Here is a 243510-nt window from a genome sequence, read left to right on the forward strand (position 1 = left end):
TCTAATGGCTAGTAACCCAACAAACCCACACAAGGGTGGGCACTGGGCTGGGGTGGGGATGGGGAATAACCAGAAGCCCTTGGGACTCACAGGGGCACAGAGCCAGAGGAATACCCAGGTGCTTGCTTGGCAATTTCAGAGCTAAGCAGGCCTGAAGGACCAGTAGGCCCCTTTTCCAATGTCTCAGCTGGGATCTCACCAGTCTAGTGGAGGGATGTGGTCTGCTCAAGCCAGAGGGCAACATTAACCCAGAGACCAAGTGTGGCTGGTATGTAATCAGGCAAATGTGCCCTGTCGGGAGCCCCCACAAGCCAGTGAACTCTGGCCCTACCTGGATGCTCCATCTGTACTCAGATCTGACTTTCCCGAGCGCTCCCTCGTTACACTTGAAAAGGTCCACTCCTGGTCTTTGATAAATACACACAGATGGGATTTCGCAGCGGGCCGGGCACACGGTCTCCTTGGGTCTACATCAACGCATCTGTACTCCGGCTCTGTTCCGCACATTCAGACTGGACAAGGGCTTGCAAGCTGGGAAAACAGCCCTGGCTTAAGCAACTGAACCCAGACTCTTGGTTCCTTGGCTGACAAATAGAAGGGTATGCTGTCATTGTCACTTAGACAAACAGCTGACCTGTGGGGCCACACTGCAAAGGCAGCCTCATAGGTCTCCGAGGTGCTTCAAGACCAGAGAGGATCCAGCGCTGTCTGGCTGCCTGAGACAGGATGGAGAAGGGGAGCCTTTGGGTACAGCCAGTTGCTCCTCATATGACAGCTGCCTGGGGCTGGATCATTTGACCCGTGCACGGTGGAGGAAGAGTAGAGGCCACCAGGAGGAGGAAAAGAACTACTTCACTCTATTTTACTTTATGATTTATTACCTCACCACACTGCACGTAGAAAGGAAGACCACTGGGGTGGGGGTGTAACTCAGTTGGTAGTCTTGCTTGTCTAGCAGGAACGAAGGCCTGGATTCGATCCCCAGTGCTGCAAAATACCGGGCATAGAAGTATGTGCCTATTATCCCAGCACGGGGGAGGTGAAGCAGGAGGATTGGATGTTCAAGGTCATTGTTGGCTGCATGTCAAGTCCGTGGCCAGCTGGGCTACATGAGACCCTTTCTCAGGAGAAAGGAAAAACAAAGCATGACCATCAATTTCATGGTTGAACCAATGAAGCCCAGACAGAAGGGCCTGGGTCTTTTACACAACCAACCTTGACTAAGCAAGCTCTCTTGCAAGATGCAGCACAGGTTGGGTCACATTTGGTCTTGTGCAACGAAAATGAAAGAGGAACTCCTGCCTCCTGGGTTTCTGCAGAGAGAGCTGCAATGACATCCTCTAGCCCAGGATGCCGGAAAAAACATCTCGGCCATGGCCAAGTGGGGATGTGTAGAAGTAGCTACGAACACCCCATCAAAGGGAGCGTTCAGCAAAACCACCTTGCAGATGCAAGAGACAGGCAGCATCAACCTTTTTCTTTCTTTCTTTTTTCTTTTTTAATGTGTGTGGAGGTCAGATATCTTCCTGGATTTTTCTATATTTACCAAAGTCGAGTTACCTTGCTCCCAAGATCCTCTGTTGCTACCTCCTGAGAGTTAGGATTACAGGCCAACCTCCATGCCTTCCAGGCTTTGGGTGGGTGCCAGGGAACCCTAATTTCAGTCCTCACGTTGGGAGGAAAGTGTTTTACAGGTTGAAGCATTTCCTCAGCTCTGGTAGCAGGTGTTTGGCTTGCTTTTTTGTCTCACTATGTAGACCAGGGTAGCCCCCAGCCCAGACAGCTGCCTCTCTCTGCCACCTGAACCCCAACCTGTAATTACAGCTACAGGGTAGGCTGAGACAGGACTGGGAACTTGAGGCCAGCCTGAACTACATAGAAAGTTCAAGGTTATCCTGGTAAACCTCTGTCTCAAAATCAAAACAGGAGCCAGAAAGATGGAGTAAAGGTGCCCAATGCTAAGCCTGATAACCTGAGTTTGATTCTTCAGGCACCACAAGGTGGATGAAGAGAACTGACTCCTGAAAGTTATCCTCCGACCTCACACAGGAGGAACACACCCACACAGGCACAAAAATTGAACAAATAAAATATGATAAAATAGATTTAAAATAAATGAAGAAGTAAATGAAAACGCAGCTTTACTAGACCCTAGGTCCTTGTAAACCGGTAGCAGGCGAGAAGGAATGATGGGTTTGCCGCTGTGCTTGGGGCCCAGCCACAGGTTCAAGGGGAGCCACAGAGCTGAGTCTGGCTGTAGAGGTGAAAGGGCGGGACCAGATGAACAAATGATGGATGGACAGCAGGTCCAGGCAGATGAATCAAATGCATAGCGATTTTTCACTAGGCTGGGACTCAGTGGGGTCTTTCCCCTTCAAAGTACTAGGCATCTTCCTCTTGAGGTGGCCCAGATGAGGAAGTGGGTTTTTTTTCCCATGAATCCTTGGACATGGCTCTCTCATGCTCCTACAGCCCCAATTCACCCCAATTCACATTATAAATTCAAAAATACATTTATAGGGTGGTGCCCTTTGTCCAACTGGGAACAAACCATTTATCAGTCTGTGTTAGTGGATGGTACTGAACGCCTACTGCTGTCCACAAGTCCACCCAGGTGGAGTCACTCCAGGCAAGGCACAGGCTGAAAAACCACAGATTTTTACACAATCTGGGGTAGCTTAGAGTAGAGACCAGCCTGATTGCAACGGGACCTCAGTTAGTATCCTCTCGGCAGAATGAGGGACTTTGGCCAAAGTCCCCAAAGCAATAACGTACACTGAACCCTGGTGCTCCAATTCAGAGCTTCCCACCTGGAGGGAGGAAGGATTTACTACTGTGGGGTTGTAGCAAGTGCCCAGTAATTGATCCCCTTAACCTTGGGCTCCAGAGGGAGGGAAGGGTTGCCCTGAGGTAGACCTGGTCCCCATCTCCATCTCCTGATCTCCTGAGGTAACAGCACACATCGTCATGCCTGTGTTTCAGGTCCTAAGAAGAGCTGGAAAGTGTGGCACACTCAGGGCTTTGGAGATAAAGCCCTAAGGCTTCGGGAGTTCGTCTTTGCAGCCTTCTCCCTCCACCTCCCCCGTACACTACTGTGGTGCTTTGAACAGAAATTGCTGCTACCCGCAGAAAAATGGAATGGAATTCAGCTACTATTACAAAAGCTACTACTTGGAAAAGTCAAGAACTTCTCCAAAGGCCAAGCCATGGCTTAAGAAGTCTTGGTGATATTTTAGCTTTTGTGTAATATATATTTAAGCTGTTGAATTATTATGTATATAATAAATATATATTATTTTAAATATATATATTTAAGCTGTTCCTAAAATGATTTTCTTGTGTGCTTCCAAGAACTCCTAACAGTGTATTTATCTAAAATGCCTATCAAGCTGGGCAGTGGTGGCACACGCCTTTAATCCCAGTACTCGAGAGGCAGAGCCAGGCGGATCTCTGTGAGTTCGAGGCCAGCCTGGGCTACCAAGTGAGTCCCAGGAAAGGTGCAAAGCTACACAGAGAAACCCTGTCTCGAAAAACCAAAAATAAAATAAAATGCCTATTAAGCATCCAAGGCCAAACGAAACACCACCTGTCTCCTAGGTCAGGTGGATAGCTTTATTTCTTGTGCAATTTAGGGTGAGACCATCCTTTCTTATACAGCCTTACTAATAGACCCCTAACTTCTTACCTAACCACTTCTAGGAATGTAGACTGAGCACATAGATCCCCTTTTTGATATACTAACCAGTCATTAGCACTCAGTTGACCTCCTCTTTTACCACTCCCATTTTGGATTGTAAAAGAAAGCCTGGTGGTCACTGCCTGAGGAAAATTCTTATCACTTTTATGACTCCATAAGAATTCAATTTTGGTGACCTTTCTCGGCCAGAGGATTGCTAAGAGGACTGAGAGAATAAGGAGACGGAGAGGAGGAGAGAGAGAGGAGAAAGAGAACGGAAGAACTAGATGGGTAAGAACTGGAGAGGAATGGACTAGATGGGAAGAACTAAATTGAAGGGCTAAAAGAGGGTTCTAGGGAACAAGATGGAAGATGAGGAAGAGCAGGATGGGAAGAATAAGATGAGGAAGAACAAGATGAGAAAGAAGGAGATGGGAGAGGAGCTGAGATGGGAAGGAACTACATGGATGAGAATCTAGATGGGGCAGAACTAAGATGAGAGAATTAAGCTAGAACTTAGAGGGGACATCGGATAAAGGTAGAGACAAATCGGGCAAGAAAGGAGCATGAGAGAAGCTGTGTAGAGAGAGAAATGACTCAGAAGAATCAAGTGTGCGGACTAAGGAGTTTCCCGTACATAGATTCATTTCTTTTCACCAAAGATTAAATTATCAGCTGGTTGTAGATTCTTCCCGGACCCCCTAGTCCCTGATAAGGAATGGCCCCCGTGGGCTAGTATGCTTGAATGCTTGGTTATTAGGGAGCGCCATACTGACAGGGCTGAGGAGGTGTGACCTTTTGGGAGTTGGTGTGGCCTTGTTGGAGGAAGTGTGTCACTGGGGTTTCAGATGCTCAAGCCAGGCCCAGTGTCTCTCTCTTCCTGCTGCCTTTTGGATCCAGAACTCTCAGCTACCATGTCTGCCTCCATGACACCAGCCTCAGTTAAATGCTTTCCTTTGAAGGAGATGCCTTGGTCATGGTGTCTCTTCACAGCAATAGAACAGGGACTAAGACACTGCCTTGTTCTTGGAATGACTGCTGGGCAGAATGGGTGTTCACCAGAGCTTTCCCAAGTGTCTTTTTAGCAGAGGAGGTGGACTCCAAGGTTATCTAAACAGAAAGTGGGCAACAGTTCAGACACTATTGTTGAATGGGTGAGCCATTTTAAATGAATGGGACTGCTTCTTGCAAGGCAATAGGCCCAAACCTCCTACCTTCCAAGGTCAGAGAAACAAGGGACAGGAGCTTCCAGACCCACATGGAGACGGCATGAGGTGGATCCCCACAAAGCTTTGATTCTATTCTTTCTTCTGTCTCTCTGTTTCTGTCTGTCTCTGTTTCTGTCTATCTCTGTCTCTGTCTCTCTGTTTCTGTCTCTGTCTCTTTCTTTCTCCAGGATCTTATATTTCTAAGTCTAGCCTTCTTTGAACTTGATTTGTAGCTGAGGCTGATTGTGAACTTCTCATCTTCCTGCCCCCCACTTTCCAAGTGCTGGGATTACAAGTGTGTACCACCAGGGCCTCAAGAGACAGCTCAGTGGTTAAGAGCACATGCTGCTACTGTAGAGGACCAGAGTTCAGTTCCCCACACCCATGTCAGTTCCCAGCTCCCACATTGGGTGGCTCACAGCTGCCTGTAACTCCAGCTCCAGGGGATCTGATGCCCTCTCCTGGCTTCCAAGGGTACCTGCACTCATATGCATATAGATGCCCACATAGATATACGTGCATATATTAAAATACAAAATTAAAAAAAAAAACCCAAACCAAAAATCAACTGTGTGCTACCATATCCAGTTCTGTAGTGATGGGGATCCAACTCGGGGCTTTATGCATATTAGGCAAGCACTGCACCAACCAAGTTATAGGTCTAGCTCCTAACTTTACTTTAAAATTACAGTTTTTAGGTTCCTGAAAAACTGAACATTAAAACTACCAACATAGTGTTCCCCAAAGATGTCATAGATGGGCTGATGAGGGTCCTTGGCAAGTTCTTTTGTTGCTAGGGCCGTGTGGTGATAATTGATTTCTGCACCCCATTAAAGCTTATCAGGGGATCAGAGGAAAAAGCCAGCCACTATATTAAATATAGAGGTCAGGTAGTGCTAGCCCATGCCTTTAATCCTAGCATTCGGGAGGCAGAGATTCATCTGGAGCTCTGTGAGTTCAAGGTTATACTGAGAACAGAGCCAAACATGGTGGCACATGCCTTTAATCCCAGCACTAGTTAACCATAGAGGTCTGGAGGTCTGTACAGACAGACAGGAAGTGACAGAGCTGGGCTGAAAGAGGAAGTGATGTAGCTGGGGGAAGAAAAGAAGTGAGATGGCAGGACACAGAAATGTATACAGGAAGTGGCTCTCTCTGGAGGCTGAGGAGTTGGGAAGGAGAGGTTGGCTGTGGCTTGTTCTATTCCTCTGATCTCTCAGTTTTCACCCCAAAATCCGGCTCCAGGTTTTTTATTAATAAGATCATTTAGCAATTCATGTTACAGGGCAGTTTAGGAGAGAGTTTATCTTGCTACTCTGTGCCCCCCCCCCACAGGTTTCTCTGTATAGTTTTGGAGTCTGTCCTGGAACTCCCTTTGTAGACCAGGCTGGCCTTGAACTTACAGAGATCTGCCTGCCTCTGCCTCCCAAGTGCTGGGATTAAAGGTGTGCACCACCACTGCCCGGCTTTGTTTGCTTTTAAAGATTTACTTATATATAAAGATGCTTTGTCTGCAAGCATGCCAGCAGACCAGAAGAGGGCATCTGATTGTGAGCCACCATGTGGGTGCTGGGAATTGAACTCAGGACCTCTGGAAGAGCAGAGTGCTCCTAACCACTGAGCCACCTCTCCAGCCCCTGGCACCTCTGTTTAATTAGAATAGCTGTGCACAGTGGCACATGTGGTAGCCATAGCAACTCAGACTGGGCAGGAGGCTGTGAGGCAGGATTGAGGGTTTGAGGTAAGCCTGAGCTCAAAAAAGTCCAAGCATGGCCGGACAGTGGTGGCTCACACCTTTAATCCCAGCACTCGGGAAGCAGAGCCAGGAGGATCTCTGTGAGTTCGAGGCCAGCCTGGGCTACAGAGTGAGTTCCAGGAAAGGCGCAAAGCTACACAGAGAAACCCTGTCTCAAAAAAACAAAACAACAACAACAACAAAAAAAAAAACACACAAAAATGTGTATACGTGTGTGTGTGTGTGTGTGTGTGTGTGTGTGTGTGTGTACACTAAAATATATAATAAATAAAATACATTTGGGATGAGGAGTTGATTGATGGGTCAAGTGCCTGCCGCACCAGCTTACCAACTGGAGTTCAGATCCTTAGAACCCGGATGAAAATCCGACACAGTGGCGTTCACTTGCATCTGGAGTCCCAGTGTGGCCCTGTCAGGAGGGGAGACTCACAGGAAGCTTGGGGAACCAGCTGGCCTGGGGCAGGCAGCAGCTAACAGCAAGAGATACTGTGTCTCAAAGGTGGGATGTGTTCTGACCTTCACGTGCACACTGTGGTGCACAAATGCTAGTGTACACACACACACACACACACACACACACACACACACACTCACAGAATCGGGGAAGAGAGAATATCTGTGGTTGGAAGGACACTCTTTTCAATTTTTCTTTTCCTTTTTTTTTGAGACAGGATCTCTGTATAGTCCCAGCTGTCCCAGAATTCACTCTGTAGACCAGGCTGGCCTCCAACTGAGATCTGCCAGCCTCTGCCTCCTGAGTGCTGGGATTAAAGGTGTGTGCCTTAAAAAAAAAAAAAAAAAAAAAGACAATAGTCTTAGTAACTTACTATGTAGACCAGGTTGGCCTCACATGCCTGGTGCCCAAGGAGGGCAGAAGAGGGCATCAACCCCATGGAACTCGATTTAGTGGGTGCTAGGAACCAAACACAGGTCGTCCTCTATTTACAAAAGGAGCAGGTGCTGTGACCACTGAGCCATCTTGCCAGGCAGTGGAGGGTATCCCTTGACCCTCCTGCCTCCAAGTATGGGCCATTGATCCCAGAAATATTTCCCACTTACTCAAACAGTTTCAACATCCTCTCTGATTTTTTTTGAAAAGATTTAAGCTCAAAACACGTTATTTTATAATAAAGTTTCCACGCCTACTTTGTATAGCAAGAATCCCACAGCTTATACATTTGAAAACTACCGGTGAAGTACGTGGGATCTGGAAAATGGAAGGAGGCTTTGGTCAGGTCCTGGCTCCACCCCTTCCGGGGTGTAGTCCACAATGTCAAAATGCTGGAACTTTGTCAAGCAGCAGTGGTCGCCATGCGGTCCACCCCACACCTGGGCACATCACTCTCCCTCACTGAGCTCCCTGGTCCCACACGCAAAAAGGATCGAACCTACTTAAATAGTTTTAGGAGTAGGTCTTGCTCTGTGGCCCGTCTGGCCTGGAAGTTGCCATTCCCCTCTCCCACGCTGGAAGACACAGCTGGCCACTACAGCTAGGGTCCAGGACCTGCAGCTGGGACCTACTTCTTTCATTCCCCTCTGACAGCAAAGCTTGTCAGCCTCAGAGCCAATACCTGGGACGAGGGCTGGCAAGATGGCTCAGTGGTAGGTGTTCGCTGCCCGAGTTGGTCAGTAGGATCCATATAGTGGAAGCAAATTAATTCCTAAAAGTTGTCCTCTGACCTCCACACATGCATTACTGCACCCATGTGGGGGTGTGTGTACATTAAAATAAATTTGAAAACAACATAATTCAAAGTTAAAAGAGCACAAGATAGGTATGGCTGTTGTACTGTCTTGTGCTTGCACTTTGAAGCTGAGACAGGAGGATGGGCACAAGTTTGAGATCAGCTTGGACTACAGAGTAAAAAACTCTGTTTCAAAAAGAGGAGGGCGGGCTGGAGAGACATCTCTGCGGTTAAGAGCACTGGCTGTTATTCCACAGAGCCGGGATGGATTCCCAGCACCCACACAGTGGCTCACAACCATCTGTAACTCCAGTTCCAGGAAATCCAAAGTGCTTTCTGGACACACACACACACACACACACACACACACCTCAAAATAAATCTTACAGGTAAAGTTAAACATGGGGTCAGGACTCCCCTGGACATGGGTCTGTGGGTGGAAGGTGTGTTTGTGAGTGGTTGTTTCTCTGTGTATGAGCTATCCTTCCACTTGCCCGGGAAAGCTCTTCAGTGGCTGCTTCCGATGGCCAGTCACGGTACTTCCTTCAGGGCACCGGTGGAATGCAGTCTACTTGCTCCGGAACACAAACGAAGGGCCAGAAGCAGCTAGTCGCTCACCACCACTCTAGAAAAGCTTCGGCACCCTCTGTAAAGACTTTCCTTGGCTTTGGAAATAGAGGGGAGTTTGCTGAGAAGCTGGTCTTAATTTCTGACTTGTTGAAAAATTACCCTGAACAGAAGGAGGCGTGGAAATTGTGCAAATTCCACTTGATTATGGAGCAGAAGCTGAAAGACGTCTCAGATTAAATGGGAAGCAGTCTTAGCAGACTGACCATTTCACAGGTTTTCTCCCGCAGTTTGTCTGTTTTGGTAAAAACAAACCCGTTGGCAGTCCTTTGTCTTTGGTAGGGCAGTAGATGGATCCAGGTTCCTGCCACTGCCAGACAAGCTCTCTACCCGAGCTCTATCCCCAACCACAAGGGCGGCTTCCATCTCCTCCTCATCCGTCTCAGGCTCTGCAGTGCTAGGATTCTAGGAGTCTGCCACAAAGCCCCACCCACCACAATTTTTAATTTATAATCACTCTTATCTTTCCATATTCTCTGAGTCATCAGGGCTAGGTAGGAACTTTGCTCCTGAATGCAGGTAATTAGGCAGCCTTGAGAAAAATCTAAGATTCTTTGACAGGCATTTTAATGGATTCCATTCTGTGAGCCAACCACAGCTTTCCCAATTAGGACTGCTTGTCTCTCCATAATTTGGGGGTTACTGTAGGTCAAAAAACAAGCCTCACAAAACCCCAGAAGACAACAGAAGGCGTTCAGGCAAGAATAACCAGAGTGGAGCCACGGACTAGACACCGTCTGCAAAGCACTCTTTTGGAAGATGCCCTTTGCCAGGCATTCAAAGGAAATGTGTCCCACTCTGCAAAGTGGGCAGCCGGGCCACCATCACCGGGAGAGGAAGCTCTCTTCCATGTCTGAAGGCTTATCCCTAACGGCTAGGGAAGTAGCCGCTGCCAGGGCAGGAGGAGCACATAATGGGAGTGCAGAACTGGAGAGCTCTTGAGTGAGATGGACATCACCCATCACGACCTAAAAAGGGCAAGGCTGACATTCTGCTGCTCACTGCGGATGCAGCTGGAACAGAGAAGCGGGATTCATCCACTGCCCAGGGAAGGCAGGCTTGGCCACAGGAGGTTACGCCCCCGCTGTCAGGCCCTCCAGCCAGATTCAGCCATGGCAAATGATAATGCTCACATTTCCCACCGCCCAGAGAGGCAGACCCACACCTTATCCTGTGTGATCTGCACAGCCTGGTTGACTTTCTGTCGGAGGCATAGTCTTACTCTGCAAGCCAGGTTGGTCTGGAACTATGTAGCCCAGGCCAGCTTCAAACTCACAGAAATCCTACCTCAGGTCATTGGGAAGAGCTGGGCTTAGTGGCACATACCTGCAATCCCAGCATTTGGAAGGCAGAAGCAGGGGGAACAGGACTTCGAGACCAGCCTGGATCTGTCTCATTAAAATGGAAAAAAAAAAAAAAAAAGGATTACTGGGAAGATTTACAATCCTTTTTCACAGATGTTGCAAGCCGAGGCTCCGAGAATCAATGACTGGCCCACTGACAAAGTGCTAGGACCAGACCTGCAGAGCAGAGCTTCTGTGGAAGTTTCCACCCCAGCCTGCTTCTGTTTCCAGTGGACACATTCTTCATAGGCCACTGCTCACCAATGCTTCCTCTGCCTGGCTATGTAGGTGAGAAGGCGGAGGGCTGGTAGGAAAATCATCCTGCCCGCGGCCCTCCGGGGTGGGTAATCGGAAGTGTTTCTTTTCTCATGAGGGTCATCCCTGCCTGGCTGTCCTGTGGAAGCAGGAGCTGGTGACGATGGATGGAAACGAGGTAAAGATCTCAGGCCAGACTAATGGAAGTGCTACGGCAGATTTTCCACTGTTGAAAGAAACATCAGAATTCCCTCAAAGATCTCGTTGCAAAATGCCCACCCAGCTGTGAAGGAAGCAGGGCTAACTTGCTGTGCACAGGCGAGAGATCTCCGGGCAGCCACATGGGAAACTGGGCTGAGACTGGAACGGGGAGGGGAAGGGAAAGCCAAGGGATGGAAACTCAGCGCAAAGTGGAATCCAAACCAGGAGCAGTACACTTGACACACATTCAGAGGGTACCACTGCAGCTGGACAGCCGGCGGCGGCGGCCCGGGACTGCCACGTTCTCCTTGGGCACAGCCTCCTTAGACTGTTAGGGAAGGAGAGCATGTCCCTCCACCTGCCTCAGTGGGAAGAGTGGTGCCTGGGAGGGAAGCTCAAGGCTCGCTCTTAGGGGTCCTTCTGTTTTCTGTCAGCAGTAGGGAAAGACATTCTAGCAAATGACATTCAATAATGCTTTAATTAACTGCAGTATTTTGTATTTCAAGATGCAGCAAGAAATCAATTCCAGATGGGCAAAACGAAAGACACTTAGACAAAAGAATGATCCTTTTATTTGAAAGAAATTTACATCTCCCAAAGGTGTGCAATTCTGTGGGTCCAACAGGCTTTGTTGATGGACAGTTAGGATGGGACTGGAAATTTTTATTTCATACGTAAAACATAATGGTTCTCTTCATGCCTGCTGGCTTTTCACAAGCCTGTTTCCAAGGCTAATGCTTAAATGGCCCGATGTAGCCAGTCCTAACATTTTATTTTTGGGAATTTAACTTGGAATAGACAATAAGTGTGGAGCTTGCCTCCCCCCTCCAGCAAGCTAAGGTTATTTTGAGACTTCTCTTCCCAGGGAGAGGAATGATATTTCCAGCTGCGTACTTCTGGCAACTTCCTTTAGCCTTCTGTAAACAGGGAGCCAGGCTTCCTGGTCCAATAGCGACTCAGGATGGGCCTGTGTGATGCCCCCCCCCCCCCCCCCCGTGCCAAGCAGCAGCTGGGACCGGTGCCCTCTTCTCTCAGTCATTTGATCGGCACCTACGAGCCACTTGAGATGCATGCAAAGTGGGCACCTTTCTGGGCTTTGGGTAGAATCTTGGTGCTGATTCTTTGTTCTGCTAGAGAGGAATTTTCTTTTCTGTGATAGGGTGTGCACCCAAGGCCTTGCACCTGCAAGGCTCTACAAGAGGCCAGAGGCTCTCTGTGGCTATTGCTTTGCAGGTATAGTCTAAACAAGGCTTTCTCTGCCCTGGTCCCTCTCAGCTAGCTATCTGTCCTAACAAAAGAGTTGCAAAGAACTCTTCACATTTCTTGTTGTTCTTGTCCTGTTTTTCTTTAAGTCTTACTATGCAGCCTTGGCTTGCCTGGAATTCTAATTTTTTTTGTTTGTTTGTTTGTTTTTTCGAGACAGGGTTTCTCTGTGTAGTTTTGATGCCTGTTCTGGATCTTGCTCTGCAGACCAGGCTGGCCTTGAATTCACAGAGATCTGCCTGGCTCTGCCTCCCGAGTGCTGGGATTAAAGGCATGTGCCACCAAACCGCCCGGCCTCTCCTTTTAGAACAAGCTGGCCTCTACCTCAGAGGTCCGCCTGTTTCTGCCTCCCCAGTGTTGGAATTAGAGATGTGCACCCCACGCCTAGCTCTGTCTGTTGATTTGAAGTGACAATCATAAGCTCCTGGCTGAGCCAGGGCCATGAAAACAGGAAGAACCTGGACCATTGTGAGAAGAGCCCAGCTCTAGGTCCCATCCTCATCATCTCTACAAGCTTCAGATGAAAGCTGCAGCCACTCGAAAGGCTGCGCTGGTGCCAGCTCAACTGTACAGCGACAGCCTTGGGCTAGACGGCCTGAGAAACACACACTGTGAACATGGGCAACAGGCCTTCTTTTAAAAGTCCTTTCTCTTCAATGCAATGGCTGATGGCAGGGACAGGCATTCTACAGGCTGTCCTCTGTAAGTACGGGTCATGCATCTGAGGTCTTACCAAAGGCAGTAACAATATTTGGGGAGGAAAAAACCTGTTTGACCACATACAGACTAGTTCCTCAATTGTGATTAGTCCCTAAGCCATCCAGTGTAACAACTATTTATTTCAAGGTATGGCAGCGCATAACTGTACTGCGCTGGGAGTAGCTGGGAGGCCAGCCTGGGTTATGAGTTCAAGGTCAGCCTGGACCACGTAGTGACTGAGACTCTGTCTTAAAAACAAAACAAAATAAAACCACTACCATTCCCCCAAAGAACCAATAAATCCATCCAAAACAACACAAATTTATGTAGTATTTATATCATATGAGGCATTATGCATATGAGAGGATGTGTTTAGATTATTTACACACACTATGCCATTGTATAGAAGGGAGAGAGCATCTGCATGGGGTGTGTGTGGTCCTGGAATCAGTCTCCTGTGGATACTGACAGCTTCCAAACATATACACACCAGGCCTCACTGCAGACTTAGAGTTAAGCCTCTAGACATCTGCATTTTTCAAAGGGCCCCAGGGGACTCTAATGCATTCCCCAGGTGAGGAATAGGCTGTCTCTACAGCACACACGGTATTCAGTCCTCATCAAGAAGACATCTAACATAACTCCTACTGACATCTATCTGCTGGCCCCTCGGTGATTACCGACAGTGTAATACATCAAGGGAGGAACGTGGCTGGCTGTGACCACCGACTGGGAGAAATCGCGGCTTGACATCTCAATGCCATCACGGAGATGGCTGGAAAACCAGCCTCTCGTGAGTGAACCAAAAAGAGAAGTGTAGTAAGCGGTGCGAGGATGGTGACAGTGGCCTGGTGGGGGAGGAGCCCACTGGCCTCTCAGCTCCCCTGGGTGGGTGGCAGGTGGCTGAAGTGGCCGTGCTGTCTGGAGATAGCCCAATGGCTTCTTTCCAAATTAGGATGGGCCACACAGCCCCTGGGCCCACAGAGCAGCACAGCGGAGCCTCTGCTCAGCACCAGGGAGCTGCGCTCATCTAAGTTACGATGCTCCTTGCCACTGGTTTTCTTGCCATTTAGAATTTCGAAATGCTCAACACCTAAGAGTTATACCGACTAGCAAGAACAGTTTAGACACTGATGAAGAGATGAGGCGCTAGGGCTGGGGTGGAGCGTAGTGGTCAAAAGAACCAAAAAGAAAAGAGAAAGAGACACAGGGCCCAGGACCCAAGCTGAGCATTATGGGTAGCTGGAAATAGCCAGATGAGCTCTTGGCCGTGGTGGTGTAGGAGGAGCAGCACCGAGCTCTGGGACTGACTTAAGGGCCCAGATCTTCCTGTCCTACTGGTTGACAAGTTTATACTACCAAAAGCTGTCACTAAAGGTGGTCACACTGAGGTAGTGGTCATGTAACCTTGGTTTCATGTGAGCCGAGAGAGCAGGTTAATGCCGGCCCTGGTGAGGCACCCATTCCCTGGAGGTGGGGTGATTTCCCACTGCAGAGCTTGATTTCACGAGCTGGTGGTCGGCAGCGTGGGCAGAACAGGGTTGGGCTATGCTCTGGGCTGTTTAAGGTTCTGAGCCTGGGGTGCGAGGCTAGTCATCACGTTCCTAGGTGGTTTTCTTAGTAGTAATGATGGGCCACTGTGGTGCCATATGCGGCCACCATGGTTCAGGGACTCTAGGAGGTACTCTAGACTTGAAATGTACAGGGAGCGGGAAGTCAGGTGGTCATATTTACTGTGTCTTCCTTCCCACAGCTGCTGTCAAGAAAGCCCTTCCAAGGGACCTTCCTAGTGCCTCAGAAGACAGTCTCCTCCCTAGGATCCAGGAGCAAAGTGAAGTGGGCTGGACAATGTGTTCATGTGAGCAGGGAGAGCGCCATGCACACTCTGTCTCTACGTCAGCTCAGGCAATCATAGGCAAGATACCTGCTGCCAAGGCTGGGCACACCGGCCTCCATAGTCCATCTCCTCGATGTGCAAGAGAATCAGTGGGCAGCTCTCTTTTAGGGAGTAAACAGATGTCAGAGGACACAGGGGTAATTTGGCCATGTCATGGAAGACAGTAGATTTAAGTCCTAGAAAGCAGCACTTAACGTGGGATGTGCCAATTCTGGCAGGGTCCTGACAAAGAGAGGCCAGTATTCCACTCTGTCATCTGCCACTCGGGTCACTCAGCCCCAAGCCAATTCCAGAGACAGGGAGGGAAAAGGACCCTGGTTGTAGAGGCTTTGACCTCAAATGCAGAGGGAGGAAGGGGTGAGATCCAGGCTTCCTCAGTCAAGCTGCAGGCACAGGCTAGTAAGGCCCAGAGCTGGTGGGGAGGACTATGCAGTGAGGTGACATGAGTCGGTGACAATTTAACCATCACAGGCAGCCTGGGGATGGAAGTGAACCACGAGGACCTTTCACCCAATGCTTTCCCACTTCAGGAATGGGAGATAATCTAAAAAATGCCTTTTTAGAACCCAGTTTCACTCAGCTTCCCTGACTGGCATAGATAATAAGACAGGGTATGGGGGAGATATTTTAATAACCGTAATGACCCCAGGGGTTTCAAGACTAAGGACCTAGAGTCCTGAGAGTGAGGGTTTCCAGAAATCAGTTAGTTGCTCAGGGTCTCTGGCAATGTCTGTATATTCCTTACAGTCTCTTTTTAATCAGTTTCTCAAGTTTGCGGATGCGGGATGATTCCTGCTCCGGTGTCGGAGCCATTAGGGACAGTGTGCTGGAACTTTCTGTCCCTGAGGGCGGGGCAGGGAGCCTCTGCCGAAACAGTTCCAGCATGCTGCTCTGCTCGCTCCTCTTCAGCCCCTGAGAGGAAAGGGAGAGAAGGGTGGTCAGAGGGTGGTCCCACAGTGGATGCCAGGGGGAGGAGACACCCCTTGGTCCTGCAGTTTGCCCAGCCTGAGCTCTGCTGGGCCAACTGTACAACGGCCAAGGCCCTGACTTCTTCAGGGCAGCTACTGATCCTAGACAGCAGCCTGGAAGAGAAAATTAAGGAGGGAAAAGGGTAAGAGGGTAGGAGAGGACGAAGGGGTGACGAGAGAAGAGATAAACAGAAGCAGAGGGGAGGGCAGGCCCCTGCTCTCCCTGGCACTACCCCACTCCATCCTCCACTGGGCAGTGGCCCTCCCTTGGGCCGGGTGGTCCTAGGATGCTGCAGTCTGTATGGCCAGGATCAGCCTCCAGGAAAGGCTCTCTGCAATCTGGGGTGCAGGGTGAGGCCAGAAACCTGCATGTTGAGGCACCCCTCAAATTCTATATGCACATTCCCTGCCTTAGGGTGGATGGGCTATACTTAACAAGAGAGCTCACCTTCATGTCCAGAATTTTCTGGAAGGTTTCTGTGTTGCAATCCGTAAGGAGTTTGATGTAGTTATCAACAAACACCACCAACGGTTCATGAGGGGCCATCACCACCTACCAAAGGAGGAGACAAGAGTAGGTTCTTGAGAGCCCTCAGGCTGGAGGGCGGGTCAGCTCTCCTTCTTTGCCAGCCCCAAGCCCATGCTCAGAAATGCTCTAATGGCTCATTCCAGCTTGATGTCCAATTAGCACAGTATCCCCAGAGTGGCTGAATCACCATGATCACCCAGATTGCTTTTTAACATATGCAGTCCTGGTCCTCCAACCCCCGAGGCTCCTAATTCCACCTGGAGGCATGGAAGAGACCATCTGCTGGGGGATTTCATGGGTGGTGGGGTATCCACTCTTTCTGTCTGTTTCTGAGAGGGGCCAGGGGCAGAAGGAATGGATGCCCATAGATGTTCTCAGAAACAAAAATTGCAAACTGGCCCTACTGCTTTGAAGACCTGAAACCCGGAACTCCATTTCACCACATTCATTTAACTACCAATTAATATAGACAGATGGCATCACCATCCCAGATTAATTTCATTTGGTTCTGGAATATGCTGATTTTCTTCCCTAGTGGGCTGATTTTGTTTTGAATTCCTGGGAATGTACCAGAAAGTGGCAAGGAGCAGTTTCTTCAAAAGTCCTTTGCAGATACTTCCCAAAATGCATCTCTCCTCCCTTGAGCAAGCCAGCTGGGGAGCAGAGCCAGGAGGCTGTTTGTAGTTTCCTCAGGCACAAGCCCTAGTCTTCCCAGGACCCTCATGTGGTCCAGATCCTGAGGTCTGTAGCCAGGCCAGGCCACTGCAGCCTTATTCTCCTGCCATCATTTGAGTCACTCTGGGGAATGGGCCTGAAGAGGCCCCAGGTGCTGGACTCTCGGCTCTCGTGAGAACGGAACCTTTGCTTCCCAGCTGCCAGCCTTTTCTGACAGGCCCAGGTGGAGATCAGAGGCAGGCGCTGCTCTACCAGAGCACCAAGTACAATCGCTTGTCAAATGAGGCTTTAAAAAGCCCATTTGCCAATTAGATTCAGTTACTACAACATCTGTTCAGAGTTCACTTAAAGGTGCAAAACATGGAAGCTAAAAGGCTTCTGGGGAAGGGAGTGACAGCTGGCCTGAAATTCCTGCTGAGAGGCAGGGGTCCCCTGGCTTCTCTCCTGGTTTGCCACCTGGCTCAGCTGGTAGAGCTTATTAAACAGAACTCACCTGTCAGAAAGGATTGCTGATCCCCAGGTAACTGTGCACCAATTTTCAACATCACAGAGTGTGGACAACCCTTGGCGGCCAGAGGGGACAGGGCAGACTCTGTGTTTGCAAAAAGACGGGACTAGCCTCTTTGAACAGAGTCCCCAGAGAAGACTCACCTTGAGGATCATTTCAGCCCGGGTCATGCCTTTCACGACAATCTTAGTGTAACTGGCAGGCGCCTTCCTCACCACCTGTGAGCCGATGGATGGGAGATCGAGCAGGACCATCTTCAGGGAGTGGGTGTCCAGCAGCAGCTGCAGACCAAGCGGAGCATTATAGCCACTGTGTGCAGCAGCACCCAGTGCGTCCACACTGAGCAGGTGTGCGCTACCCACTGCCCACGCGATCCTTTCCCGTTACAGAAAACTTGGAAAAGAGAACTTTCAAGGAAAAAATACAGTTTTCACTGTCCAGGGAAAGCTACTTCAAGAAACCAAAGTGAAATGTGGGCATAGTTCCTGCTAGCCAGTGTGTGTGGATGAAAATCTAGCCGGAATCATACTGAGTGTATGTATGGCTTCACACCCTGCCCTTTCTGGTAACACATGAAGGGTTGGCATTTTATTTCCCATCATGACAGTTTTTTAAAAAGTTATGATTTTGAGCCGGGTGGTGGTGGCGGCGGCGGCGGCGGCGGCGGCGGCGGCGGCGGCGGCGGCGGCGGCGGCGGCGCACGCCTTTAATCCCAGCACTCGGGAGGCAGAGTCAGGCGGATCTTTGTGAGTTCAAGGCCAGCCTGGGCTACAGAGTGAGCTCCAGGAAAGGCGCAAAGCTACACAGAGAAACCCTGTCTCGAAAATCCCCCACCCCAAATGTTATGATTTTGAATGGCTTTGCAATACAGGCTACATTGTGTAAGTCATGGTGGCATTCTCCCACTTAATTCACTCCCTAGATTTCTGTCATTAGGAACAGATGCTGAATGGCTGGAGAGACAGCTCAGCGGTTTAACTGGGTTGGTTCCCAGCACCCACAAGATGACTTGCAGCAATCTGTAACTCCAGGTCCAGGGGATAGGTGCCCTTTTCTGACCTCCACAGGCATTAGGCATGCACATGGCACACATACAGACAAAACACTCATGCACATACAAGAAAAATAATCTGAAAAATAAAATAACAAAACCAAAAAGTCCAATGTTGAGGCTGACAGCCTCATCATGGATTCTAGCTCATCAGTGGCATCTCCTTAGGGGCAGTCTCTGGAACAGGCCAATGCATGCAGTTATTCTGAAGGTTCCTAGGACATGTCTGAAGCTCTTTCTACCTAGAATGCACCTGTTTACATAGCTACCAGCATCACAGAAATCACAGACTGCACCCTCATCAACACTGAAACTATCACAGAAATCTTACTTATTCATTAGGAAAAAAATGGTAACTTGTTATTGCTGTATTTAAGATTTCTCTAGATGCTGTTTGATGACATTTTAACCATATTTAATCATATCTTGGCAATGACCCACTTTTTTGTTTGTTCTGGTCTTCTTGAATGCCAATTATCTGGGAAGAGATCAACTTTCCTTATGGACCACCAATGGCTAGAAATGATACTAGAAGATTCTTCACATTGTCTCTCTGAGGGTCCACCCTCATTGTTGCCAGTTTTATAGGAGAGAACATCAGTGCTCCAGAGGTTTAATAACCAGCCACACATAGTTCAGGATGGCTTGATTAGATACCTCTAGGCACTGATGACCAGGGGCACAGAAATGCCTGAGGCCAGGGGCTGGGGGAACAGCTCAGTGCAAGGGCACTAACTCTTCACTGCACGAGACTAAGTTTGATCCCAAACACTGCAAAAAGTGAATGAACGAATAAACTAAGAACAAAATGACTTGGCCAGGTGGTGGTGGTGGTGGTGGCGGCGGCGGCGGCGGCGGCGGCGGCGGCGCACGCCTTTAATCCTAACACTTGGGAGGCAGAGCCAGGCGGATCTCCATGAGTTCGAGGTCAGCCTGGTCTACAGAGCAAGATCCAAGACAGGACAGGCACCAAAACTACACAGAGAAATCCTGTCTTGAAAAACAAAACAAAAAACAAAAAACAAAGAAAGGAAGGAAGGAAGGAAGGAAGGAAGGAAGGAAGGAAGGAAGGAAGGAAGGAGAGAGAGAGAGAGAGAGAGAGAGAGAGAGAGAGAGAGAGAGAGAGAGAAAGAAAGAAAGAAAGAAAGAAAGAAGTGGCTGAAGTTAGAAGGGTATGTCTTGGTTTGTTTCAATGGTTTAAGAGAACAGACTCACATATGGCTCCAATCAGACGAAGCCTATCACTAATCAGATGGTAGTGATCAAGACATTCAGGACAGGGTTCCATGATGTTAGACAGCCTTTCACAATCAGAGCTGGTTGTCAGGAGTGGGATTCCTCAAGGCTCTGACACTTTGCGTCCTCCACTTTCCCTGGACTTTGGATGGGAGAGTTAACAACTAAAGACAAACTAGCTAATGAGATGTACAATCAGCTTACTGGTTATGGTGATTATAATTTTGACAAGGTTACAAGGACCTGGGGAATGTTAATACTTAGTTCTGGTAACTAAGACATATCACTCTCCACGAGTAGCAAAGAAAGCTACCCTGATGACAGAATTTCATGAAGGAATGTGGCCAGTCAAAGCCTACACTTTTTGTTTGTGCATAACATATATGTGTACACATGGGCATGTCTATGTGTAGAGGCCCACAGAGGTTTCCTAGTGAGAACTTACTTAGAGTCCGAGAATCTGAGCTTGCTTTACTGAGCAGGGCTGCATAATGGGATGATCTGACCATGGGTGTGGTTACCAGGTGTTTGGAAGGGTCTACACTTGGCTGTATGGTGTGCTTTGATCTAGCGAGGGGGAGATCTTTTGCCCCGCCTCTTGGCATTGTTATAAAAAGCCCTTTTGACGAGGCAGAAGGGGCTGCTGGGTTTTGACCTAGGTCCTCCCGAAGCTATCCTGTGTCTCTGTCTTTCTCCTCTTCACTGTCTCTCTTTCTAAAAGTTTCTTATCCCTCTCTCCTTCTCACAGGAGCCCTTTCAGGTGGGAGCTGGCCTCCCACATGTATTCCATGTGGAGGTCAGAGGACAACCTTGAGTGTTGGCTCTCACCTTCCACCTTGTTTGGAAGCAGGGTCTGTGATTTTTTTTGCTGCTGCTTTGTGTACCTGGTGCCAAGCTAGCTGCCTGTGAACTTCCAGGGATTATCCTTTCTGGATCTCCTCTTTTGCCTTAGGAGCGCTAGGATTACAGATGTGCACTACCATGCCCAGCTTTATGTATGCTTTGGCTATTTCAACTCAGGTCCTTCATGCTTGAGGGCAAGTGCTTTTGTCCTCTGGGCCATCTCCCTAGCCCCCAGAGCCTAAACTCCCTAAGTTACTCAATTGTGGGGCAGCACAGTAATCTCACTACCCTTGTTTTAGAATGCCATTGGAAGTCAGGTGTGTGTGGACACGTGTACAGGTTTATGTGTGCACACTCCTATGACTGTGTGTGTGAGGAGGCTGGAGGTCAATCTTAGATGTCTTCCTGTTGTTCTCCACCTTATCTGACAGGATCTCTCACTGAGCCCGGAGCTCACTAATTGGCTGGACTGGCTGGCTAGCAAGCCTCTAGGATCTGTCTGTCTGTTGTGTACCCAGCCTAGTACTGGGGCTACAGGCATGCTGGCTTTCTGTGTGGGTTCTGGGGGTCCAAGTTCAGGTTCAAGATAAATTCTTAGTACCATAGTGTTTAGGTTTTGGAAAAGCCATGAGTTCACAGAAGTGTGTTTGGGATTTGAGAGAATGGCATAGAATACCAAGGCCCAAACCAAGAGCCCAGGGTTAGCATACTCCCCAGAGTCCCATGGAATTTACTTTGCTGCCCACATACCTCTAAAGAACAAGTGTGCTGGATCCAAGCCCTGTGCACCCTATAGTCCTAGTGACTTGGGAGGCTGAGGTGGGAGGGTCACTTGGACCCAGGAGTTCAAGGCCAATAGCAAAACCCTGTCTCAAAGAAAAAGCATAATTATGTGTACTTCCACATGGATTAGAATCTAGGAGATGAAAAAGAAAAGTTCAAAACATTTTTTTGGAGACAGGGTCTCACTATATAGCTCTGGCTGGACTGGAACTCACTACAGAGACCAGGTTGGCCTCAAACTTACTTAAATCTGCCTGCCTTTGCCTCCCAAGTGCTGGGGTTAGAGGCATTGGACACCATGGCTAAAGATTGATTCCCCCACCCCACCCCCGGGTGTGTGTGTGTGCGCGCGTGCATGCATACACAAAGGCCAGAGAAACCTCAGATCTCCCGGAGCTGGAGTTTCAGGCGGGTGTGAGCTGCCTGACATGGCAGCTGGGAACCAAAGCCCAGTCCTCTGGCCAGGGCTCTGAACTGCAGATCAACCTCTAACAGCCCCAAACTTTCAAACTTTTAGTAGAAAACACAGAGATTGCTTTTATTGCTTGTGGGTAGAAAAGAATGTCAGGTATGGGAAAGACTGGAAACTATGTTGCTCTAAGTGGAGTTCTATGAGACTCATAGTCAACCAGATCTAACCGGTGCTGCACCGACAGGGACTGAGACGAGGGCACATAGGACGCCACGGAGTAAGAAGAGGCCGGCGCTGAGTGCAGCTGAGTGCAGCACATCCGTTGAGCATGCACTCGGCCTGCGGCCCAACCCAGCACCATGCACATAGGACGTGCTGGTGCAGAACTCTGGGGACACAGCCCTCTGGGGGGATCTCAGGAGTATTTTCTTTTCTTTTTTTTTTCTTTCTTTTTTTTTTTTTTTGTTTTTCGAGACAGGGTTTCTCTGTGTAGCTTTGCGCCTTTCCTGGAACTCGCTTTGGAGACCAGGCTGGCCTCGAACTCACAGAGATCCGCCTGCCTCTGCCTCCCGAGTGCTGGGATTAAAGGCGTGCGCCACCACCGCCCGGCTAAGGAGTATTTTCTTACTTGAAGATCCACATAACCCATCTGGCATGGGGCTGTGCACTTGTAACTCAGCCCTTGGAGGGCAGAGGCAGGAGGATTGCCGCAAGTATAGGGCCAGCCTGGGCTATCTACAACTTCCGGAACAGCACTGGGGCTACATAGACTGTTTCCAAAGCAAACAACAACCAACATGTAACTATGGTACAGCACCTTTTACTTACATCACAAGAAGAAATTCCTGGCTGTTATGTTCTTAACTTTTTGGTTGTTATGACCAAATACCTAAACTTAAGGGACAGAAGATTTTTTGTTTGGTTTGGTTTTTCCGAGACAAGGTTTCTCCGTGTAAAAGTCCTAGTTGTCCCGGAACTTTCTCTGTAGACCAGGCTGGCCTCAAACTCACAGAGATCCACCTGCCTCTGCCTCCCGAGTGCTGGATTCATTTTGAAGCACAGTCTTGGAGTGTATAGTCTAAGGTGCTTGGCCTCGTGTGTTTCGACAGAACACTATAGTGGCAGCAGTGTGTAAGAGAATATTGTTTTAAGGAGTGTTACTTTTGTTTAGGTTGTATTTGTTTAACACTGTGAGGCTGTGTTACTGTGCCTGTGTAAAACACCTGATGGCTCTCAAGAAGAAGCCAGAGAAGGAGAGGACATCAGGGACCAGCCACCCAACTACATAACCATCAACGGAGTAAGATTTACTGACGTAAGAGAACAGAAAAAGCCCAGAGACAAAAGGTAGACAAGATAAGTTAAGGAAACCTGGCAAGAAACTAAGCCAAGCTAAGGCTAGGCATTCATAAGTAATATTAAGCCTCCATGCCTGAATTTATTTGGGAGCTGGGTGCCCCCCCCAAAAGAGTAAGATACCAATAACAGCAGTGTGTGGTGGGAAGTTTCTTCACCTCATTGCAGAGAAGAAGTAGAGAGAAGGTCATGACATGATACAATCTTCAACAACACACCCCAGTGACATACTTCCTCCAACTAGCCTGTACCTCCTAAAACTTTCCAGAACCTTTGAGAACAGTGTATCCAGCTAGGAACTAATAAGCAGTTAATACACAAGCCAAAGGTGACTTCCATTTTCAACCATAATACTCGTGTTAAAAAGAACCTCCCTGTATTGCCTCTGCAAAAGCAAGGACTGGAAACAGCTCAGTGTCCATAAAAGCAGGAATGAATAAACGGATGATGGCATATTTATGCAATGGGAATGATACTGAAGCCAAAATGAGTGAACACAGATGACATATATCAACACAAATAAATCTCACAGAAATGTTAAGTAGGGAAAAGGCAAGAGAGGAAACGACATGTATAGTACAATTTATACAAAGTTTAGAAATAAGCAAAACAATCCATGTATCATTTGGGGATATATACATGTATGGAACACCCAAATACATATGGCAACCTAGAAACCTAAATCAGAATGGTGCTCACTTCTGGGCATGGGGAGGGGGTGAGGGAAGGGTGGAACTCCACAGGGGACTTCAGCAAAAACCTTAACGACCTACTTCCAGTTTGCAGAGACAGAGCAAATGTGGGAACATGGTACAAATTTCACTGACTGGTCACTACTCTTTCAGTTTATTTTCTATACATTAGTTAACAGGAAATCAATCTTTCTTCCTTCCTTTGTGTCTTTCTCTTTCTTTAAATGTGCTTTTTGAGGCCTGGCAAAGATTCAACCTCATCTATCACATAGAAATAATAAGAGCCTGGGCGATCGAAATCAAAACCATGGCCTAGCATTTATCTGTTGGGAGGAAAATCTATTTCAAACATCTGAAGATGTTTGCTACTTTTCCTACTTCCCAGAGATATATTATATGCAAATGAGCCAGCCATAATTTTCTAGTGTATTCCATATCTTAAAGAGGCATGACAGGCTCATCCCCTGGCTAGTCACAAGAAAATCCCATCTTGCTAGACAGCGGAAGAGATGGGAACCTCATTCTTGCATGAAGCAGTGCGATCAGGAAAGATGAGAACTGATGTTATGGGAAGATAAAAGGCCCCATTTGTTGTTGTTTTTGCTCTTTTGGGGGGCCTGCCACCCAGCTCCCAAAATCACACACGGAGGCTTATTCTTAATTATAAATGCCTGGCCTTAGCTTGGCTTGTATCTTGCCAGCTTTCCTTAACTTTAAATTATCCCCGTCTTGGCCGAGCGGTGGTGGCGCACACCTTTAATCCCAGCATTTGGGAGGCAGAGCCAGGCAGATCTCTGGGAGTTCGAGGTCAGCCTGGTCTACAGAGCAAGATCCAGGACAGGCACCAAAACTACACAGAGAAACCCGTCTTGAAAAACAAAAAACAAAAACAAACAAACAAAAATCCCGTCTCCCTTTATGTCTCTGGGCTTTTCCTGTTCTCTTCTATAAATCTTACTTCATGGCTTGCTGTGTAGCTAGGTGACTGGCCCCTGGAGTCCTCCTCCTTCTCTGGCTACTTCTTTTTCCTTCTCTTGGATTTCTCCTATTTATTCTCTTTCTGCCCGCCAGCTCTGCCTATCCTTTCTCCTGCCTTGCTATTGGTCATTCAGTTCTTTATTAGACCATTAGGTGTTTTAGACAGGCACAGTAACACAGCTCCACAGAGTTAAACAAATGCAACACAAACAAAAGTAACACACCTTAAAATAATATTTGACAACACCTATTGATCACCACTGTCTGCTGGTTTCATTTTGAAAACTAAGCACAGTCTATTTGCTTCACCATGAGGCACTGGGTAAGAAGTGGCCACTGCCAAATTTATTTGCACATCAGAGATAATTTTTGGGGCCTGCAGATTGGCCAGGTAGCTATGCCTGGGAAAAATCATTATCGAGTAAAGGAAACTTTCAGGAGGAGGCCTCTTCTTCCTTATGGATTGATTGATTGATTGAAGCAAGGTCTTACCCTGTAGCCTAGGCTAGCTGAAACTCCCTACAAAACCAAACTGGCCTCAAGCTCTCCATTTTCCCACCTTACCTCTTGAGCGCTGGGGCTGTAGGCCTGTGTCACCAGGCCTGACTGAAAGGGCCCCTTAGTGTTGTACAGTTTCTTCCGTAGAGTGCTGGTTCAGTTTTTTATAAGATTTGTTTCAAGATAGTAATGCTTTCTGGTGCTACTGGAAGTGGTTTGAGACAGGTTCCTGGTCTGTTCCTGCCTAGGCTAGCATTGAATTTGTGAATATCCTGTCTGAGTGTCCAAACTGGCTGGAATTACAGGTGCATGCTTGTTGCTAGAGTTTTCCGCCTTGCCCACAGTCAGGACAAATCTTTGTCACCCGCCAGTCCCACAGCCGCTCAGACCCAACCAAGTAAACATAGAGACTTATATTGCTTACAAACTGTATGGCCGTGGCAGGCTTCTTGCTAACTGTGCTTATAGCTTAAATTAGTCCATTTCCATAAATCTATACCTTGCCACATGGCTGGTGGCTTCCCGGTGACTTCACATGCTGCTGGTCATGGCGGCGGCTGCAGCCAGTCCTTCTGCCTTCCTGTCCTTTTATTTCTCCTCTCTGTTAGTCCCGCCTATCCTTCCTGCCTAGCCACAGCCGATCAGGTTTTATTTATTGATCAATCAGAACAACTTGACATACAGACCATCCCCCAGCACAGCCAAGTGCAGACCATCTCAGACATCTGCACTCAGGCCCATGGTCCTAATCATCCTCTATGCGGACCTGCTGGGTAATGCCACAAAGAACCCAAGAAGGGCTCCCACAGGACATACAGAACATCCCACAGCACATGCTACCATACTCAACTACAAATGGTTTCATTTAAAATTTTCATTTTCAAGGGCTGGAGAGATGAATCAATGTTTAGGAACACTTGTTGCTCTTGCAGAGGACCTGGGTTCAATTCCTAGTGCCCACATGTTAGCTCACAACCATCTGTAACTCCAGTTCTAGGGGGCCCAAGAGCCCTTTTTGGCCTCTGTGGGCACCAGCCATGCATGTAGTACAAACATGTAAGTGAAACACCCATACGAATAAAATAAAACAATAAAAATTATTTTTTTCATTTACTGATTATAAAGAGAAATATTATTTGGTGGTGCTGGGGACTGAACTATGGGTCTGGCAAGTGCTCACAGAATCTGCCACTGAGTTCATCTTCATGCCCTAGAAACACATTTCTAATGTGGACCTTAGCTCCAGCAGCCGTTCTAAATTTATATAATTTTTTTTTGAGACAAGATTTCTTTGTGTAGTTTTTTTGGTGCCTGTCCTGGATCTCACTCTGTAGGATCTCACCAGGCTGGCCTCAAACTCACAGAGATCTGCCTGGTTCTTTCTCCCGAGTGCTGGGATTAAAGGAGTGTGCCATCATACCTGGCAAATATTTTATTTTTAATTCTCATTCTGTGTGTGTGTGTGTGTGTGTGTGTGTGTGTGTGTGTGTGTGTGTGTGTTTGTGCCACGTGAGTGCAGGTGCCCCCTCAAGAGGGCATACAGGCAATAAGGGATGGAAATAGTGATATCAGATATCTGATTTGTGATGTGGGGTATTTCTGTATCTGACCATGTGTTTGACGCAATCTCTTCCTTTAACTGGTCTATGGCCAGTGCTGCTCATTCTTCTCACTTCTGCCACGTTATGAGCACTCCTTGGGTGTAGCAGGGATGGCCTCTCAGCTGTGTGGCATGAAGGGAGGGTCTTTATGACTGTGTGTGACAGGGGAGGGTGGCACTCTCTGTAGGAAAGATGGCCTCCTAGGAAGGATGGTGGGTCAGAGCTTGCCCAGGAGGCGGGAGCGGGAGCACAGGGAGGGAGCGGCTCTTCAGAAGGACGGTGTGCTGCACACAAGGGCGGCGTGCTGTGTGCTGCACACAAGGGCGGTGTGCTGCACACAAGGGCGGCGTGCTGTGTGCTGCACACAAGGGCGGTGTGCTGCACACAAGGGCGGCGTGCTGTGTGCTGCACACAAGGGCGGCGTGCTGTGTGCTGCACACAAGGGCGGCATGCTGTGTGCTGCACACAAGGGCGGCGAGCTGTGTGCTGCAAACAAGGGCGGCGTGCTGTGTGCTGCACACAAGGGCGGCGAGCTGTGTGCTGCACACAAGGGCAGAAGGCAGCTGCCTGGGCAGGAGCACTCGCATCAGTACAAGAGGAGGAGGGACAAGTCCGCAATCAGGAAGCCAGGGAGCAGGAGGCTGGGGTGCAGCTCAGTGGTGGAACGCTCACCTGGAATTGTGAGGCTCTGGGTTCAGTCCCCAGTACCACAAAAGGGGAAAAGATCTGGAAGGAAACTAGTTTAATTTCAGGAAACATGGAATGTTCTACCAAATCCCAAAATAAAATCAGGATTGGGTGCATGTGGAAGTGGAGAACTATTGTTAAGATCTCGTTCTCGGGGTGCATCAAGCGTACATGGGTAATACATGGGTATCATATGACCTAAGCACCCAGGACTGAGCTTCCACAACCCAACCATCTGCCATCCTCATTCATTTGCTGCTCAATTCCAGTGGCACCAGACAAGGGGTATCTCTGCTTTCCACCCCACAACATCTGGCAACATCTGGAGACATCTTTGGTTGTCACACCTGACCTTGTCACTTGTCTCTAGGGGCAGAAGTAGTGGGTGCTGTTTAAGTTCTCACAGCAAAAGCTTGTCTAGCCTGGATGTCAGCAGTGCAGGCACCGAGGGATCCTGCCACGTTCACCCCAGTCACTCACTCATGTCTTCCTTTCTAAGGTAAAATGTACATACACTGCAATGTACAATACTGAAAAAATGTGTGTGTTAACACATTAATGATTCTTCTTTCATTTATTTATTTATTTTTTAAGACAGGGTTTCTCTTTGTAGACCTGTCTGTTCTGGATCTCACTCTGTAGACCAGGCTGGCCTTGAACTCAGAGATCGGCCTGCCTCTGCCTCCCAAGTGCTAGGATTAAAGGCGTGAGCCACTACTGCTCAGCTTCCTAATACAATTCTTAACTGTAATTCTGACAAATGTTTATAACATGTAACATTTACCTTTCAAAAACTTTTGAGATGGCATCTTGTATATCCCAAGCTAGTCTCAGACTCACTATTCAGTCAAGGATAACCTTGAGCTCTGAGTCTCCTGTCTCTACCTCTAGATTGCTAGAATTATAAGAATTTGCTACTGTGCATGGTTTATCATATTTTAAATACCTTTTAATCATCTTCAACAATTGCCCCATTTTTACTTTGATATAGTTTAAAATTTTACTATTAAATAATACATTCTTACCATTTATTTATTTATTTGGACAGGGTCTCACTTGTATATCTCTGGTTGACCTGTAACTCACTATGCAGTTCAGGCTGGCTTTGAACTCACAGAAATCTGTCTGCCCCTATCTCTCCAATGCTGGACTTAAAGTTGTGCACCACCATGCCTGCCCTCTTTTTGGGAAAGTGTTTGTTTATATTATGTGAATGTGTGCACCCGAGTGTGTGTATATGCACCACATGCACACAAGAGCCCACAGATCAGAAGAGGCATCTGATCCCCCGAATCTGAGTCACATATGGTTGTGAGCTGCTATGTGGGCACTGGGAACTGAACCTGGGTCCTCTGCAAGAAGAGTAAGTGCTCTTAACTGCTGAAGTATCTTTCCAGGCTCCTTCCCTTTTAATGAAGGAGCCCTGATGTCTAATGGTTACAAAGAGGTGTACCCAAGAATAACCATCTTACTTTCTCACTTTTACATCTGTGATGATACACACTAGACCATGGTAATAGTGATGGGTGTGCTTTCAAATTTTCTTTAATGTTGGGCATGGTGGTGCACACTTTTAATCCCAGCATTCAGGATGCAGAGGTAGAAGCAGATGGACTTGTGTGAATTTGAGGCTAGCCATGGCTATATAGTGAGAGCCTGTCTCAACAACAACAACAAGCCCTGCATTCCCAAATTGCTTTAAGCATTTTTGTCCAGATGTTTCTGAACTAGAAGAGTCTAAAAGCCCATGTGATAAAACTGTAGTATATTAAATACATATAATGAGATATTATTGAGCCTTAAAAGGAAGACATTTCTGATGACATTAGGCTAGGTAAGAGAAGCCGGACACAAAAGACAAATACGCACTTATTTGATATTTGAAGAGTAGCCAAACTCAGAGACAGACAGTAACGTGTGCCTGCCCAGGGCTGCAGTGGGGAGAAATGGGTGCAGAGGTTTGATTCAGAGATGACGGCCACGACAGCTTCTCAGCAATGTCTATACTTAATGCCACTGAGCTGCACACTGGAAGATGGCTAATTGGCACATTTTATGTTATGTGCAATTTCAAAATGTTCCCATGGTACATATCCAGAAATACTCTTTTAATGGTGCTAAGGATTGAACCCAGGATCTTGTATATACGAAGCATATACAAGCCCTTTAGCAATAAGCCGTCTCTCGTCCTGTTGATATGATGTAAAGATAACACAAAGCCAACTGGGAAGCGTGCATAGTGGTAGTGCACGCTTACCGTCTCATCATCCAGCAGGCTGAGCCACGAGAGGTGTGAATTCGTTTGTTTATTTTTGTTTTTCAAACAAATTTTCTTTGTGTAGCCATGGTTGTCCTAGAACTAGCTCTGTAGATCAGTCTGGCCTTGAACTCACAGAGATCCACCTGCCTCTGCCAGGGATTACAGGCCTGGGGCTTGCCTCCTCCCCTCCTGCCAGCAAGGGATGTGAATCTGAAGACATCCCGGGTTACATAGTGGGACACAGTAGCAAAACCAAACCAAACAAACAAGGGAAGGAAATACAGGAAGGGAAAAGGAGCTTGACAAAAATGAAGTTTGGAGCAATAGGAGAGGTCTAGAAGGCACCTGGGGAGTGCCTGGTTCAGGATTCTTAAACAGGACTCTGAGCACAGAGGAGGCAGGCACTGTGTGTGAGCAAGGGGCCATCGACAGCAGAGTGAGGACGGGGCTGTGAGTCTTTTCCAACAGCACACTGTGCTATTTTCTCTAGGGTAAGTTTAGGCAAATGGATTTTATTTCTGCTATGTGTTCAGTCATAGATGACCTCAGTTGTAAGACTAATTAATGACCCTGCAAATCCCACAAGGTCCTCTGAAAATCACAAACCAGCAAGGAGCATTACAATACAGGAACGGTTCAATTCCATGTGCCCTTGCAACTGCTCAAGAGGACTCTGGGGCCCAGAGATAAATAACTCACTGTATGTACTAATCGAGACGGGAATAAAGAGCAGAAAGGGCCTCCTTTTTTATTTTTCACATCAGTATTCAGGCCTAACCTCAACTCAGCATCGAGCAACCTTTTGGCAGAAGAGGCGCAGCTGAGATGAGGCACAGTTAAAGCCTGGGTTAGGGCCATGACGCAAGGCAGGGTGTGGGGGTGTCAGAGTGTGTTTGTACCCAGAAGCAGCTCTCTACTGACTTCCTTTTAAAAACTGACTTTATTCTATTATTTATGTGTGTGTGTGTGTGTGTGTGTGTGTGTGTGTGTGTGTGTGTGTGTAGAGAGAGAGAGAGAGAGAAGAGAGAGGAGAGAGAGAGAGAGGAGAGAGAGCTAGCCAGCCAGCCAGCCAGCCGGCCCACAGAGACCAGAAGAGCTCATCAGAGTCGTGGAGCTAGAATGATAGATAGGTGGTTGGGAACTGAACTTGAGTCCTCTATACAAGCAGCCACTGCTCTCCCCAGCTGGGCCATCTCTCCAGGCCCTTTGTTAACTTCTGCCGAAGTGATCAGGCCTCTAGCTACAGCATGGCTCCAATTTCAGAATCCAGGTGCCAGGGCTAACCCTACCCACATAAACCGGAACTGTACATGGGAACCATTCAAGGACCACATTGCTCTCCATTCCTCCTCGAAGCCTCCACAAGGCTGGGCTGTGGATAGCCTATCACTCACTCATCTTTGCATGGGGTCTGAGAAATGAAACTAAAAGATGGGCTTCCCCCTGACAGCTAAAAGCAGATGTGAACACTGGCCAAACAGCTCCCGGTCCTTAGAAAGAGCCTGGGGTTGGAGCTGATTCTGCTAACGCTCCATTCGAGACAGGGTCTTACTCCGTAGCCCACACTGGCCTTGAATTCACAACCCCCTTGCCTCTACTTCCTGAACGCTGGGGTGGCAGGTGTGCCCCTACCCTCCACCAGCTAACATCGTTTTAGAAAAGAGAAAATTGGAGGAAAACCGACATGATATAGGGCTTAAATGACAACATCAAAACTCTCATGGCTATTAGACACTCCCCCAGTCCTCAGCCTGAGCAAGGCTACAACAACACGGAACTGTGTTCCCATGAGTCAGCTTTGGATTCCAGGGGCTTGGTCAAATCTGTAGACAGAACTGTAACTGAGAAGTCTAAGGCTGCTCCCAGACACAGATCTTAATCACTCCATATCCTCTCAGATGGCACAGTGTAGGGAGGTGAACAGCGCGAGCGCCTGGGAAACATGCCCTAATGAAACTGGAGCTGGCATGTGAGGGCATCACTCTGCCACTTCCGATGGAGAGAATGAGATCTGCACCCTGGACCTGCCAGGGTCGGGATTTCAGAACACTGACTGCTGCAGTCAGGCCCAGCTGGTGTCTGAGTCGTACAACCTCCCAGGGAGTTTTCCAAGACATTTTTGACTCCAGCTAGAGCCAGTCAGGCAGACAGCCGAGGGCAAGCACTGACTAGAAGTCTTGATGCAGGCTGCATGTGGAAGAAGTATTAGGGAAGATGAGCAATGAGACAGAAACAAGGTCATGTCCAGGTCTCAGGAAGCTTGCAGTGAGCAGGGGCTGGTATTTAATGAGGGCTGGCTGTGTGCCAGACATGCGGCTTACTTATGGGCACTGCCTTTGATTTTTACTATTTTTATTTAATTTTATTTTGAGACAATGTCTAGCTGTGTAGGCCAGACTGGCCGCAAACTTACAATCTTCCTATCTCAGCTTCCCGAGTGCTAGGATTACTGGTGTGTGCCACCACACACGGCCCTCTGTTTTGTTTAATCCTAACAGCTACTTCATGAGGTAGCACCAAGCATTCCTATTTCAAGACAAGGAAATGGAGGTCCTGCAGAGTAACTTGTCTATGGACAAACAGATGCAATGCTGCGGGCACAGGATCCAGCCTCTGCCCCTGTCATTCCAGAGCTCAGCACAAGTGCTCACACCATCCTCACTCGCTAATAGAGAGGACAAAATCATACTGCATTTAGACTCAAGAGACATTGCTATTCACTGATGTTCCTGTTTGCCTCTGACACTTCATGAGTGACTGCAGTGTACGCTAGTATATGCTAACTGACCATCTCACTAAGGGGAGCAGGGACTGGGGGCAGGGGTGATGTCAGCATAGCCAGGGAGCCTTGAGGACAGGGAACTGAGCGGGGAAAGTGTTGAGCCTCTACTACATTGCCTCATACGATACAGAGCAGGATCTATGGAAATGAATTCATAATCATAATTCATAATCTTCCTACAAGTTGTCTAAGTGTTTACAGACCAGTTTAATGGATACGAGTTGCTTTTGATTTGCCTGTGAATAATTTACACCTTAAGTGTTATTTTCAGAGATTGGAGGAATGAATAATTTTTTTTATCTTATATGTGCCTGTGTGTGTGTGTGTGTAAGTATATATGTGAGAAGGCCAAGATTGAAACTGGGTGTCTTCCTCAATTGCTCTCCACTTTATTTTTGAGACAAGGTCTCTTACTGAACTTGGGACATGCCAATTCAGCTAGACTCACTGGCCAGCAAACCGTAGGGGTCCTCTTGATTCCAACTCCTCACTGCTAGGATAATAGGAACAGACTACCACTCTTGTTTGTTTTTTAAATTTGCTTTTATTTATTTATTTATTTATTTATTTATTTATTTATTTATTTATTTATTTATGTGTGTCTGCTTGTCTATATGCATGCCGTGTGTCGGTGTGTGCAGCGTCTGTAGAGGACAGAGATGGTATCAGACCCCCCTGGAACTGGAGTTATAGATGGTTGTAAACTGCCCAGTCTGGGTTCTGGGACCAGAATCCAGGTTTTTTGTAAGAGTAGGAAATGATCTTAACCACTGAGTCATCTCTCTATCCCCTTACTCTTGATTTTATGTGGGATCAAACTCAAGACCCACATCCTTGTATGGTGTGCTAATTGGTTTTTGTTGACTTGACACAGTAGTTACTGGATGAGGGGCCCTCAACTGAGGAATCGACTCCATCAGACTGGCCTGTGGGTATGTTTTGGGGGAATTTTCTTGATTACTGATTGATGTGGGAGGGTCCAGACCATTGTGAGTGGGGCTATTTCTGGACTGGTGGTCCTGGGTTGTGTAAGAAAGCAGGCTGAGCAAGCCATGGAGAGTGAGCCAGTCAGCAGCACTCCTCCGTGGCCTCTGCTTCAGTTCCTGCCTTGAATTCCTGCCCTGCCTTCCCTTGATGATGAACTGTGACCTGTCAAATAAACCTTTTCTTTCTCAAGTTGCTTTTGGTCAGTGGTTACCTCAGAGCAATCTCTCTAATCCCTGTTTTTATTTTCAAAATCAATCAAAGTGTTCCCTGAACTCACAATGCCCAGTCCAGAAAGTCTGAATTGGTGGGAAATGAAAAGAAGTCACCTTGCTGTAGTATACAATTCAGTTCATCAGGATTAAGGCGACATGAACTAAGTAAGTCTTTGTTTCCTTAGGACAGGGTCTCACTATATATTGTACATTGATTGGCCTAGAGTTCAAAATCCTAGTGTTTTAGCCTTCTAAGTGCTGGGATTACAGGCATGTGCCACCATGCTCCAGCAGAGAATTCAGCTGAGGAGAAGAGCCCCACCTTCCTGGGGAGGTGAGTTCAGGCTCTCCCTGCTCTCTGAGGTGGCCTCTGCCCAGTCACACTCAAAGTTCTGCTGGACTCAGAACACTGCCCCTTGACCTTCCCGTACCAGCCCTCAGAGAAATCCAAAGCTTTGGCCAGGTGGTGGTGGCACAGGCCTTTTATCCCAGCACTTAGGAGGCAGAGCCAGGCGGATCCCTATGATTTGGAGGCCAGCCTGGTCTACAGAGCGAGATCCAGGACAGGCACCAAAACTACAATGAGAAACCCTGTCTCGAAAAACAAACAAACAAAAAACAACCTCAAAAAAAAAAAAAAAAAATCCAAAGCCTTCACTCTGGTTCCCTACGACAGTTTCCCCTAACTTGTTTTGACTGAGGTTGTGATTATCTAATTGATCTGAATCCCGTCTGGGATACAATATGAGAACCTATCTTAAAAATCAAAACAAGGAAGCAAAGAGTGGCCAGGCAACCTTGTTTCTGTCTTTCAGGGAAAACAGTCACGGTCTCTTCAGACTGGATCTACCCAAGCCCGTGTGTTGGGTCCATGACAAACCCGAGGAGGGTGAAGGCCCACCGGAAGCTCACCTTACCTGCTCTGCTCCCACCATGCTGATTGGCTTGCATTTGAAGAGATGGGTGATGAATTTGGGAATGAATGAGCTGTGGATATAAAAGTGACAAGTTATGCTTATTCTCCTTGGAGTAGAGCTGCAGAAACTTTTATTTATTTTTGGTTTTTCAAGACAGGGTTTCTCTGTGTAGCCCCAGAACTCTCTCTGTAGACCAGGCTGGCCTCAAACTCACGGAAACCTGCCTGCCTCTGCCTCCCGAGTGCTGGAATTAAAGGCGTGCACCACCGCCTCCTGGCGCGGCAGAAACTCTTTAAGGCTCTACTCCTTTTCAGGAGAGAACAGAATCCAGGTGGACACCAGCGCCCCCTACACCCCAGGTACCTCCTACTCTGCTTCTAACTTTAGCTTCAGTTCTTCAAGGGAAGAACAGCCTTGGGATTCTGCGGAAAGCTCATGCCATCTTAAACTAGAGTGGTGAATTATTTTGTTTGTGGTGCTGGGGATAGAACCCAGGTTGCAAGAACCCTACCACTGAGCCACACTCCATTCCTACAGAGGTCAATACCACTGAGCTTCAGCCAGTTCCACCGGTGACTGTTTCGGGTCCTAAGAGAGGGAATTACTCTATGCCAGTCTAATCGCTTGGAGGAGGGACCTCATGGCAGGGCTGCTGTGAGACTCTTCCTGCTTAGGGCGCTGTTGAGTTAGATAAAACACCTATACCTGTCATTCTATCATCGTTCTGAGGATGTGGCCAGTCTCAAAGATAGAATATCCCAAGTCTTCTTGAAACCATTGAAACCCTAAAGCAATTGATTATTTTTAAAAAGGTTTGTATATTTTTATTTTAGTGTATGTGTCTCTGTGTGTGCATGCAACCATGCGTGCAGGTGCCATGGAGGCTAGAAGAGGACATCGGATGCCTTGGGGCTGGAATTACAGGCGTGAGTGCTAAGAACTGAACTCTGGACCTCTGCAGAGCAGCATATGCTCTTAACTAAGCCATCTCTCCAGCCTAAATCAACCACTCTCAAGTGCCAACTTCCTCTAGACTTGAAGTTATATGAAATTTTTAAAATCCATTTTGTGTCAGGTGTGGTGGCATAAGCCTTTAATCCTAGTACTCAGGAAACAGAGGCAGGCAGATCTCTTGTGAGTTCAAAGTCAGCCTGGTCTACATAATGAGTTCTAGGACCTCCAGAGCTACACAGTGCAACCCTGTCTCAAAACAAACAAACAAACACCAAAACAAAACAAAAAAAATCCACCTTGCCATTCAAGTCCATTTGAGTACCAGTAACTGAAAATATCTGAACAGTGGCAAGAGCTGAAGCTACATGGACAGTTGGGGTATCTTAAAGCAAAACCAAGAAATAAATTGCTAAGGCAGCAATTCTCTTACCAAGAACCAAACAATTACACAATTTTCTAAAAATCTGCTGAGCACTGAGTGACAGCCTAGGTGAGGTGGACTGGAATGCTGTTTAGGGTGAAGAACAATGACAGTCCAGTAATCTGGGCCTGCGTCAAGGAGGTTGGATTGTGCTGCTGTAGTTCAAAAGCTGCAGAATTAGACATGTGCAGAACCAAGAAAGATCCAGAGTGTTCTGAGCAGGAGGCGCCCTAGAGCCCAGGACCACAGAGGAAGGATGGAAAGGGGCAGGGTGTCCACCAAGGCTGGCTGCCACATGTCTCCTCCCTCTTCCATGCTTCATCCTGGTCTGTGTCCTTCTTCAATCTCTCCACATCTCCTCCTGCACACTGCAATCACATTGACAGCAAAGGACTTCTGGGACAATTTCATGGAATAGAGGTGTACCAGTTTAGTGGGTGAGAGAAGTCATCTGTGATCCAAACTACAGTTTCAACCAAGAGTGACCTTGGTAAGTCATTATGTTGGAGGCAATGCAGCCACAGATGGACTAGCAATTGTGGTGGCAGGAAAGGAGGAAATGGAAGAAGACCTGAAGTTCAGATGTCAGGTACAGGAGAGGGAGGGTAGCAGGAATCTTAGATTCCTTATTAATAAAATCTTATTAATAAAATCAAACCTGGAGCCAGGTACTGGGGTTAATGCTGGACGATCAGAGAGACAGAACAGGCCACAGCTACCTCATCTTGCCAGTTCCTCAGCTGGTCTTGTTTCCTCAGACTGGAAGCTTCTGTGTCCTCATCCCAATGGCTCTCAGCTGAACTGTGCTGCTAGAAGCCTGAAAGCTTAACCAGCCAAATGCTTAACCAGGCCAAATGATTCTAGTTCCTGGTCCTCACGCCTTGTATATCTTTCTGCCTTCTACCATCACTCCCTGGGATTAAAGGCTTGCTTTCTGGGATTAAAGGCATGTGTCACCATGCTCGGCTATATCCTTGAACACATAGATTTCTGCCTCTGGAATGCTAGGATTAAAGATGTGAGTGCTACCATTTTCTAGCCTTTGTATCTGGTGGCTGTTCTGTCTCTGACCCCAGGTAAGTTTATTAGGGTGCACAATATTTTGGGGAGTATAATACCACCACAAGGGAGTGTGAACAAAAGGCTGTCTGGAAGGGGTTCTTGGCACTTAACCTGAGCCAAACAAGTAATGTAAAGCTAAACTTGGGACTCATCACACCTGCACAAACAGCCTGTAATGGAAGCTGTTGCACACTAGAGTATGCTGTGGCTGTGCCCTTGAACTTGCCCTGACTAGTCCATGTTGGCTGAGCAGGAGAAACATATCCAGGCACACATCTTTGGAGAAGAAATTGCAGCAATGATGTGTCATTCCAGGATGGAAATGGTGGCTACTGCTCTGGGCTGAGATTTTATAAGGATGGGAGGGTACCAAGAGTTAATGCACAAAACTTTCTAGGTCTTTGGTTAAACTTTTCCAGATATGGGGGATGGGCACTCTATTCCCAGGTCACTCAGAATGAGCTTAGTAATAAACTTAAAAGGCGATGAGAGAATGCAAGGTTGACACTTGGATGGGCTGAGCAATGGACTCCTTATTCACTTTAACCTTAGCTCAATCGGACCCCTGGGTGCCCACAATGGAGATTTTGAGTCACAGTAGATTTTTACAGAGACACTTGTAGCAGTGGTTACAGGGAATGTCATATGTGATTTATCAGCAGTGCTTTTAGTGCACATTAATGAGCACCCAGAGAGAGAAGGGAATGTCAGCTCCTGGTCCATCTGTGGCCTGCAAACAGAAACGCTCCCTGGGGAGTCAGCCCAAGCCTTCCTGATGAGGCTGGAACTCAAGTTAACTCTACAGCTACTCTGTCACTGCTGTTCCTGGGGTTTATTTATGTCAGATGGGGAGAATCTAATCGAATACAAACTGAGAGAGATCTGAGGGAAAGAAACGCAGAAGCCCGAGTTACCAGTTGGGACCTGGATGAGAACAATCCAAATACGGTAGCTTGGACAGCACTGACCTTCCTGGAGCAACTTGCCAAACTGTGCGTCTGATAATTGGTCAGAGGAGACACTGGCCCTCATCACTGCCTGGCCTCTTGGGAAACAGTGCCGGAGCCAGATGTTGACTGGCAAAGAACCAAACTACTTCCTTGCTTCAAAATTCAAGGCAGAAATGGCCACACACGAGGACATAACCAGAAGGCAGGCAACTTGGTGCTTGCTCCCTCCACTTCGGCACTGGAGCTCGACAATTTGCTGGTCCTAATTTCTAGTACTTTGCCTGGACATAAAGACATCCGTAAGTGGATGATTTCTGGAGCTACAGTAACAAGTCCTATGGAGGAGGAGGAAGCAAAGGCTCGAAGGCACAAACGATGGGTCCAACTCTTGAGAAACTTGTAATCTAGTCAGGGATAAAATGCACACATGAGCGTGCTGAAAAATAAAAACCTGAGCAAGGAGTGGTTTCATGTGCAAAACTCAGAACAGCAAGATACCCCAAATCATCCCACGGCTGATGACTGCTCTGTAAGCATGCACATGACCTGAACTGGCCCATTTGTTTTTACCATTATGGCCCTTTGGAGTACAGAAGAATATTGGTTTTCCTGGAGGTCCCAGAAGGAGCCCAACTAGAAGATGGGACACCTGGATTGCGAGCATTCTGGGTGGTTAAGTACAGCAGTAAAATAACTCCACTGAGTATGACACCAGAGCCACCATAGCTCTCTCCCGACCCAGAGAGCTACACCTGGAGAGCAATCCTGGAGCCAACCATCAGTGTGGTTGTGAACCGCACAATTCTTGTGAGGGACATGGCCGCCAGCAGATGGGTACATGGGCATCCCTGCTCATTTATCCTGGGAGATAGAAACAGAAAGTGCATCAAGAAACAACTCGGGACTTACTTTGCAAATTTAATGCAGAACTGTGTGAAGTATTTCCGTGTGGAAGCCAGGTTGTCACGGATGATGGGAACATTCTGCTTAATGTGAAGAATAACGGAAGTGACATAAGGGCTCTGGTCACCAACGTGCTCCACATTCTGCCACGGCATCTGAAACAGAGACAGGACAGGACCAGGCTTTAGAGATGCTACAGGGAAACAGTGTTGTCTATTACTGGGAAGGGGTGTGGGGGGTGGAGACTAGGTCACTACTCGGTACCACAGGGATTGGCCTCTGCCAACGTGCCCGTTCTGTGACACAGGCGGCTGCTTCCGAGTGAAAACGAGCTGCCACCTCACCAGTGGCACGGCGTGCAGGCTCTGTCCCTTTTCCTGCTGTTCTCACCTAAGGCTTCCAGCAGCCTTCCCACCCAAGCAAATAGCTTGTGAGGGATTCTCACCACATCACTAGGCAGAGGAGTGAAAATCTGTCTAAACCCATAGAGCAGTGGTTCCCAACATGTGGGTCTCGACCCCTTTGGGGTTGAACGATCCTTTCACAGAGGTTGCATATCAGATATTTACATTATGATTCACAACAGTAGCAAAATTACAGTTATGAAGTAGCAACAAAAACAGTTTTAGCCTTGGGGTCACCACAACATAAGGTGTTAAAGGGTCACAGCAGTAGGAAGGTTGAGCAGCACTGCCATAGGGGACGCCATTACCAGGGGCTGAAGAACGGGGAGGGATGTTTACTTCCTGTTTACTTCCTGGTAGTCACAGCTTGAGAGACTGGAGAGATTTAGCAGCTGGGCTAAATGTGGTGAAACCCAGAAAAAAACTAGACGAGAATTAACTTACACACCCTTGTTCAAGTAAACTGGGAGGGGTTTGGGATTTTATTATTGTTATTTATTCGTTTCTTGAGACAGGGTCTTACTTTGTAGTCCAGGCTGGCCTAGAACTTACTATGTAGCTCAGGGTGGCTTTAAACTTATAATAATCTTCCCATCTCAGCCTCCTAAGTGCTAGGATGGCAGGCATGAGCCACTACATCTAGGTACAACCGCCCCTCCCCCCGCCCGCCCCACAAGTACACTGTGTATTTTCACGTCATGGCTGATGTGACCTTTGACTGGTTAAGAAGAACAAAAATGAGCTGTGTGGTGGTGGCTCTTGCCTCTAATCCCAGAACTTGGGAGGCAAATGTATCTCTGTGAGCTCAAGGCCAGCCTTGTCTACAGAGCAAGTTCCAGGACAGCCAAGGCTACACAGAGAAATCCTGTCTCAAACAAAACAAAATAAAATGATAACAAAAACAAAACAAAACAAAACCCCCCAAACAAACAAATAACAAACAAATAAAATGGAGCTCAAGCTTGTGCACCAATGGCAGACGCAGGGGCATGCCCTTGAAGCCAGGAAGAATTCACAGTGTAGGGACTCTGTTTTGGGGTACACAAGAGGGCTGCTCTCGGTTTATGTCACCCGGCAGGTACTCATTCCTGACCCTGTCTTGGAGGAACCCCATGAGCTGGCCTCTCACAGTCAGACAGGGTTGCCTGTTCAACCCTCTTAAGCCAAACACAACCCTTACACTCCATTCGGAGGGAAGGTCAGCAGCCCTAAGGACTTTGTGTCTCTGGCAAGAAAACACTTAGTTTTATTGAAGTGAACCTAGGTTCTCTTCAAGAGCAACAAGTTCTCTTAATCTCTGAGCCAGCTCTCTAGCCCCCACCTTCATTTTACAGATACGTGAAGAGCCTCTTGCAAAGCTTCCAATGAGGTCTGAAGCTGGGCATGGTGGCGTGTGCCTGTGATCTAGCATCTGTAGGCTGAGGAAGGAGGCGTGTGTGCTTGGGGCCAGCCTGGACCATATAAGCGACACTCAGGCTCTACCAAAACAAACAAACAAACAAAACCCAAGTAAACAAACACTGGCTCCAGAAAGAGAAGGGGAATTCTGTCAGCAAGACAGTTCAGGAAGTACAGGTACTTGTTGCTAAGCCTGGTTCCCGAGCTTGAAACCTGGGATTTACATGGTGGAAGGAAAAAAAACCGGACTATTGCCACTTGTCCTCTGAACTCCACACATGCCCACGGCGCACGTGTGTATACACACGTACAAAATTAATACATTTGTAAAGGTCTCTAAAAAAGGCAAGAAAGAAAAAGGAAATCTTATTTATAGATCTGTTGGTTGACTGATTGATTGAGACAGAGCTGCTTCGTGTTTTCCAGGCTGGTCTCATGGCTTCTGAGCTTGAGAGATCTTCCCATCTCAGCCTCTCCAGCAGCTGACACTACAGCCTTGTTTGGTAGTAAAAGAAAAAAAAATTGTCTGAGACAAAACAGAAACAATGGAGAGACAGTTAAAGCCCCATCAGGAGCTGCTATTCAGTGAGCTATGTGCAATGTTTTCCTCATTAGCTGTCACCTTATTTGAGAGGTGTGTCTTCTATCCCATTTTAAAGAGCGGATCCTTCCAAACAATGAGCATCCTGACCCATTCCCAGTGAACTCATAGGGTGAGGCCCAGACAGACAGGTGTTAGGTCCACCCTTCACCCCCGCACCCCACACACAGCAAGGCTTACAACACAGGGACCTGGGCAAGGGCACACATGGGGAACACACATGGGGAACTGGGCAGAGCGTCATGTTCCACCTCCAATCAACATACAAAGGACTGGTGCCTTCCAAGGTGGCAGCACTGGATAGTTCAAGATCTCAGTGCAGTTTATAAACAATGGTCTAAAGATGACAGCTCCCCACTCACAGGAGACAGTCATAAAGAGAAGTGGTGACATGTTCTGTCACCGGTTATAAAGCAACTCTGATGCAAGGCAGATTGTGGCGGCGTGCTTGCTTCAAGTTCTTGCTAGTTAGCTGTATGGAAATCACGCCGAGGTTCACATGCGTCATATATGTGGAAAGATCCCACCTGCTTTAAGGTTTAGCCAGGTACAGCCAAACCGAAAGAAGTATTAGCAAGTATTCATGATTTTAAACTTTAGTTAGCTTAATGAAGAAAATAATTTAAAGTACTGCGAGTGTGTGAGTGTGAGTGTGTGTGTGTGTGTGTGTGTGTGTGTGTGTGTGTGTGTGTGTGTAATGCTTTGCCTGGTGTCATTTCACGTATTCGTTGTGTGTGATGTCACTGAGTTGTGACAGTCTTACAGAACGGGAAACTCAAGTGACACACTGAGACAGGCAGGCTTATGGAGAGCCCAAGCACCACACAAGTGCGCAGGACATTTGTGAGGAAGAGACAAGGAGCTGGTGGGTGCGTATAGCTGTCCGGGAAATCTCAGCAAAGGGCATGAATGTTGTACTAGAGTGAGCTGAGCTAAATTCTGGCATTCAGCATTTAGAAGTTACCCTGTTACAATGAGATTCTTCCTCTTGTGCTCTCTGTTTGGGGGTGGGGTGAACTGGGTTGAATACCATCTGCTACTATATAAATAATAAATAGTTGACAAAAACTTTGTACATCAGATGTAGTGTTGACAGAAAGAGCAAGCAGGAAAATGAAGAAAGTAATGACGGAGTGCCCAGGACGCGTGTTTAACCAGAGGTGACAGGGTGGAGCCCAGACCATCTGCGGAGTTCTGCTTCTGCTGTCCCATGGCAGGCTAGGAGATCCTCGCATTGTCACAGAGGGCCCCACTGCAGTCCCGCAGAGAGTTCACTGCAGACCTTTGCTCCTCTTCTGCACGAGGCTCCGAAAAAGGCTTCCTGACAACCTGACCCTCAACTGAAAACCTGCATCCACTGCCCCAAGTCAGACAGATATGGGGTACAGCCTCACGTTTGCACTCCAGCAGCTACAGTCTAGGGCTGTGGTTTGAGCTTCCGAGTCACGGGCACCAAGTCCTGGACTTCATACACACACCCGGGGACATGTGACTGGGTCACTCACTCCTGCAAGCCTCTGCATTATTTCTTTTCCCTTCCTTCCTTCCTTCCTTCCTTCCTTCCTTCCTTCCTTCCTTCCTTCCTTCCTTCCTTCCTTCCTTCCTTCCTTCCTTCCTTCCTTCCTTCCTCCCTCCCTCCCTCCCTCCTTCCCTTCCCTTCCCTCCCTCCCTCCCTCCCTCCCTCCTTCTCTTCCCTCCCTCCCTCCCTCCCTCTCTCTCTCTCTCTCTCTCTCTCTCTCTCTCTCTCTCTCCCCCTCCCTCCCTTCCTTTCTTTTTCTTTTTTTTTTTTTTTGTTTTTTTGAGACAGGGTTTCTCTATGTAGCTTTGCGCCTTTCCTGGAACTCACTTGGTAGCCCAGGCTGGCCTCGAACTCACAGAGATCCGCCTGCCTCTGCCTCCCAAGTGCTGGGATTAAAGGTGTGTGCCACTACCGCCCGGCTTTTTTTTTTTTTTTTTCAAGACAGGGTTTCTCTGTGTAGTTTTGGAGCCTGTCCTGGAACTCACTTTGTAGACCAGGCTGGCCTCGAACTCATGGAGATTCACCTGACTTTGCCTTCTGAGTGCTGGGATTAAAGGTGTGTGCCACCACCACCTAGTGCCTCTGCATTATTTATATGCATCTTCTGCATGCACAGCACTGGAACAAGCCTTGGTCAGGAAATATAGAGGGAAACTATTCATGATCACTTACTAAGTTCTCAGTCCTGTGACTGACACTGTCTCATGAACTCCCTGTGTATGATGGCATTACCGCACTTTACAAACGGGAAGATGAACTTCCGGACAGGGATGACCGGTCTAGTGAGGCCTGACCAATCAGCTGGCAGGCCTGAGACTCAGATGCTGGCCCATCCCACCCCAAAGCCTACGATTTTTCCACTTTATTGTGTTACTTCTAGAAAGACTATCCTCAACGAACAAGAGGATTTTAGTCCAGTAAAATCTACTTCCGGGCTAGGAGTGCAGACTTGCAGATGACTGGGGAGAGGTGGGCTGTGCAGGGGAGGAAGGACTGTGCTCCAAGATAACTCCTGGGGGAAGTCAAGAGGATCTAGGAAAGAAAGTGGGTACAGAAGGCTTTAAGGAGATCTGCATGTGCGTGTACACAGGTCCCATCAGCAGGGAAGTGATTTTTACCTTTGTCTTGTTTTTTTCAGACAAGGGACTTAAACTATGGAGCTGAGGATGAATGTGCACTCTTGATTCTCCTGCTTCCACCTCCCAAGTGCTGGCACACACTTCCCCAGTGGGGCCACCACACCAGACTGGGATGGGGGGTGGCCGTATAGAACTTTTCATGGCTTTTGTTGTGAATGGTACTAAACTAGAACTCAGGGTCTCATACATGCTAGGCAACCGCTCTACCACCCAGCTCTATCTTCAGCCTTTTTGGGGAGTTGAGACAGGGACTCACTTTGTAGCCCTTGGTGGTTTGGAACTTGATATGTAGACCAGACTGTCCTGGAACTCACGAGATCCATCTGCTTCTGCCTCCCAAGTGCTAGGATTAAAGGTGTGCCCACCACCTATTTGTTTACTGTGTATGTGAGTGTTTGAGTGTGCACTGCATGTGTGTAGAGGTGTTTGAGTGTGCACTGAATGTGTGTAGAGGTCAGAGGACTCCTTGAGTGTGCACTGCATGTGTGTAGAGGTCAGAGGACTCCTTGAGTGTGCCACTGCGTGTGTGTAGAGGTCAGAGGACACCTTGAGTGTGCACTGCATGTGTGTAGAGGTCAGAGGACTCCTTGAGTGTGCCACTGCGTGTGTGTAGAGGTCAAAGGACACCTCGCAGGAGTTAATTCTCACTCTCTACTCTGTGAGTCCCAAGAACCAAACTTTAGCCCTCGGGTTTGGCAACAAACACCTTTAGCTGCTGGGCCATCCCTCTATGTATGTATGTATGTATGTATAAACATATCAGCACAAAAATAAAAAGTGAATTTAAAAGTCTGATTATTGTAATTACAGGTGATTACTGTCTTCTTTTAAATATGGGGGGGGGGAGGCTGGAGAGGCAACTCAGCAGTTAAAACCATGCACTGTTCTTCATTCCTGAGGACCCATGTTCAATTCTCAGCACTCAGGTTGGGCAGTTCACAAATGCATGTAATCCCAGTTCTAAAGGGATTCAGTGCCTCTGGCCTCCATGTGCAATCACACACACACACAAAATAAAAATAAATAAAAGTGCAAGGTGTGGTGGTGCACATCTTTAATCCCAGCACTTGGGAGGCAGAGGTAGGTTGATTTCTGTGAGATAAGAGGCCAGCATGGTCTACAGAGTGAGTTCCAGGCTAGCCAGAGCTACATACTGAGACCATGCCTCAAAATCAATCAATCAATCAATCAATCTATATTTTCTAATAATAATGAGGGTGATTTGCCTTTATCGTAATAAAGTAAAAATATTTTTCATGAAAAAGGAAGATGCACCTTGATTATATGTGGAAAGTGAGGTTGGAGGGCCCTGGCAGTGGCACTCTGTGAGCCTGTTGACACAGCATACATTTTAACAAGGAGAATGGGAGCAGATCTGAGGCCTGTGCCAGCTGCCTCAACATGTCTTTGGGGGCAGCAATTTAGTTTCCTAAGTCAGTGCATGTTCACAATCCTGAAACCTAACAGAAATTACATACCAGACTAGAAGAAAACTGAACTTATTCCATTTTTCCTTGCTTTTTCTAAAATTAGCATTATCAGGAAAAACTAAGTATGTTTGACATTGGATAGAACCTTAGATTCTTTCAACCCAGTGATCAGTTGTTAAAAAAAAAAAACAAACCCAAAAAAAACAGTAAAGAGGGTGCCCTTTTAAGGAGGCAGATTTGTATCTCAATCCTAGTTGTAAGACCATAATTGGACATACTCATTCCTAAGAATCTGTGGAATTTATAACTAGAAGTCAAACTTCTCATGTTTCCCCCAAATTCCCCAAACAACCCTTTCCTGAGAATCAGAGGATGGCTTTGTTTCATATTTTTTATGAGAAAGAAAGATGCATCTTGATCATGAATGGAAAGGGAACTGGTGATTTCTGGTCATGGCCCTGCTCTGAATAGCCATGTGCTTTGGGCACACTATGAAAAACAAACAGATGACGAGCAGGCCAGACCAGCTCCTTCATTTTCAGGAGAGAATGTACAGGCACACTGGAATACAACACGCATCTTATCTAATAGGACGGCCATCCCTGTGAAAAGCTGGATACAGATCTAAAAGGTGAGTGTGAATGCCTGGTGAGCTCATGACCACGGACATGCCAGAGCCAGGCACATACTTACTATGTAAGTTACTTCAGCTATCTGTCTACCATCCATCCATCCATCCATCCATCCATCCATCCATCCATCCATCCATCTATCCATCCATCCATCCATCCATCCATCTTTGAGAGTCTCATTAAATAGGCCAGGCTGGCCTGGAATTTGATATCTGGCTCAGCCTTTGCAGTGCTGGGGTGCACCGCCATGTTCTTTGCTGGCCTGGCCACTCTGGACTCTCACCTATCCAGAAGCTGGGCTCCTGTACACACCACCAGGGTGAAAATGTGTCCCTAATTCTGACCATTCCCAGCCACTTGCACTGAGAAGGCCCAGTTATTAAGTATGGGGGAAGAACCCAGGCCTCCTTCTCAGCTGGAGAGACCAGAGGGCCTGTGACGCCACCTCCACAGAGAGGTGCAGCCACTGCTCCAGGCAGCTTGGTCTGCTCAGTATCATCCTCGCTTCTCCACATTCTTTGGTCAAATGGGAATCCTAGGTCCTCCTTTCGTTCTTCTTCCTACTTTCTTTGCCTTCAAGGTCACTGCAGTGCACCAATATAAAGCAAGGCCTGACCTATGCCATGGCATTCTGCAAGAGACATGACACAGACTTCGAGGTGTTCAAAGATTAAGAGGAAGATGGAGATTAGAAAATAATTGTGTAATGGAGAGGTAGTATGGGCACTGGAGTATCTTGAGGGAGAAATATGCTCTGGCCAAGATAAGAAATGGTGACATGGTAAGGGAGGGACTCCGAATAACTAACACAATGTCAAGGAAGAACAAAGCTGGAGGGCCTGCAGCAACTGACTGCACAGATCACCTCAACGTGCTCAGAGCCCAGCAGGGCAGCACTGGCTCAGGGACAGGCTTAAAAAGTTTGCAAACCCATGCATCTGGGAGGCCCGCTTTTCTTTCTCTCTCTCTCTCTCTCTCTCTCTCTCTCTCTCTCTCTCTCTCTCTCTCTCTCTCTCTCTCTCTCTCTCTGAGACAGGGTTTCTCTGTGTAACTCTGGCTGTCCTGGATCTGGCTCTGTAGACCAGGCTGGCCTCAGATTCAGAGATCCACCTGCCTCTGCTTCCCGTGTGCTGGGATGAAAGGTGTGCGTCACCACAGCATAGCTTATTCTCATTTTTTAAAAAAAAAGATGCACTAATTTTATGTGTGTGAATGTCCTGCTTGCATGTATGTATGTGTACTATGTGTGTGCCTGGTGCCCAGGAGCTAGAGTTACAGGTCATTGTGAGCCCCCAATAGGGTTCTAGAAACTAAACGCAGGTCCTCCTCCAGAGCAGTGTCTAATTGCTGAGCGACCACTCCAGCCTCTCTTCTGAGTTTTGACAAAAGTAACAAGACTGCCCAATAAGGGAAACTGTCTTTCTAGCACACGGGGTGGAAAAGCTGGATATCTAGTGCAGAGGGATGCAATGAGTCCTCACCGCACACCACACAGAATCAGCTCTGAATGGACTGATTCTGAATGGACCTAAGAGCCGAACCTATAAAGCTCTTTAACAAACACCAAGTGTTTGATTTGCCATTAGGTAATCTATCCTTGTTATGACACCAAGAGCACAAGACTAAGAACAAAGGGGACAGATTAGACCAGCGATGTAAGGAGACACTATGCAGGAATGAAAAGTCGGTCCCTAGGATGGGAGTGAGCACAACACAGAGCTGCCACAGGCTCTAAAAGGAACTCCATCACATGGGAGATTGAGGCAGCGGATAGAGAGGTTGAGACCAGCCTAAACTACAGAGCAAGACTTTGTCTCAGAAACAAAACAAAGCTGCCCATCGGTGGTGGCACACATCCTGAATCCCAGCACTCGGGAGACAGAGGCAGGCGGATCTCTGAGTTTGAGACCAGCCTGGTCTACAGAGTGAGTTCTAGGAGAGCCCAGGCTACACAGAGAAACAACAACAACAACAACAAAAACAAATAAACAAACAGAAAAGAAAACCGAAAGCAAAACATCAAAAAAGAGGATGGGCTGGTGAGATGGCTCAGCGGTGAAGAACATTGGCTGCTCTTCCAGAGGTCCTGAGTTCAATTCCCAGCAACCACATGGTGGCTCACAACCATCTGTAATGAGATCTGGTGTCCTCTTCTGGCCTGCAGGCAGTACAATGTATACATAATAAATAAATAAGTCTTAAAAAAAAAAAAAAAAAGAAAGAGGAGGACGCGATGACGATGACCTTCTACAACGCAGTAAGAGAGAGAACCTCAGGTTTACAACGGAGACAGCCCAGCCACCATTTCTTTGAAGAGGGCACTCAGAATGCCAACAAGCACCCCAAAAGATGCCCACTGCCACTTTATCTCAGTCACCAGGGAAATGCAGTGAGGCCACAGGAGATACTTCTTCATACCTACAAAGATGGCCCGGATTTTCATAAATGCAGAGTAAGTAGTGGTGGGAATGTGGAAAGATCAGGAGCTAACACTGTGCTCATAGGAACGTCAAACTGGCAGATACGGGAAGTCACGCAGCAGTGCCTAGAATGGTAGCATGGAAGCTACCTGGAGATTCAGCAGTTCCTCTCCTGGGTGTGCACTGAAGAGAACTAAGAACATACACTCACACAGACGTTCACATCCTTGCTCACACTAGCTGAAAATAACGCTAACAAGGAAATAATGGAACATCACTCAGCCATTAAAAGGAACGGACTAGAGGCTGCATAGGTAGTTCAATAGTACAGCACACGCTTGGCATCTGCAAGGTCTTGGGTTCAAGCCCTAGCATTGTTTAAAAACGGAGTATGTCCATGTGTAGAGGTGCACATCGTTAATCTTAGTACTATGGAGACAGAGCAGGGGGATCCCTTGTGAGTTTAAGGGCAGCCTGGTCTACACAGTAAGTTCTAGGCCAGCCAGAGCTACACAGCAATACCTTTTTGAAAAAAGCAAACAAACAAACAAAACTCACAAAAACACAGCAAAATCAGAAATGTGCAGTACCGACACATGGCACCCCACGAATGAATCCTGAACACTGTGAAGAGAAGGAAGGCCTGCAGGAAAAGCTACCCACAACCATGGGTAAAGTGTCCAGACAGTAATCTACACAGACAGGAAGGAGAATGATGGCTGCCAGAGAAAGGGTGAGAGATGTGAGGGGCTGAGAGGTAAGGGCTTCTTTCTAAGGTGATAAGGGCACTCTGCATTGAAACAGTCCTGACGGCATTAGGGCCTCATGTGTGCACTACATTCTATTGACTTGGACCCTTTAAGGGGTGAACTGTGCTCTGGGATTTGTTTGGGTTAGTTTTTTTGTCAACCCGACTGCTGTGGGATGTTAATGTATGTCCTGTGGGAGCCCTTCTTGGGTTCCTTGTGGCGTTGCCCAGCAGGTTTGCATAGAGGATGATTAGGACCATGGGCCTGAGTGCAGGTGTCTGAGATGGTCTGCACTTGGCTGTACTGGGGGGATGGTCTGTATGTCAAGTTGCTCTGATTGGTCAATAAATAAAACCTGATTGGTCGTGGCTAGGCAGGAAGTATAGGCGGGACTAACAGAGGAGAAATAAAAGAACAGGAAGGCAGAAGGAGACACTGCCAGCCACTGCCAGGACAAGCAGCATGTGAAGATGCTGGTAAGCCACGAGCCACGTGGCAAGGTATAGATTTGTAGAAATGCGTTACTTTAAGATATAAGAACAGTTAACAAGAAGCCTGCCAAGGCCATACAGTTTGTAAGCAATATAAGTCTCTGTGTTTACTTGGTTGGGTCTGAGCGGCTGTGGGACTGGCGGGTGACAGAGATTTGTCCTGACTGTGGGCAAGGCAGGAAAACTCTAGCTACCCCCGACTCCAGGTTCTTGTTGAGTTCCTACACTGACTTCCCGCAGTGATGGAGTGTGACCTGAGAGTTGTAAGTCCTCTCCTCCCCAAGTTGCTTGTGGTCATGGTGTTTGGTCACAGTAATAGAAACCCTAACTAAGACAGGAATTATTACACGTTAACTTTTAAAAGGGGGACAGATATTCAAGCTCGCTCTTAAAAAGGGCACACTTTTTGGAATAGACCACAATGGGAAGAGAATTCTAAGCAGAAAGGTCAGAGTGAGGGAGGGCATGGAAACCGCCAGAAGGCAGAACACACTCAGGTCAGTGGGACTGACTCAGACCTGGGGTGCAGGGTGTTTTCACAGGAGCAGTACAAACTGCACAGACAAGGGATCCAAGGTATTGACAGGAAATATGGCAACTTATTTATTAATTATTAAGCCGTATATGGCAACTGAGGAGGACCCAGAGCTTGCCTTGGCCTCCCAGGACAACAACGTGACCAGTTGCTGGGCTCCGGCCACCTTGTCCCGGAGCCTCCTTCCCTAGCTCAGACCCAGCCCCCAGCTCCGCCACACTGGAGCCCACTCCACACTGTCCTCACTGTTTAGGAAACACATCTATTTAGTCCTCTGGTTATTTTGAGTTTTCTCCCAGCACAGCATGAACTTGAAGACAGCCTTGTCTGAGTCCAGAATACTCTGTAACTTCCTAAGTGAATGAGATTGGTAATTTTAACAAAAAATGACTTTGCTAACTTAAAAATCTTTGGTTTCTACTGCAGGCCTGTTTGGAACAGCCTTCCCATCACAAATTCCTTCAAGAAAACTGGACCATGTCCTACCCCTGTTGGCTTCTCACATGCTGACTGTTGGATTCTGCTTTTCTCCTATGGTCCCGACTTCCTGTCACTCCCACCAGTTCTCTGCATTCTGCTCCCATCTCCTGCCTCCACCCACGGGATGCAGCACCTGCAGACAATGTCTATATGCCTTTCCCAGCCGTGTGCTAGGCAGAGTCCAAGCTGGACTAGTCAACCAGCAGCAGTGATGGAATCAGAGACAGACATAATCACCATCACAGAGGTTTGAGGAAACCCCACGAAACAGGACGCAGACACTAACAGGGGGCTCACGTGGAGTCAGTCTGTGACCACTGCCATGGTTACTTTAGTCACATGGATCTCATTTTGCTAGAACTCCAGAAGACTCAGACAAAAAGGAATGGCCTTCCAATTGCTATGCTCCCAAACCTATGGTTTTCCTGTGATATAAACACAAGACTCTGGAGGTGTGGTTGATATTTGATGGTGTGCATCTGGGGAGAAGTGGATGGTGAGGAAGGGGAACTTGAGGGAAGTCTGCCTAATGAACTGACAGTTCATATAAGCAACACCTGGAGTGTTAAACCCATTCCATGTGTTATTTTACTGAGAAAAAAAAGAGATTCCACTCTTCCTTTGGTCAGTGTGAAAATCTTTTGGCAGCTGCGTTCCGGGCTGCGGTGTGTGGCGGTTCAGGAGATGGCAGCTGGAATGGATCAAACTCAGGATGCGCAGAATGTTTGCCAGCAGTGAGGGACTAGCTGGAGCCCAGGAAACGAATCCTCACAGCCCCCTTCTTTAAGAGAACAGACTAGCCTCCAGCTGCCTGCTTCCAGTGTGTGGCTGGGGATCCCAGCTGGGCACAGGGTTGGCCTTGAGAACAGGAGTCCTGGAACATCAGCTGCTTCTCAACTTCCTACTTCACTCCTTAAAACCCCAAAGCCAAAGCTTTGGTTTTAGTCCTATTTTTGTGAAATAGTTGTAATCTACTATGAAACCAAATGCGTCCTTCCTGAGGCATGGCATTCCTCTTGTCAAGAGGGAGGAGCCAAGGCTCTGTGAGCACTTGACTGGCACCACCAGGCACTCACCGCTGTCCACTCTCACCGCTCTGGGAGGCGGCCAGCCAAATGCATTTCACACAGAGGAGATGGGTCTGCACAGATTTAGTCATCTGTACAGTGCTCTCAAAAGGAAAACTAGAAAATGTAGGTCTGTCTGATCCCAGGGTCCAGGTTCCTCCCACTGCCCTCTGTCATAAATTCTGCCTAGTTTCCCCCAGACAAGTGAGTCTTCCAAGACTCCATGACGAGATAGGTGTTGGCAAGCTTTTTCTGGACAGGGTCAGCTAGTCAATGGTTTTGCTTTGTGTGCTCTAAGGTCTCTGTTATGACCACTAATGTCTAGTTTCAGCACAGACCAGCCATTGATGGTACATAAGTGAATGAACATGGCCATGTTGCACCAAGACTTCCAGAACAAGTGGTGGGCCACAGTTGGCTGCAGGCTATGGTTTATTATCCCTTGCTCTATGAGGCTTGTTGGGCTCTAAAATCAACAAAGAATTGCCTACTTTCTACTTAATAAATATGAAGTCTTCAATATGGTCTAGAGATGTAAGGAATACTCTTGTTCTTTTTTGAGACAGGGTCTTCCTGTGTAGTGCAGGCAAGCCTTGAACTTGAAATCAGTTCTTGCCTCAGCCTTCTAAATCCTGAGATTATATGCAAGAGTCACCACATCCCTCAGGAATTTACACTCTTTGGGGAAGAAAAGGCAGGCATATAAAACCCCAAATAGCAGCACATGATGAGTGTCAAAGGGGTCATAGGCGGCTGAGGGTACATTAGAACCAGAGTCCACTATGTGATCAAATGACCTAATCACCAAAGTTCAGGAAGAACCGGAACCTCTCAGTGGGCAAGACTGAGCCAAGAGTCGGGAGTCACAGGTGTAGAGCTCACCAAACTGCTCATCCGGCAAGAACAGACAGGGTTCAGCAGGAGCTAGATGTTGACCCAAGAACCCATCTCCTGAGGACTCACCCCAACCCCCACCTGGCAAAAAGCCAGCAACAGCCAGGTAAAGCGAGCCTAGCAGGAACTCTGGGAGGTCGCCCCAGTGCCTCAGCTGATACTAAGCAGAGTCTGAACACATGAGGGAAGGCACGTGGGTCACTCTGGTAGGAGGCCAGCTCCTAACACCTTACCTTGCTCATGGCAATCAGGGCAGGATCACAGGCCGCATCCAGATCCTGAACCAGCAGCTGGATACTGCTGGAGATGACACTGTAAAGAAACAAACTGTGTCACTGCTCCAGAAGTGACAGCGTGGTGGACAGTCACTGCTCCAGAGAGGGACAGGGTGGTGGACAGTCACTGCTCCAGAAGTGACAGCGTGGTGGACAGTCACTGCTCCAGAAGTGACAGCGTGGTGGACAGTCACTGCTCCAGAGAGGGACAGGGTGGACATGGTCACTGCTCCAGAGAGGGACAGGGTGGTGGACAGTCACTGCTCCAGAGAGGGACAGGGTGGTGGACAGTCACTGCTCCAGAGAGGGACAGGGTGGTGGACAGTCACTGCTCCAGAGAGGGACAGGGTGGTGGACAGTCACTGCTCCAGAGAGGGACAGGGTGGACAGTCACTGCTCCAGAGAGGGACAGGGTGGTGGACAGTCACTGCTCCAGAGAGGGACAGGGTGGACAGTCACTGCTCCAGAGAGGGACAGGGTGGACAGTCACTGCTCCAGAAGTGACAGGGTGGTGGACAGTCACTGCTCCAGAGAGGGACAGGGTGGTGGACAGTCACTGCTCCAGAGAGGGACAGGGTGGTGGACAGTCACTGCTCCAGAGAGGGACAGCATGGTGGACACGGTCCCCATAGGTGTTTTCGGCATGTGTGCAGAATTTAAATTTGTCATTTCTTTATGAAATCTTGGGTTTTAATCACTGACAATGGAGGAAGAGCTGACTCCTCCTGCAATGTTCTTATTTGGGTGTGTCTTATCCAGTTAGGAGCCAAACTTCCATGGCTACTCCCATAATTGCCAACCCTAGCGTCCCTTTGAGTTCTCCTGAAAGCATCTGTGGTAAACACTTGTTTAAGTCAGAGTGAGGAGGAGGAAGAGGAGGGAGAACAGGGCACTGCTTCTCATGGCTGGTGGAGACAGCCCAGGGAATGCCTAGATTCTGTAGGGACAAAAGCACACACTGCCTGTGAAGAAGAAAGGTGGGCCTGGAGCAAGGCCTGGAAGGTACGTACGTGCTGAATGTGTCCATTTCCCCCGTGAGATTAATTCGCTCAGTCAGACTGACATCAACTTTTTCTTTGAGTTTCTCTTCCAGCTGTTCGAAAAGGGATAAAGCAGAAGCATGTCCAATGGTTACCCACAGGCGTTCCATACTACTAACAGGGCTCAAAAGGGATGAGGCAGACAGGTCCAGACACAACACGAGCCACATCTGATTCTCACCGGATGTGAGGGAAGTCCCATTACCCTCACTTCATAGATGAGGACTGCAGTAGCCCACCCAAGACAGCAGGTGGAAGGGCCAAAATCAGCTGCCTAGAACCCAGCCCCTTTGGCCCCACACTGGGCTTACTTCCAATGACCGATCAGTGGCTCCTGTGGTTTGCCCTCCACAGGCTCCTGCTTTGAGTGGCTGGTCCCTAATGGCGGTGCTGTTCTGAAGGCTGCGGGGCCTTTATGAGACAGAGACGTCAGAAGCTGGCTGAGGGCTTCTCAAAGTTACAGGAAAGCCCTGCTTCCTGGCCACTAGCATGCAAGGAGCCTCTGCTCATGCAGACAGAGCCAGGAGCACGGCCTCCTCCCCACTGTGAGACTGCAGGAACCTCTCCTCCCTTTAGTCGTACCTGTGAAAGCTAACACGTCTGGTCTCTCTGCACACCCCATCAAATGCAGCCTCACTCACCAGTGCTGAGAACTTTTAATGTGAGTGACAGCAAAGTCAGCAGAAGCAGTTGCCAGTGTGTCTACGGCCACTACCTTGCCAAGGTGCCAGATGTCTCAAGTGGTGAATTAGAAACACATCTTCACCTGGTCAGTTTAGGGCTTAGGGCTTAGGGCAGGAACACTCACATACTCCCGAGCTTTGGAGAAAAATACAATTGATCAGAATCTGGGAGGACCTAAAAAGTGCCCTAGGAATCGATAAATCCTGTACTTCTAAATCAGTCACACTCACTCTAAGGAGATGAATGCTCTGCATTAAAACTTAAAGTGCTCCTAGAGGGCGGGAGAGATGGTTCGGTTCCCGGCACCTACATGGTGGCTCACCACAACCTGTAACTCCAGTTTTGCAGGATCCATCACTCTCTTCTGGCCTCCTTGGGCACTGCATGAATGTGGTGCACATAAATCACATAGGCACATACACATACATACTAAAAAACTTAAAAACAAAAATGTTCTTAAAGGTGTACAAATGAGGGTAACCTTTTTAGAAGGCAATATAAACTGAACCTGGAAATTTCACATTTAGAAATGTATTTTTATGAGAATAAAATATGAGAATAATGTACAGAGCTATGCAAGGATTCTAGGCAGCGTTTAATTCCGCCACTGCTTCTGGAAGCCTGTTTTGTGCCAGGCTGTTTAAAGGGGTGAGGGGCCAGTCGAAGAACTCAATAGGTCAGATGCTGTATCTGTAAAGTTCTATAGGAAGGGGTTTTCATTACTGGGAACCTAGGCTACATGGACACCGATGAGGAGGATGAGACAGTGTACACATGCCCCTGTGGCCTCGGCTGTTTCACTGTGAGCATGACGTGGTCCTGTCGTCTACCTTCCCAGATGTTTCACTGTGAGCGTGACGTGGGTCCTGTCCACCTTCCCGGCTGTTTCACTGTGAGCATGACGTGGTCCTGTCGTCTACCTTCCCGGCTGTTTGACTGTGAGCGTGACGTGGGTCCTGTCTACCTTCCCGGCTTCATCTCGCTATTTCAGCCTTGCCTCCAGCACTGCAGTTTCGGGGTCTTCGTCTCTGAGGACCTTCACACTCCATACTTCCCCGGCTCACTCTCCTGACCTGGCCCCCACTTCCCTGCCCTTCCAGCTCCTCTCTTGGCACATGTTTCTTCTCCCACACTTACCACAAAACGGGAGTGAGCCCTGGCTTGTTTGCTTGCTATCTGTTTCCCATCAGTCTGGGTCTCCTGACAGAAACATGCCTGTCCTCTCTGTGCCATAACCAGAGGCAGCGCCCGGTGCAGGAAGTGTCTGGTAAAGCTCTCTTGAAGCTCAGGGAGACCCTGAACTTCTGAGTCTCCTCTTCCACCTCCCAAAGATGGGGATTCCAGTACAAGTGTGCACCATCATCCCCAGTTTATGGGGAGCTAGGGATGAAACCCAGGGCTTCATGCATGCTGGGCAAGACCTGGACCAACTGCGCTGTATCCCTAGCCACCCTACCCCCTCAGCCTGGAATCAATCATTTCTCCAGGAATCTCTGCTTCTTCTAAAGGAACATGGCATTCAGACATCTCATAGGTGGCTAAGAATACACACTTTTTATAATCAGTAAGATGATTTTCATTAAATTAAAAACAATGGCTGCACAAGTCATCAAAATGGTCTCTGGTTTACTCACACTTCTAAAATACCTAAGAATCTGTTCTAGAAACACAATATAAAACTTTTCAGATACCATATTCAGAAAGATGGTTTTGTAAGCAAAACTTTAAAGCAGTATAAATAAATACCAGGGCTGTTATTAAATATCCACTAATCCTTTAATGGAATATTATATAGTCATAAATAGTAATAATAATAAAGATAATTTAGTAACAGGAGAATGTTAAGACACTAACACTAACAATAAAAGGATATAAAAATGAACTAAGATAACTGCATACAAAACTGTTTATAAAATAACTCAAGCTGCTAATGTGATTTATTTGAGGGTGATGGCATTAGGAGTAGGTTTGGTGTGTGTGTGTGTGTGTGTGTGTGTGTGTGTGTGTGTGTGTGTGTGTGTTTAGAAAGAGATTTTTTTTTTTTTTTTTTTTTTTTTGGTTTTTCGAGACAGGGTTTCTCTGTGTAGCTTTGCGCCTCTCCTGGGACTCACTTGGTAGTCCAGGCTGGCCTCGAACTCACAGAGATCCTCCTGTCTCTGCCTCCCGAGTGCTGGGATTAAAGGCGTGCGCCACCACCGCCCGGCTAGAAAGAGATTTTTATTAGGTCTATTCTTAAGTAAAGTGCTTAAGAAGAAGTGAGACACAGCTGGGAATGTGGGCCAGGTTCCGGAAGGAGTCCTAAGTGCAGTGTTTAGTTCGTATGCTACTTTGGTCTCTTTACTTTTAAGATTCTGTATTAAAAGTCTGGCATGGTGGCGCATGCCTTTAATCCCAGCACTCAGAAGTAAAGCCAGATGGGTCTCTGTGAGTTCTGGACCAGCCTGGTCTACACACTGAGACCCTGTCTTTCTCATTCACTCTAAACACCTATGTTCCACATGAGTGGATCTGGGGTGTATGCATGTGTGTGTGTACGTGTACATGTGCGTGTGCATGTGTGTGTGTGTCTGGCTCCAAGACCAAAGTGGCCTTCAAGTATGTACATGTGACCATGCCCCAAAGCAGAGCATGCTACTGCCTTGGTCTCGGCATCTGGGCCCAGCTTGATGACCCTCAAGGAGTCTGCTGGACACACCCTGGCACATAGGGGGTCCAAGCTGTCATGTCAGAACTGCCCCTTGTGACTGACTTCTTAGATGCTTAGGAAATAAGCATCAACATCAGGAAAAGCAGGGCTCTTTCTTGCTCCTAGCCTCATGGGGACCACAGGCCAATGGGGAAAAAGAGCCTCTAACCCTATGGAGGGCTGAGTAGCAAGTTACTCTGGCTCCTCCTCTGCAAAGCTAGGTTGCTGAACTGCCTTCCGGGGCTCCAGCAGAGGCCTTCCTTCCCCTTCTGCTTCACAGTCAACATCTCAAACAATGGTTGTTATGGTGGACAGAGAATGCCAGAAAATGTCAGGAGACGCACAAAATCTTGATAGACTTTGCTTATTAACATGCTAAGAATGGAGTCACTGGGTGACTCACCCACCAAAGGCCGGGCCTGGTACCCTAGAGGGCATTTATTACTGCTTTTCTCCTGAGGGACCCTGTGCTACTGGCCTACTTTGAAGAGGCCCTGCCTGGTTGGACCTTACAGAACTTGAGGGTGGAGGCTGTAAGATGGCGGCTGGGGCATCTCTGAGTCCACAGTGAGTTTCTTCCTGTGAAGTGGCCTGCCCAAGGTCAGTTTAGTGGAGCTTAGCGGAGCTCTTGGGCTCCACTCCAGCTCTAGCTGAGCGCCTCATGATGGCGGCGGCATGCTCAGCTGGGTGCTCACCTGCTGGGTGGTAGCCAGACAGTACTCGGCTGTGCTGAGGATGCTGCAGATGAGGCACAGCTCCTCCAGAGTGAACCTGGCCACTTCAGAGCCCTCCTTCTCTTTGAGGAGGCTGCTGATGGTCAGTCCCCCGCTGCTGCTGCTGGTCCTGAGGAAAAGAACAGGAACTAGTCAGGCTGCAATTAGTAGTAGGAAATTAATTTGCTTCCTGAAGCTGTGCATTTTATGACAAAGAAGGAAGCGGAGGAAAGGCTGGCTACAGCACAAATAAATCTACATACAATGGGTCCCTTTGCTGCAGACCTTACCTTGACTGTCATCTGTTAGACCCTCTCACCCACAGGAACAGGAAGAGACAACGCCAAGAGAGAGTCCTGGGATGATCCCATTCTCACCAAGGAGGCTGGTCAGCCTAGTGCCTTGCTTGGGATTCCCCGAGGTGCAGATCTCACTCACGGGTCATCTGTAGCACAAAAGCTGCTCCCCCACCCATCCTTCCCAGTTAAGACAGTACATGTGGACTCATAAGTGAACACGTGGAAAAAGACAGTCTAACAATGCACACGTGTGCCCGTGCCCACACAGGCAGATGGCAAAGGTGGACATCGGGTGTCTTCCTCTATCATTCTGTACCTTGTTTTTAAGATATGATCTCTTAGGAAACCTGGAGCTTGCCAGCGCTGGCCTGACTGGCTGCCAGTGAGGTCCTGGAGTCCTCTGTCTCTGCCTCCTAGTTTTAGGATTACAAGTGAGTGTTGCCAATTTCAGTTTTTAATGTGGGTCCTGGGGACCTGAACTCGCTCCTCATGCTTGTGCAGGAGACACTTTATCCACTCAGCCTTCTTCTCAGCCCCAGTACACCCACATCTTTAAACATAGGACTGTGCACACAGCACTAGAGGCTGTGGAAGATAACCAGGGGGGATTATCTCGTCTATCTGGCACTCAAGGCATGAACACTGAACAGGCTGGAGCAACATTGCCTCTGCTACTGAATACCTTTTTTTCCCTGTGTTGAGCCCATGCGCACTGTGTACATACGTATAACAGGCCCAACTCAGTGATGCACTGTGACCTACACTGGTGGATGGGGACCGTGCCTGCTGACAGTCATGGGCAGCTGTGCATTGTCATTAAAGTGCGTCAGGCCCTTGGGAGCCCAGAAGGAGTGTTTTCCTCCTTGACATTCTCTTAGCAGCTCAGTAAATAACCCCAGAGTGGCTTTCTTTAAAGACTCCCATATTGCCAGGCGGTGGTGGCGCACGCCTTTAATCCCAGCATTTGGGAGGCAGAGGCAGGAGGATCTCTGTGAGTTCGAGGCCAGCCTGGGCTACGGAGTGAGTTCCAGGACAGGCTCCAAAGCTACACGGAGAAATTCTGTCTCGGGAAGAAAAAAAAAAAAAGAGTTCCATATTTAGGGATGTTGAGAGTCCCACTTCCCTGCTGAGAGTGAGGAGAACAGGACTCACTTAGGCAGATTGCCGGAGAGGATCTTCCAGGCGTATTCTCGGAGGTACTTCTGGAATATGGTAGTCAGGGCGATCATGGGCTCGCCTGTGCTGAGCTGTGAGCACTGCACCATACACTTCTTGTAGTAGACAAAGAGGTCGGCGCAGCTGGGGAGTACAGCACCCCCTTCGTCAGTGTTAGGCTTTGGTGGGCCCTGGGCTTTGAAATCTGCCACAAATCGGTCTATCAGCTCGCTGAGGTTTCTAGAAAAGCAGAGATGCTGTTTCACTTGGAGAGGTCAGGCCAGGGTGCTGTCTGCAGTGGGCACAAGTCATTCTCAAGTGCCGATTCCTGGTGCTGCCCAAACTTACAGGTGGGTGCCTTTATCCATGTCACCACTCTCCTCCCTGCTAAAAAGGTGGCAGCAATCAAGTCTGACTTTTGTTTTTGTTTTTTTTTTTTTGGTTTTTCGAGACAGGGTTTCTCTGTGTAGCTTTGCGCCTTTCCTGGAACTCACTTGGTAGTCCAGGCTGGCCTCGAACTCACAGAGATCCGCCTGCCTCTGCCTCCCGAGTGCTGGGATTAAAGGCGTGCGCCACCACCGCCCGGCTCAAGTCTGACTTTTGTACCCTGCTTGGTTCCAAGGCATTTCATCACCACGTCCAAACCCAGGGCCCCGTGGGAGACACCACACTGCTGTCCTCTAGAAGGTGAGAAAGCCGACACCTAAAACTCTGTCACAAACTGGGGACAGAGCTGAGTGGAGAACCTGACCATCAGCTGCCCTTCCCACAAACCACAGTCCTAAACACTGAGGATGATGACCATTTCCTAAACACTTGGGGCGGCCCCAGAGTCCAGGCTGTGCTTTATAATCATGTCATGGAACTTTAAGTCTTCACCATAACCTTCTGAGGTACCTATTTTACTACCCCCTTCTCCAAAAGCCAGGCGCAGAAAAGTTAAGCACCTTGTCCAAGACAAGCTGGGGAACCAGGACACAAACCCCAGCAGCCTGGACCCAAGCCTCATGCTTTTCACCAGCCTGTACGAAGGTTCTGGTAGCAGCAAGGTGTAAACATTGCCTGCCATGATGGTTGGAAATCCCTGGAATCCTTGAGTCCAAGCAAGTCCTTCCTTCCTAAGATGTTTCTTTTAAATACCTTGGCACAATGGCAAGAAAAGAAACTAACACAAGTGAGAAAAACGTGGTCTAACTCAGAGCTTGTTTTCAATCTTTTGAGAAAGAGTCCTTCCTATGTGAGAAACTTTAGCATTTACCAAGCTGTTTCATAAAACTTATTTATTTTTAATATAATATTATTTCCTTTCATATTCTACACATGATTACTGGTATAAAGGCTAATACTTCACATGTTTATCATATAGAGAGAAATTTTGCTAACCTTATAAGTTCTAATAAATTTAGTTTGTGAATAGAGAGATGTTGTTTAAAGACCAAATCCCTTCCTTCAGATGAACAGTTTTTTTTTTCTTATAACTTCCAGAATCAAAGATGCAAAAATATCTTGGGATAAGAGTGACTGGGAACAGCTCTAGGCCTGATCACGGTGGTGATGGTGCCTGTGATCTGTCTCTGCTTTTGTCCCAGTCACCTAGAGTCATCAGGGGCTGGACTCTAGCAGGGCCATAACCACTGTCCTCTGCACAGCTCTGCTGTGTGGACAATGGGAAGCCCCATTCTTGACATGTGGCACCTTTTTAACTTGCTGGCTAAGGCTACAAGAATCCAGCTGTGTTTTAAAACTATATTTATACAACAAGAAGAAAAAGGCAAGAACCACACACAGCACCGATTAGCAGGAATAGGAAACAATTGACATTTTACTCCAGTGCTTTTGTTATTCAAAGTTTATGACATCCAGATGTGGCTGCTTCACCCAGGCTAGGTCTCTGCCTGTGGAGAGAAGGGCCTCTTTAGTTGACCTTGGAAAATGTCTGGCCACACCCCCTTCTGTACAAACTCTTCCTGCCCTACTTTCCCATGGACCTTCACAACTCTCCGGCATGGCAGACCTCTGCTCCAGCCAGGTACCTAGGCCAGTCCCCTCTGTGGCCCCATTGCTGGGCCTTCACCTGTCACCTCCAGACCAAAGCACCTTTCTGCTTGCCTCCTAGGCCCAGGTCTCACTGCACAACTCAGACTAATACCTGTTCTCTCAACTGGAACTCCAGCACCAGCCGCCCACTGACATGGGATTTTTTTTTTTTTTTTTTTTTTTTTGGCTTGAGATGGGGTCTACTCTGTAGCCCAGGCTGGTTTTGAAGTTATGACTTTCCTTTTGTATTAGCCTCCTGAGTGCTGGTTGATAGTGTGTGCTATACACCTGGCTCTTACTAATGTTTTTTCCAGATAGGGTTAATCTTGTGATCATCCTGCCTCAGTCTCCCCAGTGCTGGAATGGCATGCATGTGTCACAGCACCTGGTTTTGGCACTTGAGTTAACACTTTTCCGGAGTGTGTGATGTGTCAAGCTGTTCTTACGCTGGTGCACAGTGGGGGCATGAATCAACACAGCCTGTTCCCTGGTCCGTGCTGTAATTCCATCATACTGAGGACAGCACTCCAGCTAGCACCAGTGGAGAGGCAGCTGCTGCTTTAGAGCAGGAAGGTCTGCTCCTCTGTGTCCACTACTGGCTCTCCCTTGGGGGGCAGGTGTTTGTTCACGCTCCCTCAGTCCACTGTGCAGGCTGGTGTGCCAGGCTAACCTGCATGTCGGTTCCCAGAGCAGGCTTAGCTGACCACCCTCCCCATTTTGTTCCTGGGGGGGGGGGGAATAAAGTGGTACAGAAGCAAAACTGGACAGGGCTGGGGCAGTGGAGGAGGAGGTGGAATGGAGGGAAAGAATGCACTTGGTCTGCTGGGGAGTCTAATCTGCACACAGACGGTGCCAACAGAGGCAGGGTGGGCTCTGTAGTAATTTTACTATGATCACTCATCTATCCTCAGCACTGTAACTATCCTCACCTACTTCCTACTTCAGAGTCAGCCTGATGAGGAAGAGTGCAATTAATCATGCTCACACAGCATGGAGAAACTGTTTACACACACACACACACACACACACACACACACACACACACACACACACACACACACAAAACCTCTAAAGGTTACATTCTGTGGACTGTCCACCTAGTTACTTTTGACATTGTTCTCTATTGCAGACGAGAGAAACCTGCTAAGGAAGCTTCCTGTGTTCTTTTCCACTCCGCACCAGCATGTATCCATGTCCTACAAGACATGAGGTAATGAGCTTTGCAGAGGAAGAGTAGAAGATGCCCCAGTGGGAACCTGTGCATTCACTGCTTATGAAGGGCTGAGCCAGTCCAGCTAAAAGCTAACCACAACTCACCATGTACAAGGCTCGAGGGCTATAAGTGCAAGATACAAATAAATTTAACTTAAGGCTATCACTGCTTCCAGACATTTTGGCAAGGTCTTCATGTAGAATTAATGGAGAAAGACATTTGTGGCACAAGAATCTGTGGACTGGAACCACAAGGGAATCTTTTTTACCCCAAAGCAAGTACAATTAAGTAAGAGTTTACAAATGGTCAAGCCCTGCTCAGGGGCTGTGGAGTGTTGAGAATCTCTGAATGCTTAGATTATTCACATTTCAAGACAGTGACAAAATGCTAAGTCAGAGCAAGAGAAAGTCTGCACCAGGTTCAGGGAGGGAACAAAAACATGCAGCCAGAGGTGAGAGGTAGACCCAGAGGGATTGGGAAGTCATCCTCTGCTACATAATAAGGTGAGGCCAGCCTGGGCTACATGAGATCCATAAACAAAGACAGGTGAGTACAGACTACATGTGAGGGAGATGTGAAGGACAGGAAGAACTTGCTTGAGGGTGGAGATGCAAAGTAAAAAACGTCTCACCTTGAATGTGGCAGTAACATCCCTCTGAATTCGCACTGAAATCCCTTCAGATCTTTATCTTTTTTTTTTTGAGATTTTATTTATTTTATGTGAATGAGTGTGTGCCTGCATGTATGTCTGTGCAACATGTGCATGCAGTACCTGAGTAGGCCAGAAGAGGGTGTTGGACCTCCTGGTATTGGAGTCATCAGTGTTGTAAGCCCCATGTGAGTGTAGCCAGCGCTCTTAACTGCTCAGACAACTCTGCAGCCCCTTGTTTCTTTAAGGCTGCACAACATACTTTTGCCCCCTTTTCTTCTTGGTCTTTTTCTCCTATTAGCTTATAAGATGTGTTATAAACACAATCTCATTTATTCCTCCCAAAAGCTTTATATTGAAGATGTTATTATCGTTGTTTTAAAGGTGAATAAAACCAAGGTTGGTACTTGAAGTGTCTTTGCCTAAGGTCATAGATTGACTGGCACTGACTTGACTTCAGGTGTTCACTCTCCCACGCTTTGACCTCAGGTCTATGGAGCAATATGCAGATACATGCCATACTGCTGTTGCTGACTCCCTAGCTGAGAGAAACATCACAGATATGCGGTTTCTTTCTCTCTCTTCTCTGCAGCTTGAACTCTGCCCCAAGTACTGTGTGAGCATTTGCAGGCTTCACATGACACACTGTTGGAGTTCTGCTGGTTAAGTTAAGAATGCATAAGGAGTAAAGAGTATTATAGAGTGGTATCAGTGCAGAGAAGGATTAAACAATCTTCATGGCAGGCTGGGCTTAGCATGATATTTGCTGGTGGATCTGCAGTTAGCATTTAGAAATAGTAAGTCAGGCTGGAAAGCAACGTAGCAGCAGCCCTGAGAGGAGATGGCCCAGGAGCCCCACATAGACTCAGTACGCATGCTCTCAGGGTTGCACCCACTAACACTTCTCTTGGGCCAGGGCTGTGCACTTGGCTCTGGGGTGAGCAATGGGGTTGAAGGAAACTGAGAGGTGGGCTATCTGTGGACAAATGGAGGGAGCAAGTAAATGTAACACTTGACTGTTGTGTTATAGAAGGCAGTTATCAGCATGGGACCTCCTGTGCTCTTAGGTTAGAATGGGGGTCTTAGCATGAACCCACAGGCTTTAGTGTAAAGTCGTGTGTGGATGCATGAATGTTCATACAGACACAGCTCTCTCAGCTGAGTGCTTGCAAGCAGTGGCACCAGCAGCACCTAGCTCAGTCACACCAGAGCTTGGTATCTGCAGTTCCTCCACACAGAGGAAATGGGGAGCCTGGTTGCAAGCATAACCCTAGGGCTAGACTCAGAATGCAAGATAAGCCTGGTGCATTTTATTGTGCCAGAAAAAAAAAGGAGTATTGAGGAAATGATAGGGGCATGTAAAAAAGATGAAGAGCCAGCTCGAGAGGCTCACACTGGCCCCATCTCGGGGGACCTGAGCACTCAAATGACCAATCCAGAGAGAAAAACGGCAATAGTGGGGAAACTGGCAGGGGTCAGGCAAGGCCTGGAGACTGGTAACAGTACTGTACCGACTTAACTTCCAGGCTTTGTTGTTTGGGTTTCAAGACAGGACTTTGCTATGTAGCCCAGGCTGGCCCAGAACTTACGATCCTCCTGTCTCAGCATCTGAGTGTTGGATCATAAGCATCTGCCACTATACACACATCACGTGCCAGTTTTGATAATTTGCTATGGCTATATAAGACATTAACATTAAAGAGAGTGTAGGGTATAGAATATGGGAAACCTGTATAATTTTTCTAAAAGTTTAAATCAATTCTAATATAAAGAAAAAAGGGTGGGAGATAATCTATTGAATAAAATCAGAATTTGTGAGCCATCTTCACACACACACACACACACACACACACACACACACACACACTCATTTTTTTTTTTTTAAAGTTCAGGTTATCTTTAATCCCAGCACTCAGGTGGCAGAAGCAGACAAATCTCTGTGAGTTCCAGACCAGCCTGGTCTATAGAGTGAGTACTAGGACAGCCAGGGCTACACAGAGAAACCCTGTCTCAAAAAAAAAAAAAAAAAAAAAAAAAAAAAATTCAAGTCATCTTCAGCTATGTAGCAAGTTTGAGGCCAGCATACAATATATGAGATCTTGTCTTAAAATAAATAAATTATGGAATTAACTAAACACAACTGGTAAAAAGGAACATGACCCCTAGATTCAATTGGTAATAGAGATGAATGTGACTTTGAAGATTATACTATAGTTATGTAGACTGGGTCTGTCTAAGTTTTTACTTATTTTTAAAAGTCATTATTTACTTACATGTATGTATGTATATATGCACATATGTACATATGTATGTGCACATGTTTATGTATTAGAAGAGGACTTCCTGGAGTGGTAGTTCCAGGCAGCTGTGAGATCTGGGAACCCAATTTCAATCTTCTGAAAGAGCACTCAGTGCTCTTAGCCACTGAGCCTGCTCTCCAGCCCCGAAATGTTGGTTTGCTTGTTTGAAGCAGTGCTGTGACTCAGACCATGATCAAGGATTTACTTTGATCACGCTAGATAAACACTCTACCACTGATCCACATCCCTAGCCTTTATTTTTATTTATATGTATGCATATGAGTCTGTCTATGTGTATGAATGTGTATGTGTGTGCCCACGGGGGCCAGGAGACATCATAAGATCTCCTGAAGCTAGGGTTCCAGGTGGTTGTGAGCTGCCTGATGTGGGTTCTGGGAGCTGAACTCAGGTCCTCTATAAGAGCAAGAGTTCTTATTACTGTGTGGATGATCTGTATGTCAATGTGTTGCTCTGACTGATCAATAAATAAAACACTGATTGGCCAGTGGCCAGGCAGGAAGTATAAGCGGGACTAACAGAGAGAACAGGAAGGCAGAAGGAGAGACTGCCAGCTGCCGCCATGACAAGCAGCATGTAAAGATGCCGGTAAGCCACCAGCCATGTGGCAAGGTATAGATTTATGGAAATGGATTAATTTAAGCTATAAGAACAGTTAGCAAGAAGCTTGCCACGGCCATACAGTTTGTAAGCAATATAAGTCTCTGTGTTTACTTGGTTGGGTCTGAGCGGCTGTGGGACTGGCGAGTGACAGAGATTTGTCCTGACTGTGGGCAAGGCAGGAAAACTCTAGCTACATAGAACGATCATCTTTCCAGCCTCAGGGCCTTGTTTTTAGGTCATACACACTGAAGTATTACTGAGTAATAGGAAGTCTTTTCTGAGATTTGAGAGTTAAATGACTTTAAAAACGTATGTGCATATACATGTAGATGTGTGTAAAATAAAGGCAGAAGAGGTCAACGAACGAGAAGCCGGGTGAAGGAAGACAGTTCTGCAGGCTATTTCTTCTAACTCTTCTGTAAGTACAAGTTATTTCAAAAGAAAAAAGAACTAGTTACAGAAGGGTTGTAGGTGTGACAGAGTCAAGGAGGGAGTGGGAACGTGAGCATAAGTTATGTAGAAACTCACCAGAGTAAGCAGAATTGAGTCACAGGCCCTTCCTGACAAGGAAGACCACAGGGTAGAGGGAAGACAGTGCTGATGTGGAAATCCCTACCACAAGTTGGTCAGGACGTCACCGCAGCTCCTGAGCAGAAGCTACAACACCTCTTAGGGTGGACACAGAAATGGCGAAATCCTTCATGAATGTAAGGACAGCTTAGCCCAGCTTGTCACACAGCTGGCTTTCAGGGACTTGCTTCTTGCCACCTTCCTAGAGACTGGCTTGTGGACCTCCTTCTGCTGCTTGGCTATTTGTCTGGCAGGCACTGCCAGAATGTCCCTGGACAGGCAGACTGCTGAGGAGATGAGAGCACAGACCCCATTCCTGACCCCATATGAGCCTGCAACACTGATGAGGCCACCTTCCCACAAGGCATCCTGAAGAGGACCCCAGAGGGAGCAGGACAGGCCGGGTCCCTGAGCGTCTCTCACCACTGTGTTTCACTCCCATCAAAGCCTATGGGATGGGCTGACGAGCCTTGCTGCAAACAGGACAAGACAGGATGGAAGGGGTTAGCAGCATGCGGGAGGCCCCAGGCTGGTGAGTGCAGAGCTCTGACTGGAAGCCAGGTCCTTCTGACATCCAGACTCCTGCTCCCTGCTCTGTTGGGCTCTGTCACCTGAGAGCTTGTGAAAGGTCTGTAACTCTCCTCCCTTGCAGACTGGAGTCTGGGGTAAGGTGAGAGTAGTGACTGTACACACCAGTCTAATCTGAGCGCTCTCTCTCTCTCTCTCTCTCTCTCTCTCTCTCTCTCTCTCTCACTTCAGGATCCTCTGACCAAAGGGAAAAATGAATCCTAAAGTCCCTTGAAATCATATTCAAAATTACTATGTATGTATAACTAATTTTTTTTTACAAGAAGTCTATCTATGGCTTACTATTTATTTGTTTGTTTACTTATTTATGATACTGGGGATTGAACTAGAACCTTGTACATGTTAGGCAGGTACTCCAGCACTAAGCTATATCCCTGCCTCTTTTTTTTTTTTTTTTTCAAGACAGGGTTTCTCTGTGTAGCTTTGGTGCCTGTCCTGGAACTCACTCTGTAGACCAGGCTGGCCTCGAACTCACAGAGATCCACCTGGCTCCGTCTCCCGAGTGCTGAGATTAAAAGCGTGTGCCACCACCACCTAGCCACATTGTATTTTTGAGGCAAGGTCTCACTAAGTTGCCCAGGCTGGACATGAACTCATTCTGTAACCTAGGCAGGCCTTGAATTTGCCATCTCTCTGTCCTCTGAGTAGCTGGGATTACAGGGCCCATGCCTCCAGGATTTTTAAAGGATCTACGACTTGTCAGAGGTTAAGACATGATGCCTGAGTGCTCGGACAGGAAAGGAGATGGAGTTCGTCGTCTCTCTTCTGCTTCAGGCCCCGCTCTGTGTTACTGTGTGACTGCAGTACAGTCCTGCAGCCCTTCCCCCACAGATGCCCACCCCCCCCCCCCCCGGGGGGGGGGGCTTGAAAACATTCTAGGAGGGCAATGCCAGCCAAAAGGCCAGTGTCGCATCTTCCATAGACTGAGAACCCTAAGGAAGGAGGCCTGGCTCTTTGCCAAAGCATCATGAGCAACACGCAGATTTTGATGAGTCGGGTCCATGCAAAAGTAGACAACAGAACTGTAAGCGAGAAAAGAGGCTCTGGACCAGGAAGGTCTGGGCCAGATAGCTTTTGGGCCCTTTTGAAAAGAGACTTCTAGGACTATGGGTTGATGGCTAGGGAGACGCTCAGTTGAATCCACATTAAACAAACCCAGGTGTGGCGGCACACATGCACAATCCCAGCACTGGAGAGGTGAGACCAGAGGATCCTCGGGGCCCACTGTCAAATCAGCCTAGTCTATTCATTGAGTGCCAGGCCGTGTGAGAGACCTTGCCTCAAAAAATAAGGTGACATCTCCTGAGAAATGACACCAAGACACACACACACACACACACACACACACACACACACACACACACACACACATACCCCAGGATAGGGGGAGTGGTGCTGGGGTGCTTTCAAAGAACAGAGTAGCAATGGTAACTAGTGCCCTCTGTGAGCCTGGTGGACACACCCCAAGGTCAGGGAGGGAAGCCCAGCCTTCTCAAAACAGCTTTATTTTCCCGGTGTGAGGTGAGTTACTCTTGTTAACATGGAAGGTCTTTCACAAAGTTTATATTCTGGATAAAAGAAAAGGTAAGGGGGTTGGGCCTGCAAGATCAAGCAGATGGACATGATGTCCCCTGTAGTGATCTGCTCAAAACATTCTTCTCTTCTTCCTGCTCATCCTGAAGCAGGCTTGGAGACAAGGAGTTGCTCACCCAGGACAGAAGCATTAGAAAGGAAAAAGGAAAAGAAAGACAAAGGAGAATAAAGGCAAAGTGTTCTCTGTGTTCCCCAGAGAAGGACCACAAGGGCTTCCTCACAGCTGTAGCCAGTTTTCCTGTGTGTGTTCTCCTGTCTGAGCTGCAGTCTGTCTTCCCATGTGTGTCCTTGGAGACCTTGTAACCTGGTCCAGCCTGTGTCCTCAACTTTCCCAAACCCTGCTGTCCAGTGACTTTAATAGTGAGTGACTCTGGCCATATGCAAAGATGAGGAGGGGCCTCCCTCCTTTGTGAATAGCTTCCTGTGAACAAGGTACCCTAGACCATCAACATCCACTTCTGGCCTTGAGGAAACTGGGCTCGGAGGGGCCTGGCTTGTAAAAATGTCTGTAAGTCTGTGAAAAAGCATGTGTGTTACATGAATAATTCCAAGTCCATAACTGACACAAACAAATGTGGAAGAAGGTAGAACTTCCCTACAGTAGAATTCCAATTAGAAAGTGGAGAAGAAATGATGGGAACAGAAGGTCAACCTTAGGCAGTGAGAACTGCAGGCAAGAATCATCAAACCCTGCTAACATGAGCCAACTCGACAACAAGAAACAGGATGCTCCCAGTCTCAAACCATTCCCTGCAAGACACTTAAAGAAAGAAAACTGTAACTTGACGCAGGCTTCACCGTGGCCAATCAAGTCAACATCAGCAGCTGACTGACCCCGAGAAGGATGCAGCACCACTGATTTTGTCGTGTGGGCACATGATCTCACATATGCAGCTCAGGCTGGCTCCAAACTGGAAGCTGTCCTGCCCCCACCTCCTACGTGATGGATTATAGTGTGTGTTATCTGTCAGCTCATGACTTAAGAAAGACAATACATTAATAGATATGGTGTGTGTAGTTCCAGCAGTCAGAGAGCTGAGGCGGGAGGATCACTTGACCCCAGGAGTTTGAGAGCAGCCTGGGCGACATAGAAACTGTTTCAAAAGAGGGGGTGTGGCAGGGGCACAGCACCCAGCAAATGGAAACTGACAGCATCTCACAAGCATCTGAAACATTTGGTCAACGCTCTAACAACGTCAAGGTGAGAAAGACGAAGAAAACCGAGGAAGCCAGGCTGAAAGGAGGCTCCAGAGACCACAGGTAATTTCATGATTATTAGGTCCTGGACCAGAAAAAGGATCAATCTTACTTTCTGATTTAGCTAATTGTGTTTACATTAAGATATTTCCAGGCCTGCGGAAGGCTAGTGGAGAATTTTTGTGCTGTTTTAAAGCTTTTTTGACAGTCAAAATTACCTCACAATGAAAAGCCAAATTATAATTGAAAGCATATACTTCAGGAACTAGGCTTTCTTAGGATGTCTGGGTGCCCGACACTTTGTGGGGTGATGTGCAGTCAGCCCTCAAAAGCTTAGCATCCACATCGGGGTGGGAGGTGTTCAGAGCCACATGGAGGCTTATAAAGCCAAGCTCAGGCAGCTTAAGTTTATGAGGAAAATATGCCAGTGTAGTGGCACATACCTTTAGTCTCAGCAGCCGGGAGGCAGAGGCAGGCAGATCTCTGGGAGTTAGCCAAAGCTACATATCCTGTCTCGAATGAACAAATTATAGGCAAAATAACCAGTCACATGCAGAATATATAATGATATCCTTAATGAGCTCTAGAAGGAGTTGTCCTTTTGTAGGACCCAACAATCAGAGGCTAGAAACACAGGCAGAAAACAGCAGAACGCTTGTCACTCACTTGTCCTGGGACTCAATGTACACGTAGAGATGAGGCTCAAAACACTTGGAAACAATGCCATGAAATGGATTGTCTGGGGCCTTGGGCTTCTTTGGCTGGAAAGAGAGGAGGGGAAAATATGAATGAACATGAACCCCATGTTTGAGAACTTCTGCAAGTTTTTAAGTGATTTCAAAGAAAACATCCAAGTTCACTCTTAGCTCACAGACAAAGGAGTGGACACAGGGCTGCGTCACACCAGGATCATCCAGTGAGCCACCACCAGCTCTCGTCAGCATCTCTGACTTGCTGTGTGTGTGCTGGGAGATTTACTGCTACGCCGCCATTGCATGCATCTTTTATTTGGAAGCTCATCATCAGCGGATGTCTTCAAACGTTAAATCCGGGCTGGATTTCAACAACACTTTGTATTGGTAGTCTCTGCTCCTTGTTATCATAATCCTGATGCGAGGCACCTTCTCATCCTTCCTTCCCGGCAGTCTCACCGCTCCTACTACACAGCTCCTCCACAGCAGTCCCAAGGCTCGCGCGTGGTCAGACTTGCTACCTCTTGTAGAGCTCCCCAGACTGTGGACTATCATTAACAAATCATGTGAGAAAAGAGAGGAGCAGGGGGCCAACACAGGGGTTACCACCTTGCTCTCTACTTTCAAGCCTTACCATTTACAGTGCTTTGGCATGAGGGCATCTTGTCTAAGAAAGCATGGCTGGTAAACTTATGGTAGGGAGACTGATGAACACTAGTAAACAGGTTACTTGGCAACAATTGTTTAAAAATTATATTTTCTTCCTAATTCATTTCCAAGTATCTAGAAAATAAGAATCTCCCTGTTACTTTCTACTCCTTAAAAAAGTTAATCTGTCTACTGCCAAATGTCAGCAAAAGGACTCTGAGCCAAAGATATAGAGCTCAAGCTTAACATAAGCCATGCTTGCAAGACACTTGCTGATTAGAACTCTTGTACCCTTTTCTTCCTCTTTTTGTAGCTCTGGAGCTCACTCTGAGGTCTTGCACACTAGCAAGCACTCTCCCAACACGCTCCATTAACTAGCTTAACGAGGAACAACTACTGCATGCGAGCGAGCGAGCGAGCGGAAGCTGGGCATCCTGCTGAACTCCTGCTAACTCAGCACTTCAGAGCAACAGGAGCTGAAGTCTGAGGCCAGCGTGGGCTACAAAACGAGATAACTATCCCAGGGAAAGAAAGACTAGAGACATGGTTCCATTGGTATATTAAACAAAACAAAACAAAACAAAAACACCTATATAGAGGACACACACACACACACACACACACAGTGCATAATGTACACACCACACTAAATTCAGAGATAGGCATACATTTGTGAAATTAATACTGCCATCAAAGCTCCTCCTTTCTCTCACCTCCATTTTGATTATGAACATAATGATGATGATGATGTTTAGTGGTAAGGACATTTTATATAGGCCTACACTCTCAAACTGCTTCTATTTTAATGAGCACTAAAAACAGCTAGGTGTGGTGGCCCACACTAGCTACACGGGGGGGAGGGGCGGGGGACAGAGGCAGGAGAACAGTTGGAAGCCCACAGCTTGAGAATAGCCCTGCCAATATGCTGATACCCTGTCTCACAAAACACCGTAAGGGGCAGAGAGCGGGCTCAGCAGACAGGGTACTTAGCACCAAGGCTGACGCATGTGTGCTCCCCAGAACCCACACCGTGGAAGAAGAGAGCCAGCTCTCACAAGTCGTCCTCTGACCTCCAGACAAGTATCAAGGCATGTGCTCCCTTCCCTACACTCTAGATAAATAAAAAAAGATAAAGAGATTTTAAGACTAAAAATAACTGCCAAGTACTGGGAAAGCTACCATCCAGTGATAGACAAAAGTACATCTACCTTATCTTAGCGTCTGGTTACTTACAAACCACTGTAATGGGTTAACGTTGTCTTTCAGCTGATATAGTGGCTCACGTCTTTAATCTCAGGTGGATCTCTGTGAGTTCTAGGCCATCCTGGTTTACAGAGTAAGCTCTAGGCCAGTCAGGGCTACATAGAGAGAGCCTGTCTCAAAAACAAAAAACCCCAAACATTTAAAAATGAAAAATTTTCAACAAAAATTAAATGTTGCTGTGTGTGATGGATCATGTCTTTAATTCCAGAGTTTGGGAGGCAGATACAGGGGGGGTTTCTATAGAGTTCTGGGCTAGCCAGGACTATAGAAAGAAAAAAAAGGTCAACATTATACGCATCCTATAATTTCTTCTTTCTTTCACCTTCCATCAGTTTCATGTTTTAAAATTTTAGGCTAGATTTCGAGAAACTCTTTTTCTGGTTTTATTTTTAAGACAGAGTCTCATTCTATATCCCAGGAAATGCTCCTACCTCTACCTCCTAAGTACTGAAATTACTGGGATATGCCACCACAAATCACACCATTCAAAACTCTGGTCCTTCTTAATGATACATTGTCTTCTGGAAACTACGGCCAATGCTGGGCCCAGGCTGGACTTGGAGAGGTCGCTGGGAAAGCACAGGGTTGTCCAGTCCACAGCTGGTCCCCTCCGAGCACAGGTGCCGGGGGCTATCCTGCTTCCACTAGTTTAACACAGATGGCCCAGCACGGAGCAGGAAGGCTGTGAGGAATGATCCTCACCCTTCGTTCTGTGTGTGCGGTGCTCACCTGTGTGGGGTGGCACAGGTGGATTTGGGATGTCTACCGCTTTCCACCTGAAAGCGTTCCACCTTTTCTTTCTGAGAGAGCCACCCCTCAGTGAACCGTGAGTTCGCCATTTCAGCTAGACTGGATGGCCAGCAAAGCCTCTGGAGCCAGCTGCCTTTGCTCCCCCAGTGCTGAAGCCGCAGGTGGGCACAGCACATCTCACTTTTATATGGGGGCTGGGCTAAACTCAGGTCTTCGTGCCTCTGCAGCAAGACTTTTACCTGCTGGGCCATCTCTCCAGACCCCATTCTCTCTGTTTTCTTATTTTATTATTTTTGATAAGGTATTTTGTTAATAATACAGAAAAATGTGATTCAATCTGTCTTTGTAGGACTAGATAGCCTGACTGTTGGGGAATTGTGGTATCCTAGCCAGGTATCTGTTCAGTGGTGTGTGCTGGGGAGGTCCATGTTCATGTAGCTGTGCTGCACACATTGGGGAGAAATGTGGAAACAAGGATAACCTAGGGAGTCATTCTCAGGTGCCTTCCACCTTGTGGACTGCAGCTTTGTCAAGCAGGCTAGGTTAGCCACCGGTGGACGCCAGGGATCTGTTTCAGCCTCGTCTCACATGACTGGGATTAGAGGTGCTTCCCTCCACACCCAGCTTTTTACATGGATTCTGGAGATCCAAATTCAGGCCCTCACACTTACAAAGGCGAGTGCTTTACTAACTAGGATACCTCCCTAAACTGCACTATTCATCTTTTCTTTTGTTTTGCTTATTATTATTATCTATTTATTATTATTATTACTATTATTATTATTATCATCTCTGTGTGTGTGTGTGTGTGTGTGTGTGTGTGTCAAGTTTATGGAAGTCAGAGGACCTTTGTGGAGTCAATTTTCTCCTTCCATCTGTACCATACCCCCAGAACTTAGTACAATTGACTCCATAGTGGAAGTACCATTCAGGCCATTGACGGCATGTAGACACCATCACCAGCCAAACAAAGATGAAAACCTAGTCTCTAAATGTACCATCCTTGCTTTCTGACTTCTGCTTCTGGCTAACAGTTCTTATTAACAGACTATGTCAAGCAAGGATGTGTTTTTTTCCTTAATTTCCTTTTATATTTATTTAGCTTTAAAGCTCATCCTGGGGAAGACACTCAGGGCTATACTGAGATCCCTAACACCCAGTGTTATCAGCTGACTAGTAAAGACTATATTGGCTGAAACCCAATCGGAGTAGTCTTTTCTAGTGGATCCCCCAAAACATCTTCACACGGGTTCTGGGGACTGAACTCAATTTGTCACGCTTGCACAGAAGCACCTTTACTCAGTGAGCCATTCTTATTGGCTCCTTTTGTTCAGTTTGAGACAGGGCCTTCAACTATGTATCACAGGCTGGCCTTGAACTACAATCCTCCAGCTTTAACTTCCTCAGTGCCAGGTCTACAAGTCATCTAGTATGATCTTCACAGGTGCTATGCATGGCAAGGCCCCATATAATGTACAAAAAGCTGCATTACCAGACAGGCAGGTGCCCCATCTCCACCTTAGGCGACTGACCTACCTGTCTTGTCCATCATTGGTCCTGCTACCACAGTACCTAGCTCCTTCCTATTGATGAGTTTTTATCATGAGCTGAAGCAAGATGGGGACAACAGGAGGGACTGCCCAGATTTCTCTCTCTAACTCCTTGTCCACAGGGCTGCCCTGCCCACAGCTGCTCTATGCATGTGCTCATGTATAGCGAGGAGGTGCTGGAATTCCAGCCCTTACTGGTGTCTCCCTTTGCACCAGGCAGCTCCCCAAAGAGCTGATCTGCAGCTCAAAGAACACACTAAGTCATTTAGCAGTAGCATTCAGGCTGGACTGCTGAGTGTGTGAATTCTGTCCAAACACTGCAGATGTTTAAGCTATTTCCTCCCAGAGTTTGATGGAATAATAAAAGGTTACTGTTGTCACAGTAAGGAGGTCTGCAGCTGGTCCCATTTCCTTTTATTACTATCCAATGTAAACAGATTAAATCTAACTGCTCGGATCACCAGAAGGGTACATTTTTAAACCAGAAATTCCTGATCTCTTCTCTCTCCTCCTGTGCCCTCAGTCCCTTGCTTTTTTTAATCACTGGGAATATCTTGGCAACGAAGCACTCAGGTCCTTTCAAGAAGTGCATGCTGCTTTTCAAGTTCATACTCCCTTCCCGGCAGCTAGGCACAAACTGCGGCAGGGAGCAGCCCTGGGGTCAGCTGCCTACTGGCTGTAGCAAGGAGATGGCTAGAGTAACTCAGGACAGGTAGGGGCTCCCCCACTTTGGCGAGCTCCCCAATGCTGTGAAGTCACTTACCTGCACCCCGGGAGCTCCTGTTCTTCCAATACACAAAACTCCAGAAGCCAGCTGGCTGCTGGGAGGAGACCTGAGACTCCAGCCAGCCAGCCAGAGGTGAGAGTGGCATGTGGGGGCATTGGGCACTGTATGAGTGTTACTACCAAGAAAGAGCAGCCTTGAATTGTGGGGACATCATCCAGATCAGGGATGTTTTTTTTTTAATACATGTAAAACTTCAGGTTTAAAACAAGCTTGTTCTGGAAGTCCACATACAAAGTGACTCAGAATGGCGCTGCTCTGGCTACAGGGACCTTGGTCCCTTTCTCTCCTAACTCCTTATGTCTGATGAGCCATCAAAGAATACGATCATGAAAGTCACCATGCAGACAGCAGGGAGGCTGAGAACCTAAAACCTATCTGAGGCCACATGGCTATGAGCAGCAGATACAGGTCAAGCATTTTCCTTACCACAGAGCTCTGCTTTTATACCTGCTTGTCTTTAGATCCAGAGGTCTTGGTCTTAGCACAATCACCTCAAGCTTTCATGAAGAAGAAAAAGCTCCAGGACAAAATGAAATCATATTTTACCTACAAAGCTGTGCAAAGGTGTGAAGAGACTCTGCTGATTCAGTGTAATGACACCCAGAGGTGAGGAGCTACCACAGAGCACCCGAGTGCTTAAACTGCATGGTTCTAAACATGATAAAGGCAGCTGGCAGGATGGGGGAGACAGGAGGGCCCCATACAAAGCATGGCTACTCAAGGCACGCTTCTATTGAGCAGATGCCTGGGGGAGGGGGGTTTCTCTCTTTCTTTCTTTATTTTTTTGGTTTTTCAAGACAGGGTTTCTCTGTATAGCTTTGCGCCTTTCCTGGAACTCACTCTGTAGCCTAGGCTGGCCTCGAACTCACAGAGATCCGTTGTGGGGAATTTACAGGAAGAATGAGGCCCCTCCAACTGAGACCCTGTTCCCACACTGAGAACTGCTCTGGGGTCATAAGCAGTAGTCCCCTCTGTGCTGCTCAGTGATTCAGGGGCTTTAAGTAGACGCACAGCAACCCTCCAGTTCTGCCCATAAACTTAATTTCTGTGGCCTCCACTTTTTAATAAGACATGAAGTGTGTGCATGTTGGGGGTCGGTGTGGGCTAGGAAAGGAATTCCAGCTTCTATCTGCTAGACCGGGCTGCTAGTCCCGGGCCTCCACTTCCAAACTCAGCCCTGAGCAAGCTGCTGAGCCTCTCAGAGCTATTCTGATCGCCTGTGAAACCAGAGGGAGGCACTGTAAAAGCCAATGAAAGAAAGGTGTCAGGATTTTGAAATTGTGAAGTGCCTTAAATGTGAGGTATCTGTGTTGTTACAAACACAATGGGGCAGACACGTTTTATGGCCTTGGGAATTCTGCTGTGACTCCTGTCAGAATTCACACTACCTTGCCACACTAGGAACACAGGCTAGCTGCACAGTGTGTGGCTGGGGGTGGCCTCAGGCTGGTGTCCGGCCACCTCCCTTTGGCTGTGTCTGGAGAGAAACAATGTCACCAAATAATCCTCTAGCAGCGAGTGGAGAAAAGTCAAACAAGGAGCACTAATCCCGAAAGGAAATGGCTGACTTGCCGCTCTAACCTCTCCTGACGTGAAACGGCAATGAGACAAAAACACCATTCTGCAGGAGGAAGGGAGAGGAAATTTCAAGCTGGACAGAAAGTGCTGAAGGAAATTAAAACTGCTAGTGTGCTCTGAAAAGAACTCTCCAAAGATGCCACTGGTTACCCTGACACTTCCAAGGCCTCCCTGGTGGCTTCCATGTTGGCTTGCTCTGTGTGGAGGCCTCTCCCTGGCCGAGACACCTCTAACCCCACAGTGTCTCACATCATCATGGTGTTGGACGGAGGAAGGAAAGCGTCCTGGCAGACCCAGATGCTGAACAAGGCAGAGCTGTATTGGGCAGCTCTGCCACGTGGGCTGAAGAGGAGAGCCGTGGGGCCAAATGCTGAGGGGAGGCTCTTCTGCAACAGATTAGGGGCAGGAAAACTGCTCTTCGTTACCTGACCAGGCCCTCATGCAACCACCAGAGTGATCTCTGAGGTCGTCCCTACCCAAAGACCCTGTGTGAAGTGGGCCAGCTCACTTTCAGAAAGGTGCACGAGTAAGTCGGTTACACACTACAGCACAAGCAGACTCACTTGCTCTAACTCGCCTTTCTCCAGCGCCAGCTCCTCCATCTCGGGTGTTGTCTCGTCTTCCAGGAAGGGATTGGTAGATGGCGGTGGGGACTCCAGCTTTTTCTATTAAGACATGAGAAAGAGGTTATTTTCTGAGCATGAGCCTTGCCAATGACCTACTTTATCCAACTCTTCCTAACAGCTGGATCACTGGATCTGTCCTCATAACAAGAATAGAGGCATGGGGATCACATTCTCACCCGCATGTCTTCTTATTCCTCTTGTACTTTCTTCAACCTGCACTGCCCACCCTACTCCAATTCTTCTTTTAAGACAGGGTCTCTCTATACAGCCCTGGCTGTCCTAGAACTCACTATGCAGACCAGGTACCTCTACTCCAATTCTAATCTGGCTAAAACTCTCACTCATTCTTTACTCTTCACTTCAAAGGTCCCTTCTGGGAAGCATTCCTCCTCATCTGCCAAGTTTGGGCTACATGTCCCTGCAATGTGCATATCCTTCATGGGTACTTATGAGGCTGGGCACAGTTGCCTGTGCTATAACCCTAATGTTATAAGGTAGAGACAGGTGGATCATAGGAGCTTGCTGGCTAGCCTAGATAAGAAAGTGAGTGATCCTTTCTCAAGGGAGTAAGACTTAGAATTCCAACATCCTCCTCTGGCCTCCATATGTAAGTACACACACATCTGCACACACACATCTGTGTGTACACATACACACACACATACACACACGAGAGAGGGGGGGGGAATCAGACACTTTGGTGGCTAGAATCATGTATGTATTAGTCTTCATTGTATTTTTGGTGACTTTCATGTAAATACGTGCTCAATAAATATGGATGAATTCAAATGGCAGATGGGTTTGAATTCAAGAACTAAAGAGCTAACCTCACATGTTGTAGATTAAAGCCAGAAGTCCATTCCCAAGTCAAATCCCATTATAATGATCACAACAGAAATTTCCTTGCGAAAAACTTTCTCAGCTCTGGAATGAGATAACTGCTTGAAAATACATCAATAAGGGGGACCACAGGCTACTGGGAAAGCTGGGGGCAGGAGATGTAGGTTTTAGCTCCAAACCATCCAGCTTCTCTGAGCTGTAGGAGCTTTATCTGCCGAGTGTGGCTATAGTCACAGGAATGCTCTAAGGATCAAGTGTAATAAATGTGTGAAAGCCACGCAGAAGCACATGAGTATGGGCTCACTGACTAATCCCAGGTACAGAATCCACACAAATCTTAGGAACATTTATGATTTTTGAACAGAGATGTCTTTTATGCTTGGGTGCTGAGAGTTTCAGTAGAAAGGAACCTTGAACAACAAGCAGGGACACCAGGGTTTGGTTGGTGGTGTGGCTAGGGATGGATCCTGGAGACAAGAAGTTAAGAAGAAAGGGGGTTTCCAAATGTATTTGTGACATTTTAGCATCTACCAGTAGTGAAAGCTGGTGTAATCGCTAAAACCAAGAGAAGGGCCACAGTTGGATGATAGTGTGAATGGCTGCCAAGTGCCCACATCATCCAAAGGTATTACAGACAAGAACCAAAAGTGAACTTAAACAAAAAACAAACCCCCTGAGGTATCTGCTATGAGCTTTAAGATAATTCTGTTTACACATATTTAAACCGCTAAATTCTTATCCGAAACACTTGGGTACTGTTTTGTAGTCAGACAATGGCTTCTATACATGAAGAAAGCCTTGTGATTGTGATAACTGTGTTAGCTTAAGGTAATCATTACTAAGACAATGGTTTTTGCAGAAAACTGTTGAGAAACAGTGCAGTCGAATGACCAGGCAAGCATTTCAGATCTGCATGCATGCACCCTTTGCATGCTAGCCTCTTGGCCTGCTGTGGTTCATTTGTGTGTGTGTGTGTGTGTGTGTGTGTGTGGTATTTATACAATATGTGGGTAATGTACACATTTATAGAGATTTTTAAAAGCCTGTGCTCCTAAGCTTTAGTTGTCTTTTTAAGAGTTGCTGGTATTTGGCCAGGCATGGTGGTACATGCTTATAATCACAATACCAAAAGTAGCAGGATCTCAGGATCTCAAGTTCAAGGCCAGTCTAGGATACATAGTGTGTTAGTGAATTCCAGTTAGAATCCAGTCTGGGCTATCCTATGAGTTCTAGGACAGCCTGGCAACTTAGTAAGACCCTGTCTAAAAACAAACAGCACTGCTGATATTTTAGGGGGAAAGGAATAGTGGAAAAGAGCACTTACCAGGTCTAAACTTCAACAATTAGATTAGTTAAGCTAGGCATGCTAGTGGGTACCTGAAGTCCCAGCTTTTTGGAAAAGTGAGGCAGGAGGATCTCTTGAGCTAGGGAATTTGAAACCAGACTGGACAATACAAGAAGAGTTCATGTCAACAAAACAAACCACAGATCCCTAGCTGGAGATATAGCTCAGGGTTGGAGTTCTTGCCTAGCCACAGTTAGATGGTGAGTTCAAGGCAAGCTTGGGTTACCTGAGATCCTGCATCAAAAAATTAAATACATAAAACAAGTGAAAAATCAAATTAGTTAGAAGCCTTACATTCACTTACTAGCAGGTTTAGGGCCATACTTCTGAGGAGAGCTGCTATGCCCGAGTCTCCTGGTGCCAAGAGGATGTGGAAAGCAGGTCCCTCAGCTGAAATTAAAGCCTTGCTCTGAACCATTCCATGACAGAAACAGGATCTGAACTTTTATGGTAAGTGTTCTTTATCTACTACATCTTGACTTTTATACAGCTGGGCTTCACTTTTAAAGCACAATGGGATATTTATTAGATAAATGAAACAAACAAAACACCCAGAATCAATGAAATGGACTGAGAATGTTCCTGAACTCCATGCCCCACTAGAGAAAGTGTCAAATGAATGAGTAAAAGTAAAGAGGACAATATGAAAGGCTCTATTGAACTCAGAGCAGCATAAGGTGGGGTCCTTGGACTAGAAGTCCCGAGTTCCCTTCTTCCATGCACATGCTGATGAAATCACAGACCAGAAGCCCCTAGCATACTCTCGGGGCATGCACATTCCAAGTGTGGACTGCATTCCTCCCTTCATCCACTCAGCAAATGGATGTACTGGGTACCTGGGAAAGCAACGAGTAATGCAGACTTGTTCTGCCCTCCATCTGCTGAGAAGTAGGCTTTAATCAACCACAGAAGCATGTCATAATGGCCTTGAAAAGGTAGTTGTTATGAAGACATGCAACAGAGAGTCAAAACTAAATTCTGGAGATAGAATCGAGGGCTGTTTTGGAGCTATCTGAGGGTCAGAATTGTGGGGTGGAGCTATTTCTGTACTTGAGCAGCAGCATCCACTGTGCATGCAATGGACATTAATTATGTGGTCTGCACCCTAGTCCAGACTCCCTGACCTGCACTGGTGATGCAGAATGAATAAGACAAGGAAGAGAGGCACTGTGAGAGGGAAATGAGGATCAAGCAGGCTGGGACAGGGAAGAGCAGGAGATGTAAATAAGAAGGCACTAACAACAGTCTTGGGGGAGTCTGCAGGGTAGATGGGCAGAGGTGTGAGGTACAGAGCAGAGGGTCAATCAAGTGCCTTTTGTAAGCATGGTAAGATTTCCCTCTCATCACAAGAAAGTGGCACTGAGGGTTTTTAAACATGGAAGTAACAGATACTAATTTGCTGTGGAATAATCCATCTGTACACTGTGAAAATATATTGTTCTCATTGTTAATAAAAAGCTGATTGGTTCACAGCTAGGCACAATTTTCAGGGCAGAGAGAATGCTGGGAAGAGGAAGAGTGGGGTCTCAGAGTCACAAGGGGTGCAGAGAGAAGCAAGATGAAGGTGCTGTGTTGAAAGAAGGTACTGCCACATGGCAGAAGAGATATAAGAAATGTGGCTTAACTTCAAATATAAGAGTTAGCTAATAACAAGCCTGAGCTATTGGCCAAGCATTTATAATTAATATTAAGTCTCTGAGTGGTTATTTAGGAGCAGCTGCCAGGATACAGAAAAATTCCACCTACAAATGGTGCCCAAATGTCTGGCACCTACATCCACATAAAACCTGAGAAAGCTTAAAAAAGGTTTTTAAACACACAACAACAGAGCCAAATGTAGCTTCCTAGTCTTGTGTCTCTTATGCCAGCCTTAGTGTCCGGCATCTTCCGGCAGCTGCCAGCATGCCATGAGCTAAGCTGCATGGCAGATTCCTACAGTCTCTCACACAGGTTGTGGCACAAAGAGGCATCTCCCAGCTCCTGCCTGTGGGCTTGAGCTGCCAGCTTGAGCTCCGCCAGTACAGTTCATGGCAGGTTTGGGGTTTTGCTCATGCAGACAGAAGAGGTTACAGATGCTCAGTAAAGACAGATCCTGATGGAGAAAAAAAAAAAAAACACCTCTAAACAGGTTACAATGTGTTTAAAAATGTACAAAGGTTTGAGAGAGAAAAGAAAAGGGATATAGACAGTCATATATATATATATATATATATATATATATGTTTTAAAATAATAAAGTCCTTAAAAAGGGAATAAAATAAATTTTAAAAAGCCACATAAAGATGGGAAATACACAGAGTCTAGATCCTGTATGTTATTGTGTATTCTTTAAATTTTTTGACTGATAATGAATGAGCAATAACTACTAAGAAACATTAGATTATGGAAACTGATAAACTAAACCAAACTATATATTTTAAAAATATCTTGACTTAAAAATGGAAGTCAAAATGTATGTTGCTTTGGGAGAGAGGTTATGCTTTTATTTCCACAGGAAATGAGAGGCTGTGGATTCATTGCAGGTTGATATGGACCAGGTTTGATTAGGGAAGACCCCCTGAAAACCCTGACTATGAACATAAAGAAATAAACCTAGAAAAAACTATAAAACATGCAATGTATATTTTACCTGCTCAAACATAAAACAAAAAATCATCTTGGGTTAACTTATGTACAATGCACTGTCTATACTTGTATTAATACAGATATGTATGTTACCATTAAAAGTTTATATATTTTCAGAGCAAAGGGACCAGACACCAATGAAAATGAATGGCCCAGGTGAACTAGCATCTCAAAATACCTCTGTTACAGTCTTCTCAAAATTCTGCATTCAAAACAGCTTCAAGGTTGATAGCTGAGATGGTCCAGCCTCACAAAGCACTCTAGATAAAACTTAATAATTTTCCTGATTTTTCTCAAGATTCCCCCAAAGACCCCAGCACCCACAGACAACAGGAAGTAGAAGAGATGGGGTATGGGTGGGTTTTGGTTATTCAATGGATTATAAATGTTTGCCATTGTTTAGGGAGGTTGGTTACAAGTTGTTATTGGCCATAAACAAAAGAGTTAAATTTTCTTCCTAAAGGAAAAAAGGAAGATATGATATAGAAATGATAAAAGGGAAGATTGTTGAATCTACTTTAATCCAAAAAACAACTATTAACCTCAAAATATTTTACATTGGTATGTATTTTGTTTCATTGACACAAATTTAAAGTTAATTTTGTTATACCGCATTTATCTTTCTACCCTTTTTGTTTGTTTGTTTGTTTTAGTTTTTTGAGACAGGGTTTCTCTGTGTAGTTTTGTTGCCTGTCCCGGATCTCGCTCTGTAGACCAGGCTGGACTCAAACTCACAGAGATCCGCCTGGCTCTGCCTCCTGAGTGCTGGGATTAAAGGTGTGTACCACCACTGCTGCCCAGTCTATGTTTCTACTCTTGTTTGGGGTATTGTGTTTATGTAGCTCATTTAAAAATATAATGTATAATTAAAAAATACAAGTTAGTAGTCATCTATAATAATCAAACTTGTAGTCATATTAGGTATGTTTTCAAGGTTAAACAATATATTCAGAAAGATAGATGGTCTTCAAACACTTCAAAGACCTACAGAATATGGCATTCAATATGTTTAATAACCTAAGGCTTTTGTTGACAATGAGACATGTCTGTTCTTGGCAGAGAAGATGATGAGCATCTAAGAAACTCCATATGGAGTTTACTTTTTTTGTGACAAAAGTTAGCCACTGGGCAAATAACTGCCCTTGCCTCAGTTGCTGACAGTATATACTGTCCAAACTGGGCCAGCAAGATGGAAAAAAAAAAAAGTGACTGCCAAGCTTTGCCAAGACAAGGTAGAACAGTCCTTCAAAATTCCCTGCTTCTCAAAAAAGTCTGTCAGATATACTAGGCCAAAGATAGATGCCCCAACATTGCAGAAAAAATGTGGGTGACTGTCTAGGCAGCCTGATGTCCCTGTTATTGGGTAACATTACACCCTTCTGGGGTCTTAGATCGAGTTAATGACTAAATAATTAGACTTAAAGTTTTCCTTAGTTATGATAAAAAGGTAAATTAGGTATAAACCTTTAGACTCACAAAAATGAGATAAATAGAATATTTTTTTCTAGATTTGCCAAATACAAATGGACTGAATATTATAACTGTAATTCTCACTTGGTAACTTTTTTTTTTTTTTTTTTGGTTGTTGTTGCTCGGTAATTTAATTTGTAGGAAGTGGGGGAACAAAGGGTTCCAAACCGGGTTTTAAAAAAATCTGTTCTCCTTAATTGCGTGTGCAGATGTGTCGGCTCAGATTGGGAGGCAATTAGTCTAATTATGTTTAAAGTACAGTTGCACGCTTAAATAGATAATCACACCCGCAGGGGTAACTCTTTTTGTTGTATATAATTTTACTACGTTAAAGTTAAAAACCTTTCTTTTTTAGAGTAAAAGGGAAAAATGCTACAGAACAATCCCTCTATACAATGTGAAAATGTGTTGCTCTCATTGTTAATAAAAGCTGATTGGTTGATAATTAGGCAGGATTTTCAGGGTAGCAAGAAGAATGCTGGGAAGAAAAAGGGTGGAGTCTTGGAGATGTGAGAGATGCAGAAAGAAGCAAGATGAACATGCCATGTTGAAAGCCGGTACCACCACATGGCAGAAGGTAGATAAGAAATATGGGTTAATTTAAAATGTAAGAGTTAGCTGGTAGCAAGCTATTGGCCGAGCATTTATAATTAATATTAAGTCTCTGAGTGGTTATTTGGGAGCTATTGCCAGGACACAGAAAAACTCTGCCTACACTAATTTGGATTTTTTTTTTTAAAAGCTGGGTTTCACTGTTGCCCATAGCGAAATAAATACTTTTTCCCAAACATAATATTTTTATTAATTATTTGGGAATTTCATACAATGTATGCCATCACACTGTCTTCCCATTCCTCCCAAATCCACTCTCTCAGCCTTGTGTCCCATCCCAAAAAACCCACCAAGTTCAATTTGAGTTGTCCATACACTCATTGGAGCATAGTCAAACCCTCAGTAGCCAGCACCTTAAAGAAAACTGAGTCCTTCCCCACCCCTGCCAGAATCCATCCACTGTGAAGAGCTACACTTCAGCTTTCTGTCACAGTTTTTAAGGACCCTCTTCAATGGCTTCCTGTCTAGACCGTTTCTTTTTGGAGTGGGTGGGGAGGCTGGTGGTCACAGAAGCCTTCAATGTCTCATTCTCAGTTATGAGTCTTCAGTCACTGACATCACTGCAAAAGAAGCTTCCTTGCCCATAGCAGTCAGCAGCAGCATGGTTCACGGACTTCTACGTGGTTTCCAGTGGCAGCATGGGTCATGGCCATCAACATGGTCTCTGACCACAACCTGGACCCTGGACATCAACACAGCCTGCAGCAGCAGCATGGTGCCTGACGTCAGCATGGACCACGGAAATCTTTCAAGGAGACTTAATCCAGAAAAATGAACCATTCCTCATCTCAGATATCTTGATCTTGCTCAGAGTGAGAGTGATCATGCAGCTGGGTAGCGTGCTTATAGCCCAAGGGCAGTGCCTTGGTCCAACGCTCTCCTCCCCCGGGCAGGGCGAGCATCTTGAGCAGCAACAGTGGCTTCACTGGGGACTGAGTGGCAGCACTGGCCCATCGGGCAAGCAGCGGCGATGGGGAGCAGTGGGCCAGTGGTGCAGCTTTTCTCTGTATAATTTTGGAGCCTTTCCTGGAACTCACTCTGTAGCTCAGGCTGGCCTTGAACTCACAGAGATCCACCTGGCTCTGCCTCCCGAGTGCTGAGATTAAAGGCGTGCGAGGCCGCCGCCGCCGCCGCCGCCGCCGCCGCCGCCGCCGCCGCCGCCGCCGCCGCCGCCGCCGCCGCCGCCGCCGCCGCCGCCGCCGCCGCCGCCGCCGCCGCCGCCGCCGCCGCCGCCGCCGCCGCCGCCGCCGCCGCCGCCACCCGGCACCATCTTTTTTTTTTTTTCCTCCAGTTCCAAAGAAACTACTTTTTAAAAGCATCTTCCCAGAAGACCTGCCTTTTTAAAAGTTGTTCTGGACATCCTGTGCACTCTACAGGCTCATCTGAGTCTCCCTTGGAAGCCTCCCTGGGTCTTGCAGGCTCCTTGAAGCAGCACCACGGCACTGTTGGGTCCTAGGGGCTGCCACCATCTTGATTCTTCTCTTATATAAAATCTTTGTCCAATATAAATTCTAAAAATATATGATAGCAAGATGGTTCAGCAGGTAAAGGCACTTTGCCACCAATCCTGATGACCTGAGTTTAATCCCCAGAACCTAGACAGTAGGAAAGAACCAACTCCTCAAAGTTGTCCTAACCTTCACATGAATGTAGCAAGCGCAGACACACACGCGTGCGCGCGCGCGCGCGTACACACACACACACACACACACACACACACACACACACACACACACAATAAGTGAACAAATGAATGAATTTAATTTTTAAAAAATTGTCTCATTACTTTTGGGAGAACAGACTAAAACAGAATCAGGAAGCAGTGTGAGCTTGCCACAGTGCTTCAAGCAAGAGCTGAAGAAGCTGGAGGGATTCTGGAGGGATTTGGGAGGGATCAATGGGACCTATCACATGAGGAGAAGGAAGGAAAGAGGTTGAAGATCAATACTTGGGCTGGTGTGGACACTCACTCAGATGGAGACACTGGACAGTGGACAGGGCACAGGCTCCAGATCTGATTACCTGGTTCCAGTCCAGGCTCTACCTCTGGGTCTACCCAACTCCTCAAGCCTCAGCCCCTATGGAAGACAAGCACCCTGACACACAGTCTGGCACACTGGGAAAGTCCGCAGGGAAAGGCTCAGAAGCAGTGGCTTCCACTAACAGTAACAGGGATGATGACAGAGTACAGCCTCAGGTTTGTTTCTTCCTTTCAAGACAGCATCTTAGGAGGTGGCCAGGCTAGCCTTAAGTCTGCCATCTTCCTGCCTCTGCTTTCTCAGTACTGGGATTACAGGTGTGCATAAGTGTGTGCTTCACTGAAGAGAAAGAAGTAAGGGCACAGACTGAGTCTTATGAAACCAGTTTCTTTACGCGCCTCCTAGGCGGCCTGCTCCACTGTCCTGACTCTGGGGTCGCTCCAGGACATGGAAGCAGTGCACTGTCAGTTCACAAGAGTGAATGGCACACCAGAACACTCCTCCTTCGCTAGTCCACTGTTGTGCACTCACTGCCCCGTTGAAAATGCTGTTGTACGAAGCCAAAGGCTGCGACGAGGGTGCCGAGGGCCAGGCGGCTTCTCATATTAATCTGCTATGGTGAAAACAAGCCTTTGCCAACAGCAACCGCTGGCATAGTGTAGCTTCTGGGTGACAGCCCTGCTGTCAGCCATCCAGGTCACACTTCTCCTTCCTGCTCTGCAGCTGTTGTGGACCAGGGAGAATTGCTAGTTTGGATTTGGATTTTAAATAACTTGAATGACATCTTCTATAAACTCTGTGCTGCTAGATGAAGCATTTGCCAAGAAGGGAAGGGATTTCCAATTTTAAAAGAATCCTTTCTTTTGGCGACGATGACAGTGGATCTCAAGTCCACACGGGAAGATAAAGTTCTTTAGATAGCAACTTAATTCCCTCTGATTGGCTCACATGGGACTCCCAGCACCTTCCAAACAGAAGGGGCCACACACGGGCCAGCCAAGCTGTCTCATTTACTGTGAGAAGAGTCTGGCTTCAGTCAGGTGCGCTTCCGCATCTGGGCCTGCACGAACAAGTCCCTTTTGGAGGCCCTGGCTGGACATGTTACATTATCAAAGAAGGAACGCTGAAATTTAAGGCCATTTCCCCTTTCCCTGAAGGAGAGAGCTTTCAGTTAGGAGATGAAAGCCCCACATTTTCTGCACTTCTCATTCCATAAACACTTTGCAGCAGTTCAGTTCCTGACTGGTACTTTAAGAGGCAGCTCGCGGGCCTCAGCTGACAGTCAGGACCGCAGGCTGGGGCAGCGCACCCCTGGTGTTTGCTGTCCTCCTCCACGCTTGCTGCCCCATGTCCGTACCTCACATCGGGACGGTATTAAAGGTGTCTTTCTCCCACTGAACTATAAGCGTCTGTCCGGTCCAACTTCTCATCTTCTTCTGAGCCTCTGCACAGAACACACTTGAGGAATTTCTTGTCTGACTAACATTTATTCACAAATGTTTTCCATATACAGGTTTTTGTTTTCTGTACAGAAAACAGAATGTGTATACTGTGTATGTTCATAAGAGAGCCTCAAAAACAGACTGGAAAGCTCCAACTAAGAAGAAAAAGAACTTACTTTAAAAATATTTTATTCTCTATTAACGTTTAACAAGTAGGTAACAGATGGATATGAAGGTGCACACATGTAATTAATCCCAGCACTTGGAAGACAGAGGCAGAAGATCAGGTGTTCAAGGTCAGCCTTGGATACAAAGTGAGTTTGAAAAAGGTGAAAGATTTTATATATGCACTGAAGAGAAACCAAAGTATCATAGCAAGTTTGAGGCACAGTCTGGTCTACATAAGTCATTGTTTTGAGAAAAAAAAACCTAACAAAAAAACCAAGCAGGCATTACTTGGGGGGTTGAGGGATGGTGGTGAAGAGGTTATTTATTTGAAGATAAAAACTATTTAAATTACAGTATGATTCATATAAAACTCACCATTTATAAGTGAGCTTCAATCCAGCAATATTCATGCATTATTCATAGCAACTAAAAAATAGAAAAACTCCAACTGTCCATCAGATGAAGAGATAAGTAATATCTACAACCCATGATCATATTATACATATATCATATAAAACAGTCAAAGTACTGATGCATGGTATAGCATAGGGGAGCCTTTAAAATACCATCATAAGGGCTGGAAAGATGGCTCAGAGGTTAAGAGCACTGCTTTTCTTCCAAAGGTCCTGAGTTCAATTCCCAGCAACCACATGGTGGCTCACAACCATCTGTAATGAGACCTGGTGCCCTCTTCTGGCCTGCAGGGATATATGCAGACAGAACACTGTATACACAATAAATAAGGGGAGCAGACATAAAAGACCAATTACTGTGTGACTCCATTGATGAGAAATGTCCAGAATAGACAGCTCCATAAAGAAAAAAAAGAGATGAGCATTTTTTCCTTACAGAACTGAGGGAAGAAGGTAACTGGAAGTGATTGGTAAAAGGGTTTTCTCTGAGGTGATGAAATGTCTTGGAACTGGATAGTGGGAATGATGGAATAACCTTGTGAGTGTACTCAATTACACACTTGAAAAGGTGAGGGCTGTGCCATTTTGTTATTAGAACACACCAGCAGCAGAATTTATTAGGCAAAGCAGTTTGGTAAAGCCCAGGTATTGGCCATGACCTTCTCTCCAGTGACCAGAATGGCAGACTCTCGTCAGATATGACCTGCAGTTAATTACAAAATGTACAAGAGCAACCCAGTCCTCAACTGTGGTCAGAAAATTGATCCCTTCCTTTCTGCTTCTTCATTCTTACCTATCATTTCCAAATTTTCTATCTTGACTAAGTGTACTACTGTCTCCTTAGACATAGGCACAACCTAACTCCCCCGTAGGATGCATTCAAATGAAGCACATGTTCCGTTAGCACCAAGGAGTCATTTCCAGGGGCTAGAGTGACAATGACTCAGTGGCTAAGAGCCCTTGTTGATCTTACAGAGAACCAAGGTTCAATTCCAGCTTCATGTGCTGGTTCACAGTCATCCTTAACTCCAGTTCCTAAGGAATCTGATAACCTCTTCTGACCTCCTTGGGTACCAGACACATGTGTACACACACACACACACACACACACACACACACACACACACACACACACGATCTTAAGAAAAATTTAAAAAAGAAACCAATTAAAAATATCTCAAACACTGACAGGAATTCCTTGGGTATGACAAAGCTACTTCCTTGCTCATGACAGACCCCTGGGGAACCCTGAGCTCCACTCCACTTCTGACAGTCTCTCTAAGGCAAGCATTAAGTTGCCAGAAGGCTGAGGAGGGGTGGCATGCTGTGCAGGCTTCTTGACTAAATGCTCTTGCATGTAAGCGTCAAAGCTGACAAGCACAAGTGTGTGTAGTGGTGCATGTCTATATCCCCAGGCCCGGGAGGTGGAAGCAGGAAGACCCCACATTCTAGGTCTGGCTGGGCTACATGATCCTGTATCCAAAACCCAAAGCAAGACAGAACAGAACATTGTTTCTGCAACTTTCTATCTTTATAATGTTGTTTATTTAAGCTGAGAAAATATACATTACATTAAAGTGACCCCTAAACTAAATGATAATTCTGTTTGGAAGGGCAGCCTATGAACTGGCCAAGAGGAAATGGACCCTAGCAGCAGGATGTAGGGAGGATTCTTATTTTTAAGAAAGACAAAGAAAGAGAAAACTCAGATTCAGAGAAGCAGTTAACCCCAATCTACTCTGCTTTCAGCAGAAGACTGGATAGAATTTGCTCACCTTCAATCCAATCATCAAGTCACTAAAAATGCATATGGATACAGTTAAACCACATACAGACATTTGCTTTTAATTTCAAGGCAAGTGAGCCTTAGACTTTCTTAAATCCCTCCTGCAGGGTCAGAAGTTGAGGCAAGAGGCACACACACTGGCTGCTCACTTCTTGCAGGAAGAGCTGAAGGAAGGATGGGGCTGGAACTTGGGAGCAGTAGTGCAGACCGACAGAGCAAGCCCATCCTTAAGGTTCTCCCAAAGTGCATCATGCCCCTTTTTCTGTCCAAGTCAACAAGGCCTTCAAGTGACAGAGGGAGGCCAGAGGGGTGTGTGTGTGTGTGTGTGTGTGTGTGTGTGTGTGTGTGAGAGAGAGAGAGAGAGAGAGAGAGAGAGAGAGAGAGAGTGAGTGAGTTGGAGGTGGCATAAGAAACAAACAGCAAAAAAAAGGGGGTCTGGAGGAGGGAAAACAGGGGAATATCCGTGGCTGATATGTAAAATTAAATCAAATTATAAAATTAAAAAAAAAAAAAGAAACAAACAGCAGACAGGGTCTCCCTGATTTGCTTTCCAGGGAGTCTGCTAACTTTGATAAAATGTGACATGTATTATAGTGTCAAGATACACCTGGATCCATTTTATAGTTTATTCTAATATCCTAAAGCAAAATGGTATTCACAAAAAGATTTTTCAGAAAGTCTTCCCTGGAGGTACGCAGCAAAGGAGGAGGGACAGGACCAGGGGACAGCAAATCAGATCAATGGCAGCCTAGGAGCTGGGGTCTCTTTCCAGTACCATTTCCTCCAAGTATTGTCAGGAGCCATGAGTGGTTCATCAGAGTCCCTTACATCAAGGATGCCAGAACACTAACAGAATGGATGGCCCCCGTTGGTCCAGAGTGAGGTGATAGCAGGGATCAGGCCCAGTGTGAACATCACGTAAAGGAAGGACCTTCCCAGCACCCCAAAGCTAGAGGCCTGGGAACCTGGCCTACCAAGCTGAAGAGGCATGGCAGTCTGTCGGCATTTTAAAACTCATGTTGAAGAGAAAACCTTTGCTGTCTACAGGGCCCCACTGTCAGGACTTAGTGCAGATTGGCCGGCTGTTGAGGCTTGGTAATTGGGACAGACAATGGTCCAGAGGAAGAGGCTGTACTCTGTTAGAAGTTGACTGACTTGGAGAAGTATGTGGAGGCAGCTGACCTTTGAGAAGAATAAATAAAGAGCTTGTGGTATTCTGCAGGGTCGTATCTGTGTCCGTGTGCCTGTCTGTTCATGTGTGTCTCCCTGGTCAGGATTTAAACTCCCTTAGAAGCCTGACAGGAGAGAGAAGCAGGGTCTGAATGACTGGAAGGGGACTGACAAACCCGTTCTGACAGGAAAAATTTCAAGTCACATGACCAGAGAGGCAAGGCCTGGGGAAGAGGGCTCCTATCTGAGGAGCACAGATGACCAGGTTCCAGGCCAGGAGCCAGCCCTAGCTAACGGACGCAAGGTGAAGAAGTGCAGTACGACCCTGAGAAACAATGCCCCAGCCTCCCCCTCCAACAGAGGTGGTTAGCCATCAGCCAAGTGCCGCCATGACAGTGCTGCGCCTGTTCTCCACCACAAACCAAACCAAACAGGGCACCACCCTCTTCACAAGCAGGAGCAGAGCTCAGGCCGGCTGCTCAGGGCCTCTGGCTTAGTTGCCCGGCTCAGCAACCGGTCTACAAGGACACTCCCTGGCCACGTTATTCTAGCACTTTATTTTCTAGTTACAGCATACTCCTTCTACAGAGTGATGGCTTCAGAATGACATTCTTGTTCAAGTAGCCACATGTACTTCGGCCATATCCACTCCACACTGCCGACCCCTGGGGGATTTCTTGGATTGGTGACAATGTCATGTGTCCTGGACAGACCTATGTTTGCAGGCTTCCCTGGTCATCAGCTACAGCGGGGCCATCTGTTCTGTGATCCTAGAGTGATCTAACAGTAACAGAAGTCACCAGGAGTCGGGTCCTGCTGACAGGGGTCGGGTATGGCTCAAAGCAGGCATTTGGCTGAATGATATTCCGTAGTTGGATACGTAGTTGGATTTCTGGCCCACAGAGGCAATCCTTATGCTCTACCCAGCTTGGCTAGTCAGAAACCCTGAGAGCTTGGGGACTAGATCCAGGGTGGGCCTGGTACTCAGTGCTAAAAGTTCTGTCCTGTGAGGATGAACCAGGCTGTCTAAGCCTCTGCTGAGAACAGGGCTCGGGCAGGACTGTGGGGAGAAGCGCCAACACAAGCGTCTGGCGGGTGCTGCCAGGCAAGGCTTCTCAGCAGGGACACGTTTCCCGGGATTATTTTATTGTTGTTGTTGTTGTTGTTGTTTTTGACGGCACTAGGAATTGAACCTATGGCCTTGTGCATGCAAGGCAAGCACTCTATCACTTAGCTACAGCCCTAGCACCAGTCACACACTTACTTCAGAGGCTTTTCTGACTTGCATTTTCTTTAGGGACTATGGTGGTTTGAATGAGATGTTCCCTGTAACCTCAGGCATTTGAATGCTTGTTCCCTGGTTGGGAACTGTTTGAGCAGGTTTTAGGGGTGTGGCCTTGCGGAGGAAGTGTGTCTCAGGGAGCAGGCATTGACGTTTCTTTCAAAAGCCACGGGCCATTCCCAGTTTGCTCTCTGCTTCTGCTTCAAGGTGTGAGCTCTCCTACTGCCCTAGCCGTCCCCCTTCATGCTGCCAAGCTTCCTGCTAGGACGACAACGGACTCTCAGCTCTCTCACAGGCCCAAAAACTCTTCCTTCTGAAAGCTATGGTGTTTCACTACAGAAATGGAAAAGTAACTAAAACAAGGATACTTTCACCCATTTGTGACCTACATTTTCCTCTATTACTAAAATAAAATCAATTTTGAAAGTGAGTTAGTATGTGGAGGACTGTCTATATATTTTATTTACTTATTTATTGTTAAGTTTTTGTGTTGTTCTTTCCTTGTTTGTTTTTTTCAGTCAGAGCTCATGTGGCCCATGATGGCCTCAAACTTAATTTGTAGTTGAGAATGATCTTGAACTTCTGGTCCTCTGGCCTTCACCTCCCAAGCAAGATTACAGGTCTGTGGCACCACACCAGCTTCGACACACCTTAGGTTAAGTATGAAAATTTGTATTTTGTGATTCCAGTTGTCTTTTAATAAGATCATGAGTGAATCTAAGCAGACAGGGGCCTGAGACATTGTCCTAAAACAGGACTGTCACCATTTTTATATCATAAAGTGGGCTCTGAAGGTGGCACGCAGTTGCCAGCACCTACAATAGCTACCTGAGCTTGGGAAGGGGGGGGGGCAGAGATGGCACACAGTTGCCAATACCCTACAATGGCTACCTGAGCTTGGGAAGGGGTGGGGTAGGGGAAGGAGATGGCCATGAGGAGGAGATGGCCATGAGGAAACAGAAACCTAACCCCAGCATTTCTCAGAAACTCTGTGACTCAAGGAACTTGCTCATCAGAAAACTGCAATTTCCTCTCCTCTCTATCTAAATGGCCATCTGCTACCCATAAACTGGCCTGACTGCCACAGTCACTGACCTGATAGGCTTGGCCCAGGGACCCCGTTCTACCTAAGACAGGAAAAAAAATGTCCTGAGAGGGAGGAGTCTGCCTTAAGCCTTCAGGAACCCTATAATGCCCACTTGCTCTTACAGATGGCTCTGCTTTCTACTCTCATGAAACAGCCATAGTTTGTCCCCAATAATATTTTTTTCTACCCATGGAGTGGTCCTCTTCAGCGGTTTTGCTGTACTCAATTGCAGTACCACCTCTCTTCAGCCCAGTGCTGAGGGACCAAGTCCCCGTGCTGAGGGGTCTTATGCAGGCAAGGAGAGGATCCTACCAAAGTGCCAGGACCTTAGGACTGGAAAGCTGGGAGCTAGAGAACATTGCAGGGGTGAGTGGTGCTCCAGGCCTGACTACACTGCTATTCTTCTCTCAGAGTAGCTACAATTCTGTGAGCTCTGGAGTAAAATGACTGTAGTGGGACCTTCTGTGGGGAAGAAACACAGTAACTGATTGCAGGTAAATGCACACAGCTCAGGGTGGGCCATACGGCAGGAATTGAAAAAAACCAACAACACCCACAAAACAATAACGTCAAGTTTAGAGTCCACATCAAGTTTTGTTAGGAGTTTTGTAAATCACTTATTTGGCCCATTTTCCTTGTTGAAAAAAAACTTAAACTGGACACAGTGGCATGTGCCTGGGGCCCTAGCTCCTCTGGAGCTGAGAGGAGAGGATCACTAGAGATCAGGAGTCACAGGATGAGAAGATATTGACACTTTACAGAGAAACAGTGAAAGAAGCCTGGTCACCCCAGCCTCTGGTGGCCAGACCCAGCTCCCTCAGGATGGTCTTACCAGGGTTCCGTCTGTCAGAGTGCAACCGGAGAAGCGTTTTGCAAGAAACCCCTCAAAGTTAGTTGTTCTCTGAATCGCAAAGAGAAGCAGTTTCACTTCAATTTCCTTAGCTCTGGCTCGCATGATTTTGGAAAGTTCTGTCCTTCAAATAGAGAAAGGAGACTGAGGTCAAACAAACATCTTTCATTCAGGACATGACAAAGCGGGCTGGAGGGATGGTTTGTTGGCTAAGAGTACTACCTCCATGGTAGTCACAACCATCTGTAACTCCAGTTCCACAAGAGTACTACCTACATGGTAGTCACAACCCTCTGTAACTCCAGGTCCAGAAGAGTTGAGTCCCTCTTCTGGCCTCCATGGGCACCAGGCATGTACATGGGGGCACATAATATATGCAGGATATACATATATACATAAATAAAAAATAAATATATATTTAAAAATATATATGTTCCTAGCATTCAAGAGGCAGAGGCACGTGGCTCTCTGTAAGTTCCAGACTAGCCTGGTCTACAAAGCAAGTTCCAGGACAGCCAGGGCTACACAGAGAAACCTTGTCGCAAGAAACAGACAAACAAACAAGCAAAAAATAGATAGATAGATAAATAAATAAATAAATAAATAAATAAATAAATAAATAAATAAATAAAAATAAAAAGTGTGTGTGTGTGTGTGTGTGTGTGGTGTGTATGAAGGGAAATAGCTTTCATTTGGGAAAACATGTACAGGAGCATTTCAAACTCTGAGGTCTACTACCAACTCAGTCTAACGCCTGGGGAATAAAATAGTCTTCCTCCTGACACAGGCACTTTATAAGAACATTCCTCAGATAGTTGAAACCTAGATATGTAGCCTTACACATGCTGTGCTTTCTCCACACATGTCTCTATGGAGAGGTTTAATTTATAAATTATGCACAATAAGAGCATAAGAGTAACTTATGATAATACAACAATTATAACAATATATTGTAATAAGCTACTTTTTTTTTTTTTTTTTTTTTGGTTTTTCGAGACAGGGTTTCTATGTAGCTTTGGAGCCTGTCCTGGAACTCACTCTGTAGACCAGGCTGGCCTCGAACTCACAGAGATCCACCTGGCTCTGCCTCCCTAGTGCTGGGATCAAAGGTGTGTGCCACCACTGCCCAACCTGTCATAAATTACTTAATTACAAAGCTCTTTATCTTCCAGAGAGCTCAATACACATCTCATCATCCAGAACAAGGCCCCAGAAATGTCCATCAGAGGCCCAGTAAAAAAGGACACTATACGTTTGTCTGCTTCTTGCCTGTGGAGCCTAAGTGTACCTCCCCTAGGTGTTCTGTTGCAGAATATAGGTTATCTGGGAACAGTGACAGGTGAGTTCTTAGAAGGTACTGACTGTCATCATCTTCCCGCACAATGACAGCCAAACAAAACCTCTGAGTGTGTCTGAGAACGATGTGTCTGTAGGATGTCCGCCAGAATCCCGACAATGAAGCTTGGCAGCAGCATGCCCTAGCTGGACCCACAGCGGGCGGTGATGCTCGAAGAGACCTGCTGTCTTTAGTGCACTGCCAGTCTAACTAACGCACACTTCCTTTTGCACAGCCGGCCTGGCAAGTGTGCCGAACTGAAGCTGAGAGAAATCAGTAGCAATTTCTCAAGAAGTTCACTCTTTCTTTGCCAGCAAGACTTAGAAGCTGACAACCATAACTAGCCATGAATTAATACTTGCCTATTTATTAAATACTGTATCTAGAGGCTGGAAAGATAGCCCAGCAGTTAAGAGCACTGGCTGCTCTTCTAGAGGATCCAGGTTCAATTCCAACACCTACATGTTGGCTCATAACCATCAGCAACTCCAGTTCCAGGTGATCCTATACCCTCTTCTGGCCTCTGTGGGTACCAGGAACACATGGGGGCACAGACATACATGCAGACAAAAAACTCATACACATAAAAATTAATAAATCTTTAAAAAAATACTGAATCTATGGCAGCACATGTGTTTCTTTAACAACAGCCATTCTGAAGGTACACCACCCAAAGTGAACCCGAATGTAAACCAGAGTCCAGTGAAAATGTATGTTAAGGTAGTCAATGGCAGCAGCATGCCAGTGGGGGTGGGGGAGTGGTAATAAAGTGGCTGTGTGTGCAACAACAAGGTTCACGGGAAATCTCTGTAATGACCCTAATTGTGATGGAATTTAAAACAATCTAGACATTAAACGTCCATTTTAAAAATAGAATCAATATCACATAAAAATACTTTGTCCCTCAGTGTATTTCAAGTGTACAGTTTGAAGATACTTTCTATCAGTTTTTAAGGGAGATTTGGGATGGGGTATAGCCAAATGGTAGAGCACTTGCCTAGCATTCACAAGGCTCTAGGTTCAGTCTCCAGGAGAGACAGAGAGAGATAGAGAGAGAAACAGAGACAGAGACAGAAAGAGAGAGACAGAGACAGAGACAGAAAGGGGGGCAGAGACAGAAAGGGGGGGCAGAGACAGAAAGAAGCGGGGCAGAGACAGAGACAGAAAGAAGCAGGGCAGAGACAGAGAGCCAGCATAAACGACACTAAGGTGGCTGTGTCATGTTTAGATGCAGGCCCTTTCTCTCCTGTATTAACCTAAAGTCAAATAAAATTATGTGCTGTTAGAATGAAACTATAGTAATAAAATCCATTTACCACACTGTTTGATATAGTTACAAATAAATAATAAAAAAGTTTGACTCTGGCTTTATCTGCCCTGGATATTCCTGAGTTAACTTTACTAGGGTGTAATTCTTCAATAAGGAACTTTGTAGCCTAGGCTATACTCACAAATACAGCAGAGTGGACGAATGAGAGGTCAGATGCCAATATTAGAAACCACAGAATAAGCCGGGCGGTGGTGGCGCACGCCTTTAATCCCAGCACTCGGGAGGCAGAGCCAGGCGGATCTCTGTGAGTTCGAGGCCAGCCTGGGCTACCAAGTGAGCTCCAGGAAAGGCGCAAAGCTACACAGAGAAACCCTGTCTCGAAAAACCAAAAAAAAAAAAAAAAAAAGAAACCACAGAATAGAAACACTGTATCAGGGAAATACATCCAACAAATTCTTTCCTTAGTGTCTGCCATGCACTTAAAAAAGAAACTACCCTACTCTTTTAGAGCTATCCACCCATCAAGTCAGAGGTCAAATGATGACGGGTGGACACACTATGTTCCGATATACATGATCCAGATGAGGGGAAATCACTCTGGACAAATCTGCCTGGTGAGCCCCAAACTGGTAAGGGAGGGCAGCGCAGTTGTGTGCTGTTTGGGGCAAGGGCTAGGTGACAGGAAGTCCTGGAGCCAGGAAGCGAAGAGAGGATGAGGCTGTAGTTGGTATGAGGGTGGCACCAATCATTTGGTAGAGATGGGAAAAGTGCCCGATTTTCAGGTCACATGGAACTGTAAGTCAGGTCTGGAAGCAGGAGACAGCGGAAATTTACCTCGTCACGTGACAGAATTCTACTGAGATCCTCTCCGTCATGCACCACTCCCGTGGGAACATCCGACCATACTTCTCCTCATAGTCCACAAGCTGACGTTTCACCCAGGCATAACGTCTATCAATTTTGTCCAGCCAGGCGACCTCGTGAGGGAGGGAACAACACCACTTAGTGCTCAGAAGTATAACAAGCAAAAGCTAGGACCCAAGAGAAGAGACAGCCAACCTCCATGTTTCTCCAACTTAGATTCTGAGTCTACACCATGCTGTCTACTTGAACAGAATTTAGTTCTCCACCTATGGTCCACGCACAGTTGGGCATCAGGGGTCTGTGTATTTCCTAAAACTGTATGTAAAGTGTGACGCACAAGTACATTCTTCTGGGGAGAAGCTAGCTTTCATTAATTTCTCAAAATGGTCAGCGACTCAAATGGTGAAGATCCACTAACTTGTAAAGTCAGCCCAGGGCTCTGTGGTTCAGTGCACAACACTATCAGACAGTTCATCGTACCAGTAACTACAGGTCAGGAGGCCTGGCAGCATTAGTTCCTTTTTCAGTAAAACTGAACTGTTTCATCTAGCCAATACTTACATCTTGGTTTTCTTGAAAAAGTACCAGATATTCTGATAGATGCTGCTTAATAAACTTTTTGATGATTTCCTGTTTGATTCTGGGGTCCAAAATGTTAGCCACCAGGCACGCATCTCTCAGGACATTGCTGGGTCCTCCCGGCCTCTGGGGAACAACAGCACACAGCAGTTAAACGTTGGAAGCACCTGTACATCTCCTGGCCTGTGGCAGCTGCTTCTTCCTGGTCTCTCCCTGTCCTCACCCCTCTCCCTGGACAGCCAGTCTTGCTGCAGGAGACTGACATCTTAGTTACCGGCTCCTCGAGAAAAGAACAGTAGCTAGTCTTGCAGTGGCCAACCTAAAAACTAGCCCGTGACTCAACAAGGCATTCAAGAAAACAGAGCCAGAAAAGATCGCAGGAAAGGTTACTTCTGGGTATCGAAACTGAAAGTGACCTAAAAAGCCAGAATGACAGCAGAGATTCTACTAAAGGAGCCCAAAAGTCAGTCACTCACATGTACATTTTTCCTGCTTCCAATCTTCCTAGGATCCCTGATGTGTTGTTTGCTTATTTGCCAACTGGTTTGCCTGCCTGCTTGCCAGCTTTGAGACAAGGCCTTGCCATGTAGCCCAGGCTAGCCTCAAACTCAGTGTCCTCTTCCTCCAGCCTCCCAAGTGCTGGGATCACAGGCATGCCCTACCATACCCAACTGCCATTCCTATTCTTAAAGAGCTATATTTATGACAAAGAGGTGGTGTTTTTAAAAACCCACACCAAATTCTAAACCACCAGACTCATTTCACTGATGGCCAATCACCCAGACAGACTGCCAAAAGTGAAATACTCTGACACTGCTTCCCTGACCTGAGGAGTGGAAGTGGGGAGGGGCTGTAAGGATACACAGCTAAGAAGGGCCTTGTTGACTGCCAAAGCAACTGGATCTCCCTGACCTGCTGGTGTATCACTGACTATATGTGCCCACCAGGGTCCCTACGGTACAAAGAAGACTTTGGAGCTCTTGGTTTAGCTACATGGCCTGGTGCCTTGGGAGAAGTCACTCAACCTCACCTGAACAGCAATGGACTTAGATCAGGATGAGCAGACATTCTCTCACAGCTTTCCTGGCTGTTTGTCTTTGTCAATTCTGTCCATCTCAATTGACGTTCAGATATAATGTGACATGCTCTATTCTGAACAGCTATTCTGCTGCCCTCTGAACACACTGCCCTCTGGCTTCGGGATGGAAATGCTTGAGCTCACTGACAAGTCATGGAGGCCAAAACTTACAGGTTCGGAGGTTCAAATTTTCTCATTTACAAAAAATTTACTAGATTATCTTGGTGTCTCAGTTACTTTTCTATTGCTGTGAAGAGACACCATAACCAAGGCAACTTATAGAAGAAAGAGTTTATTGGTGCTCATGATCCAGCATGGCAGCAGGCGGACAGGCAGGCAGGCAGGACACTGGAGCAGTGGCTGAGACTTATTCAAAAGTAGGAGGCGGAGAGAGAGCCAGGAATGGTGCTCTGCTTCTGAAACCGCAAAGCCCTTGCCTAGTGGGCACACCTCCTCCAACAAGGCCACACCTCCTAATCCTTCAAAACACTTCCACCAACTGGGGACCAGTATGAGCCTATGGGGACCATTGTCATTCAAACTACCACATTTGGATATTTCATTTTAAAATTTCAATTAATTTTTCTTAAGATGGGACATTTCCTGTGTATCCCAGACTGGCCTAGATCTTGCTATGTAGTCTGAGCTAACTCATGATCTCCTGCCTCAGTCTCCAGGATGCTGGCTGGAGTGATAGGCATACCCACTAATCGATACTTTTAAAAAAAATGTTTTGGTTCCAATTTGCAAAACAGGATTAGTAACACAAGGCCTTTTAGAAAAAATCAATAGCCTTTTAAAAAGGAAAAAGAAAACTTAACACTATCCCATTAAGTAACAGCCAGAAAAGGAAGTCAGGTCATTAAACCCTTTTAACTTCATATGCCCACTGGGACCTGGGAGAAAAGGTAGAAAGTAGGCCATGGTGAGATGATAGGCAAATAGTAAAGATAGCCTTCACCCACATCCTTCTGAAACATTGTGCAATGGGATGCGACAGAGAGCACAGGAAAGCAGTTGCCTAGGAAGACTACTGTTTACAACTAGCCAGTAGCCTTAAAAGAAAGCCACTAACCAGGCAATCCCTTTTTGCTTTTGAGAACTTCATTTTCCTCAGAGGGCCAACAGGAATAATGGCTTTCCAAGCTATGCCTTTCCTGAGTTACATCAGGTGACTAAAAGATGCAGTTCTCAAAGCAAAGTGCTTCACAAATGAATATCAGATTCCTGGCAGGCAGTTAAAAAATACAAAGGCATTAAGGTTAGGAGCTGGTTGCCTACAGAAAGCAATCTATCAAAGCCAGGGCTGCCATCTCCACCTACTTCCTAATACAGAGCACAAAGGAAAAGCGATTAAGATATTTCCAGTTATTGAATTATAGAGCAAATGCAGGAAATGCTCCTTGGCTCACAAGTGAACGTATATCCATCCCCACCTCCACCCACAGAGCCCAGTGAGGGATGCTGCTGGCCATGTGCTCGGCTTTGCTTCTGCCTTCAACAATGCTTTCTCTTGAAATAGCTCAAATAATAGAGAAAACAAGCTTCTGCGGGTTCTGTCCTCCCTGACACATGCAAAGCATTAAGATGACATCTGCTGCAATGTGAAGTATGGAGCTAATAGCAGTTTACCAGCACAATGACAGCCAAGGGAGGGAAGCCTGTGTGAGGGACATGTACCCAACAGCTCCCAAGCGAAAGCGAAGGCCTTGCAGACACAACAGAGACAGCTCCACCACCGGGGAGCTCGAGGATCCCAGAGAAGAGGATTCCCACCATTAAAAGTGAGTCTCTGGACTGTGTCATGAGTTACATAAGCTCCCAGTTGTCTTTTCACCAAACCAAAACCAGTGTTATGTAACAATAGAGAAAACATTGTGGTCTGAAGGTTTCTTTTTTTAAAAAAAAACACAGCTATGAGGAAAAAAGTAAGTTTATAGGGCAGACAAAATGCAAGATTTGACATACATTAAATTAAACCAAATGAATCCTCATTTTTCCTCCAGAGGGAGGATCTCATGTAGCCCAGGCTGGCCGCAAACTCAGTATGTAGGCAAGATGAACTTGAACTTCTGATTCTCTTGCCTCCACCTTTCTAGGGCTTACTTTACAGACATGCATCACCACACCCAGTTTATGTGGGGCTAGTGATCAAACTCAGGCCTCATGCATACTTAGGTAGGTACTCTACCAACCAAATCACAATCCTGGCCCAAGTCCTCCTTCTGAGGCTGGAAGGACACAGATAAACAATTAGCATTGCATTGTGATACTTAAAACAGAGGCACCGGGCGGCGGTGGCGCACGCCTTTAATCCCAGCACTCGGGAGGCAGAGGCAGGCGGATCTCTGTGAGTTTGAGGCCAGCCTGGGCTACCAAGTGAGTTCCAGGAAAGGCACAAAGCTACACAGAGAAACCCTGTCTCGAAAAAGCAAAAAAACAAACAAACAAACAAAAAACAAAAAACAAACAAACAAAAAAAAAAAAACAGAGGCTAGTCTGAGTGGGCAGACAACTGGCCTGTGCCTGCCAACACTTCTGGAGTGATACAACGTGTGCTACCACTCACTGACTGGAGTATGAGAACAGTGATAATACCTAGAGATTGGAGGGAAACTGAGAACCAGTACCTTGGTACCCTGAGAAGGAAACGCCTCTTCAAAATCAGCCAGGATCTGCTGTCCCAACTCAGTCTGCGCAGCCTTCACCCTGGGAGGAAAAGGGACTGTATTAATGACTGGTACCATTTTCAAATCCCTGTATATAATGGATCCACAGGGCCAGGAACTGTTGAAGTCTCCAGGACTGTGCAGGTGATCACCCGGGAAGGAAAAGGGATGTACAGCTAGGTAAGAGAGGTCACAGAGAATTGGGGATTATGACTTGGATGAAGGCATTTCAGGATGGATTGTCTTACTGTCTTTTTTTTTTTTTTTTTTCAGTGCTAAGGACTGAACCTATGACCTTGGGCATGAGAGGCAAGTGCTCTACCACTGAGCTATACTCTCAGCCCTTCAGGATACAGTTCTAGGTCACTCTTACCTACTGTGAGGTATATATGCTGATCTTTACAATATTTCATTTGAAGGTGGTTCTACTGCAGGGAAATATTATATAACAGCACCCTGATCAAATATAAATCTGTTGGATTACTGAAACAAGTTTCCTATTCTATGGGGCACAGAGTGGGAAGAGTGATTCAGACTGTTTCAGAGGGGTTTTACATTTGCTTTTTATAATATTGTAATTCAGAAACCTAACATTGAAAACAAATAACAAAAAGAATGTTCTCTAAGGAAAAAGTAAAAAAAAAAAAAAAAAAAAAACAGCCAGGTGATCAATGAACTATTATTTAAGAGCGATGGACATTATCTGTAATCCCAGCACTGAAAAAGTAGAGGCAGGAGGGTCACAAGTTCAAAGCCAGACTGAGATGCACTTTCAAGACCATGTCTCGCAAAGCAAAACAAGACAGGCAAAACAAGTGATGGACATTGGGTGAAGATTTAGCTTCAAGAGAGTGTGAACAAAAGACTGAACTGTAAGGAAAAACATGTAGAAGGACAGTGGGGTGGGGTGGGCTGGTTCTTTATAGCATCTGCAGGAATACGAGGTGCTCAAGAACTATTCAGCTCCACTGAAAGGAGAAAGGAGAAGCAGCTAGGATGAAACAGGAAGTGTCCATCAGTGAGTGCTGCAATCATGTCCTCCTTGGCCTCCAGCTGCCTCTGCTGGTGACACCTGGCTTGTCCCAGCACAGAGCTAGAGAACTAGGCTCCTGGGCAGCTGCTGGACTTTCCTGAGCCTGACGTAAAGACTTGCTTTGCCAAAAGCACCATGAAACAGCATGCCTCCTTTCTTGGACTCCACCCTGCAACTTCTGGATTGATTTTATAAAGTTTCTAGAAATAGCGAACAACCTAAAACCACAATTTCTTTGGCTACTGAGGAGAACCTGGCAAGTGGCTGAGATTTTATTTTTTTAACGAGAGCATAGGCATGACCCAGAACACTCAGTTTCTCCCTGTGGCATAGTTATAATCATGCCTGATTCCAAATACTTTCCAGGGTTTTTCTACTATCTTCAAATGTTCTAAACCATTCCTACAGGTGAGTTTATATTCTTTTACGTTTGTGTTCAAGATAAGGCTATGCTGGAATCCACCCCACCCCCACCTGGAGTTGCCCAAGAGACATCTGGAAACTTCCCCTGAGTGTAAAGTCTGATGTGAGAGAAAAGAATGTGCTTTCACAAAATTGTCCCTCAGAGCATCTTGCCACTCCCCAGAGCGAGCCAGCAGGCTGTCTACTGTGGGGCCAGGTCACAAGGCAGAGATCCAGATGTTCACGCTCCTCTGTTCTGACCCTCTTCTTAGAAACACAAAGACAGCACCAGTTCTTTCCTGAGCCACAGGACAAATCCTGTAGGTGAGGCCCAGCCCTGACCACAGGTATGCATGGTCAGGGTCACTGACAGCTCAATGAGGATGCTGGGCTCAGCTCTGCCTCTGTTACCTCCATCCCACTCGACTACAATTCCCAACCTCCATGTCTTTGCTGATTCTAACACTATGGGGGCTGGAATGACAGCCAAAGTACATGACAGGTCTTGGCACTGGAGCACCAGAGAAAGGGAGTTACCAGGCTCTCGTTGGCAATGACTTCCAGTGTTCAGAGTCGCCCTTGAGACCAGCAGACTGAGCTGTGTCACTAGTAAGCCGCTTGTAGTCAGTTACTTCTTCTATGTGGACCACAACTAAGAACCCTTGGGAAGGGGGCTGGAGACACGGCTCAGCAGTGAAGGCACACACGGCTGCTCTTCCCGAGGACCAGAGTTGGTTCCCAGGACCCATACCAGGTGACTCACAACCATCTGTAACTACAATTCAGGGGATTCAACAACCTTTCCTGGCCTCTGAGGGCACTCACAGATACACATGGAGAAGGAGCGGGGGGGCGAGAGAGAGAGAGAGAGAGAGAGAGAGAGAGAGAGAGAGAGAGAGAGAGAGAGAGAGAAAGGATAGAGGCCTTTAATGTGTTTCTAGTACTGATTATTTCACAACACCCAGCTTACAGTTTGATCTGGCAATAGCACTCACCTTTACAAGTGGTGGCAAGAGGGATTCATAATTAATATTAGAGCAGAAAAATAAGCCTCTGCCTAGAATTGTTTGCAGCAGTGGTTGTCTCCCAGTGACGGAGATGAAAGAGCAGCTATTCCTCCGTAGACATTATTGACAAAGATAGATCACATTCACAGGCATTTTCTGGGTGAGATGTGAGCCACAGCTTCTATAATGGTTACAGATTATAAACAATCTCCCAAAAGGCTCCTGTGTTGAGGGTAGTGCTGCTGGGAGGTGACTGGACCATGAGGACGGACTTCACCAATGGACTAATCGGCTGACAGATTCATCATTTGATGAGGTAATTGGGAAATGATGGAACACGGAAATGGGGCATGGTTTGAAGAAGTAGGTCACTGGCTGGGGTGGGCAGTGCGCTAGAGGGAGTATATGTGTATATATACATATATAGTTTTGGTGAGTGTGTGTGTGTGTGTGTGTGTGTGTGTGTGTGTGTGTGTGTGTGTGTGTGTGTGTAAACTGGAGGATAACTTGCAGGAGTCAATTCTCTCCTTCTATCATATGGATCCCAAGGATTGAACTGGAGTTGTCAGGCTTGGTAACAGGCATCTTGACCCACTGAGCCATCTTACTGGCTCACCGAGGTGGATTTTGTCCTCAGATCCTTGTTGTATTCTTCCTGGCCTCACGTATGCCACTCTGCTCTACCACGTGCTTCCTACATGATGCTCTGCCTCACCTGTGTTGCCAGAAGCCTTTCTTTTTCTTTTTTGAGACAGGGGCTCACTAAGTAGCCTTTGCTGCTCTGAAACTCGCTCTGTAGCCTAGGCTGGCCTCGAACTCACAGAGATCCTCCTGCCTCTGCCTCCCGAGTGCTGGGACTAAAGGCGTGTGCCACTAGTCCAGTCACCACTACCTCTTTCAGGTTGTTTTTCTTTGTTATTTCCTCACAGTAGCAGACACTGAGGCAATGATCGATTGTCCAAACAGGACCCTAGAGACAGCTGACAAGCTTATCATCTTATCATCAGCCCACCAACTAATGTGGGGCAGTGTGGTGGTATTGTGTTCCCCAAAATATTGTGCATGCTAATAAACTTATCTGGGGTCAGAGAACAGGACAGCCACAATATTAAACATAGAGGATAGGCAGTGGTAGCACACGCCTTTAATCCTAGCATTCCAGAGGCAGAAATCCCTCTGGATCTCTGTGAGCTCAAGGCCACATTGGAAACAGCCTGGCATGGTGACACACGCCTTTAATCCCAGGGAGTGATGGCAGAAAGCAAAAAGATATATAAGGCATGAAGACAAGAAACTAGAAGCATTTGGCTGGTTAAGCTTTTAGGTTTTTGAGCAGCAGTTCAGCTGAGACCCATTTGGATGAGGACACAGATGCTTCCAGTCTGAGGAAACAGGATCAGCTGAGGAACTGGGGAGGTGAGGAAGCTGTGGCTTGTTCTGCTTCTCTTATCTTCCAGCATTCACCCCAATAACTGGCCTCAGGTTTGTTTTATTAACAAGACCTTCTAACATTCGTGCTACAGAGCAGGAAAGGTTAGAAGTTCCTTCCTTCTGGCAGCTGAGTGTGGGCACACCTTGATCTCTGTGACTTCGAGGATAACTAGGGCTATAGAGAGAGACCCTGTCTCAAACACAAACAAACAAAAAAGTTCATTATCCAAGTAAACTTAGCCTGTTGTGTGACAGCTATCTGAAGTTGGTTACTACTAGGAAATAGAGCATCCTGTTGCCTAGAAAAAAATCAAGGAGTGGCTTCTGGCATCATTCGTGCCATGGGACAACAGGGTTGTTCAAAGGTGCCCTTCTCTAATGTAATGTCACTCATAAGAAATGGTGGCAGAGGGACAACAAAATAGGAGACCTAGAGTTTCACAGAAAAACACCAGTGTATATCCATTATCTCGTGACAGCCCAGAGAAGATGCCTGCCACTGCTCTGAAACAGTGTCCTGACCTCCCCAGAATGCCTTGACTGAATACAAGAGATCAGTCAAATACTCTAAGGCAATAGGTGCTCCCAAGAACCTCAACCAGGAGTGTTGCAGAGACTTGGCGGGAGGCTCTGAGATCATGGAATGTGGCCCTCAGAGCTTAATCTAAGAGGCCCAGACAGAACTTGTCAAATAGCTAGGCAGACCCCTCCATTCTTTTTTTGTTTTTTTCACTACACCATGTGACTTCCCAACCTGCCAGGCCTCTCTCTCATGTAAGCAGTTAGACATAACTCTGGTGGGGAAAATGTAAGGGTTCCCAGGTTTTGCTTTGTTTTGTTTTTGAAAGAAATGCAAGAATCTTTCATTCTTTCTCAGGAAATATTGACTGTCTAGAAGCATTTGCTCTTGTGAATATGCTTAAGCCAAGAGGATTTGAAATGAAAAGCTATTAAAGAAAAAAAATCTTTCCTTCAACGCTACATTAAACATTTAGGCATTTGCCAGAAGGGTAGTTGAAAGAAATAGCAAATCAAGGCCCATGAACTTCATATTTCAAACGTACAGGCAAAGACTTGAGAATGCAGCCTTGCGTGTGACGTGTGCGATTTATAACAGCAAGGCATTACACTGAGCAACGCAAGGGTAACTCTCAGCTTTCTTTCCTCCCTCCCAACAAACAGCTATTTCTATTATTTCCAGATGGATCTACCATTACTATATAAACATAAGGGAGGACAATTCACCAGAAATGATGCTAAAAATAGGCAGTCTGGACTTTGCTCAAAACTTGAGCACCTCTTTGAAGACCGACAGCAGTGGAGCGCTGCAAACAGGCAACTCCTGCACCACACTCCTTTCAGACGAGGACATGCTGCACCACAGGACAAGCACAGACCCAGGTTAGAAACGAAGAGCAAGTTCAGCCAGGAGCAACAGACGTTTGCAGGGCTGACAGATTTGATGGAGTATAGGATTCCTTGCCTCCTGCTCTTGCTTTAAGACATGGTTCTTAACCTGTGGGTCAAGACCTCTTGGGGAGTTGTCAAATAACCCTTTCACTGGGGTCACTTAGGACCACTGGAAAACACGGAGATTTACATTACAATTTATAACAGCAAAAATATAGTTATGAAGTAGCAATGAAGATGATTTTGTGGTTGGGGTCACCACAACATGAAGAACTGTATTGAAGGGTCGTAGCATTAGGAAGGTTGAGAACCACTGCTTTAAGAGAATGCCACTCTGATAGTGCTCACTAAGTTTCATCAAATTTATAAAACTATACCTTGAGAGACTAAAGATTTATTTAGTTTATTATTGTGTGTGGATGGATGTTTTTCTTTCTTTCTTTCTTTTTTGCATGTGTATCTGTGCACCAAATGTATGCTTGGTGTCCTCAGAGGTTGTGAGTTGCCATGTGGGTGCTGGGAATCAAACCTAGGTCCTCTGCAAGAGCAACAAATGCTCTTAACCACTGAACCAACTTTCCAGCCTGGAAATTTTTTTTTTTTTTTTTTAAAGCAAATAGCACCCGAAGAACACAGGCAAAAAAAAGGAAAAAAATAAAGCAATGAAACTGTCTCAAACTAAAGAGAACTTATGTATAGAAAAGGGAACAATCCACAAAATGAAAAGGCAGCCTATGAATCAGGAGAAATATTGGCAACTGCATAGCTCACTAAGGTTAGTATCCAAAACATATAAAGAGCTTGGATAGGACAAAATAAAGACAACAAATGGGGCCAGGGATATCCTGGGTCGGTGGAGCGCCTGACTAGCCAGCCACTCCTGGGTCAGGCTCCAGCACCTCATGACCAGGCGTGGGAGCACACACCTGTAGTCGCAGTACTCAGAAGGGGCTGGCAGGAGGGTCAGAAAGTCAAGATCATATTCAGTTACATGGGGAGTTTAAGGCTATCCTGGGATGTCCAAGACCCTGTCAAAGGGAGGAAGGGAAGGAGGGAGGAAGGGAGGGAGGGAGGGAGGGAGGGAGGGAGGGAGGGAGGGAGGAAGGGAGGAAGGGAAGAAAGAAGGGAAGGAGGGAGGGCGGGAGGGAGGTGGGAGGGAGGGGAAGGGAGGAAGGAAGCACAGGCAAAGAGGCCAGTAAGACACTTGGGAAAAAGTATCTGCCACCAAACCGAGGATGTGAGTTGGAGCCAAGGAACTCACACGGTGGAAGAAGAGAATGACTCCCAAAAGTTGTCCTCTGGCCTCCACTCACATGCTGTGACTCCCAAACACCACCACCCCCAAAATAAAATAAATGTAATTTTTAAAAGCAGGCAAAGGATCTAAATAGGCGTGTTTTTCAAGGCAGACATATAAAATCAACAGGATATATGAAAAATGTTCATCATTACTTCATCTCCAGAGATGTGCAAGTCAAAACCCCGAAAAGGAAGCCAGGTACAGTGATGCACGCCTTTAGTCCCAGCACTCGGGAGGCAGAGGCAGGCGGATCTCTGTGAGTCCGAGGCCAGCCTGGTCTACAGAGTGAGTTCCTGGCTGGACTATATAGAGAGAGCTTGTCTCAAAAAAACTAAAATCAAACAAACAAACAAACAAACAAATAAACAAGTAAATAAATAAAAATAAAACCAATGAGGCTGGAGAGACAGCTGAGTGGTTAGAGCACTTGCTGCTCAACCCTGAGGACTGAGTTCAGATCCCAGGTCCCAGCACCCATGCTGCCGGATGGTTCACAAGCACCATTAATTCCAGTTTCAAGGGGTCCAACAAGTACACACAGACATGCACACACACAAATAGATTTAAGAAGACCAAGCCTCACTGAGATAAAGCCTCACTTGTAGCTAATTCCCGACTTTCCCCTCTTTGCCTCCAAACCTGAGATTCCAGATCACCAGGATGACTAATCTCAAAAGGACAATGGTGAGTGTTGGTGAGGGTGTGGGATGAGAATACTTGACTACCACTGGCAGAGACGTTAATTGGTGAGGCTATGATGGAAAATGATATGAAGTTCTCAAAAACTGCCCATGAATCTACACAGGTTATGTCCCCAAAGGAGATGAATTCCACACCCTACAGACAGCTGCCCTGCCCTGCTCACAGCAGTAGGTTTGCACCAGGCCAGATACGGAAACAAACGTGTCTTTTGATGGACAGATATGGGTCAAAGAACCACAGTGCATATATGCGGTGGGATTTTATCCAGCTTTTAAAAAGAAGATGCTGACATCTGCAACAATATAGATAAACCCGAAGGACTTAAGAGTAGATGAAATAAACCAGACACACAAAGATAAATATGATGTGATCTCTCTTAGGTGCAGACTCTTAAAATCTAAAGTCAAATGCAGCTGCTCTCAGTGTCTGAGGGCCTGAACTGCCATGCTAATCTAACTATGGATCAGAAAAATCGGGAGAGGGGGTGACAGGGCTGGGACTGTAGCTCAGTGCAAGAGCACGTGCTGAGCATCCACAGGGCCTAGGCTACAGAAGGCACACAGCACATGTCTGCTAGCTAGATGAGAGAAAACGAAAGAATGGCAACAGATCACTGAGTCAGTTACCCCAAGACTAGAGCAGGCTGTGCTACCTCCCGCTCCTCCTGACCCACTGAGGGCAGCCTGCCTCCTCCGCCCGCCGTCCTTCTTTCCTAGACTCGTGAAGTCCTGCCCGTGGGCATTCCTGGCTGTTCACATTCCCAGTCTGATATGGCAACCAGCCACCTCTAAGTGTAAAGGGTTAGGAAGGACAAGGGAAGGGTGGCGATTTCCCTAGCACTTTGCCAAACCTATTCCGACATTCCTTAACAATCCCTGGACATCTCCACTGTAAGACGGTATACCAGCACATGCAGCAACCTCCCTTCCTGCTTCATATTCTTAGAAATTATGAAAAGATCTAATAGGAAGGAGTCAAAAGCCAGGCAAGAAAGGGGGTGACAGACTAGATAGTCTGTGGGTTTCCTGGCAGAATAAGATAAAGAAGAAAATCAAAGCCTAAGGATGCTTCTCAAAAATGAAAAGACACAGAGGCTGCAGAGATGCTCAGCAGGTGAGAACATTTTGTTGCTCTTGCAGAGGACCTGGGTTCAGTTCCCGGCATCCACATAGTGGCTCACAATTGCCTGTGTGACTAATTCCAGGGGATTCAAAGCCCTCTGCTGATCAACACAGATACCAGGCACACACATAGTGCACATACATAGATACAGGCAAAATGCTCACACACAAAAAATGAAAAAAAGCATATCTAGGGCTGGAGAGATAGCTCAGTGGTTAAGAGCACTGACTGCTCTTCCAGAGGTCCTGAGTTCAATTCCCAGCAACCACATGGTGGCTCACAACCATCTGTAATGAGATCTGGTGCCCTCTTCTGGCCTGCAGGGACACATGCAGGCAGAACACTGCATATATAATAATAATAATAATAATAATAATAATAATAATAATAATAATAATAATGGCATATCTGAAACAAAAGAAAATATAAAGACAAGAAGTGGTAGATACCAGGAGCAGGAGGGAGTTCTGAAGGCAAGCTCTAGAAGCATCTACTTGGCTCAAATCACAGTGCTGTGGATGCCAGAAGCTGTGTCTGCATCCTTACCCTAAATGCTCACACACTGATTTGAGTCTGTGGGCCTGTAAACCCAGCACTCAGCAGGGGGCCAAGGGTTAAACTATTTAAGAAGATCAGGCCTCTGGCATACCAACTGCCTGCGCCTGCAGGTTTGGCCCCTAGAACCTGCTTAAGGTTGTGTTCCCTTAAGCAGAACATCCCTCCTCTCTCTAATAGCAGATGGCAGTGATTTCTGATCAGAGTAACAAGAACATTAGGGAAAAAAAAAAAAAAAAAGGCCTAGAAGAGGTGGCACATGCCTGTAAACCCAGCACTCAAGAGGCAGAGGCAGGTGGATCTCCGTCATTTCGAGGCCAGCCTGGTCTACAAAGAGAGTTCCAGGATAGTGAGGGCTGTTACACAGAGAAACCCTGTCCTCAAAAACCAATAAATGAGTGAATGAATGAATAAAATTCAAAAATCCCACCAAAAATATAAGCTTTCAGCTGAGAATCACTAAACATCTGAAGAGTGCTACTATGAAGAGAGTCAACAAACTAAGACTTTACACCACAGGACAGACAGACACACAGCAACTCAGAGCCTTCAGAGATATTTAGAGTTCTAAATCTCTAGTGATTACAGAGGGCACTTTTATGCCCCTGAGGAAAGAATCATCTAGGTGGAAATTAAAAACTGTATTGTTAGATAAAAAAAAAAAAATGTGACAGCTGGGCCAAAGAACAGAATGGGCACCAGTGAAGACCAAGGTAGAAGAGGAAGACAGAGCCAATGATCCAGAAGGAGCCCCAAAGGAACAGGCAGAGAATTAGAAAGCAGCTTTGCACCACAGATTACAAGTTACAGTGGTCATGTAGTAGAGAGTTCCACAAAGACAGAGCAGAAGAAACACATCACAGGATCACCCCAGGGAAGAGATGAAAGAAAACAGTTTATCAGAACTCAAGGAATCTGAGCTATGAGTGATGGCGCACGCCTTTAACCCCAGCACTCAGGAGGCAGAGGCAGACAGATCTCTGAGTTCAAGTTCAGCCTGGTCTACAGAGTGAGCTCCAGGAAGCCAGGACTGCATAGTGAGACCAAGTTTCAAAACCAAACCAAAACAACAACAAAAAAGATACTTCACAGAGGAAATATAGTCAATCACCAATTATTGAGGAAATTAAAATTAAAGGGGGCAAGTAGTGACTTTCATCAACCAGATTGCATAAAATGAAAACCAACAATGCCTAATTTGTTGAAGGTTGGAGAAACAGGTACTCAAGCACTTCCAGATGGCACTGTGAATCTATTAAGCTTTTTTGGAGAGTAAATGAGCTGTGGTTATTAAATTTTAAATGCATGTAACCTTAGGACCTAGAATTTACTCTACTTGCACATGTGTGAAAGGAGGTATTTTTTGAGCATCAGAAGAACGAGTCCAGGGACATGGAAATAGCAAACTAGTCTGGGATGTGCTCTCCCATGGCAGTCCAGACACGGAATGAGCAGCTCCACAAACAGTGTAGTTAGTGTGCAGTGACAATCTGAAGGGAACGCCAATAAGCTGTAGCAGTTCCTCCTTCCAGCACGGCAATAGGGTTGGAAATGAAGCTAAGGGAATTTGCACACACCTGTTGGTTACTTTTTGTCTCTTTCTTTGCTAGTGTTTTGAAAGAGGTTCTCACTCGGAAGCCCAGGCTGGCCTCAGACTCAGTCAGTCCTCTAGCTCAACCTCTGAGTACTGGACGACAGCTGTGAGCCACACATATCTAGTTTAGACTGTTTGGTTTGGTTTTTCGAGGCAGGGTTTCTCTGTGTAGTTTTGGTGCCTGTCCTGGAACTCTCTCTGTAGACCAGGCTGGCCTCGAACTCACAGAGATCCCCCTGCCTCTGCCTCCCAAGTGCTGGGATTAAAGGCGTGCGCCACCCGCCGCCACGAGGCTAGTTTAGACTTTTTAAATAAAAGCAATCGCACATTTATATGACTTGTATAATTAGATAACGAAACATGAGAGGACAGAAGTACGTGACAGCAGGCCTTCCTAAGAGGGCAGGAGGGGAACAGTGCTGCAAGGGCTGCCTCCTCCCCCTGCCTCTGCTTTCTGATGTTCCCTCTAACAGGAGGGGCCAAAGAGGCACTGAACTCACTGTCCCTCCTTCTCCAGAAGTCTCTTCCTCCTACGAATCTGTCTTTCTTTTCATTGGATCTGAATCTGGGATCAGAACTTAAGGGCAGAGGCCAGAGAGATAGCCATCGGATAGAGCACTTAGTGCTCTTGCAGAGGACTCAGGTTCCATTCCAGCACCCACGTGGTGGTTCACAACATCTGTAACTCCAGTTCTATGGGATCTGATGCCTCTTTCTGACATCCATGGACACCAGGCACATGTGTGGCCCACAGACATGGTGCTTATATGTATGTACAGGCAAAAAAACTCAGACATAAAATATAAATAAGAAAAGAAATTCTGGGGAAACCTCCAGGATGGTAAGAAGAAAGAACAAGTTCGGAAAGAAACTCATCACTGTGATATGTGATGTTCTGGTGACAGCACTGTATTGTCTAAAAACTGCCAGAGCATCCACCCATCAAACACACTGCTTTCACCAATGTGCCTTTGACATTCCTCTCATCAGAGAGAAAAGGGAAAACATGCCTTTTTCCTCTTGAATCTCAATGGTTTTGTGATGGCACGTGACTTCAGAGGCCAAGTCTCTTGGTGCACTCATCCTTAGACCCCAGCTGTCTTACTTTGAGAAAGCCTGAGTAGCCCACGAGAACAACAGGGATCGCAGTCCATGGCCTGGCTGAGCTCCCAGCTGACAGTGAACACCATGTGGCAGCCATAGCAGCCGATGGCTGCTCGGGTCCGTCATCAGCTGCCTTAACTGGTGGTGCATGGAGCAGAGACACATTATTATCCAAGGCCGGCCAAGTTTCATGAGCAAAATAACTGACTTAGGCCAACAAGTTCTGTGGACCATGGAGAGCTGTGCATAGTAACAGACATAGGAGTGTACTTGCTGACTTGGGCAGCCTCCAAAGCCAAGGGAAAGAGTATCGTAGAGTGAGGTCACATAACATTTGAGGCTGCTTCCTAGACTAAGGGGGAAATATATGGAACCATCTTTTCTTATGGAAAGCGTCTGTGAGGACATCTTACCTTTCAGAAAGCTGCCGGATCTGTGGGATCCCCATGTACTTGTGAAAGTGCTCCAGAACATTCATGACACCCTGAAGGAGATTAGCAACTTCTCCGTATTGTCTGCGCCTGGTCATGGCTCTGCAAGGACAGAAGTTGAGACTAGAAACCAAACACTGAAGACACAAGATAGAGATGTGGGATGACCTCGATAGCTCTAAGTGCTGGATATGTATGGTGCTGAGCACTGGGGAAGAAAAAACCTAAGGATTTAGCTCACTCTCCAGGTGACATCATTCAGTAAGAGAGAGTCAAGTAAGTGGTTAACTAACAGCAAGGAAGGTGAATTAAGTTCTAAATAGCAATGTAAGTTACATGCCACAGGGCACAAAAGAATGTGTGTGCTGGATGGATCAGGTAGCAGGAGGGGACTTTGGGTTGGCATTGCATTTTAAAGACCATTGTATAAAATGTCGCTGAGGATTGTGGTGCACAGGAGAACAAAACCATTTTTCTAGAATACAAAAGAGGATGACTGTTTGTGATTTCACGTTAACTGCAATCTGTAGTTTTAAGCCAATGATAAAGAACTGCATCAGAGATGTCGACTTGCCCTGCTGCTAAGGGTAATACGAAGCTTGAGTAAAAGATGCTGATAAAATCAACAGTTACACATGGCAATGAAGTACAAACTATCAGGTCTGAATCTTCCACTGGAGTTGGCTTTCACATTAAATGTGTAATTCATGACTTCCCTTCGAGACATTTCAAGGAAAGGCTCAAGTTCAAGCCACGGTGCTCCACTGCCATTGCTACCTGCTAAGACCCAGAAGGAAGGAGGAGGATGGTTCTTGAGTCCCACTGGCTGCCCGCCCTGGGTGATCACTCCTGCAATGGACCAGGGACTCTGTTACCCATGGTAGACCCAGCAGAGGCTAGGAATGATGCAGCCCCTCCTCCTTCCTTCTGGGTAGCCTCCATTGCTGCCACATCTGCATGTCTGTGAAGATGGCTGGTCTGTCCACATGTGAAATTGCACTATGACTAGGGCAGGGGAACCAGCCGGAGCACCCCACACCCCAGACAGGAGCGGGGTGCTGGAAGAGGAGGCTTTGGACACCCCACACCTCAGACAGGAGCGGGGTGCTGGAGGAGGAGGCTTTGGACACCCCACACCTCAGACAGGAGCGGGGTGCTGGAGGAGGAGGCTTTGGACACCCCACACCTCAGACAGGAGCGGGGTGCTGGAGGAGGAGGCTTTGGACACCCCCACACCTCTGACAGGAGCGGGGTGCTGGAGGAGGAGGCTTTGGACACCCCCCATACCTCCGACAGGAGTGGGGTGCTGGAGGAGGAGGCTTTGGACACCCCACACACACACCAGACAGGAGCGGAGTGCTAAAGAAGGAGGTTTTGAATCACTATTCTGTGGTAAACAACCAGCAACTTCTTTTAATACTGTTTCTAAATGTGTTAAACAGAAAGCTACAATATTGAAAACATGGGTTTTAGAAAAAAAGTGGGTTGAATGATACATCAAAGATTTGTTTACAAATGGTCTCTTTGGTGAGGTGCAACTCAGCCCAAGAGGAGGAGGAGCAGCTGCCAAGGCAGAGGCCCTGGGGAGTGACTGAGCTGCATCACTGTCTGACTTACTGGTCTAGATCTACCACACCAGACCACCCGGTTCTCGGGGTCCTTCTCATGGGCTTTCTGTGGCCTCCTCAGGTCATCTGTCCATCCTTTTCTTATTAAGCAGATGTTTGTTGTCTTTTGCAGTGTTGGGGATGGGACCCAGGGCTTTGGGCATGTCAAGCAGGCACTCTGCCACTGGGCTACATCCCCAGCTCTTTTCTTAAGTTGTGAACACCAAAAGTGACTGAACACTTGTGATCAGTGTTCCAAAAGTGGGGCAGGATGGTGAGGCTAGCCTGGCTGGGAAATGAATAACTCCATGAAGTCACTCTCCTTCTGTGGAACATTTCGCATGGGTTCCCTGAGAAAGTTCACTCTGCTTACTTACTCCAGGGAGTCGACCCCACCGGCCAGCATGTGCAGGTGGTTCAGTGTCGTGATTGAGGTGGTCAGGTGGCGCTTGGCATGGTCTAACTGCTTAATATCTCGGGTGATTTCCTTCACCTACACATTGAAAACAACAGGGGAAGGGGGGAGGGTAAGAAAGCTGTAAACCCACCTTCAAGTCACTCCACAAGAAAATCATACACATACAATCATTTGAAATAACCTCAGGTTAGCCCCTAGAAAAAATAAGAATACTCTCACAATATAAAACTAAAATAATTTACAATAATTAGCTCCTTTCATGTTTTCTTTGCTTGTTTCTCTTTTTTAAAGATACATTTTGGGGCTGGGTGTGGTGATGCATGCACACCTTTAATCCCAGTACTTACAAGGCAGAGGCAGGCGGATCTCTGTGAGTTCAAGGCCAGCCTGTTCTACATAGTATGTTTCAGGACAGATAGGGCTAGGTAGAGAGACCCTGTCTTTAAGGGGAAAAGAGCAAAGAAGAAGAGATTTATTTTTCTTGTTTTGTACGAATGTGTGTATACTGGAGCCACAGAGGCAGGAAGAGGGTACTGGGTCCCTGGAGCTGGAGTTAAGACAGTTGTAAGGAGCCTGATGTGAGTGCTGGGAACCAAACTAGGGCCCTTGCAAGGGCAGCAAGTGTTCTTACTGCTGAGCCATGTCTCCAGTCCTCAGCTTCTTTCTTTTTATTGAGACAAGGTCTTACTCTGTAGCCCTGGCTGTCCTTGAACTTGCTATCTAAACCAGGCTGGCCTTGATTTGTGTCAGTCTTCCCGCCTCTACTTCCCAAGTGCTAGGAATATAGGCACGTACCACTGTATCCAGCTGTCCTTTTGGTCTAATCTACCATGTAAGTGAGCCCTTCCTTTCTTCAAGTCATTCTTTTGGGCTGGCTGTGGTGGCCCACGGCTATAATCCTACCTACCACTTGAGTGGCTGAGCCATGATGATCACAAGTTCACTGACAGCCTGGACTACACATTGAGTTTAAGGCCAGTTTGGATTACCTAGCAAAACCTGTCTCAAATGGTTTTTGTTTAGCTTTTTTTAAAATTTGGCATCTCTTCAGATTTCATACCTAGGGTCACAAAACCCTCAAAGAAAGAAGTTTATTTTTTGCTCTTGATGGAGCAGAGCACTGAGGATAGGGTGGAGTCAAGTCCAGCACATCCCTCCCCAGTGAGTGTGTCGTCTTCTGCCACTACAGGTGCCGGCTGGGCTCAGCTGGCTGCACTGAGGCAGTCTTTATCATGAAGCTATAGTTTATTCCTGATCTCCAGCCAAAAAAAGACTGACTCACATTAAAAAAAAAAAAAAAGTCCAGTGCTTTTGATAAGCTTAACGTGTAACCTCCTAAGAGGAGAAGGGCAGCCTGGGGAGTGGAAGCTGCCAGGTGTCCTGGCAGACCCGAGAGAATGGAGCATGGCGTGGGAACGCAAGGGTCTTCCAGTCAGGGGAAGTGGATTCACCAGAGAAGCTGCGGGAGCCTCCACTTCTGACAGACAGGTGAAGTCTTTCACTAGATTGATCTACAATGACCAAGAAGCGTGCGTGCGTGCGTGCGTGCGTGTGTGCATGAGTGTGTGCGTGCATGCATGTATATGAAGGACAGAGGACAACCTGTGGGACTGGTTGTCATTTTCCATCTTGGAAGTCCCAGGGATCAAACTCAGGCCCTTAAGCTTGGTGGCAAGCATCTTTATTTATTGAGTCATCTTGCCAGCCCAAGGGAACCTTTTTCTTTTCTTTTTTTAAAGATTTATTTATTATTTATTATGTATACAGTGTTCTGCCTGCATGTATCACTGCACTCCAGAAGAGGGCACTAGGTCTTATTACAGATGGTTGTGAACCACCATGTGGTTGCTGGGAATTGAACTCATGTCCTCTGGAAGAACAGCCAGTGCTCTTAACCTCTGAGCCATCTCTCCAGCCCCAGGGGAACCTTCTTAATAGCAATTTGGTTTGGTTCCCCAGGCTTTATGACACCTGGAAAGAAAGGAGTTCCATGGATATCGAACACAAATATTCTAATCATTAGATACGTACATGTCTCAGTGAGGTGAAAAATCCTACAGTGAGTTAAGCTCATATGACCTGATTTTTGGTTTAACCATTCTAGGTAAGTAACTGGTAAAGAGAATTCCCCCGCACAGCCACAAGCCTTTACTGTACAAGGCCCTGGGTTCTATCACTATCACCACTACAGGAAAAAAAAATTGAGCGTGGGTCAAAAGAAGATGTGAATGACATAATACATCAGAAACTCATCTGGCTCTGTAATCTGATCACACACTTCCAACACTGAAGTTATCATCCTCTTGAAAGCAACCCCAGTCTCTTTCTGGGCTACTTGGCTTCAATCCTACTGTTATTTATTTATTTGGTTGGTTGGTTGGTTGGTTGGTTGGTTGGTTGGTTGGTTTTTCGAGACAGGGTTTCTCTGTGTAGCTTTGTGCCTTTCCTGGAACTCATTTGGTAGCCCAGGCTGGCCTCGAACTCACACAGATCCACCTGGCTCTGCCTCCCGAGTGCTGGGATTAAAGGCATGCGCCACCACCTCCCAGCCCTACTGTTATTTTTGAGAGAGCCAGAGAGCTTCAGCATGCAACCAAGGCCTTTAATTCTTTTATTATTATTATTATTTATTTATTTTTATTTCATGCACATTGCCTGCATATATATCTGTGTGATGGTGTCGGACTCCCTGAAATGAGAGGAACAGGCAGTTATGAGCTGCCCTGTGGGTGCTGGGAATTGAACCCAGGACCTCTAGATGAACAGCCAGTGCTCTTAACCACTGAGCCATCTCTCCAGCCTGACCTTTAACTCTCAGCTTCCCCAGTGCTAAGCTTACAGGCACATACACCACACCTGGCTCTGGTCTGGGAAGCTTTAACCGCCATTTTGTTTGTTTTATGTGTATAAACATTTTGCCTGTATGTATGTCTATGTACCACTTGTATGCCTAGAAGGGACATCAGATTCCCTGAAACTGGAGTTACAGATAGATGGTTGTGAGCCCCAAGTACATGTTAAGAATCAAACTGGGGTGGGATAGTGGTGGTGCACACCTTTAATCCCAGCACTCAGGAGGCAGAGGCAGTTGGATCTCTGAGTACAAGGCCAGCCTGATCTACAGAGCAAGTTCCAAGATAGCCAGGGCTACATACAGAAACCCTGTCTCGAAAACAAAAACAAAAACAAAGAAAGAAACTGGAGTCCCGGGGTCCTCTGAGAGAGCAACCAGTGCTCTTAACTGTTGAACCATCGTCTCTCTAACCTAACACTGGGTCTAAACTACTCATCTAGACCTCTTCTCATCCCTGCATTCACAGCCAACACACCCTCTTCCTCTATCCTTCCTCATGGCTCTGCACCATAGCTTACTGGTCTTTTCATTCCCAGGATCTTGTATCACATAACCTGTGCTGCTTTAGACAAGCTGAACTACCTGCTATGCCCTAAAAAATACCTTTTTTTAAAATGACTTATTTATTTTTATGTGCATTGATCTTTTGCCTGCGTGAGGGTGTCAGATCCCCTGGAGGTAGAGTTACACATAGTTGTGAGCTGCCATGTGGGTACTAGGAATTGAACCCAGGTCCTCTGGAAGAACAGCCAGTGCTCTTAACCACTGAGCCATCTTTCCAGCCCCCTAAACAGAACCTTTAATGGCAGGACATGCAAGGAGTACTCAGGGCAAATGCATGAACGGCTGTTCTGCAAAACAGATTGCTGAAACTAATTGCAAAGGTCAGTCATGAGCATCCAAAAAGGACAAAGGAAGCAAGATATGGTGGGTTCAGATTCAGAGAAATATAGAGCTGAATCTCAGCTCTACCACTTACACAATCTCTGTCTTAGGCCAATTTTCTTGCTGAGTATCAGTTTCCTTATTTATAAAATAAATAATCAAAATAAATGAATAAAATAACAGCAATGACACTAAATCTCACTGCAAGATTGTCAGGAGGGCTGTATCAAATCACTTGTATAAAGGAATTGGCACTGTGCTTGACACCTTGAGAGATTTTGCCAAGTACTAATTCCCCTATCATTGTGTTCCACTTGGCTGGAAGAGGGTGCACAATCCAGAACAGCAGCTTAAAATCACAGCATTATTGCTGAGCATAAAAGCTGAGTATAACCGCTGAGTGTTTAAGAGGCAGAGACAAGTGGATTTCTGTGAGTTCAAGGCCAGCCTGATCTACACAGAAAAACCCTGTCTCAAAATAAACAAAATTAAGTACAATGAATTAAGTACAAATGTCATCTCTGCTAGTATCACTTGATGATCACACTGCTTGGTGCTGAGTATTGTACTCCAGAGAAAATAGGTGTTCTGCTCTGAGATCCTGTGAGGCAGACGTTTTTATTATTTCATAGTTGAGGAAGCTGTCATTTAGATGCATCACATGACTTAGAATCTCAGCCCAGGAACCCAGAGCAGCCTGGTAGCTCCTGAGAAGCAGCTGTGGTTAAGGCTAGGTTCCTGGTCAGCAGGTGCCTTCTGAGCACATCCCCTACAAATTCAGAGAGTAGGAACTAATGAAAACTGTGTGCGTGTATCCTGGTATGGTACCCCATCCCAGACCCTCGACCAGTGTTAGTTAGTGAGCTACTTACCAGATTACATCTCAGATATCTTAACTGGGAAACACAAGCTAGAAACATGCTAGAGAAAGGCTTCCAAAATGACTAGGAAACTATTTGTGTGTGTGTGTGTGTGTGTGTGTGTGTGTGTGTGTGTGTGTGTGTGTGTATGGGGGGATTGTTTCCTATTTGAAGAAGCGGCTGCAAATGTAGGGCAGCAAGGCTGGTGAGTCACCCTGTCTCGCAGCTCCTCTGAGGCAGTCAGGGATGTACTCACAGAGAGGAGTGTATGACCACTACTGGCAGGCAGGGGGAGGAAGAGCCTGTAACTACTGTGACTGACAGAGACGCTAACTTCCCGCTCTGGGTGCAAACGTGTAAGGAAGACACCTAACTCACCATTTGTTCTGATTTTTCTGCTTTGTCTTTGATATCCTTGATTTTGCCAAAGAGCTGCTGAATGGCTTTCTGGGCCTCTTCGAGAGCCTAGAATAAGAGAAGTGGGTTAAAAATGAGAAGCAAGGAGAATGAGCGCCAGTCACTCTGCTCTAATCAATTCCAGTCTGCCGGAAGTTCTGACCAGAAACTCTCTCGATTCATTGTTCTCGACCGACAGTTCCACTGCACCCGAACAGGAGAGGGAGATAAAGCCTCGTACATGAGCACAAGCAAAGTCTAAGAACTTAGTAATCCACAGCATAAAATTTAAATTCAGTTTTTGGTTTTCTGAGACAGAGCCTTACTATGTAGTCATGGTTGGACTAGAACTCTCTGTAGACCAGGCTGGCCTCAAACTTGCAGCAATCCTGTCTCTGCCTTTCTCGGTGCTAGGATTATAAATAAGCACATGCTACCATGCTTGCCATAAAGTTTCCATTGAAAACTAAACCAGTCCCTCTATTTGGTGATTCCTATACATGTTACTAATGACAAAGGACACACAGCTGTCTCTCAGTATGTGCATGAGCCTTCACACCTGTGAAAACAGTGGCAGCTCCAAGTCAGAAGTAGCTAACTCTGGACACCGGCTGGGTATCAGTTTCCTCATCTACAAAATAACTCTAAAAGACTGTGTCAACAATCACCGCCACCACCAAAATCAGGACTAGCATGGGGACTGCAAAGTTGTGGCCAATCTTAGACATTTATGATGTCCTACTTAGAAACCGATAAAATGAAGTCAGAGGGGCACATCTGAAGCTATGGTGAGCCAAATGTTTCTCAGGAAATAAACCGCCACAAAGATGGACGGGACACAAGGAAAACGTCATTGTTCACACATCGCCGCGATGAGGGGAGATGGAAGGGCACTGGAGCTACACACGTGGGGGGCTCACGGACTCTGGGGTTTGTGATAACCCACAGCTGTTCAGTCACGCCAGTCAGAGTTTCATTCACTCTTTCAGTCACTCAAGCACATTCTGATTAGGTGCTGTACGAGGGGAGAGGGAAGGCGAGACGAGGGAGGGGAGAACCGAGCCCTCGGGAAGTCCAGCTGGCTGCAAGAAAAGGCAGTGGCAAACTTTCGAGACAGAAACCATCATCGGCAGAGAAACAGGACTATGATGTCACCCAACCCAAACCAGTGCGTGAAGGTGAAAAAGAGCACTCACTCCTTACACTGGATTAAGACAGAGGGCTGCCACCGACTACAGGGAAGATGCTGAAAACCGTGACGAAGTCGGATTACAGGGGCCGAGAGCGGGCAGCAGACAGTGCCAACATGGTGAGGAGCTGATACAAAGCTGGGCTGGCCAACGATGGCCCGGCTTTGTCTGCCACTTGTGTAGGTAAATAATGTGGTTTGGGAGCCCAGCCTGACTTGCTCATGTTCATCACACAATGCCAGCGAGGATAGCTACAACATCACATGGGCACAAAAAGCTGACTGAGCTAGACACGGCGGCACGTGCCTATAATCTCAGTCCTGGGAGACTGAGGCAGGAGGGCTGCCATGAGGTAGGAATGAGCCTGAGCTATTTAGGGAGACCTTTAACAAAAAATGGAAGGGAGGGAGGAAGGAAGGGAGGGAGGGAGGGAGGGAGGGAAGGAAGGAAGGAGAGAAGGAAGGAAGGAAGGAAGTTCATTGGACTCCAGCAGACTACCTTCGATAAGGTTTTTGTGTGACTGATGAAGTGTGGAAAAGCAGCAGCAAATGAATGGAGGAATTCTCAGTGAGAGATGCTTGCACACTCTACTATGTAAATAGTTCAGAAGGGGGAACTGGTTGTGCAGTCCTGGGATAATTGTAGAAGAGCATTGTTTCTATAATTTTGGTTTGTTTTTGCAGTGCTAAGAATCAAACTTAGGACCTTTATAAAGTTCTGGATTTACTATGGAACTAGCTGTCTAACAGCTGTACATACCCCAGGACATGAATACTCCAGGCAACTGTCCACTAGGGTTAGCTAGGATAGTCCCGCTATGTGACTGCATCATGTAACAATGATAAAGTTATTCTCGTTATTATTGTAGGCTGGCTTGCATTGTTTTGTTGGGGCATGATCATGGAGCCCAGGCTTCCCTAGAACTCACTATGTATCCCAGGAGGACCTTGAACTTCTAATCCTGCTGCCTCTAGTGCCAGGACTCCAGACATGTGGTAATAGGCAGTTCTAGGGATCAAACCCAGGGCTCCCTCATGCATGTCAGGCCATGCTCCACTAACTAAGCCACATTCTCAGCACCTTCTTTGGATTTGTAAGACACAGACTCATTGTGCAGTTGAGGTTGGCCTTAAACTATGATTTTTGCCTCTACCCTCAAGTGTGAGGGTTATAGTGTGGTTCGGTATAATTATAGATAGCTCCTCTCATTCTCAAAAGTGGCCCTGGTGGGTCTGGTGAGGTATCTCAGCAGTTGAGTCCTGGATGTTCTTGCAGAGGACCCAGGTTCATTACCCAGCACTAGCCTGGCAACTCACAACTGTCTGTAACTCCAGTTCCAGTTTTGGTAGGCAAAACACTCATACACACACACACACACACACACACACACACACACACACACACACACACAAAATAATAATAATAAAATAAAAAAATAAATAAATAGATAGATAGATAGATAAATAAATAAATAAATAAATAAAACTGATCCTGGTGATAAATTATATGGTCACTTTACCAAGAGCATCTAGCTAAAGCTATAGCACAGCTAAAATCCAACAAATCTTTGCCAAATAATTAAAAACGTCAGCACTGAGTGGCAGCACTCAGACTATTCTGCATCAGGGTGCTGTGGTCTACCATCCCCTTAACTTCAGGTACAACCTCAAGCAGTGGTTCAAACTCACTCACAGCATCACACTTTAGATTGGTAGCATTTGCCTGGGTAACCAAGTTTAATGCCAAGGTGATGCTACAGGGGAGGGGTCAGTACACTCTAAACTCATTGGAGGCTTCTAAACATGCTTTTGAATCATGATGTCAGAATACCACAGAGACCTTACAGGCAACAGACTGCCAAAAAAGACTTTCTTCTTGGGCATGGCTCATGTGGCATTCTGGGATGTTTAAGGCATGCATGTTACAGTGACATGCTGATGGGATTATAGCCAAACACCTTAAAAGGACACGTTGTACACTAAGGAGCTCCTGTCCTGTCCTCTCCAGACTGCTCCCACCGAGGGACACAAGACTCACACAATCTTATATTTCACAGACTTCAAGAAAGATAAACGGTCTGCCAGATATTTTTTCAGCCTTCGCTTGTTATAATAATGTACTGAAGCTCATGAAAGTTAATATAATTCATTTTCCAGAGTCAAAATGTTTCCTCTGAGAAGTAAGTCTACTTACTCAGTCCCTTCTCAACTAGTCCTAGCATTTGCTATCTGCCCTCCAATAGTCAACTGCACCACAGAAGAACAGTTCACACCTGGGAAAAGTGCAAGGCCTACGGAAGAAGATTCTTCTGAAAACAAAAAACAAAACACTAACATGCACATCTGACACAGGTAATCAGAAAATGCTCTGGAAGATTCTAGCTCCACTCCTGGACACCATTTAATATGGTACTTTCCCATGTCAAACTGGATCCAGATTGAAAACAGAATCAATCACCCCAAATGTCTGCTTTCCATCACCCTGCCTTTCTGCTCTGCCTGCTGTCTCTGAGTGGAGCAGTATGGTGGCAGTCTGAGCCTCGGGTATCGCTGCATAGCAATTTCTACTGTGACCCTCTTTTGGCAACTCTACATCTGTACTCAGAGACACAAAGTGACCCACTGAGCTTGCTTCCGAGACTTAGCAAAAGCCATTACAGTATCCTCGTGCTTCTGTGACCCACACACGATAGCCATGACTTTCAAGTGTCCTGCCTCCTGAGGTACATTCTGAGCAGGATCCTGGCCAGACTAGGTCACTGGCCCAGAAGAGAAGCAGCACGGACCTGGCACAGAGGTCTCTCCTTTCTTTCTTCCCTTCCTGTTTCTTTTTGGCAGACCAGAAGGGCAATGCTCTTGGTCACTAAGCACCTCCTTTGGCTCGAAGATGGATCTAACTGGGCAGTTGCTTTACCAGAGAATTATATCACTCTCTGGTGAGCCCAAAGGTAGCCTTCAGAAACTGAAATCCCATTTCCTACCATTTGCTGCTGCTGTTCATTTTAAAAAGATCTTGTAAACACTAGGTGGTGGTGACGCACACCTTTAATCCCAGCACTCAGGAGGCAGAGGCAGGCGGATCTCTGTGAGTTCGAAGCCAGCCTGGTCTACAAAGTGAGTTCCAGGACAGGCTCCAAAGCTACACAGAGAAACCCTGTCTCAAAACACCAAAAACCGAAAAAAACAAAAACAAAAACAAAAAAACCTTAAAGTAGTAACATTTAAGGTTACTAGAAAGAAAACCAGATTTCCCAACGTTTTTCCACCATTGCTATTTTACACTGACATCTGCTGGTTCCCCGTTCTTTTCTATTACATGGGGATGAAACATGCTGTACTGGATAAAGCAAGTGATCTGGAGCCAGAGACTGAGGTTGGAGGCTTGGCTTTAACCATGTGATCTCTGTCAAGTCACTTGACCTCCAGGAGTCCCGGCTTTACCATTTCTAGAACAGAAATAACAGCACCCCTTCCAGAGATTTTTTTGTTAGGAAGACTCCCTAACGGGGTTGGGTGATGAAATCTTTGGAACTGTTGACCCAATACACCCCAAACCTGCAGGTCCCCTCTCCCAGTGTTCTTACCGAGTCCTGTGTTAAAGGAGCAGAGCAGACAGTCACACGCCGCAATTATGATTTTTCCAGAACTGGAATTGGGAAGGAGAGCTGGAAGATGAGGCTAAGCTAGACAGCAGCAAGGTTCTCCAATAAAGGAAGGAGGCTAGCCTCCTGGGAGAGACAGACGCGGGCATTACTCCAGCTCTAAGCTTGGCTGTTTGACAAGGCCTATGGAGACACTTCCCATGGGCAAACCGTTCAACTCCCTTCCCAGCAATTCTCCTCTCCCTCCACGGTTTGTTTGTTTGTTTAAGACAGTTTAAATCGGGACTTTGTCTTTTAACCTGCAGTCCCGACTCCATATATGAGTGCCATGCTCATGGAAGGGGTTTACTGACTGGCAACCAGTACACTGTTTCCTGACTGTCCCGATGGAATACAAAGGTCATCGGTGATCTTTCTGGAAAGAGCTTTGTAAACGAGCTGGCAAAGTCGAGTACCTGAAGGCATCTGGGAAGGACGATGAGAATGACATCTCCCAACTATGCTGAAAGTCAAGGTGGCTTCAGAAAGAGGTTGGCTTACTTATTTAATTATCTTTAATAAAAACTGAGTGCCTGCTGGGAATGGTGATCATCTTTGTACTCAAGAGGTTGGGGTAGGAGGAACTCAAGCTTGACACTAGCCTGGGCTACACAGCAAAACCGTACCTCAAAAGCCAAATGACAATAACAAAACAAACAATGAAAACCATCCTGCCATAAAGCAGATGAGGAAAGGAAGGAAGGGAAATAAGCAGGGTATCTACCAAATGGACTGTGCTAGATCTGAGAGGAAACGCTACTCAGCAAAGGAACATGTCTTTCAAAACAGTTTTCAGGGGAAACCTGCAAGAAATGTAAACATGTGGCGGGCGGCGGTGCACGCCTTTAATCCCAGCACTTGGGAGGCTGAGGCAGGTGGAATTCTGAGTTCTAAACCAGCCTGCTCTTATAGAGTGAGTTCCCGAAAAGCCAAGGCTACACAGAGGAACCCTATATTGAAAAACAAAATAAAGAAAAAAGAAAGAAAAGTAAGAACCATGTGAGTTGAGGGGGCTGGGGCGGGGCGCTAAGAAGATGATTCAAGCAGTCAAGTGTTTGCTGCACACTGCGTGAATCTGGATCCCCGAACCCACGGAAAAAGCTGAGTTAGTGCTGCACCGGTAATCCAGCACTGGGGAAGCAGAGAGAGAGGAGGGTCTCCAGGGCTTGCTGGCCAGCCGGTCTAGTGAATCTGTTAAGCTCCAAGTTTAATGAGAGACCCTGCCTCAAAAAAATGAATTGGGGGACTACAAGAGGGCTCAGCAGGTGAGAGCACTTGTTGAGCCTGTTAACCCGAGTTTGATTCCCAGAACCCATCAGGTGGGAGGAGAGAACTGACTCTCACAACTTAAACTTCTGCTCTCCATGCACTACCCTCTAAAGTTAACTCATTTTTTAGAAAGTGTAGAGCAACTGAGGAAGACACCTAATGTCAACCTCTGGTCTACACATGCACATGTACCCACATGTGCACTCTCCAACCCCACAGAAATGTCATTAAGAGAGAAAAATGATACACAGAGAGATGAATAAAAGAATCATTCCTCAGCATTAGTAAGATAACTGTCTAGAAAGCAAAAACTGGCAAGGGATACATCTGAGTCCTAAACAAAGGCCCTGATGTCATCAACTGGTAGAAGAAACATCCAAGTAAGTAGCTTCTATTTATAGAAAGTCCTTTCTGAAACTGTGGGCCATCCTGTACCAGTCAGAGCTGTTGCTATGGAAACAAGGCATCCTCAGCTGGAGCAGAGGTGCTCCAAGAAGCCTCAGCAATAGTAACAATGTAGCTCCTTCTCCAAGAAGATATTCAACAGCTGTCGAGGCTACAGAACTCTCTGCTGCCCCCGGCCGGCTGTCAGGGTTGTGTTTTCCCTGCATCCTACAATACACTGAGTTAGCAGCACTGCTGGGGGCCACAGGAGCACCCATCAGATGAGAATCACTACAGTTCACACTTATCCTCTGTTAGCCCATTCAGAAACCCAGAGGATAAAGGGGCTTTATTTACAGCACAGTTTTCTTTCCAAGTCTGTGAGTCAAAAGAATGTGCCGAGCAAAGGGAGTAATTCTCACTTTATTTGCTAAAATGCTCTGTTCCACATAAGTTACTTTTTTTTTTTTTTTTGGTTTTTCGAGACAGGGTTTCTCTGTGTAGCTTTGCGCCTTTCCTGGAGCTCACTTGGTAGCCCAGGCTGGCCTCGAACTCACAGAGATCCGCCTGGCTCTGCCTCCCGAGTGCTGGGATTAAAGGCGTGCGCCACCAACGCCCGGCCCATAAGTTACTTTTATTTACGATTTCTGCAAACCACATCCACTGAAAAATGTGAACCAATGAGCTTATTTTTTGTGATTTTTGGGACACAAGCCAGAAGTAAAATCCTAAGACAAGGCCAGGGCACACTCAGCAGTACCCAACAAGACTAAACGTTTACATTTCAAGTTCTCTTTCTATATTGCCCAAAGCTCACAACACACTCGTCTTGAATCTGCAGGCGTGGCTGGAGCAGTCTGCACAGCTTCCCTGGATGGAATGTAAGACTTGTTGAGGAGAGCATCCAAAGCAGCAAGTCCACATGGCAAAAAAAAAAAAAAAAAAAAAAAAAAAAAGGAAATGTTTAAGAAAAAACCTCAGCTGCTTTTGCTGGATAAAAGGTACAGAAATTCAATACTTCAGGAACAGGCGCACTGAGGGAACAGCTTGTCCAAGTGTAACAAAGGACGGCTTCCCACAAACAGCCAGACTTCCAGTGCCAAGTCAGAGGTTCCTTACTTCATCCTAATTCCCCATAGCTTACTAGTCCTTCTAATTTTAGACACTGAGTAACTCTCATCACATCAAATCGGGTATTTGTTCAGGAGAAAGCATCGTATTGCGGCAACATCTGGACGTCCTGTCAAGGGATTTGACGTGCATGTCCCCGAGACTTCAGCTGAGCATGCCCTCTTCTGCTTTACCTACTCCCTTTGGGAACTCGGGGATTCCCGCTATTTTAGTACCACTAATGGGGTGTACAGTGGACACAGGGCTCTTCTCACCCTAGGACTTTTCTTTCAGTCATCTCTCCACTGTGCTGGCAGCTACCAGGCTGGTGAATGCCATCACAGTTACTGCTACTGTTGGGACATGCATGTGCACCAGTTAGCTTCTCAGGCTCTGTAGCAAGGAAAAGTGGCTCCCAAATCTGCTTGGAAGGATTTGTTATTATTTCAAAAGACATTTAGGAACCATAGTTATAGCTCAGAGGTAGAAAACTTGCCTGGAACATTTGAAATTCTATGTGCCATACTCATCGTTATAAAAAGAAAGAATGAGGGGCTGGAGAGATGGCTCAGCAGTGAAGAGCACACATTGCTCTTTCAGAGGACTCATGTTCAGTTCCCAGCACCCACATGGTGACTCACAAACATGGAGCTAGGCTGGCAGCCAGAAAGTCCTAGCCATGTTCTGCCCACCGCAGCAAGCACTTGGGTTACAACCATGCACGTGATCACACACGGCTTTTTATATCAGTGCTGGAGATTTGAACTCACAGAGCAAGGATCCTCACCCACTGAACCATCTCCCCTTTACTCTCTTCTCCTGCTTTACTAGAAAACAAAACAAAACAAAAAAATGGGATCATTAAATCTTGTCATAGGCACATTTATAGAAGAACCGTCTGCCTTTTTTTTCCTTTTTTACCCCCTTTTATTTTATTTTACAATACCATTCAGTTCTACATATCAGCCACGGGTTCCCCTGTTCTCCCCCCTCCCACCTACCCCCTTACCCCCAGCCTACCCCCCATTCCCACCTCCTCCAGGGCAAAGCCTCCCCCAGGACTGCGATCAACCTGGTAGACTCAGTCCAGGCAGGTCCAGTCCCCTCCTCCCAGACTGAGCCAAGCGTCCCTGCATAAGCTCCAGGTTTCAAACAGCCAACTCATGCAGCGAGCCCAGGACCTGGTACCACTGCCTAGATGCCTCCCAAACTGATCAATCCAATCGACTGTCTCACCTATTCAGAGGGCCTGATCCAGCTGGGGGCCCCTCAGCCTTTGGTTCATAGAAACGTCTGCCTTTAACTGGAGGCTGTAAAGTGAATGCCATTCAACTACACTGCCCAATACTCACAGTCTAGGTATCGGAATCAGAACCAAAGAGGAACCCAGAATCTTTCTAGACGCCACAATACAACAGGGAAACAGAAATCAGAATTTTGCCAGGTGGAGGCAGGAGGTTCAGGAACTCATGGTTATCCTCAGCTACATAGGAAGTTTGAGGCCGGCCTGGGCTACATGAGACCTTTTCTCAAAAAATAAATAAAAATGTAAAAGAAATTAGAATCTTGGCATGTGATCCAACACTACTGGGAGGATAACAAGTTTCTTGTTACTTAAAAGGTTTAATGAAGACAACTCAAAACACCAAATGAAAGCAGACTAGAAAGGCATTGTCTCTGTTTTGCAAAATTCATCTCCGCAGGAGAGACCAGGGAGTCCAAATCAGAGCAAAGGAGATGTTACAGCTTTATTGCAGACCCCTGAAAAGCAGGCGTTATTAATGGAAAGGCTGACAGGACACCCGCAGTCGAGGCCAGATTGCTCTAAATACTGTACTTCTGTGGCTAAAAGAGGGAAGAGAAAAGGAGGCCAAGTTCTTACATGAAGACAGGGTTTCAAGTTCCCACCCATTGTTTTCACACGCTCAATGACTTCTTGTGTCAAGGATTTGAGGCCCAGGAAAGCTCTGTCTGTTGGCCGAGTTACTGCTGTTTTTTCTCAGGCAAAGCCTCAACCTGAAAGTGAAATTTCCCTTGCAAAGCCTCTAGCTATCAGCAAGCAAACGAGAGTGACAGTTACGGTAGTGATGAGTGGCAGTTTCCTCTTCAGATGTAGACTCCAGTTCCAACCTGTAGCTGACTGCTTTTACTGGGGAAATGGAGAGGTGGCGAGAGTTATGCTGAGCCTTTCTAGCAGACTCCTCTAGAATGCCAGTTCATGTGGAGATGGCTCGGAAGAAGAATAAAGCATCCCTGTTCCCGCTGGCACACTGGTTTTCTAAAGCTATTTTCAATAATCACATCACAGATAAGTGGGACTTGTGTTTCAATGCTCATGAAGGAAACACCCTGATGGCTGGACTTGTTAACTAAACCAAAGAGAAATAAATGCAGGGCAGTTTTAGCTGGTGTGGGGAGAGCATCTCTGTTATTGGCCCTGACACAAAAGCTTAAGACTATTGTCTCAGTTAGGGTTTCTATTGGTGTGAAGAGACACCGTGACCACGGCAACTCTTATAAAAGGAAACATTTAACTGAGGCTGACTTGCAGTTCAGAGGTCTAGTCTCTGCCCCAGGGTATTCATAAAGACACCAAGGGGTGGAGCAAAAGACCTCCTCCTCCAGAAGAGCCAAGTGCAGACCATCTCAGACACCTGCACTCAGGCCCGTGGCCCTAATCATCCTCTATGCAGACCTGCTGGGTAAAGCCACGAGGAACCCGAAAATGGGCTCCCACAGGTTCCTGAGCAGATGAAGGGAAAAACAAAATGTGGTAGGTCCATACAATACAATATTACTCAGCCATAAAGGAGATGAAGTTCTGACACATGCATTAATATGGATAAGCCTTGATGTCTTAGGGTTTCCATCGCTGCAACAAACACCATGACTTGTTGGTGGCAATGTCAGAGGAGCAGCAGATGGGAACTGACTTCAGGAAATCAGCCCACCACAATGCCAGGCACTGATGGGTGAATCTCAGCTAGGCAAGGCTCTGAGGGCTTCAGCTCCAGAATGTCTCTTGCTACTGCTGTGTCTTTACATGTTTGCCTCTGCCATTTTTCTCCAGTATCTGCAAGGGTCTGAATGGGTGTAGGGGGATCCCCACTGCCTTTAATGTAGTGTGATTACCTCATGGAAACATCACATTCTACTGTGGATTTTACCTGTGGATTATTATGAAGATGATTTCCTCTTAAGCTGTACTGTTTAATTGAAGTAATGATTTTATATAATAATAATGTTAGTTTAAATAGAATTTTGATGATTACAGATTTTTAACAAAAATAGTAAGGGATTATGATAGATATTAGTTTAGTGGAAAATTTAATATAGGTAAAGGCAGGATATAGTGTTGCCCCCGTCCCCTAATAAAGCAGGGACTAGAGAGGATAGAAAATAAGAACAAGGAAGTGTCACACAGCTAAGACTTATGAATTTCTCTTGAGGAGCCATATAGACTGTGGCTTAGGTTAATGATTAAGGAAAACAATTAAGTCCCAGAAACTAGGCTAACTCAAGTTCTTTAATCTTAATGTTGGAAGATGTATTCATAGGTTTCAGTGTGCATCATAGCTAAAACCAAGCTTTAAATAATGACTTAAGGTTGGGTTAAGAAGTTTTTGTTAATGGCTTTGAGGTAGAAAATCTTGGGGAACAATTTAGTTTACAAAGGCACACTTTTAACAGTTGAGCAAGGGACTCATTGAGGTCAGGGAACAAAAACAACGGCAGTCTGGCCATTGCTGGCTGATATACCTTTCTTGTTAGGATGGGTTGGTGATCAAAGGTGATGATTAATTCCTTGTATCCATTTCTGTCCTCAGCTTCCTGATGTAAAAAAACTGTTGATGAATGGGTATGTAACCTGAGGATTTAAAGTATAGTTGACTGGTTGTTTTTCATATATAAAAGTTTAGATTTGTGATTCTTTTAAGATTTTTTTCACAGGATTACCTTTTGAGATAAATAATAAAATGATTGGTTCTTTCTTTGTAACCACAAAATGTAGCCTGCCAGTAAAAGATCTGGCCGAGAAAAATACCTTGCTTGCTTACACTTTGTTAATTTGTAACAAGTTGCTTGGGCATGAATGTATGTGGGTTCTTGGGGATAATTTATTTTTCACCTGTAATACCCAAGATATTTAATCATGCATGTAAGGGGAATGGGAACATGTTGTTTTTTACTTTTATTCATTTTCTTTTACTTAAAAGACATTTTTTACTTAAAAAAAGTCATTTACTAAAAGATAGACTGTAACCACATTGTGATTTTTATATTGCTTGAAAGATTTTGCTGGGGTATATAAACTGTAAGAGAAAAAAATAAAGGAGAAGGAAGTCATCAGGAAAGATGCAGAAGGAAAACATCAGGCTAGAAGAACAGAACAGAAGAAGAACAGATTAGAACAAGCAACAGAAAGAGGAATAAAATGAAGACCTAAGTTCTGGCCCCCAGAGAAGTCCTCATGTGTCTGTTCATCTGTCCAGTAGTTCACCTACTCCACATTTCATCTTCAGTTTCTCTGACCTGCTGATGGCTTGCCATTCATGAGCACCTTAAGTGATATCCTGACATACTGATGTGTGTATGTGTGTGTGTGTGTGTGTGTGTGTGTGTGTGTGTGTGTGTGTATGTATGTATGTTTACCTTTTTTGCCAGTCCCAGAGAATTAAGTCTTACTCCCTCAGGTAGAAAATTCAAGTTGAGTGATTAGTTCGCCAACTCCGTGGCTCCCCTTCAGTTCCTGAGCTGCTGAAGGCTGGTCCTCACAGCAGCATTGACCCAAAAGCAAGTTGGAGAGGAGAGAAAGGGTTTATTTGGCTTACACTTTCACATTGCTGTTCATCACTGAAGGAAGTCACAAACAGGAACTCAAACAGGGCAGGATCCTGGAGGCAGGAGCTGATGCAGAGGCCATGGAGGGGCGCTGCTTACTGGCTTGGTTCTCCTGGCTTGCTCAGGCTGCTTTCTTACAGAACCCAGGACCACCAACTCAGAGATGGCACCACTCACCATGGGTTGGACCTTGCCCAGCTAATCACTAATTGAGACAATTACATAATTGATCCAGGCATTTGCCTGGATCTCATAGAGACATTTCCTCAGCTGAGGCTCCTTCTTCTCTGATGACTCTAGCTTGTGTCGAGTTGACACACAAAACCAGCCAGTACTTGCCGATGTAAGTGAAATATGTCAGAAACAAAAGGTCAGATATTGTTGGATTCCATTTATATGGCGTACATACAAAAAGAAAATCCACAGGGAAATATTAGAGGCCCCAGGAGGCTATGGGAGCTTTTGTTTAATGATCACAGAGTTTCCGATGGGGATGAATGAAATACACAGAGTAGTGGAGCTTGCACAGCGCAGTGACTGTAGTTAACAACACAGTGCATTCATTATGTACATACGGTCTGCAAATTCTTAATATTAACAATGTACCATATCAATGATACTGGGTGGTGTAGGAAGATAGATAGTTAAAACAGATTAATTACATCATATGTGGATTCTATCTCAATAAAACTGTTCAAAATATAATGATGTGGAGCTGGCAAAAAAGTTCAGACGGTAAAGTCTGACAACCCGAGCCGGATTTCCCAAACCCACGTACAGGTGGAAAGAGAGAGTAAACTGCACAAAGCTGTCTTCTGACTTCTATATGAATGCCCCAGTGCACACCTCACACTTACAAACACACATCACATACGTGTGCAAGCGCACGCACTCACGCACATGCACACTGATACAAAATGGTTTTTAAATGCAGTGATATGAATGAAGAAGTTAAAGTTATGAATTGTTTTGTGCCATGTAGTCCAGAGGCCTTGAACTCGAGATTTTGCTTCCTCAGCCTCCCAAGTGCTGGGATCACAGGCATGTGCCACTCTCCACCCTGCCTACCTCTATATGCCAAATTTAGCAAAGATTTTAAAGAGGATCACTAAATATATTCCTTAACACTCAGCTTCATTCTAGATGAAATAAAAAAAAAACTATATTCAAAGACTACTTTAAAAATAAGAATAGTAATATTTTTAAATACCAATTTTTCTGGGAGGTTGAGGAAAGAAGATCACAAGATTGAGATCAGGACACACACACCCCAATACAGACACAAGTTTGTATTGACTTGTATCAGACTGGACCACACAGGGATGGAGATTTCTCTCTCTCTCTCTCTCTCTCTCTCTCTCTCTCTCTCTCTCTCTCTCTCTCTCTCTCTCACACACACACACACACACACACACACACACACACACACACACACACCACATATGTGAGGTCAGCCTGTACCACACAGAGCATGCTATCTCAAACACATACATACACACACTGCAAATCTCTGTGAACCTGCTGGATTCTTGCACACCATGACAAGGGACAAAAGCCCAGGTCTGTGTAGGGGACACGCTAGGTACACCTAAGAATAAGCACAGTGGGGCTGGAGAGCAGGACTCATTGGTTAAGAGCATGTCCTGTTCTTTCTGTTTGTTTGGTTTTGGTTTTTCGAGACAGGGTTTCTCTGTGGAGCTTTGGAGCCTGTCCTGGAACTCACTCTGTAGCCCAGGCTGGCCTTGAACTCACAGTTCCGCCTACCTCTGCCTCCCGAGTACTAAGATTAAAGGCGTGTGCCACCACTGCCTGGCTACATGTCCTATTCTTACAGAAAACCCAGGTTTGGTTCCTAGCACCTATCACCCAAAACTCTGGTTCTAAGAGAGCCAATGCCTTCTTAAAACCTCCATGGGCTCCTATACACATGGGGTGGACATGTACACTCAGGCACACACATACACAGAAAATATGTGTGTGTGCGTGTGTGTGTGTGTGTGTGTGTGTGTGTGTGTGTATGTGTGTGTGTATGAACCAGCACCTTATCTGCAAGGCAGCACAAGTGCCACCCCCACTTTAGAAAACTCTAAAGATGTGACCAATGTGGCATTCAGAGAAGCCTTCCCCTTAAGGTTATTATTCTCAGGTGATGGAGAGATGCCTCAGTGGGTAAGAGCTTTTACTGCACAAGCAGAGGGACCTGAGTTCATATCCCAGCACCATGTAAAAAGCAGGCATGGCAGCTGGGTATGGTGGCACACACCTTTAATCCCAGCACTCAGGAGGCAGAAGCAGGCGTGTCTCTGAGTTTGAGGCCAGCCTGGTATAGAGCAAGTTCTAGGACAGCCAAGACTACACAGAGAAACCCTATCTTAAAAAACAATAGAAAGGAAGGAAGGAAGGAGAGAGGGAGGGAGGGAGGGAGGGAGGAAGGAAAGAGGGAGAAAGCCAGCCAGGCCTGGTCACATATGTACCTATAAGCCCAGCATTGTGGGGGCAGGACAGGAGGATCACTAGGCTTGCTGGCTGCCAGTTCTGCTCTAGGTTCAAAAAACCCTGTCTCAGATAAGGCAGAGAATGATGAAGGACACCTGACATCATCCTCTGGCCTCCACATGCCTGTGCAAAGGTGCTCAAATAAGACAGAAGAAAGAAGTAACACACATAAGCCAAGTGCGGTGGCACACGCTTTTAGTCCCTGCACTCGGGAGGCAGAGGCAGGTGATCTTTGTGAGTTCGAGGCCAGCCTGGGCTACATATTGAGGTCCAGAACAGTCAAGCTATCTAGAAACCCTGAGAGAGAGAGAGAGAGAGAGAGAGAGAGAGAGAGAGAGAGAGAGAGAGAGAGAGAGAGAATGAATGAATCTGGGGCTGAAAGCAGCAGCATGTCTTAAAGGCAAAAACAACAAATTCAGGACTCAAAGCTTTTCACTTGACCAGGCTGCCACTCCATGTTGTACAAGCAACACTGCCCATGCAATCCTTTAAGGACTGAAACAAATGCTCGGCCTTTCTTAGTCATAGAGGAGGGAGAAAACGGTTATTCAGATTCCTCATAGGGTGTCTGAAAATGAGGGTTTTACAGGACAAATGGCCGAGGCCTAGGAGGCAGCAGATGCGTTTGTGAAATAAATAAAAATCAATAAAAGCTCTACCAGGGTAGGCATGTGAGAATATGGGGCAGGAGGACTTAGACCAAGGCCAGCCTGGGCTACTTAGAAAGAGAGACCCTGTCTCCCAGGAGGGAGACAACGTGCTATCCAGGCTCACATGCAGTAAGAGGATGTGTTGCAGTAACCAGGTTAACCCCAGTCCCACTCCAGGCTAATCAAGAACCCCAGCTTCAGCGATAGCTAAGTGTTGTAGAAGCAGGCAAAATGCAGCACAACACGCACATGGATTCCACTTGTCAGCCAAACACAGGCTGCCCTTAGCCTCTGCACCAGATGTAGAAGTCCTGGTTAGGGAATGGCAGCCAGACTCAAGCAGGATGAGGGACACTATGCTTACAGAAGGCTGACGGCCAGGCTGCTCCATGAATCAGTGCTGTCTGCATTCCAGACCACAGCAATTTTAGCCCGAAAATATTCTGAAAAGTATAATACAAAAAAGAGACACAGACAGACACACATGCATGTGTACACACACACACACACACACACACACACACACACACACACACACACACAGAAGGTGGAGGATGGGGTATGGGGCAGGTGCTGTGGTCTCAGCTACTGGGGAGGCTGAGGGAGGAGAAATGTTCAGCCATTCTCAGTTACTAATGGGAAATAAAAGCTTAAACTTCAAAAAACTTATCCATTTTTAAGGTGGTATATTTAGGAGGAGAAAACAAGTAGCAGTTGATATTTATTTACTCATTTACTTACTTACTTATTACAGACAGATCCTCAGTATGTAGCCCAGACTGGCCTCAAACTCATGATCTTCCTGCCTCAGCCTCCCAAGTGCTGGGACTGCAGATGTGCACTGCCCTGCCCCACTGGCATGATGTGTGCTTGTGCATGTATGCTTTAAAACTATTATTTATTTCCTTAATTAATTTTATCAATCAATGTGCTTAATTTTTGTGGTGGTTTGAATGTAAATGGCCCCATAGGTCTGTAGGGAGTAGCACTATTAGGCGGTGTGGCTTTGTTGGAATGGGTGTGGCTTTGTTGGAGGAAGTGTGTCACTGGGGTGGGCTTGGAGGTTTCAGATGCTCAAGCCAGGCCCAGTGTCTCTCTCTTCCTGCTGCCTGCTCATCCAGACGTAGAACTCTCAGCTACCTCTCCAGCACCGCGTCTGCCTGCATGCTGCCATGCTTCCCACCATGACAATAATGGACTAAACCTCTGAACTGTAAGCCAGCCTCAATGAAATGTTTTCCTTTTTAGGAGCTGCCGCGGCCACGGTGTCTCTACACAGACATAGAAATCCTAACTAAGACAACTTTCCTCCCAGGAAAGGACGGAAGAATGTTATAAACTGAAAGTGACAGGAAGTCAAAGACAAGCACTCCTGCCGTTGCACCGCTCAGCCGCTCAGCCGCACACTAGGATCAGCACCAGGCGGCAGAGCCCCAAGCCCACCCTGGTTCAGTTTGGGAAACACATTTCTGTTCTAATGCCTGAATTAGATGAGGTGCTAATTTTTATGATGAAAAGCAGTGAATATTTTCTCCTTGGAAAGTAACACACTTTCTTGATTTGGTTCGTAAATCTTCATGATATCTCTAACTACAAGTGAAGCATGTAAGTATTATTAACCTCCTTTTCTAGAGAAAATAGGAACAGAATGATTAGGAAACATAGCCCTGCGCCAGGCAAGGTGCTGCCTTGCCTGTCATCCTAGCATTTAGGAGGCAGAGGCAGGAGGATCAGGAGTTCAAGACCAGCCTGGGCTACATAGTGAGTTCTAGCATAGTCTGGTCCATAGTGTGAGATATTGTCAAAAAAAGAAAAGAAAAAGAAAGAAAGAAAGAAGTTAGGAAGGAAGTTAGGAAGGAAGGGAGGAAGGGAGGGAGGGAGGGAGGGAGGGAGGGAGGGAGGGAGGGAGGGAGGAAGGAAGGAAGGAAGGAAGGAAGGAAGGAAGGAAGGAAGGAAGGAAGGAAGGAAGGAAAGGAGGGCTGGTGAGATGGCTCAGTAGTCAAGAGCACTTGCTACACTTCCAGAGGATCTAAGTCAGGTTCCCAGCACCCATGTCAGGAAGCTCACAACTGCCTGTAACTCCCAGAGCACCCACACCCACACTACACACACTTACACAGACGTATACACATAATACAATAAATCTTAAAAAAAGAAACAAGCAAGCAATCAAAGCAACAGAGAGAGAGGGGGGGGAGGGAGGGAGGGAGGGAGGGAGGGAGGGAGGGAGGGAGGGAGGGAGGGAGGGAGGGATAATAACCAAGAACAGGTAAGAAGCCTGTGCTTGCTTTCTGGGCCTGGCACTTTAGGCTAGAGTGAGGAGGAGGAGGAGGAGGGGGGGGGAGGAGGAAGAGAGGAAGTCTCGGATAGCAGAGCACAGGGTCTGAACCCCACCTGTTCCACTTTCTCATCTACAGCTTGAATGAAGAGAGAGAGGGCACACGTGGCAGATTTGATGGTGATAAATGGGAAGTCACAGAGAGTACAAAGATCTTGACAGGTTGAAACAATCAAGTAAAACACAAGATACCACCAAGGATGGGACACAAAGTCTGGCACAGATTCTCAAGAACCTATTGCACAAATGGAGGAGAGAGTTTTAATGAGGCTCCTATGAAAAAGCCCTGGGGCAGTGGTGCAGAGCGCTGGGCCACAGATGTGTTTGGCTTGGCCTTTGCAGTGTTTAGGAAAAACACCAAGCCAACATTTTAGAGCTGGGAGAGGCGCAGAAAAACCCGGATTCCTGGCTTCTCTTGAAAAACTGATAGATCTGGCAACTCCAGGTCTACATCCAGACCTGACCACAACTGGGCTACCATTGACGTGTGGCTGTCCAGTTGAGACCTGGCATTCACTCTCCCTATGAAGACAGACATGGAGCACATACTCTACTTAGGTTGCTCTCTTATCTTCCAGGCTATCCTTGCAACCCTTGACCTGAGGGCTGCAGGGTACTGGCAGTCAGTGAGGTCAACAAGGCGAGGCGGCTGCTGAACACCCCACCAAACCCCAGGGAGCAGGACAGTATCTGCAGGAGTGCCACCTAATTCCTAAAGAGCTGCAAACCTCCCCAAAGAATCTAGAAAAATCATCATCTTTCCTCCAGAAATATGTCTGTCCATATCAAAATGTAGTTCATTTCAGGGCACTGGCAGACCCCAGACAGTCTATAATAGAAAGTGGTTATCGGAATGAAACACCCTCCATCTTCATCAGGCCAGGTGGGGCTGCTTCCTCGAGTCCATCACTAAGGATCTAGTTTGATGATGGTTGGCATGGGAGGGTCACTGGGCCCTCACCGGAGAGACAAGGTGGTCTTCCCAGCCATCTGCCTGCCATTCCGCCCCAAGTGCACAAAGCTTGCGGCTCTCAGGAGGAGCCAGAGAATACAGGCTGGTGCAGGTTAATTACAGTGGTGCTTCCATATATGTTGCTATGGGGAAGCCATCATCTATATGGGGTGAGCACTTTCAAGTGTGGCCGCTTTGGGGTCACCCACACTCCTGCCATTAACCCCTCACCCAGGAACTGCAAGTAAATTCAAAAAACTCCTTTGTTCCCCAGGGTGAACTCTAGTGAAACTGTACTCTAGTTTGTCGTTGGGACCTTATGAGGAAGGGGTAGACTGTGGCCTGTGCCTCCCCAGAGAAGGAATCCTCACAAGGTCCCAGTCTATTACAAGAAGACACAGCACCCCTCTGCATGTTCACACAATGTCTACTCCTAGGGACCACACATTAAGGGGGATGCTGACAAACCCCATCCAGAGGGAAGAACCAGAACAGTGAAAGCTCTGGGAGTTACATCAGTTAGGGAAGTGCAGGACGGCTCTGTCTGAAAAGGACCACAACAGCCATTCTAGACGGCAGGAGCTGTAATAGGGAAAGGGACTGGGCATACCGTGGTCCAGTTGGCAGAACTGAAATTGATGAGGGCCACAGCGAAGTATACTTCCCTATTCAGTTCAGTCGGAGAGAAGTTTATTACAATTAAAGCTGAACACATCTGGAACAGTGTGCCCTGTGGGCCAATGCAGCTGACCTCCCCATCTCATACATATCCATGCTTCTGCAGAATCAGAAACTGTCAGAGAAGCTATATATTTTCGACTGGGGGGAAGCTCACACTACAGTTGTCTACAGCTTTTTCCAAACCTGAGCTACAGTGAGCAGTGAGCTGGAAAGGGTGGCAGTAATTTTCTTCCTAAACCTCAGTCATGCTCTGCTCACAGAAACAGCCAGGCTGTGGCCAAGCTGCACAAAGAGAGAAATCCAGAGGCTGACTCTGCATCGGTGACTCTCAGTGATTCTCAGAGGCTGACTCTGCATCGGTGACTCTCAGTGATTCTCAGAGGCTGACTCTGCATCGGTGACTCTCAGTGATTCTCAGAGGCTGACTCTGTATCGGTGACTGTCAGTGATTCTCAGAGGCTGACTCTGCATCGGTGACTCTCAGTGATTCTCAGAGGCTGACTCTGCATCGGTGACTCTCAGTGATTCTCAGAGGCTGACTCTGTATTGGTGACTCTCAGTGATTCTCAGAGGCTGACTCTGCATGGGTGACTCTCAGTGATTCTCAGAGGCTGACTCTGCATCGGTGACTCTCAGTGATTCTCAGAGGCTGAGCCTGCATCGGTGACTCTCAGTGATTCTCAGAGGCTGACTCTGCATCGGTGACTCTCAGTGATTCTCAGAGGCTGACTCTGCATCGGTGACTCTCAGTGATTCTCAGAGGCTGAGCCTGCATGGGTGACTCTGGTCAAGCTTTGACCCCTCTTGCAATTTCAATGCCAGCTAGCTTTTCCCTCCTCTAACCCGCTCTTACATTCACCTCTTTCTAGCTACCTGCCAATTGTGTGTTTTAATTCTTGGGAAGCTGCATGAATTTCAGAGCATATCAGAGCATGCACTGACTCACTTTATCCACACATTTCTAACATGTGAACATCTAATTAAGGTTTTGGACTGATGATCTCAACAGATGAGAATGAGGAGGAGCCAGTGCCACAGGAACTTTGTAAGAGTGTCGTAGTATGGTTAGAAGAGGTCACAGACTAGACCACTACATGCTGGCCCACAGGAGGGGGGTCAACAACCAAAGGCTCTCCAAAATGTTTATTTAGCAAATTGCTAACCAAGCAGCTGGTATTCCAGAAACTAAAAAATGGCCTCATTGGATTTTCAATTCAAAAATCTGCCCAAATATTTTTTTTAATTATTTATGTGTATATGCCTGTGTCTGTGCGTGGGTTTGTATATAGGAGTGCAGTATCCATAAAGGCCAGAGGCATCAGATCCCCCACAGTTGGAGTTACAGGTTGTTGTGAGCTGCCCAACATGGATACTAGGAACCTCAGGTCCTCTGAAAGATCAACAAGGACTCCTAAACACTAAATCATATCTCCAGCCCATAATTCTATTATTTATTTATTTATTTATTTATTTATTTATTTATTCATTTATTTCTGAGACAAGGTTTCATTATGTAGTCTTGACTGGCCCAGAAAGAGGCTGAACTTGGACTCACAGAGATCCTCCTGCCTCTGCTTCCTGAGTGCTGGGATTAAATGTGTGTGCTATCATGCCAAGCCCCAAACAATAAAAAAAGATCTGTTCTCAAGGTTGGGGAGATGACTCAGTTGGTAAAGTTCTCAGTGAAGGAGCATGAGGACCTGAGTTTGACCTCTAGCACCCCCAAAAAATGTATCTGTAACCCCAGTGCTGGGGGGGCTGGATATCTAGAGCTTGCTGTTCAGCCAGCCTAGTTCAATCAGTGAGCTCCAGGTCCAGTGAAGAGTCCTTGTTTCAAAAAACAAGACCTCCACACACTGGTGCACACACGCACGCACGCACGCACGCACGCACGCACGCACGCACGCACGCACAACACACATACCAGCACAAAATAACTTCCCTGCTAAAAATGTCTTTTAAAGGGCCCAAGAGATGGCTCAGCAGCATGAAAGCCTAGTGAGCTGAGTTCAATACCAGAACCCCTAGAAAAGTGGGGAGAAAACTGAGTCTGCAAACTTTTTCTCTGGCCTTGACATGTGCACTGGCATGCATGCTTATTACCCTCCTCCATAACAAGAAATCACTTAAAATGTCTTCCAAGACATGAGGAAAGTCAGGTCTGGAGGCATTCGCCTGTAGTCCTAGCACTTGGAAGGTGGAGGTAGGAGGGTTTTAAGGCCAGAATGCACTGCATGAGATCCTGTCTCAAAAAACAAAAACAAAAACCCCAAAATAACAAAAAACAAGCAAGCTCCAAGAAGACTCTACGGTGCGCAATGAGGCGGACCGCTTGCTCTACACAGGTTGACAAGCTGCTCAGGGGTGGAGAGTCCATCCAGGGAGGGAAGCTTCCTTTGCTCCTACTCCTGCTCTCTGAGTGTTCTCAGCCTCTGTGGAAACAAGTTCTGAAAGCGAACTGCTCATGTTCCACAGAAGAGGGGAGCCTGGGGCCCCCTGACTTAGAAAACCCAGTACTCTGGCACATCTATAATTCCCTAGTCTACGCCTGTCAGCTGGGGACTCCCTTCAGCAAAGCACCCGCCAGATCCGTGCTGTCGCCCCTAGGAGCCGACAAGGACAGAACTGAGCGCACTCTGCTGAACAGTCTCCACTTGGGCTGGCATGTCAGTCTGCTGACAGAGACAGATGGGAGATGACAGGAAAAGCCATTATTTCTTCTGGGCTTCCTCTCTGTCTGGAGTCTAAGGAGACAACACAAATTCCATCACAGGCTGAAATTCGATCTAAACATTCTTGAAAACATGGTCTTGCTCTCTGAAATACGAGCTGCCCTGCTGACAACCTGTGACCCATTTCCAAGTGAAGGTGGGGAGAGGCATTCCTGAGGCCTACCCCTTCCGGGGCTCGCTCCCCCATGCTGCTCTTTGATGGTCCACAAGTTAAAACGGAAGCAGCCAGGATGTGTACAGACAGCATGACCCAACAAAAACTGTGATGAATCATCAGCTTTCTCTTCACAGTCTTAGGATCAATCTTAACATCTGAGACTCGCCAAGTATTTTAAGACTTCTGGTAAGCCGTTCTAAATGTAGGCTAAGTCACAAAATACAGCAGTGCTATTCCAACCAGCAGTAACCTGGACCTATTCACACATGAACCATGAGCTGGAGAAGCAATTTGGTGGTAGAACTATGCACACTTGCCTAGCATTCAGGAACCCCAAGTTCCTTAGCACTGAACACCCCACTAGCCCACCCAAACCAAACTTTAAAGTCCCTCAAGCCTAACTAAGATGAAGTTCTGACAGTCAGGGGCAGGGCATCTGTCTATTGGCAATGACTGATCTGAGACACAGCAAACACTCACTGCAGTTGCCCGGGACGATGGAGACTGAAGCATGAAGACAAAAACGATAGCCTTGCTTTCAGGGGACCACAAACTAGCCAACGGGCCCTGACCTACTCATTAGTAACCAAGGGAGGCCGGGCACAGCGCAGGGCTGGGGCTGACAGACACGTGGGAAGGACACACATCTGTCTCTCTAGATGAAGAGAGGTCAGATGAAGGTCGAGTCTCCTTGGGCCTCAAAGTCTGAGTACTTTGGTGTTATTCGATGGGATAAATAAATAACATGAAGAAAAAGCAGTATTTGAGCTTGCCCTTAGACGGGTAAAGTTCTGAAATATAAAATCTGGAAGAAAGGGAAGCAAAAAACAAACAAAAACAAAAACAAAAATAAAAAACCCCACTTCAGGCCTTAGTAGTGAAGACTGATTAGTGAGGATGGATCTGGAATCATGGATGAGAGAGGCAGATCTGAGAGGGATTATCTAGACCAGGTTAATAAATCAGGAAGTCCCACCCTAAATTCTATGGGCTGGAGTCCTAGACTGAATAAAAAGAAGAGACAGAACTGAGTAACAGCATTTACCGCTCTCTGCCTGACTGTGGATGCAATGTGACTAATGTCCCTGCTGCCGGCCGGCCGGCCGGGCCTTCCGGGTCGGGATGGACTGGATCCCCGCGGCTGTAAGTCAGAATAACCCCTTCCTCCCTGACATTGCTCCTGGCTGGTCGTGGTGGCACGGTGGTGATAACTAGCACAGGTACAAAGACGACATATGACGGGTCAGAGAGCGCGGGGCGTGCAGCAGAGCAGGAGGTTCTCGGGTGCTCAGGACACAGGGGGAGACAGCGGGAAACGTGGACGGCAGCCTCAAGAGCAGTAAGGGAGCGTGACCGACTTCACTCAGGTCAGAGGTGGAGGGTTCTGAGGAGGCAAATGCCGTGAGTCGACATGAAACACGGAGGCTAATCCTCCCAGTGAGGGGACCTTCCTCCTCGATATTACTTCCAGGGTCCTGTTTACATGGGACCGGATGAAAACAAGCAGTAAACCCCGGCATCACGGGAGAGTCCAGGAAACAGGATGTCTTAGGGAACTAGCACACAAGAAGCACCAGTGCTGAGGAAAGGACGAAGACAGGCTACGTCCTGACAGACAAGAGAAGGGGTATGTCAAGAGGAAGAGTGACAGCCATGAAACGTAGGAAATAGAGATGCATAAAACTAAATGAGGCTGGGGCAGGGGCTCGACAGGCCAGACCCTTGCTTCTCAAACATGAGGACCTGAGGTCAGTCCCCAGCACCTATCTAAAAGCCAGGTGCAGCGGCAGCACACACCTGCCATCCCACCATGGGGGAGGCAGACACAGAAGGAGCCTTGGGGGCTTGCTGGACGGTTTAGTCAAACTGGTGAGCTCAAGGTTCAGTGAGCTGCTCTGTCGAAAATATAGGGTAGAAGCAATTGAGGAAGACATCTGATTTTGATCTCTGGCCATCACAGACATACAGACAGACATACAGACACACAGACACACACACACACAGACACACACACACACAAAATGCAAATAAGGGGGCCGGAGAGATAGCAAAGTATTGAAGTCCAGCAATCAAAAGCCCCCTTTGGAGCCAGGCGGTGGTGGTACGAGCCTTTAATTCCAGCACTAGGGAGGCAGAGGCAGGCGGATCTCTGTGAGTTCAAGGCCAGCCTGGTCTACAGAGTGAGTTCTAGGAAAAGAGCAAAGCTACACAGAGAAACCCTGTCTCAAAAAACATCATCTAATAAATGTGCCCAATCAAAATTAAACATCTCATCCTAACATGGGTTTCTCATTTTACCTTTATAAACTGCCATTTGTCTATGGACCACATCTGTCTCCTCTCTATTGAGACAATCCTTTGTTTTCTGGGACAAATCCCCTGCGGTCTTCCTTGTTCTAGCTCCTGTCTTTGTCTCGTATTCCCTGCCCTCTGGGGCAAATGAATCTTTGTGCTGAGAACTTGCTAGCAGGGGTCCTGAGCCAAGATACTTTTCCTTTCACTGAGTTCAGTTCCCAGTACCCATAAGACGGCTTACAACCACCTGGAGCTCCGGTTCCAAAGTGTCTAACACCCTCTTCTGATGTCCACATGTGCATCAGGGACATATGCGGTGCACATACATGCAGGCAAAACATTCATACACATAAAATAAAAATAAATATAAAAAACTTCAAGCTGGGAGGTGGTGGTGGTGCACATCTTTAATCCCAACACGTGGGAGGCAGAGGCAGGCAGGTCTCTGTGAGTTCGAGGCCAGCCTGGTCTACAGCATGAGATCCAGGACATGCACCAAAACTACACGGAGAAAACCCTGTGTCGGAAAAACAAAACAAAAAACTTCAAATAAATAAACAACAACAACAGCAGCAAGAAAAAAAAAATGAAAAATCTAAGAGTCAAGACATCTTTGAGCCATTAGCAGCAGAGCGGGATGTTACAGATAAAGTTGTACCTAGAATTAGGCCCTTTCTTGCACTCTAAGCCTGCAGCATGAGAGCTGTTTTCAGAAGCCCGCTGTCCTACAAACTGTCAGAGAGCTGGTCATGGCGGCTGCCGCTCTCACCCCAGCTCTCAGCAGGTGAAGCGGGAGGACCGGGACTTTGAGGCTGCCTAGGCTAGGCAGCTAACACTGCCAGTAGCTCGGGGTGGAACACTCTGGTCTAGTGTGCACAAGGCCGCGGGTTTGATCTCCAGCACTGCAAAAAGCTGAAGAGGACAAAGGAGAAGAGGGAAGCCATCCCAACAACGTGCGGCTGACCTAAGTGAACTAAACGGAAGGGAGGGCCAGCCAGACACTGTGGAGAGGAAGGCGGGAAAGGCACGAGCAGCCTTTCTGTTACGACAGCAATCTCTGAAATACACTGCCAAACACAATCCAAATAGAAGAGAGGCTGGTTAGCAGATGACATCTGCCCTTCGGTCACCAAAGAATAACCTCCTCTCCACAGGCTTCTTCCCCTCCATCCCCTCGCAACAGCCCTCCCTAGTGAGGAGGAAGGAACTACATGAAGCTGGAATGAACCCAGTTCTGCGGGCTGGCGAGACGGGTGTGAGGAACCACGGCTGCCTCCCGTCAACATCTACAGCACTCAAACCAATACTGAGTCCCCGACAACCAACTGACAGACAGAGGCAGGGACGCGAGTTAGGCATGGCACATAAGGCCTGTCTGAGGCGGTGAAAAACTAGGACCCTTCAGGTTGTCCATCACAGTCTGCAGGTTGCTGGCCCCGGGTCAGCTGTGCATTAATACACAATCCGGGTCTGGAGACACCGTGTGAGAGCTCAGGGCTGGCCTGGAGATGCTCCCCCTGTCATGGTGGAGCAGGTCACTCATGCTTCCTGCTGCACATGGAACAGGCTAACAAGGTGCAAACAAACTGGTCGACATTCTGGTGACGCGGGGTTTGGGTCTCCATGAAATCAGGGCTGTAACTAATGTGGGGGGATTCGTCACTTACTTGCCTTCCATCCTGCCCCACATTTGTCTGACCTCTTACGACAGTCCGGATATTGTCATCCAGTCTCCTGGCAAAAAAAAAAAAACAAAGACAGGATACGAGTCATTCCAATCAACCCAGCTCCGGGTAGACCAAAAGAAAGAGAAAGTCAGTAGCTCACTCATCAACCCCCGTGGACTGCACCTATTTAATGCCGCCAACCACACAAAACCACACGAGCCCAAGCGATGAAGAATGGGGCCTGGGAGCAGGCAGCAACACCAATGCAAGAAGCCGCACCAGTGCAGACTTAGCATTGCCTCTGTTTAAACACTGGCAAGAGTTAATGTTCAGAAGCTGGCCGAAAGGACCAATAAAACTGTGAACGTTTTTCACAGAGTAAATCAGCAATGACAAAGTTACAGATGTTTTATAGAAATAAGCCAGCAAATTCAAATCAGCAACTGCAAAATCCTGACTTTGGTGAGCAGAGTCAAGGAGCCAGGGTGGTCTCTGCACTCAGTCCTTACTCTTTGTGCCCCAAGGTGCAGCCTGTCAGAGGCAGATCTATGGCTTCCGGGATGTCTCTTCCCAGGGGCTCAGCAAGGGCCACTGCATGGCGCCTCGGCCAGAGGAATTTCTATCAGCCAGCTTCACTTTGCACTTGAAGAATCTATTTAAGGTGTGGTATCAGGAATGCAGGAAATACCTAGCTGACAGGGCTCTCTGGATCGCCAGGATGTTTCTACTTTCTATATAAACTCTGGCAACTTCGAGGTCTCCTCTAGAGCCATTATAACTGAAGCCAACAAAACAACAAGGAGGCTTTTTTTTTTTTTTTTTTTTTTTTTTTTTTTTTTTTTTTAAGATTTACTTATTTTAGCCGGGTGGTGGTGGTGGTGGTGATGGTGATAGTGGTGGTGGTGCACACCTTTAATCCCAGCACTCAGGAGGCAAAGGCAGGAGGATCTTTGTGAGTTCGAGGCCAGCCTGGTCTACAGAGCGAGATCCAGGAAAGGCACAAAGCTACACAGAGAAACCCTGTCTTGAAAAACAAAAACAAACAAACAAAAAAAGATTTACTTATTTTATTATTTTATGTGTGTGAATGTCTTGCCAGCATGTGTATATGTATATGTACAAAATGCATGCCTAGTGCCTGTAGAGGTCAGAAGAGGGTGTCAGATCTCCTGGGACTAGAGTTACAGATGGTTGTGAGCAGCAACATGGGTACTGGGAACTGAACTTGGGTCCTCAGCAAGAGCACCAAGTGATCTTAACCCCTGAGCCTTCTCTCTAGTTCATCTTTGTGCTTTCTAAGGCACCACTGGAACAATACATTACAGGGCAGTGCCCTTTACTGAAAGACTAAAGAATGTTAGGGAAAAAACTCCTCTTCTACACTCAAAATGAATGCTTTCCATTTCCAAAATAAGTTTCCTCATCAAAAACAAGCTGGACGTGGTGGCACACACCTTTAATCCCGGCACTCAGTAGGCAGAAGCAGGCAGATCTCTGAGTTCGAGGTCAGCCTGGTCTACAGAGCTAGTTCCAGGACAGCCAAGGGCTACATAGAAAGACTCTGTCTCGGAAAAAAAACAAACAAACAAAAAGAAAGAAACAAACAAACAAATGCACACAAAATCTCCAAAATACATTTGAAGCAATGAAATCATGCTCCTCCTCATCTTCTTCCTCTTTTTTTTTTCCTTTTTCTTTTTCTTTTTGATAGGGTCTCATGTATCCCAGGCTGGTCTTAAATTCACCATGTAGCCAAGGATGACCTTGAACTTCTGGCCACCTCACCTCCAGCTCCCACATGCTAAGACTACAGGTGTGTGCACCCACACCTGGTTTACGGGTTTATGCCACGCTTAGGATTGAATCCAGGGCTTCATGTCTGCTGGGTCAGCACTCTACTGAATTACATTCCCAGCCCTGATGAACGGACCTGTTCTGTGTTGTTTTAGGACAGGGTCTCACTGTACAGCTCTAGCTGGCTGGGAACTCTATTAAACAGGCTGCCTCGGACTCAGTGAGCCTCTTGTGTCTACTCTCCAGTGTGGATTAAAGGTGTGCACCACCACAGCCTGGGTGATAACCTTTTTTTTAAACAGAGTCTGTTCCAGTTCCCTTCATTTTGTATGGGCAGAACAAATGATCATTAGACCCCGGCCAAAGAACTAAGCTCCCTGCCATAGAGTTTACATAAAAACCCATGAGAAAGAATTATTTTTAAATTTGAGATTTTGGTGCTTTCATCAAAAAATGTGATTCAGAGATGACTAAATTAATATGCTTTTCACTAATTAACAGTCATATGGTGTTACTTACCTTATTTTCAGTCTAATTTTGCTCACGACATCATCTATGTTTGCCAGAGACTACAATGAAGAAAAAAAGAGTGTTGGCTGTTAGTTCACTTTCTGGAATTCTCTTTCACAGGGAAATGATGATATCTCAAGAAGTTTAATCTTGATACTACATTTAATTCTTTTAAAAATCATCTTATTTTAGAAATTGTTTTTAGTTTTGCATGTATGTGCACATGTGTGCATGTGTGGATGTATGTTTGCATATCCTGTGAGCACACAGATGTGCACAGGCCAGAGGCTGACATCAGCAGTTTCCTCCGTCCTCTCCACCTCATGTATTGAGGCAGGGTCTCTCACTAGAGCCAGAGCTCACCAGTTCACCTAGTCTTCCCCGCCAGCTTGCCCTGGAGAGCCCGTCTCCACCTTCGGGGTGCTGAGACTGCAGGCAAGCCACCACGCCCAGTCTACGTGGGTGCTCGGGATCCAAACCCAGTCCCCATGCTTTTCCCTCAGCAGTGAGTGCTGAGCCATCTTCCCAGATGAGAACTTTTGAGAACTAAGCAGTAGCTGACAGATGCACCCATTCTCTTCAAGTTTTCCTGGAACACGGCCACAGTGGTCAACTTCCGTGTCTACCTACGGTTGCTTGTGTTCCACAGTGGCAGAGTTGTGACAGGCACTGTGACAGTTGGGACAGGCACTGCAAGGCCGATAAAGCTTACAAGATTGTCTGGAGCTGTATGGGAAGTTTGCTAACACACAGTACATAAGGTGGTGGGCTTCATGTGGTGGTACACTCTTTCAGTTCCAGCATCAGGAGGCAGAGCCAGGTGGGTCAAGGCTGGCCAGCACTACAAAGTAAGACCCTGTTTCAAAAAGAGAAAAAAAAGAAACTCCAGCAAACAAAGGGGATGACTGAATACAGTTGTATGAAAATGTCTACTTCTTACTTACACAGCACTGCTGGGGAGAGCCGGAAACCAGCATGTGGACTGCACAACCCCACCGACGCGGTTCCAGACCAGGTAAAATTACTGCTCACCTTAGAAGCCAGGACAACGGCTCTCTGAAGAAACCAGTAACTGCAGAAAGCCAAGAGGCCCTCTAAGGACAGCGTGTTAGTCCTCAAGGACTAACTTGAGTAATGGCGCCCTTCAATTGGAAAAACTAACCAAGCTACTCAATATTTGTTTGCTAAAGCCAAGCATAATGGTACACACCTATAATCCCGGCACTCAGGAGTTTGAGGCCAGTCTACTTAGTGAGACCCTTTCTCAAAGGAAAAAAAAGAAAAAGAAAAATACAGTCTGGCATGGTGGCACACGCCTTTAATCTCAGCATTCAAAGCAGAGATAGGTGAATTCGAGGCCAGCCTGGTCTACAAAGTGAGTTCCAGGACAGCCAGGGTGGCAAGAGAACCCTGTCTCAAACAAACAAACAAATTACATACCTCTCTATAGTACATTACAATTCACTAGGCAAATAAAGTTACTTTTATGAATGTAGACGTGGTAGGAAAATGTCTGGGAAGACCATATATTGTAACATGCCAGTGGCTGGAATCTATAAAATCTGAATTAGTAGCTTGAGGAAAAGAATAATTTCAATGTTTCTTCTTTTTGCCTCTGAGTATTTGCCTACATTTTAATTCATCTATAATGACTGTCACAGAATAGTAACACATACGGACCTAGAGAAAATGTGGTGAGATGGTGCCCCCTGGTGGAAGATGGAAAGGATAGCAATTTTCTAATTCCCTTTTCCTCTTCCCTAACACAAACTTTTTCTCAGGAGGAACTAGGCTAATAAATTGCTTCTGGCTCTCTGCTGACAGAAGGAAGCCAGAAACCTTCCAGGACCAGAACTGAGATGCCACAGTAGCCTGTTCACATCTCTCCCTTTAAGCCAAGGTTTATTCTGAATTTTCAGAAATCTAAGAGTAGTCGGTCCGAGAGAAGGTGAAATTCAGACAAGAGAAGCTGCTTTAACGGGGAAGTCCACCTCCACTGGGATGAATGCAGTCCTACTCTGTTCGGTTAGCCCCTTCAAACTGGACTGGGTGTGATCTAGATCACCATCCATGCAGGAACACCCGATGAGTTGTCCAGGACCTCTGTCGCCACCAACTCCCGGGAGGGTGGCTCGGCAACTCTTCACCTCCCTTAGTTTCTAAAACAAGATGGTGTGACAGTTCCTGGCCTACTAACTCTGATGGAACCCACTCTTAAAACAACAATCATGATTACGTGTGTGTGTGTGTGTGTGTGTGTGTGTGTGTGTGTGTGTGTGTGTGTGTTACTGTTGTTTTGAGACAGGGACTCACTGTATAACCCTGGCTATCCTGGAATTCACTTTGTAGACCAGTCTAACCTTGAACTCACAGCGATCTGCTGCCTCTGCCTCCTGAGTGCTGGGATTAAAAATGTGCATATATTCTTTAAAATATTTTTATATTTTAATATATAATATTTATGTTATATTTAATTTTTTAATCACATCTTAATGTGATTAAATCACATTAAGATTTTTTAATCACATGATTTATAATTATATTTAAAGAATACATGTATTTTTAAAATATTTTTACATTATGTTTTTAAAATGCAGTTGCACATCTGTATAATTATTTTGGGTGATTCTTATAAAACAACGCTGTGGTTTAATCCTTCTTGTCTAAAGATTACCAAATTCAAGAAATGGCTATATATATTCTTTAAAATGTTTTTTTTTTTTTTGGTGGGCTGGGGGGGGGGGTGGAAAGATGGCTCGGCAGTTAAGTGCACTTGCTGTTCTTCCAGAGGACCTGAGTTCAGTTCCCGGCACCACACAGGCACCTTGTAATTGCCTGTAAACCTAGCTCAAGGGACTCTGACAACCTTTTCTAGCTCCCGTAAGCACCCGAGCACACACAGCATACACAGATACAGACACACATCTACACATAAATAAAAAATAAATTTTTTATTATGTTTCATTTGTGTGTGTGTGTGTGTGTGTGTGTGTGTGTGTGTGTGTGTACAAGTACCATGGCTTCAGGGCAAAGGACAGCTTGCGAGAGTCTGTTCTCTTCTGATATGTGGTCCTTAGACTTAGTGGCAGGTGCCTTTACCTGCCAAGCCTTCTCATTAGCCCATGTATATATATCCTCTCCCTCTCCCTCCCTCTCCTTCTCCTTCTCTCTCTCTCTCTCTCTCTCTCTCTCTCTCTCTCTCTCTCTCTCTCTCTCTCTCTCTCACACACACACACACACACACACACACACACACACACTGTCTCAAAAAAATGAACAACAAAAATTTAAATGTTAGTGTAACGGGACTGGAGACATGGCTCCGTGAGTAAGAGCACTTGCTGCTCTTTCAGAGAACCCAGAGTTGGTTCCCAGCATCCACATTGGTGGCTCCCACCATCTGTAGCTCTAGTTCCAGGGGATCCAACACCCTCTTCCAACACTGTCTTCTGGATTCTATGGGCACAGACACATGTGGTGTACTTACATGAAGGCATAACACTCATATACATAAAATAAAAAATAAATTTTTTTCAAATTAGTATTTGAGAAAACTACTCAGGAATTTGTCATCACACCTTTCTAAATCAGGGATACTACCAAAATTAATATGATTTATATACCTATATATAATTATGTATATAGCATATATAATTATAAATTATAAGATTGTTTTAATTACAAATATAAAAGTTATAAGGTATTTAAAATTGTTAAAACATATACATGACCAAAAATCTAGGCAGTAAGAGTGAGCAGTGAGGGGGCTGGAGAGATGGCTCAGCGGTTAAGAGCACTGACTACTCTTCCAGAGGACCCGGGTTTGATTCCTAGCAACCACATGGTGGCTCACAACCACTTACAATTAGATCTGGTGCCCTCTTCTGGCCTGCAAGGACACATGCAGACAGAATACTGTATACATAATAAATAAATAAACCTTAAAATTGAACTCCTGATCCTCTTTCCTCTAAGTGCTGGGATTACAAATGATACCATGCCCAGCTAAGTTCTTTTTTCTGCCCCCAAATTTCTTGATTATGCATATTTTCCCCCCCTTTCTTTTTTCCAGCATTAGAACTTGAACCTTGGGGCTGAAAAGATGACTCAGTGATTAAGAGCCTTCATTGCTCTTCCAGAGGTTCTGAGTTCAATTCCCAGCACCCATATAGCAGCTCACAATCATCTATAATGGGGTCTGATGCTCTCTTCTGGCATAAAGGCATAATGCAGATAGAGCTCTCACACATAAAATATACAAATAAATAAAATTTATAAAAAAGATCTTTAACGTCTAGCCTCACAAATATTAGACAAATACCCTACCACTGAGCTATATCTCCAGTTTATTTTTGGGTTTTTTTTTTTCCTCTTAAGCTAGGAGTCTTGCTAGGTTGCCCAGGCTGGTCATTAACTCCTAGACTCAAGCAATCCTCAAGTGCTAGGATTATACTGGTTTTCATAAATTCTATAGCATCTCCTCTCAAACCTCCAGTAATGTTACAAATGATCCTTTAATTCACTATAAGGAAGCTGAAAGTGTTTTCCAGATCATGGTTAGCACAGCTGGCTCCTCCAGCACCATGTAGGGACCTCTATTAAGTACAGAAAGCCAAGCTTCCCCCAGACTTGATGAAGGAGCCACACCTGAGGATTTGTGGCCCCGCTCCAGTTGCAGAATCTGCAGACATGCAAGCCACTCTAGAGATACACAGCCCCATCGACTCACTCACAATGCCACTAAACCTTCACATATAAACATCTTTGAAACGATCTAAATTTGAAATTATTTTTTGTAGGCTCATGGTATATACAGATGGGTTTTGCCCAAAAGTTAAAAGAATTGATAAGGCTGGGCAGTGGTGGCACACACCTTTAACCCCAGCACTGGGAGGCAGAGGCAGGTGAATCTCTTACGAGTTTGAGGCCAGCCTGGTCTACATAGTGAGATCCAGGACAGGTTCCAAAAGCTACATAGAAAAACCCTGTCTCTAAACAAAACAAAACAAAAACCCAAACAAACAAACAAAAAGAATGGATGTTAGGCCAATACTTTCTACTGCTTTTTCATGAAGATCCATGGGAATCTGGGCTGGTAGACGGCTGGCTAAGTATAACTCTAGGACCAGGAAAATAGAGTGTGCCCTGACCCTGTGTTCTGCACTTTCTGACTTACTGTAAGAAACGTCACTGCATGCTAACACATATATGAAAGCATGATCAGATAAGACACAGAACTGAATCTGGAGAAAACAAATGCTCCACTTTAAAAAGCATGTGTGTGCACACATGCATGTGTGCGTGTCTGTCTGTGTGTGTGTGTGTGTGTGTGTGTGTGTGTGTGTGTACAATTGTTTTAGAAAGAGGTGAAAACCTGGCAGCTTCCTATGTAGCTTTCTAACACTGATTTTTTGTTTGTTTAGTTGAATTGGCATTCTTTTTGTTGTTGTTGTTTTGAGACAGGGTCTGGCTGTCCTGGAACTTGCTATGTAGAGAAGACTGGCCTCAAATTCAGAGATCTTCCTGTCTTTGCCTCATGCATGCTGGGACTAAAGGTGTGTGCCACCACCTCCCGGCAAGTCAGCATTCTTGATAAGCAGAGAGAGGCTCTCTTAAGCTGGCTGTGACCAAGCCTCCATCACTAGCAAACCCCAGCTCCCCTTCACAGAAATGCTGAGCACGGAAGGCTCCTTACAAAACCTTCAAAAACAATCACACAGTGTAACATTTTTCAAAGTTTATTTTAAAAATCAATGTGTTTTTTAAAACTAGACTGTCAGACCAAAAAGAGAGAGAGAGAGAATTTGTTGTTAAAGTCAGGAAAAGACGGGACGACATTGGTGAGCTCAGTGGGAAGGTGTGTTAGGATAACAACAGTGATGGGAGGATGCACCGCACTTCTGAATCTCCACCTGCGTATTTCCACTCATGGCCGCAAGTGAGCTGCTCATGGCCTACACTGCTCACACCCTTCTCTGACTCTGTTTACCACGGACCTGTTCTTCCCCTTGCAACACGGAGAAGAGGTGCCAACACCTGCCAAGTGGAGCAGGCTACAACCAAAGTTTAACATCCTTAATGTATGTCTCATTCCTCAGGGAAGCCTCTGGATTCGACCTTGCTTGCACCACATCCAATACTGCATTTCAGCTGAGCACTCTGCATATTTACTTATTGCTTGGCTCATTATCCTCACCACCAAGGCCATCAACACAGTGGAGAATCCATCGCTGCTAAATGTTTAGAATGCTTAGTGCAATCAATACCAGATCAATGCTAAATCTTAACAGTATAATTGTGGTAGAAGTGAGGACTCATATATAACACAATAATTACTACTGACACAAACAAATCCATATTTCCTTTTAAATGTAAGTGCGATGAAGAATTATCAAGGCAGACTATAAGTTCTGAGATCATAAAAACTATCTCTGGTGGCTGACTGATTCTTCAAATCAATGTCTCTCCTCCAGCCTCACCAAATTAGGCAGAGTAGGCCCTTTTCTATTGAGGAAATGAATGGATGGATTTTATCTGCATAGGCCTCTACTTTCATCCCTTCAAGCACCAATGGGGGGCTCCATCTCAGGCTGTGATCTCTCCACCCAGCCTCTTCAAGGCTCTCGGCATTTCTCTGATGTTCTGCCGTATACTCATCACTTGTCCTCTGGCCTCCCACTTTTAGAGTGACCTTTTTCCTGTCTTCCTGTCTGTCTCTGTCTAGAACAACGTTTCACAAGATGTCATAGGCCTGGTCCCTGTGTCATTATGTCTTGGTGTAACAGAAACTGCCTCCAAGAGAACCTCCCTTTAGGCTCTTTCATAAGAGCCCTGTCCATGCCACCATGTTGGATGGCTACACATGTTCCCCGCAGCCATACTGGATCACTTCTTGTTGATTTCTTTCCTATCTTCCTTCTCACACTGCACTCCAGGAGACCAGGAGCTAGCCTGCTACCTTGATCGTTTCTCTCTAGTCTCTCACACAGTCCCACAGGTGACTGGGGAGTTGGACTGGCTGACTGAGCACTGGCCGAAAGCCCCTGGGTTTTATTTCCTAAGAAACCTATCGTCTTTAGACTGCATTCTTCCTTCCGTCTCCTCCCAGCATTCAGCAGTGTCTCTTCTGCTTGGACCACACACACTCAGTGGCAAGGCTGCATTCCCGTGTATGCCCAGGACAGTGACTGACAGCACACGACAGGTACTCAGTAAACACCTGCTTAGTGAACAAATGAAAACCCCGAAGCCGGGCATGGTGGCACACATCTGTCATCCCAGTGCCAATGAGGCAGAGGCAAAAAGGATTATGCTGGCTATACAGTGAAGATCATGCTGGGCCATATTGGACCCTGTGTAGAAAGAGAGAGAGAGAGAGAAGGGGGACGCAGGGAGGGTGGGAAGGTGGGAGGGTGGGCCAAAGTCTACCTGGCCTTCCCTCAATTTTCCGGCTTCTAACTCTGAATTACTGTAAGAAAACCCCATCTAGGCAAACCACACAACAGGAGGACATACACAAAATGTCTACAACCTTACATTCTTATGCTGCGTGTAAGCTGGGGTTTCCTCCCGCCTGCCTCCCTCCCACTTCCCCCTCCCATGTTGTAAGACCTCAACTCACACACAAAGTTCGGCGAGCTGAGAGGGAGACTCTCACAAACTAAAGGGACAAAAGTTCTAACACTGTGCTCTGCAAACAAAGAACTCCTCGCTGGCTCCACTGGCCACCCGACCCAGCTCGTTACAGTGGAATGTGATTTGAACTTAATGTCATTTGTTTATCACAGCAATCACAACACACAGGGTAAGCTGGAAGCCACTGGGAAGAAGGAAACCTAAAGCTGTATACTTACTTGCTCTGTTGGGAACAGAGTGTTGATATACTCAACGGCATTGAAGTCAGCTTGATCGAGAGGATCCTGGCTTGGAAATACCTACATAAAAACAGGGGTAATTGATTAAAGCATTGCGTTGGATACCACGGATATACACAGGTCTGTTTTGGCTTTCTTGGTTTTGGTTCCATTTAGAAGGAACAGGACCAGTGGGATGACTCAGGGGCCAAGGTACTTGTCCTGCAAGCCTAGCAACCTGAGTTGGATCCCCAGAATCCACTTCACAAAGTTCTCCTCTGACCTCCACAGACATGCTGTGACATGTGCACCCACACATCACATCACATCACGTATACACACAGAATAATACTAAAACAAGGGAATAAAATTATAATAGGGGGCCAGGCGGTGGTGGTACACGCCTTTAATCCCAGCACTCGGGAGGCAGAGCCAGGTGGCTCTCTGTGAGTTCGAGACCAGCCTGGACTACCAAGTGAGTTCCAGGAAAAAGGCACAAAGCTACACAGAGAAACCCTGTCTCAGAAAAAAAAAAAAAAAAAAAATTATAATAGGGGATTCAAAATTCAATCTATTAGACAGTAGGTTCTTGAAGACAAAACAAAAACAGAAAAATTCCAACTTTTTCATTCTCTCTCTCTCTTGTGGTGGTATTGTGTTCCCCAAAATATCGTGTACCTTAATAAACTTATCTGGGGTCAGAGAACAGAAAAGCCACTAGTTAGGCAGTGATAGCACACGCCTTTAATCCTAGCATTCCAGAGATAGAAATCCCTCTGGATCTCTGTGAGTTCAAGGCCACATTGGAAACAGCCAAGCATGGTGACACATGCCTTTAATCCCAGAGAGCCAGACTTTAATCCCAGAGAGTGGTGGTAGAAAGCAGAAAGATATATAAGGCGTGAGGACCAGAAACTAGCAGCATTTGGCTGGTTAAGCATGTGGCTGGTTAAGCTTCAGGCTTTCGAGCAGCAGTTCAGCTGAGACCCATTCCGGATGAGGACTCAGAGGCCTCCAGTCTGAGGAGACAAGACCAGCTGAGGATCCAGCGAGGTGAGATAGCTGTGGCTTGTTCTGTCTCTCTGACCTTCCAGTATTCACCCCAATAACTGGCCTCAGGTTTGATTTTATCAATAAGAACTTTTAAGATTCTTGCTATACTCTCTCTCTCTTTTTTTTCCGAGACAGGATTTCTCTGTGTAGTTTTGGTGCCTGTCCTGGATCTCGATCTGTAGACCAGGCTGGCCTTGAACTGACAGAAATCCGCCTGGCTCTGCCTTCTGAGTGCCGGAATTAAAGGCGTGTGCTACCACTTTTTCACTCTATAAGGCTTCACATATAATGGATCCTCAAGAAAATGTGGACACAGGAATGGAGGAGACAAGAGCGGAAAGCCACGAGAAGACAGAGGCCAAGGAGCACCAAGCAGCGCCGGCAGCCAGCAGAAGCAAGGAGGGCCAACACACGAGTCTTCCTGAGTCTTCAGAGCAAGTGTGGGCCTGCAGACGCCATTTTCTGGTGGTGTTTGTTGTTTTGGTTTTTGAGAGATGATCTTACTATGTAGCTCAGGCTACCCTGCAACTCATTAAATGGCCCAGGATGGCCTTGAACTGGTCCTCCTGCCTTAGCCTCCCAAGTAATTGGATTATAGAGGTATGCCAGAATGCCTGGCTCCTGCTAATATTTTTGATTCAAGATTTTAGACTTCTAGCCAGGTGGTGGCACATGCCTTTAATCCCAGCACTTGGGAGGCAGAGCCAGGCAGATTGCAGTGAGTTCGAGGCCAGCCTGGTCTACAGAGCAAGATCCAGGACAGGCACCAAAACTACACAAGAGAAACCCTGTCTTGAAAAACCAAAAAAAAAAAAAAAGTCACAACTTGAAAAATAGGTAAGAGGATGGGTTATAAAAGGCTGGGACATGGTGTCTACCTGGGAGATGGTGTGTGTGCATACATGTACCAGAGTGACTATGGAGGATCGGGAACTCAAGGTCAATTTCAGCTGCACAGTGAGTGAAGGCCTACACAAGACTTTCCAACTCAGGTGTGTGGAGGCAGAGACCGACAGGATTAGACTCAGCAGGTAAAATCATTTCCACCGAGTTTGAAGGCCTGACTTCAGTCCCTAGGTCCCACATGTTGCAGAAGAGAACTGACTTGACTCTTGTAAGTTATCCTCTGACTCTGTGGTGCCCATGTATACATGTACATACATACATACATACATACACAGAGAGAGAGAGAGAGAGAGAGAGAGAGAGAGAGAGAGAGAGAGAGGTAATAATTAAAACAACAACAAAACAAAACAAAAACCAGAAAAAACAGTGATCCCCTGGGTACTGAATTTTATCAGCTCAAGACATATATAACTCTGTAAAGCAATCTTCAGAGGAGCAGCTTCCTATGAAATTTAAGGTTAAAGAATCATGGCCAGGTGGTGGTGGTGGCAGCTGCATATGCCTGTGAGTTTGAGGCCGGCCTGGTCTACACAGTGAGTTCCAGTGCAGCCAGTGTTAATATTCTGATCCTGCCCCTCAGGACCACCCTGTATCCTGACGTGAAAGTCTCTTTTTAAGGAAAAACTCGGTCTCTCTCTCTCTCTCTTTCTCTCTCTCTCTCTCTCTCTCTCTCTCTCTCTCTCTCTCTCTCTCTTCCTCTTTTCATCTCTCTGCCTCTTTATCTCTTATTATAATAAACTCTCCACGTGGATGCATTGTCTGGGTTGTGTATCACTGGCCACCGCCATGCCCTGCGTGGTGTGCATCTGCCCAGCCCACGGCTACATCTTCTCAGCGTGTTTCCCTGCATGTGTGGGATACCCTTGGGGGTCCCCCTGCATAATAAAAAATCATAACAGCAAGGGGTGCATGGAGAAACGCTGTCTCAAAAAAGCAAAACAAAAAAGGAATCAGAGAGATGGCCCAGAGTTAAGAGCACTTGCTGCTCTTGCAGAGGACTTGGGTTCAGTTCTAAAACTCATACAGAAGCTCCTCGAAACTGCCTCTAATTCCTATTCCAGGGAATCTTCTGGCCTTCAAGGGCTCCCAAATGTATGTGGCATACATAAACTCACTCAGACTCACACATAAACACAAAATAGTAAATCATACATAAACTCACTCAGACTCACAAACACAAAATAGTAAATCATACATAAACTCACTCAGACACACACATAAACACAAAATAGCAAATAAGTAATTTTTTGACTTAAGAATAAAAATGAATGAATCAAAAAGTCTTCTAAGAGAGGCAGAAGACAGTTATTAGGAGAGTTTATGGCTTCCATGATATAAACGGCAGGTGGAGGCAAAGTCAGTGAGAGATGAAGCTTAGCATTTTATTTAAAAGCTGAGCATTTTCACTTTTGTACTGTCCACCTATGGTGGGAATACACCACACATACATGTGATTATACAATTAATTAAATGCCCTCGGCAGAGGGAGTGCTGGGAACAGGGCCTGCCATTGTGATTGGGTATGAGGAAGTTAGTGAATTATCCACTTCCTCTGACTGCTCCCAGTTCCTTCATTCCTCTCCTCCTGCTCCTGGACATTAAGAGATTTCATCCCAGGCATTAAGAGATTTCACACAACACAGCCCTTGACTTAAGCTACTCATCCGGTGACACCTATAAAGAGAATGCCTGGCCCCAGCGTTGGCAGAGAAAACACTAGAGTTATCAGAAGACCTTTAGATGCTGAACTTCATAGCTTTAAAGAATTTCAAGAGGAACATGGCTGTAGTGGTACTCACTTTATGCACTCCCTCTGGAACTTACCTCCAGGTAAAATGTGATTCTGTTATATCAACCCTTAACTTGATACTCTTTACAATAATGCTATTGTACAAGTACTTGCAGGATTTTTAGGATCTGGAACTATTAAAGAAAAAAATCTAAATTCATCTTGACATCAAGTGTCTGGTGACTAAACCTTGAAAACTCGAGAATAGAAACTGTGGCGGGGCGGTGGTGGCACACGCCTTTAAGCCCAACACTCAGGAGGCAGAGGCTGGCAGATCTCTGAGTTCTGAGTTCGAGGCCAGCCTGGTCTATAGAGTGAGTTCCAGGACATCTAGGGCTACACAGAAACCCTGTCTTGAAAAAAATAAAACTAAAGAAAATGTATTATAACATGTGATAATAACAACAATGTGACATTCTGATATTTCCAATTCAAACAGTAACTGACTGTATTGTTTCTTCCATCAGAGTCCACCTGTTCTGGCTGAAGGAAACAGATGCTGAAGGAGCATGGCCCCAGCACTTCAAGTTTTACCCAATGGGATATCAGCCTTGGGATGTAACAAATGTGGTTTACAGGAGCAAAGCTAACATTCCCCCAAAACACACACAGAAAATCTATAAGTGGGAAAATATAAGCACTGTATTTAGTACAGTGGCAGACCCATGGCTAATTATTAATGGTCAAGCTGGGTCTACCACGTTCCAGGACAGCCAGTGCTGCACGGAAAAGCTCTGTCTCAAAAACGCAAACAAAAAGTATTAATTGTCCACATATACTAATTAGTAATAGTAGAATTAATGTTGTTGTGCAAACTTCCCCACAGTCATTAAGTGAGGCATACTCTTCCTTTTCTTTCTTTTGCACTTGTACTGGGGATTGAACCTAGATCCTCAGGCACATGAGACAAGTGCTTTAGCACTGAGCCATATCCCTAGCTCCTAATGTGCTTTTTCTTACATCACAGCCCCATGTTAAAGGAAGATCTTTTCCCCTTTATTAAGAACAAAACCTATATGGGACTTAAACAATTACTTCTAATACCTTTACCATAAATTTTAATATATTGGGCAAGGGGATTTAGTCAAGAGAACTTCTTGTCGGGAATCGAGGACTCTTAGGAATATTCACCAACATAACCCAAATAGCAGGAATTCTCAACCTTTTAACATTTTTACTGTATTTATGTGTGTGGGACCTATGTGTGTGTTGGGGAGGGGACGACGACGACGACACACATGTATGTGTACAGGTCAGGAGTAGTTCTCTCCCTCTACTTTGAGGGTTCTCGGGCCACCAGGCTTGGTGGCAAAGTGCCTTTACCCACTGAACCATCTCGCTGGCCCTCAACCTTTTAATTATGGTAAAGGTCTGTCTTAGTTTGCTTTCCATCGCTGTGATAACACGCCATGACCAAAAGTAACTTGGGAAGAAAAGAGTTGATTTGGCTTACAAGTGCATCATCAGGTAGGAACTGGCACAGAAACCATAAGGAACACTGCTTACTGGCTTGCTTTCCATGGCTCGCTCAGCTTGCTTTTCTATACAACCCAGGCCCAGCTGCCCAGGGGTGGTACCTCACTCGCACAGTGGGCGGGGCCCTTCTACATCATCAACCAAGAAAATGCCCTATTGACTTGCCCATGGGCCAATCCGATGGAAACAAATCCTCAACTGAGGCTTCCTCTTCCCAGGTAACTCCAGCTTGTGCCAAATTCTCGTTCCTCCCTCTCCGCCTCCCTCACCAGCCTAAGAGCCATTTTCCCAGTATGACAGCCCCCGCCCCCAATGACAACACTTGTTTCCGGAATGAAAGTCTCCCGCTGCCAATTCCAAGGGCTTAACTTGAGAAACGGGAGCAGCAGCACTAGTTTGGAAAATGAATGAGGTCTCACAATCTCCCATCATCTGAATTATCCAGTCACGGGGTTTCTCCTAGGTTCATCCTGTCAAAAAGCACAGCATCTGGGCCCAAACCCAGCAGGGCGTGACAACCTGAGCCTAGAGAGGACACCCGAGCCCAGAGCTCGGTCCATGAGCTGAGAAACCCATTCCCACCTCCACCAAAATCCAGACCCCTCTGCGCACCAGGCCGCCACCCTTCCAGCCTAGGCGGGTGGGTTCCGCCCGGACCCGGAGCTCCCTCCTGAGGGGGTGGAGCGCTCACCTGCTCGATAGCTAGTTGCACCTCAGGCGTGAGCTGCAGCACGGCCTCCAGCTCCTCTACGAACTCCAGTTCCTCCTCCTCCATCATCCTGCCGCTCAGCCCCAACGCCCCGCTCCAACCCTGCTCCTGCGCGGTCACCAGGACCCCAGAACTGCAACCCACCAGGTTCAGCGCTCGAGAAAGCCGCTATTCTTACAGCTAGCCCGGCACTTCCGGAGAGCCGGGCACTTCCGGGAACCGGGGGACTCTGGGATAGCGGAGGACTGACCTCTGGAGGCATGGCTGTCAAGTCCCAGGATTATCATCAGACAAGCCTTAACCACAGGTTCCCTGGTGGCCCGCCCGCGGCCAATCCTTAAACTGATGGAGGCCCTCTCCACCTCGCCCATGGTGCGTCCCCCCACCGGCGCCTATGTGTCGCGGGAGCGCCCCAGAAAGCGGCAGCCCCGGCAGTGTCGCGACGGATGGGCAGCAAGCCCCGGGGGCTGCGAAGCTCGCGTGCCACCGCTCGTTGGGCCCCCTTGGTAAGGGCTATGTGTCCCCCCTGCCATCGGGAGTGAAATGGCCCCAGCTGGTAAGTGGCAGTGTTGCCAAGGACATTTGAAGGTTGGGAGAGCGCCTGTTCCTTAGATAAGGATCCACTGGGCAGAGTTGTCTGAAGCCTCCTTGCTAGGCTGGGGGTTGGGGGAACGAAGCAACCCAACGTTGGGAAGTGTTTTTTGAGACCTAATAATATCCGGGCTGTACATCCATCCGTGTTTACACTCTTGATGAGCCTATGATCTTGAACAAAGGACTCTGATCTGCCCTGCTTACGCTACATTAGATGGGGTGAGCATTAAATATTGGAAGTATTATGCAAATTTAAGCTGGTAGTACAGGAAATGTTAGGATGTCTAGCCTCGTACATCACAAAGAGAGGAGCCAGATCACCCTGTGGAACCACTTTTCCAGTATGACCTGGAACAATGAGGGAGTTGCAGCCAAGGGAAGGTTGCCTTACCAGTTCAACATTGTGAAACCCTGGACGGAGGAGCTCTGGCCCTGCTGAACTTATATTATTTTTTGAAGTTGCTCCAATAATATATATAATAATATATATATATATAATTTGCTCTATTTCTTTTAAAAAAAACATTGCAGTGTTGGGGATGGAACTTTATTGTTGTTTTAGTTTGCAAAAAAAGAAATTGTATGAGCAATATAATTTTTAGCAACAAAGAAATGCATAGAAGTATAAATTGCAGGAGGAGAGTGGGGGATCAGCAAGATGGCTCAGCCGGAAGAACACTTGAGCCCAAGCCCCATGCCTGAATTCATTCCAGAACCCACATGGTGGAAAGAGAGCCCTGACTCTCACAAGTTGTCCTCCACACATTTGCACATACATATATATTACTGACTCATAAAATTATGGTTGTTATAATTATTTAATGACATGGGAATGTACACACACTGTATTTCAGAAAGTAGAATATATATATATATATATATATATATATATATATATATATGAAAGCAATATTGGCTGGGTGTAATGGCACTAGCCTATAATCTCAGCACTTGGAAGACTGCAGCTGGAGGACAAGGGGTTAAGGCTGGCTTCAGCCACATAGTGAGTTTGAGGCCAGCCTGGGCTACATGAGACCCCGTCGCAACCAAAAGTCAATGACAAGGAAATATTTTTTTCTGCATTTTTCCCATATGTCTGCAATAAACATACAGTATTATCAGAAATTGTAGGTGCCAGCTTTTATTATTAGAAATATAGGTGCCAGCTGGATGTAGTAGCACATGCCTGTAGATACCAGTACTCTGGAAACAGGTAGAAAGATGGAGAGTTTGAGGCCAGAAGAACTATGTGGTGAAACTGTCTCAAAAACCAGCAGTTAAAAGTGCTTTCTGTTCTTCTAGAGGATCCAGGATCCAAGTTCAGTTCCTAGTACCTTCATTGAGCAGCTCACAACCACATATAACTCCAGCTCCAAAGCATAAAACATCCTCTTCTGGCCTCCAAGAGCTCCCACAAACACAAGGCAGACATACACACGTATACATAATTAAAAAATAAAGGGGCTAGGTCTGAACTGGTTGGGGGTATCAGAACATGCTTTTAATCCCAGCACTTGGGAGGCAGAGACAGGAGCATCTCTGTGAGTTCAAGGCCAGCCTGGTCTACAGAGTGAGTTCCAGGACAGCCAGGGCTACACAGTGAAACCCTATCTTCAAAAAAGTAAAAATAAAATAAAGGGGTTAAAGAGATGGCTCAGCAGTTAGGAACATTGGCTGCTCTCCCAGAGGGGCTGAATTCAAGTCCCAGTACCCACATGGCAGCTCACAGTGGTCTGTAACTCCAGTTCCAAGGGATCCAGCACCCTTTTATGGCTTCCTTGGACACCAAGCATGCACATGGTATACAGATGTACATGCAGGCAAAACACCCATACACGTAAAATTAAGAAATTTTAAAAAATAAGATAAAACAAAAAGAGATGAAAGGAGATACAAGGGAGTAGAACGAGAAAGGAAACCATGTGTACCATTCCTAAAGGAAAATAGTTTTATCTATTGTTTTACTTTTCTATTGTAAATTATTTCTCATTTGCATATAGTAAAATCAGCCCTTTTCAGTTTCCAATGCCATGAGCTTTGATAAATGCATATAGTCATGTAAGCACACCACAATCCAGTTAGGACATTGCCATAATCCCCCCACTTTTCTTCACATCCACTCTATTATCTGGAAACCACTGGCCTGAGTTTTAGTCTTAGAGTTCTGACTTTTCCAGAACGTCATATAAATTCCACATAAATGGAATCATACCGCATGTCACCTTTTGAGTCTTTCTCCTCTCACTTAGCATGATGGATTTGTGATTCATCCATTTCATTACTCATATCATCAGTTTGTTTCTTGCTGTGCAGTACTCCGTTGATTTGTTTATCTACTCACTGACTGGAAAACATCTGAGTTGTTTTCGGTCTGAGGAGTTGTGAATAAAAGTGCTATAAACATTCCTGTCTACATTTTTGTGTAAATTTTCTGTTCACTGAGGTGTATACCCAGACGTAAGATTGCTAAGTGGGCCAGATGGTGGTGGCGCACTCCTTTAATCCCAGCACTCCAGAGGCAGACGCAGGTGGATCTCTGTGAGTTCAAGTCCAGCCTGGTCTACAAAGCGAGTTCTAAGATAGCTCCAAAGCTACACAGAGAAACCCTGTCTCGGGGGGGAAAAAAAAGATTACTAAGTGGTATGATCCGTGTTTATAATTATAAGCAAGAGTACTATGTTCACATTATTACTGACAATGTTTAAGAGTTTCGGATACTCAGAGTCTCTTTTTAATGATGATAATAGCTAATGTTTCCTAATGCTTACTATATGTCATGCACATACCAAGCACACTACATACCTTGACTCTTAATCCACAGCAATTCTGAAGTTTGTAATTACCATAATCCCAATTTAACAGTTGAGGGAGTGGAGAGCTGGTTCAAACAAACAAAACCACCTCAATCCTATGGCTAAGTGTTTCTCTCACTCATTCAATATCCATATTCAACACCTGTTCTTCCGGGTGACAGGCAGCTAGGCTGGGTGCTGAGTTCAGCAAAGAACCAGATACACCAAATGCCTGCCACCACAGGAGATAGTGTTCATACAAATGAATATGTAATTGTGATAGGTCCAAAGCCAGACAAGGACAGTGCACCCTGGGAGATGTGCTAAGAGATCGTGGGTGTGGACGCCGCTGGGGAAGCTTTCTCTTCGGAAGTGATCTTTAAGCTGTAGCAATGTGGAAGGGATGACAAACCGAAGTAACAGCATGTGCAGAGCCAGGAGGAAGAGAGGGCCTGGCTAGGACGTGGGGTTTCGAAAGTCAAGGGCAGAGTGGTACAAGCAAAGGCTAGAGAACTGGCTGGAGCCGGATGCTTTGGTGTCGAGAGTTGTCATAAGGAAAAGGATAGCCTTTGAAGGAAGGACCAGAGGCAGAGGAGTGGTGACGCCAGGTTCACTGCTGTCACCTGCAGCCGCTCCCTGTTGTCCTTCCTCTGTTAGGGAGCTGCCTGGATTGTCACAGGGAATCTAGAAGCATGTCCAGTCCAGATTCACACTGTCTGGTTCTTGCTGCTTGTCCTTTGTACCTGTTGTCAGTGGTCGCTGTCGGCTACCGCTTGAAACCGTTCTTCCTTCTGAAGCCCCCAACTCCAGTATTAATAATAATATTCAGTGCGAGCTCAGCTTAGGGGAGTTGTACAGTACACAAAAACTGTAGGCTGCTTAAAAGAGTCCAGGTAGACACTAGTTTAAAAACTGCATTGTGACTGGCTTGATGGCCCAGCGGGAAAGACACTTGCCACTGCGCCTAATGACCTGAGTCCCTGACACCCACAGAGTAAAAGGAGAAAACCAAATGCCACAACTTTCCTCCACCTCACTCTTACATTTCTTCAGAGACACACTGCACACAGTTCCCCGATGGCCTGCTAATTCACTGGGTAGGGGCTCGGCATGCAATTCAGGGGGCTCAAGTTGCTATCTTCTCACCTACATGCGTGCTCACACATGCGTGCTTGTGCTCGTGTGTACACACACACACACACATATACATACAATAAATAAATGTAACAAGAAACTTGTTTTAAAAATGCATTAGGATAAGCAATGACAGGTCAAGCTGTTTATAATAAGCAAAGAGAAAAATGCCTTTGGCTGGAGAAAAACAGATGATACGACTTTAATATAAATATGGTGTGGAAGTTTATAGATAAGTGAGATTTGTATATGAAAATGAGCTTGTGATAGTCTCACAAATGAACTGGGCTTTTAAAAGCCATTTCCTGATATTCTGTGGCATGGGGTACAGGTGATACAAGGTATTATAGAGAACTTACTTAATATTGTGAAATCCCACACATAAGGCATGCATCCAGTCTCTAATGCCTGGAAGTAAAGGAGCTGGGGATGTAGCTCAGCCAGTGCACGAAGCCCTGGGTTTGATTCCTAGCACAGCATACCCAGGGTGTGCTGATCCATGACTGCAATCCCAGCATTTGGGAGCTGGAAGCAGGAGGATTAGAAGTTAAAGGTCACCCTCAGCTATATATTGAATTTGAAGTCGGTCTAGGATCCATAAGACAATCAATAAATGAAGCAAAACTAAATCTTGAGGAACATGCCCTTTGACAGGTGACTGGAAGTTAGGTGTGGTGGCACACACCTGTAACCTCCATCAGTACTTGGGAGGTTCAGGAAGGATGATGGCAATTTGAGCTTCATCCTATTTCAAAAGAAACAGATAAATAGAAGGAGTGGTCTAGCAGGCTGTGAGAGAACTGTGCGTGGTCCATCTCTGAGGAAATGTAAGAGTGGGGTAGAAAGATAACAGAAACCCCTAAAAAGGGATCTCCATAATGTTTCTTGCTGTGCCAATAGAAAGTGGTGTTAAGGATATAGGAAGTGATTTGGACAGTCTTTGCTAGTGAGATCTGGTAAGCTGAGTTTAACCCTTTTCTGTCAATTTAGTGTTTCTAACTCTTTTTTTTTGGTTTTTCAAGATGGTTTCTCTGTGTAGCTTTGCGCCTTTCCTGGAACTCATTCTGTAGCCCAGGCTGGCCTTGAACTCACACAGATCCGCTTGCCTCTGCCTACCGAGTGCTGGGATTAAAGGTATGCGCCATCACCGCCCTGTTTCTAATGCTTACTGTGCAGACGGTGTTCCTTTTATAAGATCAAGACAGGGTCTTGGGCTGGGGAGATGGCTCAGTGAGTAAGGGTACTTGGTGTGCAAGCCTGAGGATCTGAGGTCAGATCCCCAGCCCCCATGGGAAAAGATGGGCATGGCTGTCATGCCAGTAACAACATGGTGGGGTGGGGCAGGCGGATTGAGGCTTGATGGCAAGCCAGTCTAGATGCCAAGCTTCGTTTCAGTGAGAAACCCCTTCTCCAGGTAAGAAGGCAGAAAGTGATAGAGCAGGCCCCCCAAAGTTCTCGGCTGACCTCCACGTGTGCACCCATGCACCCTGCAAATAAACATTCCATACACACACAGAGAGGAGAGAGTGAGCCCCAGTGTCTACCCTGGGGATTAGAACCAGAACCTCGTGCATGCTAGGCAGGTACTCTGTGTGGAGCTACACCCCAGCCCTGTATTTACTTTTTATTTTAAGACAGGGTCTCATTAATTTGTCAGGCTGGTCACTCTATAACCCAGGCTAGCCTTGAACTTGTGGTCTTTCTACCTCAGCCCCCAGAGTTTTTGGAATTACAGTCCTGTACCACTAGGCTCGACTAAGGCTTGTTATACCCCTTTCGGCTCCACTCTCTGTAACCTCCAAATGGGTGTGGCCCAGCACTACAACAAACAAATAAGCTAGAGGATGTCGAAATGACCTTTTTATGCCCATTAAATGTTACCAGCACCTTCTTCTCCCTGGGTGGGTGGTCCATGATTTTAATCCCAGGATGCAGGAGGAAGAGGCAGGTGGATCTCTGTGAAGGTTGCCACCCACAATAACTGAACCAAACATGGCGGTGCGTAAGAGCCCTAAGGACCGCTTCGGAAATGGGGTGGAGGCGTGTGTAGCCTTTGGCTATACCAGTGTTAGAAGGAGGCACTGGTACCACTTGGGTTTGTATTGTTTGAGGCAGGGTCTCACCATATTGTTTAGCCTGGCCTGCAATTGACATGTAGCCCAGGCTGGCACAAATCCACAGTACTTCCGCTTCCGTCCTGGGAAACAGGCTTGGGCCACCACACCCAGTTTTCTGCAACCAACGAGAAATAGAAAAATATATTGAGCCAGGGTAGTGGCCCACACCTAAATTCCAGCATTCAGGAGAAAGAGGCAGGCAGAGTTCTGAATTGTAGCTAGTCTGGTCTATAGAGCAAGTTCCAGAATAGCCAGGGTACACAGAGAAACCATGTTTTGAAAAACCAAAACCCAACCCCTCCCTCCCCAAAAAAAGAATATATTGTAGTTTAGTTCTCATGCCAAATCTTATTCTCATTTGGTGCTTTAAGAAAATTGTTATATTTTTATGTGTGTAGATGTTTTGCCTACATGTATGTATATACGTACAGTAGCTAAACAGGCCAAAAGGGGGCATCAGATCCCCTGGAATTGGAGTTACAGACCTTTGTGAACCACCATATAGGTGCTGGGTATTGGACACAGGATATTCTGGAAGAGTAGCCAGTGCTCTTAACCTCTAAGCCATCTCTCCAGCCCCTTCTCTTGCTGCTGCTGCTGCTGCTGCTCTTCCTCCTCCTCCTTCTTCTCCTCCTCTTCCTCTTCCTCCTCTTCCTCTTTTTTTTTTTTTTTTATTTTAGGCAGGGTCTCACTATGTATCCCTGGCTGTCCTGGAACTCACTACGTAGACCAAGCTGGCCTTTAACTCACAGAGATCTGGCTGCCTCTGCCTCCTGAGTGCTGGGATTAAAGGTGTGAGCCATCACGCCTCACCCATCACACCCAGCCAATCTCTTGGTGATTCTTTATTAGCTGTTTTAGTACATGGCTCGTCATGATAACTGGTTCTTTTTCTGTCTCTCATTCTTGAAGCTACTGTAACATCTTGGCATTTGTTTTGATTGACATTTGGATGGCTCTAAATGTTCCCTATATCCTAGACACCAGTTTTGTTTTGATTGGTACTGTGGTTCCCTGTGCATGCCCATTCTTGCCAAGCAGATCATAATCTCCAGTTAGCTTCAGCAGCTCCCGTTCCCACGGTCACAGCAGAGGCACTCAGCCATGCCAATATGCAAGCTCCCAGATGTTTCAAACGTAGCCTTCCCATTGGCTACACTGGGATCACTTTCCATATTCACATCACTTGCTCAATGACCGCCCCATTTTCACAAGTTGTATACTGATAAGTATAAAAACACTTGCTTCATAAAATTGATGTTAATTAGTACAATCATTGCAGTATAGCTACCAGTAATTTCTTCTACAAAAACCACTTACAGGCTCAGCTGGAGAGGTAGCTTAGTGGAAGAGCACCTGCCTAGAATGCATGAGGCCCCGGGTTCTATCCCCAATACCAAACAAACCAACCAGTCCTTAAATTCCTTACCAGTTACTATGGTTATTTCAGGCCTTCTTTTCTGTTTCTTTGGCTCTTTTTCTACCTGTTAGATTCTTTAAAACAAACAAATAAACAACAACAAACAGAAAAATAAAACACAGTGTCTCCCATACTTGGGGCTGGCCTCACACCCATCATGGAGTTAAGGGTGACCTTGGACCTCTGATCTTCCTACCTTTACCTCCTCCCAAGTGCTGGAATTACAGGTGTGCACATCCACATCTGGTTTTACAGAATGCCGGAGATGGAATCCAGATCTTTGTGTATAGCTAGGGAAACACCACCAGCGGAGCTAGGTCTCCAGCGCAGTGCCTGCTGGATTCTTGAGTCAAGGTGCATTCCTTGAGTCATGGTCAATCCCCAGGGCCCCAAAAAGCCAAGCATGTTGGTGCAGGCCTGTAATCTGAGTAGAGGCAGGAAGATCAGAAGTTCTAGGTCATCCTCAGCTATACAGTGGATTTGAGGCCAGCCTGGGCTACATGAGACACCTTCTCAAATAGAAAAAAAAAAAAAAAAAGAAAGAAAGAAAGGCCATCCTCACATCCATCTCACTTAGTGTCTAAGTCCTTGATATCAGAAAACACGGACTTTGCTCCTTTATGACAGTCACACATTCTCAACAACCTATAAAATCTCCACTTTGTTTTTTCTGAGTTTTTCTATGTTCTCACCGCCTTTGCCTCGCCTCGCACACTTAACGTGTTGTGTTTAGAGTTTAGCAGCTTGTGGGCAGATACGATGGCACACTACACTATTCAGTAGCAAATGGCTTGGGAGCAATACAATAGAGTGGGTGTAGAGAGTATTTAGTGCACGGCTAAATGTTTCCATGTATATTACTCCTTAGTCTGTATAGTGCTGGAGACTAGACAGGGTAATAAAATGAGGCCTGACACCAAGGTTGGCTATGTGCCTGTCTGAGCACTTTTCCTCCTTGGACTTCAATATCCTATTACAGTCTTCTTGGAAAAATCAGCATTATTGCTTCATAGGCACTTATGCGGTGTCTTCACACTTCAGAAAATGACGAGATCCCCATGACTGGTGAAAGCACGTGATGTGCATGTGTCTATTCTGGAAGCACTAAGTCTGTTTTCTTTAACTAGATTTCAAAACACATGTACATGACACTGAACAGTATTTTCCAGTATCCTCCTTTTTAGCAATTACCTCCATCACTTTTGGGTGCTCATTATGTTTCCCCCTCCTACTTACGTAATAAGCAGCAAGTCACGGTGACTGGGAAAAGTCCTGGGCCGTGGAAGAAGATGCAGAAGTCCTCGTTCATTCCACCATCACATGTGCACACTCAGATCCAGCCCTGTGCCGCCTTCTGCAGAGCAGCCAGTGGTGTCTGCAGTTAGACATTCTTCCCGGTGAGCCCTGTCTGAATATACACCACAGCATGTGCCCAGCGCCCTTGAACCGCTATGAACCAATATGATCACAAATTATATTATACTATGTTTACTGTTCAGCAGTTTGTTCTCATCCATCTTTTCCTCCTTAGTGGATTGTGGAGATTCTTCTCTGTCTGTCTGTCTGTCTAATGGAGAAGATGGAATTCAGAGTCTCATGTGTGCTACACAAGCATTGTACCACAGAGGTGCACCCTATCCACAGCTCTCTTTTTAATATCCACAGTTAATATATACTATTCCATAGTTAGAACATACTGCAAAATATTTAATCACTGTGTTACTAGTTATTTAGTGTTTTAAAATATTTTTGCTACTATAGCAATATTCTTTTTTGTTGTGAGACAAGGTCTTACTGTGTACTCCCAGGATGGCCTCAAATTTGTGATCCTCCTACCTCAGCCTCCCAAGTGCTGCTGGGATTATAAGTATTGCCTGGCACAAATACCCTTTTAATACATATTTATCTTACATTAGCATTATAAAAGAAGCCTGTATCATTTAATCCTTGGCATACCAGATAGTATCAGTTATTTAAATATTACAAAGTTTGTATCAGCCTGTTTGTATTTCTTCTATTTCCAGTCTTTATAATTTGTAAAATTTTGAAAGATAGTGGGGTGTGTGTGTGTGTGTGTGTGTGTGTGTGTGTGTGTGTGTGTAAAGGAATCAGTGTGGGGGTCGGTTCTCCCTCCACCATGTGGTCCTAGGGATGGAATTCAGGTTGCCAGGCTTGGTGGCAAACATGTTAAACAGCTGAGCCATCTCCCTGGCCTGTTTGATTTTTAGATGTATACAAATCTGTTCGTCCTGCTCTATGTCACATCTAGGTTTTATATCTTTCTTGGGAAATTTTATCAATTATAAAAATAATTTTTGAGATTTCTCCAACGGCCTTTGGTGTGTTTAATATTCACTACACCTGAACCTCACTTTTTGCCTAGTGTGTGGCAGCGTTACATTTGCTTCCTACAGCTGCTATAATGCATTGCCATAGCTGGGGAGCTGATGACAACAGACATTTTCTCACAGCTCCAGAGACCAGAGCCTTGAAACAGCGTGTTGAAGGGTTGGCTCCATCTTGGAGACTCAGAGGGAGAAGTCTTCCCACGCCTTCCTCCCCAGCCTCTGATGGCCAGCAGCAGCCCAGGGCCTCTGCTGCCTACAGGTTCAGCATTCCCGTCCCGCTCCGCTTTCCCATTCCTGTCTCCGCTGTCTGTGAGAGTCCTGACTGTTCTAAGGAGATCTCGGGCTAGTGATTTCTCGGGGTAGGTTCCACTTTAATCTAGTATGGCCTCTTCTTAGTCCTTAGCTTAGTTACCAATGAGTTCATATTTGGAGGCTCTGGGGGGACATGGGTTATAATGGACTATTCAGCTTCTAGGGCTTAGGCTATAACTCATTTGCTTAGTGTGCACAAGGCCCACGTTCAATCCCTGATACACAAAAATGTGTATGGTGGCTCATACCATAATTCCAGCACCTGAGAGGCCGAGGCAGGAGGATAGCCAGCCTGGGCTACAGAGTGGAACTATATCTCAAACAAATTTCAACTTCTAACTTTAGAATTAGAAGTTTTCCAGATGGGAAGTTAATGATTTCTATAGTTTTCCCGCTAGTTCTAACATACTTGCCACAAATAAATTTTGGCCTGGGGTTGTAGCTCAGTCAGTAGAACGTTGGCTTGCACATATTGTACAAGAGCCTGGGTCTGGTCCTCAGCACTCTGGATATAACACATAATCTGGATATAGCATAGCATTCCTGTAATCCCAACATTCAGGAGGTAGAGGCAGGAAGATCAGGAGTTCAAAGTCATCCTTGGCTACACAGTGAGTTCAAGGCCAACCTGGGCCACTTGCGATCCTGTCTCAAAAACAGGCCTGGAGATGTAATTCAGGTGGTAGAGTGCTGTCCTGAAGTCTGATGGGGCAGGCTGTGATCTTGGAGGCAGAGGCAGGAGGATGGCAAGTTCAAGATCATCCTCAGCTACAGAGTGAGTTGGAGTCAGCCTGGGATACACAGAACCCTGTCTCCAAAAAACAAAAACAACAACAAAAAAAAACCAGCAGTAATTCAAGACTGTCTTATTCCCCTGATGTCTTTCCTTCTTCCTTACTGTTTCAATTATGATTGATTGTGGAATGTTTTGATATATTCTAGCAAAACTCCTTTTCTTTCCTCCATGCCCTTTTACTCAATTCACGTATTTCTTGGCTGTAATAAAAAATTATCTCTAGGGGCTAGAGAGATGGCTCATAGGTTAAGAGCACTGACTGCTCTTCCAGAGGTCCTGAGTTCAATTCCCAGCAACCACATGGTGGCTCACAACCATCTGTAATGAGGTCTGGTGCCCTCTTCTGGTGTGGAGGCCTACATGCAGGCAGAACACTGTATACACAATAAATTAAAAAAAAAATATCTCTAATTTGCAAAAGTTGGGTTTTGATTGAGATCACATTGAGTTTATACATCAATTTAGGGAAAATCAACGTTTATAATATTGAATCTTTCATCATAGGGCCACGCTCTCTATTTGCTCAGGCATTCATGTGTTTGGTAAAGCTATAGAGTTGCTTTCATATAAATCTCGCATATTTTGTTAGGCCTAAAACTAGCCATTATATACATATATGTATAGCATATGTATGCATGGGGGGGGTTGAGTCAGTATACGAGGTATCTCAGGCTAGTCTTCAACTCAACGTGTAGCCAGTGATGACCTTAGGATGTTGATCCTCCAAGGGGAAAAGGAGGCCATGAACTTGAAGGAGAGTGGGAAGGGATATAAGAAGGGTTTGGAGGGAAGAAAGGAGAGGGAGAAATATAATTAGATTATAACTCCCACCCCCTGCAAGAAAATACTGATCCTCCTGCTTCTACTTCCCAAGTGCTGGAATTATGAGTGTGTGCTGTCACACCTAGGTGGTTTTATTCCATTTTTTTGTTTGATTTTTGAGACAAAGTGTCTCTATGTTGCCCTGGCTGTCCTGGAACTCAATATATGTAGATCAGACTGGCCTTGAACTCACAAAAATCTGCTTGTCTCTACCTCTTGAGTGCTGGGATTAAAGGCATGTACCACTAAGTCCAGCTAACAAAGTTTTAAATAATCCTCTTTTCCATTGTATTTTATTTATTTATTATGTGTATAGTGTTCTGTCTGCCTGCAGGTCAGAAGAGGGCACCAGATCTCATTATAGATGGTTGTGAACCACCATGTGGTTGCTGGGAATTGAACTCAGGACCTCTGCAAAAGCCGCCAGTGCTCTTCACCTCTGAGCCATCTCTCCAGCCTCCCATTATATTTTCTAATTGATATTCATTGCTCATATAAAAAAGTCATTTATATTTGTATACTGATCTTATATCTAGCTACCTTATTTTATTCTGTTTCAACTGATTTTTCATTTTTCTCACTAAACTAATGTTAGTAGAAAACAGTGATCTCAATACATATTTCTCTGCCTTTATAATGTTGATGCTCTTCTGAGAGTTTCTGCATGTGCTGTTAGAGTAGGAATTATAGTTTTATCATAGTTATAAAAGTGCTAACAGAGGCCATTAAACAGCAGCAGATGGCGTGAGCAGTGCACTTGACAGCCAACACAGACGAGCACATACAAGGACTGCTGAGATGTCCCAGTGGGTAAAGTATTCACAAGCCTAACTACCTGAGCTCCCTCCCGGGAACCCACAGTGAAAGGAGAGAACAGACTCTTGAGAGTTGCCCTCTGACCCCCACGTGAGCATGTGTCTGTGCTCACACATGACACAGGCGGTAATGATAAATACAGGAAAGCATGAAGTACCAAAAAGGCAAAGGTAGCACCTCAGAATGCAGAACATCATGGGGGCGGGGTGGGGGTGGGGCAGCAGTATCTTGATTAGTGCATGCTCCCTGGCCTTCACCCTGCACTAATACTACTTAAAACTTTCCAGATTTTTCTAAGGCCTCTGCCAGACAGTTCCTTCATGTTTCCCGGCAATGTGGGGATTTTTCTGCCAGCGGGGTAGAGGTATTTCAGCCTGGCTCACGACCCACAGTTCAGTCTGTGGACTGATCATTAACACCCTCTGAGGCCCAGCAGCGTGGCCACATCATCCCCCATGGTGAGCTTGCTGCCAACGCTCCGGGTGTTCTGTATGACGGTGCCTCCCAAATAAGATGTTGAAGTATTTATAACTAATCAGCTTTCTCGGCCTTGTTTTTAGTCTCCAGCCATTACCTACAGCCTTATTGAAATATGACTTTTATGGTTGGCATTAGCTGTGTATGGTAAAAGCTATAGACTTCACCTTACCAAGAGTGGCTTTTTCTTCATTTGTTTCTTCATTCAATAGCAAGTGCTGAAATGAATATACCACTTAAACCTCCTACAGATTAGTGGAGTTCCTTCTGTATGAAGAACAAGTTAGGTACTTAAAAAGAAGTTTGGGTTTCTGTAGACACTGTGATGCTCACTCAGTTGCGGGATGCTAGTAAGGATAGGACTCTGAATACTTTTAAGATTAAAGTTACCAGGGAAGAAGCCTTGATTCTGTTGATCTGAGAATAAATGTGGAAGCCAGTCAGCTCAGTGTGGTGTTGCCTTTAATCCCGGCGCTCAGCAAGCTAAACCAGGAGAATTAAGAGCTTGGGGCCAGCTTGACTACACAGTGAAACAAATAGGGCTGGAGAGATACCTTAACTGATAATGTGTTTGCTGTGTGGACACAAAGACCTGAGTTTGAGCTCCAGAACTCACATCTTTTTTCCTGAGGTGAGGATCAAACCCAGGGCCTTGCGCTTGCTAGGCAAGTGCTCTACCACTGAGCTAAATCCCCAACCTGAACTCACACTTTAAAAAAAACACCCGCCAGCAAGATGGTGATGGCGCACGCCTTTAATCCCAGCTCTCAGGAAGCAGAAGCAGGTGGATCTCTGTGAGTTTGAGGTCAGCCTGGTCTACAGAGCGAGTTCAGGACAACCAGGGCTACACAGTGAAACTTTGGGAAAACAAAACAAAACAAAAAAAAAAAAAAGAAAGGAAAAAAGCTAGCCATCTGGTACACACTTGTGTGATCTCATCTCTGAAGAGGTGAAGGTAGGCAGATATCCGAGGCTCACTGGCCAGCCGGCCTAGCCTAAGAACAAGCCCTGAGTCCCAAAGAGAGATCCCTGTTTCAAAAAAAAGACACTGCCAGACTATATATATTCATATATAATGAAATACTTTTTTAAAAAGTAAAATATACAACAAAACACACACAAAACAAACAAACAAACAAAAAGAAAGAAAACAGACAACACTCAAGAAGCAAAGGCAGATAGATCTCGGAGAGTTGAGGTTAGTCTGATCTACATAGCCAGTTCCAGGACAGACAGGGAAACATAGTGAGGCCTTATCTCAAAAACAACAAACAACAAAAAGAAAAATGGAAGCAGTCTCTTGTCTTTGAAAGATAAGCTATAGAGATTAAAATTTCAAATTCTTACGATTTATTAAAAATGAAGTTTGTGAAATTTTAAATAACATTGGAAGCATGTTAAGTAAGTAGTAGTATTCTAATGCATTATTTCAATCAAATATGTTCCAAATGCAAGCATTGGCTGAGCATGGTGGCACATTCCTTTCATCCTATTCCTTGATTTTAATCTCAGCACTCAGGAGGCAGAGGCAGGTGGATCTCTATGAGTTTGGGGCCAGCCTGGGCTACATAGTGAGATTTTGTCTCAAAACATAAAATAAATAAAACAAAGAAGATGACTACAGAGAATGCTACCAAAGTATGGCATTATTATTTGTGATTATTATTATCTGTAATGGGCATGTTTTATTTTTTAATATAATCCACTTTATAATCAGAAAACAATACAAAAAGCCATCTGACTTAAGGAAACAATAGCCCTGTTGTGGAGTTACCTGTGAGACATGAAGATATCAACTCTTGCCAGCCTTATTTCTAATTCAGGAAGGCAGCTGAATTTGTGCACAGGGATTTTCTGGCTCTCCTCATTCCAAGGTGATTTTCCTAATAGCTCAGTGTCCTTGAATAGTTTTAAAACATGAACTTAGAAGTGCTTGCTTTTAGGTCTCTGTGACCTACAGACAATCCAAAGGTTTCACTTTTTACAAAAGAAATGTGTATGTGGAAGTCTTCAAAAATAAGAAATAATACACAAAGGCAAGCACCTTATAATCAGCTCTTTGTGTAAGTTACGCTTTTATTGACAAGATCAGTATCACAGTACACAAAAGCAAAGACTGCCCTTTGGTGTGTGGCTGTGGCTGTGGCCACTGTTTGCAGAAACCATGTACTTGGGGTGTGACCGTGCTTCCTTAGAGGACTCACAGTTTGCTCTTGCAAACAGGCTGGGATAGAACCCAGGAAAGCTGAAGTCTGGAACTGGTTTAGGCTAGTTAAGGCTAGTCAAAGGCATTTTTAATCTAACAGGTGCTTATTATGTTAGTCACCTTTCTGTCACTGTTAAAAGACAAAACCTGAAAAAGATCCAGGCAAATCCTAAAGGAGGATCCGTGTTGGCTCACAGTTTCCATTCATGGGCATTTGGCACCACTGTGCTCCGTGGGGCTTGTGGAGAGGCAGGGAACACACAGCAAAACAAAGCTGCTCATTTATGGGGGGGGGAGGGGAGTGCCGAGAGAGAGGCGGGGCGGGGGGGGGGGGAGACTTTAAATAAAATATACCCTTATGGTGACCTTATATCTTAGCCCTGCCTCCTAAAGTCCCCACCACACCCAGCACACCTATTAAACCTGAGTCCATCAATGGGCTAATCCCTGGATGAGGTCAGAGCCAAAGGCCCCACCTCTCCCCCATACTGCACTGGGTACCATGCCTTCCACACAAGCGCTCTCATGGTATTCCACACTCAAACCAGAATATTTCCTGAGACGTCTAGCAGCAGAGAACTGTGCTTCGGGCAGCCAGGAACAATGATCCTTTGTTGTGCCTGGCACATAGTTTAACATGAAGTTTTGATTCATAACTCACTTGATTGTCCAAGCCACCCTGTAAGGCAGGTAGGAAATCCCCCCCCCCCAACCACCACCATGTTATAGTGGAGCTGAAGTTGCTTTCTCCACGTCACACAGTTTATGAGTCAGTTCCAAAGCCAGGATAGGATTCGAGGTCTCTGAACCCAGCCTCAGTGCTGTCTGAATTCCCGGATAGCCACTACCACCTGCGCAAACAGTAGGCACACATCAGTGCTGGGCTGTACCGATCTGCTGTTTATTGAGTGCAAGGTGCAGGAGAAACCAAGAGGAGGGTGATTGATTTCTTCCTAGCCACACCCTCAGCACTGATGGCAAGCCACCTCCTTATTTCTGCCATGTGGCTTTTGTGGGTGTTCACCTAGAGAAAACAATGGTCCACAGAAGGCCATCACCCTCTTCCTTTTTGTGCCAAATTGCATCTTGGTGTCTTTCATCCTTTCCCCTTGCTTAGCTGTTGTAATTGTCACTCTCTGGATCTTTAACTGTGTCTGCTTGCCCTTGACTTGGGTAGATCTTGGTTTATTCCCTAAAACTCTATTTTTGTCTCTCTATAAAAAATATGTTCATTTTATTTTTAATTTTGTGTGTGTGTGTGTGTGTATGTGTGTGTGTGTATGTGTGTGTGTGTGTGTGTGTGTGTGTAGGTGCCCTCGGAGGCCCAAAGGGCTGCAGCTGGAGTTACAGATGGTTGTGAGCTGAACTCGGGTCCCCTGCAAGAGCAGCCAGTGCTCTTGACCACTGCGCCATCTCTCCAGCCCAGCTTGGTTTCTCTTGATCACCTTCCTGTATCTTTATCTCCTGGCCTCTTCCCATCAGTTCATTTTCTGGTCCTCCTTCCTACTCTGTCCCTGCTTCAACAATCCCCAAGTGACAACGAATGTGGCCCCAAACAAAATAACTGACTTTAAGATTCCATGTTCTCTATTACAGTTTTTAAAGGATATATGAAGGTGGTGGTGGCACACGCCTTTTATCCCAGCACTCGGGAGGCAGAGACAGGCGGATCTCTGTGAGTTCAAGGCCAGCCTGGGCTACAGATGAGTTACAGGACAGTCAGGGCTACAAAGCAAAACAACAACAAAAAGCATATGGATGGATGAGACCTCCAAGTTCTCATTCTGGAGTTCAAAATAAAGATGTTTGTGTGTGAATCTAAATTGTTTCCTTGTAGGAGCATTTTCCTGGACAGGAAGCTGATCTCTTTGATGAAGGGGAGTAGCCCACACAGCACATATATGGCAGTCACCCGGGAATTGGCAAATATTTCACAAGGAAACAGACGATTCAGTTTATGTCTGGGAAGCAGACATGGGAAGAGTCTATATCCTGTCTGCTAATGATGTCCAAGCAGCCTAGTGGAATGGGATAGAACCAAAAAGGAAGGAAGACCACATACCTCAGTGGTAGACGCTTGACTAAAGTAGACCTTTACGAATTTCCTGTTCAAAGAGTGGTGTGTGTGTATGTGTGTGTGTGTGTGTGTGTGTGTGTGTGTGTGTGTGTGTGTGTGTGTAGGCCAGAAGACAATCGCAAATTTCATTCCTAAAGCAGATTTTCAGCTTGTGGTTTTTTGTTTTATTTTGTTTTTGTTTTTTCGAGACAGGCTTTCTCCGTGTAGTTTTAGTGCCTGTCCTGGATCTCTCTCTGTAGATCAGACTGGCCTCTAACTCAGAGATCCACTTTGCTCTGCCTCCCAAGTGCTGGGATTAAAGGCGTGTGCCACCACTCCCCGGCCTCAGCTTCTGTTTTTAAGACAGGTTCTCTCATTGGCCCAGGCCTCTCTGATTGTCCTGCAAGTCCCAGGGATCTGCTTGACCGCCCCTCCAGAGCTGGGGCTTCCAGCTCACTACCATGCCTAGTTGATATCTGTCAGGGGCTCTGAGGATAGGATTCAGGTCTTATACTTATGCAACAGGTGCTTTACACTTTACCAAGCTGTCTCCCCAGCCCCAGTGAGACTTTGAGTCTGGTAAAGGAGCCTTAACTTAGCATCGAGCATCCGAGTTTCAGCCTTGCTTTTTTTTGAAAGTCTTATTATATGGCCCCAGCTCACCCGCTGTGTATCTCAAGCTGGCCTTGAACTTACTGCAATCCTTCTGCCTCAGCCTCTCAAGTGCTAGGATTACAAGTGTGTACCATCGAATCTGACCCAGATTTCACTCTGGAAACCCATACAAGCAGCAAATTGTAAACTTCGGCAATCCTACCACTGTGGTGTGAAGCTGTTGAAATAACCCTAGAAGTCAAATCAGAAGGTCCAGGTTTTAACTGGAGTCCTTTCATTTCACAGAATTGCAAGTCAGCTTCCCATCCACACTGGGGTCCCTTTGCGTACAAAAAGTCATTAATGATATGTTCGCCTTTAGTGTTGATGGTAATATTTGGGCTGGGGGCAAAGCTCAGTGGCTGAGTGTGTGCCATGCAAGCATGATGACCTGAGTTTGAATCCCCAGCCCCCCCACAGAAAGGCGGGTGTGGCTATGGATGCCTCTAACCCCAGGGCTGCTGGAGGTGGAAGCAGGAGGATTACTGGGATTGCTGGCAGCCAGCCTCACTCCAGGTTCAACGAGAGGTTCTGTCTCGAAGAAATATGGCAGAAAGCCATAGGGCAGGCCTCTGGCTGCATGCCGGTGTGTTCCGTGGACACACACACTACACATATGCACATCTTAAAAGTAGCATTTGAGGGGTTGGGGATTTAGCTCAGTGGTTAGGCCCTGGGTTCAATCCTCAGCTCCAAAAAGAAAAAAAGAAAAAAAAAGTAGCATTTGAGCCCAGAAACTCCATATCCCACACTTAAACCTGCAAGTAAACAATGAGGAACGGTAGTTATGTAGTTATTACTCTGAAACCATATTGAGGAAGAGTATTACTCTCCATTATCAAGTCTGCAAGCAATATAGTCATTAAGCACCACGTTGACCTTGAAGGTAGACAGTACTGAACTCAACCCAGCTCTGCTGTAACTGTGAACAGTAACAGGTTTGAGGATTTAATTAATGCATGCAAAGTGTTTGATGTGGTGCCTAACATACAGTATAGTTCTCAACATACAGTTTAAAAATACTATTTACTGAACCCTTGAGAGGTGCCATGCTTAATTTGGGATATAAAATACAAAGATAGCTCTGGGGAGGCAGAGGCAGGCGGATCTCTGAGTTTGAGCCCAGCCTGGTCTACATAGCAAACTCCAGGCTAGCCAGGGCTACATTTTAGAGAGACCATATCTAAGAAAAAAAACGCCCATTAGAAAATGAATTTATGGGGGCTGGAGAGTTGGCTCAATGGTTAAGAGCACTAGCTGCTCTTCCAGAGGACCCAGGTTCAATTCCCAGCACCCTAATGGCAGCTCACAACTGTCTGTTCCAGGGGATCCAACGGCCTCACATAGACCTACATGCAAGCAAAACACCAATGTACATAAAAATAAATAAATTGTAAAAAAATAAAGTGAATTTATAAACCTACCTGGAAGAACACAGGAACCTTTGTGGAGGAGGAAATGTTTGACAAGACGTGAAGTGGGCTGGGAGGATAGCCCGGTGGGTGAGCACGTGACTGACAAGGGCCAGACTCGGGGTTAGAGACACAATGTGGGGGGAGCATTGGAAGGATGAGCAGCGTCTTAAAATTCTTTCTTTCTAGTTTGGTACTCCCTCCTCCCCTTCCCTTAGGGCTTGGTACTTTTGGTTCAGCTTTATCATTTTCCCACAAGGCTTTGATTACTGGAAAGCCAAGTTCAAATTAATGTTTGCTGGCTTTACAGTGAATCGATCTAAACATTGTGGTGACTTCCTCGGGCACGATGTTGGAAACTGATTTTTCTCCTGTTTCCATATACAAAACATCAGTTGCTGTGTATTCACTCTGTGAAGGCGTCTTAAGAGTTTAGTGGCCGGGCGTTGGTGGCGCACGCCTTTAATCCCAGCACTCGGGAGGCAGAGGCAGGCGGATCTCTGTGAGTTCGAGGCCAGCCTGGGCTACCAAGTGAGCTCCAGGAAAGGCGCAAAGCTACACAGAGAAACCCTGTCTCGAAAAACCAAAAAAAAAAAAAAAAAAAAAAAAGAGTTTAGTGAAGAGCCTCCTGTGTGGAGGACCGCCCTGACCACTGGACATTGCTAGCATACTTGTTACATGTTGCTAATCTCTCTGAGCCAAGGCACGGAGGATTTTGAACCACTCCTCACTAGGGGAGCTGGAGGTGACCAGGAGGCATGGATAGTGACTAAAAAGGGGGATGCGGAAAGATGTTTCCTGGAGAGAATGGAAAGTTTACAGATAGATGTACTTTGTTCACATGAGAGTCTTATTTGTGAGGCACCCTGGTACCAAACTGAGGAGTCCTTTTCATCTACCATTTATGTTAGCTGTGAACTGGGGAAGCAGAGATGCAGCCTGCCCCAAGGGAATGAAAGCCCTGATTCTCTTTGAGTTTTGTTACCTTAATGTCAACTAAATTCCCATTAGCAACATGTAGGGAGATATGAAGAGTTGTCTTCTCCCAAATGATTACAGCCCAGTAATAGTAAAAATAATAATAAAAAGAGAAATTGTCTTTTAAAGTTGAGAAAATCTGACTCAATAATCAATTATATACAAATTGAAAACAAGCAAAAGCTATGTTTGCTATATTTCTACACCACTAACTGAATGTTAATTTATTGGCATCTATCAGAAACCATCTGCTATTTATTTTATAGAGGTCCTAGTATCATAAGAATTAAGAGTTGGAAAAGCCTTGAAGGGCCTGTATTCAGCTTCCTCCTCCTTCCACAAATGAGGAAATCGAGGCCCAGCTCAGAGAGGCTGAGCTCAGTTGTTCTGTCAAACCTCTCTAATGAGATTTTGGAGAGCATTTTTCATGATGGTGATTTGAAGAGACCTGTAGTACCTTTCGATTGTCCTGGGCATTAATTGAATCCTAACACCCACCTCCTCTTCCCACATTCACACATTTAAGTTAGAAGCTACAAACCAAAGCAGTTTCTCTCCTAAGAGAGTCCTTTCGGCGATACTGAAACGATTGGACTGTCCCGCGAGTTTCAAGGTGCTAAGCTAAAGTGGAATCATCTAGCCCAAGAACTGTTAAATAAGGACACAGCTGTCATCCTCAGCACAGATACACAGTTACCAAGACTCAGGTAGTATTTGGACCCAAAGCCAAGAGGTCTACAAGTACCACAGCAGGAAAGGAGGAACACAGGCTTTCAAGCCTTCTTGGCGATTCCGAAGAAGCCACTCCCTGATGGGCAGGAAGGCCATTTAAACTCCCTTTGGAAGCGACGATGGATGCTCGGTGGATCCGTGGATGAGGGAGGGCAGGCGGCCACAACCCGCCCGATCCTCCCTGGCACCCATCGCGCCCGCCCGGGTGCACGTCCTGCAGGGAGGCCCCTGCACGCGCCCGCGGTGACAGACAGGGGACTCGGCAGCCTCGCGACTAGACCCCGCCCCAGCTCCTGCCCGCGCCTATCGCGGCCGGCGCGCTGGTCACGCGGGGGAGCGCCGGGGGCTGGCGGCCAGTGCCGGCGGGGCCCGAGTGGCGGCGGCCGGGCGGAGCGGGAGGAGGTTAGAAATAGGGAGAGCGGGCCGCGCCGCCGAGCCGCCAGCCCCAAGCACGCTGCGCAGCGAGCGGCCGCACTCGCACCCGCACCGATGCTGCTGACGCTGGCCAGCGGCGCGCTCTTCTTCCCGGGGCTCTTCGCGCTCAGCACCTGGGCGCTGCGCCGCTCGCGGCCGGGATGGACGGACAACGACTGCCTGACGGTCGGCACCAGGTACCGCGGGGGCCCAGCCGACCGCCCTGGCGGGGCGCTGCCCTCCGCTCCGGGCCTGCGCGGGGTTGCAGGCGGAAAGGGGGCGGCGGGAAGCGCCCCTCGGTGCGGGGCGGGCCCGATCGGGAAGGGCGTGTGCGTCTCCCTGCCTGCTACCCCCCGCTCGGGGCATCGCGACGCCATGGCCGCCCCGGAGGGCGCCTCGGCCCGGGACAAGCAGGTTGGAGAGTGGGGCTTTGTGCTGTCCGCAGTCATGGAGTAAGAACGCTTTCTTTGGTTTCTCTTCTCTGCCCCACCTCAGGCTGGTGTCCTCGGTGCAAGCAGTGCTGGCCACCTGGGCGGGGCTCATCATCATCGGCTCCTGCAGCGACGTGGTCACAGACAGGTAATGTCCCATCCCAGGTGGAAGTGCAAATACCCGGGTTGAGGGATTCCCCATCCCCCAGCGTTTTCACATTTTAGTGGCTCACAGGCGCTATATTCTTTGTCGTCCTGTGATGTATGTGACTGCCTGGTGGGAAAACCTGTGCTCCCTAATTAGTGCCTTCTCATTGCTTCCTGCATCCTAACTTAGGAGAACCGAGGGGAGTGTGGAAAATGTTAGAGAGCAAGAGACTGGGCGTGGCTAAAGAATGTTGTGTTCGAGGACAGTGTAGTCCCACCGTCCCTCTTTATAAGTAGGAGTATGGCTTTTGGTTCTTTGAAATGCTTTCACTGGGTTCTCCCTCCGGGACATTCTTTTTTGGTTTGTTTGTTTTTGTTTTTGGAGACGGGGTTTCTCTGTATAGCTTTGTGGCTTTCCTGGAACTCACTCTGTAGCCCAGGCTGGCCTTGAACTCACAGAGATCCGCCTGGCTCTGCCTCCCAAGTGCTGGGATTAAAGGAGTGTGTCACCCCCGCTCGGCCTCCCTTTGGGACATTCTTTAGCAGAGATAGTAGCACAGTGTGTAGCCAACTCCTATTGACAGCAGAAGTCCACCCTCCCATTCCCTGCAGATGCCGCACTTGCTTTTCCTTTGCTCAAGATAATGAAGAGGTTTCTGCTGCCTTCAGAAAACGGACACTTTTGTGCCCAAAGTCAGGCCAGAAAATGGACGTCTGTGACGCTTCAGTGAGACGAATAAAGACCAGAAGGGGCCATCCTATTTAAACCTGGGGAGTGGTGTTGCTTTTGTTTTATCTGTAGACCTGACCGGCTTGGAACTTGTAGCCCTCCTCCTCCATCTGTCTCCCCAGGGCGGAAGAGCAGATACGTGCCACCACATCAGGATGTTTTTATTTATTTATCTATCTTCCCGCTTGGCTCTTTGAACCACTCTTTTCTCTTCCGAGAAGCTCAAGGGTGACAGGCAGGTGTCCAGGGAAAGTTGGGTGGCCTTTCCCGATTTTCCACCCTGCAGGGTGCCTGTTTCCCTGCTGGAAGAGGAACCAGAAGGAGACTGTCTCACGGTGACCTGGGATCTTCCTGCGGGTTGATCTTGCCGGCACCATTTCATATTTTTCCTCTTATGTCTCTTCTTCTTTCTGAAACAGTGTCTCGTTATGTAGTTTGGACTGGCCTCGGCTCACGGAGATCCGCCTGCCTCTGCCTCCTCAGTGCTGGGACTGAAGGTGTGGGCCGCCATACCTGCTCTTGGCAGTCGCTCTACCTGAAACGGCTCTGAGAAGCAGTGAGTCCGTTGATGGGCATTAGAACAGGTCTTAGATCTTTGGGCCCTGAGAAACGCTGGCTAATCAGTTTGCCTACAAGTGACGTTATTATTTATGTGCCATTATTATTTCCCTCTATTCCATTCTTTTTTGATTGAGCTGAGCTGTGATAAATGTGGAGCTAATTCAGGAACAGAGTTAGCACCCTCTCTAGCTTGGCACCCTCACATGGCACCCTCTCTAGCTTGGCACCCTCACATGGCATCCTCTCTAGCTTCCCGGTGCCGCAGTTCAGTGGACTGGCTCCTTGGGAAGTCACCTGAGACAAGGTGAAACATACAGATTGGATCCTAGACATGGGTTTAGACTCTGGGGAACAGAGTGCTTCACAAGCACTTCAGGTGACCTGATGGTTAGGTAGTTTGAGAACTGTATACTGAGTTTCCTCTTCTAACACGGTTGCTCAAAAATTTACTAAAGAATGGCCGGGCGGGCGGTGGTGGCGCACGCCTTTAATCCTAGCACTCGGGAGGCAGAGGCAGGAGGATCTCTGTGAGTTCGAGGCCAGCCTGATCTGCAAAGCGAGTTCCAGGAAAGGCGCAAAGCTACACAGAGAAACCCTGTCTTGAAAAACCATTAAAAAAAAAAAAAATTTACTAAACAAATCTAATCCTCCCTAGCATAGGGCAGATTCCAATTTAAATGTTTCTTCATATGAAGTTTTTGTGTGATGTTGGTCAGTGCAGACATTGTCCTTCCTGTGTATGCTAGAACAGTAGCAAAACATCATTTTGGCTCAGCAAATGTTGTTTCGCTCCTACTGGGCAAGTTATAGGAACACATATATGCCCCAGATCAGGCCAGGAAATGGACCTCTTCTGCCCCAGCCTCTCTTGGTATTTAGTTGCTGTGCTGTGGTCCTTGAAGTCCAAACCCATTTCTATGCACACTTTTCTTTTTAAAGTAAATTTATGCATTTAGTGTGTGCGTGCACACAAACCATGTTGTACTTGTGGAGGTCAGGCAGCTTGCGGGAAATGACTCTCTCCTTTCATCACGCAGGTCCTGGAGATTGAACTCAGGGGTCGTCAGGCAAGCGTCTTAACCCACTATGCCACATCTAGCTGGCCCCATACTTTTATGAATGACTGGAACCCCCAGTTAACCATAGATAAGGAAAGAACATGGCCAGGGTGCTCTCTACAAATTGTCTGCAGTGGGGCATGCAGAAGCGAGAGAAATTGTGTAGATCTAGAAGTTAAACCCCGAAACTCCCAAGGGTTGAGCAACTGAGGAGTTAAACTGGAAAGGTTGGACTTGTGATTTAGAAGACCTTCCAAACCAGTTCCTTGGTGGAGCTGCTGAATCACTGGGAAGTTTATCTCCATCGAAGTCAGTTTCTATCAAAAAACTCGAAGTCTGTAGATAAGTGGTGGAACCCGGCGAATGGTTACAGTAAACCACCCGTATATCCAGGCAGGATGGATGCCTGCTTTTTACCCTCGACCCTCACGTGTCTGCTTTGTAATTTAGAGATACCCTCCTTAATAGTTCGCCCTCTTCACCGGGAAGGGCCCAAAGTACTAGCTGACTGAGAACAGAGCTGGAGAGAGCCAGTGAAGAGACCGACTTTGTGCTCCATCACTGACGTCCATGACTCTTTTGTCTGTCCCTGTGCTTTCTTTCAGGCACTGGCTTGCCAGAGAATATGTCTGGTTTTTGATACCATACATGATCTACGACTGCTACGCCATGTACCTCTGTGAATGGTGCCGAACCAGAGACCAGAAACTCCGACGTGCCACCATCTTCCGGAACTTCCTGATTGAAAACCGCCTAATGGTCACGCATCATGCGGTCATCCTGTTTGTCCTTGTACCTGTCTCACAGGTACAGCCTCTCGGGACAACAGCCTCACCAGCCATTCCGCCACTGGAACTACCTTGGTCATTCCTTAGGAGTGCGAGAGTCCTTTTCCTTCCCTTCTGTGCTCTGCCCACCTCCTGCTAACTACCTCATTGGGTTCGGTCTTCCATGCAAGCAGTGGAGGAAAACCATAGCACCTGCAATGTCTGTGACTCTAGCCAACATTGTTACTTTTTCTTTCTTTCTTTCTTTCTTTCTTTCTTTCTTTCTTTCTTTCTTTCTTTCTTTCTTTCTTTCTTTCTTTCTTTCTTCCTTCCTTCCTTCCTTCCTTTCTTTCTTTCTTTCTTTCCTTCTTTCTTTCTTTTTCTTTCTTTTCTTTCCTTCTTTCTTTCCCTTCTTACTTTCTTTTTCTTTCTTTCTTTCTTTCTTTCTCTCTTTTTCTTTCTTTCTCTCTCTTTCTCCTTCCTTCCTTCCTTCCTTGCTTCTTTCTTCCTTCCTTCCTTCCTTCCTTCCTTCCTTCCTTCCTTTCTTTCTTTCTTTCTTTCTTTCTTTCTTTCTTTCTTTCTTTCTTTCTTCTTTTTTTGTTTTTTGAGACAGGGTTTCTCTGTGTAGCTTTGGAGCATGTCCTGGAACTCACTCTATAACCCAGGCTGTCCTGGAACTCATTCTATAACCCAGGCTGGCCTGGAACTCACAGAGATCCGCCTGCCTCTGCCTTCCGAGTGCTGGGATTAAAGGCATGTGCCACATTGTTACTTTTTCAAAGATTGTTTCTATTGTGTATGTATGGGTGTTTTTGCCTGCATGTATGTCTGTGCACAACTTGCTTATCTGGAGGCTGTAGAGGCCAGAACTATAGGTGGATTCCCTGGAACCAGAGTTACTGGTGATTTGAGCCACCATATGGGTGATGGGAATTGAACCTGGGTCCTCTGGAAGAGCAGCCAGTGTCCTTAACTCCTGAGCTGTTTCCTGTCCTGTTTTGGTTTTTGGTTTTTTTCCCATTACCAGGAATTAAATTAGCACCTTGCTCATGATGGGAAAGCAGCCTACCATTCATTCATCTGTGCCCCCAGCTCTTTTGACTTTTTGAAATAGTCTGAGTTGCTCAGGTTGACCTTGGCCTTGTAGCCCACCGACCTCAGCTTCTCCTGGAGCTGGAATTATAGGCCTGTCCCACCAGTAGACATCAACGTCATTTCTGCTTTATTTTATTGAAGTGGGTGTGCGGGTACCTGTGGAAGTCAGTAGTGGCATCAGATCCCTCGGAGCTGGAGATCCAGGTCGTTCTGGATTGCTTGACGATGGTGCTGGGAACCAGATTCATCCCTGGAAGAGCAGCAAGCGCTCTTCACCACAAAGCCATCTCTCCAGCCCCGTGTGTTTATTTTCTTTTCTTTTGAGGCAGGATCTCACTATGTAGACCCGACTGTTCCCAAATGTGTAGCCATCTTCCTGTCTTAGAGTGCTGAGATTAAAAGCACGCACTACCACATCCAGCACACTCTATTTTCTTACTTCCTTTGTGTGTGTGTGTGTGTGTGTGTGTGTGTGTGTGTGTGTGTGTGTGTGTGTGTGTACGGGCACAAGTGAGGAGGCCAGGGGACAACTCGGAGAAGTCAGTTCTGCTACCATACAGGCTGTAGGTGGTATGAGGGTCCCACTTAGGTTGCCAGGCCATTGCCTTTACCAGCTGAGCCGTCTCTTTGCCCCACGTCTTCTCAGTCCAGTGTTACCGAGCAGGTCGGTCCATCAGGTAGGCTGCTATTTCAGGAAGAAAAAAAGAAGGCACTCCATCCATTCGGTAAGGATTTTGCCTTCTAGCACATACTTCGATGACTGAACAGGCCCAGTGCTTTTGACACAGAGGCACCAGAGTTCCTCCCTATTGTCCCTAAAATCAGACAAAGCCTGCTCTGCTGTAGGACTCAGTGAGCCTATCTGCATTTGACTTTGGGTCCTCCCCACATGATTGGCAGGGAAGCAACAGGATATTAACTGGATGGCCACTTGCCTGTTAACATTTTTCTCCCTTCAGGGTCTCATGGCTATCTTTTCCCTATAGCCTGTTAGGATTTTCCTTCTGGTGGTTTCTGAAGCTCTACATCTCAGTCACCTTTCTTCTCTCTCTCTGCAGAAGCTCCGTGGAGAACTTGGAGACTTCTTTGTCGGCTGCATCTTCACAGCAGAACTGAGTACTCCGTTTGTGTCGCTGGGCAGAGTTCTGATTCAGGTATGTGTGAGTAAAACCGCAGATGTGAGGGCGGAGGGGACAGATCCTACCCTGTCTCTGGAGACCGGGGTTTGGTGAGATCTTAGAGCCAGGAGAAGAGACTCTTTGACAGGTTACATCATCATCCAGACCAGGTGGAGGAACCTCTCTCTCTCTCTCTCTCTCTCTCTCTCTCTCTCTCTCTCTCTCTCTCTCTCTCTCTCTCTCACACACACACACACACACACACACACACACACTTGTTCTTATACACCTATAAGAGAGGTGGCTTGGGTCAAATTCAGCATCACTTTTGGTAAACTTATGAGGCTGTATATGATGGCTGAAGAGAGAGCTCAGTGGGCAAGACAGCTTACTGCACCAAAGCAGTGTTACCCCCCCCCACACACACACACACACTCAGGGCAACATCCATAATACTGGGCCAGAAGCAAATACCATCTTGGTTCTTGTAAAAGCTAGGCATGGCTGAGTGTGCAGCCTAGCTGAAAGGGTGAGCTCTGGGTTCAGTGAGACCCTGTCCCCAGAGAGTGAGAGGGTGACAACTAGCATCTTCTGGTCTCCATGGGGACATGCATGGGCCTGCATACCTGCTTGTGTGTGTGTCTCTGTCTGTCTAAGTGCCAAGCCATTTAGCGCTGTAGGCCTTGACTTGTACAAGAACCTGCTTGACTGTGGTAAGGCTGGGTTCCGTACCCGATGACCCATCCTCTTGGTGACCTTGTCTTCTCCTTCCTTTTTCCTTGCAGCTGAAGCAGCAGCATACCCTTCTTTACAAGGTCAATGGAATCCTCACGCTGACCACCTTCCTCTTCTGCCGGATCCTTCTCTTCCCCTACATGTACTGGTCCTATGGCCAGTACAAAGGAATAAGCATACTCCGAGTGCCGTTTAATATTCCTATGCACTGCAATGTGGCCAATGCCATCCTCATCTCTCCCCAGCTCTACTGGTTCTCACTGCTGTGCAAGAAGGCAGCCCGGCTCTTTGACACTGCCAAAGCCAAAAAGAACGGTTAATTAATCTCAGGAGTCAGGCACTCACACTAGCTGCCTCCTCTACTCAGTATTCCAAGGACCAAATTGTGCCTGGGGTAGCTTCTGCCTTCTGGATATTGATAAGCCTCTGGATTTGAGGTTTTCTTTGTAAGAATCCCCATTACCTCCCCCTTCTAACCTGCTCCTTTTGCAAAAGCACTTTTCTCCCCCCCCCCCCCGCCCCCCCACCCCCCGGTGATAACTTGGATCCTGTCAAACCTCCACCGCAGCAAAGTAGTTTTCATGCAAGCCTGAGGAGCCTTCCTTGGGCCTCTGACAAGAGCTCTGGGAGGTGATGCACTGCTCTCCCCACTCAGGGCAACATCCATAATACTGGACCAAAAGCAAGGGACCACTTGGTTTCTGAAGTAGCGTCAGTTTTCCAACACTAGGAAAACCATTGTGGGTGTGTAGTCTTTTACTGTTTACTAGACAGCCCTGGTCTTCTCCTCTGTGTATCAACAATGAATTCTCATCCTACTGACTTCCAGTCAGCAGGGTTGACAATGGGAAAGAGGCAGGGCTGAGAGCCTGAAGACTTGAGTAGGTCAGGCGGCCAGCAGAGGCCAGCGCCTTTGCAGGCTGGCTTGGTATAAAGACCAGTAGCACAAACTTGTGAGCTTGTTGCAAGCAGTCCCCGACACTATTCTCTTTGTAGCATAGTCTCTCGTACCCAGTTTTCTCTGCGTCCACATAGAAAGCTGGTCCCGAACCCCAGGACAAAGTGAAGTGATGGCTTCTACAGTGGACGACCAACCGGGTCATCCCACTCTGACACTGCCCTTTTCGTTCAAAATGGACACAGCCATCTGCATTCCAACCTTTGAGGTCTCAAGCAGGCCATCGCTTCCTGAAGAGACCCATTTCTGTATTGAATGTGCGGCCATTTAGCCACAGACTAGAGAACATGAGGGCAGCCAAGCTGGCCAGAGCACGTCCTGTGGACCAACGTGGTAGCCGTGTGCAGTCGGATGTGGTGGAGCGCTGACCCTCCCTCCCAACAGGCTGGGTTTGAGGGCACCTGCCGCCACTTCCAGGTAGCAGCAGAAACACTACAAGTGCCTTATAATTCACTCTTCATGGACTTTTAAAGGACTGGATGATTGCCTCAAATTTTGAGTTTCAGTCTTTAATAGGTGCCATTTTAAAAAAAAAATGCTGTTTTGTGTTTTGTTTACTGTCCATGTATCCACAAGTCATCCGTATGGTGATTAAATTGCACTAAATCCTGTTTCTTATTTGCTAAGTGCATTGGCACTGACTTCCTCAAACATCCTGAGACCCAGCTTGACAGACTGGTGTGTGGGATCCTAGTCTGACCATGGAATGTGACTGACTTCCAGGCAGGTCTTATTCATACCTTCGTCCAACATGTTGGTTCAAGGTACCAAAGGATTCACGGAAGGTGGCCAGAGTTCAAGCTCAGTGTTCACATGTAACTTCAAGTCTGGCTTCCTCTGGTGAATCCCAATTAGGAGTTGGGAGAGTGGAAGCCGGCCTGTTGACCACAGAACAGTAGGTAGGAGAAAAGTAGTAAACCATTTTAAATGAGGGTGTGGAATGCAGGAGGTGACGGGACCTTTTCTCTCATCCCCCGAAATGATACCTCCCTAACCAGTTCTCAAGAGTTGTGTAATAGTGTCTTTCACACTCATTTTTATGCTTCTGCACGCATTGTTACCTCTGCCATTCACTCATCAAAACGAAGATGCCACTCCAGGGTATCAGCTGTTCACCGGCCCTGGCTTAGCACAGCCCCTCCTGGCTGTGCTGAATGGATGGTTATTACCCCCTTACCAGTGTTTCATGGTTCAATCCTCCAACAAAGGTGCAGGCCTCTCTGGCACACAAGTCACAGCCAGTGCCAAATGAGCCCTTCCCACATGTGCCCGTTTTGCGATAACCTTGGAAAAAAAGATGGAAGTGCTAAAATGCTTGCTAGCAGCCCAGGCTAGCCTTGAACTTAGGATCCTTCTACTTCAGCCCCCCCAACGCTGGGATTAGAGGGATATACTGTTGGCAAGCCTAGCTGAAGACTCCAAGAGACCTCAGTGAAAAGAACATGTATCCTTCTACTCCAACACTGGGATTATAGGGATATACTGTTGGCAAGCCTAGCTGAAGACTCCAAGAGACCTCAGTGAAAAGAACATGTAACTGTGTATTTTTTTCTACTAAGTAGCTCCACCTTTGGGCTTACTGCCAGTCTAGGTGGAGAAGTTCAGTTACAGACATGTTCCTCCCCAGCTGGACTTGTTTTTTTTTAACTTTTGGATGTTACTATGTAGTCCAGACTGCCACCCTCAGCCTCCCAAAGGCTGATGTCACAGGTGTACACTCCCACACCCGCCCCACTGGCTTGACTTGATCCTAAAGATTACCTAACCCTAACTTTGGAGCATATTTAAGCCCAAACTTCTGAGAAAGGCTCAAGACAAGATGAAATCCAAAAGAGTTTTATTGTAGTCGTATGTGACAAATAGCTACGAAACTGTTTTCTTTACACTGCTCCTGTACTGTATCCCTCTCATCCTGTGTACATTCTCACCTAACCGTAAGGTTGTGCAGCCCTGGGCCCTGCAGGAACACCCTGCTGGAGGGACGGCTTTGGCTTTTGTTCCGCCCTCCAAGGTCAGAAGTTGTTGATCTTTTGTAGCAGGGTTTGCCGCCGCTCCTCGGGGCTAATGTTCTTAGCGATAGACTTTAGGAAGCGCTGCTCGTCGACCTTCTGGAGCAAGGAGCCCACAGAAGGGTTGGCCTTGCTTAGGGTTTCATAGCAGGTAAGGATTTCCAAAGCCAGCACGTACAGGGGCTCACAGACCTCCTGGGGGAGCATGGCCATGATGTGCAGAACATGACAGAACATCTGGGTATACACAAACAAGGTTTCCTGAGTCAAGTCCCCTTCCTGTCCCTGGGCCCAGGGGCCCCCCGGCTGGATCAACCTGACTGCATCCAGGATACTGGACAGACTGCTACAGAGGAGTCTGACCACATGGCTCCAGCCGTCCATAGGGAGCCAGTTAGAACAGCTCTGGCTGCAGAGAAACTGGAAGGCTCTCAAGGAGAGGACGGAGAGCTGGAGCTCCTGGGCAAAGGGCCTCAGGTTGAGCAGGGGGACAAACTGAATGTACTCCAGGCTGTAAGGGACGTGAAGGAGCTGCTTCCCCAGCAGCTTCCTGGTCAGCTGCTGCAGGCACTGCCACTCCTGGGGACTACACCACGGCATGACCTGGACCAGGGCCACCAGAAAGCCCTTGCTAAATAATCTGACCTCCTCGGGATTGTCCACATCCACCACTAAGAGGGTGAGCATCTCTTCAGAGACACTGCTGGAGACGGAGCAGCACTCCATCCAGGCGAGAAGCCCCGTGCCAGGCCCATAGCCTTCATGGGCCTGCGAGGTCCACTGGGCCTCAGAGAGCTTACAGATCTCGAAAAGGGTGGCTGGCACCTCACACTTGAAGTGTCCTTCAAAGAAGCTCTTCAGTCTCAGGCCCACAGTCCAGTCCAGCTGGTCCACCTTGCGGTGGAGCCAGGACAGGGACTTGGCCCAGGTGTCGGGGGAGAAGGTCTCGGCGTTGGCCAGCACAATCTCGCAGAGGAGCTCCAGGATGTGGGTCACAAGATCCTTGCTGTCCAGCGGGAGGCAGCGCTTCTCCCGAGGGAGCTGCCAGAACTTGCTGAAGCTGTCCAGGAGCCGGCAAAGGCTGAAGAGCAGCGGGAACGGGGAGCAGGTTTGCAGCCAATACTCCTCCAGGCTCACGCTGCCTTCAAGGGTCTGGATGAAGAGCTTCAGACTCAGACCGACCTCCTCCATGTCCAGCATCAAGAAGGGCAGGACAAACTCCTTCAGCACCTCATCAGGCTCCAGAAGAGCGGCAACGGGAATCCCCTGTGGTTTCACAGGATTCATCAGGCAGCTCACCAGCTCCAGAAACTGCTTCTCTTCTTTGGGGGTAGAGAACTTTGTCCAGACAGTTTCTTTGAGGCAGGACACCATGAAGCTGGTATGTGGCTTGGGCCCTTGTGTTTCTGTGAACTTGAGGGCAGGGAAGGCCGTGAGAATCTGAGCCAGGAACCTGTGAGTGCCCAGATTGCTCACAGCTATGCTGCACATCCTCTTCACCACAACTTCCGGGTACAGGATCACCAGGCGGGCCACGGAGGTCACCGCTTTCGCCAGACCCTGCTCGGAGGTGCTCTGTGCCAGCTGGTTAAACGTGGTGTTGAGGTCTTCCTGAAAACCCTCCAAGTAAAGAGACAGTCTGTCGGAGAGGCCCTTTGGCCCCCAACAATGCAAGACACCAGAAAGGACTTTATTTTTGTCTGGTAGGGAGAGGTCTGCATAGCACTCCAAGGTCAAGCAGGTCACCTGCTTGATCTGAGACTGGGGAATAACCCTGTTAGATTTGATGACTTCCATCACTGTTTCCAGCAGACTCAAGACCAAGTCTGGTTCTCTGAAGAGAGACCTGTTGTTAACCAGGCAGGCAACCCACTCATCTGAAAAGGCCCACTTTTTCTCAGACGCAAAAATGTAACACATTTCCATGTGCCGGTCCATCTTCTGCTCAATGATGGCCATGGCAATGGAGGCGGTGATGTCCTCGAGGCCCTTGTCGTTCAGCACTCGGCTGGTTTTTCTCAGGAAGTCCCTGACACACTCAGCTAGTTCACAGACCACCTGCCTCTCCTCCTTGGACATGCTGGCAGTATCCAGGTAGAGTTTCAAGTTCTGGCTGAAGGAAGTCAGACTGTCGCACAGCCGGTAGGTGTCATAATTTGTCCCCTGACTGCTGTTGAGCATGTCCTGCAGTTCTGTACCCCACTCCTGCAACAGGTTGTGCATGAGTTCAAACCCCATGAAAACAGTCTCACCGGGGAGTTTGGCCAGTGAGGTGAGGCTCACGTCCCGCTCTGCCTCCTTGACCTTCTCGGCCAGGGCCTGTTGATGGTATGGGTTCTGGGTGTCCGAATTCCATACAGAGATCACTGTGGCTAGCTTGTCTAGGTACATGGTGGCGGATACCTCCTGGGGGTCGTCCTCCATCAGTGCAAACACACTCAGCATGTCAGCCAAGTTAGCCAACGCACAACACTTCATCCCGAGGCACAGGATTCTCTTTTGGATTTGCTTCAGCCCACTAAGCAGCATGGCCAACAGCGGCATGGTGGGACCGACATCGGGGTCAGACTTGAACCTCTTTGGAGGATGGGAGAACTCATCTGAAGATGGCAAGTATTTATGGGCCATCATCCTGAACTGGGAAAGCAAGGGGTCCTGCTGGTCACCCCTGTGCTTCATCATCTCCCACCAGACATCCAGGAAGAAGGCGACATCCTTGGAAGAAGTGTCAATAGTCAAGTGTTCCAGAAAGTTCTGTAGCTCTGAGCGGCAGATGGTGGTAGGCAGGGCCATGAGGAGCTGAATGAAGAGTCCAGAGGCTTCCAGAGACTTCAGCAGCTCAAAAAGGACAGTGTGGTTAATGGTCGGGATCATGTTGCCCACGGAGAAGAACACATCTTCCTGCCACCGAGTATCGGTGTCGGAAGGGCTGAGAGGGGAGGGCTGAAGAACCTTTGCCCAGATGATGATCAGTGCTTTCTTCTTCCAGGCAAATGGCTGGGAATGTGCTGTGGCTGAGGAGATCTCCTTCAAGGCCTCCACAATGGGCTGCCCCACATGTTCCCAGTCGGACTTTGTCAACTGCACCAGGGCTTTGGGGTGGAACAGCTGTTCAGCCATCAAGAAGCCCCCATGCAGAATAGTCATTTCCTCACAGATATTCAAGGGGCCTGCACAGAGAAGCCAAGAGTTAATCGAGTTTTCCGAATGGTCAGCGGAGGCTAAGAGAAACAGCCCCTTGATACATCAGTATCAAGTTAAAGATGACCTTGAACATCCACAGAAGAGGAAGAAGGCATTGGTTAGTAAGAGCTCCTGAAGGGTTAGGGTCATAAGAACTTGGCTGAGGAATAAAATAAAACCCAGTTTCCAAGATCTCCAGAATGGAAATCAGGAGGACAACGGTACCACTGGAAAGAGGCAGAGAGGGATTCAGAACAGGCTTCCAAATTTCTTTGTAAGTATTTTATATTTATTTGAATTATCTGGGCCTCTGGAGCTGGAGTTAGAGGTGACTGAGAGCCACCCGATGGGGCTGCTGAGAACTGAACTCTGGTTCTCTACAAGAACCTTATGTGCTCGCTCTTAACCAACCGCCGTCTCTCCAGCCCCCCAGGACAGGCTTACAGGGACGGTAAGTTCAGTGCTGGGACCCGGAGTCTGAGGTAGAACATGTGGTGAGTGCCATCTTTCAGCAATGGCAGTGAGTTAAGGAGAAAAGGCCTGACCTTGACCTTGATGTCCTCCCTATGCTAATTCCCTGCTGGGTTCCACCCTCCTGAAAGCTTAAGGGAAGTTCCTTGTCTGTGTATCCTCCATAATGGGCATTAACAGCTTAGATGCAAGACTGTAAAACATGGTAGTGAACTTCTGCCCTCCCGGGTTCTCCCATTGTGCTGTAAGCCTGTATTTAAGACCTTCTCCCTCCTTCAATAAATGGTATTCGGCCAAAAAAAAATTATACTGTATCAAGCTGATAATAGAAAAATAAATAATTAATAAATTAAAAAAAATTATACTGTACCAAGTTGATAATAGAAAAATAATAAATTAAAAAAAAAAAAAAAAGAGCCGAGCGGTGGTGGCGCACGCCTTTAATCCCAGCACTTGGAGGCAGAGCCAGGCGGATCTCTGTGAGTTTGAGGCCAGCCTGGGCTACCAAGTGAGTTCCAGGAAAGGCGCAAAGCTACACAGAGAAACCCTGTCTCACAAAAAAAAAAAAAAAAAAAAAAGGAGAAAAGGCCTGATGTGAATATAGCCAGTTATGGAAATCAAGGGAGTGACTAAGATCCCTCAGCAAAGTGTCAAGAGGAAAGCTGGAGTGTGAGGTTACAGGGGGTAGAGGACTGAGGGACAGTGCCACCAAATATGTATTGGAAGACATGAAAAAAGCCAGTGACATGGCTCAGTGCCTATCTGCACCAAGCCTGATGACCTGAGCTTGATTCCTAGGCCTAACCCAGCAAGAGAGACCCAACCTCTACAAGCTGTCTTCTGACCTCCACCGATGGTCCCCACACATACACACACAGAATGTAATAATTAAAAAACAAAACCTGAGCTCGGTGACACAGATGGAGCCCCAACACTGATGATGTACAGTCTTCATTTCTTTTTGGAGGGGGGGGGGTTGTTTATTGTTTTATTTTAGTTTTGTTGTTTGAGACAGAGTCTCACCAGGAACTGGCTGGCTTTGAACTCACAGAGATCCGCCTGCCTCTGCTTCCTGAGGATCAAAGGCGTGCGCTGCTGCTGCCGCCGCCGCCACCACCACCCCCAGCTGAGCCTGTGTCTTGGAGCCCAGAGCCTTGCACAAACTGGACAAGCACTCGACCTCTGGGCTGTATTCCCGCCCTGCTGCCCTTCTTCCTAAACACTGTCCTGCTCATGGGTTTCAACGTTCCAGGCCTCACAGGGAAAAAGTTCACCCAGCAGTTTCTTCCAGTCAAAAAGGGACAAGCTACTGAAGGGTCCGGCTCTATGGCAGGACCCAGGAAAGCAGCCAGTCATTCACTGGCCTAAGAACTGAGCAGACATTTAAAGGGAAGGCAATATGGGAGTTTAATCAGACAAACGGATTTAAATCCTAGCTCAGTCATTCCAAAAATGTGACTTTGCACATTGCTGAGTCTGTCTACATACACGAGACTATAATGTTCACGGTACAACCATGAAAGTCACGTGACACAACACACGTGCATCACACTTGTGGAACTATTTTGGTAGCTATCTTCTGGAAACATCCTTTGGGAATGGGAGAATGGAAGGGATCTATGTATCTCTCAATGGTCAGCCCATAAAGGGCCAGACTTAAATGGCCAGTTGTTGGCCGGACCATCTTGTCACTGTTTTATCTCCTCCAGTACAGAAACAAAAGGGCACAGGTCTTTATCAAAGCGTAAAACTTGGCCCAGAAACTAAGAGTGTAACAACTAACCGATCACGGCCACCGTTCCCGACAACCCCCACCCATTCCCAGGGCCCAGAGATGCCTAACCCTTCCCTCAGTCCCCCATGCTCCCAGGAACACATCTTCGACATTCTTATAGGTCACAGGGTCAGCAGCAAAAATACTGACTCCAGTGGCCCATGCTTCTAATCCCGGCTCTAGGGAGGCAGATTTCTAGGAGGCCAGCCAAAGTACATTGTGACACCCTGTCTCAAACCTCCCCTACCCCCAGGGGGAAAAAAATACCGACTCCAGGCAACTAATTAATCTCTTGGCCACTAACCATTTAACCCCCCCCCTCCAAAAAAAAAAGTCAAGGATCAGCACTACTAAATCCAGGCCTGAAGGCAATGCACCTTGGCTTCCACAGTAGCAGTTGGGCAGAGCTAGGCTGCTGTGGCAGGGTTCTTTCTGGCTCAGGCTGTTCTGCCTGCCCCCAACACCATTCCGTTGTGACTATAAATTCAACTTTGTTGCATTTATCAGCTTAGCTGAGCAGATGTCTGACGCCAAACATGTGCCTTTCAGACACTGTGTACATGTGCTTGACAAAGTCCCAGACTTGCTAGGGGAAACTGAAAGACTATCAGTAGCTGGTGCTAGGAAGTGACTGCTTACTCTGGCAGGCACTGGGCTGGGCTTGGTGGCACACATTTTTTTTTTTTTTTTTTCTTTCTCTGAGATAGGATCTTGTTGCGTAGCCAGGGCTGGCTTGAAACTATTTGGGCCAGGTTGGCCTAGAACTCTTGAGATCCTCCTGCGTCTGCCTCAAGAGTGCTAGTCAGACATCAGCCACCACACCCAGCTTTACACCTATAAAATCATTTAATCATCAAACTAACTTCTTGAGGATTATCACTCCTGTTTTAGAGATGGGAACCTCGCGGCCCAGGCACAATTTGTACAGAGTGTTTGAACCAGCCGAGTCGAGCCATGGCAGAACTCTTCACAGCTGCGGGGCACGAAACTACCATTCCACACTAAAGAGCTGGCTAGGGACAAAGCCATTTCTCCACAGCGTATTATTTGCAAATCTTGGAGTACCTCCCAGGACAGCCTCCCCATCTTACCCTCTAAAGAGCACACCTAGTAGGGTGGGGAGGCTTGGCAGTTGGCCACAGATTTCTATCAACGCCGCTCTCCTTCCAGACCCCGCCTAGGAGGAGACTCCAAACCAAACAGCACCCAGATTTAAAAAGTGCCATCTCAGCTGTTGCAACCCCTGCTTGCAAGCGAGGGCTGCGGGGCACCACTGTGCACGAGACACCGCAAGGCGCCCAGTTATGCACGAGGTCTCAAAGAAACCCCAAGCCTCTGGGAGGAAGACAGTATCAGCATCTCTGCCTTGTGGACTAGGAGACCTGCTAAGAAACTTGTTCACTGGCTCGCATTCACTCAATAAGGAAGACCGGTCCGGACGTCCGTCCCTCCCAGCCCGGCATTTCCGAAACACGTGCAGTAGCCCTGTGCACTTTCAGGGGATCCAAGGCTACATTCGCTCGCTGTTTTCCAGTGGGAAGAGACCACGAGGGGAGGAGGAGGGATCGAGAAGGACCAACACGAGGCGGGCTGTGGGTTGGAGGCCCGCCTCGCGGCCGCGGGTCTCCAAAAACTCCTCAAAAAACCCCCAGCCTCCAGAGCCGGAGCCGGAGAGCGCCACTGGAGGAGCGCAGGGCCTCGGCTCACCCTGGCGGTGCTTTGCGGGGCGCGGCCCGAGGGCCGGAGTAGGGAAACGCGAACCCACCTAAGTCCATGGCGGCGAAGCTGGCGGCGGGGCTAAGCCGCCCCTCCCACTCCGAGGCCAAGAACGCGGCGCCCACGCCACGGCACAAAGGGCGGCGTCACAGGCCCCGCCCACCGCTCGCCTGGGCTTCCGTGCGGTACTCCGCTGGCCGGGTGCTGCTCCGTGCGCACGCGTACTCCGTCCTCCTCCTCAAGCTCGCGGCGTCGGGGCCGCCCAAGCCCACAGCGCCCCCTCTCGGCCCCAGGCTTCCCAGCCGTCTACCCTCAGGTACCGTAGGCCGGCTCCTTGCAGAATCTGGCCTCTTGAGGCCAGGAGGTCCAGTCCTTTAGTCCAGACCTCTCATTCACCCTCACCCAGGAACCCCGGGCAGCTCCCGCCCACGATTCACTCCTACGGAATGGCCCTCCCCAGGCTGCCCACTAACCAGCAGCAGATCCACGGGACTCACCCCTCCCTGTCCAGCCTCAGAGACCCGCACAAATGCCCAATTGCTTTTCATGCTGCACGGTCTTCTATGGGCAACGGCAACGTCCATTTTCAGGGCTCAGAGGTGCCTTTGTAACTTTGAAGGACAGTCCTACTGGAAAAAGCACTGTGGGACAGGACCAATCGCATGGATGCCTGGTCTGCAACTTGTACTTTATCAAACACACACACACACACACACACACACACACACACACACACAAACGCCCTGTGTTCTCACACACTATCTCTTTGCCCTTTCATTCCAAGGCCTAATAATCACCTCCTTTGCTTATTTCCAACTCTCTTCTAGTACCAGGTGTCACTTAGAACAGAGAGGCCCAGCCTCTGGTGCACCAATGAGCCAAGTGGAATTTGAAATGGCCTGCGCTTCCCTCAAACAGCTGAAGGGGCCCGTGAGTGATCAGGAGAAACTGATGGTGTACAGCTTCTACAAGCAGGCCACCCAGGGCGACTGTAACATCCCTGTCCCTCCAGCCACAGATGTGAGAGCAAAGGCCAAATGGGAGGCCTGGAATGTGAACAAAGGGATGTCCAAGATGGATGCCATGAGGATCTACATTTCCAAAGTGGAAGAGCTGAAGAAAAAGGAGCCTTGCTAAGGACATTTTGGCAGCTATAAGAAATAACATGGCTCCACTGGTAGGGAATGGGCTTAAGAGTTCCTAATGGCTTAAACATACTGAAGGGTAGCAGGGTTAGCGGAGACATCAAATAAATCACTTGAACCGCACCAGAGTGGAGTCTGTTGCAAAAGAAACTCTGTGAGGGTCCTGGGAAGGGGTTCAAATGTGCAAAAGCATCTCTCAGCTGGGTAAAACTCCATTAATCTGGGTTTGGGTGGTCTGGCTGGCATCGACAGCCTTCTTAGTCCCACAGCCTATGTGGATGGATATCTGGCAGAAGAGGGGATGGGTGGGTGGGGGGGAATCATGCTATGAAAATGACCAAGGTTGGAAGTGGAGGCAGGGCCTTGGATCTGTATCGTTAAAGGGCTGCCAACTCACCAAGAACCCAACAGTACAGAGGGGCTCTGCCTTCTAAAGAGCTAGAGTCAAATAGAAAAGTCCTGGTCTGGAACACGGGTCCGGAGAAGTTGGTATTTTGATGAACTCAAACTTTCAGGGACACAGTGGTGAAGTATCTCATGTATCACAACACAGCAGCCGAGAGACAATGGAGCAAGATGGTTTCAAATCTTAGCATCCGAAAGACTCATCTCAGGCTTGGCATCCTAAATGTTCTTAGGATTGCTGTTCCTAACCTAGGTTTCTGCTTGGGGCCCTGACAGACAATATGATAGGCACATGTGGCTCATACAAGCGCCAGGGTACTCTCTGCCAACCATTTCATCATCAATGAGCTACCATGGTGCCTGGAAGCCGGCATATGAAGTGCCAGAGTTCTTGAAGGACTCTACAGTATCATGGCCCTTTCCTTTTCTTCAAAACTTGTCCTCCATCTGAGATACAGCCACTTGTCTGCCATGTGTGAGGCTCCGGGTTTGATCCCTAGCAAATCTAATCATGTAACAGCAAGTTTCTAAAGGTGTTTTTGTCGTTGTTTGTTTTTTGGTTCTTCTGGTTTTGGGGATAGAGCCTGACTGGTCTGGTATTCACTGTGTAAACCAGGCTGGCCTCAATTTTCAGAGATCCGTCTGCTTTTTCCTCCTGAGTGCTGGGATTACAAGCATGAACCACCCTGATGGTTATAAAGTATATTTTTTATCATTAAAACATTATTTATTATTGTGTGTACACTATATGTAGGTGTGGCAGGAGTGAGTATGCTAAGCGTGCATGAAGAGGAGTTGATTCTCCTTTACAGAGGTTCAAAGAGCAAACTCAGGCTGCCAGGCTTTTGTGCCGCCACCTTTACCTACAGAGCTATCTTGTCAGCCCTAAAGGTTTTTGTTTTGTTTTGTTTTGTTTTGTTTTGAAACAGTGTTTCTTTGTGTAACAGCCCTAGCTGTCCTGGAATTTGATTTGTAAACAGGCTGGCTTTGAACTCACAGAGATCTAGATCTGCCTGCCCTGCACCACCAAGCCGAGTTAACAAAATTTTAACTAGTCCTCTTTTCTCCTTGTGAATTAGAGGGTCTATATAGTGAGTTCCAGACTAGCCAGGCCTACATGAGACATTGTCTCAAAAACAAAAACAAGCTGGGTGGTGGTGGCACAGACCTTTAATCCCAGCACCCAGGAGGCAGAGCCAGGCGGATCTCTGTGAATTTGAGGCCAGCCTGGTCTACAGATCGAGATCCAGGACAGGCACCAAGACTACACAGAGAAACCCTGTCTCGAAAAACCAAAAAACAAACACAAACCCAACCTCATTTTAGAACCATCCTTTCCAAAAAGCTTTAATAACAAACGCACTCAATAAAATTGTTTTTAATGTTTGAAACCAACTTCCTATATTAACCTAAACAGAAAAATCACCAGAATATGAAATACATATTTTTCAGGCTGAAGAAATAATTTAATCCATTTTAAAGATGACTAAAACCATTTATAAAGAAAATAGTACAGAACCAGGCCCACAGAAATGTGACTCATTGAATATTTTGTTCATTAAACACTTCCTGTTTTCTCTAGTTATTCAAAATATAGAATCGTGAGAAATTACCCAGATATTTTTTATCCAAAGGATAATTTTTCTTAATCTTTTTGTACATGGGTGTTTTGCCTGCATGTATGTATGTGTTCTGTGTATATGCAGTGCCTTCAGAGGCACTAAGAGGATGCTGGATCCCCTGGGACTAGAATTACAGAGCAGTCATGTGGGTGCTGGGGAACAAACTCAGGTCCTCTAAAAGAGCAACCGGTGCTCTTTTTTTTTTTTTAAAGATTTATTTTATTTATTATGTAAACTGTTCTTTCTTCAAGTTTGCCATATGCCAGAAGAGGGCACCAGATCTCGTTACAGATGGTTGTGAGCCACCGTGTGGTTGCTGGGAATTGAACTCAGGACCTCTGGAAAAGCAGACGGTGCTCTTAATCTCTGAGCCATCTCTCCAGCTTGCAACCAGTGCTCTTAATCACTGAGCCATCGCTACAGCCCCAGGATAGAATTTATTAAAAAGCAAACAAACAAAAAACCCATCAAGTCTGGAAGAGTGGCACACATCTATAATCCCAGCACTGAAGGCTGAGGCAGGAAGATCAAAAGTTCAAAGCCACTGGGTAGGGTGGCCTGTGCCTTTGATCCCAGCAGGAGGCAGAGGCATGTGGGTCTCTGAGGCCAATCTAGTTGACACTAGATTGTTCCAGGCCTGCCAGGACTACAAAGTGAGACTCTGTCTCAAGGGGAAAAAAAAGCTACCTTGAGTTCCACAGTGAAGAGACAGGCTAACCTGTGCTATCAGGGGGCTACCACCCTGTGCTATCAGGGGAGATGATCTTGGAAAGCCAAAGGAAAAAGTTTCTTTAAATGTCAAGACCTTCGATGGTAAGGTCCATCAGGACCTGGAAACATCATCACTCTAAGCAGTTGGTTTGGCTTTTTTTGACTTGTTTTGTTTGAGACAGGGTTTCTCTCTGTAGTCCTGACTAGCCTTGAACTCACAGAGATCCTCTTGTCTCTGCCTCCCGAGTGCTGGCATGTGCCACCATGCCCAGCTGGTTTGGCTTGATTTGAACATTTGTTCCAATATTAACAACATGATTCACAGTTAATGAAATTTTCCTCCATCCCCAGCCAACGGTAATGTTCCATATAGAGCTGTCTCAGTCTGGATAACAATTAGTTACCAATTTAATACAATTACACACAGGAGTTCACCTCTACCAAGAGTGATAAAAATATTTCATTTTTAAAACGTAACAGAGCTTTGAAGAGTGGAACCCCAACACGAGCCTCCTTGTCTATGCTGGACACCACTAAGTGGTGGGTATTTATTGTGAACAGACGTGCTGGGCCTCAGATGATAGACTGCAGGTGTAAGTGCTGCTCCCCCATGGCTTCCATTAACCCGAAGCCTTCGGTTTATTTCTCGTGGCAAACCACTCATCACTTTTGTCTGCTGCCATTGCCTGTGGAAACAGAGGGACAGACATTACTCCAAGTCTGCATTCTCCACCGTGACATTAGCAGGAAAGCGAGTTCATCTGTGTGGAAAATGTTGTCCACTCTAACAGGAGAGCAGTCACTTGGTGATTCTCACATGCTGCTGGCACCAGGGACGGGCTGTTGATGAGAGAGCAGGGACTGGGTGTGACTCCAGGGTCCTGGGGAGGACAAGAATCTCCAATGCTAATGAGCTTAGTCTGACACCAAGGCTAACTACTTACCACCTCCAGTTCAAGCCCCAGTACCACCACCAAACCCTGTCTGCAAAAACAAACAACAAAAACAGCAAATACGGTAATATTTTTTTTAAAGTGAGTTTTGGGGGCTGGAGAGATGGCTCAGCACTTAAGCATGCATACTGCTCTTGCAGAGGACCTGAGATCAGATCCCAGCGTCCATGTCAAGGGGCTGGCTCACAGTCACCTGTAATTCTAACTCCAGGGGAACTACCACTGTCTCCTGCACCACAAGGGCACCTGCACGCATGCCATACTCACTCACTCTCTCTCTCTCTCTCTCTCCACACACACACACACACACACACACACACACACACACACACACACACACACAACAATGGTAATAGAAATAAATCTTTTTTTTTTTTTTTTGTTTTGGTTTTTCGAGACAGGGTTTCTCTGTGTAGCTTTGCGCCTTTCCTGGAACTCACTTGGTAGCCCAGGCTGGCCTCAAACTCACAGAGATCTGCCTGCCTCTGCCTCCCGAGTGCTGGGATTAAAGGCGTGCGCCACCACCGCCCGGCCAATAAATCTTTTTTTTAAATTGAGTTTTTATCATGCACTAGGTACTATACTGAGTCCAGGTAAGACAAAAGTGACAATCTAGGCTTTGGGGATTATACTGAACAGCTATGGAATCACACAGAAAGTTACTTTTCAAAACGAAGTATGTGTGCTTTGAGGCATTTACTGTAAATGACTCACAGGTCCTATCAGACTAAAAGGTAAGGAACAATTAAATGGTTAGAGAAATAATGTGTCAGAAATACTCATCTACACCAGGAGGAAATGACAAGATAAAGTTTACATTAGGAAACAACATAAATAATGTATTTAATTTAGCAATAATGAAGCTGAAGGTGACTGCCCTTGGCAGTAAGCTTCACAAATGGGACGAGACATGGCTATGTTTCATTTCTATGAAATCTTAGGCCTAGCCAGGCTGGTGGTGGACACCTGCAATACCAGCACTCAAGGGGAGGAGTAGGAAAATTGCCAGTTCCAGATTAGCCTAGGTTACTTCATAAATCCCTGCCTAATAAGTAATAATCAATTTTAGGGCTATCTGATTTACTATTTGGATGAAAATGTAAAGAACTTAAACCTTAAAGCAATATTAAAAATCAACTCCCTGCCAGGAGGTTGTGGCACACACCTTTAATCCCAGCACTCAGGAGGCAGAGGAAGGTGGATCTCTGTGAGTTCAAAGCCAGCCTGGTCTACAGATTGAGTTCCAGGACAGCCAGAGCTGTTACACAAAGATACCCTGTCTCAACCTCCCACCTCTCGCCGCCGCCGCCATCCCCCCCCCCCCCAAAAAAAAAAACCCAACAGCCTTCCTAGAGCTGGAAGAGTTGTTTCTGTTTTAGCAGTCATAAAGACTGAGGAAAAGAACAATTAGCTCTGGTATGGAGAATTCAAAAAAACCTCTCCATTTTGAAGGATCAGCTCAAGGAGAGGGACAAAAAACCCTTTGGGTGGAGACAAGAATACTTTTGTTACCATAAGCAGTGCAGTGAGAACAGAACAGGGCTGAGCTAAGGGCTTTCAGAAGATAAAGACAGACCAGAGAGCAGATAAGAGCCAGACACGCAGCAAGCTCAGTCAGTGATGAAGGTTATCTGGGAGGCAACAGAGAGCTAGGAGATTAGGTTCAAACTCACTGGATTTCAAAAGCAGTATCAACAGACCAGAGATATTTCAGAAGCAGAACTCAGCTCTTGGTGAATAACGACTAACAGAATTTAAGAGACAATCAAAACAAGTGAGAAGAAACTATGTCAAAGTGGCTGTGTCTAAAAATCTAAAATAATCCTAGGGCTGGCAAGATGGCTTGTCAGGTAAAGATACTTGCTGCCAAACCTGCGACCTGGGTTTGACCCCCAGGACTCACATGGTAGAGGGGAGAACTGACTCCCACAAGTTGTCTCTGACCTCCATCAACACGCCACCGCTTGCACATGCAGTGAATAAATGAAATGTAATAAAACTTCAAAAGACTAAAACTATATAAAGTAAAAAGCAGGTTCAAAGCAAAACAAAAAACAGCTCTTGGAAGTCTAGTTTGAACAGCTGGGATATTAGGAAATATCACTATTTCTTATTTATTTGTGTTTGTTTTTGAGGATGGATCTTTCTAAGTAGCCCTGGCTGTGCTGGAACTTGCTCTGTAGCCCAGCCTGGCTTTGAATTTACAGAGATCCTCCTATCTCTGCCTCCCAAGTGCTGGAACTACACCCAGCAAGATATCTTTTGCCCCCAGGAAGGACCAGGGTACAGAGAAAGGAAAGACGTGATTATAAAATCCTGGAATGCCGGGCAGTGGTGGCGCACGCCTTTAATCCCAGCACTCGGGAGGCAGAGGCAGGCGGATCTCTGTGAGTTCGAGGCCAGCCTGGGCTACCAAGTGAGTCCCAGGAAAGGCGCAAAACTACACAGAGAAACCCTGTCTCGAAAAATAAAAAAAAATAAAAAAAATTAAAAAAAAAATTAAAAATCCTAGAAGACCTCCATCTAAGTCCCTGTCTCCCATTTACTAAATACCTGATACCCATGAGTGATAATTTTTCTGAGCCTTAGTTTCCTTACAGACTGGACTTAGGAGACTCTAGAAGTAGAGAATATACACCCAGCACTTACGAACACGTCAAAGCACACCAGGGGTGGTGGTGCACGAGTTTAGTCCCAGCACTGCAGACGCAGGAATTCTTAAGTTCCAGGCCAGCCTGGTCTACTTAGTGTAACAGGGCCCGAGACCTTAGCACAACTGACTCCATGGAGGAAGTATCATTCAGGCTGTAAAACTCAGCATGTAGGGCGGGAGAGATGGCTCAGTGGTTAAGGGTATTGTCTGCTCTTCCAGAGGACCTGGGTTCAACTCCCAGCACCCACATGGCAGCTCACATCTGTCCCTAACTCCAGTTCTAGGGGGCCTGACCCCCTCACACAGACATACATGAAGGCAAAACACCAATGTACATAAAATAAAAATAAATAAATTATAAAGAAAAAACCCAGTATGTAGACAGCATTGCCTGTTAAACACTAAAACAAAGGCATAATCCATCAAAATCTATAGCTCTAGGAAAGTCTCTAAATGTACTATCCTTGGTTTTTGGCTTCTGTAGTTCTGCTTCTGGCTAACTGTTCTTGTGAACTGAAGTATGTCAACCCAAGACATGCATTTTTGTGCTTAAAAGCTCACCCTGAGAAAGGCTCAGGGCTACACTAGGATCCCAAATCCTCAGTGTACTTGCCGGCCAGTTAATAAAGACTTTCTATTGGTTTAAACCCACGTCCGAGCAGTCTTCTCTGGTGAATACCCCACAACAATAGTGAGTTCTAGGATAGCCAGAGCTACATAGTGAGACCCTGTCTTGAAAAAACTAAAACCAAAAAATAAAAGAACACATCAAAGCTAGGTATAGTAGCTCATTCCTGCAATCTCACTACTTGGGAGGTTAAGGCATGGTGAATGCTTACAGTTTGAGAACAACCAAGAAACCACTTAATGAGTTCTAAGCCAGCCTGGACTATAAAGTAAGACCCTGTCTATAGAAACAAGGCAACAGGAATAGGGAGATAACTCAAGGGATAAGAGCACTTGCTCTGCAAACATGAGGACCTGAATTCAAATTCCCCAGTGAAAATCATGACTGCACTTTCCTGTTCCCATAGCACTGAGAGACAGAGACAGGAGGAGCATGAGAACTTGCTGGCTGCTAGGCTAGGTAGCTAGCTATCAGAAATTACAAACTTCTAGTTCAGTGAGAGAACCTGTCTCAAGGAAACATGCTAGAGCGGGATAGAGGAAGACACTCACGTCTTGCTTTGGCTTCTCACATGCACACAAGTAAAATCAAACATGGAGAGACAGGGGAGGGGAGGGGGGGGATGGAGGGGAGGAGAGGAGAGGAGAGGAGAAGAGAGAGGAGAGGAGAGGAGAAGAGAAGAGAAGAGAGAGAAAGTATCTTTAGCTAGGCATGGTGGCTTATGCCTATAAATTCAGCAGGAGCATCAGAATCAGGAATTCAACATCATCCTCAGCTACATATCAAGTTCAAGGCCAGCCTTGAAGACATAGAGAGTTCCAAGCCAGCCAGAGCTGCATGGAGATTTGCTGCCTCAAAAAACAATCCATAGCAAAACAAACAAATTTTGAGAGGTGGGGTGCGGGGATATGGCTCAGTGGTTAAAGTACACTCTCTATGTAAGCATGAGGGACAAGAGTTCAAATCCTCAGGACCCAGGAAAAGCTGACGCAATAGCAGGTATCTGTAACCCCAGTTATGACAAGATGGAGGCAGAAAGGGAGAATCTGGAAGCTCAAAGCCAACTGCTGACCTTAGGGTCTTCTCGAAGCTTCCGATCCCATCTCAAAGGTAGAAGGTGTGGATGTTGTCCTCTGACCTGCCTATACGCACTGTGGCATGTGCAGCCCATACTCATACTCACACAGGTACACACACACACACACACACACCCAGACATATGCACACAAAGATAAAATTATACATATATGTATATACAGTCTTGTTTTTCTTAAAGTACATGGTACATAAGTAAATTGCTTAATTCCTACTTCCTTTAAATTGTCTTAAATATAAAACACACTGGAGTATTTTAGGGTAAATGCTATGATGCCTGAGATTTTCCTGATAATCCCCAAGAAAAAAGAAAAAAAAGAAGTAAGAGTCAGAGTGATGGGAAGGAATGCTGAAAGTGTATGCACGGAGGCACTGGGAGGCACAGTTATACTCGTTTGAGGTGTATTTGAAATTTCTATTCATGACATCAAAAAATCAAAACTATTATGCAAAAAATGGACAAGACTCAAATATTTAATTTATAAAAGAAGCACATTGCTAAGAAGCTTATACAAAGGTGCTATTCATCATTAGGGAAATACAAATTAAAATCAAAACAACAAACTATTCCCCATTTCTTAGAACAGCTACCAGAATCAAAGAAGCAGTAACGAAAAATGCCAGGGAGAATGCAAACAAGTACAGCGTGCACAGATCCAGCAGCTCCCCATGTTCCTCCGCAGAGAGGCCTGAACAGGACCAGTCCTGTAATGAACGCTTTCCAAACTTTATTTTAGGGGATCCTGGACTGAACTGGGCTGTATGCCTACTATGCAAATGCTTATCCACTGAACCTCCCCCATCCTGCTGCTCACCTTTTTTCTTTGTTTTGGTTTTGGTTTTTTTGAGACAGGGGTTCACTGCCTTGCCTGTCCTGGAACTCACTCTGTAGACCAGGCTGCCTCGAACTCAGAGATCCGCCTGGCTCTGCCTCCTGAGTGCTGGGATTAAAGTTGTGTGCCATCACACCAGGTCCTGCTGTTCATCTTAACTAAGGACTCACCTGAAGTGCAACAATAACCCTATAATAACAATTTTCCTTCTTTACAATATCTTAGATTTGTTTTTATGTTTGATCTTAGCAACCTAGCATTTACTTTACATGAAAACAGAAATAGCTAGCCAGGAGGTAGTGTATGCCTTTAATCCCAGCACTCAGGAAGCAGAGGCAGGTAAATCTCTGTGAGCTCGAGGCCAGCCTGGTCTACAGAGCAAGTTCCAGAATAACCAGGACTATCCTGTTTCCAAAAAAGAAAAAAGAAAAGAAAAGAAAAATGAAAAAAAGGAAGGAAGGACAGATGGACGGAAGAGAGAAAAAGAGAGAAAGAAAAGCTGTCTAGAGTAATATGACTACACTCTAGGCCCCTTAACCAGTTTCTTTGGTTTATTAAGCCAAGAACTTTCACCTTTTCACCTAAAAGATGTCCTTCTGTGGCTCCTCTTCCTTCATTACATTTATTTACTCACTGAGAGTATGTATGTGTAGGGACACACAGGTCACAGTGCGAGGGAAGACTGGAGGACAATTTGCTATTTTTGCCATTTGGATCCATTATTAAGTAAATAAAGGTTTTGAACCCAAGCACTGAAATACTGAGTTAATCTAGTAACAATTAGCTACTAGGTAACTAAGGCATTCATTTGTGTACACAGTGTGGATACACTGCCCAAAGAGATTACTCCTGTTCCAAGTGGACAGAGCAAGTGAACAAGAGATTTCCTCATGCCACTCAAAGCAGGGTGCAATCTAAAATGCACGAGTTACTCATTTCTGAAGTCTGCATTTAATACTTTCAGACATGGTTGACTGCACATAACAAACTATGGAAAGAAAAACTGGCTAAAAGAGATTCACTTCAGTATAATTATTCTTGTCAGCTGTCCGGCACTTTCCAGTACAGTAAAAACAATTCCCCTAGGTACTGACCTTAGAGACATGAAACATGGAGCTGCAAGAAGATTAAAACAAGAATGCTCACAGCACTCTTCTTTAAGTACATAAAAATCTAGAACCAACCTAAATGTTCCCTACCATGGGAATGGATAAACAAGTTGTTATCTAATAAAAGCAATACAAAAGATGATAGAAGCAATTACATGGTGGAATCTAAAAAAAAAAAAAAACCCGCTATCTTTTTTTTTTTTTGTTTTTTTTGTTTGTTTGTTTTTTATTTTTCGAGACAGGGTCTCTCTGTGTAGTTTTGGTGCCTGTCCTGGATCTCCCTCGGTAGACCAGGCTGGCCTTGAATTCACAGAGATCTGCCTGGCTCTGCCTCCCAAGTGCTGAGATTAAAGGCGTGTGCCACCACCGCCCGGCAAAAAACAAAAACAAAAACAAAAAACGTTATCTTGAGAGAAAGAAACCAAGCATAGAGAAATACCTACTAAATGGATTCATTTGTTTGAAGTCCAAGAATAAATGAAACTGATCTACTATGCCAGAAATCAGAATGGCAGCTGCCTCTGGGAGAAGCGTCAGGGAGATGGGAAGGAGGCAAGGTCTCAGTTCCACAGGAGAGCCAGAGGAGTGGACAGCTGCCAGTGCGTGGAGGAGCAAAGGGAAGAGCAGCAGACCTGCCAGCCACGAGCTTGCTCAGCATTCCATTTTCCTGCATGATAACACTTCAAAAGCCATCTTCTTCTACATAGTTTCTATTTTAATTCACAATGACTGTTGTTATGTCTACGGTCAATTATCTTCCATAAAGCACACCACAGTCCCAAGAAATGAGTATTTTTATTTTCTTTATCTCGCCATTTTTAGATAAATTTCTAAAGGAACTTTAAGAAATCCAAAGAATTTTAATAAATTGTTTGAAGGCTAGTTATAGAGATTAAAAATGATAGAACTGGGATAGATCAATTCCTTTAATTACTCAATTAGGTATTTGAGTGAGGCCCAGTGGTCAGGCCTACAGTACTATCTACATGGAAGACTGAAGCAGGAAGGTCCCTTGAGCCCAGGAGCTGGAGGCTAGCTGGGACAAGAGTCCTTGGCTCAAAAGTCCAAAGTATCTCTGTGAGTTTGAGGCCAGCCTGGTCTACAGAACGAGTTCGAGTACAGGCCCCAAAACTACACAGAGAAACCCTGTCTCGAGGGAAAAAAAAAGTCTGAAGTATTCAGCGAATGTCTGCTTCACAGCAGGTCTACAGAAGTCGAGTATAACAATGGGCTACTGTTTTCCTGATTAGAAAAACCAGGTTTGATGGGAACAGAAGCTGCTGCATTCGGGGGAGATGAGATCAGCAACAGTGTCAACAAGAACACTATTTGTTGCCAAGATCTAGCGCAGAACAGATGAAGTATGCATTTCAGACAAGAAATAGAAACTATGTGTAGACAAATCTTTGAAACAGAAATCTAATTAAGGAAACCTGGTGATATAGTCCTAAAACTTAGGAAGCTGAGGCAGGAGGATCACTAGTTTGCAGTCAGTTTGGGACAAAGACTCATATCTCAAAAACAGAAAAACAAACATCGAAAGGGTTTTGTTTTGGTGTTTTGTTTTTTGTTTATTTTAGTGTGTATTTTTGTGTGCCTGGGTGTATGTATGTTCATCATGTGCATGCAGGAGCACTTGGAGGTCAGAGAGTGTGTCAGATCCCTTGGAACTGGAGTCATAAGCAGTTGTGAACCATCATGTGGGTGCTGGGAACTGGACCTGTGTTCCCTGTAAGAGCAGTAAGCTCTCTTAACCACGAACCCATGTCTCCAGCCACTGTTTCTAGTCTTTATGTGACAAGGTCTCACTATGTAGCCCTGGTTGGCTTGGACTTGCTATGTAGACCAGCTGGCCTTGAATTCACAGAGATCCCCTTTTGTTTTGTTTTGTTTGTTTGTTTGTTTGCTTGTTTGTTGAGGTAGAACTTCTTTGTGGAGCCCTGACTCTCCTGGCACGAGCTTTGTAGACCAGGCTGACCTTAAACTCACAGAGATCCATCTGCCTCTGCTTCCAGAGTGCTGGGATTAAAGGCATGTGCCACCACCACCCGGCCCTCAGAAAAGTTTTTAAAAGATGACAGCTACTGGATTTCTTGGTGTAATAATGAGAACAAGTAGGAAGGGAGAAGAAAGAGAATGATGTCAAATGGAACCCAGATAACCAAATGGCCAAAGACACCAAAGGGGACGAAACCCAGGAACTTTCACCCTCGGAGCTGAATAACAGTGCTCACAGCAATAGCGGATGCCTTCCTGTCAGCCTGGGGCAGCGGGAAGATGGAAATGCTAAGTCCTGTAAGGGGTGATATAGGTGACATGGAAAACACTGGTCTGATTAAAAGTCATCACACAGGGAAAGGATACTCTTGACAGCACCTAGCCCCTGTACATCCTTTATACCATCCTGCTTTGGCCTACAGTGACACCAATGTAGAAATAAGACTCACATCATCCAATAACTTGCTTCCTTTTGGATCCCTCTTAGAAAGTTCTCGAAAAGCTTCATCCCCAACAAAGCAAATTTCATGTCCATCCTTTACCAAAAAAGAGAAAAGCAATGTGAAAAACCAATCTTTGCAGCAATCCCCAGGACGGCCTGTCCCCTCGCTAAGCGGTACTTACAGGGTCAGCCAGGATGACTACCTGCACTGTTGCCTTGCCTGGGGTATCCAGACTCACCAGTGGAGTCAGGATCGACTGGTTCTCCCTTTTCATCAACTCTTCTAAGTCTGGCAACTTGAAAAACACAGAAAGGCAAGTGAGCGAGGGTGACATATCACTTCTATAGATGGATTTTATGATCTCAGTGCTTCTTAAAAGAAGGGTTAAGCATGACAGCAAAGCCACAATCAGAATGAACTCATGGAAAGGAAGTCCAAGGTTCTTAGCTAGGTTGAAACCAGACAGTGACAGAGCTTAACCAATCAGGCTGGGGGCTGGAGAGAGGGCTCAACAACTAAGAGCAAGTACTACTCTTTAGGGGACCCAAGTTCAGTTTCCAGCAACCAGTCAGGGGGTTCATAAACGCTGGTAACTCCAGCTCCAGGGGGAATCCAATGTGGGCACACACACACACATGCTGTGGGATGTTAATGTATGTCCTGTGGGAGCCCTTCTTGGGTTCCTTGTGGCGTTACCCAGCAGGTTTGCATAGAGGATGATTAGGACCATGGGCCTGAGTGCAAGTGTCTGAGATGGTCTGCACTTGGCTGTACTGGGGGATGGTCTGTATGTCAAGTTGCTCTGATTGGTCAATAAATAAAACCTGATTGGTCGTGGCTAGGCAGGAAGTATAGGCGGGACTAACAGAGGAGAAATAAAAGAACAGGAAGGCAGAAGGAGACGCTGCCTGCTACTGCCAGGACAAGCAGCATGTGAAGATGCTGGTAAGCCACGAGCCGCGTGGCAAGGTATAGATTTGTAGAAATGCGTTACTTTAAGATATAGGAACAGTTAACAGGAGGCCTGCCACGGCCATACAGTTTGTAAGCAATATAAGTCTCTGTGTTTGCTTGGTTGGGTCTGAGCGGCTGTGGGACTGGCGGGTGACAGAGATTTGTCCTGACTGTGGGCAAGGCAGGAAAACTCTAGCTACACACACACACACACACACACACACACACACTAAAACAAATTGCAAAAGGAAAAATAAGGAGCCAGAGAGATGGCTCTATGGAGTTTGGTTCATCACACCCACTTCAAGGGCTCACAACCCCCTGTAAGTCTAAATCTGGGGAATCTGACAGCTGCCACAGACACCTGCACTCACATGCACATAGACACACACACTTAAAAAGAATGAACTCTTGAAAACAAACAATTAGGTTATCAAATAGTACCTCTTTCTGAGGACAAGAAAAGGCAATTCTTCCAAAGGCTGCTGCATGATCAACTGCACCCTTGATGCCCTGTAGCTCCAGCTTACACTGAAGAGAAATAAGAAAGTGGGCTGATGCTTTCTGATGAGTCATACAAGTGTGCAGTATAAAAGCTCTATCATGCTTGCTAAGATGCTTCCCATGCAAGTGTGAGGAGCTCGGTACAGACCCCAGCACCCACACAAAGCTGGATGTGGTAGCACTGGTATGTGATCCTACCATTCCTAGAGTGTGACAGGAGGCAGCGACAGGAAAAACTCCAAAGCTTACAGGTCAGCTACCATGAACAAAAACTGAGGCACTGGGGGCTGGAGAGATGGCTCAGAGGTTAAGAGCACCGACTGCTCTTCCAGAGGTCCTGAGTTCAATCCCCAGCAACCACATGGTGGCTCATAGCCATCTGTAATGAGATCTGGCACCCTCTTCTGTATACATAATAAATAAATAAATCTTAAAAAAAAAAAAAAAAAAAAAAAAAACTGAAGCAGTATCTGAGTGGTAGTTATTAGTGGGTTTTGTTTTCGTCTGCTCATGCAGATAAACACTGATTCACTGTTAAGAAATCACAGGGCCACTTTCATGGTAACCAGATGTATGAACCACAGACAAGCCGTTCCTCAGCAAGCGCACTCACCTGGTCATCAGCGTAGCCCAGCAAAACCCTCTGCTTCTCCTCGTCATGCTCATAAATTTTCATCCCCAGGAGATTAGACCAATAGTTCAAGGACTTCTGGAAATCAGTCACTGCTAGAGTTACTTTTAATACAGGATCTGTGAGGTGAGGAAACAGATGAATGAGGTCACTTCAGTGGAATGGGCTAAAGTATAAGAATTGAGCTTAGGAGGCTGGAGGGGGAGTGTGTGCCCAGCATACAAGGCTTTCCATTTCATTTCCAGCAACTCTCTTCCTAGCTAAAGAATTCAGTTTATAAGGAAAGAATTTTAAATCAATATGAAAAGAAACATGATCCAAATAAATGACAGTACGATGATCATTTGGTGGGGGAAAGCTACATGTTTGAATTAAATAGCAGAATGTATTTCTGATGGTTAAAGGATTAAATTTAAAGAACAAAGGAAATACAAATAATTGGTTTTTCATCTTTTAATTTTGCTGTCTTGACAACTTAGCAATGTTAACTATTTTATTGCAGAGAAGGGCACTAAAATGAAAAATACTGACAAGAGTGTAAACTAGAAAATTTGTGGGAAAGGATTTGACAGAATGTACCAAAAGTTTTAAAAATGTACTGAAAAAGCAAGTCCATTCTCAGCAACTCAGAGAGTAGCTGTGGTTGTGTGAAGGGCTTTTTATCACAAAGGCATTCAACAGTGCTGCCCAGAACAATGAGACACTAGGAAAAACAAAACACCCAACAACAGAGGCTGCTCAGTTCTGTAACGCAACGCTGCCGTGGAATTCCTGCAATGGCTTAGGCAGGGTACATTTATATATGTGTATGTATTGTTTTGGATAAAAGATCTGGAAGACAGACTCTAGAATGTCCACAGTAGTTACCTTTGGACATACGAGTACTGCTTTTTCCTCCTTATCGTCCTCCTCTCTGCTTCATCCTGCTTTTGTATATATAATATGTATACTTACCTTCTCTTCTAGGGTAAAAAAATCTGCAAGTGCACATTCACATACACACGTAATTTAAAAAACAGCACCCCACCCCACCCCCGCCGCAGCTAACACATAATGGAAACATGTCATATTGTAAGTTGATTTTCTGATCCCCAACCCCACCGCCGCCGCTGGTGCCAGAGCTTGAACCCAGGCCCCTGCGCATCAGACAAGTACTCTCATCATTCAGCGGCAGCTCCAACCCTGTGAAGTAGTTTTCCTTTTCTTTCTTTCTTCTTCCTTTCCCTGCCTTTTTTATTTATTGCGATATAGGAACTTTACCTAGGACTTCACACATGCTAGGCAAGCATTCTATCCCTGAACCTCTTTTGTCCATGTTTTATTTGGAGACTGGCTCTCAATAAGTTGCCCAAGTAGGCCTTCAGGCCTTACCTCAGCCTATAACCCTCTTACTAGCTCTGATTATAGGTCTGTGCCATCGGGTGTGGCCAAGGGAACTTCTAAGAATGGTTTACAACTACACCTGACTCATGTGACTGTGACAAATTCAGTGTATTTTTCCGTGGTTTTCATCACCTCCACCCCGCCTGACTAGCAATGCCAAGACTAACCGTGGTGCTTCTCCCAGGGCCTCCTCCTGGAAGAGTCAAGTTTATTTTTCTCCACTGATTGTAAAATCATCAAATCCAAGTTCATCGAGAACCTGAGCTCAGTGGTAGAATGCTTGCCTAGCATGCCTGAGACCTTAGATTTACTCCCTATAACTAAGCAAAGAGCAAAAACTCTCCCCAGAGCCAGAAGGGCTGCAGGACAGGCACAGGTGCCGTCCAAATGGACCAGCAGGAAATGAATGCCTCAGATGTCTTAGCAAGGTAAAGGACAAAAGCATCTTTGGAATGTGGAACTCGCCACTACTTAAGTCCAGGCTGAGTATCTTTTATTTGAAAAGCTTGGGACCAGAAGTATTTCAGAATTTGGAAAACTTGCGTGGGCTTTATTGGTTGAGCATTCCTAATCTGAAAATCCAAACACTAGAATCTCAAGCTTACAGAGCACAGTGCACAAGCCTGAGACTCCAGCACTTGGGAGGTTGAGGCAGTAGGATCTTTGAGTTCTAGGTTAGCCTGAACTATGTGTTTAGACACAATTTTTGGTATTGTTTTTGAGACAGGGTTTCCCTGTGAGCCTTCTCTGCCTCCTAGTCCTAAGACACAGTCTTAAACAAACAAATAAAAATTTAAATCTGCTATTTTGGAATAGGGATATTCAACCTGTATTAAGCAGACAGAGTATATTAAATCTGACCAGAGAGTGCTCTGGTAGATTCCAGACAAGGTTTGCTTGAAGGCTCCTTCCCAAAGTGAATATGGAAGCATGGAGTCTCACCTGCTTCCAGCATCTCCTACTAGTTCGGGGACTAGCTCTAACAGCATGAGAGGACAACCAAGAGAGAAAATCTGGGGTCTCCAGATGGCTGGTCTGAGTAACCAACTAACCCTCCGTCTTCCTGCTGCTCTATGAACTTGAAACACCTTCTTATTGTTCAAACTAGTTTGAGTTGGGTTTGCTGTTATTTGCTGCTGGAACAAAAATCCTAAGAAGATACATTATCTGTAGAGTAGAGCTAGTCTAGATTCTCTGTAGCTCTGTGCTAATGTTTACGTACGGGTTTAACTTCCCAGAACACAGGCGAGAGCACTGGCTTGGGAGACCACGGTCAACACAGAAGAACTACAGAAGAGAAGGAACTGCGCCCCGCGCCCTCCCACCCTCCTCAAACGCACCCTGAGCCAGGCTTTTGCCTGGCCTGGTGTAATTACCTGACTGGGGTAGACTTCGATCCTGTAAATAGAACTTATATCCTCCTGGGGCCTCAGTTTCAAAAACTCCTTCTGCAACTTGACTGAGTGGCCACTCCAGCTTCCTGGCGTTGCTGACAGCCTGGCTGGAAGCAAGTGTGATTCCCTGTGACAAATAACATCCGCATACAGCATTACAACAGAGCTCTTCCAGGACAAGATGAGGAACCAAAAACACCTAAGACTTAATTGGCATTTTCTTACAGGGATTTAAAGAGGGTTTTAGATGTTTTCTCCAAATTCTTCAGATTTAGACTTTTATAAATCACAGCAAAGATATTCAAATGTCAGTGATATGTGACCCATTTAATACCAAAGGCAATCTCTTCAGTTTTCAAGATCTAAGAAGAAAAATCCTGCTCTTTCTTGGACTGGCTAGCTAACCATTTGAGACAACTTGAATTTAGTTATTCACTTATGAGGCTGACCTTGAACCTGGAGCTTTGTTTATTCTAGGTAAGTGCTCTACCACTGAGCTATATCAACAGCACACTTTTGGATTTTAAACACAAGCACTTTAACTATGAAGACGTTCTTTAAGCAAAGTTCTGCTGTGGGATGGTCTGTATGTCAAATTGCTCTGATTGGTCAATAAATAAAACACTGATTGGCCAGTGGCTATGCAGGAAGTATAGGCAGGACTAACAGAGAGGGTAAAAGAAAGAACAGGAAGGCAGAAGGAGTCACTGCCAGCCGCCACCATGACAAGCAGCATGTGAAGATGCTGGTAAGCCACAAGCAAGGTATAGATTTATGGAGATGGATTAATTTAAGCTATAAGAACAGTTAGCAAGAAGCCTGCCACGGCCATACAGTTTGTAAGCAATATAAGTCTCTGTGTTTACTTGGTTGGGTCTGAGCGGCTGTGGGACTGGTGGGTGACAAAGATTTGTCCTGACTGTGGGCAAGGCAGGAAAACTCAAGCTACAAAGTTCCCAACAGCATATAATCCTGCCTCCTGGGAAAGCATCCTTGCTCGCCCTGGACACTGCAGCTGCCTCTGTTCTGTCTCTTGTCCACTCTGTAGCCACAGGCAGCATATCAAAAGGTGTCCTACAGCTTATTCTCAAGCAACCCACCGGCTCTGTTTTCCCTGGATGGCTCTTAAAAGGCCCAGCACTGTGCACTTTTTTCCCCTTTGAGGCAGCCCTGGCTGGCCGCAAGAACTCATAATCCTCCTGTCTCAGTCTTCTATACTGGGATGACAGTCCAGAGCCACCATATTCAGCTGTCACGTCACTTCCCCAGCTCCTACCACCTTCCCCCACCCTCTCCACTCCAGCTACTTCTTGACTTTTCCCAAACAGATGCTGGTCGTGCCCCCCTCCACCGAGACCCCTCCCCTGTCCACAGGCCTGCCTGCCTTCCCTCCTCTGAACTCACTCCACTGCCATCTCAGAACAACCTTCTCAACTTCAAATGTAAAGAGCCATCCAGAGCTGGAGAGATGCTCAGCAGTTAAGAGCACTGGCTGCTCTTGCAGAGGACCTGGGTTCAGTTCCCAGCACCCAGTTGGCAGCTTACAACCATCCCTAACTCCAGTTCTAACGGATCCGACACCCTCTTCTGACCTCTTCAGATACTGCATGCACATGGTACACATACATTCATACAGGCAAAACACTCCTATTTTTTAAATTTATTTTTATTAGTTTTAATTATGTATAGATGTATATGTCTGTGTTTATATGTGTGCATGCAAATATAGGTACTAGTGAAGGCTGGATGTTCTTTTTTTTTTTAAGCCAACTTTCTGACCTGGACTATTATAACCATCTCTGCCTCATGCAGACACTCATGGGACAGAGTGATATTTACCATGAAGTCATTGCCAAGCTTGTAGTCTCCAATGCCATAATTGTATGTCAGTTCTGCAACAAAATGATCATCCTCGGGCCCGAATCCCACCATTGTTTTACTCCATTTCCCATCATAAGGCCTAGAAAAAAAAAAGGTAATGAACTCAGTGGTCACAGGAAAAATCTGCTTCCTACTTTGGGACACAGTGAGGTGGCCAGTCCCTTTGGGTCCCATAATTTCTAAATACGGATGAGATGACCTCTGAAGGTGCTGACAGCAGTTGTGGACAGCACTCAAGCACCACAACCACACACTCCACAACCACGCATCCACAACCACGCACTCCACAACCACGCACTCCACAACCACACACTCCACACACCGTCCATTTGGCACTGACCTAAGGGAAAGATCTAGTTACCTCTGAAAACTGTAGGGAAAGCAAGTCCTAACAGCAGCTCTCTAGTCTAACCTCAGAAAATGTCTTTGCATATCAGTAAGCATGCAAGTCCTAATGGACCTTGGAAGCTTTCAACTTGCCGTGGATACTAAGCTTAGGAGACTCAGCCATTCCACTACCCACTGCATGTACTTATTTGTGCCTGTAGTAAAATATGAAAAAAAAACAAAAACCTGTCTCTGCTAAGATTCCTGGCATAGGGCTCCTTAAGCCTTAGGGTTCCCTGTTAAGTGGGCCCTGTATTCATGAACTCCTTCTGGAATGCCTGGGTTTACCATAATGAACTGACTGAAGGTGAGGTTGAATAGCCTGAGGATTTGCCTGGTTGTCAAGAAGACCAGAAGATTAGAATGTTCAGCCACATGCACCTTTGAGAAGGGGAGGGGTGGAGAGGAAACACTATCAATCTGTGTAAAAACTATTCAACGAGATTTGACAAGTTTGTGGGTTGTTGAAGCCTGGAGGTGCTGGGATCATGGAAGCCAGTGGAAGTACCATCCGCCTTCTCTCCATACCTTTCTGCACACAGCTCTTCTGCTTGCCTCTTCCCGATTTGCATCCTTTATAATGAGCCAGGAAATGTAAATAGTGTTTCCCTGAGGTCAGGAGGAAGGGCCACTATGATTTGTAGCTGGTCTCATAGACCTCCAGATAGACAAGGAACTGTTAAACAGTCAGAGAACTGGCTGGGGTTTGGAGTCCTGGAGAACGGCTTACTGCAGCTCAAGTGCTGTGTGAAATGCCGAGAAACAGCCTGAGCCCCACTGCTGTGTAGGTAGCGTCCCGTGTTTCCTGCCTCCTTGTAAAAATTACTTATTTATTTATTTTCTGATTCACCCTGCCGTATCACACTCAACTCTGAGAAAGTGTGCTCTGCTCGGGAGCTATTCCGAACCTCGGATTTTAAGACAGTGTGCTCTGCTCGGGAGCTATTCCGAACCTCGGATTTTAAGACAGTGTGTTCTGCTCGGGAGCTATTCCGAACCTCGGATTTTAAGACTCGAAGTGCCATACCCATTGCATGCAGCTTTGCAGCCTTCTTCAAATTCCTCATGGCGTAGAACCTGTAAAGAAAGTAGGTTAAATTGTAAAGTTTGACTTTTTTTTTTTTTTTTTTTTGGAGTGCTGGGGAACCCAAGGACTTGAGTTAGACAAGTGCCCTGCTGCTCCTAGCCCTTGATTTTTAAAGACTGAGTCTCACTGTGTAGCCCAGTTGGTCTCAAACTATAAGCCTCCTGCCTCAGCTCTCCATATGCTGGGATTGCTGGGGGACTAGCATTGTACACGGCACATCTATACAAACTAAAAGGGCAGAACATAAACATCGTCATTTGCCAGCTTTATAAGAGAAACAAACAACTTCCAGATGCAGCAGAGGTAAGAAGAACATCTTAAGAAGGGCATGGTGGCACACGCCTTTAATCCCAGCACTCAGGAGGCACAGGCAGCTGGATCTCTGTGTGTTCAAGGCCAGCCCGGTCTATGGGGTGAATTCCAAGACAGCCAAGGATACATAGTGAGTTGTATTCTCAAACAGGTATGCAATCTCTTTGGGGTAGGAAGCCACCTGTGGTAGAAAAGTGTGTTCAGCAGTAGAGAAGTCTGGCTGCAGCGCGTGATGCTGAGCAAGCTGTTTTAGGTTCTCAGTCCCAGACTGAGTGTGAGAACAGCTATGTTGGTGAAAATGGATAGCCTGTTTAAGTGCCTAAGACAGAAAGAAGCTAGAAGAGAGAAGGCTCTCGGTGTCGTCGTCGTTTCTTTCCCCCTAAGACACTGTCTCACTATGCTGCGCAATTTGCCTGTAGACTTACTGTGTACTGTAGGCTGACAGTGAGCCTCCCACCTGCTGGGATCGCGGGAACGGCCATTAGCTGCTTTTCATTTTTGATTCCTACTGCTCCCCTTCAAGTTCCATTACTTCCCTCAAAGATTACAAACATCAACTTGACTAGCTGGGCATGGTGGCACACCTGTAACCCCCCAGCACTCTGGAGGCATTAGGCAGAAGCATATCAAATTCAAGGGCAACCTGAGCTACTTACTGCCACCCCCAAAAAACCCACAAAACTTATTGATTTCTTTCCTTAATACTACCATAAAAAAATAGACCCCTAAAGCATCGCTCCGATGGTACCACAAGCCCCCCCACTTACTTCAGCATAAACTCAAAAGTGCTTTGCAAACATAGCATTGAGACAATACCAGAAACAATCCCAACTTGTATGTTCTCACATCCCGTCTCTTCGTCTAGCTAAATGCACATAAAATTAGTGTCATTTCCCAAATATCTCCACATCACCTTTCCAGGTCTTCTTGGTATGTGGAAACCCTGCTTTCCAAGGTCAGCTTGAATGCAAGGCCCCCGTTAATTACTTCCTGATAACCCAGGTTGGCAAATCTCTCCTCTTGTATTTATAGCATAAAAGTAGCTAATACTTTACAGAACACAACTATCTATGAGTCAAGCACCATCTACACAATAACATGTTTAATCCTCACAACAACCTTTTGGTGAAGAAACAGAATAATGGCATCTAGTACCACGAAACCCTGACTTTCCGTGACTGTTGGTTTCAAATCTAATTTCCCACATCACGTGCTCTAAATGGGAACAAACACCAAAGTCACTTGAACCTTTGTTGCCAAACCTTAACATGGTACCCTGAAACAGCAGGTAGGTCGGTGTGTGAGTATGTCTGTTTGTCTGTCTGTCTGCCACATATCAGATGCCCTGCAGCTGGATTTACAGACGACTGTGAGCCACCCAACCCTGGTGTTGGGAACCCGCTTCAGATCCTCTGGAAGAGCAGTCATCACTCACAAAGGCTGAGCCCTCTCCAGCCCTTACACAGCGGCTATTCCGATGACTGATCAATTCCTGTTGATTGATTGATTTGTGTAACTCCCTTTGCACTCCTTCTCTACCATCTCCGCACTAAGCTGGATTCTTGTCGCTACAAACTAGTCTGCACTGGTGTGTTCCCTACTTCCCTGACTTAACAAAAGCTCCGCAATAAACCTCCACTACATCTTCAGCTCAGTGACCCTTTTAGAATCGCAGCGTCTCGGACTCTTTCGGGGTATATGAAAGGAGACTAGATTCTGACCTCATACTTAAATCTTGGCTGTCCAGAGGAGAGCCAAGAGTAGCCACGAAAGAGACCATTCGGTCCTGCCCTGACAGGGGATGTCCACGTAGTGCGATAGCGATGTGCTTGTTTAGCCTGAAAGCAAGACCATGGATTCCATTCCCAGAACTTAAACTTTAAATCCCCAGCCCTGACGGACGCCGAACTTTGAATTTGCTGATCACACCCAAACGTTTCAAACCCAGAGACCGCTCTGCGGTGAACTGGAAGGGACTATTTTATAACGTTTTGCCTGCCAATGCTCCTTCACGATGGACTACCAGCTCTGCAAGCCAGGAGTGGAACACACATTTGTCAAGACCTGTAGGCGACGGGACGTGCGCGTAGACAACACTGCTGGTAGGTCGGTGCCCTTTCAAAGGCTTCCCAACCCGAAAACGGGGGCTCGCCCAAGTTCAAAAGGCCGCCGTGCCAACCCGGAGTCGTGGGCCCGGCGGCTGAAGGGGCCGCACGTGCCCGGCGTCCTCCCCGGCCCCCCCAGGAGCGGCTCGCGCCAGCCCCGCTCGGCCCCGGTCTGCACCTGCATCCCCAGGACATCTCGAAAGAAATGCACCGTCTGGAAGCGGTTCCCCACTTTGAATACGAAGTGCAGAGCTCGACGAGTGGCCATGACTCCCGCCGCCGAGACCGAGTCCCAGGCAGAGCGCCACGCCCTCCACGGACCCAGGAAGGCCGCCGCGTGACGTCACTAGCACGCGCCGGCGCGCTGGCGGGCGGTGGCGCGCGGTAGAGCCAAGATGGCCGCTCCCGCGAGGGGCCTGTGGTCCTCCCTGAGACCGCTGCTGCGGGGGCTCCAGACTCGGGACCTCGAGGCGCGGCGCTGGGTCCGGGCGCTGCGGCGCAGCCCGGTGAGAGTGCTGTTCCCCTCCGGACAGGTGGAGGAACGGAAGCGCGCTCCTGACAAGCAGCCTCGCAAGGCGGTCCCCGAGGCTAGTGCTCAGGAGCAGCGACATAAACGCCCTCAGGAGACCTCCCCGTCCCCATCGACACCTCACACCTGGGAAGAGGCAGGGCTTCGCTATGATAAGGCCTTTCCCGGGGACAGGAGGCTAAGGTGATGTGTGCTTGAGGCTTGTCGACTAGTCCCGCTTCTCTTCCCTGCCGCACAGCGGAGCCTCGGGCTCTTGTTTCTACTGTGCAAGAAAAAAAAGAAAGAAAGAAAAAAAAAGGGGGGGGTGGGGGTGGGGCTTCTTTGAGGTTTGTGCCTCCGCCAAGCACTGCGTGTCTGTTAGAACTACAGGTGTCCCAAAGACAAGAACGTTAATAGTCACCCTTCTCTGTATCCGTCCACAGCAATGTCATGACCATAGTTAAGTCCAGGCCATTTCGGGAAAAGCAAGGGAAGATCCTGCTGGAAGGTCGCAGGCTGATTGCAGATGCTCTCAAGGCTGGAGCTGTGCCGAAAGTGTTCTTCTTTAGCCGTCTGGAGTACGTCAAGGAGTTGCCAGTGGAAAAGCTGAAAGGTGTCAGCCTCATTAAGGTGAAATTTGAAGATATCAAGGATTGGTCCGACCTAGTAACACCACAAGGAATAATAGGTCAGTGACTTACAGTGTATCAATATCTAGAATTTCTTTTTCACACAAGTGTGCTATCCTAGACTTTCTTATGCGTACTTGTCTTAAGGCAACAAATTTTATTTAAATCAAGTTTAAAATGTTGTTGGCTAATCTTAGATGTCCAAAAATAGAGTTCTCAGGCCTGTGTTTTAATTGTATTTTTACTGACAACTGATCCAGTTTCTTACCGGTTTGTTTGTTTGTTTTTGCTTTTGTTTTTTTTTTTTCCCCTGAGACAGGGTTTCTCTGTGTAGCCCTGGCGGTCCTGGAACTTGATCTGTAGACCAGGCTGGCCTCAAACTCAGAGATCTGCCTGCTTCTGCCTCCCAAGTGCTAGGATTCAAGGCATGCATCACCACTACCCGGCTTTCTCACTGAGAAAGTCTCATGTAATCTAGGCTGGTTTAAAACTCTGTATGTAGCTGAGGATAACTTTGAACCACTGATACAGCGGCTTCCACCTCCTTTCTGCTGGGATTATAGTCATGTGTACCACCATGCCCAGTTTTTTGTTTGTTTGTTTGTTTTATGGTTTGTTAACACATTTTATGGGCTGGCCTTGGTGGCGCACACCTTTAATCCCAGCACTTGGGAGGCAGAGGCAGGTGGATCTCTGTGAGTTTGAGGCCAGCCTGGTCTACAGATCGAGTTCCAGGATAGCCAGAGCTACATAGTGAAACGCTGTCTCAAAAAATCACTTTACTTATTTTGTGTGCATATGTGCATGCGTCAGAAGACAATCTGTGGGAATCTGTTTTTTCTTTCCACTCTGTGAGTCCTGGACATCCATCTCCAGTCATCAGGCATGACAGCAGGTCCCTTTACCTGATCCTGGACATCCATCTCCGGTCATCAGGCATGACAGCAGGTCCCTTTACCTGCTAAGCCATCTCAGAGAATTACTACAGGTTCATCTTTGGCTTCTTACCCAGTTCCTCTCTTTCCAGATACTGCCCTGAAAACTGTATGCTTTCAGAAACAATGCAGAGATCATTAAATGAGAGCATTTTTCATTAAGGAAGCTACTCGGGCTTTTCATTTTTCTAAGCACCCCAGCCTATTTGTGAGGAGAGAAGGGTCACCGGGTACGTGATTTCTGCCCCATCTAAACTTGGCATGCTTCTGCCCTGAGCAGGAGACCTCACAAATGGCCCACTCCACACACACACACACACATACACACACACACACACACACACCCCACAGCCCTTGCACATGACTCCAAGGCAGTACTTCTCTGGGCTGGGCTGTTTGGAAGAAGAGTCATTACTTTAATGAATTTATTTCCTGGGAATTTTTTTTTTTTTTAATTTTAAGACAATGCAGTGAAGGACAGCTGTGTGGCTAGTGTATAAATATTTAGGTTAAACCTGCAAATTAAGTAAAATAAAATCCCATTGGGAAAAAGGAGAAAGAGAAAAAGAAAACATAAACAAAGACACTAGTGTAAAGGGGTCACAAGTAACCAGGTGAGTGCGAAAGATGTTCACCTCCCTACTAATCAGGGAAAATGCAAATTGAAATAACGAAATGCTATTTTTTTTCTATCAAAGGAGCAAAAGTTAAAAGTAAATATGCCTCTGTTAAGCAGGCTTTGAGGGAGGAGGCATATATTTGTCATTCTAGGTATGGATAGAGCACCAGAGCCTGTGAGGGAGGCAGTTCCATGTCATCTGTTAACATTAACAGTATTCGTACACTGTATGTTTATTTCACTTACAGGAGTTTGTCCCAGAGAAGTTTTCAGGTATCTACAGAGAGAGGCCTCTGGCTACTCACTGTAGTGCTTTTTTTGAAATGAGGAAAATTTAAATCTTTAACGTCAATATGGAAAGAGCTAAACTTTGACACATATTACAAAATATTACAATATTTAGAAAAATACAGTAGCTGTAAATATACTGACATGGTAAATTTTTTAAAGATACATTGAGTAAGATGAGCAGATTACAAAATGAAGTTTTTTTTATTTGCTTATAGGTTATATAGATGCCAGTTTTTAATTTTAAAATGTTATATGTATGAATGTTTTGGCTGCATGTATGTGTGTGCACCATGTGTATGCCTGGGCCTACTGAGGTCAGAAGAGGGTGTCAGATCTCCTGAGACTGGACTTGTGAGCCACTGTGTAGGTGCTGGGAATTGAACCCAGGTTCTCAAAAGCAGCAAGGATTCTTAATTGCTGAGCCAACTCTCCAGCCCCTGTATGTCAACTTTAACATTTGGTTTTGGGTCCTGTAGAAGTGCTAGAGATCAGCTCCAGAGCTGTGAGCATGCTAGGCAAGTGCGGTACCACTGAGGACATCCCAAACCCTGTTCTTCTGTGTGTGGCAGTGTTGCTCTGTGGATTATGATGGCTGTAAACTCTCAGCTCTCTTGCTTCCAGCCATCTGCCACCACACCCACAGTGGCTTTTGTCAGTGCTGAGAAAGCATGGGAAATGTGCCGAAACAGGTGGGTGCGTAGAGTGCAGGGAGGAGACAGTTTAGAAGCAGATCAAGTAGGATGGGCAGAGCACTGGTAGAGATCTTATTGTTTGAAATTTTGTGGTCATAATGTATTCCTGTCTTATACCCATCAATCCATGTGAGTCTATTAAATGGGTAACAGGATTCATTAAGATAGAAATTGAGAAAATACCCTCACGAATACAAAACAGAGTAGACAGCTGAAGTTGTCCTCTGATCTGACCAGGAGTGAATCCACCTTGCAGGTAGGAGCAGGGAGAAGGGGCATGTGACCCATCTCAACTCCTAATAAGAGGTCACCAACAACAGCAGGAAGCACCACCTCCTTTGGTCATAAAGATAAATAAACAAAAAATTCAAACCATTCTCATGTCCACTCAAGCAAATCTCTTGTGTTGTTTCCTCAGGGATTTTCGCCAAACCTGACCCTGTTAAGATAACATATCCAAAGACTCAGCTTCACCATTCACTGCCCTTAGTGTTGATTTGTGACAATCTCCGGGACCCTGGGAACCTGGGGACAATTCTGAGATCTGCCGCTGGAGCAGGCTGCAGTAAAGTCTTACTCACCAAAGGTAAGAACACTTTTTTTTTTTTAATTATGTGCACAAGTGTATGTCTGTGTGGGCATGTACAGGTACCTACAGAGATCAGAGGTGCAGGATCCCCCGGAGCTGTAGTTACAGGCAGTTGTGAGCTGTCCGCTTGGGTGCTGGGAGTTAAGCCCTCATTTGTAAGGTTCTCTGTAAGAGCAGTACACACTCTTAATTGCTGGCCATCTCTATCTCTCCATCCTGGTAAAAGAATCTTCTCCCCAGTGGTTTCGCCGGATGCTTTTAAGTGAGTTGGGGTTCAGGACAGACACTCATGGCTCTGGTTCTTTGATCTGCCCTGGGCTAACTACATGCCCATAAACAATATGCTAAATGTCAATCCCCTCATCTGTAAAGTGGGAATAATAAGAATCTCTCTTCATGGTTGGTTTTTGTTTTTTAAGATTACTTAAAATGGCCAGGCAGTGGTGGCACATACCTTTAATCCCAGCACTTGGGAGGCAGAGCCAGGTGAATCTCTGTGAGTTCAAGGCCAGCCTGGGCTACCAAGTGAGTGCCAGGAAAGGCGCAAAGCTACACAGAGAAACCCTGTCTCGAAAAAACAACTAAAAAAAAGATTACTTAAAATGATGCAAATAAGGATTCAGGAAATGTTGCTCATCTTTTAAAGTTATTTTGAGATCTGCTGAGCTGTTTCAGAATTTTAAGTCATTTGGGGGAAGAAATAGATTCTAATTTTATGAATGTACATTAATTGTTTATGCCAAGTTTAACACTTGGTTTCGGATCCTGTGTTTATCTTGAGTTCTCAAAGTCTTCACAGTGTACAAATATCCACAACGCCCTTCCTAACTTCCCTTGAGTTATGAATCCTCAAGTTATGTGGAAGGAAAAGTTGTCACCAGAGTGATTATGTATGCTGGTACATCTTTCTTAGCCTTGGGGAACTGTAGTTACACAAGCCACTCACAAATTAGCCTTATTACCTGTGTATCTTTTCTCACCAGAAGGGGATTAATAGGCTTGGTTCTAAACATACCTGACTAGCAGTTGAGACATGTCAGAAATACCTCTTATGCCCTGGGAGTGGAGGGCAGGGAGCATATCACTCATCAGAAACACCAGAGCTACTATTAAATATAAACTAATAGTGTGGCCATTGCTGAGACTTGCCTAAATTGCTCCTTTCAACTCTCCCCTGACTCACTCTGTCCAAGTACAGTTCTCTGGCAGCGTGAGACCCAGTTTCTGATGTTCCATTTTCAGTACCTCACTCACTCCATTGTCGAGTGCTCTGATAGCAGTGTGGCTTTGGAAATGTGTTCAAAAGCCTATATAGTTTTCACTTGTTAGCACTGGCTGGTGTCGGGAGGTAGGGGAAGAATAGGACATAGTTGGTATGATGCCCAGTGTCAAGAATATGAGGAGACGGGAACGCTCATCTTTTCCTTCCTCTTGGCCTATAGCCCAGCTCCCATCTCTGGTTCCATGAAGTGCATGGGAAAGCCCATAGGTGGGGATGTCTAGGCATGAGTACATTCTCTGTGTCTTAGCCTCCTCTCAGAGTTGGTCTGACTGATACTACCCTAAGTCTGACAAGTTAACTCTTAAAATAAGGAAACCTTGTGACAAGGTGAGGTGCCCTCCTTCAGCTTGCCTGTGGTGAGAATAGGCACAAGGAGAGGTCAGGATCTACTGGGCAGCCAACACAGAGGAGCTCTTACTGGATGTTACTGTGTCAGAATGGGCTCCTCTGGCCTTCTCACTGCAGTATGAGGGAGGGCCGGAGGCAGGGACAGGGCTACCACCTAGTCTGGGCTCCTGCTTCCTCCTGGATTGCTGCTTGAACTTCCTCCCTGATTTCCCCGTTGTTAGTAGAGGCAGGCTGCTCTCATCTAGATTGAACACTGAAGTCAAATGGGTATTTCTGAAAAAACCAGTCAGCTTCTGTCACTGGTTTGCTTAAATCCTTGGGTGGCATATTCTTGCTAAAGTTTTACACTCTTTAGTCTGGTACACTCTGTTTCCATTATGCTGGCACTGGCCTGGCTCCTGCTCCTATTCCATCCCACCCTCCTGTCAGGCATGCTTGCTCACACTCCCTGTCTCTTTGTCCTCTGCCTGGACCTCTCTCCAGCACGATTCTCTTGTCCCAAAGGGGCCAGCTCAGTGGCTCTTAGATGTTTAGTGTTTTTTCTGGAAAGCCTGGCTTTGTATAGGGTTGTCTTTTACCCCATTCATGCTTCTTTCTCACCAGTTACCACTGATACTGCAGTCACCTGATTCAATGTCTTTCCGGTACCATCACCCAGCTGACATCTTGAGTTCCCAGAGGTCCCTGGTGGTATTCTAATCCCCAGGGCATCCCCTGCAGTGCCTGGCCCCTGTGTACGGATGAGATGAGTAAAGTCTGTTTCCAGCAGTAGCAGCAGTCAGTCTTCCAGTCCCTTTGCTGGTCAGTGTCATCGAGTGGGAGGCTCTTGGTCCCAGCAATAGCGAAGGCTCTCATGGAAAAACTCTTGGTTTATCTCCTGGTTAGAATGAAAGGGATTTACTTCAGAGTTCCCTTTGTAGTCTAGGAAGACTTATAAAGTCTCAATTGTATCTTTTGTCTTCTAGGCTGTGTGGATGCCTGGGAGCCTAAAGTGCTTCGGGCAGGCATGGGGGCACATTTCCAGGTGCCCATTGTGAACAATCTGGAATGGGAAACAGTGCCCAATCACTTGCCCCCCGACACCCGAGTCTACGTGGCAGACAACTGTGGTCTCTATGCTCAGTTTCAGCTGTCTAATAAAACTAGTGACCGTGACTGGGCATGTGACCGACGATTCCTGAAGTTTCACAAGTGTGAAGAAGAGGACCCAGACACTAAAACCAGCAAAGACTGGCTTCCCAAACTTGAGGTCCAGAGTTACGATTTGGACTGGACAGAAGCACCAGCGGCTGTGGTGATAGGTGGGGAGACCCATGGGGTGAGCCTGGAGTCCCTGCAATTGGCTGAGAGCACTGGGGGCAAGAGGCTGCTGATCCCCGTCGTACCTGGAGTGGACAGCCTGAATTCCGCCATGGCTGCAAGCATCCTGCTCTTTGAAGGGAAAAGGCAGCTGAGGATAAAGGTGGAAGACTTGAGCAGAGACAGGAGTTACCACTGAAGGAAGACAGGAGTCCTCAGTGGGAGGGTGCCTCCAGCTCCTGCTACACTGGAGTGATGTTAGGAGGCTGGCCAAGGTGGTAATGTAGAACCAGGAGGTAGGCATTGCCGCCATTGATGTGGTTACTGGAAAAATAGCAATTTCTATCAGTTTCTGCTGCTCTTCATTAAATAACAGAGATCAAAATTCTTTTTTACTTTTCTTATATGAGTGTATGTCTGCATGTATGTGCACCACGTGTATGCCTGGTACGTGGCAGAAGTCAGAAGAGGGTGTCAGGTCCCCTGGAACTATGGTGAACTGCCATGTGGGTGCTAGGAACCAAGCTGTGTCCTCTGGAAGAGCAACAGGTACTCTTAACCACTGAGGCAACTCTCCAGCCCCGTCAGAAGTCTTCCTAAGATCTCCCACCTCCATTAGTGCTGAGTTGAATAAGGGTGACAATACCAATAGACGGTCGACCCATGGCTTTGTATGTACCTGTTTTTAAAAACCATCCACTAGGGTTAGGATGTAGCTTAGTGGTTGAGCACTCTCCCAGGTTCCACCTATACCATCGGGGCAAAAACAGTTGGCCACTAGGGAACGTTTTTCTAAGGAGTCCCCAGGTGCTTTTCTCTAGAGCAAAGATGACCTTTGAACCAGCTGGAAGGTGCTCTGCAGTCACGGGATTCTGTGTGGAGGTCATGTCCTAGTCACCGTCTCTGTGTCTGATTGCTGGAGAGTGGGAAATAAATTGCTAATAAATACAGAACCAGATTACATTAAAAAGTTACAGTTAGGGCTGGAGAGGTGACTCAGCTGTTAGAGGCTAGACTTACAACCAAAAAAAGTTACATTTAAGTGTGGCCAATAGATACCCTCCCTGCCCCGCCCCCCTTCAGTTTGAGATAGAATGTTATGTAGCCCAGGCTGGCTTCAAAGACTGTGTATCTAAGGATGGCCTCCTTCAGCTCCTGGTCCTCCTGACTCCACCTCTGAGTGCTGAGATTACAGCCGTGGGAACACCATACTATGCAGTGCAGGGGCTCAGACACGAGGCTTCCGTGTGTACTAGGTGAGCACTCTGCCTACTGAGCCACATTCCCAGCCCCGTAGAGTCTCCTTTCGTCTTGTAGTGATAAGTACATTGCTAACAGAACCCGGGAAGGCGGGGCGCAGGGTATGGCATCCCACGGGCAGCTGATGTGTATTTCCCCCTTTCTGGTGAGGCAATAGAAGCAGTTAATTCATCAGGTAGTGTCATGCCTTCTTAGCCCAGCATCTCTGCAAAGTTGTTTTGAGACAGGGTCTCACTAGATAGCCCTGGATAGTCTGGAACTTTTAGACCAGAGTGGCCTTGAACATAGAGATCCGCCTGCCTCTGCTCCTGAGTGCTGAGACAAGGTGTGCACCACCATGCTTGGCTTTACAGACTTTTGTTTTGTTTTGTTTTGTTTTGTTTTGTTTTGTTTTTCAAGACAGGGTTTCTCTGTGTAGCTTTGGAGCCTGTCCTGGAACTCATTGTGTAGGCCAGGCTGGCCTTGAACTCACAGAGATCCGCCTGCCTCTGCCTCCCCAGTGCTGGGATTAAAGGCGCATGCCACCACCGCCTGGCCCAGACATCTTTTTGAGGACTCTATGAAGAAAGACTAGAAACTGAGTCTTGAAATTTGCAGCATAACCTGCCGCTGTTGGGGAAGGGCCAGCTTGCTTACCAGTTCCTTGCTAAGTGTAGTTTATGTGACACCTGATTAAATGCTGTGATTTAGGGGGACAACAAGATGGTTCAGAGAAAAAGGCATTTGCTATACAAGCCTGGTAACTTGAGTTCAATCCCTGGAACCCACATAAAGGTGGAAGGAGAGGACCAACTCCGCAGAGTTGTCCTCTGACCTTCACATACACGATGATGATGATGATGGTGATGATTCAAGGAGCTGGAGAAATGGCTCAGCCGTTAAGAGCACTTAACTGGACCCAAGTTCAATTTCCAGCAGTCATGTTGGGCAGATCACAACCACCTCTAACTTCATCTCCAAATGTTCTGATCCCTCTTCTGGCCCCCTCAGGTGCCTGTACTCACTTGTGTACAAACACAGACATACATATACATGCAATTAAAAGTTAAGTCTTTAGTTTTTAAATCAAGAAGCAATCACTGGGTTCTGTGAACTGAAGGTCCTGCAAGGGCAGGATGCCGAGGTCCTGATCATACTGCCTCAGTGCCATGCTTTCAGATCTCCAGGGACAAGCCGGGTCCCTAACCTCCCAGAGGACAGCCAGGGAGGAGAAGGCCAAAGCAGGTGGTAGCACGTGCTGAGTGACCATGGGAAGGGCGGGCGAGCTGGAGATTGGGATGCATTCTAAACACGACTCTGCAACCTCAAAGAATAGATCTGAGCAGGGCGGTGGTGGCACACACCTCTAATCCCAGCTCTCGGAAGGCAGAGGCAAAAGGATCTCTGAGTTCGAGGCCAGCCTGGTCTACAGAGTGAGTTCCAGGACAGCCAAGGATACACAGAGAAACCCTGTCTCAAAAAAGAAAAAAAAAGAATAGGTTTGGAGTTGAGAACCACAGAAAGTAGTTGTACACCTCCCTCAGGCACAGTGGTTCCAATGACTGGATTCCTTTAGCTGCTTACTCAGAGAGGCTGAACAAGGTGCCACATGCCCAAGAGAAATCAGAGCCAGCCCCTTCCTTTCTAATCCTTCAACTCCAGTAAAACTCTTGGGAGAACCAAACGGGCAGGCGTATTCCATGTGCCAGGTGGCAGGCGGCATGCTTTGGGGTGTTTTAGGAGAGAATATTGGTAGTTTTCAGTTTTGTTGGCTGTGTCCTCCCAGGATGAACGTTTGTTCCTCCCTCCCCAGTGTACTGTACACGTTTGATGTGGGTGGCCCACGGATTCTTTTTTTTTTTTTTTTTTTTTTTTTGGTTTTTTCGAGACAGGGTTTCTCTGTGTAGCTTTGCGCCTTTCCTGGAACTCACTTGGTAGCCCAGGCTGGCCTCGAACTCACAGAGATCCGCCTGCCTCTGCCTCCCGAGTGCTGGGATTAAAGGCGTGCGCCACCACCGCCCGGCCGGCCCACGGATTCTTGAGGGCCCCAGTCTCCAGTCAGCTTTTAGGAACCAGAAGAGCCCCAGAGCCTTTTACTTTACTGTTGCCCACAAGGGCTGGAACACGGTTTGCAGAGAACAGGAGCTGAGGGGAACTGTAATGACTGTCCCAGCAGGCTGGTCTAGACGGCAGCAGATTCACACCACTCCACCAGCTCTCCCCCTCAACACCTTAGAAATGGCTAAAGAAACAGAAGGCTCAGCTGGGCAGTGGTGGCGCACGCCTTTAATCCCAGCACTTGGGAGGCAGAGGCAGGCGGATCTTTGTGAGTTCGAGGCCAGCCTGGTCTACAGAGTGAGATCCAGGAAAAGCGCAAAGCTACACAGAGAAACCCTGTCTCGAAAAACAAAAAAAAAGAAAAAAAAGAAAAAAAAAAAAAACAGAAGGCTCTACCAGGAAGCAAGCATATCTTGCTAGCATAAGGCCACTTTCCTGTAATTTGTCTCCCTGCATTGTGTTAGAAAATAAAAATCAAGCCAGGCGGTGATGGCGCATGCCTTTAATCCCAGCACTCGGGAGGAAGAGCCAGGCAGATCTCTGTGAGTTCGAGGCCAGCCTGGGCTACCAAGTGAGTCCCAGGAAAGGCGCAAAGCTACGCAGAGAAACCCTGTCTCGAAAAACCAAAAAAAAAAAAAAAAAAAAAAAAAAAAAAAAAAAAAAAAAAAAAAAGAAAAGAAAAGTCAATGATAGGACGTCCTACATCTTCAAGAAGAATGGGAGAATGCAGAACCACTGGCTTGGTGCAATGTGAAGTCCTTTTACCATCCTGGCTGCAAGAGGGGTTAGGAGTTACCCTGGGGGTGGGGCAGAGGAGGGGGCAAATTGTCCTTTTAAGTGACTCTGACTACAGGGGAGTACTTGTGGTGAAGTTCTCACTGAATATGGGGAAGGGGTGCCCACTATGTCTTCCAAAATCACCACTGGCTGGTGTACCTGCCAGTTTCTCTGGATACTGCTAGCCAAAGGGTGTACTACCCCTGGAGTGGCCTGCCCATGTAATTTTCCTGCTGCCACAGACCTCTCCAACCCAGAGCCCCAGGACAGCACAGATCCAGTCTGTTGCTGGCACTAGGGGTGGAATAAATGGCCTGGGTGCTGCCTGTTTTCCTTGCTCTGGAGGGTGCTGGGGAAGAGTAGGGATGGGTGGAGGTAGACGTTGGGGGGAAAAGGTAACCTTCACCCGCACATGGCAGTACTGCAGGGTCTCATTCACCCTGCCATGGATGAGTTGCTGTGTGTGTCTCGTTTCCCCATGACATTCTAATGTTAAATCACTTGGCAAGAGTGCATTTTAATGATGCCCAATTTCTCTATGTTCTTTGAAGGTTTCTGTCTAGATAAAATTGTGTTTTGGAGCCAGGCAGTGGTGGCACAGGCCTTTAATCCCAGACTCGGGAGGTAGAGGCAGGGGGATCTCTGTGAGTTTGAGGTCAGCCAGGTCTACAGATAGTTTCAGGACAGCCAGGACTACATAGAGAAATCCTGTCTAGAAAAACAATAGAATTGTCTTTTGAAAAAAAAAAAAAAGTTCTTGCTGATTGAAAGTGGAAAATCACTACCATGAATTCTCACTTTTGAAACAAGGAATGGTTCTATCATTGTTTCCCTAGGAAACAGGAATAAAACTGAGATGCCGTCCATGATATGAGAACTGCCAAAGGCTGGAAGAGCAACGTAGTGACAGTCTGCCAAGGCTCCAACCTGGCTTTGCAGTGAGCCTAGCTATAGCAGTGGCTTTGGCCACCAGGTGGCGAGCCTCACCTCAGAAAGATTCCTCACCTCAGAAAGGGTTCCTCAAGTTAAAGATTTGGGACTTGCCCTGGGTTTAAGTTCAAATGGAGTCCTGTCTCCCTCTGCCAAAGAGCATTGCAAGCTTGGGGCTCAGCTCAGCAGAAGTCAGAATCGGAAGTTCAAGGGAATGTGGACATTAACAAGAAGTGGCAGAATGTCCAGTCTCTGGGAGAACTCTGGTGTCCCAATGTGCTCTTGTCACACACAACCTTAGCCAGGGCTGCAGGGCAGGGGGAGGGGAGCGTTCTTCTCCTTCATCCTTCCCTCATCCAGCTGATCACTGCTGAGAATCCTGGTCACTTGGGCGTGTGGGGCAAAACACCGCTGGAGATCTTCCACTGCTTGCTCCGGAGTTCACAGAAACTCCTGATTCTCTGCCACCCAGGCTGAACTTCATCCCAGGCCACACAAAGTCCCAGATACCAGCATCCACCCAGGATTCTCTGACCATGGGTTGCTGTAGGCCAGGGGCCCCTACCTCCACCCAGCTGCCTCCCCAGCTGCTCCGTGGAGCTCCTGCCTCTTGGGCTCATCTTGTTTTGCTTTAAGGAAGAATGTTGCTTTTAAACTGCAACATTGTCCCCTTTCCCCTTTACTCCGTGAATGAGTGAATACACAAATGAACTAAACTAGGAGACAGATTAACAGATGAACTGTTTCTGAACAGAGCCATGGCACATCTGAGCAGCTGAGGTCACAGCTGCACACCAAGTCTTCACTGAAGTCTCAAGAGACACTGTGGATGCTCAGTGGCCCAGTGTTCTGGGCATTGGCCTGGGCTTCCTCCTCTTTGTATAGAGATTCCCAGCTGTGTCGTTTTACTCAGGAAGGCCCAGAGTTGGGGTGGTCCAGCACCAGTGCTGCTGCTTGATGAGCGGAGACAAAGATTGGGAGGCGAGCTAGTGAGAGCCGCACCAGGGGTCACTCCGCCTTCCTGGCTCATATGGGATGAGGGACGCTGGCACTGACAAAGCCTGAGTAGGTGGGCAAGGCTGCATTTTTAACTCTTGTCTGTCTGATTGTTATTTGATATATGAGCATCGAGAGCCTGGCCCTGAGGCCACTGAAGCTACTTTGGGCAGCACATTTGCCTGTAGGGATGGTGGCTTTTAAGAGTCGGTGCTTTCAAAGGAAATCTCAACTGTTCTTCAGAATGAATTCTACCCATATCACTTAATATATTTCCTGTAGTATTCCTTAAAATTTATTTATTTATTATGTATACAGAAGAGGTTGCCAGATCTCATTACAGATGGTTGTGAGCCACCATGTGGGTGCTGGGAATTGAACTCAGGACCTCTGGAAGAGCAATTGGTGCTCTTAACCTCTGATCCATCTCTCCAGCCCCTAGTATTCCAAAACTCTACAAGGGTGACCCACACAGTGCTTAGTTTTCATTGTCAACAGCACTGTCTGTCTATGATCACCTGGGAAAGGAATCTCAATGAAGTCTGCCTAGACAAGGCTGGCCTATGTGCATGTCTAGACCCGCCCATGGGTGGCAGCACGGGATCCTGTCGTCTGAGTGACTTCTGGTGGACTGCACCCTGGAACTCTCCTGTAGGGGTTTTGTCAGGGTGTTTTATCACAGCAACAGGAATGAAGCCAGGAAACTTGCCTCCATCTTTCCACTGTAAGGTACACGGAGAACACTCTTCTGTTCTGATTCCTCTGAAGCAGAGTGCCCAGCCACAAAGCAGAACCACCCTATAATTCCATATACAACCATTTGTTCCTGGAGTCTGCCACATATGCCCACAGGCTGCTGCCATTAATAATGAAGTCAGTAAACAGTGGTCCCCTAGAAAGTTCCCTAAGCAGCCTGCCTAGGAGCTTTGTCAATTTGGGAAACTTTGTAAGATCCGGTGAGCTTGGGGTCTCAGCCCCTGGTCCCACAAGACAGAGTGGAGAGAGGCACTCTTGAACCTTGGCAGCCCCCGGTCATTGCCACCCTAACAGTTTTACCTCGTTGGTGTTCTGGTGCTATGAGGCAGGCACAGGTCTGCCCAGGCTGGCCGAAGAAATGTCCCTGTGCACAGAATGTGACCACTTCTGCACGTGGGGCCAGATGTTAGCTCAGGCCACTTCCTGTGTGTCAGCTATGTGTAGCATTTCCCCACGTCCTCACATGCTCATGTTTTCTCCCTGCTCCCCTTAAATAATGCCAATGCAAATCCCACGGACCTGTTTCCAAGCCACATTCTGCTGTCTATCTCCTCGCTGGCTTCATTTTGCCGCCCTGAGCACGGGAGCAGGAGGGGGAACAGCTTTCTAGTGTCTTTAATTAGGCAACACGAAAAACAAAGTCTGGCTGAAAATTACCACTCGAAGCTCGCCAAAAGAGCAGTGGGGCTCCGTATGCCGGAATAAGTGGCGGCCACTGTTTCCTAGCACACGTGGTGGGCAGGACAGAGCAGACACCACCTGACTCTTAGACAGGAAGCTGGTTCCATCTGCCCCTTTCCATCATTATCCTAACACATGTCCTTTTCCTTGTATGGATTTGTTTATTATTTTTGGTGTTTTGACACAGGGTTACCATGAAGCCCAGGCTGGTTTTGAACTTATGACCCACCTCCCATCCTCCCTTGTGCTCGGATTCCAGGCTATCCTTTGATCTTTTATGTATGAAGGCAAGGGAAATGTCTTCTCTTGCTGGGCACGTTAGCTCATGCCTCTAGCCAACACTTGGGAGCCTGCAGCAGGAACACGGTCATGAATTTGAGTCTATACAGTGGCTGAGGCTACACAGTGTTTTCTAGACCAGCCTAGGCTTTGGGATCTTGGACTTGGTCTCAAGAAATAAGAAAGAAAAAAAAAAAATGTGTCCGACAGTGGTGGTGATGCACGCCTTTAATCCCAGCACTCAAGAGGCAGAGGCAGGTGGATCTCTGTGAATTCAAGGCCAGCCTGGTCTACAGAGTGAGTTCCAGGACAGTCAAGGCTGAACAAAGAAATCCTGTCTCAAAAAAAAAAAAAAAAAAAAAAAAAAAAAAAAAAAAAGTATGTCTATGGTGTGAATGGGCTCTGGAGGTCATTTTGAACACAAACCTGGGAATTATACAGTGGCATTTTTATAGCTACCTTCCCACACGGGAACTGCAGAGCATGGTGTTTCCCTTGCTGCTGGCGGAAGCCTGTGGACATGTCACAGCTGGTGTTTTAGCTGTTTCCAATTAGCAAGGAGAACTGGAAGGTATCTTGGAGCTGCTTGGTGGGGGCGAGCATGCCACCCACTTGGTCGGCTGCAGCGACCTTTAGGGGATGTTCGCTGATGCGATGAGATCCTTCCCTGGCATTCTCCTCCCCCACTGCGGCAGCTGGACAGCACTAAACCTTCCCCAGTGGTCCCGACTGACCCACACAGCCACTCTAAAAGGAAGATCTGCCGTGCGTCCAACTGATAGGGGTGGCTAGTGGTTCAGAAGCAGCAGCTCAGTCCAGGCCACCAAGATACCACAGAGAGCCTGTTTCTCTTGCAGTGAGTCCTGGCACCTCCTACTGACCTGCTTCCTTTTGCCCTCGGGAGGGACACCATCCTTTC

The 243510-nt window shown here is 46.6% G+C and overlaps 6 protein-coding genes across 11 annotated transcripts; 3 read left to right on the forward strand and 3 right to left on the reverse strand.

Annotated features, from left to right (window-relative positions):
* Positions 1–11295: 11295 nt before the first annotated feature.
* Vps53 (VPS53 subunit of GARP complex) lies at positions 11296–164863 on the reverse strand. 3 transcript variants are annotated; one of them, XM_006977408.4, is made up of 22 exons: positions 164600–164863; positions 158685–158765; positions 150841–150890; positions 148528–148594; positions 122107–122193; positions 117089–117204; positions 115087–115206; positions 102975–103053; positions 99249–99392; positions 98658–98800; positions 95200–95341; positions 78086–78187; positions 70921–71015; positions 59484–59726; positions 58015–58162; positions 53920–54002; positions 52868–52946; positions 38882–39030; positions 34586–34655; positions 17434–17571; positions 16027–16131; positions 11296–15522 (listed from the first exon to the last, which is right to left on the reverse strand). In XM_006977408.4, exons 1-22 carry the CDS (start codon positions 164684–164686, stop codon positions 15352–15354), a joined length of 2499 nt encoding a protein of 832 aa, XP_006977470.1. In that variant the 5' UTR covers positions 164687–164863; the 3' UTR covers positions 11296–15351. The 3 variants fall into 3 exon arrangements, with proteins under 3 accessions (XP_006977470.1, XP_076399027.1, XP_076399029.1); XM_076542912.1 differs by having other exon boundaries at positions 148532–148594; positions 164600–164768; XM_076542914.1 differs by lacking the exons at positions 150841–150890; positions 158685–158765; positions 164600–164863 and adding an exon at positions 149037–149114.
* Positions 164864–165035: 172 nt separating this feature from the next.
* On the forward strand, positions 165036–194908 carry Tlcd3a (TLC domain containing 3A). 2 transcript variants are annotated; one of them, XM_042282415.2, is made up of 5 exons: positions 165036–165173; positions 187193–187276; positions 190230–190431; positions 192545–192640; positions 193390–194908. In XM_042282415.2, exons 3-5 carry the CDS (start codon positions 190273–190275, stop codon positions 193657–193659), a joined length of 525 nt encoding a protein of 174 aa, XP_042138349.1. In that variant the 5' UTR covers positions 165036–165173; positions 187193–187276; positions 190230–190272; the 3' UTR covers positions 193660–194908. The 2 variants fall into 2 exon arrangements, with proteins under 2 accessions (XP_042138349.1, XP_006977471.1); XM_006977409.3 differs by lacking the exon at positions 165036–165173 and adding an exon at positions 186635–186894.
* A 1209-nt stretch (positions 194909–196117) lies between these two features.
* Gemin4 (gem nuclear organelle associated protein 4) lies at positions 196118–203635 on the reverse strand. The gene is made up of 2 exons (XM_006977410.4): positions 203500–203635; positions 196118–199476 (listed from the first exon to the last, which is right to left on the reverse strand). The coding sequence occupies exons 1-2, from the start codon at positions 203507–203509 to the stop codon at positions 196310–196312; spliced, it is 3177 nt and encodes a 1058-aa protein (XP_006977472.1). The 5' UTR covers positions 203510–203635; the 3' UTR covers positions 196118–196309.
* On the forward strand, positions 202323–204718 carry LOC102914109 (diazepam-binding inhibitor-like 5). Of its 2 annotated transcripts, none has more exons than XM_076542915.1 (2): positions 202323–203766; positions 204278–204718. In XM_076542915.1, exons 1-2 carry the CDS (start codon positions 203508–203510, stop codon positions 204292–204294), a joined length of 276 nt encoding a protein of 91 aa, XP_076399030.1. In that variant the 5' UTR covers positions 202323–203507; the 3' UTR covers positions 204295–204718. The 2 variants fall into 2 exon arrangements, with proteins under 2 accessions (XP_076399030.1, XP_006977473.1); XM_006977411.4 differs by having other exon boundaries at positions 203632–203766.
* Positions 204719–206362: 1644 nt separating this feature from the next.
* On the reverse strand, positions 206363–228022 carry Glod4 (glyoxalase domain containing 4). The gene is made up of 9 exons (XM_006977412.4): positions 227862–228022; positions 225207–225256; positions 223751–223871; positions 221894–222038; positions 219117–219253; positions 218444–218530; positions 217227–217340; positions 217052–217138; positions 206363–208019 (listed from the first exon to the last, which is right to left on the reverse strand). Exons 1-9 carry the CDS (start codon positions 227949–227951, stop codon positions 207954–207956), a joined length of 897 nt encoding a protein of 298 aa, XP_006977474.1. The 5' UTR covers positions 227952–228022; the 3' UTR covers positions 206363–207953.
* Positions 228023–228053: 31 nt separating this feature from the next.
* Mrm3 (mitochondrial rRNA methyltransferase 3) lies at positions 228054–235260 on the forward strand. Of its 2 annotated transcripts, none has more exons than XM_042282417.1 (4): positions 228054–228189; positions 228635–228879; positions 231776–231943; positions 234542–235260. In XM_042282417.1, the coding sequence occupies exons 2-4, from the start codon at positions 228642–228644 to the stop codon at positions 235072–235074; spliced, it is 939 nt and encodes a 312-aa protein (XP_042138351.1). In that variant the 5' UTR covers positions 228054–228189; positions 228635–228641; the 3' UTR covers positions 235075–235260. The 2 variants fall into 2 exon arrangements, with proteins under 2 accessions (XP_042138351.1, XP_006977475.1); XM_006977413.4 differs by having other exon boundaries at positions 228079–228395.
* Positions 235261–243510: the final 8250 nt, after the last annotated feature.

This window comes from Peromyscus maniculatus, chromosome 8, assembly GCF_049852395.1.
Source record: "Peromyscus maniculatus bairdii isolate BWxNUB_F1_BW_parent chromosome 8, HU_Pman_BW_mat_3.1, whole genome shotgun sequence".
Classification (NCBI taxonomy): Eukaryota; Metazoa; Chordata; class Mammalia; order Rodentia; family Cricetidae; genus Peromyscus; species Peromyscus maniculatus.

What these genes read in the sequence shown, in the direction of transcription:
- Tlcd3a (XM_006977409.3), top strand. Translation starts at nt 186,773, where the DNA reads ATGCTGCTGACGCTGGCCAGCGGCGCGCTCTTCTTCCCGGGGCTCTTC. An exon ending in AGCGACGTGGTCACAGACAG is followed by an intron (nt 187,277 to 190,229) that starts GTAATGTCCCAT and finishes GCTTTCTTTCAG; the next exon opens with GCACTGGCTTGCCAGAGAAT. An exon ending in TCCTTGTACCTGTCTCACAG is followed by an intron (nt 190,432 to 192,544) that starts GTACAGCCTCTC and finishes CTCTCTCTGCAG; the next exon opens with AAGCTCCGTGGAGAACTTGG.
- LOC102914109 (XM_076542915.1), top strand. Translation starts at nt 203,508, where the DNA reads ATGGCGGCGAAGCTGGCGGCGGGGCTAAGCCGCCCCTCCCACTCCGAG.
- Vps53 (XM_006977408.4), bottom strand. Translation starts at nt 164,686, where the DNA reads ATGATGGAGGAGGAGGAACTGGAGTTCGTAGAGGAGCTGGAGGCCGTG. An exon ending in TGGGGCAGGATGGAAGGCAA is followed by an intron (nt 122,194 to 148,527) that starts GTAAGTGACGAA and finishes CTCTTATTCTAG; the next exon opens with GCTCTCGAAGAGGCCCAGAA. An exon ending in CTCTCCGGCAATCTGCCTAA is followed by an intron (nt 58,163 to 59,483) that starts GTGAGTCCTGTT and finishes TCTTTTCCTCAG; the next exon opens with GACCAGCAGCAGCAGCGGGG.
- Glod4 (XM_006977412.4), bottom strand. Translation starts at nt 227,951, where the DNA reads ATGGCCACTCGTCGAGCTCTGCACTTCGTATTCAAAGTGGGGAACCGC. An exon ending in TTTCTTGTCCTCAGAAAGAG is followed by an intron (nt 217,341 to 218,443) that starts GTACTATTTGAT and finishes GTGTTTTTCAAG; the next exon opens with TTGCCAGACTTAGAAGAGTT. An exon ending in GAAGCAAGTTATTGGATGAT is followed by an intron (nt 208,020 to 217,051) that starts GTGAGTCTTATT and finishes CTGTTTCCACAG; the next exon opens with GCAATGGCAGCAGACAAAAG.
- Mrm3 (XM_006977413.4), top strand. Translation starts at nt 228,079, where the DNA reads ATGGCCGCTCCCGCGAGGGGCCTGTGGTCCTCCCTGAGACCGCTGCTG. An exon ending in AACACCACAAGGAATAATAG is followed by an intron (nt 228,880 to 231,775) that starts GTCAGTGACTTA and finishes TTGTTTCCTCAG; the next exon opens with GGATTTTCGCCAAACCTGAC. An exon ending in TAAAGTCTTACTCACCAAAG is followed by an intron (nt 231,944 to 234,541) that starts GTAAGAACACTT and finishes TTTGTCTTCTAG; the next exon opens with GCTGTGTGGATGCCTGGGAG.